This window comes from Callospermophilus lateralis, chromosome 15 (genome assembly GCF_048772815.1).
Source record: "Callospermophilus lateralis isolate mCalLat2 chromosome 15, mCalLat2.hap1, whole genome shotgun sequence".
Taxonomy (NCBI): Eukaryota; Metazoa; Chordata; class Mammalia; order Rodentia; family Sciuridae; genus Callospermophilus; species Callospermophilus lateralis.
Genome location: NC_135319.1, coordinates 40898818 through 41160922, shown reverse-complemented (window position 1 = coordinate 41160922; position 262105 = coordinate 40898818). Strand labels below are relative to the sequence as shown.

The 262105-nt window shown below is 38.0% G+C and overlaps 5 protein-coding genes and 3 pseudogenes across 24 annotated transcripts; 5 read left to right on the top strand and 3 right to left on the bottom strand.

Moving 5' to 3' along the window:
* Positions 1-22882: 22882 nt before the first annotated feature.
* On the bottom strand, positions 22883-25594 carry LOC143381174 (cytokine receptor-like factor 3 pseudogene; annotated as a pseudogene).
* Positions 25595-35896: 10302 nt separating this feature from the next.
* Positions 35897-79997, top strand: Slc25a16 (solute carrier family 25 member 16). 3 transcript variants are annotated; one of them, XM_076834646.1, is made up of 10 exons: positions 36056-36145; positions 45379-45471; positions 45665-45705; positions 58528-58661; positions 60490-60553; positions 62229-62350; positions 62574-62640; positions 71572-71734; positions 75362-75430; positions 77738-79997. In XM_076834646.1, exons 2-10 carry the CDS (start codon positions 45389-45391, stop codon positions 77892-77894), a joined length of 900 nt encoding a protein of 299 aa, XP_076690761.1. In that variant the 5' UTR covers positions 36056-36145; positions 45379-45388; the 3' UTR covers positions 77895-79997. The 3 variants fall into 3 exon arrangements, with proteins under 3 accessions (XP_076690760.1, XP_076690762.1, XP_076690761.1); XM_076834645.1 differs by lacking the exon at positions 45665-45705 and having other exon boundaries at positions 35897-36145; XM_076834647.1 differs by lacking the exon at positions 45665-45705 and having other exon boundaries at positions 35897-36145; positions 77710-77902.
* A 9307-nt stretch (positions 79998-89304) lies between these two features.
* Dna2 (DNA replication helicase/nuclease 2) lies at positions 89305-130375 on the top strand. The gene is made up of 21 exons (XM_076834600.1): positions 89305-89378; positions 91520-91702; positions 93774-93957; positions 96088-96236; positions 100552-100683; positions 103050-103269; positions 104916-105033; positions 105516-105678; positions 108486-108680; positions 111362-111592; positions 113586-113702; positions 113781-113890; positions 114401-114510; positions 115623-115847; positions 123389-123582; positions 124225-124314; positions 124402-124606; positions 126170-126259; positions 126673-126855; positions 128816-128962; positions 129956-130375. The coding sequence occupies exons 1-21, from the start codon at positions 89305-89307 to the stop codon at positions 130022-130024; spliced, it is 3189 nt and encodes a 1062-aa protein (XP_076690715.1). The 3' UTR covers positions 130025-130375.
* Positions 130376-133423: 3048 nt separating this feature from the next.
* LOC143381215 (large ribosomal subunit protein uL6 pseudogene) lies at positions 133424-133994 on the bottom strand (annotated as a pseudogene).
* A 6193-nt stretch (positions 133995-140187) lies between these two features.
* Rufy2 (RUN and FYVE domain containing 2) lies at positions 140188-180895 on the top strand. Of its 3 annotated transcripts, XM_076834256.1 has the most exons (19): positions 140188-140356; positions 142412-142585; positions 145771-145888; positions 150465-150566; positions 153163-153286; positions 153453-153514; positions 154176-154241; positions 156135-156204; positions 158231-158332; positions 158684-158800; positions 160354-160521; positions 161363-161460; positions 164025-164144; positions 171484-171613; positions 172107-172201; positions 175942-175990; positions 178436-178513; positions 178609-178689; positions 180196-180895. In XM_076834256.1, the coding sequence occupies exons 1-19, from the start codon at positions 140353-140355 to the stop codon at positions 180232-180234; spliced, it is 1797 nt and encodes a 598-aa protein (XP_076690371.1). In that variant the 5' UTR covers positions 140188-140352; the 3' UTR covers positions 180235-180895. The 3 variants fall into 3 exon arrangements, with proteins under 3 accessions (XP_076690371.1, XP_076690370.1, XP_076690369.1); XM_076834255.1 differs by having other exon boundaries at positions 156138-156204; positions 178609-180895; XM_076834254.1 differs by having other exon boundaries at positions 178609-180895.
* LOC143381719 (U4 spliceosomal RNA) lies at positions 150267-150398 on the top strand (annotated as a pseudogene).
* A 1350-nt stretch (positions 180896-182245) lies between the features above and the next one.
* On the bottom strand, positions 182246-192131 carry Hnrnph3 (heterogeneous nuclear ribonucleoprotein H3). 4 transcript variants are annotated; one of them, XM_076834931.1, is made up of 10 exons: positions 191948-192131; positions 186715-186849; positions 186058-186196; positions 185349-185533; positions 184819-184905; positions 184492-184607; positions 183219-183354; positions 182851-182946; positions 182674-182766; positions 182246-182546 (listed from the first exon to the last, which is right to left on the bottom strand). In XM_076834931.1, the coding sequence occupies exons 2-10, from the start codon at positions 186824-186826 to the stop codon at positions 182470-182472; spliced, it is 1041 nt and encodes a 346-aa protein (XP_076691046.1). In that variant the 5' UTR covers positions 186827-186849; positions 191948-192131; the 3' UTR covers positions 182246-182469. The 4 variants fall into 4 exon arrangements, with proteins under 4 accessions (XP_076691046.1, XP_076691048.1, XP_076691049.1 ...); XM_076834933.1 differs by having other exon boundaries at positions 185394-185533; XM_076834934.1 differs by having other exon boundaries at positions 185421-185533.
* Pbld (phenazine biosynthesis like protein domain containing) lies at positions 184003-247245 on the top strand. Of its 13 annotated transcripts, none has more exons than XM_076834936.1 (16): positions 191230-191414; positions 195250-195368; positions 197279-197344; positions 198031-198100; positions 207237-207322; positions 218621-218691; positions 220768-220886; positions 222595-222733; positions 234339-234438; positions 235230-235328; positions 239011-239120; positions 239211-239240; positions 241642-241730; positions 241981-242159; positions 244538-244600; positions 246030-247245. In XM_076834936.1, the coding sequence occupies exons 8-16, from the start codon at positions 222650-222652 to the stop codon at positions 246140-246142; spliced, it is 867 nt and encodes a 288-aa protein (XP_076691051.1). In that variant the 5' UTR covers positions 191230-191414; positions 195250-195368; positions 197279-197344; positions 198031-198100; positions 207237-207322; positions 218621-218691; positions 220768-220886; positions 222595-222649; the 3' UTR covers positions 246143-247245. The 13 variants fall into 13 exon arrangements, with proteins under 13 accessions (XP_076691062.1, XP_076691063.1, XP_076691051.1 ...); XM_076834935.1 differs by lacking the exon at positions 198031-198100 and adding an exon at positions 195926-196001; XM_076834938.1 differs by lacking the exons at positions 197279-197344; positions 198031-198100.
* The last annotated feature ends 14860 nt before the right edge of the window (positions 247246-262105 follow it).

Genomic DNA, 262105 nt, shown 5'->3' with positions numbered 1-262105 from the left:
ATCAAAGCCAAATGTTCTCTCTGATATGAGGATGCTGACTCACAATGAGGGGTTCGGGGGAATGAAGGTTGGACAGCGGGAAATGGGAAGAAGGGAGTGGGGATGGGAATGAGAAAGACAGTAGAATGAATCAGACATAATTTTCCTATGTTCACATATGAATATACAACCAGTGTAATTCCACATCATGTACAACCACAAGAATGGGAAGTTATACTCCATGTTTGTATGATATGTCAAAATATATTCTACTGTTATATAAAACTAAAAAGAACAAATAAATTTTGTTTTGATTAAATAAAAAAGGCTAGGAATGTAGCTCAGTGGTAGAACACTCCTGGTTCAATACCCAGTAGTTTGAAAAATACAATTGTCTCTCAGACAGGGTAAATATAGTTTGGAGGCTATAAATATAGCACTTTGATAGCGTAAGTGAAGCCCTGGGTTAGATGTCAGACACCACATTTTCCCTCTCTACCTCTCTCATTCTCTTTCACACACACTCTCTCTCACACACACACCTCTTACTCTTTCCTGAGCACATCCCAACGCAGGCAGAGGTATCATGTGCACATGTTCAAAAGCAAATCTGGTAAAGCGAGAGGAAAAGAGACTAACATAAACTAAGAAACAGACTCATTGGGGATCCACTATTAACACTGTGTTCTAATTACAACCCACAAGTTTTGAGCTATTCACATGCAAACAAATAGCACAAAATCTCAAAAAGTTAGTATTAGCAAATCAGGATACAAATAAGACTCACAGGTCCAACAAAGATCTATTGAGTACCTACTATGTGTAAAGAAGGGATTGTGGTGGGCCCTGCCCCCACTCAGAAATGATGTCCCTCTTTTCTCTTTCACCCAACTTAATCCAAAGAATGCTGGTTCTAAAATGCCCTCCTTCAAGGGTACCAAAAGTCTCATGATGAATGCCTGTGCAAGGAAATTGAAAATAAGAAGAAAATGAGATTAGAACAATAAAACATACAAAGCGAGCAAATATTATTTGAAAGTAAGCAAGTAAAGAGGAGAAAGGGAAAAGGGTTAACCAAGAGCCATCATCAATTTTCTTTGTATCTCAGATTGTTTGCCCTGATTCAAAATAAGACCAAGCGGGGCTGGGGATGTGGCTCAAGCAGTAGCTCGCTCGCCTGGCATGCGTGCAGCCCGGGTTCAACCCTCAGCACCACATTCAAACAAAGATGTTGTGTCCTCCGGAAAAAAAACTAAACAATAAATATTAAAATTCTCTCTCTCTTTTTTTAAAAATAAATAAATAGTAAGACCAAGCAATTAAGCTGAGCACTGACGGCTGGGGATGTGGCTCAAGTGGTAGCGTGCTCGCCTGGCATGCGTGCGGCCCGGGTTTGATCCTCAGCACCACATACAGACAAAGATGTTGTGTCCGCCGAAAACTAAAAGATAAATATTAAAAAAATTCTCTCTGTCTCTCTCTCACCTCTCTCTTTAAAAAAAAAAAAAAAAAGCTGAGCACTGAAGCAAGCACCCGAGGTTCCAAGTTACTCTGAAGGCTGAAGTGGAAGGATCCCATGAGCCTTAGGAGTTGGAGACCAGCCTGGGAAACAAAGGTGAGACCATGTCACAACAAAACCAAAACCAAAACACGGAAGGGCATGAAATTTTGTGTACCTGTAATCCTAATGAATTAGGAGGCTAAAGCAGGAGGATTGAACAACTGAACATTTGAAGCCAGCCTCAGTAATGTAACCCAGTGATAAAGTGCCCCTGGGTTCAATCTCCAGTGCCAAAAAATGACCTATGGCCAAAGAGGAAGCTCATCATACTAATATATACACAGTGTTTCTAAAGATCACAGAATCAAAAGCATGACAACAGGGACTGGGGTTATAGTAGAGACTGGTCTGGCACTGGGTTCTATTCTCAGCACCACATGTAAATAAATAAATAAGTGGGGTGCCAGAGCCTCGGAAGACTAAGACAGGAGGATCGCGAATTCAAAGCCAGCTTCAGCAAGAGTTGGGGCACTAAGCAACTCAATGAGACCCTGTTTGTAAATAAATATACAAAATGGGGTCAGGCGCCATGGTTCACAGCTGTAATCCCAGCAACTCAAGAGGTTGAGGCAGTGGGATGGCAAATTTCAAGGGCAGCCGCAGGAATTTAGCAAGACCCTAAACTACTTAGTGATATTCTATTTCAAGGTAACAATACAAAGGGCTAGGAAGTGGCTTTGTGGTAAAGTGTCCCTGGGTTTCCTCTCCAGTACCAAAAAGTAAAATAAATAATAAATAAAAGGGACTGGGAATGTAGCTCAGTGGTAGAGCACATGCCAAGCAGGCAAGGCTTGCAGGGTGGGGTTAACTCACAGCACAGCAAACAACCAACGAACCAAAACAGTAGGAGTTAGGAGTAGGTTTATTTTTAAGTATTATTACAAGGAATAAAGGAAAAAGTGGATAGTCCTGTATCATCCTCAAATTTTGTTTTATTTTTGGGTTCATAGATCTGACCCAGGAAATCCTAAGACCCACTGGTTGATTTAGTGATTGCAGATAGTTCCAGAAAGCTTTATATGTGCTGGGTGTGGTGACACATGCCTGTAATCCCACCAACTCTGGAGGCTAAAGCAAGAGGATCAAGAGTTCAAAGCCGGGTTGGGATTGTGGCTGGGCGGCAGAGCAATTTCCTAGCATGTATGAGGTACGGGGTTCAATCCTCAGCACAATCAGTCAATCAATTGTGTCCAACTACAACTAAACAAACTAAACAAAACAAAACAAAGGCTGGGGATGTGGCTCAAGCCACAGCGAGCTCGCCTGGCATGCGCGGGGCGCTGGGTTCAATCCTCAACACCACATAGAAATGGAATGAAGATATTGTGTCCACAAAAAACTAAAAAATAAATATTAAAAAAAAAAAAAGTTCAAAGCCAGCCTCAGTGAGGTGCTAAGCCACTCAGTGAGACCCTGTCTCCAATAAAATACAAAAATTGGGCTGGGGATGTGGCTCCGTGGTTGAGTGTCCCTGAGTTCAATCCCTAGTACCCAATAAAATAAATAAAATAAAAATTTTAAGAAAGGGCTGGAGATGTGGCTCACTAGTTAAAATTAATGGGTTTAATTCCATATAGCAAAAAAAAAAAAAAAAAACTTTACACGTGAATCTGCTGTCACAGGCTATGTGCCTTTCAGCAGACTCCTTAATTAAGTCCATATTTCTTCATCTGAAATTAGGTTATTGTGAGGTCTCAGTGGGCTCCTACAGGGGAAAACCCACTTGTGATATTAGAGGTTGAGAGATGGGGAAGGTGGGAGGCAGGTTAGGAAAATGAACTTCGGAAGTAGACATACCTGGACTGTTTTCAGTTCAGAAAATTACTAGGGGCTGGAGATGTGGCTTCAAGCTTGCCTAGCAGCTGTGCGGCCCTGGGTTCAATCCCCATGAAAGGAAAAAGGTGAAGGATTATAAAGTAAAGACCAAGTACTTTAAAGACCAGAAGAAGTATCTCTGTGTCATAATTGAATCAATTCCCTGATGCCTCTGATTTCTCAAATATCTTTCCCAATTGATTGGCCACAATGTGAGAAATTCCACATGCCTATAATCCAGGCAGGAGAGTCACAAATTAGAGGTGATTTAGCAAGATGTTGTCTCAAAATAAAGAAGAAAAAGAGATGAGGATGTAGGTCAGTGGTAAACCTTTCCTGAGTTCAATCCCCAGTACCAAAAAGAAGAAAACTAAAGATCCAAAGGCATTCCAATTTCATTTTCCAGAAAGTCAACAATATCTTTCTAAGAATGCTTTCTTATTATGAAAAAAAAATCCATTCCAATCTCTAGAAACTATTTGTTTCTGAGGGGTAGGGCCAGATACTGAACCCAAGAGCACATAACAACGGAGCCACATCCTCAGCCCTTTTTATATTTTATTTTGAGACAGGATTTCGCTCAATTGCTGATGTCCTCACTAAGTTGCTGAGGCTGATTTTAAACTTGTAATCCTCCTGCCTCAGCCTCCCAAACTGCTAGGATTACAGTGTGCCACCATGCCTGGACAATTTTTAGAAACTTATATCACTGGAAATATATTTCATCTCCTATATTTTTTTTTTTTTTTTAAAGAGAGAGTGAAAGAGGGGGGAGAGAGAGAGTGTTTTAATATTTATTTTTTAGTTATCGGCGGACACAACATCTTTGTTTGTACGTGGTGCTGAGAATCGAACCCGGGCCGCACGCATGCCAGGCGAGCGCGCTACCACTTGAGCCACATCCCCAGCCCTCATCTCCTATATTAAGACTGCAATGCTGGGCTGGGGTTGTGGTTCAGTGGGAGAGCGGTTGCCTAGCATGCATGAGGCACTGGGTTGAATCCCCAGCACTACATGTAAGAAAGAAAGAGAAAGAGAGGAAGGAAGAAAGAAAGGAAGAAAGAGAGGAAGAAAGGTATTGTGTTCATCTACAAGTAAAAAAAAATTTTTTTTAATTGCAATACTAAAAAATTATTATAAGCATATAATCTAGGTATTGTACTCAGCCGTGAAAATTCAAATTTATGTATGTAATCTGGTGTCCTGGGATCTGTTTGCGAAAGCAATTTATAAACTGTTTATCTGTCTCGGCTATCTTCTATTCAAGAGTCTTAGAAATTCAGACTTATAATTAAGAGAATGTTTACTAGAATGGCAATATGTAAATCAATGGTTGTGCAACTGATGTGACTCTGCAATCTGTATATGGGGTAAAAATGGGAGCTCATATCCCACTTGAATCAAAGTGTGAAATATGATATATCAAGAACTATGTAATGTTTTGAACAACCTACAATAAAAATTAATTAAAAAAAAAAGAGAATGTTTACTAATGAAACCTTACCTCTTAAAAAAAAAAAAAAAAAGTCTGCCAAGGAAATAGAAAAGGTAAGAGCAACATGGATTGGAAGATGTGGACTCTTTAAAATGAGGGTTCCTTAATTTTAGCACCACTATGAAATGCAACCTTCTTTTGTGATAAACTAAGGTGTCTGAGGGGCTGAACTCTTTAGGGTAGGACAGCAAGCCTTCCTTGAAATTTTCAGAGGGGAAAAAAAAGACAATGTTCTCCATTCTATAAAATACGTTCATAATAAATATGGAATTATCCCCACAGAGCCCCCGAAGTTAAATTTCACTTTTAATTTAAAAACATTATTAAATGTATCACTTTTAGTGATTTATTTATTATATAGTGGTTAACCCATACAAACAGGTAAATTAGCTCGGGAGTGTAACTCAGTGGTTGAGCACTTGCCTAGCATGCTGAAGGCCCTGCGTTAAATACCCAACACACACACAAAAAAAAGTAAAAATACAAGTGTATTTCCAGACCCCACCACCCTGATGAACTAAAACATCTCTTTATTTATTTTTATGTGCTGCTGAGAATCCAATCCATGCCTTACACATGCTAGGCAAATGCTGTACCATGGAGCCACAACCCCAGATCAGCCCTGAACTACACTCCCAAGCTAATGACTATTTCTAATAGTCATTTCGTTTTTTTCTCTACTCTTTCATAACTCCACTTTCATTTTTCACTTATTTAAGACTGTCTTCCTAAACCCTATCAGTTGTTTGGTATCAGGGATTAAAGTCAGGGGCACTTGCCCACAGGGTCACATCCCCAGCCCTGTTTTGTGTTTTATTTAGAGACAGGGTCTCACTGAGTTGCTTAGAGCCTTGCTTTTGCTGAGGCTGGCTTTGAACTTTCAATCATTCTGCCTCAGCCGCCTGAGCCACTGGAATTCAGGGCATGCACCACCACTCCTGGCTTCATTTTTTAATTTCTAATGAAAACTGATGTTTCAGTATTTCTCAAAAGCAGTTTTATTCTAACCTAGAAGATTTTCTTTCTTTCTTTCTTTCTTTTTTTTTTTTTAGAAAGAGAGACAGAGAGAGAATTTTTTAATATTTATTTTTAGTTCTTGGCGGACACAACATCTTTGTCTGTATGCGGTGCTGAGGGTCGAACCCGGGCCGCAGGCATGCCAGGTGAGCGCGCTACCGCTTGAGCCAAATCTCCAGCCCCTCTTTCTTTTTTTTTTTTTTAATAAATATTTATTTTTTAGTTTTCGGCAGACACAACATCTTTGTTTGCTGAGGATCCAACTCAGGCCAAACGCATGCCAGGCGAGCGCATGCCAGGCAAGCGAGCTATCGCTTGAGCCACATCCCCAGCGGGACCTAGAAGATTTTCAAGAGTCTCAGTGCTATGGGGATAGCTTCATGAATACATAATCTGAGCAGAAAATATGACTGGTGACCCTGTTGTTAAATGCACATACTGGACCCAATGTGGGGAACTATATGCAATTAATAGACACCATTCTGTGAGTTCCTATTGTCCTGGAAGGGAAAAACAAAACAAAAACCTATTCTTGCCAGGCATGGTGGCTCAGGCCTGTAATCCCAGCAGCTAGAGAAGCTGAGGCAAGGGAATAGCTAGTTCTAAGTCAGTCTCAACAGCTTAAGCCTCAGCAATTTTGTGAGAACCTGTCTTAAAATAAAAAACTAAGGGGTTGGGGATGTGGTTCAAGCGGTAGCGCGCTCGCCTGGCATGCCTGCGGCCCGGGTTCGATCCTCAGCACCACATATAAACAAAGATGTTGTGTCTCCCAAAAACTAAAAAATAAATATTTAAAAAAATGCATAAGATCCTATTTAGAATGAGTTATACTCCATATATGTATGATGTCAAAAATACACTCTACTGTCATGTATATCTTAAAACAACAAATTTAAAAATCTAATCAATAAATAAATAATAAAAAGAGACCCGGCGCAGTGGCAAAGGCCTGTAATTCCAATGGCTTGGGAGGCTGAGTGAGACAGGAGGATTGTGAGTTCAAAGCCAGCCTCAGCAACAGAGAGGCACTAAGCAACTCAGTGAGACCCTGTCTCTAAATAAAACACAAAAGAGGGGCTGGGGATGTGGCTCAAGTGGTAGCGTGCTCGCCTGGCATGCGTGCGACCCGGGTTCGATCCTCAGCACCACATACAAACAAAGACGTTGTGTCCGCCGATAACTAAAAAATAAATATTAAAATTCTCTCTCTCCCTCTCCCTCTCTCACTCTCTCTTTGAAAAAAAAAAAAAAAAACACAAAAGAGGGCTGGGGATGTGGCTCAGTGGTCAAGTGCCCTGGAGTTCAATCCCTGATACCAAAAATAATTTTAAAATAATAAGAAAAGAAATAAGTGGCCAGTTCATACTTTGAGACATAAAAAGACAATATTAGCCAAAAATAGAGAATAAAAGATTAAGGCCAGAGTGGAGGAGCTTCAGTGCTCCAGTGGATTAGCTAGAAGTACTTATAAGACAGAGTAGAGAACTAGGGACAGCAGGCCCTGGGTGATCATGATAACATGGCTTATATAAGAGTCTGCTATAGGGCTGGGATTGTGGCTTAGAGCGCTCCCGCACCACATAAAAATAAAGGCATTGTGTTGTGTCCATCTACAATAAAGAAAAAACGTCTGCTATATGTATTTTGTACTGGGGATTAAGCCCAGGAGTGTTTTTACCACTCAGCTACCATGCCCAGTCCTTTTTGCCTTTGGTACTGGAGATAGTGAACTCATGGGTACTGGACCATTGAGCCACACCCCCAGCCATATTTTTTTTTTTTTGTATTTTATTTAGAGACAGGGTCTCACCAAGTTGCTTAGCACCTCACCATTGTTGAGGCTGACTTTGAACTTAAGATCCTCCAGGGCTGGGGATGTGGCTCAAGCGGTAGTGTGCTTGCCTGGCATGCGTGCGACCCGGGTTCAAGCCTCAGCACCACATACAAACAAAGATGTTGTGTCGGCCAAAAAACTAAAAAAATAATCATTAAAATTCTCTCTCTTTAAAAAAAAAAAAATAAGAAGAAGATCCCCCTGTCTCAGTCTCCCTAGCCCTGAAATTAGGGCAGTGTGCCACAGTGCCAAACCCATTTTATTTTTTGTTTTGAGACAGTCTCACTAAGTTGCTGAGAGAGGCCTCAAATTTGTATTCCTCCTGCCTCAGCCTCCTGAGTCACTGGAATTGGAGGGTTGTGCAACTGTGCCCAGCTAATTATTTGCACATAATTAATTTAAACTTACCTAACCAAACTACTCAACAAATAGAATTTTCCCCTCAATATTATTTGAACTTATTAAGTGATGAAAGTCTTTCTATAGCCATTCTGCAGCTACATTTTTTGCTTGAAGCAAAAATAATTCACAATAAATTTGTTAATTTAAATATCAAAAAGTCTGTCCCTAAAAGGAACCTTTTCTTACAATTATTAAAATAATCACCTTGCCTATAAAATGAAAGACTACCTTCCTAAGCCCTATGGGTTGTCTACAAATTGCAATACTGACAGCATCATGACAGAAAATCTTCTTCTACCCACATCCCTCCCCTTTCTGGATCTCCAGAAGTCTCTTGGGCAGGAAGTGGCCGAACTGATGTAACCACCCAGCCCGCATGTCAATTTAAAATTACACTGCAATCCTTCCCACTACCAGCTGTAGCCAAAAAAGTGGTATTTGCATACACAGAGCCAGTTGCAAAAAAAAAAAAAAAAGTGCCGATTTCAGTCCTTCCATTCAGCTGAATAGACTTCAAGTCTCTTGCACTTGACCGAGAAAAACAAGACTTCAAACTTTTAAAAGCACCACCTGGCTCAGTTTCCTCCAGAAACTAAGTTCTACACAGAAAGGAAGGAGGCCAGGGACTGCTTGCTGTTCCTAGATAGTTTTCTACCACAGGAAGTGTGAGAGAGCCCCACACAGGGAAAGGCAGTTCAGGGAGACTCACTAGCATGCCAGCAGATTTAGTCAAAAGCTCCTTCCATATGTAAAACACCCCTGCTGTCCTGCTGAGAGAGAGGGGGAGGACCCAAAAAGGGCCAAGGAAAGGAAAGGGAAAGGTTAAAATGGAGGTAAAATGGCCCTTCCAAAGACATAAAGCACATAAAGAAGAGTAAAGAGTGTAAGAAGGAGTAAAATGTCTAAAAAGAAAGGAAAAGAAATGTCAAATGACTGAGTACTGAGGAAGGGAAAGAAATTTATGGTAATAAGCTAGAAAATATACATACATATATATAAAATAACTAGATCAAAAGGCCTAAGACTAAAGGTAGGGCAAAGGTGGGGAAAGAAATAAATGTTGAGGGAAGGAAAGGTACAGATGTACTGAAGAAGGTGGGGGACAGATGGGACAGACCAGATAAAGAAGGCTGGAGAGAGAGAGAGAAACAAAGGGCAAGGAGAGTGGAAATCCAAACTCGGACCCATCCCTTCCGGAAGACCAGCACTGAGAGAAATAGTTAACTCATTAAAATGTTAAGTGGTAGCCCTAGAGTTGCAAGTGAGGGCTACCAACCTTGGCAAAGAAAAACGGACACTGTATCCCCTGTTCCACATCATCTTGATTCTTAATTTAATTTAAACCAGAATTTAGTTTAAAACAGAGAGGTTGACAACCTAATTAGAATCCCTAAATTGGGGAAAGCAGGGACTTTGGTTTTACCCTGTGCAACCAATACCTGTAAAATCAGGAAACGCACCAAACAAAGAAACCAGACCAAACCAAACAAACAAAAACCCACCATAAAACCAAAAACAAAATTATCAATGTAATTCCAGTCTTTTGGGTCTTGGAAATAATAATCTCCAAGCATCGCCTTGTTTAAGTACCCATTTCTCATCTACGTGTACCGCCCCATCCCGGTTTAAATGCTGTCGTAAATTCATAATTTGCTTCAAATAACCCTTGCTCTAGCTTGTCATATGACTTTAGTATCCTGAGGCCTAATGAAACCAATGCCTTTATTTTACGTCTAGATTGGGGGGCTTGAGAGAAGAATCTGAGATTGCTGCTCTCTAGCGCCTCCCTTCAACCCATCCAGGGTGGAGCACGCAGCTCACAGCAGACCCAAGGCTCTGGATGCATGTTTCCTTGCTGGAAGGTCTTTCAGCACGTTCCAAACATTTCTTCCTGAACCGATCATTATTACTATGAGACAGTATAGAGTGGAACCTGGGAGGAAGGCAACTAAGTGACCTAAGCATGCTGGTTGGTTAATTTGGGAGGACGAAGGACGGGGGGACGGGTAGAATCCCACTTCGAGCACGATCTACTACACACGATATTTACTGGTTCAGAAATGCCCAACGTGTGTTCCGGTTTCACGCGGAAAGGTTACTGACGCCGGCCAGTTATTTTCTGATCACTTCTTGTACAGATAAATGATTTGTAGTTCTAGAGGATGAAATCGAGCAGGGGTGTGGAAGACAGGGAAGAAGTGAGAGGAACGGAGAGATAAAGTAAAAGAGAGTTTTGAAATAAAATTTCCCTGTCTTGGCACGAGAATTGACGGCGGCCTCTGCGGCCCCCTGCCCTAGGGCGGGGACAGGGCCCGCTCACGTGCTGCACGGCCAGTCCCAGGCACCCAGCTCCGCGCACCTCCCACCCTCCGGGCCCGCTCCGGGATCCCGCCTGAGTAAGGACTAATGGGAAAACATTGCCAGTGCGATTGGCGACCGAGAGAAGCTCTTAAAAGAGTTTTTCGAAAGTCTTTTGACAATATGCATCTTCTTTCCCCAATACCCTTCTTCCCTGGTCCACACAGCTCCAGGACAACCCCTAACAAGACTCCCCATTGCCTCCATTCCAAAAAGCTCGCCCCTGAAGTCCCCTCCCTGAAACACTCAGAAGGCAGATGCCTAAATGTTTTCCTTAGCAATCTGTCCGCTAAAGAAGTATGGGGAGGAAAATTATCGTTACTGGGACGCTAGAGCACCGGACAGCCCAGATCTCCACTCTCAACTTGCGCTAACTCTTGCCTCTCCTCCCCCTCCAGAGGCTCCCGGACCTCTGACCAGCCCAAGAAGCTAGCTCTGCCGTCTCCAGCACGTTCAGGGATCTCCCCGAGGCTACACTTGCCCTCCCCCCGCTGCCCGATTTCCAGTAGACCCCAGGGTCGGGGCCTCAGTTGGCCCCGCGGCCCCCACCCCGCGCGCGGCCGGGCCTCCGGGGCGGGCGGCAAGGTTCTCCGCCGGGGGCATTGTTTACCACCCTCAACAAAAGCGCCCCGAGCTCCCGGAGTGGGGGGTCGCGCCGGGGAGGGGGCCTACCTTGGAGGCTACCCGGGAGTAGCGGATGCCAAGCCCCGACCATGTCCAGTCCAAGCAGAAAGCAGCCCCCAGCACCCTTCTGAGGCCTCAGAGTCGGAGTCCCCACTCCCCGCACTCTTGCCCTCTGCCCTGGCCCCAGCTCACCACTGCCTGGCTCAGGATATCAAGGCAGCGCGTGTCGCGGGTCTCCAAGCCAGCACCAGCCCTCGGGCAAACTTACCAATTTCAGCTGGTACCCACAAACTTTGGAGTCGAGGGCCACTTAGGGCGCGAGGAGTGCGGGATGGCCCCTGGTGAATGCTTACCTTCCATCACGGTCAGGGCCCGAGCACCCGGGGTGGGCAACTGCTTCGGAAAGATCCCCAGAGGAGAGGCAGGTAAAGTTGCATGACTGGGGCGGGGCAGAAGGTGTCCCGGGGGGGCAGACCCGGGAGCAGAGGGGCCAGTGGCTGCGCGCGCAAAACCGCGCCGGAGCGAACTGCGCGGCCACTCCCCGCCAGGTCAGCCCCCCGGAGCAGCAGAGTCTCCCCAGGACAGACCTCAGGGAGTGAAGCTGGGGCTCTGCCTTCGCTGGACCCTGCACCGCTGAGCGAGAGGCAAAACGCGAGCTGGATTTCCCCAAATCGGAGTTGGACTCCCCTCTCGACCCCTCCTCCTCCCCTTCGCCTTCCTTCTCTTTCCCCTTTCCCAATATACTTTATTATTATTATTGTTGTTGTTGTTGTTGTTGTTGTTGTTGTTGTTGTTATTATTATTATTATTTTGTCAGAGGAGAGCGCTGAAGACGTAGTAGAGAAATGTTAAAATTTTCTTATCATTATCTTTATTCTGAGGGGCACTCCTGCTAAGATAAAAAAAGTTTTGAGGAGGTCAAAAGTGAGTACTCATAGGGGGTGCCAGGTCAGAAATGACAACGTTGAGCAATATCTGGGTCGGGAGCAATGGAAAACCTCCTCAACACCAAAGAGATACCAGATGAGTGTTGTATTCCTTGACTCAGTGCTTGATGTCTGCAAAAGTCACCATAATATTTTTATTAGTTATTTGGCCTTGGACCTTGCCAATGGTCTTATTCACTTTGTAGAAGAAGAAATGTAGCCACAGGAGAAGTTAAGTTTTTATTGTTAGAGTGGATTACCAGTACAGTACTTCCTCAAAACCAAGACTAACTAAAGCATCTAAATTTCTCCCTAAATGTTTGATGACTGTAGCTTTTTTTTTAAATCACTGAATGCAATATGTACCAGATTTTTTTTTTTTTTTAATTTTCGGCAGACACAACATCTTTATTTGTACGTGGTGCTGAGGATCGAACCCAGGGCCACGCACATGCCAGGCGAGCAGGCTACTGCATGAACCACATCCCCAGCCCATGATGACTGTAGCTTCTTCAGCAGTCTTTACACAAGCAAGGGAATCCAAGACTTTAATGGTGTCACCATTACTGAAGTAAGGAAAATGCTGTTCATGAACTAACACCCCTTACAGGAAAATTTCAACTGAAGAAAAAAGATTAATTCTTTCCTTGCTTTTCACACCATTCCACCTTCATTCTGCACTAGATTCTTTTTTTTTTTTTTTTTTTAGTTTTAGGTGGACACAATATCATTATTTTATATTTAACACCAGTGCCTCCTGCATGCTAGGCTGAACACTCTACCACTGAGCCACAACCCCAGCCCTCTGTTCTTATTAATATGCAACATTAAATTGTAACTAGCTTGCTCTTTTAGGATTCCATAATTTGCGCTGTGTAGTGTTGCATTTCTATAATCCCAGCCTCTTTCATGAGGTTAAGGCTGGAGGATCACAAATTCAAGAAAAACCCCGGCAAAAGATACCTCATCTCAAAATTAAAAAAAAAAAAAAAAAGCTTATTAATTCATTCTCCCAAGTCGTGATACTGAGATAAACAGAAGGGGATTGGGAGATTTTGACTCAAAACTTCATCTTATTAAAAACAGAAGGAAAAATATGGTCATGAAATAGCAATGCCTTGACTTTTGTCAATTAACTAAATTGACTTTTTTATTTTTCATTTTTATTTTTAAACAAGGTCTTTCTAAAAAGTCTTGGCTGATCCTCCTGCCTCAGCCTCCCCAATGTTCTGGGCTTACAGGTGTGTGCCACCCATCACCCTCAGCTCTAATTGATTATTTTCCTAAGCATGGCGATACACACACTTGAAATCCTCTTGCCTCCGCCTGTGTTCAACAAACAAGAGGATTTCAAGTTGCAGGACAACCTCAGCCTCCTAGCAACTTAAGGAGATAACTTAAGGAGATATTGTCTCAAAATAAAGAACCTGGAGGGGCTGGAGTTGTGGCTCAGTGGTAGAGTGCTTGCCTAGTATGTGAAGGTTCCATACTCAGCACCACATAAAAATAAATAAATAAATAAATAAAGGTATTGTGTCCATCTACAACAACAACAACAACAAAAATTAAAAAGAATAAACCTACCAGCAGCATGGAGGCCGAGACTGGGGGATCCAAAGATCAAAGCCAAGCTTGGCAAAGGCGAGTCACTAAATTAAAATACAAAACAGGGCTGGGGATGAGGCTAGGTGGTGGTTGAGTGCTTTTCTGAGTTCAATCCCAGTATCCCTCAAAAAAATAAACAAAAAGAATAAATTTGGTCGGGGCTGGGGATATAGCTCAGTTGGTAGAGTTATGTCTTGCTTGTACAAGGCCCTGGGTTCAATGCCCAGCACCACACACACACAAAAAATTTTAAATAAATAAATAATCTTGGCATAGTGGCATAAGCCAAACAATGCCAGAGGCTGAGGAAGGAGGATTGCAAGTTCAAGGCCAGCCTTAGCAATTTAGTAAGAATGTCTCAAAATTAAAAAAAAAAAAAAAATGGGGGGGCCGGGTGTGGTGGCACATGTCTGTAATTCCAGCAGTTTGGGAGGCAGATTCAGGAGGATCCCAAGTTCAAAGGCAGACTCAGGGGCTGGGGTTGTAGCCCAGTGGTAGAGTGCTTGCCTCATATGCATGCGGCCCTGGGTTTGATCCTCAGCACCTCATAAAAATAAAGATGTTTTGTCCATCTACAACTAAAAAGTTAAAAAAAAAAAAAAAAAGCCAGCCTCAGCAAAAACAAAGCACTAAGCAATTCAGTGAGACCCTATTTCTAAATAAAAAATACAAAATAGGGTTGGAGGACTGGGGATGTGGCTCAGTGGTCAAGTACCCTTGAGTTCGATCTCCAGCACCCTCCAAAATAAAAATATGCCAATCCAATAACAATGATGCAATTTTGAGAAGAAGAAAAAAGACAGAGGACTCCAGTCACAACTATATATATATAGTTGTTGATGGACCTTTATTTTTTTGATCTATTTCTATGTGATGCTGAGAATTGAACCCAGGACCTTACACCTGCAAGGCAAGGGCTCTACCACTGAGCTATAGCCCCAGCCCAAGAAACATGTCCATTTTAAAAATAAGTTGCAGGGGCAGAGCAGCCAGGGTTAAATTCAAAGTATAAAGTGGACCACTGTTTATATTTGCATGTAACTTATGACACCTGCCCTTTTACTTTTTTTTTTCATTTTTAAATTTTGTTAGACAATTTTTCACAAACGGAAGAGTAGAAATAGCTACATAGAACTCCTATAAGCCTGTAAGTGAGGTCTGAACAATGCAATTTGGCCAATATCACTTTATTTATTCCCCAGATTTTCTTTAGTATGCCTTTCTAACTCATGAGGATACATTAGAAATAATCAGTCCTTAGGAAATCAATCATTCCTTATTATTATCCAACACCCAATATATATTCAAGTTTTCTGATTGTATCAAAGACATGTCTTTTCGAACATGGGTGATTCAAATCAGGATACAAATGGGGCATTTGCTTGTTTCAGTGCCAGTCATTTGCCAGTCATTTGCCTTGTTCTTAGATCTGTTCATAGTCATGAACCTCCTTGCTCAGCTGGAGTCCTGCAAGCCATGTTCCTCAGTCTCCCTGGCTGACTGGCTTCCTATTGAGTTCAGCCAGTGGAAAACACCTGTGAGAGCTTGAAGGCTGGGAGCTTGAAAGCCAGGGTATGTCTCCTGCCTTCTCAGTGGCTCCTCATTTTAGTGGTATTGACCTCCTCCAGGAGGCCTTCACCATAATTTTAATTTGTAAAAATTGGTAACCTTTTAGTTTTTTGTTTGTTTTGATGTGGGGGTCTTGCAATGTTTCCTAGGTTGTTTTTTTTGTTTTGTTTTGTTTTTTTGAGAGAGAGAGAGAGAGAGAGAATTTTAATATTTATTTTTTAGTTTTCAGCGGACACAACATCTTTGTATGTGGTGCTGAGGATTGAACCCGGGCCGCATGCATGCCTCTTGAGCCACATCCCCAGCCCTCATAGGTTGTTTTTGAACTTGAGATCTACCTAAGTCTGTCTCTGGAGTTCAGGGATTACAGGCACATGTCATAGCACCTAGCATCTCCCATATACTTTAAATCATCTGTAGATTACATCTAATTTTTTTTAAATTTTTTATTTATGTATGACAGCGGAATGCATTACAATTCTTTGTTTTTTTTTTTTTTAAAGAGAGAGGAGAGAGAGGGAGAGAGAATTTTAATATTTATTTTTTAGTATTTGGCGGACACAACATCTTTGTTTGTATGTGGTGCTGAGGATCCAACCCGGGCCGCACGCATGCCAGGCGAGCGCTCTACCACTTGAACCACATCCCCAGCCCCTCATACAATTCTTATTACATACATAGAGCATAATTTTTCATATCTCTGGTTGTATACACTCTATCTAATTTCTTGTGTAAAATATTTACACCAGACAGGGTAAATGTTTTGTAAGTATTCCTTTTTTTTTTTTTTTGTACCCAGGTGGTTAACCAGTGAGACAAATCCCCAATGCCTTTTTATCTTTTGAGACAAGATCTCGCTATGTTACTTAGGGCTTTGCTAATTTTTTTTTTTTTTAAGAGAGAGAGAGAGAATTTTTTTTTAATATTTATTTTTTAGTTTTCGGTGGATACAACATCTTTGTATGTGGTGCTGAGGATGGAACTCTCACGCATGCCTAGCACGCATGCCAGGGGAGTGCCCTACCGCTTGAGCCACATCCCCAGCCCCCGGGCCTTGCTAAATTGAGGTGGACTGGAATCCTCTTTCCTCAGACTCCAAGTGGCTGAATTACAGCCATGTTCCACTGTACCAGGCTGCCAATATTTGTTATAATTCCTTCTTTAGAAATAAGCAAGAAAAGAAAGTCTGTAAATATTTAGTACAGGTGCAAATTTTCCCCAACATTTTTGATCTGAGCTTGGTTCAATCTGAGGATGCAGAACAACTGCATTCAGAGTACAGTAGTCACCCCTTATTCATGGCTTTGCTTTCTGTGTTTTCAGTTACCCTTGGCCAATGTCCAAAATAATGAAAAATTCCAGAAATAATTCATAAATTTCAAATAAATATTATTAGTCTTATTGTAATTGATTAACTTTTAATATTAATTGTTCTTAATTATTGTGCTAAATTTGTAAATTAAAATTCATCATAGATATGCATGCATAAGAAAAACACAAAAAGAGTTTAGTATCATCTGCATTTTTAGCATGGTGGGGGTCCCACACCATATCCCCTGAAGGTAAGGTGGGACTACTAAAATTCAGTTCCCCCCCCATTCAATTAAATTCTGATATGGGCTAAGTCCCAAAAGACTGCTCCACTTGACACAAACTGCTGCATCCCAGAACCTGTGGTTCTAGCTACCTGTAAATCATGGTTTTCACAAACCCCCATGTTGTACTTGATAATTTGCTAGGATGGCTCACAGAATCCAGGGATGCGTTTTACTTAGGATTGCCAGGAGTTATACATTATACAAGATATAGATTGTCAGTAGGTGAAGAGATACACAGGCAAGGTCATGAGTGATGGGGAGGTGAAGGAGCTCCAATGCCCTCTCTGAGGCCATTCCTCTTCTTAAGCAATCCAGATCTTATGAAATCTCCTTGTTCAAAGTTTGTCTTACCCACCCCCAACACTTTGCTGGAAGTTGGTGCTTGAAGCTGAAAGTTCCAATCCTCTAATCATTTGGCATTTCTGGTGACCAGCCCTACCCTGGGGCTATTTAAGCAGCCCACCCTAAATCTCCTCATTAACATAAACTCAGTTGTGATAAAGAGGATTGTTCTGAATAATAAAGACATTCCTATCAGGAAATTCCAAGGGTTTTAGAAACTCTGACAAGATCTGGGGATAAAGACCAAATATATTTCATTTTGTACCACACAAAGACCTAAAATCTTTTTCTCATTTAAGTTACCAAATTGAATTGGAAGAGTATCAAGAATACACAGGGTAGGGACTGTGGATTTAGTTCAGTGGTAGAACTCTTTCCTAGCAAGAGTACACACAACACATGCAGGAGATAAAAACCAAGACCAGTGGAAAATGTAGAAGAAAAAGGAAATCAAAGCCAGGCACCAAGGTCCGTACCTCTATTCTAAGCCACTTGGGAGGCTGAGGCAGGAGGATTGCATGTTTGGAGCCAGCTTTAGCAATTTAGTGAGACCCTGAGCAACTTAGCAAGACCCTGTTTCAAAATAATAAAAAAGGCTGGGGATGTTGCTCAATGGTTAAGCATTCCTGGGTTCAATTACTAGTACCAAAAACTATGAAAGTAAAAAAAATATAATAATATTGAAAGGGTTTAGAAATGTCATTCATTTGTAAAGCATTCTCCTAGATTACAGCTCTAGTACCACAAAAAATAAATTAAGGGGCTGGACTGGGGATACAGTTCAGTTGGTAGAGTGCTTGCCACGCATGTACAGGCCCTTGGTTGGATCCCCAGCATTACCAAAAAAAGAAAAGAAAAAAAAAATTGGGGGGTGGGGAGGCTACCAGGGAATGAACTCAGGGGCTCTCAACCACTAAGCCACATCCCCAGACATTTTTTTTTAATATTTATTTTTTAGGTGTAGATGGACACAACACAATTTCTTTATTTTTCTGTGGTGCTGAGGATCAAACCCAGGTCCCACCTGTGCCAAGCAAGTGTTCTACCTGTGAGCCACAATCCCAGCCCCCCAGACATTTTTTTTGTATTTTATTTAGAGACAGGATCTCACTGAGTTTCTTAGTGTCTTGCTTTTGCTGAGGCTGGCTTTGAACTTTCTCTCTTTTTTTTATACTTATTTTTTAGTTGTAGTTGGGCACAATATCATTTTATTTCTTTATCTTTATGTGGTGCTGAGGATGGAACCCATACTAGGCGAGCGCTCTACCCCTGAACCACAACCCCAGCCCAAGATTTTGAACTCTCAATCCTCCTGTCTCAGCCTCCTGATCTGTTGGGATTATAGGCCTGCACCACTGCACCCCGCCAATACGTAAAATTTTTAAAAGGACAGGGAGCACCCAGGGTTCAATTCCCAGTAAAACACACACACACACACACACACACACACACACACACCATTTTTTTCTCTCTTAATATAAATTTAATTAATTAATTAATTAACTTTTTGGTGGTGCTATGAATTGAACATAGGAGTGCTGTACCACTGAGCTACAGACCTCCTGTTCTTTTTTATTTTTATTTCTCACTAAATTGCCCAGGTTGTACTTGAACTTGTGATCCTCCTACCTGAACCTCCTGAGTCTCTGAGATTAGAAGCATACTCCCCTACTGTGCCTGGAAACAAATTGGTTTTGAAAGGAACTGGGGATGAATTAGCATATTTCACAGTAACTTTAGAGTATAAATATACACTCCAGTTATGATCGTGGAAATAATAATAATAATAATAATAATAATTGTTATTATTATTATTATTATGGTATCAGGAAATGAACTCCTGGCAGGGCACTGAGCCCAGGCCCTGTTTTGTATTTTATTAGAGACAAGGTCTCCTGGAGTTGCTTAGCCTGGATAAATTACTAAAGCTGGCTTTGAACTGGAGATCCTCCTGCCTCCACCTCTTGAGCCACTGAGATTATAAACCTGTGCCACTGCCTGGAGTCTTTTATTATTATTATAGTCAACTGCCAGCCAAAAGGACCAGATCCTCCCATATCTAGAACTTTCTAAATGCAGTTAAAGTGAGTCTGTTTTGGTACAGACTCTTTCCCTGCCTCCTATCACAAGAATGGGCCAGTTTCTTCCTTTATGCTTTGTCCAGCAACTTCCATGCTAACCTTTCTCTCTCTCTCTCATGAGGAATTGAACCAAGGGGAGCCTTACCACTGAGTCATAACCCCAGCCCCTTTTATTTTACTTTCTTATTTTAAAAATATCTTTACAAAATAAAGGTGTTTTTTTTTAACAATACCTTTATTAAAAAATAAGTAAACAAAATAAAGGTATTGTAAAAAATACCTTTATTTTGTTTACTAATTTTTTTTAATGTGCTACTGAGGATCAAATCCAGTGCCTCACACATGCTAGGCAAGTGCTTCTACCACTGAGCCATAACCCCAGCCCTTTACTTTTTATTTTAAGACAGGATTTCACTAAATTGCCCAGGGTAGACTCAAACTTTCGATCTTCCTGTCTCAGCCTGAGTTATTGGGATTATGTGTGGGGGCCACTGCACTTGGCTCATCATCCTATTCCTTCTTGCAAGCAGTAGAATTCTTCTTCTTCTTTTTATTTATTTTCATTTTTTTAGTTGTTGGTAGACCTTTTATTGTTTTATTTATATATGGTGCTGAGAATCGAATCCATGGCCCCGCAATCCTCGCAAGCAATAGAATTTTATTGGAGATTCCATTGACTTCAAAATCTTAATATCTTGTCAAGGTAAAAAAGTCCAAATGAACTAGCATTGGTTTGGGCACTTAAAATGGAGTTGGGAAGCCTTTGTTAATTAGATCTCAGACTTGCCTAGGGCTAAACCTTTGAACTAGGCTGCAGACAGGCCCACCCTCAGATGTGAGGTGACCTTTGAAACATTTTTAACCTATATGAAACTTCTGTACAACAAGACCCCTCCCCTCAAAACAACCCCCAATGCCTTTCTAATAAGTTCGACTTCTTCCAGCACCAACCATAATTCTTAACAACTAATGTAATTTAAAAGCTGAGGTTATAGCACAGTTGGTAGAGAGCTTGCCTTATATGCATCAAGGTCCTGGGTTCAATCCACAGCACCACGTAGCAAGATACACAGTTGTAAATAAGTGTCACAGATATTACTTTTGTTTTTGTTTTTTTGATATTGGAGATTGAACCCAGAGTTTCTGGATGCACTAAGGTACATCCCCAGTCCTGTTATATATATTATTTGAGATAGGGTCTCACTATGTTGCTTAGGACCTCCCTAAATTGCTAAGGCTGGCTTTGAACTTGTGATTGTCCGGCCTCAGCCTCTGAGCCACTGGGATTACAGGAGTGTGCCATCATGTCCTTCTAAGCCTGTATTGTTTTCACTTTCAAAGTTTGTTCATTGTGCTACTGTCAGAAAAAGCCTTCAAGCCATAAGTTTCTAAATGGTAACTTTATACCTTTTACCTTTCCTACCATTCATCAACAACATTAATATGTCCTTTCTTACCTTTTATGTTATACGGTTGCCCATTGTTTGAGCCTAAAGTCTCCATGATACTTTATATATATATATATATATATTTTTTTTTTAAAAGAGAGAGTGAGAAAGGGAGAGAGAGAGAATTTTTTAATATTTATTTTTTAGTTATCGGCGGACACAACATCTTTGTTTGTATGTGGTGCTGAGGATCGAACCTGGGCCGCACGCATGCCAGGCGAGCGCACTACTGCTTGAGCCACATCCCCAGCCCCTACTTTATATATTTTATTTTGATACTGGGGATTGACCCTAAGGACACTTTACCTCTAAGCTACATCCCCAGCCCTTTTTTAAAAAAAAAAAATATTTATTTTTTTTTTAGTTTTCGGCGGACACAACATCTTTGTTTGTATGTGGTGCTGAGGATTGAACCCAGGGGAGCGTGCTACCGCTTGAGCCACATCCCCAGCCCCCCAGCCCTTTTTATTTATTTTTTTTATTGTGAGATAGGCTCTTGCTAAATTGCATAAGCTTTCACTGAATTGTGGAGTCTGGGTTTGAACTTCTGATTCTCCTGTCTCAGCCTCCGGAGCCACTGGGATTACTGGGATTACAGGTGTTGAAAAACCAGTCTCTACTTCAGAGCAAAGCCTGTCCAAGGAAGGGGGCGTGACCCTTGTCCTTGGAAAGACCTACAGAACACACCTAGGTACACACCCACCCTGCTGAGTAGTTTATCTACAAATAACCGGAGAGATCTGCTTCGCCAGGTGTTCCTGACTCAGTCAGGCTAGGTGGGGACCAATAGCAACCCCCTAGCAGGCACCAATCAGCATGAGATTGGGAAAATGCCTGGGATGCCAGATGACCCTCCCAGTAGTTTATGGTGGTTGATAACATGTTGGAAACCATGTAGTTCAGCTTGTACAACCCTCGTGGTTTAAACCAATCAGTTCAAATGAATCCCTCTCTTGTACCAATCACCCCTACCCATCTTGTTCCCGCCAGTGAATGTGCTAATCATGTTTTAGAGTTGTTTTATGATTTCCTGCGGTGTGTGATGATTTGCTAAGAGATGGTATGATGTATGTGAAGTCCCTGCCTTCCCCAAAGAGTGCTGCAAACCCTGGGCTCAGGGCCTCTCAGTGTTACCAGTTGCTGTGTGTGCTCCGAGGACCGAGCTAGCTCGCAATAAACACCTCTTTGCTGCTTACATCGATCTTGGGTCTCTGGTGGTCTTTTGGGGGTCCCAAATTCGAGCATAATAGTGCGTGCTACTATGCCTGGCTCCATACTACTTATTTAAGCATTTAAAAAAAACTTTAGGGGCTGGGGATGTGGCTTAAGCGGTGGCCTGCTCGCCTGCCATGTGTGCAGCCCAGGTTCAATCCTCAGCACCACATACAAAGATGTTGTGTCCGCTGATAACTAAAAAATAAATATTAAAAAAAATTCTCTCTCTCACTCTCTCTTTAGTTCTTTCTTTTTTTTTTTTTTTTTTTTTAAGAGAGAGGAGAGAGAGAGAGAGAATTTTTTAATATTTATTTTTTAGTTTTCGGCAGACACAACCTCTTTGTTTGTATGTGGTGCTGAGATGGAACCCTGGCACGCATGCCAGGCGAGCATGCTACCGCTTGAGCCACATCCCCAGCCCCTCTCACTCTCTCTTTAGAAAAAAAAAAAAAAAAAACTTTTTTTATTGGATCATTAGTTCCTTCTTCTCTACTATCTATGTTTTGTTTGTTTTATTTCGTGCATACCAAGCCTAGATGGCCCCTTAGCTTGACCTTATTGCCCCAGCTAACTTTTGTTGTTCCAGGGATTGAACCCAAGGCTTGCAACACAAGCACTCTACCAATTGAGCTATATCCTTATAAGGTCCTTGCTTAGCATCTGGATGGCCATCTTAAGTGACAGCTGCCATTTTAAGAAAAAACTTTCATTTTCCTGCCCAAGGGCTCTTCTGAGAAAGACTCACCACTCTCTTACCAACTCTACCCTAACCACCTGCATTAGGATCAGCCTGGCTCTGATTTCTGAGCTTCCCCCATAAAAGTCCCAGAAATCAAGCTTGTTTTGCCTCTCTCTCCTATGGAGAGATTGCCTTATTTGTCAGCTCTGACAAATAAACTCTCATATGTGTCTTGGTCTGGTCTCTGTCTTTCATTTCTCACTTATCCATCTCTGGTTTCTCGCTTTCCCTTTAATCCCCAGCCCTTATTTATTTATTTTTTTTTTTAGATTTGAACTTTTTATTTTGTTTCAGATGGCTGGGCAAGGCATCTACATTCTGGAACCTCTTTATAGTCACTAAACATGTGAAAGGCACTTATACATAAAAAGGCAAGAAGAAAATTGGTCACGATTGTCTAACAGGGAACATGAGCCCCAAAATAAATTATCTTACAAAAATATCAAGCTTGCTTTTCCATTTTTCTGTTACTGATAAAAATGAAAAAAAAATTACTTTTCACATTAAAAAATCTGTAAGCTGCTATATCAAGTTATGGCTATTATTTTTTACATATTAAGTCCCTCAAATAAATATCTTACACAAATTTAAGTTTAAAAAAAAATTGGTGAAGTATTTACCCTGTATTTCTTTGGCCCACTAACAGACCATTTATCAAACTGACATTAACTGGACTAGATCTTGTAACTACAAATAGCAATATGCATATCATTGACCCTGAAGGCACACATGTACATATAATGTACTTGTGAAATGACTAACACTGCTGCGTTTACTACTTCCATAAGTAGTTTCACCCTGTACAAAATCCTCTATCCTATCTCTCTCCCTCTCTCTCTCTCTTTTTTATTTATTTATTTATTTTTTTAATCAATACTAGGGATTGAACCCAGGGCCCTCTGCAACTGAGCCACATCCCCAATCCTTTTTATTTTGAAACAGGGTCTCATTAAGTTACTGAGGCTGATGTCAATTTGTGATCCTTCTGCCTCAGCCTCTTGATTTGCTGAAATTACAGGTGTGAACCATTGCACCCTGCATCTTCTATCCTATCTTGAATCAAACTACAAGAACAAAAGACAATACTTGCCTATCACAGACACTGACTCAGGCATTGTAAAAAAAAAAAAAAAAATCATAAAGCTTTTTAGACTTAAAGATTAATGAAAATGGGATAAACGCTAACATTGCTTTCAAATTCCTGAACATACAGCAAACAGTCAATGCACTCTTGTGGAAAAAACGAGTGAATGAATTTTACAGAACTCTGGCTTCTTATCTGGTCTACTCCTGTTGTTATAAAGTTTTACAATGGTCTTGGATGTTGAAAGAGTTTTAATAAAATGTTACATTAAACCAACTTTAAGATGTACAATGGAAGGGTATAGGATTTTTATCTTCCCAGACACTTAAAGCTAATTTGATTTTATTGTATTATTAATAATGTGCTAAAACCAAAATTGACTGAATTATGGTTTTGTCCACACCATTCAACTCTCTTATTGTTAAAAATGTTGTCAGTAGGCACTTTTCATTTCCAATGGCCTGAAAGATTAATTTAACTTTAAACAACAACAACAACAAAAGTTAACTAAACTGGGATGAGGCAGATACAGTAAACCAATGCCAAGCATCCAAAACTCTAAAACACTAATACTTTCCATCCAGGATAAAAAAATGAGCATCCAAAGTAAAGAGAACCACAAGACTGATCAAGTAACCAATCAAAAACCACTTCTCTGTTATTTGAGCTAATAGTTACTCGGAGCTTGAAGTTCCCACCTTCATTATTATTGGTAGTTCCTAGAGTCACAGCTTGGATGTCAAATGTGACAGTGGATCCAGAGGTAACTGCAGGCAATTGATTAGTCATTTCTTTTCCATTTACAAAAACTGCACCATTGGTACTAATGCATACAGCTTGATCGCGCTGCAGAGAGTCATATCCATTCTGCTTCTCTGCACATACTCCTATATTATCTCTTCTGTCTGGCTGTCCCACAGTTTCAACTCTGAATGTTAATGTCTGCCCACAAATATAGGTTGGAGCGCTGGAGTAGAGAACACCTGAGGATTCAGAATCATTCCGGAGTGCTATATTTCTTCGACTGCTCAGACTGTATCCCTCAAAGCCAGTTGTTCACTCATGAGGCACCAATGTAGAATGACCTATTTGAGGGTGAGGGACGCTCCACGGGCTCCACTCCTGTCGGCCGTCTCCTCGGGCGCAGACTCTGAACTGATAATCAACATTGGGGTCTATGTGTAATACTATGAATTCAGTTTCAGAACCTACATAAACATCTTCAAAATGATTTGAAGAGCATTTACGGAACTGAAGCCTGTAATCTTGGGCTGTGAAGTCGTCATCCACCTTACACCATCGTACTATGATGCCTCCAGGTTTCTCTATTAGTTCTTCTATCTGCACTGGTGGGCGAGAGGCTACTGTTCCATGCTTGAAAATGTGATCTTTCACTATGTTAAGAATTGAATCATCCAACTGAGCAGATAAACAAGGCACATCAACCAGTAAAGGCACTTCTGGTAAGCTGTCCAACTGAATGTGTGAGGCCTTTTTGGTAAAGCTCCAAAGTTTCTCATTCTGTTCTTCTATGCCACCAAGAATGGCGATCTCACCTTCTCGAACTAAGTCCTCTGCAGTGTTAACTCCATGTTCGATGAGCTTCTGGCAGTCATCTAGTGGTTTAATGGTCTCCTGTTCAGTGGTGTCTACCTCTTGCAAAAGGGTCACCAATCGTTCATCGAGTAGCTTCCCAAGAGTTCCCTTTAAATCATTAAAATGCTGTTTGAGGACATCCCTTGTCTGTGATGCACTGTCTTTGATCTGCCTCTGCGCCTCCCGCAGCCCCTGCAGCCGGTGGCCCAGCTCGCGCCGGTAGCTCTGCGCCGCCTCCACGTTCTCACCGTTCTCACCGGCCTCCTGCAGCAGCAGCTCCGGCTCCAGTTCCATGGTCCCTCTCATCAGGCCGCGCCGCAGGCGGCTGCGGGAGCGGGTTCTCGAGCGTGCCCAGCGCTGGCTGGAAGCCCGGGGCGGCCCCTTATTTTTTATTTTGAGATAGAGTCTCACTAAATTTTAATACCTCACTATGTTGATGAGGCTGGCTTTGAACTTGTGATTCTCCTGCCTTAGTCTCTCTCTCCTATTTTTTAAATTTGAGACACTGCCTTGCTAAATTGCTAAGGCTATTCTCAAATTTGTGATCCTCCTTCCTCACCCTTCGGTATCTAAGATTACAGAAGTGTGCCACCAAGAGAATGTGCCACTGAAATCAGCTTTTTTTTTTTTTTTTAAGAGTGAGAGAGAGTGAGAAAGAGGGAGAGAGAGAAAGAATTTTAATATTTTTTTTATTTTTTAGTATTTGGCGGACACAACATCTTTGTCTGTATGTGGTGCTGAGGATTAAACCCGGCCGCACGCATGCCAGGCGAGTGCACTACCGCTTGAGCCACATCCCCAGCCCCTGAAATCAGCTTTAAAAAAAAAATTGTTTTTTCCTCCAGGCATGATGGCACACACTTGTAATCCCAATAATCCCAGTGGTTTGTGAGGATAAGGAGGATGATGAATTCAAAGCCAGCCTCAGCAATTTAGCTAGACCCTCTGCAATTTAAAGAGACTTCTTTAAAAATTTTGGTATGGGAATTGAACTTGGGGATTCAACCACTGAGCCACATCTCTAGCCCTATTTTGTATTTTATTTAGAGACAGAATCTCAATGAGTTGCTTAGCACCTCACCATTGCTAAGGCTGGTTTTGAATTTGGGATCCTCCTGCCTTAGCTTCTCAAGCCGCTGGGATTACAGGCATGCACCACTGTTCTCAGCAACCATTCCCCTTTTTAAAAAACATTATTTTGAGCTGGCATAGTGGCCCACACCTATAATCCCAGAAACTCTGGAGGCTGAACAGGAGGATTACAAATTTGAGGCCAACCTCAGCAATTTAGATTCTGTCTCAAAATAAGAAAAACAGGGCTGGTGATAAGATTCAGACACAGAGCACCCCTATATTCAATCCTCATTACTGAAAAATTAAAAAAAATTTTTTTGTTTAAATTTTGAGACAAAGTCTTCCTAAATTGTCCAGACTGGTCGAAAACTCATGATCCTTCTGCTTCAATCTCGCCAGCTGCTAGGATTATAGTCATGTGCCACTGTGCCTGGTCCCAGTGTTTTTGAGACAGAGTCTCTCACTAATTTGCTGAGGCTGGCTTTAAAATTGTAGTCCTTCAGTTTCAGCCTCCCAGGCTGCTTGGATCATAGGTGTGCTCCACAGCACCTGGCTTGAAGCATTAATTTTTTTTTTTTTTTTTTTTAAAGAGAGAGAGAATTTTTTAATATTTATTTTTTAGTTTTCGGCGGACACAACATCTTTATTTGTATGTGGTGCCAAGGATCGAACCCGGGTGGCATGCATGCCAGGCAAGAGCACAATACCGCTTGAGCCACATCCCCAGCCCCATCGAAGCATTAATTTTTAAGTATACTTATTATTTATGACTTAGTTGCAAATAACACGGAACAAAACAGATAATCCCAGTCTTCATTGGGCATACATTCAGTTGCAAGAAAACTAAAAAAAATTCTTTATAATATGGTTTATGTATATATATATGTGTGTGTGTGTGTGTGTGTGTGTGTGTGTGTTTGCTTATATATAAATTGCTGATAAGTGCTATAAAAATAAAATAAAAAATTAAAATAGAGATAAGTGTGAATTGTGATAGCAATGAGAATTAAATGAGTGATAATTTTAAATATCACTTGTAGGAAAGATTTTCATGAGAAGGTGACATTTGTGTAAAGTCTTAAAACATCAAGGAAAGAGAAAGTTACATGACACTTCTAGGGGGAAATCTGTCTAGGCAGAAGGAGAAGCATGTACAAAGTTCCTGTGGGCTGACTGCTTTGTGTTTATGAGGAACAACAAAGAAGCTGGGGTGACTGAAGGGAGTCTTTTTTTTAAGAATTTGAGGTTTCTCCATGGATTTGGGATAAGAGCTCACATATTTTATGTTTTAAAGAATTGTTTTGAATGTTATGCTAAGAATAGACAGCAGAGGGCAACAGAAAGCAGGGAGACTAATTGGGAAATTCAGGTTTGTGGACTTGAGAATAGAGTTGCTATTTATTGATAAGTAGGAAGGTTGTAGGAATAGTATGTTTAGGAGAGAAGATCCGGAATTAAATTTTGAATATGACAAATTGATGCCAGTTAGATATACAAATGGAGATGTCCAGTTAGGCACGGGGCCCACACCATAGTTCCAGCTACTGATAGTTTGAGGTAGGAAGATAACTTGAGCTCAGGATTTGGAGACCAGATTGGGCAACATAAAATAACATAAAATTAATTTTTTTTTTTAATTATCTGGGCTCAGTGGCGCATGCCTGTAATCTCAGCAGCTCAGGAGGATGAGACAAGAGGATCAAAAGTTCAAAGCCAGCCTCAGTAATGGCCAGGCGCTAAGCAACTCAGTGAGATACTGTCTCTAAATAAAATACAAAATAGTGCTGGGGATATGGCTCATTGGTTGAGTGCCCCCTGTGTTCAATCCCTAGTACCAAAAATAAATAAATATATAAATAATTAATTTTTAAAAAATTATGGGGGCTGGGGCTGTAGCTTAGTGGTAGAGCACTTGCCTAGCATATGTGAAGCACTGGTTTCAATCCTTAGCACCGCATAAAAATAAATAAAATAAAGGCATTCTGGGGCTGGGGATGTGGCTCAAGCGGTAGTGCCCTCGCCTGGCATGGGTGCGGCCGGGGTTCGATCCTCAGCACCACATACAGACAAAGATGTTGTGTCCGCCAAATACTAAAAAATAAATATTAAAAATTTAAAAAAAATAAAAAGTAAAGGCATTCTGTCCATATACAACTACTAAAGAAAGAAAGAAAGAAAGAAATTGCAGTTGCAGAGCTGCAAGGCTTATATTCAAAACATAAAGTGGATCACTGTTATGTCAGTCATATTATATCCACTTTCCTTTTTTAAAAAATATATAATTTTTATAATTTTTAATTGTTGATGGACCTTTATTTTATTTACTTATGTATATGTGGTGCTGAGAATTAAACCCAGTGCCTCACACATGCTAGGCAAGTGCTCTACCATTGAGCCACAACCCCAGCCACACTTTCCTTTTTTTTTTTTTTTTAAAGAGAGAGAGAATTTTTTTTTTTTAAAGAGAGAGTGAGAGAGGAGAGAGAGAGAGAGAGAGAGAGAGAGAATTTTTTGATATTTATTTTTCAGTTATCGGCGGACACAACATCTTTGTTTGTACGTGGTGCTGAGAATCGAACCCGGGCCGCACGCATGCCAGGCGAGCGCGCTACCACTTGAGCTACATCCCTAGCCCGAGAGAATTTTTTAATATTTATTTTTTAGTTTAGTTGTAGATGAACACAATACCTTTGTTTGTTTGTTTGTTTATTTTTATGAGGTGCTAAGTATCAAACCCAGTTCGAGATAAAATTCAGTTTTTTTTTAAGAGAGAGAGAATTTTTTTTTTTAAAGTGTGTGGACATTCTTTTTTTTTATTATTATTTTTTAATATTTATTTTTTAGTTTTTGGCAGACACAACATCTTTGTTTGTATGTGGTGCTGAGGATCGAACCCGGGCCACATGCATGCCAGGCGAGCGTGCTACTGCTTGAGCCACATCCCCAGCCCTAAAATTCAGTTTTGCAGGTAATCATTCCTCCTCCCTCCTCACTTCTCATCCTGTGGTCCTTTTTCTGTACTGATAATGATAATTTCTTTGATTTTTAAGATACCCACCCTCTTTCTTTTTCCTCTCCAGCTTTCATATATGTGAGGAAATGCAAGATCTTTGATCTTCTGAGTTTGACTTATTTTGCTTAACATGATGGTCTCTAGTTCCATCCATTTTCCTGCAAATGCCATAATTTTATTTTTAAAATTTTATACCACATTTTCTTTATTCATTCATCTGTTGATAGATTGAAAGGAAAGTGAGAAAGCAAGAGAAATGAGGGACAGGATGGAGATCAGGCAGGGAAACCAGGCAGAGATCCACAGGAAAGTTTGTCAAAGCTGACAGATAAAGGCCATCTCTCTATAGAGAAGAGAGAGAGGGGCCCTGCGACTTTCAGGTGTGGGGCTTTTGTGGGGTAGGAGTTTGCAGTTGTGGCGCTATGGGATAGGCTGCAGGGTGCTTGTGTCAGAGCTAGATGGGTGGGGAATACCTGGGATTGGCTTATGGTGATGGTATCAGGGCTTTCCAGAGCAAAGAGGTTGATCCTTCTGGGATGGCTTAGGGTTAGGGTACTCTGGGGTAGGTCAGTAAGGGGAGTGGGAGGAGTTGGGGTAAGAGGAAGTACAGGAAAGTGAAAATATCTCATAAGATGTTGGTTAACATTTAAGATGGCAGCTTGAATGTTAAATCAAGATCCTATATAGATTTTATATCTTTTTTTTTTTTTTTTTTTTTTTACTGGAGGGAATTGAACCTATGGGAGTTTAACCACTGAGCCACATCCCCAGCCCCTTTTTTTATTTTCCATTTTTAAAAAATTTGTTGTACTTAGTTATATATGACAATTCATTGTACACAAATAGAGCAAAGCAGGGGCTGGGGTTGTAGCTCAGCTGTAGAGCGCTCGCCTAGCAAATGCGAAGCCCTGGGTTCAATCCTCAGCACCACATAAAAGTGAATAAATGGAGCAAAGGTATTGTGTCCAACTACAACTAAAAGATAAATATTTTTTTAAAAATAGAGCAAAGCATTTCCATTCTTTGGTTGTACATAACATAGAGTTGCACCATTCCTGCAATCTTATGTGTATGTAGGGTAATGATGTCCTTCTCATTCCACCATCTTTCCTGCCACATTCGCCCTCCTCTCCCCACCCTCCCCTTTGCCCAGTCCAAAATTCCTCCATTCTTCCCATGCACTCCCTCCCACCATTATCCACTAATCAGATATCCCCAACATCCACTAATCAGAGAAAACTTTTGGCCTTTGGGGATTGGCATACTTCGCTTAGCATTATATTCTCCAAATCCATCCATTTATCTGCAAATGCCATAATTTTATTCTCTTTTAATGCTTTGTAATATTCCATTGTGTATATATACTATGATTTCTTTATTCATGTATCTATTGATGGACATCTAGGTTCCAGCTCTTTTCATATTTTATTTGGAGACAGAGCTCCTAAATTGCTTAGGGCCTTGTTAAATTACTGAGATGGCTATGAACTTGTGATCCTTCTGCCTCAGCCTCCTGAGAAGCTGGGATTACAGGCATATGACACTGTGCCTGGCATGCATACCTTCATTTAAATATAGAAGATCAAATTTCTAGAAGATTAGTATTTTAAATCAACTTTACCCTAAGGGGGCTTTTGATTTTTATTATTATTATTTTTTTAATTTAATTTTATTTTTAATATTTTTTATTCTTTAGTTTTCTTCGGACACAACATCTTTTTTTGTACGTGGTGCTGAGGATCAAACCCGGGCAGCACGCATTCCAGGCGAGCGCGCTACCGCTTGAGCCACATCCCCAGCCCTGATTTTTATTATTATTATTTAAAAATTTTTTTTAGTTGTCAATGGACTTTATTTTATTTTTTAATATGTGGTGCTAAGAATTGAACCCAGTGCCTTACACATTCACGGCAAGCACTCTACCACTGAGCCACAAACCCAGCCCTTGATTTTTATTATTTTTAAAATATTTATTTGGGGCTGGGGATGTGGCTCAAGTGGTAGCGCGCTTGCCTGGCATGCGTGCGGCCCGGGTTCGATCCTCAGCACCACATACAAACAAAGATGTGTCCGCCAAGTACTAAAAAATAAATATTTAAAAAATATATATTTATTTATTTATTTTAATACTAGGGATTGAACCCAGAGGCACTTTACCACTGAGCTACATCCCAACTCTTTTTAATATTTTTCAAATTTTGAGACAGAGTCTCACCAAGTTACTGAGAGGTCTCCCTGTGTTGCTGGGGCTGGTCTTAAACTTGTGGTCCTTCTGTCTCAGGCTTCAGCGTTGCTGGGATTACAAATTTGTGCCACTCCCTGTGGAGTCCTTGTCCCCACTGCCAAACCAATAATGATAAAATGGTTTTTGAGAAAAATTATAAAGTTGTTTTATTGCTTTGCTACCAAAGGAGACACACAGGGACTTCCATCCCAGAGGCTGTGATTCTGCCCATCAAGGGGAGCAGAGGGCTTTTAGATGGGTGATTCAAAGGCTACATTTCACATGTTCTGACTGGAGTTGTTAATTTGGGAGATAAGTTATTTCTGAGATCTTCTGGTGCCATCCCCAAAGTTTGAATTACTTTTCCTTGGCTCAAGGACAGGTAACTCTGCCTAGGATTGAGAAGAAAAATAATCCTATTTCCTCAGAGATCAGAAAGGGGAAAAGATGAGGGAGGAGGAAGGAGAGAGGAAAAGAAGAAAACAAATCCTTTCAAAAATAAGTTGAGGGGGCTGGGGATATAGCTCAGTTGGTAGAGAGTGCTTGCTTTACATGCACAAGGCCCTGGGTTCAATCCCTAGCAAAATAAATAAATAAAAATAAATAAATGCAGTAAGTACAATCTTTTTTTTTCTCATGTGGAAGTCACAATCTTTTTTAAAGCTAAGTAATATTCCCATGTATGTTTGTGTGTGTGTGTGTGTGTATCTAACATTTTTTTAATCCATTAATCTGTTGAAGGGCACCTAGGTTGGTTCCGTAGTTTAGCTATTGTGAGTTGAGCTGCTATAAACATTGCTGTGGCTGCATCACTATAGTATCCTTTGGGTATAAAATGAGAAGTGGGATAGCTGGGCCAAATGGTGGTTCCTTTTCAAATTTTTCGAGGAATCTCCATACTGCTTTCCATAGTGGTTGCACCAATTTGCATTCCCACCAGCAATGTATGAGTGTATCCCACATCCTCACCAACATTTATTGTTGTTTGTGTTCTTTTTTTTTTTTTTTTTTCCGATCCTGGGTATTGAATTCAGGGGCACTTGACCACTGAGCCACATCCCCAGCCCTATTTTGTATTTTATTTAGAGATAGGATCTCACTGAGTTGGTTAGTGCCTCGACTTTGTTGAGGCTGGCTTTGAATTTGTGATCCTCTTGCCTCAGCCTCCTGAGCTGCTGGGCTTACAGGCATACCACCACACCATGCCTGGCTGTTGTGTTCTTTTATTTATTTATTTATTTATTTGTGATGCTGGGGATGGAACCCAGGGCCTCATGAATGCAAGTTAAGCATTCTACCAACTGAACTATATCCCCAGCCGTGTATCCTGTATCCTTTTATTTTTTAATTGATATTATTTTTTTTCAAATACACAACAGTGGAATGCATTACAATTTTTATTACACATATAGAGCACAATTTTTCACATCTTTGTATATAAAGTATGTTCACGGCAATTCATGTCTTTATACATGTACTTTTTTTTTTTGCATTACAATTCTCATTACACATATATACCATAATTTTTCTTTTTTTTTTTTTTTTAATATTTATTGTTTTGTTGTTGTAGTTGAACACAATACATTTATTCCAAACATTTAGTTTTATGTGGTGCTGAGGATCGAACCCAGGGCCCTGCGCATGCTAGGCGAGAGCTCTATACCATAATTTTTCATATCTCTGTAGGTAAAGTATGTTGACACACAATTCGTGTCTTCATACATGTACTTTGGATAATAATGTCCATCACATTCCACCATCCTTGCTAATCCCCTTCCCCTCCCCCACCCCCAGCCCTTGATAATTGCCATTCTGACAGGGGTGAGATAAAATTTTTTTTTTTTTTTTTTTTTTTTAAAGAAAGAGGGAGAGAGAGAGGGAGAGAGAGAATTTTAATATTTATTTTTTAGTTATTGGCGGACACAACATCTTTGTTTGTATGTGGTGCTGAGGATCGAACCTGGGCCGAATGCATGCCAGGCGAGCGCACTACCACTTGAGCCACATCCCCAGCCCGAAAAAACTTTTTATTATTATTATTATTATTATTATTTACATGTTGATGGACCTTTATTTTACTTGTTTGTATATGGTGCTGAGAATTGAACCCAGTGCCTCATACATGCCAGGCAAGTACTCTTAACTGAGCTACAACCCCAGACCTAGAAAAATCTTTTGAACATTTTTTCCATATATTTGTTGATCAATTGCATTTCTTCTTCTGTTGGAGTGTCTGTTCAGTTCTTTTTTTTTTTTTTTTTTAATATTTACTCATTTATTTATGTATTTTTAGTTTTCGGCAGACACAACATCTTTGTTTGTATGTGGTGCTGAGGATCGAGCCTGGGCCGCACTCATGCCAGGCGAGCGCGCCCCAGCCCTCTGTTCAGTTCTTTAGTCCATTTTTTGGGGGGAGGGGTGTACCAGGCATTGAACTCAGGGGCACTCAATCACTGAGGCACATTCCTAGCCCTGTTTTGTGTTTTATTAGAGACAGGGTCTTACTGAGTTGCTTAGTGCCTGGCTTTTGCTGAGGCTGGCTTTGAACTCGAGATCCTCCTGTCTCAACCTCCAGAGCCACTGGGATTATAGGTGTGAGCCACCCCACCCAGCCTAGCTCACTTATTGAGTGGGTTGTTTTTTGGTGTTTGCTGATAAATGGATGGAGCTGGAGAATATCATGCTAAGTGAAATAAGCCAATCCCCCAAACCAAAGGCTGAGTGTTTTCTCTGATATCAGATGCTAATTCACAATAAGGGATGGGGGGCTAGGGAAGAGTTACTTCAGATTAGGTAGAGGGGAGTGAGGGGAGTGGAGGGGGACTGGGGATAGGAAGGATAGTAGAATGAATCAGACATTATTACCCTATATACATATATGACTACATGAAGAGTGGGGTTCTACATCATGTATAACCAGAAGAATGAGAAATTATACTCCATTATATATGGTTAGCAAGGTGCATTCTACTGTCATGTATAATTAATTTAAAAAAATTAAAAAAATAATTCACAGTGACAGAGCATCAAGGGCTATATTCAAAGTATGAAGTGGATGACTGTTACAAACTAGCTTGTTTTAATGACTAGGGACCCAAAGAAAGAATAACCTGTTTAGCTCTAGAGCTACTTCAGGATGTGTGTATGAGTGTGTGTGTGTGTGTGTGTGTGTGTGTGTGTGTGTGTCCGTCCCTTGCTGCCTGTGCAAATGTGGCATGGGCGCTTTGGAATCTTAGTGGGGCTTAGGGAGGCAGCGACTGAAATTAAATGAGGAGCTCTGAGAAAGCAGAGTTGGAATAGTAAGCAAAGAGATACTAGGAGAGAATGAAAAGCTGAAGATTGATTGTGGAAAGGGTGCATTTTAGGGAGGTTAGAAAGCATCTCAATGGGTGGTTACAACTCAATATAGGCCAAAGAATGGGAAAGCATTTTGAGGTAGTGTTTTTTTTTTTGGGGGGGGGGGTTGGTGGGGAAGGTAACTGGAGGTAACTCAGGGGTACTTGGCCCCTGAGCCACATCCCCAGCCCTGTTTTGAATTTTATTTAGAGACAGGGTCTCACTGAGTTGTTTAGCACTTGGCTTTTGCTGAGGTTGGCTTTCAACTTGTGATCCTCCTGTCTCAGCCTCCCAAGCCACTGAAATTACAGGTATGTGCGGAGTCTGGGCAGGTAGTGGGTTTTGACAGGACCCTGAATAGCCACCCTTTCCATCTTCCGCCCTGAAAAGCAAAGCAGGCCTGGCAGATGCCTGTAATTCCAGTGACATGAGAGACTGAGATAGGATAAACACATGTTTGAACCCAGTTTTAGCAATTTGATAAGACCCAAGCCAACTTAGTGAGACACTGTCTCAAAATTAAAAATGTAAAAGGCTGGGGATGTGGTTCAATGGTTAAGTGACCCTGGATTCAATCCCCAGTATAAAAACAAACACTGCAAATGGGGTAGTAGAAGCCAGACACAGTGGCACAGGCCTTTAATCCCAGGAGCTCCAGAGGCTGAGGCAGGAAGATTGTGAGTTTAAAGCAAAAGCGAGGTGCTAAGCAACTCAGTGAGGCCCTGTCTCTAATAAAATACAAACAGGGCTGGGGATGTGGCTCAGTAATTGAGTGCCCCTTAGTTCAATCCCCAATACCCAAAAATTAGGAAAAAAAAAAAAAAATAGGGGAGTAGAGAGGTGGGGCAAGGCTCGCTGGGGAGACCAGCCCGGAGATCTCGGTCTCCCTCAGGCCCCGCCCCACTCCAGACCCCTTGGGGCGTGACCCAGGCTCCGCCCCTGGGTTACGCCATCAGCGGGCGCCGCACCTGGAATCATTAGGCCCCGCCAGCTCGGCGGTCGGCCACCTGTCACTGCAGGCACCAGCCATGGTTCTGTTCCGTGGTTTGTAAGTTGGCAACCCACGTCCCCTTGGTGACTGTGGTCCTGATGGCTGCGGCGGCGGCCCTGGCAGCGGCCGAAACCCCTCCCGCCATGCCGCAGGCGGCAGGGGCCGGAGGGCCTACTGCCCGTCGTGACTTCTACTGGCTGCGCTCCTTCTTGGCCGGAGGTGAGTGTCCGCCCCGAAGTCTTCTGGCTGCTTTCCTCCGGCTAAAATCGCTGGCAGATCGGATGCTAGAGGCCTCTACGATACTCCCTACTCTGCTTCAGTACCCTGCCGGATGTTTACCCATACCTGCCTGTAATCTCATTCTAATAATCCTTGTCTTGTGCCAGCCAGGTTCAAGGGAGTGGGACCTTGGGCTCTTGGGAAGAGGCTGGAGACGTGGAAGGACTAAGTGAAGCTGATATTATCCAGAGTTGGGTAGCCAGGAAAAGAGGGAGATCCCTTACACGAAACATACTGGGCACTCCTTTCTTTTGTAGAGACTGGGTAACCGAGTGTGCAATTAGGTTTTGTTGTTTGCTTAAAGGAAAATAAATACTGGAGGTCAGCTTTTTAAAGATGACTGAGAAATTGTGTAAAATTAGCAAACTGTGTCAAAACTACTTGACAAGCCCTACTATTGATCTGACCACGAGACCAGAACATTCATATTGTCTCAAAGAAATTTCCTCTGCCTTATCATAAAGAAGTGTTTTAATCTCTTCCCTTATGGTGTAATTGCTTGTCTGGGTTATCATCACTTAGTTATTTGACAGAGAATTTTAAAATTCCACATTATGAATTATTGTTGAAATATATTATCTGTATTCTGCAGCAGTAACAACAATTAGTTTGTCCTCCTGATAAAAAGGGCATTCATTTATTCGTACTGGAATATTTGAGTGCCAGGTATGTGCCTACTTTTTGCTTAGTATACATCAAAGAACACAAGAAAGGGGCTGGCGTTGTGACTCAGTGGTAGAGGGCTCCCCTAGCACATGTGAGGTCCTGGGTTTCATCCTCAGCATTACATAAAAATAAATAAAGGTATTGTGTCCAACTACAACTAAAAAATAAATATTTAAAAAAAGGAACAAAAGAAATATCTATACCTTCCTGGAGTTTATGTTGGTTATGGAGTTGTAAGGTGAAAGAATAAACAGAATGAAAATATAGTATGTTAGAAGGTGATGAATGCAATGGGAAGAAGTAGAAAGAAGACAGGGAAGGCAGTGGAGTGGACAGTATTAAAGATGATGGCTGTGGTGTCTCATTGAGAGATTGAAACTTGAAATTTGAGCGAACTTTTTTTTTTTTTTTGTACTAGATGTACTAGATATTGAACCCAGGAGTGCTTTACCACTGAGCTACATCCCCACCCTTTTAATTTTCTTATTTTGAGACAGAAGCTTGCTAAATTGCTGAGGCTGGCCTTGAACTTGTATCCTTCTGCCTCAGTCTCCTGAGTCACTGGGATTACAAATGTGTGCAACAATGCCTGGCAGAGAAGGCAAAGGCTTTAAAGCCAGAAAGTCTAGTCTGCTGCAAGACATTTGGCTGAAGACAAGTGGTGTTGATTAGGGAAGGAAGTTAGGTAAAGAGCAGGGAGAAGAAAATGAAGGGATCTTCCAAATCATAAAGATTCTGATTTTTACTCAGAGTGAAATGGGGAAATATTAAAGATTTTTGTGTGTATCTATGTGTGCTGGTGCTTGAACCCAGGGGCTCTTGAGCACTGAGCCACACCCCCAACCTTTTTTGTTTTATTTTTAGATAGGGGATCCCTAAGTTGCTGAGGCTGGCTTTGAATTGCCATCCTCCTACCTCAGCCTCCCAGGTCACTGGGATTACAGGTGTGGATCACTGCACCTGGCAATATTACAGATATTGAGCACAAAAGTGTCAGGCTGCTCTGTTGAGAAAAACTGTAAGGTGCACATATAGAAGCGAAGAGACCAGTTTGGGAGTTATTGCAGTAATTTCGATGATAGATGATAGTGGCTTGGATCAGCATAGTATCTGTGAAGTTGGTGAGAAGTTGTGAGATTATGGATATATATATATATATATATATATATATATATGTATATGTATATATATATGTAAATACATATATATATGTATATATATGTAAATACATATATATATGTATATACATAGGATTTTCTGACTGATTAGAGGTGAGGTGAGGGAAAGTCAAAGATGATTTGTTTTGGCCTGAGCAACTGCAAGGAGGTAGCTGTCATTGACTGATGGCTATCATTGGAGCAATTTTTGTGGTGGTTTTTGGAAAGAGATCAGAAGTTGTTTTGAACATTATTTTATAATGTGGACTGGGTGTTGAACTAAATTCTTGGGACATGTAGATTAGAATAGCAAGCAGGACTCATGTACTGTTGGTAGTACTATAGATTGGTAAAACCACTTCGAAGCACTGGTTAAGCAGTTATTTATGAAGCTGAATATTTGCATGCTATATATCTAATGGTTTCTAAGCATATACCAATATATAGACTGTATTTTTGTTTGCAGTTGCCATATTCATAATAGCCAAAAACTAGAAGCAACCCCAATTTCTGTCAAAGTTAGGACGTATAATGAAAATATGGTATACTAATAAATGAGATACTATGCATCACTGAAAATTAATGAATTATTGCCACACTTAACAATTATGGAAAAATCTCACAAACATAATATTGAACAGCAAAAGCCAGACAGTAGACTATGCATATACTGTGTCATTTTGTTTGTATAAAGGTCAAATATGATCAAAATTAAATCTATGTTGTTAAAATCAGAAGAGTAGTTGATTATCTCTGAGGAGGGACAGATAGTATTTTGGGGAGCATTGGAAAAAGACTTTTGGGGGCTTAATATAAGTATCCTATTTCTTTTCTTTTTTCTTTTTTTGTGTGTATGTGTTATTTTTTATTTTATTTATTTTTTTACGTGGTGCTGAAGACCGAACCCAGTGCCTCACATGTGCTAGGCAAGCACTCTGCTACTAAGCTATAACCCCAGCCCAAGTATCCTATTTCTTGATCTAACATGATTTCATTCACTTTGCACTAACTTGTTAGGAGGCATGCTTATGATTTTTGTACTTTTATGTTTGTATCTTATACTTTACTACAGAAAAAATTTAATGAAAGAGGAAAGATTGGAAATAGCAAGTATAGGAAATACTACAAAGGAATCTTGATTAAGCCAGATGGTTTTTAGAAGTTTCTTTTTTTTTTTTAATATTTATTTTTTAGTTTTCGGCAGACACAACATCTTTGTATGTGGTGCTGAGGATCGAACCCGGCCGCACGCATGCCAGGCGAGCGCGCTACCGCTTGAGCCCTTTAGAAGTTTCTATAGTATTTTATTTTATTTTTTGGACCCAGGGTACTGAACCACTGTGCTATATCCCTAGTCATTTTATTTTGAATTTAATTTAATTTTTTTTTTGAGAGAGGAGAGAGAGAGAGAGAGAGAGAATTTTTTTTTTAATATTTATTTCTTAGTTATCGGCGGACACAACATCTTTGTTTGTATGTGGTGCTGAGGATCGAACCAGAGCCGCTCGCATTCCAGGAGAGCGCGCTACCGCTTGAACCACATCCCCAGCCCTTATTTTTTATTTTGAAACAGGGTCTCAATAAGTTTCACAGGTTGGCCTTGAACTTGTGATCTTCCTGCCTCAGCCTCCTGAGTTTCTGTGATTATAGGCATGTGCCACCATGTCTGATTCCATAGGATTTTTGCCTTTTTTTTTAAGTAGGCTTACTGAAGTATACTTTATATACAGTAAAGTTCACTCTTTTGAGGTACATAGTTAAATTCAGCTTGCCAAAAATGTATAAAGTCTACCATAGTCAAGATATAGAATAGTTTCATCACCCCAAAATAGTTCCACTTCCCTTGTGTCATTCTCCTCCTGTCATCCTCAACTTCTGACAAGCACAGATCTATTTTCTGAGGCAAAAGGATTGAAACTCTAAGACCAGCCTGGGCAATTAAGGGAGAGCCTGTCTCAAAAAAAAATTGGGGACTAGGGATATAACTTGGAGGTAGACCATTGCTTAGCACGCATGAAGCTCTGGTTCAGTCTTCAGTACCACCTAAATGGAATATCTGGCATTCTTCGCTTAGCAAAATGTTTTGAAAATTTACCCATGTTGTATGTGAAGTTTGTTCCTTTTTTTTTTTTTTTTTTTTTCTTCTCTCTCACTGCTGTGGCTCAAATCATGCTAGGCAAGAACTCTACCACTGAGTTATACTTCTAGCCCTTGTTTTCCTCAAATCTATCTATAATGGGGATCAAACCCTGGGTACTTTACTACTAAGCAATATCCCCAGCCATTTGGAATTTTAAAACATTAAATATTTTTATTTTTATTTATGTTTTTGTTTTTGCAGTACTGAGTATTGAACCCGGGGAAACCATATCTACCACTGGCTATATCTCTGGCCCTTTTTATTTTTTATTTTAAGGTAGGGTCTTGGTAAGTTTCCCAGACTGGCCTTGAACTTGCAATCTTCTTGCCTCAGCCTCTCTAATAGCTAGGATTACAGGTGTGTACCACCATGCTGCTGTTCCTTTTTTTTTTCTTTTATAGTTGCAAATGGATAGAATGCCTTTATTTTATTTGTTTATTTTTATGTAGTACTAAGGACCAAACCCAGTGCCTCACACATGCTAGGCAAATGCTCTGCCACTGAGCTACAGCCCCAGCCCCGCTGCTGTTCCTTTTTACTAACAAATAATATTTTGTTGTATGGATATACCAAAGTTTCTTTCTTTCTTTTTTCTTCCTTTCTTTTTTGAAATGGTTTTTTCTTACATAGCCCAGGCTGGTCTCCAAAATTCCTGGGTTCAAGTGATCCTCCCTCCTCAGCCTCCCAAGTAGCTGGAACTAGACATGTGTGCCACTGTGCCTAGCCACATCTGTTGATGAAAATTTGATTTCTTTCTGGTTTTCCACTATCTGACTTAAGAGACTATGAAAAGTAGTGTTTTATGTGAGTTTCATCCCCTGGATGAAATCCTTTGGTTTCTTTATCCTTGGGCAAATTTCTAGGAAGGGACTCCTTGCTCTTTTTTTTTTTTTTTTTTTTTTTTGGGTGCTGGGGATTGTGCATGGGAGGCAAGGACTCTACTACTGAGCTATATCCCCAGCCCTGACTCCTTGGCTTTAAGATTATCATATAGGCTGGGGTTGTGGCTCAGTGGTAGAGTGCTTGCCTTGAATGTGTGAAGCACTGGGTTTGATTCTCACCACCACATATAAATAAAAAATAAAGGCCCATCAACAACTAAAATAATTAAATAATAAAAAAAGACATCTTCCACAGTTACTTTAAAAAAAGAAAAGAATATCATGTTTAACTTTTTAAAATATACATTTCACAATTTATAAAAAGATGACAATAAACATGTTTACATCCTTTTTTTTTTTAAAGATAGAGAGAGAGGAGAGAGGGGGGGGGAGAAAGAGAGAGAGAGAGAGAGAGAGAGAGAGAGAGAGAATTTCTAATATTTATTTTTTAGTTTTCAGCGGATACAACATCTTTGTCTGCATGTGGTGCTGAGGATCGAACCCGGGGCCGCAGGCATGCCAGGCGAACGCGCTACCGCTTGAGCCTCATCCCCAGCCAACATCCTTTTACTCTTTGATAGTATGAAAAATTACAATCATCTTCACTCAGGTTGGAATTAAAAAAAAAAAAAAAAAAAGGAAGCCAGGAGTGGTGGCACATCTCAGCTACTCAGGACCAGGAGTTTAAGGCAGCTGCTCCTAGGCCAGGCTGGCTCCAGCTAGAGACCTCTGTGCTTTTTGGCTGGTGCAGTGGAGGAAAGGGCTCCAGAAGATTTATGAACCTTGGGAACCAGCCCTTAACTTTATTTTTTTAATTTATAATTTCTGCAGTGCTGGGGATTGAACTCGGCAAGTGCTCTACCAATAAGTTACATCCTCTGGCTGTACTTAATTTAATAAGAAATTGCCAATTCTGAACACTGTGGTGTACACTTGTAATCACATCAGTTCCTGAGGCTGAGACAGGATGATTGCGAGTTTGAGGCCAGCCTCAGCAATTAGCAAGGCCCTAAGCAACTTAATGAGACCCTGCCTCAAAAATAAAAAGGACTGGGGATGTAGCTCAGTGGTAAAGTTACCCCTGTTTTAACTCCCAGTACCAATAAATAAATAAATAAATAATAAATAGGGGCTGGGGATGTGGGTCAAGCAGTAGCATGCTCGCTTGGCATGAGTGCGGCCCGGGTTCGATCCTCAGCACCACATACAAACAAGATGTTGTGTCCGCTGAAAACCAAAAAAAATAAATATTAAAATTCTCTCTCTCTTAAAAAAAAGAAGTGTTTAGTCTTATTTAAATAAATAAATAAATAAATAAATAAGCCTAGTTACTTGGGAGGCTAAGACATGAGGATGACAAGTTCAAGGCCAATTGTGGCAGCTTAAGGAGACCCTATCTCAGGAAAACACACACACACACAGACACACACACGTACACACACACACACAAACACACACACGTAAGGGGCTGGGGATGTAGTTCAGTGGTAGAGTGTTCATGAGTTCAATCCCCAGTACCAAAAACAAAACAAAACAAAACAAAAAACCCCTGCTAACTTATTTCTCAAAGCATCTGTTTCATTTTTTATCCCCACTGCCTTGTCAGTACTTGTTGGTATTGTTAGGGTATTATGTATGTTTTTCATTTTTACAAGTGTTTAATGTTATCTAATTGTGATTTTAATTCTTATTTTCTTGAAGAAAATGATGCTGAGCATCTTTTCATTTTATTGCCCATCTGTGTTTCTTTTGTTAAGTGCTGGTTCAAATTTTTGGAAGGCATGACTTTGAAGGTTGTATAGGAGTTTCACATCCAGGTGATAGGCTGGGCAAGTTATTTAACCTTTTTACCTTAGTTTTCCCATCATCAAAAGAGAATATAAGTCTACCTACCTTAAAAAATTGTTCTAATGATTAAACTGGAATAGTAAAAGCCTTGGCACAGTGCCCACAATTAAATTTCTTAGGCTAGTGCCTGGTACAAAATAAATACTGAATATTTGTTAACTATTATGGTTAACAGTGCTTTGGGCAAATCTCTTTAGTTGTTCAATCTTCCTTTTCTTTTTTTTTTTTTTTTTGGTGCTTCTACCACTGAGCTACCTCTAGTCTAGTTGCTTTCTCTTAAAAGAAAGATAAAAGCAGCAGCTGGGCGCAGTGGTGCTTTTGTATTCTCAGCTGCTCTGGAGGTTGAAGCAGGAGCATATCAAGTTCAAGGCTAGCTTTGGCCATTTTGGGGGGGACTTTGTCTCAAAATAAAAATAAAAAGAGGAGGTCAGTGGTAGAGTACCTCTGGGTTCAATTTTCAGTACTGAAAAATAAATAAATAAATAGATAGATAAATGGGTGGTGGTGGTGGAAATATGGTATAGCACAGTGGTAGAGTGCTTCTTAGCTTGTACAAGTTCCTAGATTTGATCTCTTGCACTGCAAAATAAAGATGAAAGCTACTTGACCTAACTCAAATGGACTATTGGGTTGTTGATTAATTAACCTTTGAAGCAGTATTAAATTAAGATACTATTAAAGGAAACTACTTATTGAATACATTCTAAATAATTTCATTTGATGGGTTAATCCATATATGACTGAGAAGATAATAATGTATCATAAAATAATATAAGCAAATAAAACCAGATGCAAATGACTTTTAGTTTATCCTCAATTTTGAATAGCCTGCTATTTCTATTAGTTCAAATAAAAAAAAACTTTTATAAATATAAACTTTTATATTACAGTACAAATTTACATTTAATTTTTGGATATCTGAAAGGGTGGGCTTTAATATTAGTTACACGCTGAGCTGTCAAATACAGTGGGTATGGACTTTATGATTTTATGTGCTAGACTCTGCATTGGTCTTTGGTGATGCATCAGTGAAGGAGATCCATAAAATTCTTGTCCTCTTGACCCTTCTGAAATACAGATTTTTTTTTTTTAATATTTTTATTTTTCAGTTCTTGGCTGACACAACATCTTTGTATGTGGTGCTGAGGATTGAACCCGGGCCGCACGCATGCCAGGCGAGTGCGCTACCGCTTGAGCCACATCCCCAGCCCCAGATTTTTAAAATATTTATATTTTAGTTGTAGTTCAACACATTATCTTTATTCTATTTATTTATTTATATATGGTGCTGAGGATTGAAACCAGGACCTTGCACGTGCTAGGCAAGTGCTCTACCGCTGAACCACAATCCCAGCCCCTGAAATACATATTTTTTTTAAAAATATTTACTTATTAGTTCTCGGCGGACACAACATCTTTGTTTGTATGTGGTGCTGAGGATGGAACCTGGGCCGCATGCATGCCAGGCGAGCGCGCTACCACTTGAGCCACATCCCCAGCCCTGAAATACATATTTGATGGTGAAGAATTTAATGCACTCGTAAAGAAAACAAAGGCTTTTTTGCTCACCTTTTATTATAGAAACAACTCATCTTATTGAGTGTTTCTATAATACAGGAAAGTATTGTAGAAAAGTCTTTATGTGATCACTTTTGAAGCGTTCTATGCTGATAGGTCAGTAGCATTCTGATCAATCTTTTTTTTTTTTTTTTCAAAATTTTAATATTTACTTATTGGTGGACACAACATCTTTGTTTATATGTGGTGCTGAGGATCGAACCCGGGCCGCACGCATGCCAGGCGAGCGCCCTACCGCTTGAGCCACATCCCCACCCTCTGATCAATCTTAAAGTCCATGTAAGCACTTTACTCTGTTTTCATCCACACATATGGCCAGTGGCACAAAGTAGGAACTAAATACAAAGTTGCTGAATGTATAAATGAATGACTGCTTTTATGGGTAAAAGTTGGTTGTTTTGGGGCTGGGGTTGTTGCCCAGTGGTAGAGCATTTGCCTGGCATGTGTGAGGCCATGGGTTTGATCCTCAGCACCATTTATAAACAAATACATACATAAATAAAATAAAGGTCCATTGACAACTAAAAAAAATAACAACAAAAAAAAGTTGGTTGTTTTAATGTAAAATTCATCCAAGAAGAAGAGATGCTTATTAGAAACAGAACTTTGCAGTTGGGTAAATACCTTTGTTTTAGTCTCCACAGATACATTTTAGCAAAATTCCAGGGTTCACCAGGCACTGGGAAGTGATTTATACTCCCCAAACTTATTTTTAAGTCTGACATTCTCAATTATTAAATTATAGGAAATGGGGGCCAATCATCTGCATATCCCTGCTACTGGGCAATTCTATCCATGGAGACCAAATTAAAGATCAGTGGGTTTGCTGGTTGGACAAATAAAGATTTCCCTGTAGAAAGAAATGATATGCAATTTATTTCTGACCTTTTAAACAATTTTTAGGGATTGCTGGATGCTGCGCCAAAACAACAGTTGCTCCTTTGGATCGAGTAAAAGTTTTATTACAAGCTCACAATCACCATTACAAGCATTTAGGTAAGTTAATAGATTATAAAAATGAAAGTGAAATAAAAAAATTATCCATCTGCTTGCTGGTTTCCCATTGTAAATTATAATGGAAAGAGGTAGAAAAGGGAATTCAAATTTGGTGGTAAATATAAGTTCTATGTCTCTTATTCATTTTAATCTGTTCATTTGTAATAGTGGTTATATGTATTTATCATTTTAGGGTACTGATATTTTCCAAGCCAAAATCTTGGAATCATGGAAGTAAGTACAATTTTTATTGGGATCAATGAGTTACATACTTCACAGATATACATAATAAAACTCGGCCTGATTTTTTAATTCAATGAGTGGAGATAAAATTTTTAATAAATATAAAGCTGAAATAATAACTCCTTTAAATACTTAAATAGGCCAGGATTAGGGGGGCCAGTGGTGCACACCTGTAATCCCAGCTACTCAGAAGATCTGAGGCTGGAGGATCACAAGTTCAAGGGAGTTTAGAGAGACCCTGTCTCAAAATAAAATAAAAAAGACTGAGGATGTAACTTAGTGGTAGAGCACTTTCCTAGCATGTGTAAAGCCCCGGATTTAATCCCCAAGACTATAGGGAGAAAACAATGAAACAAGCCTTCTAGAAATATTAGAATTTCTAGAACTTTCCCAATATTGCAAGTAGAATTTATTATAATTAGTTTCAGATAAACTTGCTTTCTTAAGAAAATATCAAGACTTTAGATATTCCTCACAAATGTAAAATTCAGTCTTCTTTTTTTTTTTTTTTTTTGGAGGGGGGCGTGCAGGGAATACCAGGGATGAACTTGGGCACTAGGCCACTGAGCCACATCCCCAGCCCTATTTTGTATTTTATTTAGAGATAGGATTTCACTGAGTTGCTAAATACCTGCCTTTTGCTGAGGCTGGTTTTGAATTCATGATCCTCTTTCCTCAATCTCTTGAGTTACTGGGGATTACAGGCATGGGTCACCGTGTGCTCAGCCCTTTTAAAATTTTGTGACAGTTTCCCTAAATTGCCCAGGCTGGCTTTATACTTTTTTTTTTTTTTTTTGGGGGGGGGAGAGAGAGAGAATTTTAATATTTATTTTTTAGTATTTGGCGGACACAACATCTTTGTCTGTATGTGGTGCTGAGGATCGAACCCGGGCCGCACGCATGCCAGGCGAGCGCGCTACCGCTTGAGCCACATCCCCAGCCCCATACTTTTTTTTTTTTTTTTTTTCCATTTTATTTTTGTGGTACTAAGGATTGAACCCAGGGCACTGAACTACATTTTCTGTCCTTTTTGTTTTGTTTTGAAATAGGGTCTGGCTAAATTGCCCAAGCTGGCTTTGTATTTATGATCCTCTTGCCTCAGCCTCCTGAGATGCTGGAATAACAGACATATACTACCATACTTGGCCAATATGTATAATTTTTGTTTTTATGTATTAGTTTTAAAAATGAAAAAGAAATATGATAATAGAACTGAAAAATTTCTGTCACCTGGTGAGTGACATCGAAACATCGTGAGTACCATGCATTACTCAAGTGTTTATGGTAATGTTGCTATAACTGCCTGTTGTAGAAAATCATAACATCTATAATTATGTACAGTGCATTAAAATTTGATTGTTATAATAAATGATCAAATTATTGGTTTTTGAAAAGCACTGTTATTGTTATTATTTGCAGTGCTAGGTATTGAACTCAGCTGAGCTCTGATACTGAGCTACATGAGCTACAACCTCATCCCCAGTCCCTGATATATATATATATATACATATATATATATATATATATAATTTTTTTTTTTTTGGTATTGGAGAGTCTAGGGGTGCTTTACCGTTGAACTATATCCCCAGTCTTTTTAATTTATTAATTATTATTATTATTTGTCGTGCTGGGGATTGAAGTTAGGGGCCTGTGAATGTGAGGCAAGCATTCAACCAACTGAACTGAACTATATCCCAACCCTTTTTATTTATTATTATTTTTTTGGTACTGAGGATTGAACCCATGGGTGATGAGCCACATTTTCAGCCATTTTTATTTTTTATTTTGAAACAGGGTCTTACTAAGTTGCTTAGGGTCTCAGTGATTTGTTGAGGCTAGCCTTGAACTTGAGATCCTATTGACTCAGCCCTCAAATTGCTGGGATTACAGGCCTGTGCCACCACGCCCTGTCCCTTTTATTATCATTCTTATTTTAAAAAATATTTTTTAGTAATTATTTGTATGTGGTACTGAGGATTGAACCCAGTGCCTCACACATGCTAGGCAAGTGCTCTGCCACTGAGCCTCAACCCCAGCCCCTAATTTTTAATTTTGAGATAAGTCTCATTCAGTTGCTTATGGCCTTGCCAAATTGCTGAGACCCAGTCCCTGATTTTAAATATTGATACAGGGCTAGCCTTCAATTTGATTTTCCTCCTGCCTCAGCCTTCTGAGTAACTAAGATAACGGGTGTGTACATCATGTCTGATTTAAAAAAAAACATTATTTATATATTTAAAAAAAATTCTAAACAATCCAGAATGTTTCAGAATAGGGAATTGGCAAAATAAGTTTTGGTTTATTCATGTTATAGACTGTTTTGCCTTCAGAAAAAATTTATTAAAGCCAGGTGTGGTGTTGCACACATGTAATACCAGTGGCTGTGAGGCTGAGGCAGGAGAATGGCGAATTCAAAGCTAGCCTCATCACCTTGGAGAGACCCTGTCTCAAAATTAAAAATAAAAAGGGCTGGAGATGTGGCTCAGTGGTTAAGTGACCCTGGGTTTAATATCTAATTAAAAAAAAATTTATGAAAGAATACTAGCTGGGTATATTGGTACATGCCTATAATCCAAGTTATTTGGAGACTCAGACAGGGCTTCCCAAAACATGAAATTGAGACCAGCTTGGACAATATAAAGTAATACTCCATCTCAAGTATGGGGCTGAAGCTCAGTGGCAGAGCACTTGCCTGGTATGTGTGAGGCACTGGGTTTGATCCTTAGCACCAAAAAAAAAAAAAAATAAACAAATAAAATAAAGCCATACTACAACTATGAAAAAAAATTTAGTACCTTTATTTTATTTATATATGGTGCTGAGGTTCAAACCCAGCGCCTCACACATACTGGGCGAGAAACTCTACCACTGAACTACAACCCTGGCAGTGTTTCATATAGAAAGATGTTTTATAAGATAAATAAGAATCAATAATTTTCCAATTAGATTTTTTTTTCAACTGGGGATTGAATCCCAGTTCAGTTTACTATTGAGCTGTATCCCCAGCCATTACCTATTATTATTATTATTATTATTTTGTTTAGAGACAGGATCTCACTAAATTGCTAATGCCTCAAAAAGTTGCTGAGGCTGGCCTTAAATTTGCAGTCCTCCTCCTCAACATTTTTTTTTTTTTTTTTTTTTTTGGTGGTGCTGGGGCTTGACCCCAGGGCCTTGTGCATACCAACTGAGCTATCTCCCCAGCCCCCCTCCCTCAACCTTTTGAAATTCTGGAATGACAAATGTACACCACTGCACCCAGATCCAATTAGATTTCTTTTTCTCATTAGATTTTTCTTTTTTTTTTTTTAAGAGAGAGAGAGAGAGAGAAATCCAATTAGATTTTTTTCCCATTAGATTTTTTTTTTTGAGAGAGAATTTTTTAATATTTATTTTTTAGTTTTCGGTGGATACAACATCTTTATTTTATTTTTATGTGGTGCTTTGGATTGAACCCAGCGCCCCGTGCATGCCAGGTGAGCGCGCTACCGCTTGAGCCACATCCCCAGCCCTTCCATTAGATCTTTTTAAATGAAATTCTCCTCAGCCGTTTTAAGATGGTGTGCATCTATAATCCCAGCAGCTTGGGAGGCTGAGGCAGGAGGATCTTGAGTTGAAAGCAAGCCTCAGCAATTTAGCAAGGCACTTAGCAACTCAGTGAGACCCTTTCTCTAAATAAAATACAAAATAGGGCTGGGAGTGTGGCTCAGTGGTTGAACACCCCTGGGTTTAATACTCAGTACCAAAAAACATGAGGTGAGTATGTAGCTTCATGGTAGAGGACCCTTGAGTTCAATCCCCAGTACTGGAAAAAATATTGCAACTCTTTTTGAGTGTGTGTGTGGTGCTGGGGATTGATCCCAGGACTTTGTGCATGTGAGGCAAGCACTCTACCAACTCAGCTATATCCCCAGCCCTAGTAATGAATTCTATATCTTCACATTATGTACCTGTCATGTGTAGAGAAAAACAGACCTTTGAATTTATTGAGAGATTATATAAAACCTGGAAAGAAGGAATCAATCTTCTTTTGTTGTCTAAATTGAAAGCAAAACGAGATGAATACCAGTATCTCCTGGTGTTCCACCATGTACCAGCCTTTCAGTGTCTAAACAGAAATGTTTTATTCCTTTAACCTTCTCCCCATGCTGGTGTGTGTTGGTTTGTTTTCAGATTTGTAATCATATGTAATCATAGATTACATATTCACATTAGATTTCATGCTCTACAGAGCTGCATACCGTGGGTTACAGGATATCCTACAAGGCTTGCAAAGTATGAAGTGGAATTCCTGGAATGTAACTGTGAACTACTGATATAGTATTTGGGGTGCTGTGTATTTTTAAATATACAAGCCCAAACCAAAAAAAAATTGCAGGTTTTTGTTTTTGTACTGGGATTTTAACCCAGGGGTACTCTACTACTATGCTATATCACCAACCTTTTTTTTTTTTTTTAATTTTTTTTAGTTGTTAATGGACATTTATTTTATTTATTTATACGTGGTGCTGAGAATTGAACCCAGGGCCTCTTACATGCTAGGCAAGTGCTCTACTACTGAGCCACAACCCCAGCCCATCACCAACCGTTTTTATATATTTATTTTTATTTTGAAACCCTGTCTTGCTAAATTGCCCTGGTTGGTCTTGGATTAAATTTGTAATCCTCCTACCTTAGTCTCCCAAGTAGCTGAAATTATAGGTATATGATTAAGTGCCTAGCAGTTAATTTCATTTCTAAAAATAGTTTTAGGGCTGGATGCAGTGCCCTGCCTCTAAACCCAGCTACTCAGAAGGCTAAGGCAGGAGAATCTGAAATTCCAGGACAGCCTGGGCAACTCAGTGAGACCCTGTCTCAAGCTAAAAATAAAGAGTTGGGCCAGGTGGTTCGCACCTGTATTCCCAGCAACTTGGGAGGCTGAGGCAAGAGGAAAAGTTCAAGGACAGTATCAGCAATTGAGTGAGGCCCTAAGAAATTTAGCAAGAATATATTTCAAAAAAGAATTTTGACAGGTGCCATGGTCCTCACCTATAGTTGCAGTGGCTGTGAAGGCTGAAGAAGGAAAATTGCAAGTTCAAAGCCAGACTCAGAAACTTAGCAAGGCCCTAAGCAACTTAGTGATACCCTGTCTCAAAATAAAAAATAAAAAGGCTGGGGAAGTGACTCAGTGGTAAAACTCCCCTGAGTTAAGTCCCAGTGCTAAATAAATAAAAAGGGCTGGGGATGTAGCTCACTGGTAAAGTATCCCTGGGTTCAGTCTTCACTACCAGAATAAATAGATAAACAAACAAACAAACACATGTTCTGAGGATGTAGCTCAGTGATAGAGTGCCACCACTTTCAATCCCTAGTTTATATAAATAAATAAGTAAATAAAGATTTTGAGCATTTTATTCTAGCCCCTTTAGATTTATAAGATAGTTATTCGAAATTTTCTTTTGAAAATATTTACCCTTTTTAATTGTTGTATATAATTGTAAATATTTATGAGGTACCATGCTTTTTTAAAAATATATTTATTTTTTATTTGTAGTTGGACATAATACCTTTATTTTGTTTATTAATTTTTATGTGGTGCTGAGGATCGAACCCAGGACCTCACAGGGCCTCACATGTGGTAGGCAAGGGCTCTACTGCAGAGCCAGAAACCCCAGCTCCTGGGGTACCATGCTTTTAAATTTTAATTTATTTATTAATTTTAAAAAAATTTTGTGGCAGAGAGGATTGAACCCAGGACCTAGTACATGCTTGGCAAGTACTATACTACTAAGCTATACCCCTAGACCTTTTAAAAATTTTTATTAAGATTGCCTATGCTGTCCTTGGACTTGAGATCCTCTTGCCTAGCCTCCTGAGTCACCGAAGTTATAAGCTGTACCACCATGCCCTGCTTTTATTTATTTTTATTTTGGGAGGATTAAACCTAGGGATGCTCTAAGACTGAACCACACCTCCAGTCCTATTTATTATTTGTTTGAATATATATTATTATTATTTTTTTTAAAGACAGAGAGAGAGAGAAAGAGAGAATTTTTTAGTATTTATTGTTTAGTTTTTGGAGGACACAGCATCTTTATTTTATTTGTATGTAGTGGTGAGGATTGAACCCAGGGCTGCGCACATGCCAGGTGAGCGCACTACCGCTTAAGCCACATCTCCAGCCCCGAATATATATTATTTTAACAAGGTTTATAATTTATAAAATATAAAAGCAAAATGTTTCCTATTCTTGGGGCTGGGGATGTGGCTCAAGTGGTAGCTCGCTCGCCTGGCATGCGTGCGGTCCGGGTTCGATCCTCAGCACCACATACAAAAACAAAGATGTTGTAATGTTTTGAACAACCTACAATAAAAATTAATTAAAAAAAAAAAACAAAAACAAAGATGTTGTGTCCGCCAAAAACTAAAAAATAAATATTAAAAATTCTCTCTGGGGGCTGGGGATGTGGCTCAAGTGATAGCGTGCTTGCCTGGCATGTGTGCGGCCTGGGTTCGATCCTCAGCACCACATACAAACAAAGATGTTATGTCTGCCAAAAAAACTAAATATTAAAAACTCTCTCTCTCTCTCAAAAAAAAAAAAAAAAAAAAAAGATGGGGAAATTCTTTAAAAAAAAATTCTCTCTGTCTCTCTATCTCTCTCTCTCACCTCTCTCTCTCTCTTTTTTTTTTTTTTTTAAAGAGAGAGTGAGAGAGGGAAGGAGAGAAAGAGAATTTTTTTAATATTTATTTTTTAGTTATCGGCGGACACAACATCTTTGTTTGTATGTGGTGCTGAGGATCGAACCCGGGCCGCACGCATGCCAGGCGAGCATGCTACCGCTTGAGCCACATCCCCAGCCCTCTCACCTCTCTCTTAAAAAAAAAAAAAAAAAAATAGTTTCCTCTTCTTGTTCCAATTTGAAATTAAGCAGTTTTAAAAGTCTCTTTCATTTTCTTCCAGAGCTAACATATACATATGCAAGCATGTACTTATATTTTACCAAATATTAGTTCCTCTAATCCTTACTTAATAAAAAGTAAGTAAAAATACAGAGGAGATGGATTTATTTATTTATTTTTTTAAATGTATTTTTTAGTTGTAGTTGGACCCAATACTTTTTTTTTTTTTTAAGAGAGAGAATTTTAATATTTATTTTTTAGTTTTCGGCGGATACAACATGACACAGCATCTTTGTTGGTATATGGTGTTGAGGATTGAACCCAGGCCGCACGCATGCCAGGCGAGCACGCTACCGCTTGAGCCACATCCCCAGCCCACAATACTTTTATTTTATTTATTTTTATGTGGTGCTGAGGATCGAACCCAGGGTCTAGGACATGCTAGGCAAGCACTCTACCTGTGAGCCACAACCCCAGCCCCTCCCTCCCCCTTTTAAAATTCTCATTATTTTTATATCTATTTATCTATCTATCTACCTACCTATCTATTTATTTATTTATTTTTGTGTGAGTGTGTGTGGGGGGGGCGGGTGGGGATTGAACCAAGGCCTTGTGCATGCTAGGCAAGCACTCTACCAACTGAGCTATATCCTCAGCCTCGGAGAAGGCTTTACATAATGAATAAGCTTTTTTATTTTTATTTTTTGTGGTACTGGCAATTGAACTCAGGAGTACTCTACCTCTGAGCTACATCACCATCCCTTTTTTAATTTTAATATTTGAGATAGGGTCTTGCTATACTGCCCAGGGCACCCTCCTGAGTTACTGGGATGACAGGTGTGGCCATTGCACATGGCATAGAAATTTGATATAACATATACATAAGGAACTTTGCATGCTGCTGAGAATGCACATTTTTTTCAAACACTGTTTATAACACTTGCAAAAATGAGACCAGTGTTATAAAGAAATAGTTTATTTTCCAAAGTAAAAATAGGACAGCCTAGTGTTGTGCATCTGTAATCCCAGTGACTCAAGGGGCTAAAGCAAGAGGATTGCAAGTTCTAGGTCAGCCTCAGCAATTTAGTGAAACCCTGTCTCAAAAAATAAAAAGGGCTGGGCATGTAGTTCAGTGGTAGAGTGCCCTGGGTTCGATCTCCAGTATTAAAAAAATAAAAAATGATAGCCTATAGGTTGATATATTTAACAGGTATTAATTTGGAAAGGTTTAACATCCACTTTTTTTTGGGCGGGGGGCGGGTACTGGGGATTGAACTCAGGAACACTCAACTACTGAGCCACATCCCCAGCTCTATTTTGTATTTAGAGAAGGGGTCTCATTGAGTTGTGCCTTGCTGTTGCCGAGGCTGGCTTTGAATTTGTAATATTCCTGCCTCAGCCTCCCAAGTTGCTGGGATTACAGGCATGTGCCATCACGCCTGACTGTGCTTTCTTTCTTTTTTCTTCTTTTTATACTTTATTTAATTTATTTATTTAAAATATTTTTTTAGTTGTTGATAGATCTTTATTTTATTTATTTATATGTGGTACTAAGGATGGAACTCGGTGCCTCACACATGCCAGGCAGGCACCTACAACTGAGCCACAACCCAGCCCTTGCTGTGCTTTCTTGTATCCTGTCCTCTTCATCTTCTTCCCCTGGTCTTTTGTTTACTAGATTTCTATTTTTGAAACTAGTATATTACTTCGTTTTTAATAATGGTTTCTCTTAAAATGTTTTTAACAAAATATATGTGACAATCAACAAGTTTTAAAGAATAATGTAATAAGTATATGCAGAACTGCCACAGAGTTTTAGAAAGATATTATCAGTTATTTTTATATATAGTTGAAACTTCCTCTTTATTTCTGTACCTTATAAACTTTTCTGTCCCTTACAGGTCTCCAGTATTAAAAAAATAAAAAATGATAGCCTATAGGTTGATATATTTAACAGGTATCAATTTGGAAAGATTAAATTGTTCTAAATTTAACTTACTTTATTTATTTATTTATTTGTTTATTTTTTAAAGAGAGAGCGAGAGAGGGAGAGAGAGAAAGAGAATTTTAATATTTATTTTTTAGTTATCGGGGGACACAACATCTTTGTTTTGTACGTGGTGCTGAGGATCGAACCCGGGCCGCACGCATGCCAGGCGAGCGGGCTACCGCTTGAGCCACATCCCCAGCCCTTAACTTACTTTAAATTGTTGCACTTTTGAATCAAATTAAACAAGGGTTAGCTGGATTTGGTGGCATATGCATGTAATCTCAGAGACTCAGGAGACTGAGGCAGGAGGATCATAAGTTTAAGGTCAGCATTGGCAATGTGAGTCTCAAAAAAATAAAAAATAGGAAGGACTGTCATGTGTGGGGCGCTGGGTTCGATCCTCGGCACCACATAAAATAAAATAAAGATATTATGTCGCCGAAAAATGAAAAATAAATATTAAAAAATTCTCTCCCTTCTCTCTCTCTCTCTCTCTCTCTCTTTAAAAAAAATGCTTTTGGGATATATCATTTCTTAGATGTTGAGTACCTACTGTTTTAATTAATAGGAAGGCCTCTTATAATCTAAAATTAGAAATGAGCCTAGTTTTGACTTTTATATATATGTTTTTCATTTTGGGGCTGGGATTGTAGCTCAGTGATAGAGTGCTTGCCTAGCTTGCGTGAGGCCCTGGTTTTGATCCTTAATACAACATAAAAACAAATAAATAAAATAAAGTTTAGATTCTTAAAATAATAGGCACAAGCTTTGAGGAGGAAGGCACACAATAGTGTCAAAACCCAAACATCGTGCTGGGGTTGTGGCTCCATGGTGGAGTGCTTGCCTCGACCGTGCGAGGCACTGGGTTTGAATCTCAGCACTACATATAGATAAATGAATAAAATAAAGGTCTATCAACAAATAAAAAAAAAACCAAAAAGGCAAAAAACCCCAATTATTTCCATAGGTATGAACCACAGAGGATTTTATTTTCATTTTTGATGAATTTTTTTTTTTTTTTTTTTTTTTTGTATAGGAGATTGAACCCAGGGGCTCTAAACCACTGAGTCACATCCACAGCCCCTTTTTGTATTTTATTTAGAGAGGCCTCTGTGAGTTGCTTAGGGACTTACCAAGTTGCTGAGGCTGGCATTGAACCCGCAATCCTCCTTTGCCGCAGTCTGGCATTACAATCAGCTAGGTGTTGCTGGGGCCGCTGTGAACCAATCATCAGCTGGCAGTCTGAAAGTTTGCTGGAGCCCCTTCGGCTGTGGCTCTCAACACTCCTTCCTTAGTCCTCTAAGCTGCTGAAATTACATACCTGTGCCACTGCACCCAGCTTGATTAAACTTTTTTTTTTTTCTTTTTTGAGAAAAAGATAAAAGAAAGTTTATTTCTTTGCTAGTAAAGAAGAAACAGGGTATTTCTGTCCTAAAGTCTGTGATTCTGCCCATCAGCAGGAACAGGGAGCTACATTCCACATATTCTTTGTCTGGAATTATAACTGGTTTTTTAATTTGGGAGAGTGACATCTCTGAGATCTTCTGGTACCATCCCCAAAGTCTGGATTACTTTGTTCCTATGGTGGGTAGTGTTTGATGAAACTTTTTCTTTTCTTTTTTTTTTTTTTTTTAGTTATAGATGTCTTTATTTTACTTTATGTGGTGCTGAGGATCCAACCCAGTGCCTTACACATGCGCTCTACCACTGAGCTAAACCCCAGCCCTTGATGAAACTTTTGATTGAAAAATTTGGAAGGGAATCTGAACTTCTTTTTTTTTTTGGTACCAGGGATTGAACTCAAGGGTGTTTAACCACTGAATCATATTCTCAGTCCTGCCTTTTTTTTTTTTTTTTTTTTTTTTGTGGTGCTAGGGATTGAACCCAGGGCCTTGTGCATGCATGGCAAGCACTCTACCAACTGAGCTATATCCTCAGCACACCTCCCCCACCCCACACACTTTTTAAACAGGCTCTCATTAAGTTGCTTGAGGGCCTTGCTAAACTGCTGAGGCTGGCTTTGAATTTATGATCCTCCTGCCTCAGTCTCCAGAGTTGCTGGGATTACAGGTGTGCACCACCATGCCTAGCAGAAGTCTGACTTTTGTTTATTAATATTTCTTTTTTTTATTTTTTTATTTTCTTAGTTGTCAAATGGACTTTATTTATTTAAATATTTATTTGGACACAATACCCTTATTGCATTCATTTATTTTTATGTGGTGCTGAGGATCAAACACAGGGCCCTGTGCATGCTATGCAAGCACTCTACCACTGAGCCACAATCCCAGCCCTGACTTTATTTATTTATAAGTGGTGCTGAGAAGCAAACTCAGTGCCTCACAGATGCTAGGCAAGTGCCCTATCACTGCCACAACCCTAGCCCTGTTTATCAGTATTTCTAATTAAAATATCCTAATATTGAAAAGTTGCCCCCACATTTAAATAATTTTAATAGGTTGGGTTTTTGTTTTGTTTTCTTTCTTTCTTTTTTTTTTTTGTACTGCTGGAGATCAAGACAAGCACTATACCGCTGAGCTATATGGTACCCCAGTCCTTGTTTTTTGTGTGTATGTGCTGGAATTTAAACCCAGTGCCTCACACATGCTAAACACACACTCTGTCACTGAACTATAATCCCAGTAAATCATCTTTTTATTTGCTTGTTCTATTTAGTAGTTTCCTCACATAAACAAAGTTTCATCAAACACAAATATATCTGGGTCAGTCTGGGAAAGAGTCCTTTATCTTTTCATATGGAGTCACTCATCTTCAGTGCAATTTCTGGATTCTTAAATATTTCCATTGGCTTTTATATATATATATATATATATATATATATATATATATTTTATTTTTTTTTTTTTGTAGTTGTAGATGGACAGAATGACTTTCTTTGTTTAGTTTTTGTATGTGGTGCTAGGGATTGAAACTAGTGTGTCACACGTGCTAGGAAAGTGCTCTGCCACTGAGCGACAGCCCCAGCCCTCCATTGTTAATCTTTTATAGATTTTGAAATTCAATTTAATTTTCTTTCTTTTTTTTTAATATTTTTTAGTTGTCAATGGACCTTTATTTTATTTATTTTTATGTGTTGCTGGGAATCGAAACCAGTGCCTCACACATGCTAGGCAAGCACTCTACCACTGAGCCCCAGCCCCAGCCCCTCAATTTAATTTTCTGTTTCTTTTTAAATTTTTTTTTAATATTTATTTTTTTGTTGTAGTTGGACACAATTCCTTTATTTCATTGTTTATTTTTTTATGTGGTGCTGAGGATCGAACCCAGGGTCTTGCATGTACGAGGTGAGCGCTCTACTGCTGAGCCACACTCCAGCCCCTCAATTTAATTTTCAATAATTTAGTATAATTTTTAGCTGTTCTTGCTATAGTAGGCTTTATATTTTATATGCTATATGCTTATTTTTAAGAATTTTATAGAAATTTATTTAGAAAAAATGTAACATCCAAATAGATCAATAGCCACTATAAATATTTCTTTTTTAAAAAAAATTTTATTTATTTTAATTAGTTATACATTACAGTAGAATGCATTTATATATATCATATATATCATACATAGATGGGATATAATTTCTCATTTTTCTGAGTATACATATTATAGAATCACATTGGTCATACAGTCGCATACATACATAAAGTAATAATGTCTGTTTCATTCTACTATCTTTTTTATTCCCACATTCCCTGCCTTCCCCTCCTTTCACTTCCCTCTACCTAATCTAAGATGTATGCTTATTTTTATAATTAAGATTTTAAGTAAATGTATCTGTTATATAGAAATTGCCATTTGTATAATTCTTAGCAAAATTATTTTATGAATGATGGCTTAGTTATCTCTATCAATGATTGTCATGAAAGCAAATTTAGATAATTTTGTGTTTTAATTGTATTTTTATTCTGAAATCTTTCTAAAAATAGGAGTATTTTCTGCATTGCGGGCCGTTCCCCAAAAGGAAGGATACCTTGGATTGTATAAAGGAAATGGTGCAATGATGATTCGAATCTTTCCCTATGGTGCAATCCAGTTTATGGCATTTGAGCATTATAAAACGGTAGTTGAATTTTCCTCTTTCTCTTTAGTGTCATTGAATATTATACTTACTTGACCAGACATTTACTTTGAATTTTGTTTTATTTATTTATTTATTTACTTTGTAGTGCTGGGGATAGAACTCAGTACTTTGGTAGAACTCACATGCTAGTACTTTGAACTATATACTTTTTTATTTTTACTTGTAGGTGGACATAATAACTTCATTTTTATGTGGTGTTGAGGATTGAACCTAGTACTTCACACATGCTAAGCAAGTGCTCTACCACTGAGCTTCACCTCTAGCCCATGAACTTTAATTTACTTTCAATAAATGAATAAAGTAATATCTTTTATAAGGAATGAGATTTAATAATGTTTAATTTGTAAATATAACTTGGTTTTAGAATTACCTATTCCATAGTTGTTAGTCATTTATGAATATATTCTTTTTTTTTTGCATTACAATTCTTAATATATATTCTTTTTTTTAAAAAAATATTCTTTTTAGTTGTAGATGGACACAATATCTTATTTACTTATTTTTATGTGGTACTAAGGATCGAACCCAGTGCCTCACATGTGTGAGGCACGTGCTACAGCCCCAGCCCATGAATATATTCTTTTTTTTTTTTTTTTTAGATATTTGAAATACAACTTTATTCTGATTCTAAACAAAAAGGAATGGGGAATATATTCTTTATGTTCATATTTATGAAGAAAAGTCAAAAAGTTAAAAATAAACTGCGCATAGTTGTATACACCTGTACTCCCAGCTATTTGGGAGGCTGAGGTAGGAAGATCACAAATTTGAGGCCAGCCTGGGCAAATTATCAATGCCTTGTCTCAAAATAAAAAATAATAATAAAAAAAAAGGACTGGGGGATGTAGCTCAGTGGAAAGCATCTTACTTAATTTCTTACTTAATTTCCAGTAAGATAGATAGGTAGGTAGGTAGGTAGGTAGATAGATAGATAGGTGGATGGATATCGAATAGAGATGTAGCTCACTGGTTGAGTGTCCCTGAGTTCAATCCAATACAGCAAAAGTAATAAGAAAGGCTGGACATGGTGGCACATGCTTATAATCCCAGTGGCTTGAGAGGCTGAGCCAGGGGGACCAGCACATTCAAAGACAGTCTCAGCTACTTAGTGAGGCCCTAATCAATTTAGTGAGACCCTGCCTCAAAATAAAAAATGTAAAGAGCTGGGGATGTGGCTCAGTGGTTAAGTGCCCTTTGGTTCAATCCCAAGTACCATTTAAAAAAAAAAAGTTTGTCTCCTCAAATATTATCTTAACATTAAAAAAAGGTTAACTTGATTATTTCAAATGGTATTTATCTTTTTTGCCCCCTTGCTGGGGATGGAACCTGAGCCTCTGCATGCTAGGCAAATACTCTACCATTGAGCTAATTACTTTACCATAAGTTTTGTGTTGCTAACTCTATTCCTGAGATACATCCCTATCCCTCTTATCTTAGAAGGAAAAGTAATAGCAATGAGAAAAATGTTTCAAGGTGGTTAGTCAGAACTGATGCCATGACTGTACCAAAGCCGCATTGTCTGTGGTAGCTTATCTGCCTTCTTCTTTTTTTTTTTTAAACTCTCATTTTGAGGTGCTAGGGATTGAACCCAGCCCCTGTGCACATTTGGCAAGCAACACGCCACTCTACCATTGAGTTCATCCCTAGCCCCTATAGTGGCTTTTTACTCCTACTACATCCACACTTTCAGTTTATTGTTATTAATATATAGTATTGTAATTGTAAATTAGATAATCTTTATTATTAAATGGTGAAATGGACATCATGTAAAAAAAATATAATTTAATTCAGTATTTTTGTTTTCTAGTTAATTACCACAAAGCTGGGAGTTTCTGGTCATGTGCACAGATTAATGGCTGGATCCATGGCAGGTAAGAGGAGTAGGTCTATTTTATTTCTGAGAAGTTAATTTTTTTTTCTTGTTGGTACTGTACTGGGGATTGAACTGAGATGCAGTTTACTACTGAGCCACATCCCTAGCCCTTTTAAAAATGTTTTTATGGAGACAAGATTTCCCTAAGTTGTTTAGGGTCTTGCTAAGTTGCTGAGGTTGGCTTTGAACTTGTGATTCTCCTGCCTCAGCCTCCCAAGCTGCTGGGATTACAGCTGTTGGCCATTGTGCTGAGGAAAATATTGCTAATGTTTATTTCCCAGTTTTATGTTTGTCTTTTGACCTTGTGATTTGGTTTTACTTTTAAATTTTTTTTTTTTTTTTTTGGTGCTGAGGATTGAACCCAGGACTTCACTCATGCTACGTAAGTGCTCTATCACTGACCTACACCCAACCCTTGTGATTATGTATTTATTTCTATTTCTCTTTAATTTTTTAAAATATTTTTTTAGTTGTCAATGGACCTTTATTATTTATTAATATGTGGTGCTGAGAATCAAACCCAGTGCCTCACTATGCTAGGCAAATGCTCTACTACTGAGCCACATCCCCAGCCCCAATTTTTTTATTCTTTGTGATCTTTTTGGTCGTTTTTCTTTTTTAGTACCAGGTATTGAACTCGTGGGCACTCAACCACTGAGCCATATCCCCAGCCCTATTTTGTATTTTATTTAGAGACAGGGTCTCACTGAGTTGCTTAGCACCTCGCCATTACTGAGGTTGTCTTTGAACTCTCGATCCTCCTGTCTCAACCTCCCAAGCCACTGGGATTACAGGTGTGCGCCACCATGCCAGCTTCAATATAATTTTAAGAAAAGAATTCTTTGTGTTCTGTTAAGTAAACAATTTCTCCATTTTATGTTTTGGGAAAATAAGTAAGAAATCAAAATCACATGTCTTGCTTAGTGTCAGAGGTATATAGCATATCCTTTCTGATATCTTAACTATACATAGAGAAGCAGTAGAATAAATTATTTTTATAAACTGTTATAATAAAAGCCAGTCTATTTTATATATAGGTGGTAAACACCTGTAGTTCCAGCTTCTTGGGAGGCTGAGATGGGAGGAGTGATCAGGCTCAGTAATTGGAGGCTACCTTGGGCAAGCAAGCAAGATGTTGTCTCTTAAAAAATAAACAACCTGGAGTTCTAGCTCAGTGGTAGAATGCTTGCCTACCACATGTGAGGCACTGAGTTTGATCTTAAAGACCACATAAAAATAAATAAAATAAAGGTATTGTTCCATCTACAACTAAAAAAATAAACAACCCCTTATGAGCAGGGAATATTGCTCAGTGATAGAGAACTTACTAAGCATGTGTGAGACTCTGGATCCAATCTCCAAAACTCCAAAAAAGCCGCCTCATAATCTACTTATACTATACCATTTGGTACTAAGAATACTAGTGGAAATGGGAAGAACTTTAAAAGAATTTAACAGACTGACCCTTCCTACGTGGTTTTTCCAGCTGATTATAATTCCATCATTAATGTCACCTTTGATTTCATTGGGTTTTCATCATTACTCTGGTATTGAGAACACTACTATTGATAGGAGAGATCCGTACACATACATACACATAAATACATACATATACACATACATGTTTGTGTCCTAATTTTTTTTCTATATTTAAGTTTTAATTTTCTTTCCAGGTATGACAGCAGTTATCTGTACTTACCCTCTTGACATGGTTAGAGTACGCCTAGCATTCCAGGTGAAAGGGGAACACACCTATACAGGAATCATTCATGCATTCAAAACAATTTATGCAAAGGTATTTCATATTTACCTTCCACATATTTAACATGTCCTTTCATATTTAGGAAATTATTTTGAATTATATCTAACTGATATTAATAATAATAATTATGAAAGCCTATTCTTGTATTTCAGTGTGGGTCCCAGAATAATTTTTCCAGTTTGTGTGTGTTTTTATTCTTTGAATTTTATCATAATGAACACAATGTAATATCACTTCTAATTTTCTTCACAAAAAGGAAGGTGGTTTCCTTGGATTTTACAGAGGACTGATGCCCACTATATTAGGAATGGCTCCATATGCAGGTATGTTTCAAATTAGGCAGGATCCTACTTTGTGTGTTTAAATTGTTACCAGTTTTTTTCATAAGTGGTAACATGAATGATGCTACTTACAAAGGCTTTTTACTTGCTAAATGATGAAGATAAAATTATGATCCATATATGGTCTTACAAAGATGACTATTCATGTAGAATGAGTAGAAGTTCACTTTTAACATGATTTTCATGGGACTGGGATTGTGGCTCAGTGGTAGAGCACTCGCCTAGCATGCGCGGGGCCCTAGGTTCGATCCTCAGTACCACATAAAAAATAAATAAATGGAATAAAGGTATTGTGTCCAACTACAACTAAAAAAATAAATATTAAACAACAACAACAACAACAAAAAAAAACATGATTTTCTTAACATCTGTGTCAGGTATAGTCTTGTTAATGCACAGTATTTTAGATAATTGTTAAGGATACAGTTTTATGAGTATGTTTATTAAAAGAAAGAATTGAAAAATATTTTTTCAGGGCTGGGGATGTGGCTCAAGCGGTAGCGCGCTCCCCTGGCATGCATGTGGCCCGGGTTCGATCTTTAGCACCACATACAAACAAAGATGTTGTGTCTGCCGAGAACTAAAAAATAAATATTAAAAAATTCTCTCTCTCTCTCTCTCCCTCTCTCTCCCACTCTCTCAAAAAAAAAAAAAAAAAAGATATGGGCTGGGGATGTGGCTCAAGTGGTAGCGCGCTCGCCTGGCATGCGTGCGGCCCCGGTTTGATCCTCAGCACCACATACAAAGATGTTGTGTCCGCTGATAACTAAAAAATAAATATTAAAAAAATTCTCTCTCTCTAAAAAAAAAAAAAAGATAAGAACTATTAGTGAAGTAATGCATTCCTTTAAAAAAAAAGAAAAGAAAAATATTTTTTCCCTTATGATAAATAATGATGATGTATTATGGGAAATTTAGAAAATATAGAAAAGTAGAAAGGAGAGATATGATATCTGTAGTTCTCAAATTTTGTTGTTACCTTGTTTATATTCCTGTTTTTAATCTAATTTTAAATTTTGAGATAATTATAGATTTACATAAAGTTATAAGAATCAATATGGAGAGATCTTGCATACTCTACCCAGTTTCCCCCAATGGGAATGCCTTAAAAAACTAGTACACTATCATAACTAGAATATTTACATACTGTAAAGATACAAAATAGGTACATCATCACAAAGATCTTGCTGACTTTTATAGCCAAACCCCTCCTGTCCTTTCCCTAACTCCTGAGGTAATAAACTTTCAATAACTTTATATAAATGGTATCTTTATATAAATAGTATATGACTTTTGGTTATTGATTTTTCACTCATAAGTTCCTGGAGATTCATCCAAGTTGTTTGTATCAATAGTTGTTCTTTTTTATTGATGATTATTATTCCATGGTATGGAAGTATCAATACTTTGTGTTTCATGGAATTATATTTTCAAGATATATTCATATTATTGATAAATGTTCATTTATTTATTCAGACGTCTATATATTCTAGTTCAAGATTGTTTTCTGGACTATATAACTAGGAGTAGAATTTATGGGTTGTAAGTAATGTGTTTCTTCACTTCTTGTAGATAAGATCAAATTGATTGAAAATAGTTGCTATCCATTTATATTTCCACCAGCAGGGTTAAAAATTACCATTAGTAGTCAGGTATGGTGCCACATGCCTGTAATTCTAGCTATTTGGGAAGCTGAGGCAGGAGGGTTGTGTATTTAAGGCCAACCTGATCAATTTTGCAAGACTTTGTCTCAAAATAAAATAAAAAAGGACTCAGGGTACACCCAGTCAATGGTAGAGTGCTTGTCTAGCATGTCCCAGACACTGGGTTCAATTCTTGTACTGAAAAGAAAAGAAAAAAATCCTATTGGTATTAACTGATTTCGAAATCTTCTGTGAGTTTTTTTTTTTTTGGTGGGGTACCAGGGTTTGAACTCAGCGGCACTCAGCCACTAAGCCATATCCCCAGCCCTATTTTGTATTTTTTTTTAATATTTATTTTTTAGCTTATTTAATTTATTTACTTATACGGGATGCTGAGGATTGAACCCAGGGCCTCTCATGTGCTAGACAAGCGTTCCACTGCTGAACCACAACCCCAACCCCTATTTTTTATTTTATTTAGAGACAGGGTCTCACTGAGTTGCTTAGCATCTCTCTGTTGCTGAGGCTGGCTGTCTCAGCCTCCTGGGCTGCTGGGATTACAGGCATGTCCCCTCGTGCCTAGCTCTTTTGTGATTTTTGTAGGGAATAGAAAGTAATTTATGAAATTTTATTTTGTGTCTCCCAGATTACTGATGAGATTGAACAATTTTTATGTATTATCAATCGCATTTCCTTTTTTGTGAAGTACCTGTTTATACATGTGTTTGGCCTACTTTTCTTATTGATTTGTCTCGATACTCCTCACTCCATGTCCCCCACCTTCCGCCCCTTTTGGTATTGGGGATTGAACACAGGGCCTAACACATGCTAGGCAAGCATTCTACCACTAAGCTACATCCCCAGCCCTTTTTCAATTTATTTTGAGACACGGTCTTGCTAAACTGATAAAACAGGCCTTGAACTTGTGATCTTCCTGCCTCAGCCTCCCAGTAGCTGGGATTGCAGGTGTGCCACCACCATACATGGCTTATATTAATTCTTTATGTAATTTTTATTTATATATATTGAAAATATTATCTTGCTGTTTGTGGCTTGGATTATTTATTTATTTATTTAGGAAATATTGGAAATTGAATCCAGGGTGCTCTAACACTGAACTTCTTGTTCAGTCTTGCCCTCCCTTTCCCCAACCACTCCCCTCCCCATTTCTTTTTTCTTCTTCTTTTTTTTTTTTACAGAGAGACAGAGAGAGAGAGAGAGAAATTTTTTAATATTTATTTTTTAGGTGGACACAACATCTTTGTTTGTATGTGGTGCTGAGGATTGAACCTGGGCTGCATGCATGCCAGGCGAGCGCGCTACCGCTTGAGCCACATCCCCAGCCCCTCTTTTTTCTTTAAAAAAAATTTTTTTTGGTACCAGAGATTTTACCCAGGATGCTTAACCACTGAGCCACACCCCCCAGTCCTTTATTTTATTTATTTATTTTTTTGTGGTGCTGCGGATTGAATCCAGGGCCTTGTCCATGCAAGGTAAGCACTCTACCAACTGAGCTATATCCCCAGCCCCCTTTATTTTATTTAAAATTTTTTATCTTGGGACAGGGACTCACTAAATTGTGCCACCATGTAAAGCTGCCTCCTATTTTTTTGAGACACAGTCTCTCTAAGTTGCCCAGACTGAACTCAAACTTGAGATCCTTCTGCCTCAGCCTTCTGAGTAGCTATGATTACAGACATGTGCCACTATGCCCTGTTATTTATAGTGTCTTTAATTATTTACTTTTTTCATAACTAGTTATTAAACTCAGGGCCTCGTGAGTGGTAGGCAAGTAGTGTACCACTGAGCTGCACCCCCAACCCTATAATGTCATTTTTCTTTTTTGGGGGGGTACCAGGGATTGAATTCAGGGGCACTCAACCACTGAGCCACATCCCAGCTGTATTTTGTATTTTATTAGAGACAGGGTCTCACTGAGTTGTTTAACACCTCGCTTTTGCTGAGGCTGGTTTTGAACTCACGATCCTCCTGCCTCAGCCTCCTCAGCTGCTGGGATTACAGGTGTGTGCCACCATACCTAGCTCTATAGTATCATTAAAAATTTTTTAAATTTAATTTATTTAGTACCAGGGATTGAACCCAGTATTGCTTAACCACTGAACTACAACCCCTGCTCTTTTTGTGTGTTTTTATTTTGAGATAGGGTCTTACTTAATTCTTAGGTTAATTTGCTGAGGCTGGTCCTGAACTTGCCATCTTCCTGCCTCTGCCTCCCAAGTCACCACCATACCTGACCCTATAGTTTGATGAAGGGAATTCTATGTTTTTTTTAAACTTACTATGCCCTTTATTTATTTATTTATTTATTTATTTTAGTTGTAGGTGAACAAAATACTGTTATTATTTATTTACTTATTTTTATGGGGTGCTGAGGATCGAACCCACAACCCACTGCCTCCCACGTGCTAGGCATTCTAGCACTGAGCACCAACCTCAACCCTCTATGGGTTTTTTTTTTTTTTATAACAGCTGTATTGAGATACAATTCACATGCCATAAAATGTACTCATTTAAATGTATGTTTTTATTGGTTTTGAGTATATTTACAGAGTTGTGCAACTGTCACCACAATCAGTATTATAACATTTTAATTACCTCTGAAAGAAACTTTTCAGCCTTTATCCATCACTTCCCAGTCCTAAGCGACTACTAATCTTTTCATCTCTATTGATTTGCTTTTTCTGGATATTTCATACAAATGAAGTCATTTTATACATGGTCTTTTATGACTGGTATCTTTCATTTAGTGTAATGATTTCAAGGTTCATTCATGTTGCCATATTCATCATTCCTTTTCATGGCCAAATGGTATTCTACTGCATGGATGTGTTGCATTTTGTTTATCCATTCCTAAGTTGACAGGCATTTGGGTTGTTTTCTGTTTTTGACCAAGAGGAAAAAATGCTGCTATGAACATTCATATACATGTTTTTGTATGGTTATATGTTTTCATTTCTCTTGGGTATTTTCCTAACTGTTTAATATTTTGAGGAATTGTCCAACTCTTTTCCTGATGGTTTCACTATTTTACATTCCTGCTAGCAATATGTGAGTTCTTATTTTTTACATTTTTGGTAATGCTTGTTTTTATTTGATTTTCAGTTATAGTCAATCTATTGAGTGTGAAGTTGTATCTCATTGTGGTTATAAATTTCATTGCATTTTTTTTAATTGCTGGTCAGATTTCATTGTATGAGCATAGAATAGTATGTTTATTTTCCTATTAATGGATATTTGGGGGCTGGGGATGTGGCTCAAGCGGTAGTGCGCTTGCCTGGCATGCGTGCGGCCCGGGTTCGGTCCTCAGCACCACATACAAACAAAGATGTTGTGTCTGCCGAAAACTAAAATAAATAAATAAATAAATAAATATTAAAAAATTCTCTCTCTCTCAAAAAAAATGGATATTTGGAGTTTTTCCAAATTAGGGTTATTATAAATAAAGCTACTATAAACATAAAAGTCTTTTTATGTGCTTATGTTTATATCTTTGGGTCAAATACTCAGAAGTGGAATTGCTGGGTAATAGAATAAGAATATGTTTTAATTGAATATGTTTTAATTTATAGGAAGCTTCCAAACTGCTTTCCAAATAAATTTTTTATTTAACTTTTTAAATTTTGAGACAGGGTTTCACTAAGTTGCTAAGTTGCTGAGGCTGGCCTTGAACTTGTTATCCTCCTGCCTCAGCCTGCCAAGCCACTGGAATTACAGGTGTGTGCTAACATGCCCAGCTTTTCCAAATTTTTTTTTTTTTTTTAAGAATGATTTTTAGATTTTAGTATTTTATATATAACCCTTAATCCTGCTGGGTTTTCTTCCCTTAGTGCTGGGGATTGAATCTAGATCCTTGTGCATGCTAGGCAAGAGCTCTGCACTGAGCCACATCCCCAGCCTTGGATTATTTTTTCCTTTGTTAAGGATAACCATTTGGCCCAGTACCATTCATTAAATAGTATCTCTTTTCCCTGTAGCCTGCAATGATACTTTTTTTTTTTTTTTCAAAGTAGAGTACAATTTTTAAGGAGTCATTATGTAGGGCAAATTCCTTCACCTTATGTTTATTATTTTCAAGAAAATCAAGAACTATAGATATTTTGCTATTCCATGAATGTTTTAAAATTAGCATTTGGTATTTCACAAAAATCCTCATTGGAATTTTGAGTGAAATTTCATAAAGGTATTTTTTTATAAATATAATTTTTTTTTTTAGTTGTAGGTGGACACGATGCCTTTATTTTTATTTGTTTATTTTTATGTGGTGCTCAGGATTGAACCCAGTGCCTTGCTCTTGCTAAATGAGCGCTGTACCACTGAGCTACAACCCCAGCTGGTAGTGGTCATTTTTGTTAGATATATTTGTAGATACAAGGATTTTTTTTTTTTTTTGGTACAAGATATTGAACCCAAAAGCATTTAACCATTGAGCCACATCCCTGCCCCCCCCCCCTTTTTTTAAAAATTTTTTTAATATTTATTTTTTAGTTCTCGGCAGACACAACATCTTTGTTGGTATGTGGTGCTGAGGATCGAACCCGGGCCGCTACCACTTGAGCCACATCCCCAGCCCCCCCCCCCTTTTTTTTTAAATTTTGAGATAGGGGCTCACTAAGTTGCTTAGCGCCTTGCTAAGTTGCTCAGGCTGGATTTGAACTTGAGATCTTCCTGCTTCACTGTCCTGAGATGCTAGGATTATAGGCATGTGCCATTGTCTTGGGCTGTAGACACAAGTTTTTTTGTTGTTGTTTAGACACAAGTTTTGATGTATCTTTTAGACAAGTACATTTTCAGTTTACTGCTTGATTTAATTTTTATATTATAGCTAACCATTTTCCTATTGTTGACGTTATTATAATCATTAATATTTGGTACTTGGGGTTGAACCCTGGGGTGCTTAACCACAGAATACATTCCTAGTTCTTTTTTTTTTTTAGATGATCTCACTAAATTGCTGTGGGTGTGACTAAATTGCTGAGGCCAGCCTCAAACTTGTGATCCTTCTGACTCAGGCTCCCAAGTCACTGGGATTTCAGATATGTCCCATGTGCCTGGCCATGTTGACATTATTATAGTCAGCCTCCATGTTACTTATAGATAGTTTGGGTTTTCTATATGAACAGTCATATTCTGTGCAAATAATATCATTTTTTTCCTTCTAATCCAATCCTTCTTTCTTTGTTTATGTTTATCCTATCTTAGTATAATGGCTAGGGACATTTAGTGCAGTAATGAATAGAAGTAGTGATAATGGACATTTTGGCTCCTTGCTGATTTTATTTTATTTTATTTTTTGGTACTGGATTCCAACTCAGGTGCTTTACCACTGATCTACATCCCCAGTACTTTTTATTTCTTTAAATTTTGGGGACAGGGTCTCACTAAATTGCTGAGGGTCTTTCTGAATTACAGAGGCAGGCCTGGAATTTGCAATCCTCCTGCCTCACTAAGATTGCAATCCCCTTTTTATTTATTTATTTATTTGGTACCATGGACTGAACCCAGGGGTCTTAACCACTGAGCCACATCCCCAGTCATTTTTTTTTTTAAGAGAGAGTGAGAGAGAGAATCTTTTAATATTTATTTTTTAGTTTTCGGCGGACACAACATCTTTGTATGTGGTTCTGAGGATCGAACCCGGGCCGCACGCATGCCAGGCGAGCGCGCTACCACTTGAGCCACATCCCCAGCCAAGCTTTCTTTTTTTTTTTAATACTTATTTTTTAGTTGTAGTTGGACACAATACCTTTATTTTATTTATTTATTGTTATATGGTGCTGACCGTCGAACCCAGGGCCATGCACTTGCTAGGTGAGTCCTCTACTGCTGAGCCACAACCTCAGCTCTGGCCTTGAATTTTCAATCTTCCTGCCTCAGCATCCTCAGTAGCTGGGTTTACAGGCGTGTGTCACACACCTGTCTAAAGTCATCATTCTTAAAATATGCCATTCATCAGGTTGAGTTAGATTTTTGTTCTTTTTCTTGTCCTAGGGGTGGAATCCAGGACCTTTGGCATGTTAGACAAGTGATCTATCACTAAGCCACACCACCAGTACAGGTTTAGTTTTTAGATGTTTTTTTTTTTGGGGGGGGTATCTAGGATTGAACTAGGGGCACTCTACCACAAAGTCATATCCCCAGCCCTATTTTGTATTTTATTTAGAGACAGGGTCTTACTAAGTTGCTTAGTGCCTTGCTGTTGCTGAGGCTGGCTTTGAACTTGCCAGCCTCCTGCTTCGGCCTCATGAGCCACTGGGATTATAGGCCTGCGCCACTGCACCTGTCCAGGTTTAGGTTTTTTTTGTGTATGTGTGGTGCTGCAGATAGAACCCAGGACCTTGTATATGTGAGGCAGGAACTCTAGCATCTAAGCTATATCCTAAACCTTATGTTTAGTTTAATTTTTTTTTCAAATAAAAGTTATGTGCAGAACCTTTTTTTTTAAATATTTACTTTTTAGTTTTAGGTGGACACAATATCTTTATTTTATTTTTTATGTGGTGCTGAGGATTGAACCCAGGGCCTTACACATGCTAGGCAAGCACTCTACCACTGAGCCACAACCCCAACCCCTCTTGCTAAGTTCTTTAGGAACTCACTAAGTTGTTAAGGCCTGCCTCAAACTTGTGATCCTCCAGCCTCAGCCTCACAAGTCCCTGGGATTTAAGGTGTGTGCTGCTGTGCCTAGCAAAATCATGTAAAATTTTTTGCAAGCATCAACTTCATACTATATTATTAAAATCTCCAAGTCTTATGAGCCAATATGAACATTTTATTATGTTCATAATTTTTTCTTGAAGATAAAATTGTTATAGTTAAAATTGTAATGCTTTTTTCACTTCTGAATTTTTTGCCTATATTATCACCTTCATTGTTGTTGTAAGTATAAGTTGTCATAGTTACTTGTAAATATTAATCATGAATTTAATTTTCACTCATGTAAAACTTTGGAAAATGTTTATTTTGATTCTATATAAGGTGGCATTACAGTCACTACCACTTCCTTCAATGAGTAATATGCTAGTATGAAAACCAATACTATAATTTTTTATAGGTGGTAAATATTTATAAATATTTATAAATACGTCAATAATTATAAATAGTAGATCTTTCTTATGTTAAGCCAAACATCAATAATTAGGAAATGCTTAGTTACTTTCTTGAATTAATTGATTATTACATAAGAAAAGATGACTTTTTCGCGGCTCATGTTCTGTGAAGCATCATGGTGAATTTATATTTTGTTTTTCAGGTGTTTCATTTTTTACTTTTGGTACCTTAAAGAGTGTTGGGCTTTCCCATGCTCCTACCCTTCTTGGCAGACCTTCATCAGACAATCCTAATGTCTTAGTTTTGAAAACTCACATTAACTTACTTTGTGGTGGTGTTGCTGGAGCAATAGCACAGACAATATCGTAAGTTTCTTCAACAACTTAATTCAGTCAAATTATAGTTATCCAATCCTAATTTTTAGTGTTGGTTAATTATTTTAGTTTTTCTAATAAATTCTTCAAAAACAGGATCCCTTGTAAAACAACAAGTACTAATTTTTATAAGCATTAATTTATTTTTTTCAGATAAGCCTTAACTTTAAGGATATTAATGAGTAATCATATGCCAAATTGATAAAGTTAAGGTGAATCCACCCAATTTTATACAGATACACTCAAAAGAAAGAAAAAAAACACTAAATATATTGTTCATCCATATTTTCTTGTGAACTTGCCTATATAAAATTTCTAAAGTTTCAAACATTTAAGAGAGAGACTCTGTGTGTGTGTGTGTGTGTGAGTGGGTGAACACATGCGTGCGCGGACTCACAATTTGCTTTGAATCTTGAAGTCCTACTTTGTGCCAGATAGTACACTAGGAATTGGGAAATTCACTGAAAGGAAAACAAAGTTGTTACCTCAGCAAGTTTATCTTTTTATTAGGAGTAGCAATATTGTGTTACTCTAGACAGATTTTAAAATGTAGTGGGGATGTTGATAAAGGTATTACTATAGTATAATTGGGAAGGTGACTTCAGAGAATTTTCCTAGGTCAAAAGAGATTGAGTAGAATGAAATTGGAAGAAACTAGAACACAAAATACAGGGATTTTTCAGCAATAGGAAGAAGAAAAGCTTTTTATGAACAAGAGAAAATATTCTGAAAAATAAGAAGACAAGGAAATAGTAATGTTACAAAGAATCAAAGAGTATCCAGGACTGGGGATATAGTTCTGTTGGTAGAGTGCTTGCCTTGCATGTACAAGGCCCTGGATTCGTTCCCCAGCACCACACAAAATGAATGAATGAATGAATAAATAAATAAATAAATGAGTCAAAGTCTTAAGAAAAAAAACAAAAAACAAAGAGTATCCAATGGGAAAGGAAAAGTCAGTAAGATAAGTAAGGTTTTCATTGGATTTCCAAATTGAGGATTATTATTATTATTATTATTATTATTATTTTTGAAAGCAGATTCCATGTATTTGTAGGTGGGAGCAGATTGTACTAGATTGAAGGTAAAGAAGAAAAGTCGGAAAGTCGGCTGTCAATCCTGTTCACTTGAGAGACATGTTCATCTCCAGCTATTATTATTCTCTTTTTGTTGCTTCCCTTTCTTTACTAACTCACAGCTTAGCTCCCTAAAATCTGTCTTTCTTTTTCCACTTTTTTTCTTAAAAAGTATATTCTATGCCCATGGAACCATCCATCATCCAGTGGCTCCAGTTCCTTTTTTTTTTTTTTTAAGATAGAATTTTTTAATATTTACTTTTTAGTTTTCTTTGGATACAACATCTTTATTTGTATGTGGTGCTGAGGATCAAACCTAGGCCGCACGCATGCCAGGCAAGCGCGCTACCGCTTGAGCCACATCCCAGCCCCGACTTTGGTTCTTTAAGCCTCTCTTCTGTTGTCCTAGTTCTTGGGCTGTTTTAATAGTACCTCCATTTTCAGGTATTTTCTGATTTATAGCTTACCTTTCTGTGTGAAAATTTTAAGAACAAATCAGACTTCAGCCTCTCTTCTCAAACTAAGTATGTAGAACAGCTTATTCATCTTCATTGTTTTATTTATTTTTTCATTTTTCCTCCCTTCTTTTCTTCCTTCCATCCATCCCTCCTTCCTTCCTTCCCTCTTTCCCTCCCTTCCTTCCTTCCCTCTTTCCCTCCCTCCCTTTCTTCCAACTTTCCTTCCCTTCCTCCCTCCTCTCTTCCTTTTTTTTTTGGTACTAGAGATAGAACCCAGGGGTGCTTAACCTCTGAGCCACATCCCCACCCCTTTTTAAATTTTTTTACTTTGAGACAGGGTCTTACTAAGTTGCTTAGGGCCTTGCTAACTGCTGAGGCTGGCCTCAGACTTGCAATCCTCCTGCTTCAGCCTCCCAGCCATTGGGATTACAGGTATGTGTCACCATGCCCAGCATCTTCATGGTTTTAATGGTCACCTCTGTATAGATAATTTAATCTCTATTACTGACTCTCTATTACAGCTCCAGCAAACTTTTAGATTGTACTTGGTCTTCTGCCATCATTGAACACTCTAGAATTCAAATATTACCTTCTTGGGGCTGTGGGCATTGATCAGCAGTAGAAAGCTTGTCTAGCATGCACAAGACAGTAGTTTTGATCTTTAGCAAAACAAAACAAAAAGAAACAAATATACCTTCTTGTCTTCATCTTTGTCCTCAGCCCTCAACTTTCCTATTTGTTATCGATAGACACCCATTCTACTAGTCCTAATAAATCATTTTCCACATCATATATAACTAGATAGTCACTATGTCTTGTCATTATTTTACTTTAGAAGATTCCCTAGAATGCCGTTTTGTCTTTCCCACTGTTATTTCCCTTCTTTTGGACTTTTTCAGTTTGTCTTCTTATGTTCTTTCTACCCACACCATTTCAGGTTGGAAACCAATCCTGCAGTTGAGGTTTTCGGTCTCCATAGTCCTGTAAATCTTTTTCCTTTTCTCTTCTTCCCCAATAATAAGTATTTTCTGGAGATGGTATTGAGGTATGTAGGGAGCCTCAACTACTGTTAATGTTATTTCTTATGTTGCAGGGTTGATATGTGGGTATATTTTTTAAAATAATGAATTTAAATGTGTATTAAATGTATGATTGTTTCATTATACTTTTGTGCATATTAGATTTCATAGAAAACTTGAAATAGGAAAGTAGAAAGCAGTTTGGTGACACTGATGGATGTTTCTCAATAATTTTAAACTTAGTATTGGAATAATAATATCTACTTCATGCAATTGTTTTGAAGTTGAAATTAAATAATGAACATAAATAGTTTAGCATAGTACTGAATACAAGGTAGTCAGTCAGTACTAGGAATGTAAAAGTAGTTTTTAAAGAAATCACCTGCAGTCCCACTGCTAAAAGAGATTACCTTTGCATATATAATTTTTAGGCAATGGTATAATTTTCTCAGCCCTTAAAATGCAATTATTTGTATCATTAACTCTAGCCCTTTAAAAAAAATTGTGTTAGTCTACTGTATATGTGGGAACTTGCTGAATATTCTTCAGGTAGTAGTTCTCACTCTTGGGGGTGATTTTGACTTCAGTGGACATTGGTTAATGTCTGAAGACATTTTTGGTTGTCAAAACTGTAGGGCCGCTACTGGAAAATAGTGGGTAAAGGTCAGGGAGGCAGCTAAACATCTTAGGATACGCAGGACAGTGCCCACAGCAAAGAATGATCCAGAATATCAACAGAGCCAAAGTTGAGAAACCCTATGTCAGCGTTCCAACAATGAAAGCACCCAGTTTGTTTCTTTAGGAAGTGGCATAAAAATTTGGTTTCAAGAAATGAACAGAACTTGATATTGCGATAATGGGAAAGACGTGTCCTTTAAAGAGAGAAAGGAGACATTGCATAGTTAATTGATTTATTCATGTGTTTATTTCCTGATTCCCAGATTGGAGAAAACATTAAGAATACACTTTATTTTCTAGTGTGGATGGGACTTTGCATTCAATGCTTGTTTAAATAGAAAATGAAAAATAATGTTTTTTAAGTCTTTTTGCCTTTTCTTCTTTTAGATACCCATTTGATGTAACTCGTCGGAGAATGCAACTAGGAACTGTTCTGCCAGAATTTGAAAAGTGCCTGTAAGTTCTCCATACATCATTGTATCTTTAGAAAATGTAATGTTTAAAAGTCAGTAGGAAGATAGGACTCTGGTCTCACCTATAGTCCTTGTCTTTCATTTTGTCTCTGATAGTATACTGTGGTAACTTTGTAGAAACATAAAGAGAGGTACATGTATAATTTTAAAAATTCTGGGGGCTACATTTTTAAAAAAGATAAAAACAAACATAATTCTTTTATAATATTTTTTTGTTTTATCTACTAAGTCTGAAATGTTATCCTTTAAACATTTCAAAGTTTTTGTAATATTTTGCAATATTTCTGCTAAGTATTTGAAATCCAGTGTGTATTTTATACTTAGTGCACATCTCAATTTAAGTGCTCAGTAGCACATGTGGATAGTGACTATCATTACTGCACAGAATAGTTCTGCAGCTTTCTATAATCTGTAGAAATTTAGCATCATTCTGATTTGTGCTAGCTTTCTGTCATTATAACGCATATCTGAGATAATCAACTTATAAATAGAAGAGGTTTATTTTGGCTCATGGTTTGAGAAACTCCAGTCCATGATTGATTAGCCCTGTTTTCTTCTTTGTGTCTGTGACCAAACAGCACACAATGGTAGGCATTCATGGCAGAGCAAAGCCACTCACTTCATGGCTGGGAAGTGAAAAAAGAGACGCAAATAAGGGGTTAGGGACTCACAGTACCTTTTGAGCCCATAATGATCTAAAAAGACTTTTAACTAGGCCTCTCCTCTTAAAGGTCTCATCATCTCCCTATAGCACCTCCCTGGGGATCAAGTCTTTAATTCATATTTAGGGGAAATATTGCAAAATATTGCAAAATCTTGAAATTTTGAAATGATAACATTTCAGAATTATTAGATGAAACAAAAATATTATAAAAGAATTATCTGTTTGTTTTTATATTTTTTTTAAATGTAGCTCCCCGGGGCTGGGGTTATAGCTTAGTGGTACAGATCTTGCCTCACACCCTGGGTTCGATCCTCAGCACCACATAAAAATAAACAAATAAAAATAAAGATATTAAAAAAAAATGCAGGGCTGGTGATGTGGCTCAGTGGTAGTGCGCTCGCCTATCATGCGTGAGGCACTGGGTTCGATTCTCAGCACCACATTAAAAAAATAAAAAATAAAGATATTGTGTCCACCTAAGAACTAAAAAAAAATATTTAAAAAAATGCAGATCTCAGAATTTTGAAAATCATACATGTAGCTCTCTTTATGTTTTTATTTAATAGAGCTTCTCTAAAATGAATTTTATAAGAGAAATGGAACATAACTGAAACCTTACAGAAACCAGACCCATATACCAATTTGGCAATATGTTGTCCCTCAAAAGAAAAGCAAAATATTTGTTCAGACCTTGGATTGCCTTGTTCATGCAAAAGGTTTTTTTGAAGATTTCAAAATTGCTTATTGAAGGGAAAAGGAAATGGCTGTATATTGGTTTGAAAGGAAAGAAACAACTCTGAGCCAGGTGTGATGGTGCATGCCTCTAATCTCAGCATATTAGTCCAGCCTTGGCAATTTAGGAAGGTCCCAAGTACTTTAGCTGGACCCTGTCTCAATATAAAAAATTAAAAAGCTGGGGATGTAGCACAGTGATAAAGAGCCCTGGGTTTGTCAATCCCCAGTACTCCCCCCCTAAAAAAGAAAGAAAGAACTGTTTGCAACAAGAAAGACTTTATTGCTGAAATCTGAAAGAGAGTCTTTCAAACTTTAGTTCTAAGCTCACCAGCTAGTTACAGTATTTTAAAAGTTGAGCTATGCTGGATAGGGTCGCACATTCTTGTAAGCCCAGCTGTTTGTTTGAGATGCTAAGGCAAGAGGATCATACATGTAGGGCCAGCCTGGGCAAGTTAGTGAGACCCTGTTTCCAAAAAAAAACCCAAAAAAGGTGTGGAGGAGGTAGCGGGAGCTGGAGGAGTAAGTAGCTAAGTAGTAGAATACTAGCGTGTGCAAGATCTTGGGGTTGATCCTAGCATTGCAAAAAGAAATAAACAAATAAAGGGATTGCCTCAATAGTTGTGAAATAGTGTTGTTAGTTAACATCATAGATGTAGCACAAATGAAATACATTGTTTTAATGAGCCTTCAAATTTATGTACAAAGCTTATATTACACTTGATTGAAATGACTTGCTGTTTCATTGTGAACTTTTAGCTTATTATAACACTTACTTTTCGAAAGTTATTTAACATGCCATTTTAGCTTCTTTTTAAAATGCTGTTATGGATCCTGAAATTGTGTCTTTATGAATGGGCAGAGAGGTGTCATCATTTAACCATTGTCTTTCAGTACCATGCGGGAGACTATGAAGTATGTCTATGGACACCATGGAATTCGAAAAGGATTATATCGTGGTTTATCTCTTAATTATATTCGGTGTATTCCCTCTCAAGCAGTGGCTTTTACAACATATGAACTTATGAAGCAGTTTTTTCACCTCAACTAAAAAAAAAAATTGCGGTTTGTGGTTTATTTTCCTTAATAAACTCTCAGAGAAAAATAAAATGTTACTTTAATTGTGAAGCAAACATTACTTGAAGGGGGATATTTACCCTGTCACAGGAACCACTGACATTACTACTTGATTTTTTTTTTTTTTAAATCACAAACCAAAATTGCTTTTGATGCCAATATCCTTTCTGATGCCAAACATTATACCTTTGAACATTGAAAAAAATATTACTAAGCTGATGATGCTAATCATAACAGGTTATTTGAGACCATTTTAAAATGTTATTTGGGAGCAGAACTAACTTAAAATGGAGCTTAAGAGGTTGCCATTAGCTTTATCTTACTATTCCAAACTTCTTTTTATTTTTGCAGTGCTGGGGTCAAATCCAGCACCTCACACATGCCAGGCAAGTGCTCCATCCCTGAACTGAATTCCCAGCCTCCTGTTCAAAGATTTTAATTGTAATCATGATATATATATATATTTTTTAATGCTGGGGATTGAACCCAGGGCCCTGTACATGCTGAACGTGCACTTGACCACTGAATGATTCTCCAAGCCTGTAGTCATAATTTTGTAAAGAGTCTTTGAACATTTTGTTTATATTATAAAATAAACAAGTTTGATTATATTGCAGCAGAACAATAAGAACTGAATTTTTAAGTTCTATAAAATATAGCCAGCATTCAAGTATTATTATTTCTCTTCTTATGAATGTGTTTCACAAGATAAAAGAACACTTTCTTTTTAGTAAAAGAAATATTGTATTTAAAAGTAGAAACTTGCTGGATGCAGTGGCACATACCTTTAATCCTAGTAGCTCGAAGGGCTGAGGTAAGAGGATCACAAGTTCAAAGCTAGCCTCAACAGTTTAGTGAGGCCCTACGCAACTTAATGAGACACTTCTCAAATTAAAAAATTAAAAGGGCTGGGGATGTAACCAGTGGGTTCAATCCTCAGTATACCCCTCCACCCCCCAAAAAAAAAACAACAACTAAAGACTCAAGATGGGGGTATGTTGGGACACACCTGTAATCCCAGCGGCTCCAGATACTGAGGCAGGGGGATGGCAAGTTGAGTCCGGTCTTGGCAACTTAGGAAAAACCTGTCTCAAAACAGGAAAAAAGGTCTAAGTATGTGACTCATTGGTAGGACACCCCTGCAGTCAATCCCCAATACAGCCAAAAAAAAAAGAGTGAGAGAGACTAAATAATCATCAGGTTTTGCTCAAATATTATGACCAGGTACTATGAGGCATTTACATGTGTTTTTAAAATTCAATATATTTCCTAAAGGCAGTAATAATAAACCCGAATATCTTTGCTCTCAAAAAGAGTATACTATAGATTTGTTCTTATTAGATCATTTGATGTCTACTAGAAAATTTATTTAAGTGGACTGTGAAATATACATTAATGTAGATGTGTATCAAAGAATGTGCCTAAGGTATTATGTCATGATGATACATTAAGTAGTTCTTCCATGTAAAGTAATTTTATTACAATATAAATTTAAGTAGAAAAATAAGATATGGTCTGATTGTTATCTTTTATATTAAGAAAACATTTTAAATGAAATAATTCCATTTACTGTATTTAGAGCACTTTTTACGTTTTATTGTAAGCATGACAGAAATGGGCAGGGAACAATTAAAATTCTATATTGAGAAATAGTGATTTGTAGAAATTAATGTGATTTTTAAGACATTAGAAAAGTTGAAAGTGTTATTTCTGCATCAATTATTATTTTTTGCTTAAAAGATTTCTTGTCATACTTTAGTAAAAATTTAATGAACTGGTTTCATTTTCAAGTCTTTATTTTAAAAATAAATATGTATCTTTGTATGATTTGTAAGTGTACCAGCCAGTAGAAATACATGTGTTTCTAAAAGTATTTTGTATATTTTCATTTCTGGGGCACACTGTAGGTAACTGTGATCATGAGATCTTGAGATAATTTAAATGTATAAAATAAGTATCTCAGTTATGTTATCAATTAAAGGGAACTGCAGATATTTTTAAGTAAAAAATCGCATTCTATGTCTGTTACAGAATACACAGGATATTGAAAATAAATTTTATTCTTGTTTTGATGGTTTCTTTCTTTTGTTTACATTATTGAAGCACAAACGTGAAACATAAGCAGTCAGAATGGAAGAATCTTTAAATATAATTGTATCTTATTTATTTAAGATCAGTAACCCAAAGTGCATCTTCCTAGGTTGTGTGTTTGTGTGTGTGTGTGTGTGTGTGTGTGTGTGCGCGCGCGCACCCGTGTGGGTTATTAGGGATTCAAACCAGAGATTCTCTACTGCTGAGCTCCATCCCCAGCCTTTTATTTTTTATTTTTAAATCAGGGTCTCACTAAATTGTCGAGCCTTCCCTCATTAAAGTTGTGGTCCTCCTGACTTGGCCTTCCAAGTATCTGAGATCACAGGTGTGTGCCATCACTCCTAGTTTAGTTTATTTTCCATTTGAAGATTGTCTGTTTCTTTCTTTTTGTCTCACCAGGCCTCTTTTCCTGTCTTTCATTTTGTTTAGATGTCTGGTCTATACAATGGGTCAATGGTCTGATTAGGATTGATGAGTGCCATAGCACCCCTAATTCTCAATGGTTGCCTGTGTGTAGGTGGAGAAGTTATTGGGTGTACATAATAATATCTTGCTCCATTTTCCACCGGGGTACCGAACATGCGTTTGTTTCCCATATTGTATACCAGCTATACCAGCACTGTAGGGGACTTCTCTTGGGAGGCCAAATTTCACACAAACTCATTTGGATACTCAATAACATCCAACACTGGGCATCTGTCTAATAAAGTATGGGTTGCACTTTATGATAACTACTTGTTTACCTATGTTCTTCCCCACAGTTGTTTTCCCAAGGTCAGAGCCATATCCTTGTTTCTAGTGAGGAACAGAGGGTGTGGCACTATAACAGTGCTCAGTAATATTTATTGGTGGGAGAAGGAAGCCTCACTCCCATTTTTAGAGACCTTCTATCCTAATTGGGATAAATAAAGCACAAATAGTCCAAGAAAACCACATTTTAGAAATAATATATTTTCTTTCACAGAAATATTGTATTGCTAATTTGCCAATATGAGTGGTAAATAAGGAAACCTATATTATACAAGTAATGCATCGCCTGGCAGAGTAGGCCAATCATATCTGACACACTTGTTCAGCAGCTACACACTTTTCACAGTTCCTCAGATATTTTCTTTGAATATTAGACATTGTGTTAGGCACTAGAAACCAGTGATAAATAGTAATAGTCATAGATGGGTACAGTGCCACACTCCTGTAATTTCAGTAACTCAGGAGGCTGAGGCAGGAGGATAGCAAGTTTAAAACCAATCTCAGCAACTTAGTGAGACACTGTCTCAAAATAAAAAAAAGTTCTGGGGATGTGGCTCAGTGATTGAGCACCCTTGGGTTCAATTCCCACAACAACAACAACAACAAAAGTAACAGTCGTGTATTTCCTTGGGACTTCTTTTATGCCATGCTTTGTTTTAAGCAATTTTTATGCTTTAACACAATCCCTGTAATAATGCAATGAGACACACACTATTTACTATTCTCTTTTTACGGATGGTGATAGTCAGGGCCAGGGAAGTTAAGTGATTTGGCTAGGTTCACATGATAAGTGGTGGATCTAGGATTTGAATTCAAGTTAGTCTGAATCTAGAGGGTAGTGTTCTAGTTATGTTGCTATATGCTAACAAGTATATATCCTGTTCAGATGAAACTCAAGCATGTCTTTTTTTTTTTTTTGGTACTGGGTATGAACACAGGGGTGCTCAACCACTAAGCCACATCCCCAGCCCTTTTTTTGTATTTTATTTAGATACAGGGTCTCACTAGGTTGCTGAAACTGACTTTGAACTTGTGATCCTCCTGCCTCAGCCTCCCAAGCTGCTATGATTACAGGTGTGCACCACCACTCCCAGCTTCAAACATGTCAATACATTTGAGCATGTTAATAAACATAAGCCAGTAGTAAAATGAGTGCAGTTTGTTAAAAGTGCTTACAAGAGGGTAAATACTCAAGGAGGCCACTTAGAATGGTCAAGAAAGTGTTCTTTGATGTGCAATACATACTATAACCTCATACGTGAATGATAAAAAGCAATCAGCCACGAAAAGAGTTGCAGGGCAAGAATGGCCTTGTTGAAGGGAACAGTAGGTACAAAACTTTTTTTTTTTTAAAGTTTTTTTTTAATATTTATTTTTTAGGTTTAGATGGACACAACACAACGCCTTTTTTAAAATTTGATGTGCTAATATTTTATTCAGGTTTTTTACATATATGGTTATGAGCGATATTGGTTTGTAGTTTTTTCTTGTAATAGTTTATGTAGTTTTGACACAGACTTATACTAGCCTCATGAACTGAATTGAGATTTATCTTCTGTCTTGTACTGGAGAAAACTTTACTTAAAATTTTCAAGAAGCAAAAATAATTAGATTCCGATCTTTTGGCAACTCAGAAAAATTATAGTCAGTGCATTAAATAAAAACAACCTACCAGAACAGTTACCTTTTCAAAAACAGAACTACTCTGAATTACACAAAGAGAAATTTTCTTTGAATAAAATTTAAAATATTACATACAATAGAAAGGAAAGCAAAATATCATATTTTTATCAACTTGGTACTCTAGATTGTTTTTTAAGTAAACATGAGTATGACAAGAAAAAACAAAACAAAACAAAAAAATGGTGATGGATCTCTAAACAATCAGAATTAAGCTGCGGGGCTGGGGATGTGGCTCAAGCGATAGTGTGCTCGCCTGGCATGCCTGCGGCCCAGGTTCGATCCTCAGCACCACATACAAACAAAGATGTTGTGTCTGCCGAGAACTAAAAAATAAATATTAAAAAAATTCTCTCTCTCTCTCTTAAAAAAAAAAAAAAAGAATTAAGCTGCTAATAGAGTAAAATCCCAGGTGCTTATGAGGTATATTTTACATGTAAGGTTTTATTCTGTTAAAAAATAAATTTTCTTTTGATAGAAAGCTTTTTCTGAATGTATAGACACTTTTGCCACTTTCTTGCCTTTTTAGAGACTACAAAAATATGTTAAAATGCCTTGATTGTACATATAATTATTTTATGTGGTGCTGAGGATCGAGCCCCGGCCCCGCCCGCACAAGGAGAGTGCTCTACCACTGAGCCACAATCCCAGCCCAGGAAACTTAACATGGAAGAAAGCTTGGCTTGATTAGGGAATTGTCTGAAGGCCAGTGTGAATGAAGCATTATGGGTGAAGGAGAAGCAACAAATGCACTTTAAAAAGAGACAGCCGGGTGTGATGGTGTACGCCTGTAATCCTAGTTGCTAGGGAGGCTTAGGCAGGAGGATTATTAGTTAAAAGCCAGCCTCAACAGTTTAGAGAGGCTTTAAACAACTTAGAGCTTGTCTTAAAATAAAAGGTACAACACACAAATTAAGACAAAGGCCAAAACATGAGGGCATGATGGCACATGCCTGTAACCCCAGTGACAGGAGGCTGAAACAAAAGGATCACAAGTTCAAGTCAGCCTTGACAACCTAGTGGGAAACTCTCTCAAAACAAAATAATGAATGTGGGTGAAAATGTAGATCAGAGTTAGAAGACTTCTTGGTTAAATCCCTAACACACACACACACACACACAACACACAACATACAACACACAACACACATCAAATCATGTAGAAGTCTACAGGGTGTGGCAATTTTGTCTTTTATTCTAAATACAATGGGAGGCTACTGACTATTTTTGGCAGGGAAGTAAAATTTTTTGAATATTATTTATTTATTGCAGCACTGGGATTGAATTCAGGCTTCTGCGTGCCAGGCAAGCAAGGTTCCACTGAGCTACATCCTCACACTTTTTTTTTTTTTTTTTCTTTATACTGGGTATTGAAGCCAGGGGCACTGAACCACTTCCCCAACCCTTTTTGAATTTTATTTACAGACAAGGTCTCCCTAAGTTGCTAGGACCTTGCTAAGTTGCTGAGGCTGGCTTTGAAACTTGTGATCTTCCTGCCTCAGCCTCTGGAGCCACTGCGATTATACTTGTGCACCACCATGCCCAGCCTTAGCTCTTTATCTAACTAAGTTACTGAGGGTCTCACTAAATTGCTGAGGCTGATCTTAAATTTGCCATCCTCCTGAGTAACTGTGATTACAGGAATGTACCATCATGCATAGCTTGATGGAAATATTCTTACCAACGTATTAGCAATTCAAGTCTAGTGATACATAAAAAGCCATTACCAATTTGGGTTTATTCTGGAAACGCAAAATTTTTTAACATTCAGAAACCAATGGTGTAATTTCCCATAATAACAGAATGAAGGAGAAAAAAATATGATCCATAAATAGATGCAGTAATTGCTGGTCACATTGGTATGAAACTGCAGTCCCAACTACTTGGGAGTCTGATGCGGGGGGCTCTCCTAGGAGAGCCTAGGAGCCTAGGAGTTGGAGGGAGAGACCACATCTAGTCTCAAAATAAATAAATAAGAACATGGAACCTTCAAACACAATTGCCTACTTATCAAAATATAATTAAAATATTAAAAACTATTGTAAATATTAAAATTTCAAAGAAAGAATCTCCTTAAATTTTGTTCTACAGAATGACAATGTGGTAAAAAGATAAAGGGAAGAGAATATTTTGTGGTCAGGTAAATTTGGTACATATTGTGATAAAAATTCTAGATTCCTCTGAACTTTATATATCATCCCTGCATAGTTTTGCTGTGCCTTTGAACTTATTTTATAGCCAAATTTTATTTTTACATAGAGCATCTATGTTATAGGTTGGATCTGGAATGTCTCCCAAAATGCAAGTGTTGAAGATGTGGTCCTTGGGGCTGGGATGTGGCTCAAGCGGTAGCGCGCTCGCCTGGCATGCGTGCGGCCCGGGTTCGATCCTCAGCACCACATACAAACAAAGATGTTGTGTCCGCCAAATACTAAAAAATAAATATTAAAAAATTCTCTCTCATTCTCTCTCTCTCTCTCTCCTCTCTCTATCTTAAAAAAAAAAATGAAAAATAAAGGCATGTACCACCACACCTTTAAAAAAAAAAAAAAGAAGATGTGGTCCTGAATGCAGCAATGACAGAGGTAGAGCTGTTGAGAAGAAATTGGATCATAAGGGCTGTAACCTCATCAGTGGGTTAACCTATTTGATGAATTAATAATTTGAATAGAATGTTGGGAGGAGGTGGAAATTGTAGCAGGTGGGGTCTAATTAGAGGAAGTAGGTCACTGAGGGCATACTTGTGGGACTACATTTTGTCCTCAGCTTCTCCCCCTCCTTCTCTGTTTCTTAGAATCCATGAACTGAGCAGCTTTCTTTCTCCCCTCCTTTCTGCCATGACATTCTGCCTCACCCCAGACCTAAAGCAGCCGCAAGAATTCTGAGTCAAAAGAAACTTTTGCTTCTTTAAAATAAAAAAGAGAAACAAAGAAGGAGCCAGGCACAGTGGTGCATGCCTGTAATCCCAGTAGTTTGGGAGGCTGAGGCAAGAGGATCATAAGTTCAAAGCCAGCCTCAGAAATTTAGTGAGGTCCTAAGTAACTCAGCAAGATCCTTTCTCAAAAAAGAAAAAGGGCTGGGGATGTGGCTTAGTGGTAGAGTATCCTTGGGTTAAATTCCCAGTACCATAAAATAATAAGAAAAAAGACAAAAAATAGCCTGAGATGTATTCGAGGCAGAGGGTATACTAAGAATTGAATCAGGAGGGTTCTTTTTTAGTGTGTGTGTGGGGGTACCGGGGATTGAACTCGGGGGCACTTGACCACTGAACCACATCCCCAGCCCTTTTTTGTATTTTATTTAGAGACAGGGTTGAGTTGCTTAGCTGCCTCACAGTTTGCTGAAGCAGGCTTTGAACTCGTGATCCTCCTGTCACAGCTCTCCAGCCTCTGGGATTACAGGCATGTGCCACTGCGCCTGTCCTCCAGTTCTTTTTATTTTTTTATTTTGAGACAGGGTCTTGATATATAGCCCAGACTGAACTTAAACTTGGGATCCTCTTGCCCCAGCCTCCTGAGTTGCTGTATTTACAGGCATATGCCACTGTCCTTGGTAATTTGGGATGTATAAACAAATAAAAAATCTTTAAGCAGAAAAGAAAACAGTTGATAGTGAACTAATATTTGGCAATAAAGCATATACTATTGCAGATGCACCAAAAAGAAAGAAAAAATAGATAAGCAGCTCCCCTCCCTTACACCCTCCCCCCCCAAAAAAAAAAGAAAGAGAACAACAACTTATTATTCAGGGTTTGGCAAAAATGTTTTAGGTCACAAAAAACAAAAAGCATAGAAGAAAAATGGATAAATAGGAATACATAAGGAAAAAATAAAACAGGAGGCTGAGGGTGTGTCCTAGTGGTACAGTGCACATACAAGAGACCCTGGGTTCAATCCTCAGCACCCTCCAAAAAAGCATACAAATGCCTAAATACCTTGTTAAGAATATAAATAGGCAACTAGATGTGGTGGTGTATACCTCTAATCTTACCTACTCTGGAGGCTGAGACAGGGGAATTGAAAATTGGAGGCCAGCCTTAGCAATTTAGCAAGGCCCTCAGCAACTTAGCTTGGGGTGTATCTCAGTGGTAAAATATTCCTGGGTTCAATACCAGTACTAGGAAAAAGAAAAAAATCTGAATAGGCAACCAATAGACTAAGAGAAATTATTTGCAAAATGTATATGAGAAAGGCTTGTAGTCATAATTTATAAAGTAGTCCTGCAACTCAATAATAAAAGGGCAATTCAATTTTTAAAAAATAAGCAAATGATTTAAACAAAGGAATAGTTTACAAAGGAATAGATGCAGGGGCTGGGGAAGTGGCTCAAGCGGTAGTGCACTCGCCTGGAATATATGCAAATGACCAGGGACATGATAAAGTACCTGATTAGTGATTGGGAAATGTAAATTAAAACTAAAAAGATTGACAGTATCAAATGTTGTATGGGACATGGAGAAACTGATTCTCATACGTTGTTGGTAATATAAAATGTTATAATCACTTTGTTTAAAGTCTAGCAGTTTCTCATTATCATAACTATAAACTTATTCATGATCTAGAAATTTCATTCAAAGATATTCATCCAAGAGAAATAGGAGTTTATGGCCATAAAAAAACTTATATAGGAATATTAGTAGCAACTTTATTCAACTTGGTAAAATACTACAGTGCTACAGGATATTGACCAAGTAAATTGTGGTATATTTATTGAATTCAGCAATAAAAAGAATCAAGCTGCTGATGCATTTTTAAAAATATGGATGAACAACAAAAACATGCTGAGAAGCCTGACACACAATTGTATATACTGTACATAGGGTTTACTTGCATTTATGTGAAGTTTTATTTATTTATTTTTTTAAAGAGAGAGAATTTTTTTAATATTTTATTTTTTAGTTTTCGGCGGACACAATATCTTTGTTTGTATGTGGTGCTGAGGATCGAACCTGGGCCGCACGCAAGCCAGGCGAGCAGGCTACCGCTTGAGCCACATCCCCAGCCCCTATGTGAAGTTTTAGAATAGACAGATTTAATTTCTGGTGAATAATAATAAGTTTAATGATTGCCTCTTCATAGGGATAGGCATGGGAACTGGCATGAGGGAACTTTTTGGGATGATAATAACATATCTTAACAAAGATACGGCAATTTGAGATGTATAGACAGGAGAACCGCTTATCTATTTGAGTTATACACTTGTATTTGTCAAAATTCATCAAATGGTGCATATGAGATTTGTGTATTTTATATAAAGTTTAAAATTTACATAAAAAGCATAAGAAGGGATACAGCTCAGTTGGTAGAATGCTTGCCTCAAATGCACAATCCCAGTATCACAAAAAAAGAGAGCTATAAACAAATATTGAACTTTAGTTCATAAGTACACTAAAGTATTTAGGTATGAAATGTAATGTTGTTTGCACTTTTTAAATGCATTAAACTTGAATTCATGGATATAGAGAGATGAATGAATAGATATACATGTGACAAATCAAAGAAAAAGTAATAATTGTATATGGCTGTTTATTATAAAATTATAACTTTTCTGTACCTTTTAGAATTTTCATTATAATCTATTGAGGAAAAAGGAATGAATTTAAGGGAGGCAAGACTGGAAGGAACCAGTACCGTTATATTTCCAGCATAGTGACTACAGTTAATGACTATAAATTGGAGGGATTGTGCTTGGGAACCAAGGCCTCAGCATGTTCTAAGTTTGTGTTCTACCACTGAGCTAAGCTCTCCAGCTGAAGACAATTCTTTTTTCTTTTTTCTTTTTCTTTCTGGCTCTAGGGATTGAAACAGGAGGCTCTACCACTGAACCACATCTCCAGTCTTTTTTAAAATTTTTATTTTGAGACAAACTTGCTAAATTGCTGAGGCTGGCCTGGAACTTGAGATTCTCCTGCCTCAACCTCCTAAATTGCTGGGATTACAGGTGTGTGCCTGGCCAAGGTTAACAGCTTTTTAAGATGGGAGAATACCGTGGTGGCGCAAGCCTGTAATCCCCGCATCTTGGGAGGCTGAGGCAGGAGAATTGAGAGTTCAAAGTCAGCGGCAGCAATTTAGTGAGACCCTGTTTCTAAGTAAAACACAAAAAAGAACTGTGGATGTGGCTCAGTGGTTAAGCGCCCCTGGATTAACTCTCCAGCACTCCCCACTCCCCCAAAAAGGAGATATATGGGCCATTAGTACAGTATGGCAGCAAACCAATAGCGAGGGTGAGATTGATGGTAAGAGAATGAGGAAACAATTGATGAAGTAGCATCCTTCAAAATGCTGGAGGCCTTGAGGTTCTGAGTTCATGTGAAATGATTGCCCATTGACAGGAGGAACATTTTAATAAACGTAGAAAGAGGTTATGAGACAGGCAGATATTAGCAGTTTTTTGGATTCAGTCTTGGCGTGATGAGTCAGTTCCTATCTGATTGCTTCTATTTTTCTCTGAATTTTTCATTTGAAAAAGGAGAAGTTGTTTCTCCATGAATGCAAAATTCCCAAAGCCAACAGGGACACCTGAATTTGGCCATTTCTAAATGGTTCTGTTCAAACGAAAAGCAAGAGTTGGGCATGGCTTGGGGTGTCAAGAGCGTGGTCAGGGCACTTAGTCTTGGCCGGATATGAGGATTTACACTTTTCCAAGCCTGAAGTTAGGGAGCAAAGACGCCAGCTGAGGCGCTCCACTTTGAAAGCCCCGGGCGCGCGAGGGGCGGCCCCGCGCAGGTCACATGAGACCTCGGCGGGTCGGCGCATGCGCGTGGTGCCGCGCGATTCGCGCTTCTTTATAGCTTCGGAGATTTAAGGGTGGCTTCTGGTTCCCAGGGCTTTACCTTGTGGCTGTTTGCTGTCCCCGAGCCGAGGATGGAGCAGCTAAACGAACTGGAGATGCTGATGGAGAAGAGTTTCGGAGAGGAGGCTGCGGCGCCAGCGGAGCTGTGAGCGGAGCGGGGCGGGGGTGGGAATTTAGCGGGAGATTTAAAATAAAGACGCGGGAGAGGCCACATCTGTGCCTCCGCCGGCTGAGCCTGGCTGCCGACTGTCTGCGGGCTGGGACCGAGGGGCCGGGTTCAGCTCCGCCGGCGCTGGCGAGGCTCCGGAGCTGGGGACCGCTGCGCAGGGCTTTTTGGAGAGCCACATTTGGCCATTGTCTGAAGACTGGCGCCCTGCAGTCATTCTTTCCCTTGAGTTCACCTCTTTCCCGAATTTGGGGAGTCTCGGGCACCTGAAATGCATTCCTAAAAGGAAACTCAAAGCATCTGATGTTGAGTTGGAGGAATTTATCTCGGGTAGGAGAGTCTGCATCCTCAACTCTCTGGTCGGGTAAACTTCACCATCATGATAGGGAATTATTTTAAGTAGTAATAGCAATAAAAAGATAAATTATTGCGAGATATTTGCATTAGGGGTTTTGATCAGCATTACTTTTTTTTTTTTTTTTTTAAATTGGGGTTTAAGCCAGGGACACTGAACTAAATCCCAAGTCCCCCTTCCCTTTATTTTTTGTTTTAAGACAGGGTCTCTTTAATTTGCTTAGGGCCTCGCTAAGTTGCTGAAGCTAACCTTGAATTTGTGATCCTCCTGTCTCAGCCTCGTGAGTCGCTGGAATTACAGGCCTGCGCCACCAAGCCTGGCTCACCAGCACCTTTTGAGAGATCTTTTAGGCTTTGCAGCCCATCTTTGGATGTTAATTAGTCTGAGCTAGATGGGGGAGTTGAGTAAACAAAATGATAAGAGTGTACAGTCTGGGTGACAAAGATATAGTATTGTGAAAGACATTTGGTGTAATTGAAAGAGAGAATGACTTTGAACTCCTGCAGTCTGACAGAAAAGACTTATGAGGAGAAGGTCCTTTTCCAAAGAGGTTATTGTCCATGATTTCAGGTAGCTTGGACCAAGGGTAAAGTTATTATGAAATGAACTTTCTCATTATAAATATAAATAAACTTATGAGTTACTCTTATAAAGGAATGAGCTACTCAGGTGTTAAGAGGTGGAGTCTCACTTTTTGCTCAGGCTGCCAGGAATTCCTGGGCTCAAGGAGTATTCTTATCTCAGCCTGGGAGTAACTGGGACTAGTAGTGGTGCCACCCAGTTTATTCTTTTTTTTTTTTTTTTTGGTGGGGGGTGGGTACCAGGGATTGAATTTAGGGGCCTCACCACTACCCACATTCCAGCCCCCTATTTGGATTTTATTTGGAGACCGGGTCTCACTGAATTGCTTAGCACCTTGCTTTTGCTGAGGTTGGCTTTGAACAAAATTGTGATCCCCTTGCCCCAGCCGCCTGAGCAGCTGGGATTACAAGTCTGCAACATCATGCTGCAGTTTATTCTTTTTTAAAAAGAGACAGAGAGAGAGAGAGAGAGAGAGAGAGAATTTTAATATTTATTTATTTAATTTTTTAGTTTTCAGCGGACACAACATCTTTATTTGTATGTGGTGCTGAGGATCAAACCCTGGCTGCACGCATGCCAGGCGAGCGCGTTACTGCTTGAGCCACCTCCCGGCCCCAGTTTATTCTTTTTAAAAATATTTTTAAATTGTAGACGGACACAATACCTTTATTTATTTGTTTGTTTGTTTGTTTATTTTTATGTGGTGTGGAGGATTGAACCCAGTGCCTCACACATGCCAGGCAAGCGCTCCACCAATGAGCCACAACTCCAGCCCTCCAAGTTTATTCTTGATCCTCATGGTGATGAGTGTACCACAAAACTCAGAGATTAAATTGGGAAAGGCCATATCATAAGCACTTTTTAAAAATTTTGATTTTTTTTTGTGGTACTGAGGTTCAAACCCAGTGCCTCATGCATGCTAGGCAAGCATTGTTGTTATTGAGTTACATACTCAGCCCCTGTAAGCATGTTTTAAATGGCGTGGCTTCTGGGAAGCTTTTATAATAGGAATTTTTCCAGTATGCTTTGCTCAGTTTTAACTATTTTAACTAAAGGTCATTGTGATTCGCTCACCAGAAGAAATAAACCTAGAAAACTAAAAGATTGACTTCCAGATAAAACAAATTGAATGTTTTCTTATGTCATGGTTGTGCTAACATAGTTTTGTATGTGTATGCTTTAGATTTCATAAGAAGAAGGAAGCTTCCTTTCCTAAGACAATTCTGAGCCATGGAACGGATAATCGCTATCTGGTGTTAGCAGTCAATACAGTACAGAATAAAGAAGGAACCTATGAAAAACACCTAATCATCACTGCTTCCCAATCCCTAGACTATAAAGAACAGTGCATCCTTAGGAGTGACTGGTAATATTTGTTTGACTTTGAGCACTGATTTGGCAGAGTCTTAAGGGTACCATATATATATTTTTTTCAATGTCGGAGACTGAACCCAGAGCATTATGCATGCTAGACAAGTGCCCTACCACTGAACTATATCTCCAGCACTATCAAATGCTTTCGTGAATGTTGCTATAATGTAATTGTTAACAAGGGAGTAGATTTGAAACTGACTTAATTCTACATGAAAGTTGTTTCTTTTACCCAGGTATCTCAAGTCTCTTGTTCCAAAAGTTGATTTTTATTGTCATTTCAAAATCATGATCAGTTCAGGTGTCCCTTATCCATAATGCTTGGGATTAAAAAAGTGTTTTGAATTTTGGATTTTCTCAGATTTGGGAGTGTTTATTCTAACTTTGACTCTTTGTCTAAAGCCTTTAGAAGCTATAGACATACTGAAAGTCTTAAGAATGAGAAGATTAATTATTTAAAAAACCCAATTAATAATTAGAGCTATATATTACACTAGTAAATAGTTGATAGCTTTTGCAGTAGACTAAGCAGTTGTTTTTGTTTGATATTGGGGGTTGAACCCAGAGGGACCTTATCTCTGAGCCACATCCCCAGCCATTTTTAAAATTTTGAAATATGGACTTGCTAAGTTGCTTAGGGCCTTGATAAAATTCTGAGGTTAGCCTCAAACTTGAGATTGTCGTCTCCACCTCCATAGTTCATGGGATTACAGGTATGTGTCACCATGCCTGGAGTTTCTCTTTGGGATGTAAGGGGAGCCCTTGATTATTCTCTGTTTTTTTTTTTTTTTTCAAGAATGCATTGCAATTTTTTTTTTTTTTTTTAGTAATACATGGACGCAGTATCTTTATTTTGTTTATTTTTATGTGGTGCTCATACGTGCGAGGCAAGTGCCCTGCCACTAAGCCACAACCCCAGTACCCCCGCTCTGGTATGTGTTATGGAAAGGGGTAGAGTGACTAGGAATTTATCCAGAAGACTGTGTCCTGGTGTTCAGATTTTTAAAGATACCCAGAAATTTAGAATTACTTATTCATATGAAATGTGTGTGTGTGTGTGTGCGCGCGCGCGTGCGTGTGCGTATGTGGTTATTTTGTTTTCCCTTTTTTGGGGGGTGGTCAGTGTTACTGAGGATTGAACTTAATGCATTCTACCCATAGAGGCACACTCCAGCCCTTTTTAATTATTTTTAATTATTTATTTATTTAAAATTGTTGATAAACCTTTATTTATTTGTTTATTATGTATTTATATGTGGTGCTGAGAATCGAACTCAGTGCCTCACACGTGCCCTGCAAATGTGCTACCACTGAGCCCCAGCCCCCTTTTTATTTTTTATTTTATTTTATTATTTTTTTTTCGGCGGACACAACATCTTTGTTTGTATGTGCTGCTGAGGATTGAACCCGGGCCGCATGCATGCCAGGTGCGCGCGCTACCGATTGAGACACATCCCTAGCCCCTTTATTTTTTATTTTATTTTATTTTTTTAAAGAGAGAGTGAGAGAGGAGAGAGAGAGAGAATTTTTTAATATTTATTTTTTAGTTATCGGCGGACACAACATCTTTGTTTGTATGTGGTGCTGAGAATCGAACCCGGGCCTCATGCATGCCAGGCGAGCGCGCTACCACTTGAGCCACATCCCCAGCCCGCCCCTTTATTTTTTTATTTTGAGAGAGGGTCTTGCTAAATTGCTGTGGCTAGCCTTGAAACTTGTAATCCTCCTGCCTTGGCCTCCCGAGTAACTGGGATTACTTGCTTGCACCACTGCACCTTGCTAAAAAATATTCTTTTGAAATAGTGGTTGTTTGTTTGTTTTTTTTTTTGGTACTGAGGATAGGGGTGCCCAGGGTTGCTCTACTACTGAACCACATTCCTAGCCCTTTTTTATTTTTAATTTTGAGACAGGATCTCACTTAAGTTGCTTAGAACTTCTCTATGTTGCTGAAGCTGACCTTGATCTTGTGATCCTTGTGTGCTACTATATCCGGTGCTTGTTAATTTTTTGAAGTCTCCTCAATATGTTTAAATGCAGGAACCTACTTAACTTTCCTTTACTTTTAGGTGTTCTGTACCAGTAGAGCCAGGGGATATCATTCATTTGGAAGGAGACTGCAAATCTGGCACATGGATAATTGATGAAGATTTTGGATATCTGATTCTGTATCCAGACATGCTGATTTCTGGCACAAGCATAGCCAGTAGTATTCGATGTATGAGAAGAGCTGTACTAAGTGAAACTTTTAGGGTAAATAGTATTAACAACTGATGTTTACACAGAATCTTAGAGTTTATAGAGAACTATTTTTTGGTACCAGGGATTGAACTCAGGTACACTTAACCACTGAGCCACATCCCCAGCCTTTTTTATATTTTATTTAGAGACAGGGTCTCTCTGAATCACTTAGTGCCTCATAGTTGCTGAGGCTGGCTTTGAATTCACTGTTCTCCTATTTCAGCCTCCCAAACTGCTGGTATTACAGGCTTGTGCCACCACACCCAGCCTGAATATCAGTTTTTTAAAAGGTTTTTATTTTGAAATAAATTTGCTGAGCTGGTTGCAGTAGCATATGGGAGGCTGGGGAGGCAGGAGGTTTGCAAGTTTGAAGCCAGTCTCAGCAACTTAGAGAGGCCCTAAGCAACTTAGCAAGACCCTGTCTCTAAATAAAATATTTTTAAAAAAGGGTGGGATGTGGCTCAATGGTAGTATGTCCCTGGGTTCAATCCCCAGCACTACAATAGTAATAATAATTACAACCCAGGGCTGGGGATGTGGCTCAAGCGGTAGTGCGCTCGCCTGGCATGCGTGTGGCCCGGGTTCCATCCTCAGCACCACATACAAACAAAGATGTTGTGTCCGCCGAAAACTAAAAAATAAATAAATAAATATTAAAATTGTCAAAAAAAAAAAAATTACAACCCAGAAGTTGCAAAAATAGTATGGAGTGTTCTCTTATAATTTAATTTATTAAATTTCTGATGGATATTTTGGTGGCCTTATCTTTGTTTTTCTGGTAGCTTCAAGGGAAAGGTTGAGCATTATAAAAGAGTATATTGAGAAATAAAATATTGTTTCTTTTTGAAATACCTTTTTTTTAAAAATATTTTTAGTTGTAGATGGACACAATGTCTTTATTTTTATTTATTTTTATGTGGTGCTAAAGATCAAACCCAGGGTCTCACGCATGCTAGGCAAGTGCTCTACCACTAAGCCACAACCCCAGCCCTTGAAATAACTTTTCTTTGAAACTGTCTTTATTTTTATTTATTTTTTAATATTTATTTTTTAGGTGTAGATGGACACAACACAATGCCTTTATTTTTATGTGTTGCTGAGGATTGAACCCGGGTCCTGCTCGTGCTAGGCGAGCGCTCTACCGATGAGCCACAATCCCAGCCCCTGAAATTGTCTCTTATCGTAGGTTTAAATTTTAGTTGAATTGTATCTTTTTTTTTTTTTTTTTAATATTTACTTTTTAAGGCTGGGGATGTGGCTCAAACTGTAGCGCGCGCACCTGGCATGCATGCGGCCCGGGTTCCATCCTCAGCACCACATACAAACAAAGATGTTGTGTCCGCCGAAAAACTAAAAAATAAATATTAAAAAAATTCTCTCTCTCTCTCTCTCTCCTCTCTCTTCTCTCTCTCTCCCCCTCTCTCTTTAAAAAAACAAAAATTTACTTTTTAGATGTAGTTGGATACAATACTTTTTATTTTATTTATTTATTTTTATGTGGTTCTGAGGATTGAACCCAGGGCCTCCAACTTGCTAGGTGAGTGCTCTACCTCTGAGCAACCCCAGCCTATGAATAGTATCTTTTATGTGCACACGTTTATGAGCTATGCTTTTATTTAGTTTTCTATTTGAGTGGATTATAAAGTGAAATTCGAGAATACTTATAAAACTGTCTTATAATACTTATAAAACTTATGGGAGGCTTATAATGCTTATAAAACTTATGGGAGGCTTGAAAATATGTTGAGCTTTTTTTTTTTTTAAATTTTTTTTATAGTTGTAGATGGACAGCATGTCTTTATTTTGTTTATTTTTATGTGGTGCTGAGGATTGAACCCAGTGCCTCACATGTACAAGGCAAGCACTCTGCCACTGAGCTACAGCCTCAGCCCATATATTGAGCTTTTTTTATATCAATTTTATTATTTTTTAAAATGGAAATATTTTAAGTAACTCAGACTTATACAATAATTGATAATTCTGAATAGAAGGAAGTGTTACTTATAATTTCACGAACCAGAAAAATATTGTTTAATAATCTTTTGGTATTTGTCTTGGTGGTACATTTTGGCTATGGTGCGTATACAATATACAGTCTTGTCTCTTAATGTATGGACTAAATTGTGTGATTTGTTTTCATAGAATTCTAATCCAGCCACACGCCAAATGCTGATTGGTACCATTCTCCATGAAGTGTTTCAAAAAGCAATAAGTAGTAAGAGCTTCACCCCTGAAAAGCTGCAAGAACTTTCTTGTCAAATTGTTCAGGAAATAAAGCATTTGAAAGAAATGTAAGTAATTGTGAGAAGAACTGCAGGTACAACTTTATATTATATAGCTTCTTTCCTACAATCTAGGTTTGGTAATTAGACTATTTGAATGAATTAATGTAACCTAAAATGTAGACTCCTGTATCGGTACCTTGTTGCAAGTTGTAAGAATTCTCAAAGTTGTACAGCAGGAAGTATTAGGCTCATAATTTCTTTCTTTTTTTTTTTAAAGAGAGAGTGAGAGAGAGAATTTTTTTAATGTTTATTTTTTAGTTTTTGGCGGACACAACATCTTTGTTTGTATGTGGTGCTTAGGATCAAACCCGGGCCATACGCATGCCAGGCGAGCACGCTACCGCTTGAACCACATCCCCAGACCCGAGGCTCATAATTTCTAATGTTTGGTACATGTGTACAACTGATTCATTAGCCGCTGTCAGAGACCCTGTGTCAAAATAAATAAAAAGGGACGGGGATTTGGTTTAGTGGTTAAGTACCCCTCCGCTCCTGGGTTCAATCACTGGTATTCCTATAAAAAATGGAATATTGATAGATTCAATAAAATTTTGACTAAATTAATGAAGTTTCACTTAGCTCCTTATTTGTCATTATACATTGCAAATTTCTGACTTTCTTGTCACACTCTGGACTGCACATGGTGACATTATTATATTGATCATCTGTTTCCATGAAATAAATTTGTCAAAACTTAGTGACTTACTGGGCATAGTGGTGCATACCTGTAATCCTAGCAACTTTGGAGGTTAAGGTAGGAGGATTACATGTTTGAGGCCAGCCTCAGCAATTTAGCAAGGCCCTAAGCAACTAAGTGAAACCGTGTCTTAAAATTAAAAATTGAAAGGGCTAGGGATGTAGCTCAATGGTAAAGAACCCCTGGGTTTAATCCCCAGTACCAAAAAAAGATATTTGTCATTATAGTGACTTAAAATGACAAATGTTGTCTGGGGGTGTAGCTTGGTGATAAAGTGCTTGCCTAGCATGTGTCAGTCCCCGGGTTTGATCCCTACCACTGCAAGGAGGGGAAAATATAAATATATAATAATGTTTGTTCATTTATTTAATTTGAGATACAGGCCCTTGCACAGCATTGTGATGCATGCCTATAATCCTAGAAGTAGGCAGATGGCAAGTTGAAGGCTAGTCTCAGCAAGTTAGTGAGACCCTGTCTCAACATAAAAAGGGGCTAGGGGTACAACTTGGTGGTCAAGTGAGGGGGTGGGAATAGACAGGGTCTGGTCCATGTTGCCTAGTCTGGCTCTAAACTCCAGGGCTCTAGTGATCCTCCTGTCTCAGCTTCATGAGTAGCTGGGACTATAGGCATGGGCTGGTGCACTTGACTTAAAATTAAAAACATTTATTATCCCAGAGATTTTGTAGTTCAGAAATTTGTCAGTGACTTAGCTTTGTGGTTGAGCTCAGTCTCCCATGTGGGCTTGTCATCTTGGGACTTGACTAGGATTGGAAGATGATGTTCTGAGATGGTGCACCTGCATGCCTTCTGGCTAGGAAGCCTCAGTTCCTCTCCATAGGCTACTTAAATGTTTTCTCACAAAATGGCAACTACTTCCCCTAGATTGAATAACTCAGGAAGGAAAGGAGGCAAGAATCCTCAGTATTCTCTATAACTGAGGATTCAGTTATAGAGAATACCGATCTCTAAATTCATTTGTTGTAAATTGTCTAATCTCTGAATTCATTTGTTGTAAATTTTGATTGATTTGTTTTTCTATGCTAGATATTGAATTTAGGGCCTTTTACATACTAAGCATGTACTCAACCAATAGCTGCCTGCCCAGACCCACATTTTTATTATTTTTTATGGTAAGAACACTTAAAATCTATTCAAGTATTTCAAAATAAAACACTTTGCTATTAGTTTTAGTCACTATTTTACACAATAGATCTTTGAACTTATTCCTCCATGAAGAGAATTTCCTTTCCTTTTTTTTTTTTTAATTATTTTTTTTTATTGGTTATTCAAAACATTACAAAGATTGCAGAATCACATCGGTTATACATCCACATTTTTACATAATGCCATATTAGTAACTGTTGTATTCTGCTACTTTTCCTATCCTCTACTATCCCCCCTCCCCTCCCCTCTCATCTTCTCTCTCTACCCATCTACTGTAATTCATTTCTCTCCTTGTTTTTTTTCCCTTCCCCCTCAAATTCTCTTATATGTAATTTTGTATATCAGTGAGGGTCTCCTTCCATTTCCATGCAATTTCCCTTTTCTCTCCCTTTCCCTCCCACCTCATGACTCTATTTAATGTTAATCTTTTCCTCCTGCTCTTCCTCCCTGCTCTGTTCTTGGTTGCTCTCATTATATCAAAGAAGACATTTGACATTTGTTTTTTAGGGATTGGCTAGCTTCACTTAGCATAATCTGCTCTAATGCCATTTATTTCCCTGCAAATTCCATGATTTTGTCATTTTTTAGTGCTGCGTAGTACTCCATTGTGTATAAATGTCACATTTTTTTAATCCATTCATCTATTGGTTGGTTCCACCTTTTTTTTTTTTTTTTAACATTTTTTAGTTGTAGATGTTCACAATATCTTTATTTACTTTTTTATGTGGTGCTGAGGATCAAACTCAGGGCCTCATGCGTGCAGGGCAAACGCTCTACCACTGAGCTACAACCCCAGCCCTCCTTTTTTTTTTTTCTAGTACTAGGGATTGAACCCAGAGGTGTTCTACCACTGAGCTACATCCCCAGCCCTAATTTATTTTTTATTTTGAGACAGGGTCTTTCCAAGCTTCCCTGGGTAGCTTCAAACTTATGATCCTCCTGCATTTGCCTCCTGAGTCACTGGGATTACAAACATATGATCTGGCTGCTCCCTTAATAAAATTGCTACCTGAAATTTTGTATGTTTTTGTTTTTTGGTGCTGGGGAGGGCCGCTTGCATGCCAGGCAAGTGCTCTACCCTGAGCTATCACCCAACCCATTTATTTTATATTTAATTTAACTTAAAGACAGGTTCTAAATAAGGCTGACCTTGAACTCATTATCCTGCTGCCTCAGATTCCTGAGTAGCTGGGATTACAGCCATGTGCCACTGTGCCCAACCTAGATTGCCCTTTGATGTAGTGAGGCTTATATTAGCTTTCTTTTCATATGATCTTTTTCTTCTTTAATGTTTATATATATATATAATGTATATATATATAATTTATTTATTTAGTTGTAGATGGACAGATTCTTTATTTTATTTATTTATTTTTATGTGGTACTGAGGATTGAACCCAATGCCTCACACCTGTTAGGCAAGCGCTCTACCACTGAGCTACAACCCCAGCATGTTTCTGTTTTTCATTACTTGGTTTCTGGGCCAGTATCTTTTAAAACTAAAGTTATAATTTCTTTCTTATCCCAAAGATATTATTGGGACTGATCCCTCTAGTTAAACCGAGATGGTTGAATTAGAGAAAATACTGTGATATTAGATGTCTTGTCACTGTTATTTGGGTTTTTTCAAACGTGGTAGATACATATAACATAAAAATTGCCATAGTAACTATTTTAAAATAGATAGTTCAGGGGCTGGGGTAGTAGCTCAGTGGTAAAATAAATAAAGATTGTGTCAATCTACAACTAAAACAAAAATTTAAAAAATATATATACAGTTCAGAGGTATCTAGTACATGCAAAGTGTTGTGCAGTGATCACCACCATTCATTTCCATAAACCATTTCTTCCCAAACTGAATCTCTGTACCCACTAAGCAACAACCCCGTTCTCCCTTCCTTTCAGAACTACTGTTCTACTTTTTTTTTTTAATATTTTGTTTTTTTAGTTGTAGTTGGACACAATACCTTTATTTTATTGCTGAGGATGGAATCTAGCACCCCCTGCGTGCTAGGCGAGCCCTCTACCACTGAGCCACAACCCCAGCCCCTGTTCTACATTTTGTCTCTATGATTTTGACAACTCTAGTTTCTCATATTAGTGGAAACATTCATATTTGTCCTTTTGTGACTGACATTTCACTTAGTATAATGTCATCAAAGTTTATCCACACTGTGGTGTCAGAATCCTCCCCCCCTTACTTTTTGGTCCTGGGGATTGAACCTAGGCCCTTGTTCATGCTGACCATCTGCATTTCCATTGACTGTATCCCTAGCTCCTCACCTTTCTTCCTTTTCAAAGGTGAACAGTATTTCCGTGTGTGTGGGTATATACCACATTTTGTTTATCTGTTCATTAGCAAATGGACAGGTGAATTACCTATTTGGATGTTTTGGACCTTATTTAATTTGCATTTCTTAGATCTATGGTTTTATATTTATTATCTCTTATTTTTGGCAGGTACCGCTTGAATCTGAATCCAGATGAAGTAAAACAAGAAGTAGAGGAGTATCTTCCTTCATTTTCTAAGTGGGCTGGAGATTTCATGCATCAGAGTACTTCAACTGACTTCCCTCAAATGCAGCTCTCTCTGTAAGAAATGAATTTTATTTATATAGTTTTCATATATTTAGAGTGAGGAGGCTGAGGCAGGAGGGTTTCAAGTTTGAGGCCAATCTGTGCAACTCGGCAAGACTCTGTCTCAAAACAACAAAAGGTCTAGCAATGCAGCTCAGTGGTAGAGTGTTGCTGGGTTCAGTTCTCAGTACTGCCAAAGAAAAAACCAAAACCAAAGGAACTTCCAAAACTTGAGACTTTTTTTTTTTTTTTTTTAAATAAAAAAGAGTGGGACCTTTAAAAACCATTTAAAGAGTCTGGTACAGTGGTACACACTTGTAGTCCCAGCTGTTGAGATTGGAGGATTAAGTTCAAGGAAAGCCTGGCACTTTAGAGAGAGCCCATCTCACAATAAAAATAAAAAGGAATGGGGGAATTGCTCAGTGGTAAAACGTCTCTGGGTTCAATCCCCAGTATCAAAACAAGAAATCAGAATAATTCATTTGAAATACTGTCATTAGCTTGAAGGGTCTACACTGAAATCATATTGCCTTTTTTCTAATAGTAGTAATTTTTTAAAAAATATTTATTTTTTAGTTGTAACTGGACACAATATCTTTATTTTATTTATTTATTTTTATGTGGTGCTGTGGATCGAACCCAGGGCCTCGCACGTGTTAGGCAAGCGCTCTACTGCTGAGCCACAGTCCCAGCCCCAAGTAGTAATTTTTTTAGTAATAATTTTGTTGTCTTGTTTGCAGTGCTAGGTACTAGACTTAGGGCATTGTGCATGTTAAGCAAGCACTTTATCACTGATCTACAACTACTACGTAAGAACTTTTAGAATTTAATTACTTGTGTTTTATTAGGTATACGTGTGAAATTTGACAAATAATAAATTTTGCTCCGTCTTATAAAAATATATTTGAGTACATGGCATGATCAGAGAACATTTAATATCAGATTAAAATTTAAGGAATTTGTTATAAATTGTGGCTTCCCTGATTTCCACAACTGTCTTCTTAAGTAATTCTAGTGTATACATATATTCCTCGAGATTATATTTGAAGCATCTTAAAGCAGTTTAAGAAAAATTGTTGAAGTCAGCATCCCACCCCATTTGTTAAATACCTGTTGACCTCAGTAACATGAAACCAAAGACTAAAAACAACTAAATCATTTATTCTAACAGCTGGAATTTTTTTGGTACTAGGATTGAGCACAGGGGTGCTCTACCCCTGAGCTATGTCCTTAGCCCTTTTTATGTTTTATTTTGCAACAGGGTCTTGATACTTTGCAGAGGCTGGCCTTAAACTTGTAATTCTCCTACCTCAGCCACTTAAGTAGCTGGAATTATAGGTGCACCTTGTCACATGGGTATATGTGGGGTGAAGTGTGAGATTAGCAAAGCCTGTACTTCATAGATGGTCAAAAGAGAGAGTTTCTTCTTACCCTGTTTAATATGGTATTAAATGAAAGAGCATGCCCCTAACCAGCCACGTGTATTCATTAGTATAATAGTTTTTTTATCAGTTGGTTTTGTGGGTCAGTTGTCCAAATAATGAGACTTGCATTAATATAGGCCTGAGAAGATAAAGTCTCGAGTAAAGAAGATTGTAGTAGGCATGAACTTTTTTTTTTTTTTTTTAATATTTATTTTTTAGTTTTCGGCGGACACAACATCTTTGTTTGTATGTGGTGCTGAGGATCGAACCCGGGCCACATGCATGCCAGGAGAGCGCGCTACCGCTTGAGCCACATCCCCAGCCCAGTAGGCATGAACTTAAATGGACAGATAATAAATATTAAGAGTTGCGCTGGGGTTGTGGCTCAGCAGTAGAGTGTTCACCTAGCATGTGTGAGACCCTGAGTTCGATCCTCAGCACCACATAAAAATAAATAAATAAAGACATTGTGCCCAATTAACAATAAATAAATATTAAGAATGGCTAAATGATACCTGTAGAACGGAGGTCTGTAAACTGAAGAATACATCAGAATCACTTGGAGAATTTGTTAAATAGTTTGCTGGTTCTGTAATGAGTCAGTTGGAGTGGGACCAGTTATTTTGCATTTATAACAAGTTTCCAGGTAATGCTGATGCTACTGGTTCAAGGGTGACCCTTGGATAATGCTGCTATAAAGATATGTAGATTACTGGGGCTGTGCTCAGCGGTAGAGCGCTTGCCTAGCATGTGCAAGGCCCTGGGTTCAATCCTCAACACCACACAAAAATGAATAAAATAAAGGTATTCTGTCAAACTACACTAAAAAAAAGAAAGAAGAAGATATGTAGATTCTTTCCCATCCCCTTGTCATTTCTGTGTAATAGTCAGTGCCAGCATGCGTGAAGTAAGCTGTCTCCTAATTGTTTTTATGTTTTTATGTTTGTTTTTTTTTAGGCCAAGTGATGGTAGTAATAATAACTCAACACGAAACATTGAAGTAATAAACTCACTGGATATTGAAGAAAGCATTTGGTCCCCTAGGTTTGGATTGAAGGGCAAAATAGATGTTACAGTTGGTGTGAAAATACATCAAGGTTCTAAAACAAAATATAAAATAATGCCATTGGAACTTAAAACCGGCAAAGAATCCAATTCTATTGAACACCGTAGTCAGGTATAAATTGTAAGAAAATTAAATGTTAATTGATTGATTGTTTGATTATTTGGGGATTGAACTCAGGAGCGTTCTTCCTCTGAGCTATATCCCCAGCACTTTTTAAAATTTCATTTTTAGACAGGATCTCACTAAGTTGTTGAATCTGGCCTCGAATTTGGAATCCTCCTGCATCAGCCTTCCTAATAGCTGGGATTATAGACATATGCCAATATGCACAACTGAATGTTTATTTAAACATGTAGACTGCTTTTTATATTTTGGTTCAGTTTAGGTTATGTTTGTGTTTCATGTAATAACTTTTAATTTCATGTAATAACTTTTAATTTATGATGCATTGGAATACTCAATTTGTTTTGTCAATATATACAAGTGCCGTAGAAAACTGTATCTGGCAACGTAATAAAAGAGCTAAATATATAGGCCAGTGATGCTAAATTTATGCTGCCAAATTACCAGTCTAAACATATTTCTGAAAAACAGTAATTCCTTATTCATGTAAGTTGTGGAAACCAAGGGTATTTGGGTACCTTACCATGTGTATTAGCCTATTAAAAGTTCTGAGAAGGCGCTGGGGTTGTGGCTCAGTGGTAGAGTGCTCGCCTAGCATGCACGAGGCACTGGGTTCAATCCTCAGCACCACGTAAATGTAAAATAAAGATATTGTGTCCACCTAAAACTTAAGAATTAAAAAAAAAAAGTTCTGAGGAATTATAAAGTAATACAGTTTGTCTTAGCTAGGTTTAACTCATTTTTTTCTAAACCTAATTATCATGGAACTATTTAATTTTTTTTTTTTTTTTTTTGATACTGAGGTTTGAATCTTGGGGTGCTCTACCACTGAGCTACATCCTAAACCCTTTCTATTTTCATTTTTTTTTTTTTTTTTGATCATAGGGATTGAACTCATGGGCGCTTAACCACTGAGACACATCCTCAGCCCACCCCCTGCCATTTTTTTTTTCTTTTTTTTTAAGAGAGAGTGAGAGAGAGAATTTTTTTTACTATTTATTTTTTAGTTCTTGGCGGACACAACATCTTTGTTTGTATGTGGTGCTGAGGATTGAACCCGGGCCGCACGCGTGCCAGGCGAGCACGCTACCGCTTGAGCCACATCCCTAGCCCCCACCCCCTGCCATTTAAAAAAATTTTTTTTAGTTGTAGATGGACACAATATCCTTATTTTTTAAATTTATTTTTATGTGGTGCTGAGAATCGAACCCAGTGCTGCCACATCCCCAGCCCTTTTTTGTACTTTATTTTGATACAGGGTTTCACTGGGTTGCTTAGGGCCTCACTATTTACTGAGGCTGGCTTTGAACTCATGATCCTCCTGCCTTAGCCTCCCAAACCCCTGGGATTATAGGCACGCACCACCACCCAGCTTTTATTTTATATTTTGAGAGAGTCTTTGTTAAGTTGCTGAGGACCTTGTTAAGTTGCCCAAGCTAGCTTTGAAACTTGAGATCCTCCTGCCTCAGGCTCTCTGTAGCTAGGATTTTGGGCAATTGCCACCACTTCCACTTTCATTGACCTTTAGATTTTAAAATTATGTGTTGGCTATAAGATGATGTAGAGAAATGATGGTAGAAATTTGTAGTTTTGTGTAACAGAATTCTCATTGTTTGACAACCTGTCTTGCACAGGTTGTTCTGTACACGCTGCTAAGCCAAGAGAGAAGAGCTGATCCAGATGCTGGCTTACTTCTCTACCTCAAGACTGGGCAGATGTACCCTGTGCCTGCTAACCATCTAGATAAAAGAGGTTGAGCTGTCTGCTTTCAGTTTTACTTTTCTAGCCCCTTCCCTCCCTTCAACTTTTGGTGATATAGTTTTACACCTGACAGTGTACTCACATACTTATCATGCCAACTATAGGTTGTAATTTGTAGTTGTGGTATTTTTAAGATAATTTTAATAATATGCTCTATGTTGAAAATTATTAACCTTTTAAGTTTTTTTTTTTAATACAAAAGTTTATCTTGAAGTTCTTATACTGGAGATATTCTAGATAACTTTATCTCCAGCATTCACAGGTTCAAGTCTTATTAGTTATGAGATTAGTTGTTTCAAGAACTTATCAAGTGACTAAAAATTTGAAGGAGACATAACAAACTATAACCAACAGTGCTTATTCTCGTATAGCAGGAACTGTGAATGTTATTTTATGTTGTTAAATCTGAAACTTTTACTGATACAATGGAAAAGGTGTGATAAAGACACTTAACTTTTTTTTTTCTCCCATAGAATTATTAAAGCTAAGAAACCAAATGGCATTTTTTTTGCTGCATCGTATTAGCAAATCTCCTGGAAAGGAGAAGACACAGCTCACTTTTTTGCCACAAATAACTGAGGAAGAGAAAACCTGTAAATATTGTTCACAAGTGGGAAACTGTGCTCTTTATAGCAGGTAAACACTATTTTCAGAAAGCAGTATTTCAAGTTGAAAATGAACTGAACTCAAGATGACTTAGTATTGGTAGGTGGTCTGGTATTGATGATTTCATTTTTTTTTTGTTGTTTAATTTTATTTTATCCACATTTTTTATTGGTACATTATAGTTGTACATATTGATGGAATTTGTTGTTACGTATTTGAACATGCACACAATAGATGACTTCATTTTAATTATTTTTATTTCATATTTTCCTTTATGTATGGTATCTCTAAAATGAAGGGGGAAAAAAGTTTGTTTCCTGACAAGCCCATTTTTCTCAGTAAATAATACAGTGCTTTTTAAACTTCTTCCAAAACTGAATGTTTTAATCTTTCTGTGTGTAGTTTCTGAAATGAAATAATTTTAGGACTTATGGAGTCTGGTTAAGACAGATATAGAATATTCTTTTTTAGTACAATATAAATACAAATACTTTTGTTCTTTGACAGTATGGGGAATCTAACCTACTGAGCTACATCTCCAGCCGCTTTTATTTTTTATTTTGAAACAAAATCTTGCTAAGGTTGTGTAGGGTGGCTTTGAATTTGTGATCCTTTTCCCTCAGTCTGGGATTATGGGCATGGGCCTAAGTTATCTTAAAAGATAGTTCAAGAAGGCATCCATTTCTTTCTTTCTTTTTTCTTTTCTTTTTTTTTTTTTTTTGAGAGAGAGAGAGAGAGAAATTTTTTATATTTATTTTTTAGTTTTCAGTGGACACAACATTTTAATTTTATTTGTATGTGGTGCTGAGGATCGAACCCAGCACCCCACGCATGCCAGGTGAGCGCGCTACTGCTTGAGCCATATCCCCTCTTAACTGCTATTTTAATCTGAGGTCTTTTGTAGTTGCACACAAGGAAACCAGTTTTTCCAGATGGATAGTTTGGCATGACCCAGTGAATGGGCCTGTACTGTTTGTATATGGTTATTTTTGTATAAATGGTAAGTTTATTAGCTGTTATTTGAACAGCCATGTGGGCCTTCATAGGCTAGCTGAAAATTTGAAGCACACAAAAAAGCAGTTAGATGTAAATATAAACTAAGAAAAAAGGTCAAACCAGAGCCAAAGTTCTAATGCAGCCTGAAAGTTTATATGAAGTATGAACTTTAAAAGTATTTTAAGATAGACAATTGATCAACAAATATATGAAAAAATGTTCAACATCTCTAGTAATTAGAGAAATGCAAATCAAAGCTACTCTAAGATTTCATCTCACTCCAATCAGAATGGCAGTTATAAAGAATACAAACAATAATAAGTGTTGGCGAGGATGTGGGGGAAAAGGTACACTCATAGATTGCTGGTAGGACTGCAGATTGGTGCAGCCACTCTGGAAAGCAGTATGAAGATTCCTTAGAAAATTTGGAAAGGAACCACTATTTGACACGGATGTCCCACTCCTCAGTCTATAACCAAAGGACTTAAAAATAGCATACTATAGTAATGCAGCCACATCAATGTTTATAGCAGCTCAGTTCACAATAGCTAAATTGTGGAAGCAACCTAGATGCCCTTCAATAAATTAATGAATAAAGAAACTATGATATATATCACAGTTTCTTTATATTATATATATTATTACATTATATATATATATCATTAAAAGAGAATAAAATTATTGCATTTGCAGGTAAATGGATGGTGTTGGAGAATATCATGCTAAGCGAAATGCCAATCCCAAAAATTCAAAGGCCAAATGTCCTCTCTGATAAGTGGATGCTGATCCATAATGACAGGGGCATGGGAAAATGGAGGAACTTTGATTGGGCAAAGGGGAAGGAGCGGGTGGAAGGGAGCATGGGGGCTAGAAAGATGGTGGAATGAGATGGACATCATTACCCTGGGTACATGTATGACTGTACATAGTGTGACACTACATCATGTACAACCACAGAAATGAAAAGTTGTGCTGCAATTGTGTATAATGAATCAAAATGCATTCTGCTGTCATGTATACTTAATTAGAATAAGTAAATTAATTAAAAGAAATAAAATATAGAACTATGCACTAAAAAAAAGTTTAAAAAGTATTGTGTCAATATGTCCCTTAATGACAAAGTACTGTGTGGGGTGTCTGGGACTATACTACAGCCCAGTTTATTTGAAATCTTTCGTTTTACTCTCTCAATCTTTTGTATGCTGTCCTTTAATATATTTGTTTCTATGTGGAAATGTTTTAATTCAGTAGTAAGGAAAATTGAATCTACAAATGATTTTCCATAGTTTTAAATTGACTTCCTTATGTCACAGAGCTGGGCGTACAATTTTTATGGTTTCAAGAAATGCAGTTGGGAAAAAAAAGCCAAAACTTATGTACGAGAATGAAGACTGGAGTATACCAAACTTGGCTTTGTTGTTTGGGGATGATCATTGAAGGAAAAATAATGCAGTAATCAATATCTTAAACGTGTTGTTTTGTGAACAACCGCATGTCAGCTGGGTGTGGTGACTCACCTGTAATCCCAGCAACTTGGCAGGCTGAGACAGGAGGATTGCAAGTTCAAGACCTTCCTTGGCAACTTAGCAAACCTCAAAACTTTAAAGGGGCTAGAGATGTAGCTCATGGAAAATCACCTGTTGTTGCAACCCCCAGTACCCCCCCCAAAAAAAAAAGCCACGTTTTATCAAATATTCAAATGACTTTTAACGAAAATTAGGGGCTGTGTTTATGAGTTATGGTGGTTATTACATTTGTATACTTATTTTAGAAAAACCTCATTTTATAGCCAACTAGTAAAATGTTATATATACAACTCTAACTTGGAACTTTGTATTTAGAGCAGTTGAACAACAGATGGATGAAAATTCAGTCCCAGTGGTTATGCTGTCCAAAATTCAAGAAGAAACTTGTCATCTGAAACTCACACATTTAGAGTATTTCAGCCTTTGGTATCTAATGTTAACCCTGGAGTCACAATCAAAAGATAATAGAAAGAATCACCAAAATATCTGGTTAAAGCCTGCTTCAGAAATGTAAGTGGTCCATTTGAGTAAAGTGTCATTAATTTGTATTAGCTTGTGTGGGATGTGGAATTCATGACACATATAGGTTATATGGTATGTTAAAGATATGTGATTTCATTTGTTCATGAAAACTCCAGATGTCAATGAGTTGTTCCTATGTAGAACATCATTTCTGCATGTGCTATGTGCTGTAATCATTGTTAGTTTTCTGTGTATATGAATAGATACTAATATCAACTCTGTTTTTTGGGTTGGGGATACTGAGATTAAACACAAGGCCTCCCCGTGCTAGGCGGCAAGTGCTCTACAACTGAGGTACACCTCTAGCACAGTCATATACTTTCAATAGCACACACCTGTAATCCCAGGAACTTGGTTGGCCAAAGCAGGATACCAAGTTCAAGACTGGCCCTAAGCAACTTAGCAAGGCCCTGCCTCAAAATAAAATAATCAAAAGGAGTGGGGATGGGCTGGGGTTTTTGACTCGGGGGGGGGGGGTAGAGCGCTTGCTTAGCACGTGTGAGGTTGTGGATTCCATCCTCAGCACCACATAAAGATAAATAAATAAGGTATTGTATCCATCTACAACTACAAAAAATATTTTTTAAAAAAAGGGAGTGGGGATGTAGCTCAGTGGTAAAGCACCCCTGGGTTCAATCCTCAGTACCAAAAAATAAATACAAATTTTTTAAAAATTATGATTTATTTATTTATGCCTCATCTCCAGACTTTTTATATTTTATTTAGAAATAGGGTCTTGCTAAGTTGCTTAGGTCCTAAATTGCTTAGGCTGGCTTTGAACTTGAGATCTTTTTTGCTTCAACCTCCTGTGTTATGAGATTATATATTTGTGATATCTGGAAAGAAATTTTTAAAATCATTTGTTAATTCTTTTTCATCAGTGATATCCATACAAACTTGAGTATGTCTTAAGGTGAATTGTTACATATTGGTAGCGTGCATACTGCTTTTTTACTTTTTTTGTTTTTGTTTTTAGACTGGGTCTCACCATATTACCCCGGCTAGCCTTGAACTCTCAATCCTCTTGCCCCTGCCTTCTGAGTACCTGGGAATATGGGCCTGAGACACCATGTTCTCTTTACTTAAGTTTTCAAAAAATAGTGTTTTAAAAGTGTATATTTTCTATTTTGAGACAGATTCACTTTTTCTGAAGGTCTATCTCATTTTCCTTGTGGCATCCACTTATGAAAGATAAATTATTGGAGGCTGGGGCTGTAGCTCAGTGGCAGAGGAGTTGCCTAGCATGTGTGAGGCCCTGGGTTTGATCCTTAGCACCACATAAAAAATGAATACATAAAATAAAGGTATTATATCCAACTACAACAAAAAAATAATTATTAAAAAAAGATAAATTATTAGGATTTTTATACCTTCACATAGTATTTTTCTGTAAGTAAAATTTAGTTGCATTAATTCCAGTTTTGTTTTACTAGAATAAGGTGATAATAGTGTGACTTTAGAAATAATTGGATCTGTGTGTCCCTAATATTAGGCTTTAATTTAGAAAACATTAGGAGAAAGTTCATGTTGTAGGTTATATAAGTATAACAAATATGTCAAGCACACATGCCAACAATTTGCCTCTGAGATTGTATAGTATTTAATAGTAATGTCTGAGAGGTTGTAAATGCTAAATACTTATTTATTAGAAGTAGTGTAATTATGACAACTTGCTTGTCATTTTATATTTATTTATTTTGGGTACTGGGGATTGAACCCAGGAATTCTTAACTACTGAGCCACATTCCCAGTCCCCCCCCCCCCGCCCCCACTTTCTTTCTTTCTTTCTTTTTTTCTTTATTTTTGAGACAGGGTCTTACTAAGTTGCTGAGGCTGGTCTTGAACTTGGGATCTTCCTGTCTCAGCTTCCTGAGTCACTGGAATTACAGGTGTGCACCACCATGCCCGGTACTTATCATTATTTTAATAATAGTATTTTAAATTATAAACACTAAATAGCTTATTCTTTTCTTTACATCTAGTTTAGGAGATTATTATGGTTTGTCTTCTGTAATGTTACATTTATCAGCACAGGATGTGGGGGTATTGATATATCCATCAAGGATCCATGTGCCAATAAACACCCTGTTCAGACATCCCAGACTGTGGGTGGAACAAGGAGGGGTGATTGATCACTTAGAAACAAATGGGACTGGGTGTATATCTCAGTGGGTAGAGTGCTTGCCTGGCATGCACAAGGCCCTGGGTTCAATCCCCAGCATCACAAAAACAAAACCAAAAACAAAAAGAAGCGGGTTGGGGTTGTGGCTCAGTGGTAGAGCCCTTGTCTAGCACGTGTGCAGCACTGGGTTTGATCCTCAGCACCATATAAAAAGTAAACCAATGAAATAAAGTTTTAAAAAAGTTAAAAAAAAAAAAAATGGAAGGGCTGGGGAGATAGCTCAGTGGTAAAGCACTTGCCTGGCATGCATGAGGCCCTGGGTTCAACCCCATCACCACATAAACAATAAACAACAAAAGAGATTTAAAAAAAATGGAGGCAATGTTTGCTTAGTGTTTGTATCACTTTAATGTAGATTGTGAAAAATGTAAAAAGAACAGACTCAGCATTAGTTTTCAGACGCCAAATGAAGTAAATTGTAGAAAAATACAAACATACTACTTAACCTGATATAAATGGAAGACTTTTCTTTCTTTTTCTTTCATAGGGAGGAGAGTGGCAACTGCATTGGAAACCTGATTAGAACAGAACATGTAAAGAGAGTTTGCGATGGACATTATTTACATCATTTCCAGCGTAAAAATGGTTCTATGCCTGTCACAAACCTACTGGCAGGTGACAGAATTATTTTAAGTGGAGAAGAGAGAACACTGTTTGCTTTGTCTAGGGGATATGTGAAGGAGATTAACATGACAACAGTAACTTGTTTATTAGACAGGTAATGAAATAGTACATTTTTGATAATAGCGCTATTGATAGGTATTTCATGTATCATACAATTCATGCATTTAAAGTGTACAATTTTCATGTTTTTTCATATATTCAAAGAGTCATAGCTGGGTGCATTGGTTTAGGCCTCTAATCCTAGCTACTTGGGAGGATGAGGCAGGAGGGTCTTAAGTTCCAGGTTAGCCTCAGCAACTTGGCAAGACTCCATCTCAAAATTTTAAAAGACTGAGGATGTTACTTTGTGGTAGAATGCTTGCCTAGCATGTTTAGGACCTTGAGTTCAATACCCAGTAATGCCAGGAAAAAAAACAAAAAGAGTTGTACAACCATCACCACAATCAATTTCAGAATATTTTCATAACCCCCAAAATAAATCTCAGCAGTCACCCGCACCTTTACTTCCCTTCAGTTCCCTCTGCCCAGGCAACTACTAGTTTACTATAAATTGGCCTCTCATGAACATTTAAAGTTAATATGGTCTCTCTTTTTTTTTTTTTGGTACTGGGTTTTGAACTCAGGGGCACTCGACCACTGAGCCATATCCCCAGTCCTCTTTTGTATTTTATTAAGAGACAGGGTCTCACTGAGTTCTTAGTGCCTCACCATTGCTGAGGCTGGCTTTGAACTTGCATTCTTCCTGCCTTAGCCTCCTGAGCCACTGGGATTACGGTATGCACCACTGCGCCCAGCTAATGTGGTCTTATGTGACTTTTTTTTGTCAATTAGCATATTGATTTTCAGATTCATCTTCATTTTGTAGCATGTATCAGTATTTCATTAGTTTTTGGATACCAGGGATTGAACTCTGGGGCGCTTAATGACTGAGCCACATCCTCAGCTCTATTTTGTATTTTATTAGAGACGGGGTCTTATTGAGTTGGTGTTGGGGATTGAACCCAGGACCTTGTGCATGCAAGGCAAGCACTCTACCAACTGAGCTATATTCCCATCCCTCTTTTTGATTTTTTTTTTGAGACATGATCTGTTAAGTTCCTTAGGACCTCACTAAATTGCTGAGGCTGGTTTTTAACTTGTGATCTTCCTGTCAGCCTCCAGAGTTGCTGGGGTTGCAGATATGCACCATCATGCCCTGCTTCTACTGAAGGGTTTTAAAGAATACATGGTAATTGGTCTTGCATTTACTTGTGGGAGATTTGAATTAATTAACAGAGGCAAAATGAAAGAGAAACCAGGAAGGTATTGTTGTGACCCAGGTTTGCGGGTGATTGAAGTAGCATCAACCTGATATAGTGACTTTGATGAACTTGAAAGTAAGTTTGTCAGGGAGTCAGGTGCTGATTAGGTATGGGGGCTGAAAAAGAGGGTGAGGGAGAGGAAAGGATTCAAGTGCTGTTAACTGAGATCCCACCAAGAGGAGAGGCTCAGGTTCAACAAGAATGAGAAGTTCCATTTTAAATATATTGAACTTTTGTAGCCTGGGTTTTAGCCAGGTAAAGAGATCTTGGTGCCTGCAAATATTCAAACCTGAAATTTGGATAGGCTAGAAGATGTTGACCTGGGACCATAAGGAAATCCTAAGAGCAAGCAGCACGGTGGGCTAGGGAAGGAAGGGGCTGTAGGCCATAGCACGGTTTAAGGAGCAGATAGAGGAGTGGGAGGAGGAGACCTGTTCTTCAGGCTGGAGGAGGGAGGAGCCAGGTGCTCAGAACCTTCTGGGGATGGTGAATTCCTGTTAGAATGCAGGGTCAAATGGATTTTCAACAAATGTTACAGGTTCCTGGTTCTTAATTGCTTTGACCTTGATACCTTGTACCCTCCATTTCTCTGCTTTCCTACCAATTATGTCCTCTTGTTGTCTTTGACTGGCAAGTGTGAATGAGGGATTATAGCCGTTTGTTGTTATGTTAGCCATTTTAATAGTTATTTTAGCTTATCAACTCTTTTAGCAGATAGCAGTATATCTCTTATATAGACCATGGGAAAATGAAGAACTTTCATGCATGTTTGTTCTGCTGTTTTAGGAACTTGTCAGTGCTTGCAGAGTCAACTCTGTTCAGAATAGACCAGGAAGAAAAAAATTGTGATATAGATACCCCGTTAGGAAATCTCTCTAAATTGATGGAGAACACTAATGCCAGGTTTGTAACAATGAATGAATTTGAATTTCTCCCCACCTTTCTAAGGAATATTACTAAAAGTATGTATGTCCTTTTCAGCAAAAAACTTCGAGATTTAATCATTGACTTTCGTGAACCTCAGTTTATACCCTACCTCAGCTCTGTTCTTCCACGTGATGCAAAGGATACAGTTGCCAACATTCTAAAGGGTATGCTATAATCAGCACTTTGGTTAATTTTTCTTGATTCTGCTTACACCAAGAACCAAGAAATAGTCTCATTTCTTAATTGATTAGACTAGGAATTCTAATATTTACATAGGGGCTTTTTGGAAGTAGTTTATATACATCCTTAAAAATCGCCATAATAAAGCTGGGTGTAGTGGAGCACACCTGTGATCCTAATGACTAGGGAGGCTGAGGTAGGAGGACCACATGTTCAAGGTCAACCTCAGCAATTTTGCAAAGCTCTAAGGAACTTAGTGAGACCCTGTCTCACAAAGGCCTAGATATGTGGCTCAGTGGTTAAGCCTCTCTGGGTTCAATCCCTGGTACCAAACGGAAAAAAAAAGAAAAGTCACCATAATTTATATATTTTTTTAACTTTGAAAAGACATATCTTAGAAAATTCAGATTGAGATTGCTTTTCTTCTAAATTAGTGAATTTATTCCCTGAAATTTAATATTCTTTTTCTTGTTACTTTTTTATTTTAAATGTAGGATTGAATAAGCCTCAGAGACAAGCAATGAAAAAGGTTCTTCTTTCAAAAGACTATACCCTCATTGTGGGTATGCCTGGGACAGGAAAAACAACTACAATATGTACTCTCGTAAGGTTATTATTATTTTGCTTAGAACCTAAATATTTATATCAGCTTCTCAATTGAGAAGATATTCTATTTGATATTAAAATGGGTGAATTTTGAGGCTGGGGATGTGGCTCAAGCGGTAGCGCGCTTGCCTGGCATGCATGCAGCCCAGGTTCGATCCTCAGCACCACATTACAAAACAAAGATGTTGTGTCCGCTAAAAAATAAAAAATAAATATTAAAAAAAAAATTCTCTCTCTAAAAAAAATAAAATAAAATAAAATGGCTGAATTTTAATTCAGAATATTTATTTCAAATCAACTTTTTAGAATGACATGAGAAATAATAGAGCTGAATTATAAATAGAATCCTGTTTTGGATTTCTTGCATTTCGAATTTTTTAAGTTCTTTTTCTGTTGGTGTGTGATATGTGTCACTATGTTTTCCTTTTCCTTTACAAATGGTAAGTCATGCAGAAATGATTGAAATCGATTTTCTTGAATTTTTTTCATATCATTAATTTTCTAAGCAGTTGTAGAGTAATAATCAATGATGGCAGCAAATATTTATTGGTTGAAACACTTGTGCCACATACAATTAAAAGTTTACATGTATTCAATTTTATTATCAGTTATATTATTAATAACGTACAATAATAATGCCATATAATTTTTGAAAACATTTTGGCCTTATAATTTTTTTTTTTTTTTAAAATATTTATTTCTTAGTTTTTGGTGAACACAACATCTTTGTTTGTATGTGGTGCTGAGGATCGAACCCGGGCCGCACGCATGCCAGGCGAGCGTGCTACCGCTTGAGCCACATTTCCAGCCCAGCCTTATAATTTTTTTAAGTTACTCGGCTTAGTTCTTACATATACTTCCTATTGAGCTTTGTAACTCTATGTAAAAAATATAAGCATGTTAAAAATTACCTGAAATGGGGGCTGGGTTTGTGGCTCAGTGGTAGTGTATTTGCCTAGCACATGTGAGGCCTTGGGTTCGATCCTCAGCATCACATAAAAATAAATAAAATAAAGATATTGTGTCTACCTACAACTAAAAAAATAAATATTTTTTAAAATTATCTGAAATGTAAAAGTAATGCTTATTTTCTTTCTTATTCTTTATTAGGTAAGAATCCTCTATGCTTGTGGTTTTAGTGTTTTGTTGACCAGCTATACACACTCTGCTGTTGACAATATACTTTTGAAGTTAGCCAAGTTTCAAATAGGATTTTTGCGTTTGGGTCAGACTCAAAAGGTTCATCCAGATATCCAGAAATTTACAGAAGAAGAAATTTGCCGATCTAAGTCCATTAAATCTTTAGCTCTTCTAAAAGAACTTTACAACTGTCAAGTAAGTACAATTACTGTATAATGCTGATAATAATTACTGTGGGTGGAATGAAGGAGAAATGATACTCTGGGAAATTAAGTCACATTGACCAGATTTACATGTGATTAATTTATATATGTGTCTCAGAGAGAGTATATTAATGTGTAGCTCATTATTTCCTACAAAACTGGAATGAGATTTTTGGTTATTACTCAGGAATGCCTCCTTCTAGAAAATGAGTAATTATCAGGGTGTTTTAGTGAGTTTGAATCAGAAGTCTTGATACCTAAGTCTTGTGATAAGTATTTAGAGACTAGAACCTAATCTTTATTTTTCTTTCTTTTTTTTTTCCTAATTTTTATTTTATTTTATTATTTAATCTCTATTTTTAGTGGGAAGTTTTTATTGATATTTTTGTCTTTAAAAATCACCTAAAATCAGCCAGATGTGGAGGCCAGCCTTAGCAACTTAGTGAAACTTTGAGGCTCTAAGCAACTTAGTGAAACTTCGTCTCAAAATAAAACAGCTAGGGATATGGCTCGGTGGTAGAGTGTTTCCCAGTACCAAAAAAAAAAAAAAAAAAAAAAAAATCAATTCCTAGTTTAATTTTGTCTTTAAATTGGATTTAATAGGCTCTTCATTCAACTCCTTTGTCCAGTATTAATACAGTTTTGCCTAAATCTATAGCAATTATTGAAATTATTGATGAATTTTGAAGTGATTTAAGATGAAAAGGTCTGATTGACTTTGTGTGTGTGTGTGTGTGTGTGTGTGTATTTTGCTGGAAATTGAACCCAGGGCCTCAACCATTGCTAATGGTAGACAAGTGCTCTACCACTGAGCTACATCCCCAGACCTCCTGATTGACTTTTTAAGTTAAAGTTTGTATTTTGAGAACTGAGGTTGTAGCTGGGTGGTTGAGGACTTGCCAGCATTGGCATTGGTGAGGCCCTGGGTTTAATCACAGCACCACAAGAAAACAAACTTTGCATTTTGAGGTAATTATTGATTCACATATAGTTACAAGAAATAATGGATACTGTGTTCCATCTATCCATTGGTAACATCTTACAGTTCTGTAGTATATAACTAGATTTTGTGTGTGTGTGTGTGTGTGTGTGTGTGTGTGTGTTGATAGAACTTTATTTTATTTATTTGTATGTGGTGCTGAGAATTGAACCTAGTGCCTCACACATGGTATAGGTAAGCGTTCTTCCATTGAGCTACAATCCTAGCTCCTATAATTAGGTTCTTGCCATCGATATAATCTATGCTCTGTCACCACAAGGATCCCTCATGTTGTTCTTTTTTAAGGACACCCTTTTGTCTCCTCCCAATTCTCCCTAACAATAGCAACCACTAATCTATTCTTCATTTCTATATTTTTGTCATTTAAGAATATTATACTGTGGGCTGGACTCATGGCTCCATAGTAGAGTGCTTGCCTAGTATGTGTGAAGCACTGACTTCGATTCTCAGTACTGCATATAAATAAATAAATAAAATAAAGGTTCATCAACAACTAATAAGTTTTCTCTGATAAGTGGATGCTGATCCAAGGTGGGGTGGGGGAATAGGGAATAATGAAGAACTTTAGTTTGTTGAGGGGAGTGAGGGGAGGGGTGGGGTTTTGGGGATGGGAACAACGGTAGAATGAGGCAGGCATTATTACCCTATGTACATGTATGATTACACCACTAGAGTGACTCTGCACCATGTACAGCCAGAGGAATGAGTTGTGCTCCATTTGTGTTCAGTATGTCAAAATGTATTGCACTGTAAAATAATTAATTAAGGGCTGGGGATGTGGCTCAAGCGGTAGCGCGCTTGCCTGGCATGCGTGCGGCCCGGGTTCGATCCTCAGCACCACATACAGACAAAGATGTTGTGTCCGCCGAATACTAAAAAATAAATATTAAAATTCTCTCTCTCTCCCTCTTTCTCACTCTCTCTCACTCTTTCTTTAAAAAAAAAAAATAATAATAATTAATTAATTTTTAAAAACTAACAAAGATATTTAAAAAAAAAAAAGAATGTTACATTAAGGAAATCATACCTTTTGGAGTTGGCATTTTTTATTCTGCCTGTTATCTGGATATTCATCTAGATTGCTCTGCAGATTGTTTGTTTCTTTTTATTGTTGAGTATTGTTCCAAAACGTTTCTCTGCTATAAATTCCTGGGAGTGCAATTTTTGCATCATTTGATAGCTGCATGCTTTTTGGAAGGTAGTTCTTTTTTTTTTTTTTAATATTTATTTTTTAGTTTTTTTTTTGGCGAACACAACATCTTTCGTCTGTATATGGTGCTGAGGATCAAACCCAGGCCGTATGCATGCCAGGCAAGCGTGCTACCGCTTGAGCCACATTCCCAGCCCTGGAAGGTAGTTCTTGTTGAACTGGGAATTGAATCCAAGGCTTGGTGCATGCTAGGCAAGCACTTGGCCCCTAAGCTACGTCCCCACCCCAGCATGTTTATATTTAAAAAAAAAACTACCAAATTACTTTTTACAGCATCTGTAACATTTTACATTCCCACCAGCAATGTATGTGTGATCCTTGTCAGCCTTTGGTGGTGGTTCAGTTTTTTGTTTTAGTCATCCTGATAGGTATATAGTGATATCTCATTATGATTTTATTTATTTAAAATTGATATATGAAGCTGGGCACAGTGGTGCAATCCTGTAATCCCAGTGGTTCAGGAGGCTGAGGCAGGAGGATTGCAAGTTCAAAGCAACCTCAGCAACTTAGCACTAAGTAACTTAGTGAGACCCTGTTTCAAATTAAAAAGGGCTGAGGTGTGGCTCAGTGGTTAAATGCCCTGATACTGGGAGCAAGGGGGATGGAGGGAGAGAGGGAACTGATACATGAAAGTCATGCATATTTATAGAAGATGTTTTGATATATCTATGCATTCTGTAATGTTCAAATAAGGACAAACATTTTTCATTTATCACATCTTTATGGTCAAAACATTCCAAATCCTCACTTGGAGATTTTATCCATAGTTACCCTACTGTGCACCGACAAGCCAGAACTTCTTGCTGACATCTAACTTTACCTTATACCTATGGGTCAGCCTCTCCCCATCTCTCCTTCTCCTCTACTCTCCTCAACCTGTAGTAACCAACATTCTACTTGAAACTTCTGAGATCAGCTATTTTAAATCACAAATAATGAGTAAGGTCATATGCTAAAGATCTTTCTATGCCTGGTACTTAATGACCTCCAGGTCCATGCATGTTGTTGAACACTGTTACTTTGTGTGTATGTACTACATTTTCTTTATACATTCATCAGTCAGTGGGTACTTAGGTTGTTTATATTTCTTGGCTATTGTGAGTAGTGCTACAGTAAACATGGGAGTGCAGAGGCATCTCTTCATATCTTTTATCCATTTTGGATAATTTATTTTTCTACTGTTGAGTTTTGAGAGTTCTTTAAATATATTCTAGATACCAGTCCTTTATTGGATATGTGGTTTGCAAATGATAGTTTCTTCCACTCTGTGGCTTGTCTTTTCTTCCTCTTCACAGGGTCTTTTGCAGAACTAAATAATTTTTAAAATCTCAGTATATAAATGTATTCCTTCTATGGATTGTGTTTTTGGTACTGAATCTAAGAATTCTTAGTCTAGTCTAGATGCTGAGGGCAATATCCTAATTTTTTTCTAAGTTTTATAGTTTAACATTTAAGTCTGTGGCCATTTTTAAAAATATTTTATTTGTAGTTATAGGTGGACAAAATATCTTTATTTTATTTTTTATGTAGTGCTAAGGATCGAACCCAGTGCCTTACTCATGCTAGGCAAGCACTCTACCACTGAACCACAACCCCAGCCCAAAGTCTGTGGCCATTTTGAGTTTAATTTATGCTCTACGGTGTGAGATTTAGATTGAAGTTAATTTTTTTGGCCTATGATTTTCCAGTTATTCCAGTACCACTTGTTAAATGACTACCATTCCTCCATTGAATTATTTTTGCACCTATGTTAAAAAATTATTTGGGCATATTTGTGTGATGAAAAAATGCCCAACCAAATACTAGCACACTGAATTCAGCAGCATACTTAGAGCATAATATACCATAACCAAGAAAGATATATCCTCATAATGCAAGGATTTTTTTATATATGAACATCAAGTTTAATGCTCCATTTATTTGATTCTTTTTTCTTTTTTTTTGGTGATGGAGATTGGATCCAAGGCATTGCTTATGCTAGGTAAATATTTTACTACTTGAACCCCATTCCCATCCATTGGCTCTTTTTTTTTTTTTGAGAGAATTTTTAAATATTTATTTATTTATTTATTTGGTCTGTATATTTATTTATTTTATAGTGAGAAGTTAAATATGCATGCAAACGCTGGGCAGACAACATATAAAAATTAATATTTATTTTTAGTTTTCGGTGGACACAACATCTTTGTTTTTATGTGGTGCTGAGGATCGAACCCAGCGCCTGGCGCATGCCAGGCAAGCGCGTTACCGCTTGAGCCACATCCTCAGCCCCCCCTTTTTTAATTTTAAAAATTTATTCTAATTAGTTATATATCCATTTGTTCTTTTTTTTTTTAAAGAGAGAGATAATTTTTTTTAAATTTTAATATTTATTTTTTAGTTTTCAGCGGACACAACATCTTTGTATGTGGTGCTGAGGATCGAACCTGGGCTGCACGCATGCCAGGCGAGTGCGCTACCGCTTGATCCACATCCTCAGCCCTCCATTTGCTCTTTTTTTTTTTTTTTTTTAAAGGAGGAGAATTTATAGATGTTGGCAAGGTTCAGGATAGGGCAAGGGGAATGAGTAGTTGAGGCAGAATGTTATAGAATGTCATTTTTTTTTAAGAGAGAGAGAGAGAGAGAGAGAGAGAATTTTTAATATTTATTTTTTAGTTTTCGGCAGACACAACATCTTTGTTTGTATGTGGTGCTGAGGATCGAACCCGGGCAGCACGCATGCCAGATGAGTGTGCTACTGCTTGAGCCACATCCCCAGCCCCTCCATTTGCTCTTAACATGCCTGTATTATTGTTTTGAAGTGAGTCCTTTGTAGATAGCTAGGTCATGTTTTGCCAATCTCACTTTTTTTTTTTGTACCAGGAATTAAATCCAGGAGCACTTAACCACTGAGCCACACCCCCAGCCTTTTCATTTTTTCATTTTGAGACAGGATCTTGCTAAGTTAAGGGCCTTGATAAATTGCTGAGACTGGATTGAACTCTCAATCCTCCTCCCTCAGCTTCCACAAGCCTCTCAGATTATAGATGTAGTGCCCAGCCATTCTGCCAGTATCTCTCACTCTTTTTTTTTAAGTTCATTTTTTTAAAAAAATATTTTTTAGTTGTTGATAGGCCTTTATTTATTTATATGTGGTGCTGAGAATCGAACCCAGTGCCTCACGCATGCTAGGCGAGCACGCTACCACTTGAGCCACATCCCCAGCCCATCCCTAGCCCTTTTTAAAATTTTTATTTGGAGGCAGAGCCTCACTAAATTGCTGAGGCTGGCTTGATTACAGACCTGTGCCACTGTGCCCTGCCCCATTTTCATTTTGATGTAGCTGTAGTTTGTTTTCCCCCCAATCCTGGGGATTGAGTCTAGGGCTTTTTGTATGCTAGGCAAATGCTCTACCACTGAGCACAGTCCTCCCTAGGCCATTTTTAAACTCACCAAAAAAACAAACCATTAACCTTTCAGACTTACTTATTTATTTTTAATCTTTGTTTTATGTTTTTTTTTTTACTGTGGTACTAGCGTTGAACCCAGGGCTTTGCACATGTAAGGCAAGTGCTCTACCTTTTAAGCTACATCCCTAGCCCTGATCTATAGTTTTTGTTGTTGTTGTTGTTGTTGTTGTTTGTTTTTGTACCGGGGATTGGACTTAGGGGCACTTGGCAACTGAGCCACATCCCCAGCACTATTTTGTATTTTATTTAGAGACAGGGTCTCACTGAGTTGCTTAGGGCCTTGCTTTTGCTGAGGCTGGCTTTGCACTTGTGATCCTCCTGCCTCAGCCTCCCAAGCTGCTGGGATTACAGGAGTGCACCACCAAGCCCGTCTTGATCTGTTGTATTTTGAGGAGTATCTCTTTGAATAACTTTCAGTGATTTTTTACAAGGCATTATAATATATATGTATGTATAAAATATCATAATTTAGTGATGTCATTTTGCCAGTTCAGGTGAAGTTGGAGACCCTTTACTTCCCTCTTCTGCTTATAATGTAATTATCTTAATTTAATTTGAGAACTAGATCAGATAATTATAAGTTTTGTTTCAATAATTGAACATAAATTTGAAAAGCCTGTTGTTTTTATCTATAGTTTTGCTTACTGTGTGTTTGCTCCCTCTAGATGTTCCTAATTTTCTTTTTTATTATATCCTTTCTAACTTTATCAATTCTTTTAGGATGATAAGTCAACTGGAAACCAGTTCTCTTCATTTAAAAATTTTTTATTTTAAGAGAGGGTCTTAGTAGGTTTTTGAGTCTGTCTTTGATCTTGAGATCCTCTTGCCTCAGCTTCCTAAGCTGCTGAGATTACAAGCGAGCACCACTCTGCCTGGCTTCACTTATTGTATTTTCAGTTCTAAAATTTCCATTTGGTTCTTTTTATTGTCTGTTTCTTTGCTGAGTCTTCCTATTTTTTTCATTTAGCTTGAGATTTTCCTCATTCTAGTTATAATGAGTACATTTTGATTGAAACTTGAGCATGTTGACATTGTTTTACTGAAGAGATCTGTATGAGTTGGCTTGCTCTCTGCTGCTCTGGTAGGAGAGGAAGTTGTGCCACCTCATTACTTAAGTGGGAGTGGAAGTGCAGTCTCCCTGCCCACCTACCCCCACCCCTCACCCCCCACCCCCCACCTCCATGGGAAGCCAAACTTCCCAGAACACTTTGGGGTGAGTGGTCTTGGAAGTTTGGCTTTCCATGTGCTCTCTATTGACATTGAGGAGATGAATGATGGCCTGATACCCTGCTTGGCCTCTAGTACCACCCAGTGGTTATTAGGGTGCCTTGTTACAGCATGGAGGGCTATAGTCTAGGCTGCCCACTCAGCCTTTCCTGGCACTAGTGGGGATGGGGCTGTGGTTGTGGGTTTTTTTCCCCCTCTGTTTGTTTCTTTTGTTTTTATTTTCAGTGCTGAGGATCAAACATAGAGCCTTGCACCTGTGAGGCAGGTGGTCTTTCACTGAGCTACATTTCTGGTCTAGGTTTTTAGAAGTACTTTGTGGGAAGAATAAGGAAACCTAGTGGACATTTTTAAAGAAATTAACTAACTTCTTGCCTCTTAAATGTTTCAGATTTGCATTTAGAAACATCTAAGCATGATAATACTTATGTTTGAAAAAATTTACTTGATTTTTTTTTTTTTTATTTGTAGAAAAAAATTAAAAACGACTTTTACATGCTATAAACGCTTCAGAATTAAATAATATTGGAGAATTTTTGCTACAGGGGCCAAAAATTGGTTTTGATCTTTTAATTTCAAAAATGGGAAAAACCAAACTGTATTTCTTTCATATACTAAATGGCTAATCTATTTTCTTCATTTGTTTTCAGCTTATAGTTGCAACAACATGCATGGGAATAAACCATCCAATATTTTCCCGTAGAACCTTTGATTTTTGTATTGTGGATGAAGCATCTCAAATTAGCCAACCAGTTTGCCTGGGGCCACTTTTTTTTGCTCAGAGATTCGTGTTGGTGGGGGATCATCAGCAGCTTCCTCCCCTGGTGCTAAACCCAGAAGCAAGGTAGGCAGGTATTTAAGTTTTGTTGTATTTTGATGTAATAGAGTTAGGCTTTCTCTGCGTTGTCCAGGCTGGCCTCTTAACTTCTGAGCTCAACTTCCTCCAGCCTTGGCTTCCCGAGTACCTGGGGACTATAGGCTCACACTAGCATGCCTATCTTTAAATTTCATTTATTTATTTATTTATTTATTTGTTGATGTCTGGGCACCGGGTGTGAACCCAGGGGCATTTAACCACTGAGCCACAACCCCAACCCTTTTTATTTTTATTTAGTGACAGAGTCTCGCTAAGTTGCTGAGGGCCTTACTGATTTGCAGAGGTTAGCCTTTTAACTTCCAGACCTCCTGCCTCAGCCTCCTGAGCTACTGGGGTTACAGATGTGTAACATCATGCCCAGCTTTAAATTTTAATTTTAAACTGGATTTTTTTTTTTTTAATATTTATTTTTTGCATTGTAGTTGGGCACACTACCTTTATTTTATTTATTTTTATGAGGTGCTAAGGATCGAACCCAGGGCCTCGCACGTGCTAGGCAAGCGCTCTACCACTGAGCCACAATCCCAGCCCCAAAACTGAATTCTTTTTAAGGGACAATATTGCTATAATGATAAGCCTGAATTTTATTTATTTATTTATTTTTGACAGTGCTCTTGGCATGAGTGAAAGCTTATTCAAGAGGCTCGAGAAGAATCAAAATGCTGTTGTACAGTTAACTGTGCAGTACAGAATGAACAGGTATTTATAACAGTGTCAGCAATAAATGTTTTTTAATGTACACATTTTCATGTACCAGAACTTAAGTTTGTTTTGCAATTCTCTTAGTAAAATTATGTCCCTAAGTAATAAGCTGACCTATGATGGAAAGCTGGAGTGTGGATCAGACAAAGTGGCCAATGCAGTGATAAACCTACCTCACTTTAAAGATGTTAAGCTGGAACTGGAATTCTATGCTGATTATTCTGATAATCCTTGGCTGATTGGAGTATTTGAGCCAAACAATCCTGTTTGTTTTCTTAATACAGAAAAGGTAAAAAATATATATATATATTTTTTTTTTTTTTAGTTTTACTGCTTTTGTTCTGTTATTCAAATTTCTCAGTTTCTATTAGTATATGTTTCACTGGACCTTATCAGTAGAAAGGCAAAACTGATGTGTACTTCTCCCACTTCAACACAGAGTCTTTTCTTTCTATAGCCCAATATTTGGGGGAGGAGGTTTATTTTGGGGATTGATAGATTTCAAAATTAATCATTTTGTGGGAGAGGATTGAACCCAGAGGCACTTAACCAATAAAACACATCCCTAGCCCTTTTTATTTTGAGATAGGGTCTCGCCAAGTTGCTTAGGGCCTTACTAAGTTGCTGAGGCTCTCTTTGAACTTTTGATCCTCCTGCATCAGCCTCCTGAGCTGCTAGGATTAGAGGTGTGTGCCACCACACCTGGCTTGTTTTATTTATTCACTTATTTATTTATTTTTGCAGTATTGGTGATTGGAACCAGGTGCTGGGCAAATGCTCTGCTGCTGAGCTACATGCCTACCTACCTTGTTTTATATAATGCTTCTCAACATTGAGTTGGAAGTTCAAATAAAAGTATAATTACCAGTTATGTATATGCATACTCCTCTAAAATAATTGTCTTTTGGGCCAGGGTGTGGCTCAGTGATACAATACTATTTCAGCATGTGTGGGGTCCTGGATTTAATCCCCAGCACCCCCAAAATAATACTTGTCTTGTTATTAAGTCAGATTGTTCCTAGCCTGTCTCAGCAACTTAATGAGGTTCTCAGCAACTTAGTGATACCCTGATTCAAAATAAAAAATGAAAAGAGCTGGAGATGTGGCTCCATGATTAAGTACCTCTTGATTCAATCCCCAGTACCAAAAATTTAAGAATAAAAAAAAATGAGATGGGGGCTGGGGCTGGGGCTCAGTGGTAGAGCACTTGCCTTACACATGTGAGGTACTGAGTTCTATATTCAGCACCACATAAAAATAAATAAACAAAATAAAGGTATTATGTCCATCTACAACTAAAATAATATTTTTTAAGAGCTAAAAAATAATCAAGGTTGCATAGGGATAATGTAGGTAAATAATGTGGATGATGTAGAGTATTCCTTAGAGAGTTATATCAGGTTTGGCAGAGCCTAGCACCCTTATTTTTCCCATTATTTGTATAAAAGGAGACAAGAAAATGTAAAGAAAACTGATACTACAACTAGGTCTAAGTTTGAGTCTTGTGTCAGGATCTGTTGTGAGGCCCTGGAAAATTACTTGCTAGTCTGCCTTTGATTCCTATAAAAGGTAAGGTAATAGAGTGAATTACGTGAAGCCCAGCGTATGGTCAGCTTTCCTAGAGATTTTAGTCTGAACTGCATGGCATGTTTAAGTTGAGTTGCTTTCATGTTCCTTTTTAAAAGTGCTCATATTCATTTCTATTGATTTTTTTTTTTTTTCACCTTCACTTCAACAATATTTCTCCTGTCTCCAAACCCCAGCAGTGGAGTTTCTAAGCTACCTGCACACTTAAGTACTCTGAACTTTAAAGACTGTATTATAAGTGAACTACGTATTTTTTTTAACTTAGGTTCCAGCACCAGAACAGGTTGAAAAAGGTGGTGTGAGCAACATAACAGAAGCCAAACTCATAGTTTTTCTGACCTCAATGTTTATTAAGGTAATTTAGAATTTTTAAGGATAATCAATATTAAGGAGCAGAGTAATGAACTACTATTAGGCTGTAGGAAATTTAAGATCTGGTTTTAACTCTTGTTAACATAGAAGGACTGAAGCCCCATTGTTTTTGCTTCATTTGGAGAAAATTAATTCAAGATGTGTTTTTTAATAAGGACATTTGGGTTTTCCATCTAGGATGGTTTTGTCATTTAATTGTGTCACTCTGTGCTGTAGTTAATGTGATTGGGCATTGGGAACTTTTACACTGGGATGGGTTTTCTGTGTGCTCTTCTTTTTTGGGTAGCACTTTTTAGTGGCCCATAAGCCATTATCCATTATCCTTCATAAATCTCTAAAAATCAAAGGAATGAAAGTCAGGATTCTTCATTTAAAACTGTGTCCTTTTCTGTTTAGGCTGGATGCAATCCCTCTGATATTGGTATCATTGCACCATATAGGCAGCAATTAAAGATCATCAACGATTTGTTGGAACATTCTTCTGTTAAGATGGTCGAAGTTAATACAGTAGATAAATACCAAGGAAGAGACAAAAGAATCATCCTAGTGTCTTTTGTTAGAAGTAATAAGGATGGAACCGTAAGTTGATTGTATTTGTCACTGACTCGTTTGGGAATCAGTTATAGTCTCTGTCTTCTCTCTCTTTCTGTCATTTTTTCATTTGGGGTCCAGGGCCTTGTGTGTGCTAGGCAAATCTTCTACCACTGAGCTACACCTCCAGAACTCTCTTTTTAAAATTGTGGTTAAAAATAAAAAAAAGAAAAATGAAATTTACCATTTTAATCTTTGGAGAGTAGCAATGCTGGGGATTAATTAAAGTCAGGCATGCTTTACCGATGAGCTGCATCCCCAGCCCTTTCTATTTGTTTTTTAAATTTTGAGACAGGGTTTCCATAAGTTGCTTAGGGCCTCACTCAGTTTATGGTCTTGCTCAATTGCTGAGGCTACCCTTGAATTTGCAGTCCTCCTGACTGTAATCCTCTGGGAGTATACAACCACAGTGCCCAAGTTCCCTTTTCATTTTATATTTTAAAACAAGATCTTGCTACTTTGTCCAGGCTGGCCTTAAAGTTCTGACCTTCCTGCCTCTGTCTCTTGAGTAGCTGGGACCACAGGTGTATGCCACTGTTTCTGGCTCCATTTTAACCATTTTTAGGTATACAGTTCAGTAGACTTAAGTATATTCATGTTGTTGTTCAAGAGATTCCAGAACTTTTACATTTTGCAGATCTAAAATTCTGTACTCATGAAAAACTCTCCGTTATGCCCCACTTCAGTCCTATAACCACCATTCTGCTCTCTGTCTCTGAATTTGGCTTTTCTGGGTATAAATGAAATCAAACAGTATTTGTCTTTTTGTGACTAGCTTATTTCTCTTGTGTTCATCCATGTTGTAACATATGTCAGTATTTCTTTTCTTTTTTAAGTGTTCCCTTGTCTGTATGTACCATGTTTTATTTATCCATGGATGGACATTTGGGTGGCTTTCACCTCTCGGATATTGTGTTTGAGGCTTTGTGGGGTTTTGTTGTTGTGGTTGTTTGTTTGTTTGTTTTGGGCATTGGGCATTGAACCAGTGGCACTTGACCATCAAGCTATCCTCGCCTTTTTGTTTTTTATTTTGAGACAGCATCTCATTAGGTTGTTCAGGCTGGCCTAGAACTTTCAATGCTCTTGTCTCAGCCTCCCAAGTTTCTGGGATTACAGGTGTGTGCCACACACATGGCTAGGCATTTTAAACACAGAGCCTTCCTTATACACTTTGACATTAAAGATAATTATGGATTTTATTTTATTTTGTTTTTGTTTGCATTTTTACCCCTTTATTTTTCTTGACTACCTGATACATTCTTTTTTTTTTTTTTTAATATTTGTTAGTTTTCAGCGGACACAACATCTTTGTTTGTATGTGGTGCTGAGGATGGAACCCGGGCCGCACGCATGCCAGGCAAGCGGGCTACCGCTTGAGCCACATCCCAGCCCCCTGATACATTCTTATGGTCTTTAAAATATGTATAAAATCTCCTTCCTCCTCTACTACTCATCTACTCACATCTTTTTAGTTTTTTTTGCAGTCTTCTAGATAATATTCCAGACTTTGCTTTTTCTACTTAAAATATGTTAGAAATCTTTCCATGTGAGTACACAAAGGAGGAGTTTGTTTAATTAATTAATTTATTTATTTATTTATTTTCAGTTTCGTAGTTGCCAGTATGTATAGACATGTTGTATTTACTCCTCTGTTTTCACAATTTTAATTACTATTATAAACATTGCTACAGTGAATGGAGATAGCTTTAGTCCTTTTTGTTACTTGTAATTAATAATTTTAAAATGTGCCTACGATATCACAACATAAAATATTTGAGGTTGGCAAGTTTTTCTAGCTGCCTAGAATTGTCACTGTGTTGATAAATCTTTTATAATTTATATTTTAAAAGTAGGGAAATACTTCATGATAGGCCAAGTTCTTTGTCAAAACAAACTCAAACATATAGTGTAAGAAAACTCAAAGAATTTAAAATTATTTATTTTACAGCTTGGTGAACTCTTGAAAGATTGGCGACGTCTCAATGTTGCTATCACCAGAGCCAAACATAAACTGATTCTCCTGGGCTGCGTGTCCTCACTGAAGCGCTATCCTCCTTTGGAGAAGTTATTTTGTTATCTAAACGCAGAAAAATTAATATCCTTTTTATTATGTATATGGTCACATTCAATTGTGCTACTGTGAGTACTTTATGTCCTTATATAAATTAAGACTCAGAGTCTTACATTTTCCATGGGCATATTTCAAAGATCTGATTCAGCAAAGGAAAGAGAACAATTTTCAGGAAGTCATGTAAGCCAGTAGTGAAGTAATGAGTTGATGGAGAGAGATAGTTTCTGAATTGAGAAAGAGAAAAAAGGAATGTGATCCATTGTCCTACAAATCGCAGGTGCAGGAAAATGGGTTATCCCTTCTGGTTTTGCAACTCCAAATTTATAACTTTGTTTTCAATCCAAGGTAAAATATTACATTAAAAAACTGAGCCAGGTGTGGTGGCACCTGTAATCCTGGCAACTAGGGAGGCTAAGACAGGAGGATTGCAAGTTAAGGCCAGACTCAGCAATTTAGCAAAGCCCTTGTCTTAAAACAAGAAATAAAAAGGGCTGGGGATGTGGTTCAGTGGTTAATCCCTGGTACCAAAAAGAAAAAGCGGGGGTGGGAGAGGGCTGGAGTTATAGCTCAGTTGCTACTCAGCACTTGCCTTGCAAGCGTGAGGCCCTGGGTTCAATCCTCAACATTGCTTAGTCCCTTGATGTTGCTGAGGCTGGCTTTGAACTCACCACCCTCCTGCCTCAGCCTCCAAACCACTGGGATTACAGGCATGTACCACTATACCCAGCACATTCCATTATTTTTTACTTTATGGATATTATTTGTTCCTGACGATTGAACTTGGGCTTCATGCATGTTAGGCAATGACTCTACCATTGACCACATCCCTTGCCTTATTTTACAGTCTTAGATTAAAATATATAAATCTTATTGCCTCAGTGTATAAGTATCCATAGAATACCATAAGATCTTGACATTTCTTTGTAGTAAACCAAATCACAAAATGTGAAATAATGTCATGAATGTTTTTGTGCAATTTCATACTGTGTTTAGTGTATCTTCCTTAATTTGTCCTACATCATTGATCTTCCATCAAGAGAACATGAAAGTCTCTGTAACATTTTGGATGATTTTCAAAGAGGATAAAATGCTGTTTTCCTTGCTTTTTGATATCTGGACAGTGTCTCTTGGCTCGTGTCTAAGATTCATAATTTAGCTTTGCTATAAAGGCCGTGTTTGGTTAAACTGTGAAAATGACTTTTATCCAAAGGGGGGAAATGCAAGTTAAATGTATTCTGTGCAGAGTTCCAGATTTTTGTTTTCTATTTTTTTTTTTAATCTTATTAACATAAAATTCTATTGCCATACAAAATTCAGCACTACCTTTTTTCCAGTACAGATGTGTTCCAAACTTTGGAAAGTCTAAATTTATAGGTATGATAAATTCATTTTTGTATGACCTAGATAAAGAGTTTGAGGCTGGGCTCGGTGGCACAATTTGGGGAATTGGGAAGCGGCTCAGTGGTCAAGTGCCCCTGAGTTCAATCCCTGGTACCCGACCCCCCCCCCCCAAAAAAAAAAATTGACAAGGATTTTTTTTATCAACTTTAAAGATGGATTAAATTTTGGATCTAAGCTTTGCATTTTTAAGTCTAAAATCTCAAAACTAATTTGATTTATAGATTCAGTCATAAGAATTGTATCTGCAAGTTGGGCACAGTGATGCATGCCTATAACCCCAGCAACTTGGAAGGCTAAGGCAGGAGAATCCCAAGTTCAAGGCCAGCCTGGGCAGCTTATCAAGACCTTGTCTCAAAATAAAAAAGGCTGGGGGGTGTGGCTCAGTGTTATAGTCCCCTGGGGTTCAATCTCCCCATCCTCAGTATCAAACTCACAAAAAAAGGTATAGTCCCTATTTTCAATTATTCTGTTTGTTTACCTCTTTGTTTGGGGACATTATTAAATTTTCCCTTTTTGTATAAAGATACCTCAGAGTGATTAATTGTATATATGATGACAGAGTTTAGCCTTAGGGTATCCATCTTCTGGAGGAAAAATCTTTCTATTGAGTGTTTTTGTTTAATGAATGTTAGATATTTTTAAAATTATTGCTTCTACCTTTGAAATTCTTATTTAATAAATTGTTTTTTACTGATGGACTTCACTGTGTCATACATTATTAATATTGACAAATCCAGAAACCAAGGACTGTTAGGATTATAGAGAGATTCCTGAAGGATGCACAGAGTGGACCTGATTGTAGACAAATCATTGATCTGACAGGGAAGACTTCAGAGGAAGTTGTTACGTATCATGAAAATATAAGTCAGGAAGGAATCTAAGATGATTTCAATTCCTGGGAGTGAAATGGTTTAGTCAAGTGGTTGCTTCAATAAAAGTTTGTACAGCCTGAGAAGTAAAGCTTCAAGAGGAGCCTGGGGAAGAGTTTCATGTTTCCTTTCATTTTGGGATCTCCCTTGGTCTCCAGATCTCACCATTTAGGGGCTGGAGTTGTGGCTCAGCGTAGAACGCTTGCCTGACATGTGTAAGGCACTGGGTTTGATCTTCAACACCACATAAAAAATAAAATAAAGGTATTGTGTCCATCTACAACTAAAAAAAAGACACTTTTTTTTAAAGGTGCTATGAATTGGAGGCGGGGCATAAATTTGAGGTTCAGATCAAATCGTCAAAGAGCTAACAGTGCCTGTGCCCCACTCCATGCTCAGGGCCCAGAACAGGTGGCTACCAGTCACCAGTAACAGTAGTGTCATTGGTTCCTCACTTTGTGCATTTCTAGGTCAAAAGCACTATTGATCTAGAGAAGGCTTTCCCTATTGTTGGGTTAAACAGGAACCAGTGCAGTGAGATAAGTTCTCTAAAGGAATGTGGTAATGAGGGAAATGGGGAGGGGGAGCTGGCCATTCCTCTTATCTCCAGTCCTTGGGAGAGAATCTGAAGAGAGTCACCTTGGTTGTAAAGTAAAGGAATGTGCTCATAAAACACCTCAAGAAAGCCTCCTGTGTACTGTGCACACAGCCTGTCATTTACTCCTGCCTGTAGGCACAGCAAGGCCCTCCATTGTCCTGGCCCACTGCTGCAGCGGAGTGGGTCAGTATTACAAAGTCTGTTCCTCTGTTACCATTTATGCAACTCTATGCAGTACCAAAGACTTTAAGGTGCCACCTTCTCCAAGGAGGCTTTTCTGATTTTTTTTCCCTTCCAAACATAATTATCCCCCTTTCTACTGTAATAGTATCTATGTGTTGCTTTATGATGTCTATATTTTAAAAATCAGCAGTATTAATAATAGCATGCTTTAAAATTAACCAACATTTCTCATGGTTATTCTCTCAATTGAATTAAGCCCTGTGAAGTATCTAGCATAGATATTCTGGTTTAGTTAAAGACCTTGGCCAAGTCATTGCCAGATCCAGATGTTCCAATTAATAATTCAGCAATATTCACAGCCATTGTGTGTTCCCATTCAGTGTTGTATATATTTTCCAGGTTGTATGCAAATGTTTAGAAGCGTTGCAATTGTCATTGCAAGGAAATCGAATCTTGGGCCAGCTCAGGATACAAGTGAAAGCTCTGTGGTGTGATGTGACAAGCTGGTCCACCTGAATTTAGTGGACTGATTTGATCATTAAAAAGACCGCTTTTGCTGGGCATGGTGGTGCCCACTGTTATCCCAATGGCTCAGGAGGATTGTGAGGCCCTAAGCAATTTGGTGAGACCCTGTCTCGAAATAAAATATAAAAAGGGCTGGGACCACAAAAATAGGAAGTTATACCCCATGTATATATGATATGTCAAAATACCTGCTACTGTCATGTATAACTAAAAAGAACAAATAAAAAATTAGGGCTGGGATGTGTCTCAGTGGTTAATCACCCTGGGTTTATTCCCCTGCACTCCCGCCGCCCTGCTTAAAAAAAAAAAAAAAAGAAAAGAAAGTGTTTTTAGCTCATAGGGGAGGCCCATCCAGTCCACACAAGTCACTACTGTTACAGTGATTGGGATTCAACCCTGGGAAGATTGAACCAACATGTACCCAGGGGGTTAAGTCTGACTTTCAGTTCTTGTTTGGATATTGCTTTGGCACATGAAAGATTTTTTACATTAATTTTTTAACCTTATTTTATTTGCTTTTATTTTTTTATGTGGTGTTGAGGATCAAACCCAGTGCCTCATACATGCTAGGCAAGTGCTCTACCACTGGGCCACAATCCCAGCCCCTTTACATTAATTTTTAGAAACTATTACTGTGTTTGTGGGTAGTGTACTAGGGATGGAAACTTTGACTAGCATTTTGTGATTTTATTTAATTAAGTATACTCCTTGTACTTAAATATGCCACTAGGGATGGAACCCAGGGGTGCTTTACCACTGAGCTATATCACCAACCCTTTTTATTTTATTTTATTGGGACTGGGGATTGAACACAGGGGATTTTTTTTTTAATAGAGATCTTTTATTGCATCACAGAAATATCAGATTGACTCCAGGACTGTGCTTCTGTGGCTGGCACACTCCTAGATCTTATTCATCAGCCTGCTGAACTGTTCCATTTTCAGAAACAAATACCATCCAAAAATTTTCTGATATCCTTGTTTTTCACTGTTGGGGCTTGCAGAATTAAAGCAGCTGGAATTTGAAACAAGTTCAATGTCATTTCCTTCAAAGATTAATTCATCTTTCTGAGCTTGAGACACTGAACAAGCAACACCTGTCATCTTCCGAACCCTGAGGATGTATTTTTCACCCAAGAAATTTCGGATTTCAATAAGAGACCCATTCTGTCCTGAATAACAACGTTAATAGGACGTAAGCATAGTCAGACCTCATCTTGTCACGGAAGCCCAGTGTAACACCTTGATCATGTTCTCTACATGACCACAGATCATGCAAACAGTGGCCAGTTCCCTTCTATTTCCCCACTGTTTGTCAACCCGTAGCCTCTCTTTCCAAGGAGGCTGAGGTCTACATGGATATGACTGAAATCCCTCCAGAGGGTTCCTTTTGGGCCCTTCACAATAACTGTGTGTGCCTTCAGAGTAATGTTGACATTTTTTAGAATGTTGACAGTCTGATTGCTGAGAATGGTCTTCATTCTCACAGTAGATGTGGCAAAGAGTGAACGCAGGGGATCTTAATCACTGAGCCACATTCCCGTCCCTTTGTATATTTTGTTTTGAGACAGGGCCTCACTACATTGCTGAGGCTGGTTTTGAATTTGTAATCCTCCTGTCTCAGCCTCCTGAACCACTGGGATTACAGGTGTGTGCCACCCAACTGGCTTTTATTTTTTATTTTGCGACAGGGTCTCTCTAAATTAGTTTAGGCCTAGCTAAATTGCTATGAGTGGCTTCAAACTTGCTATTCTCCTGTCTCAGCCTCAAGAATCACACTGAGATTAGAGGTATGGGGATTGTAGTCATGAGCCCACTATGATGAGCTTTTCAAAATATTTTCAAAGAGACAGAAGTAGAATAGTACAATGAACTCACATACTTATCACCCACATTGAGCTGTTGTAGATTTTGTTGCATTTATTTTCAACATCTTTTATTTCCTGAGTTATTTTAAAGCAGATGTTTGATTTTTTACTCCCTGTACTTAAATACATGATGACTTTTAAAAAATTAATATTTTTATAAAATGACTAAGTTTAGAAATCCAAAGTCTTGAGGCTGGGCGCGGGTGGAGCATTCTTATAATCCCAGTGGCTCAGGAGGTGAGGCAGGAGGATCGCAAGTTCAAAGCCAGCCTCAGCAAAAACGAGGCGCTAAGCAACTCAGTGAGACCCTGTCTTTAAAAATAAAATACAAAATAGGACTGGGGATATGGCTCAGTGGTTGAGTGCCCCTGAGTTCAATCCCCAGTACTAAAAAAGAAAAAAAAAAAAAAAGAAATCCAAATTCTTGGGAAACGGGTTTAGCTCAGTGTTAAATGCATACTTACTATGCACAATGCCCTGCATTCAATCCCAGCATGCATGCCCTGCGGCACCATGCTAAGTCCCATCCCCTTATCAAAATCTAAATTCTTACTTTCTGATAGAGGACTCAGAATAGGTTAGTACCCTTTGCTTCAATCCTACCAAGAGTTTGTAAACACATAGATGACACTGAATTCCAATTCTGCTTAATACAGGAAGCTAGAATATCTTGTAGAACAGTGGTAGAATACTTAACCTAGCAAGCAAGTGACCACAGCACCCAAAGAAAAATAAATTTACAATTGGTTTTCTTTCTTTCTTTTTTTTTTTTTTTAAGAGAGAGAGAGAATTTTTTTTTTTAATATTTATTTTTTAGTTCTCAGCGGACACAACATCTTTGTATGTGGTGCTGAGGATCGAACCTGGGCCGCACGCATGCCAGGCCAGCGCGCTACCGCTTGAGCCACATCCCCAGCCCCTCTTTTTTTTTTTTTTTTAAATACATATGACCAGTTGGGCATAGAGATGCAAGCCTGTAATCCCTGTAACTCAAGGCTAAGACAGGAAGACCGCAAGTTCAAGTCCAGCCTGAACAAGTTAGCCAGACCTTGTCTTTTATTTTTTATTTTTATATTTTTTTTTAGTTGTAGGTGGATACAATATCTTTTTTTTTTATTTATTTTTATTTTTTTTTTTATGTGATGCTGAGGATCCATCCCAGTGCCTCACACATTCAAGGCAAGCGCTTAACCCTTGAGCTACAACCCCAGCTCCCGGACCCTGTCTTAAAATAAAAATAAAAATGCTCAGTGGTAGATGACCCTGGATTATATGCCTAGTGGCACAATAAATACATACATATATACATACATACGGCTGGTTTTGTTTTTTGGTACTGGGGATTGAACCCAGAAGTGCTTAACCAAGGAACCACATCCCCAGCCTTATATTTTTTAAAATAGTTTATTTAGAGACGCTGCTTAGGGCCTTGCTAAATTACTGGTGCTGGCTTTGAACTCAAGATCCTCCTGCCTCAGCCCCCTGAATTATAGGCATACAGCACATTTGGTAGCTGTTTTAAAATTAAACTTCTATTAGTTACCTGTGAAGTCCCTAGCGGGAAAACAATCTATAAAATAAAGCTCTTTTGCATTGTTTTCATGGTTCTATTAAATAATTATTGGCTGAGGAGGTAGCTCAGTGGTAGAGTGCTGGAGTGGTAGAATACCCTAAATTTGATTCCCAGAACCAACGCACCACAAAAAATACCTTAAGGGAGACTTCATGGCGCAAAGGTTGTGCATCTGACTCCAGATCAGAAGCTTGGTTGTTCAAATAATTAAATATGTAGTAAAATTTTATTTGCTTTTCTAAATTCACTTTGAATATAAATTCCTGCTGCCCGAATTTACACACCTGTAATCCTCCCAACTAGAGAGGTTGAGAGGATGGGAAGTTCAAGGCCAGCCTCAGCAACTGAGCCAGGCAACTTGACTCTGTCTTTAAAAAATAGAAAGGGCAGGGGAAGTAGCTCAGTGGTAAAGTGCCCCTGGGTTAAATCCCCGGTTCAAAAATAAATAAATAAATGTATGGGATGTAGCTTAGGGGTAACAGGTCCTGATATGGGGTTTGACCAAAAAAAGAAAATTCCTTCTTTAACCTGTCATTGGAGAGGATGAAAATGAACAATCCAGTAGTATGCCAGTTTTTTAAAATATATATATATATTTTTAGTTGTAGGTGGACACAATACCTTTATTTTATTTATGTGGTGCTTATGATTGAACCCAGGGCCTCGCACATGCGAGAGGAGCGCTCTATCGCTGAGCCACAGCCACAGCCCCAGTATCCAACTTTTTTTTTTTTTTTTTAATGGGGATCTCATTTTGTTGCCTAGCCTGGACTCAAACTCCCAATCCTTCTGGATCAGGCTTCCCTATAGCTGGAATTGCAGAAATGAGTCACCATACTCAGCTCTTATTTCAACTTTTGTGTGTGTGTGTGTGTGTGTGTGTGAGAGGGGTGTTAAAAATCAAACCCTGGACCTTGTGCATGCTAAACAATAATCTCAGCCCTGAACTTTTTTTTAACATATTTACTTTTTTAGTAAATATTTTAAAATATTTACTTTGTTTTATTTATTTATTTTTATGTGGTGCTAAAGATTGAACCCAGTGCCTCCCATGTGCTAGGTGAACGCTCTACAACTGAGCCACAGCCTCAGCCCTGAACTTTTTTTTTTTTTTTTTTTAATATTTATGTAGTTGTCTTTATTTTTTTTATGTAGTGCTGAGGATCAAACCCAGTACCTCACACATTCCAGGCAAGCACTTTACCACTGAGCTACAGCCCCAGCCCCAGCCCCAGCCCTGCACTTTTAATTGCCAGATAACAGTAAACCAATTTAGACTTTTCATGAATTTTAAACTCTCTGAAATACTATCAAATGTTCATTTTGAGATTGTGAAAATGGTGACTACTTTTGTGTTGGTTAAAATTCTGGTTCTGTGACACTGGGCAGATTATTTACCCTTTCTGAAGTTAGTTTCTTCATCTGTAAATTGGGTGTAATTCCTTCTGGTAGGGTGATTTCAAAAGCCAAATGAGATTTCAGCCTAAAAACTGACCTGCTCATATATGTTCATTGATGGATAAAGGAGATCAACATGAAATGAAAACGGTACAGTTGACTGTACATAAGGACCTATCTCACATTATTCACAAAAATCAATTCTGGATGTCAGAACAGACCTAAATATGAAAAGCAAAGCTATTCTCTCAAGAAGATTTTCATGCAGCTGGGGTAGTGAGGATTTCTTAAACAAGATACTAAAGCATAAACCATAAATGTAACTATAAGAAAATTAAAGCCTGGTACAGTGGTGCACACCTGTATTTCCAGTGGCCAGGGAAACTGCAGCAGGAGGATGGCAAGTTCAAAGCCAGCCTCAGCAACTTGGCGGGGCCCTAAACAACTCATCAAGTCCCTGTCTCTAAATAAAAGGGCTGGGGATGTGGCTCAGTAGAGTGTCTTTGAGTTCAACCCCAGTACCAAAAACAAAAAACAAACAAACAAAAAAAAAATGGCAACAAAGAAGAAAATTGGAATGTATACTTTTTTTTTTAAGGGAGAATTTTTAATATTTATTTTTTAGTTTTCGGCGGACACAACATCTTTGTTTGTATGTGGTGCTGAGGATCGAACCCGGGCCACACGCATGCCAGGCAAGCGCGCTACCGCTTGAGCCACACCTCCAGCCCCTGGAATGTATACTTATCAAAGGTCATCATAAAGAGAAAAATCAGGTAAAAAAAACCCCTCATACTGGCAACATATAACTGACATCAAAGTAGTGTGTAGCATGTTAGGAAAATCATACAAGCCAATAAAGAAAAGACAATACAAGAAAGGGCTAAAGACCTGAACAGTTTCTTGGCAAACTTGGATCTCCAAGTAAGTAAAAAATATGGGCTAAAGTGCTCAATGTTATTAGTAATAATGATAAATACAAAATAAACTCACCATACAACTGCATATTCACAAGACTGGAAAACAATTGACAATTCCAAGCACTTGAATGGACATTAAGCAACTGAAAACGTTAAGTGCTGGTAGGAGTGCAGATTGTGGATAAAGTTTTGAAAACACTTTGAATTTATCTAGTCAGTTTAAAGAAAGGTATACCCGCATTTCCAGGAATTCCAGTTAATTATATGCCCTTGAGACTTTTAGTACATGCACTGAAGGATGGATGTGCACCTTGAAAACAGTCCAAAGTGGAAACTCCTTGTGCACTTGGATGAATCTCAAGAATATGGTGAAAAGCAACAAAATTACTCAGTGTTATGCCGGTTGGAAGCCACATTGTTTAGGGGTACATACTTAGGTATGGTGTTATACATAAAAGCAAGAAAATTTTTCTCACAAAGGTCAGAATGGTATTTAACTCTGGAGGATGAGTGAGACTACGGTTTAGGGGGATTTTCCTGGGAGAGTGACTCTGTTCTATGCTTGATGTGGTGATGATTACTTTATAGTGATTCCTTAAACCATATATGTAGTGTATATATAGTATATATATGGTTTCAGTGTGTGTGTGTGTGTGTGTGTGTATAGTGTGTATATATGTGTGTGTGTGTATATATATATATATATATATATATATATATATATATATATAAAGTGTATATGTATGGTTTAAGGAATCACTATAAAAGATATCTATCTATATACTATATGTTTTAAGGAACCAGTACATATGTTTTATACATTTTATCCATTTATGATTATCTCACAATAAAGAAAATTTAAAACCACAAGAAGCATAACAGAACTTCATAGTAGCCAAATTGATAGAGAATTTCAATTTCACAAGATACCAGGTCTTTCAAGTTCAGTTATAATCTGAACTGCTACAGATCTGACTAGGTAATAGATTACTTTTGCTGGGTGCTGGGGTGCATGCCTGTAATTCCAGCAACTGAGGAGGCTGAGGCAGGAGGTTCTCAAGTTCAAGGCTCAAAGCCAGCTCCAGCAGTTTAGCAAGACCCTAAACAATTTAGCAAGATCCTATCTCACAATAATAATAATTATAATAATGGCTTAGGGGCTAAAAACTCAAACAAAAATACATTAACTTAAAAATAATTACTTTTACTTTTCCGGAATTGACTTGACTTAAAGCTAGTGTCTGTCATCTGAACATTGTTTTATTTTTAAACATATTTATTTAGTGGCACTGGAGATTGAACTCAGGAACGCTTTACGACTGCACTACCTCCGCAGTCCTTTTTATTTTCTATTTTGAGTCAGGATCTTGCTACGTTGCCCAGACTGGCCTCGAATTCGCAATCCTCCTGCCCTGGCCTCCCCAGTCGCTGGGATCACAGGCGAGCGCCACCGTGCCTAGCGATGTTCCCATTTTTCCGCTCTCCGCAGGAGAAAACGCTAGTTTTCCCTCACACCTCTCCTTGATCAACGGGACCGTTGCTCGTGACACCTTATAAACCTGTGTACTTCCTGATTTAACGTCGTGATTTGGAGCTGCCTACCTAATTTCAGTAGGCTTCTACCTACTGTGAACTGCGTCATGTCTTCTGTGGGTTTGAGAAGGTGAGAGGCGAGCGGTCTGGGCCAGCCCTGGGCCCGGAAACGTCTGCACGTGCCTCTTATCCCCCCTTAAAACCCGGGATTTGGGCTCTGGCGAGGCGCCGGGGCGAGAAGCCCCGCCGAGGTCCGGCGCCCGGCTCCCACTCCCGAGCTCTGGTCCCGCTCCCTTCCTTCTCTTCCGGGTCGAGTGGACACCGAGGCTGAGCGGGGCGGGCTTTCTCCGGTGCGGGCTGCAGGCTCCGTCGTCCCCCGCCAGAGCCCGGGCGCCGCTTCCCTCGGGGGCCGCCCGGGCGTCCTCCCGCCGCCGGGGGCGCTGTGGGCCTCAGCGGGCCCGGTGCAGATGCGGTGGCGGCCGCCGAGCGGCTGCAGGGAGCTAGTGGCCGGGCCCAGGGAGCCCCCGCCCGAGACCGCGCCGCCGCCATGGGTAAGGGGAGCCGGCCGACAGCTGACGCCGCCCTCGGTCGCGGGCTGCAGGCTGCGGCCGGGCGGGGAGGCCTGCGCGGGGCTGCGGGGGCCGTGGAGTCGGATCCGGGGCCGGAACCTGGGGTGGGCGGGGGCAGCCTAGATTCGGGGGCTCGGGGTCGCCATGGCAACGCGCGGCCCCACCTTGTTCTTTCCCGCCCCCGCCTGGATTCTGGGGTCTGGTGGCCGAGGACTGGCGGTCTGACGGCTTCCAGGGAGCGAGGACCAGGCGGGCTGGGTGTCGCTCCGGGGTCGGGGTCACAATCTGGGACGAGCGATGACTTTTCAGATTTGGGGGTGGCGGAGGGAAGACGCATCTCAGGTTTTGGCCTGGGCGCCCCACGCCGAGAGAGGGGGAGCGATGCCGTGCAAGACCCTGGGTGAGCCCTCCACGGGGGTCTTGGGGGGGGGCTGCCGGAGGCGGCCTTGGGTTGGGGTAGGAGGAGAGGCAGGGAACGGGCTCCAGGCCTCGGCTCTGTGCGCAGAGGGGCCCATTGCCTGGTCTCTGGGTGCATCTGCAGCCTCACCCGAGTCTCGGGAGTCCTGCTAGGGCGTGGCCGCAGCGTAAAGGTCCGCGGCCTGGCAGTCTCTGGTACTTAGCACCAACCTGCGCCCAGCAGCTGCGGTCACCCTTTGTATGGTTGTCATATCCCGCGTTACGGGTTTTGATGGGCACTATAAAATGAGAATCGTCACAGATTATGACACATCAGGTGGTTTCACTGGGGAGCCCTACCACCATGCAGATTTGAAGAAATAATGGTGCACACGTATTCCATTAAGTCGGCCTGGTCATAACACTTGGGTTTGTGTTTTAAATTCTTAAGAATTCAATGTCATGCTTCATGATAGCTAGCTGAAGTCAGATCTAGAATATTATATTATGCGGAACTCTATATTATGCGGAACTCTGAATTTTTGTTATAAAATTATTATGCGGAACTCTGAATTTTTGTTCAGTGAAGGAAAATGGGCACTTCGACTACTTGGGCTTGTACAATAGTCAGATATTATAGATAATTAAGTGTTATACTAAGTGCTTTGTTCCCCCTTTGTGCTAAAGGGGATTGAACTCAGGGACGCTCTACTATTGAGCTATATCCCCAGCCCTTTCTATTTTTTTTTATGTTGAAATAGAGTCCTGCTAAATTGCCAAGGCTGATCTCAGATTTGCAGGTCTTGCCCTTCGGAGTCGCTAGGATTATAGGCATGCACCACAAAGTGTTTCATTTTTCCCGCACCTCAGCTTTGTCATCTCTGTTTTCTGAAAATATTCCTGCCAGTCACAAGTGATGAGAGTATGGGGAAGCATCTGTATTTCTTAAAGAATAAAATTTGTGAGAGAGAAGATATATTTGGGAGTTGAAAATGTCATTTAAAAATCTGGACTTTAAAATATGTCTTGGCATTCAAACTCAAACACAGACATCATCAGCTATATGGAAGGACAGGGAACTGTGGTTCATGCAATACAAAACTACAATTGGAATGGAAAAAAAAGAAAGTTGAAGTGACTGAAAGAATTGAGCAGCTTCCGCTTCTCCGTTTTTGTCGGTGTTGCTGTTTTAACTGCTGTTTGTTATGAGAGATAGTAATATCTTAGAGCTTTACCTTTTATTTTATTATAGGTTTATTCTGAATATTTTTTGCTTGGAATTTATCCTTAAGAGCATATCTGTTATCTACCATTTGCATGAGACAGTGTCACCTATGTCCCCAGCCTATCTCCTTAGAAAACAATTTTAAAAACTCATTTTGTTAGGGAAGAGTTTCCATAAAGTAAAACAACTGTAGGAGAATGGCAAAACTGCAGAAACTTAAAAATGATTCAGACTTTTGGCTGGAGCAGGCATGGCAGTTTGCTATGGTGTGAGTGAGAGACATAAAGAGAAGTTAGGTAGGAGATATTCAGGAAAAAGGAAAAGCAAACCAGTGTTCATTTTATAGAGGAAGGACAAAGTTTGTATATTTTTTATTGTCTTGTGAATGATTTTGGATTCCTTTCTTGTATTTCCAGCTACAAAAGACCCTACAGCTGTAGAGAGAGCAAACTTGTTAAACATGGCTAAACTGAGTATCAAAGGACTCATTGAATCTGCTCTTAGCTTTGGTCGCACTTTGGACTCTGACTATCCCCCTTTGCAGCAGTTCTTTGTCGTTATGGAACATTGTCTGAAACACGGTCTTAAAGGTATCATGAAATTTTTAAAAATTCACTTTAGAATCCCTCCCTTTCTATCTTAGATATCCTAGAAAATGTATTTTTGAGGCCATAATTACTGTTATTTTGTGTTTAAAAAATATTTAGTGGGTTAATTTGGGGGAGAAAAATTACCATTTTGTTTTCTAATAGGTGATCTTCAGAAAATGCTTAATTGTTTGTAAATTTTTTTTCTTTATTAAACATTTTTTTCAACATGTACCCTTGAACTGGTTTCCATTTTCTAGAGCAATCAGAATTATTTTAAATTTCAAACTTCAAATGGTGATATGAACTCAAAGTTTGAGATCTATTAAATAAATACATTGAAATAGTAGATAGCGTAGCTGGACATGGTGGTGTACCCCACTCCTGCAATCCCAGCTCAAGTTCAAGGGTACCCTTTGCTCAACAACTTAGTGAGAACTTGTCTCAAAAAATAAAAAGGTCTGGGGACATAGCTCTGTAGAATAATATCCCTGCGTTCATTCCCCAATGCTATGAAAAACAAAAACAAAAAAACATTAGATTGTTAAAATAGGAACCTCCTTATTCTATGGGAACATATCTAGAGAAAGTATTCTCTGGTTTGGGTTATTATAGAAATGAAAGTGATCCCTGAAAAAGATCATCCATTCTATTATACATTCATATTGTGAATGTAAAATGTTTGTATTATGCTTAATTTCTTTTTCCAGTACTAGAAATCAGTCTCAGAGCCTCCTGCATGCTAGACAAGTGCTGTACAACTGGGTCACATCCCCAGTCCTAATAATTAAAAGTTAAAGAGTAGGTCTTATACAACATATACTTAAAAATTAAATATAGACTTGAGGATGTGGCTAAGCACTTGCCTAGTGTGCTTGTAGCTCTGGGTTGAGTCTCTATCACCAGACACACACACACAATTGACAGTTTGATTTGTAGTTCATATGATCAGCATCTACATGGATGGTATATAAGAGTTGTATGCTAGCCTTCATGGTGGTACACACCTATAGCTAGTAGGGAGGCTGAGGCAGAAGGAAAGCAAGTTCCAAGCTAGCCTGGGCAACTTAGTGAGACCCTATCTGAAAAATAAAAGAGCTGGGGATATAGCTTAGTGGTAAAACATCATTGGGTTCAATCTATAGTACCCCCTGCCAATTTTTTTTCTATATGAAATATTCATTTTTACTTTTGTTTAAAAATGATTTTTTAAGATATTAGGGATTGAACCTAGGGATGCTCTATCACTGAGCTGTATCCCCAGGCTTTTTATATTTTGGTTACTAGGGATTGAACCCCTAAACCTTTTCATTTTTTATTTTGAGACAGGTTCTTGCTAAGTTACTTAGGTCCTCACTAAGTTGTGGAGGCTGGCCTGGAACTTGTGATCCTCCTGCCTCAGTCTCCTGAATCACTGGGATGGCAAGTATGCACTGGCTAAAGAATTAAAATAATTTCTTAAAATTGAGCTGGGCATGGTGGAACACACTCTAATCTCAGCAGCTTGGAAGGCTGAGGCAAGAGGATTGTAAGTTCAAAGCCAGCCTCAGCAACTTAGTAAGACCCTGTTTCAAAACATAAAAGGGCTGGGGAGCTGGGCTTGGTGACTCACACCTGTAATCCCAGCAGCTTGGGAGGCTGGGACAGGAGGATTGTGAGTTCAAAGCCAGCCTCAGGAAAAATGAGGTGCTAAGCAACTCAGTGAGACCCTGTTGCTAAATAAATATTATATATACATATACACACATATATTATATATATATATATATGGTATAGATAGATAAATAGATATGATAGGGGATGTGGCTCAGTGGTTAAGTACCCTGGGTTCAATCCATAGAACCAAAAAAGAAAAAAAAATTATATGAACAATAGTGAAATATACTTTTTGGTACAGTATTCCCCCACCCTACCTTATCTGTGACCCCTCAGTGGTTGTCCAAAACCATGAATAGTACCAAACCTATGGTTTACTTTGTTTTTTCCTATGCATGACTATGAAAAAGTTTAATTATCATTTAGACACAGTAAGAGATTAACAAAAATAATAAAAGTAGAAAAATTATTACAATATACAGTAATAGAAGTTACATACAGTGTGAATGTGGTCTGTATGGAATTTTCTATGTAATACTTTCAGACCATAGTTGACTACAGGTACCAAAGTATAGAAACCTCAGATAGAGGGAACTATTGAAGTATGTCACACAATATAACATAAAATAAAATAATGCCTGGCACAGTGGCAAAAATCTGAAGTCCCAGCTACTCAAGAGACCGAGTTGGGAGAATTCATTGATCCCCAAGTTTGAGACCAGCCTGGGCAACACAGTGAGAACCCATCTCAAAAACAAAGACAAACAAAAATCATAACTACTTGCTATATTCTTTTCTTTTTAAAGTGGTCTAGGGGATTGAACCCAGGAGTTCTTTACCACTGAGTCGTATTCCTAGCCCTTTTAATTTTTTGGTTTTGCAGCAGGGTCTTACTAACTTGCCTAGGATGGTGTCAAACTTAGAAAACTCCTGCCTCAGCCTCCTGTGTTGCTGGGATTACAGGGTGTGCCATCATGACCAACTCTGCCTGCATACTTTTGATATGAAAGACTGGCCCAAATGCATTTTTTTCCGATATGGCAAAATGTGTATGTGTCAGGGGCAGAATGGGCAACAAGTTCCTGATTGAACAGGTTCCTGATCAACAAGAATGAAAAAGTGGGGTGTGGAGGGGCACACCTATAATTCCAGTTACTCAGAATGCCTAGATAGTATTGGAAGTTCCAAGTCAGTCTAGGCAATTTTATTGATACTTTGCCTCAAAATAAACAAAAACAAGGGCTAGAGATATAGCTCAGTGGTAAAGAACCTCTTTACTACTTTGGGGCTGGAGCTGGGGTTGTGGCTCAGCAGTAGAGTGCTTGCTTAGCACCACAATAAAATAAAGGTCTGGTGTCCAACTGCAACTAAAAAAAAAAAAAAAAAGATACATATATCTATCACCTCTGGGTTAAATACCCAGTACCAAACAAATTAGTTAAAAAAAATAAAGGAGTGGAAAGGTCTTTGAATAATGGTATGTTAAGTTAAAAATAATGAAACTGAATATTTAAGGTGAAGTTAATACCATTTTATATGTTGAAACTGTGGGTATTGTACTTTTTTCTTTCTTTTTTTTTTTTTCCCTCCAGTAAGAAAATCATTTTTGAGTTACAACAAAACTATTTGGGGCCCTCTGGAACTGGTGGAGAAACTTTACCCAGAAGCAGAGGAAATAGGAGCCAGTGTCCGAGACTTACCTGGTCTTAAGTAAGTAATGTTATTAGTGTTCATTCTTAACCTCCGCAGTGTATTTACTGTCCTCTGACATACCTCATAGTTTATCATCTTCTCTCAGCCTTAATGATACCAAGAATTCAGTCCTTGTCTCGGGTAAAAATCCAATGACAAGGACAAGGTTTTAAGGAAAAAGAAGATTATTGCTTTGCCAGCAAAGGAGAATACACAGTGGACTCCTATCCCAGGGGCTGTGATTCTAACACTCAGGGGAAATAGTGGGCTTTTAAAGAAGGGATACAAAGGCTACACTTTGGCTGTGCCTCCTCAGGAGTTTCAATTCAGCTTTAGTCTTGAGAGGTAGCCATTTCTCAGACCCCTTGGTGCCAGCTCTGAAGTCTAGATTCCTTCATTCCTGTGCCCTGAGCTGAAAGACAGATAACTTGACCTAGGACAGAAAGGTTAATCTTGTTCCCCCATGATTAGGGAGGAAAAAAAGGAAGGGGGGGAGGATTCAGTTTTAAATTAAGCTGCAGTGGCGGAGCAGCAAGGGTTATATTCAAATCATGAGTGGACCCCTCTTATATTACATACCCTTTCCTTGTCTTCTAATAAAATTCTGTTCATGCTTTGTTTATTTTTGAACTAGGGATTGAACTCAGAGGTGCTTTACCACTGAGCCATATCTCCAGCCCCATCCCCATTTTATTTTTTTAAATTTTTTTATTTTTAGGTGAACACAATATCTTTATTTTATTTTTATGTGGTGCTGAGGATCGAACTTAGTGCCTCATGCCCATCCCCATTTTAAAAATTTATTTAAAAAATTTTTGAGACAGTGTCTTACTAAGTTGCTTAGGGCTTGCTAAATTGCTGAGACTGGCCTTGAATTTGTGATCCTCTTGCTTGAGCCTCTGGGATCACAGGCATGTACCCCAGTACTTGGCAAACTCTTTATTCTATATGATTCAGCTCAGATTCCACCTCCTTCAATAGAAGTTAACCATCCTTCCTTTTTTTAAATATCTTTGTTTTATTTTATTTATTTTTATGTGGTGCTGAGAATTGAACCCAGGGCCTTGCACATGCGAGGCACACGCTCTACGGCTGAGTCACAACCCCAGTCCCCCCATCCTTCCTTTTAAGTTCTTACCACTAACGGGGGGAATAAATATATATATGTGTGTGTGTGTATATATACACACACACACATATATATTTGTTGTATCATTACTTCAGTTTCATTGTATTGTAGGAAATTGTAAGTCACTTTAAGAGGCTGTATCAACCTAGGTGCAGTGGCACACATCTGTAATCCCAGCAATTCTGGAGACTGAGGCAGGAGGATCACAAGTTGAAGGCCAGGTTTGGCAATTTAGCAAGGCCCTAAGCAATTAGCAAGACTTTGACTCAAAATAAAAAAATAAAACAAGGCCTGGGGATGGTGCTCAGTGGTAAAATGACCCTAGGTTCAATTCTAGTTACCAAAAAAAAAAAAAAAAAAAAAAAAAAGGATATATTAATTCTACATCTGTTCTGAGGGTTAAACTAGTTTCTTCAAAGTAGGCAGTCAATAACTATATGTTGAAGACTGAAGTAGGCTGAATCCAGGGCAAAGGTTCAGGAGAGTTTTCAGTTAAACTCTTCATATACCATAGGATTTGTGCAAATTGTTTCCTTCCACCTGAAATTGGAGCCTACAGTGCCATCTGCTTGTTTTGTTGGATTAATGTATGTGAAATGCCTTAAAAGCTGGAAACTTCCAGCTAAGAAATCATGACTGTTGAAACCTTTGCTGAGAATTGGATTCAGGGCCTCACACGTATTAGGTATTAGGCCGGTGGTCCGCCTCTGAGCTACACCCACAGCCCAAGGCTAAGTTCCTATGTTTCTTTCTTTTTTTCTTCTCTTTTGTACCAAGGGTTGAACTAGAGGCACTACACCACTGAGCCATATCCCCAGCTCTTTTTTATTTTTTATTTTGAGACAGGATTTCATTAAGTTGCTTATGGCCTCACTAAGCTGCTGAGGCTGGCCTCAAACTTGCAATCCTCCAGAGATAACTTTTTTATGCTTAGGATTTTCTGTCAGGATTATCAGTTTGTTTTTTCCAACCCTGACTCTCTCAGTTTGTATTTTCTTTACAACTTAGGGTTTTATATGTTGTAGGGAATATGATAGTGTTTTCTTGTTATTTTAATATTCAGATATTTGTAAATTGGGCTTAATTGAGTGATAAGAATAAATGGCTACTATTGAGCACTGTGTGGGTAATATGTAATCTTTTTACAAAAATTATCTCATTTAGTTGGGTTTTTTTTTTTTTTTTGGCTTTTGTAACAGGCATTGAACCCAGGGGTGCTGAACTACATCTCCAGCCCTTTTTATGTTTTATTTTGAGACAAGCCTTGCTAAGTGTCTGAGTCTGACTTTGAATTTATGATCCTCTTGCCTCAACCTCCCGAACTGCTGGGATTACAGACATATGGTACCACATCTGGCTCATTTAATGTTTGCCAATCTTATAGGGTAGATATAATAATTGTATAGATGGAAAAAAATTAAGGTCAGATAAGTGGTGTGGGCTGGGCACGGTGGTGCATTTCTGTAATTCCAGTGAGTCAGGAGACTGAGAGAAGAGGATTGTAAATTTGAGGCCAACCTCAACAGATTAGTGAGGCCCTAAGAAACTTAGTGATACCCTGTCTCAAAATAAAAACTTTTGAAAAAAGACTGAGTATGTTGCTTAGTGCTTAAGTAACTCAGGGTTCAATACCTGGTACAAAAAAAAAAAAAAAAAAAAAAAGTCTCCTTAAAAACTACCTGCCAAGCCAGGTGCTGTGGCACACGCCTGTAATCCCAGCCGCTCAGGAAGCTGTGACAGGAGGATCACGAGTTCAAAGCCAGCCTCAGTAATGGTGAGATGCTAAGCAACTCAGTGAGACCCTGTCTCTAAATAAAATACAAAATGGGGTGGGGATGTGGCTCAGTGGTTGAATGCCCCTGAGTTCAATCCCCAGTACCAAAAAAACAAAACAAAAACAAAAACAAAAACAAAAAACCTACCTGCCATTGGCTGGGGTTGGGGCTCAGTGGCAGAGCACTTGCCTAGAATGTGTGCGATACTAGCTTCAATCTTAGCACTGTATACAAAAATAAATAAAATAAAAGCATGCTGTCCATTTACAACTACAAAAAAATAAAAATAAAAATAAATAAAACTACCTGCCAAAATCTTCTCTGCATAAGAACATATGAAAGTAAACTGGGCAAGGTGGTGCAGGCCTGTATTCCCAGCAATTTAGGAGACTGAGGCAGGAGGATTGTTAATTTGAGGACAGCTTCAGCAACTTGCAAGGCCTTAAACAACTTAGCAAAACCCTGTCTCCATAAAGGGTTGGGGATGTGGCTCAGCAGATTAAGCATCCCAGGGTACAATTCCCAGTACTTCAAAAAAAAAAAAAAAAAAAGAAGAAAGTATGAATGATGTCATTCTCTTAAAAAAATCTTTAAAAGGGGCTGGGGATGTGGCTCAAGTGGTAGCGCACGGGCATGCCCAGGGCGCTGGGTTTGATCCTCAGCACCACATAAAAGAAAAATAAAGATGTTGTGTCCACCGAAAAACTAAAAAACAACAAAAAAAAAATCTTTAAAATTTGATTTTATTTTTACTAAAATATAGAATTTAAAATTTGGATAAAAGAAGTATGAGATTTAATTTCTCTTTTTGTGTGTCTGGCCTCTTTCTCTCTTTCTTCCCACCTTATCCCCAACACCCTGTACTAGGGATTGAACTGAGGGGTTCTTTACTACTGAGCTACATCTCTACCTTTTTATTTTTTATTTTGAGACAAGGTCTCACTAAGTTGCCAAGGCTGCCCTCAAATGTGTCATCCTCCTGCTTCAGCCTCCTGAGTCAATGGGATTACATGGTGAGCCAACATGTCTGGCTGTATACAGCTTTATTGATGCATTTTTGCCTATTCACTTTTAGAGGGCTAAGATTATTTAGACAAAATATTTCTTGTAGAAATATTCTCACTATTTAGTGAATCATTTCTTTGTGTTTATTTATTAATTTTAAGATGAAGTCTCACTAAGTTACTGAAGACCTTACTAGATTGCTGAGGCCAGCCTCAAATTTGTGATCCTCTTGTTTTAGCCTCCAAAGTTGCTGGGATTACAGGCATGTGCTACCATGCTGGCTGTGAATAATTTCTTTATTTTTTTATTGGCACATTCTAATTATAATATTTTGATTTGTTGTTATATATTTTTAACATAATTTGATCAACTTCATTTCCAGTATCATTTCTTTTAAGGCATAAAATGGTACTTACATATCTTATAGGAGCAGATTTACCGACCTCCCAGGGACTGGTTAACTTGCTGTCTTAAAACTATAAAAACAAGCTTTGAACCATGGTAGCATTGTAGCCAATGAGGTTATCCAAGGTGTGATTATTGCTAATTGAAAACTATAAAATTGAAAAGAACACCATGATAAAATGGCTTTTTTCTTTGTTGTGTACCTCAACAGAGATGGAAACATGTATTCCATGGTCTTAGAGCTAAGGCTATTTTCTGACCATTTGGTTCTTCTTTTTAGGACCCCACTGGGTCGTGCAAGAGCATGGCTTCGACTAGCCCTCATGCAGAAAAAAATGGCTGATTACTTGCGTTGCTTAATTATTCAGAGGGATCTCTTGAGGTTGGTACCATTAACTCATGTTCATTTTTTTTCATTTATATTCTCTCTTCTAAAAAATGATCCAACCTGTAGTATAAAAGGATATATAAGATATAAAAATGTGACATAAAATACAAGAGGAGTAAAATGAAAGAGAGGAACTAACCCCAAATAGGAATACCATAGGGTTTTCATCAACTAATGTAGGGAAATTTACATATGTTCTGTTTCTAAGTTAGTTTATTTTTCTGAATTATAGTTAATTCTATGGATAAAAATTTGCTTTGGAATTTGGGGGTTAATTCTGTTTCTTCCTAGATCTTGAATGTCCAGTACAGATAAATGCTTCAATTGTGCTGTGAGCACTGTTTAAACTAAAGGTCAAATATTTAAGACAGACAACCAGAGAAAGGCAATCAGTCTTTCAAGGGAGTGTACCCAGGGCAGCCTTTCATTTGTCCTTGGTGTTATAGTTTCTCTCTCAAAGTTCTGAAGAGCATGGTCCTGTTTTTCGATTTATGTATGACTTTGGTTCTATGTCTCAGTAGTCCCGTTTGTAAAATGAGAATATCCATACTTTAAGCCCTGTTATTTCTCAACAATATTCTGAAGATTGAGGAGGACATGAGATAGTGGTAACTACTTTGTGAGTATAGACAAGGGATTCTTAACCACTGAGCCACTTCCCCAGTCCTTTAATAATTTTTTAAAATTTTGAGATAGGATCTTGTTAAGTTGCATAGGGCCTCGATAAATTGCTGAGGCTGGCTTTGAATTTTTGATCCTCCCTCAGCTGGGATTTAGAAGTGTTAGCCACCACGTCTAGTATTAGATTACCCTACTTCTTTCACAGGTCTCTTATTTGAACTTTTTTTTTTTTAAATACAGATATCCACATGTAAATCAATCAATCAATCAATCAATCTATCTATCTATCTATCTATCTATTTACTTTGCAGTATTGGGGATTGAACTCAGGGGCATCTCTACTACTGAACTGCATCCCCAGCCCTTTTTTTATTCTGAGACAGGGTCTTAGTAAATTGCTGAGGCTGTCCTGGCATTTGTGATCTTCTTGCTTCAGCCTTTTATCTTGCTGAGATTATAGGCATGCACCACTATGCCTGGCTTTCCATAAGTATGTTTAAAAGATAACTTAAAATACACCTGTGAAATGCACTGACTTGAACATGGGCTTTGAAATATTTCATTATTGTTTTTATTTTTATTTTTATTTATTTTAGTACTGCGGATTGAATTGAGGGATGCTTATCCATTAAGCCACTTCCCCAGTCCTTTTTTTAATATATATATATTTTTATTATTTATTTATATGCAGTGCTGAGAATCAAACCCAGTGCCTCATCCATGCTAGGCAAGCACTCTACCACTGAGCTACAACCCCAACCCTTCCCTAGTCCTTTTTGTATTTTATTTTGAGGTCTCACCAAATTACTTAGGACCTTGCTAAATTGCTAAGGCTGGCTTTGAACTTGCAATTTTCCTGCCTTAGGCCTCCCAAGTTGCTAGGATTGCAAGCATGTGCCACCATAATTGGCTATTTTTATTTCAAAAAAATTTTTGTGTAGTATTGGGGATTGAACCCAAGGGTGTTCTACCTCTGAGCCATGACCCCAGCCTTTTTAATTTTTAATCTTGAGACAGAATCTCACTGAATTGTCAAAGTTGGCCTCAAACTTTTGATCCTCCTACCTCAGCCTCCCTAGTCGCTCGTATTATAGGGGTGTGCCACCATGCCCAGCTTGAAATGTTTTATAGTTATTTTCCACCTTAGTTTTTATCCCAAAGGTTTTAGTGAATCCTAGTTCTGAAAATTCAGTTCTAATAAAATGAATAATCAGATTAGCAAATTGCTGCATGTGCGTGTTTATTACTGAGAATTGAAACCAGTGTGTTCTACCACTAAGCTATATCCTTTATTTATTTATTTATTTTTTATTTTTTATTTTTTTTTAGTTGTAGATGGACACAATACCTTTATTTTATTTATTTATTTTTTATGTGATGCTGAGGATTGAACCCAGTGCCTCACACACATGAGACAAGCGCTCTACCACTGAGCCACAATCCCAGCCCTCCTTTTTTTATTTTGAGGTAGGTTCTCACTAAGTTTTTGAGGCTACCCTCAAACCCGTAATCCTCTTGCCTCAGTCTCCCAATTGGCCGGGATTACAGGCCACTATGCCAGCCCACTGTCCTAAAAGTAGGAAATATTTCAGGTGTCAGTGTTGCCTTTCTTTTAATCTCACTTTGCTTTTCTCTTTCTCTCTTAAAATTACTTTTCCTGTTTTATTTCCTTTAGTCCTTTTTCTTCCAACTTTTTAAAAACATTTAAATTTTGAAAAGTTAACATGTAGAAAGGTTAATTTTAAAGTTATTGAACATGGCTGGGAGCATAACTCAGTGGGAGAGCGCTAGTGTAGAATGCATGAGGCCCTGGGTTCATCCCATAGCACTGCAAAAAATTTAAAAATAAAAGCATCTAACATGGATTGCATCCATGTCTGCAAGGTGGGAGATAAGTTGCTAAGATTTCAAAGTTTTATTTTAGAAATAAATTTGTGATTTAAGGTTTTTGTTCTTCTAATTTTCACAGTGAGTTCTATGAATATCATGCACTAATGATGGAAGAAGAAGGAGCAGTAATTGTTGGACTGCTGGTTGGTCTGAATGTAATAGATGCTAATCTTTGTGTGAAGGGAGAGGATTTAGACTCACAAGTAAGTGCAGAAGGTTTTCAGTTTGCACACTTACTCTTGATCGAGATGTCACTCCAGGTTGTAAACAGTGCTATTAAACACTAAAGAAAAATTAAGAGAGGAAAAAGAGTTGCATGATTAAGTATCATTTCTTCCCTTTAAATAAAAATAACTTTATTAATTTCAGGTTGGAGTGATTGATTTTTCCATGTATTTAAAAAATGAAGAAGATATTGGAAATAAAGAAAGGTATGACTTTCCTAAGTTATTTCACTTTTTAAAAAATATATATTTTTTAGTTTTTTTTTTTTAGGTGGACACAATGTCTTTATTTTACATTTATGGGTGCTGAGGATCGAACCCAGTGCCTTGCACACGCTAGGCGAGCGCTCTACCACTGAGCCACGACCCCAGCCCCTTATTTCACTTTTTTAAAAAAATATAGCTCTTTAAAAATCAATTTTAGATTCATCTATTTACATTGTGGTTTGTGTCTATGTCCCCTGTCACTCCCACCCCATGACTCCTTTTTTGTTTCATTTTACTTTCTTTAAAAGCTTTACAAAGCAAAACGAGAAAAATCAGTTGGAAGAAGGTGACTTTAATGTGAAGTAGGACTTTTGATCATACCTGTAACTTAATAAGATCCATTTTAATAGGTGCGTTTTGTAATAATGCTGATTTATTTCAAAGTCCAATTATTTAACAGTGTTGTTAAGTCTAGTATTAGTGAGTAATTTATTGAACAAAAATTATGATTACTTAGTATACAGTTTACATCTGAGACATCAAAAATCCTTGAATTTTGTTTTAAAGGCAAGACAATGTTGTTTTCTGATAATTTTTTAGATGATTTAGATATTTTTCCCACTCTTCCAAATAGCATAAAGCCTCTTTTTCTCCCCTCTAGGAATGTTCAAATTGCAGCTATTTTAGACCAAAAAAATTATGTTGAAGAATTAAATAGACAACTCAAGTAAGTATTATGGATACCTCACATACTTATTAATATTCTTAGGCTTTGCTTTCAGTTTAAATCTTTCCTTTCTCCTAAGCTTAGTTAAGAAAGGGTGGAAAGAATATATATAGAGAACAGAAATTAAGAATACATAGAATTGAGCTAGGTGTGGTGGTGCGTGCCTGTAATTCCAGCAGCTTGGGAGGCTGAGGCAGAAGAATCTCAAGTTCAAAACCAGCCTCACAAAAGTGAGGCGCTAAGCAACTCAGTGAGACCCTGTCTCTAAATAAAATACAAATTAGAACTGGGGGTGTAGATCAGTAGTCAAGTGCCCCTGAGTTCAATCTCTGGTACCCCAAAAAAGAAAAAGGTCTGGGGATGTGGCTCGGAGGTTAAGCACCCCTAGGTTCAATCCCAAGTTCCAAAAAAAGAAAAGAAAAAAAAAAAGAGAGAGAGAAAGAAAAATGATTTAATACGAACAGAAAAATGTTCTTCTTATTTCACCAATCTTATATACAAATACTTGTGTCTGACGATGGTATAAAATTTGTTGTGTCTATAGATCTAAAAAGAACAGATAAATAAATATTGTTTGGTTTACTATAAATATTGCTGTAATAGATTATATTACATATTATTGGGAAAAGTTTGAGAGGATATTATCAAGTAGGCCTTGGACAACAGACCTAATAAATGTATAATAGTGTCCACTCCTTTTTGTTGTTGTTGTTCTAGGTATTGAACCTAGGAGTGTTTTACCACTGAACTTCATCCCCAACGTTTTTAAAATTTATTTATTTATTCATTCATTCATTTATTTTTTAGTTGTAGTTGGACACAATACCTTTATTTATTTATTTTTATATGGTGCTGAGGATCTAACCCAGGGCCTTGCACGTGCAAGGCGAGCACTCAACTGCTGAGCTACAATCCCAGCCCTAAAATTTTTTATTTTGAGGGGCTGGAGTTGTAGCTCAGTGGTAGAGTGCTTGCCTCGCATGTGTGAGGAACGGGGTTCGATTCTCAGCACCACATATAAATAAGTAAATAAAGGTCCATTGACAACTGAAAAAATATTAAAAATTTTTTTTTTTCTTTTTTTTTTTTGAGACAGGTCTTACTAAGTTGCTGAGGCTGATCTTAACCTCGCTATTCTCTGCCTCAGCTTTCCCAGTTGCTGGAATTATAAATGTACACCACTGTGTCCTGCTAGTGTCCACTCTTGATTCACTTAGAAACACAAAACCAAATGTGTTTGTGTAGAGTTACATGCGTTTTGACTATATTCACGAAAGATAGGGTGTCTAGGTACCAGCCAAATGGGTACCTGCTGCTGGGTATCTCATATCCATGTTTTTCAAGCTATGTGTGACTTTGAAGGTTTGTTTTTAAGTTATTATGAAAATAGGGGAAACAGATTGGGAGTTGAACTGAAAAGTACTGTATGCTTCATTAAGCCACATGATTATAGAGTGTACATTTAAAATTTATCCTTTTAAAAATAATTTAAATTTTAACAATACTTATTAATTTTGTGTGGAATTTCCATTCCTCAACTGGTAAACGTTACCAGTTAAATGTAAGAAGGACTCTAAGAAGACAATGAAAAATGAACAGTCCTTGGTTGATTATTTTGTTTTTTTATTATGGTGTTGGGGATGGAACCCAGGTCCTTGCACATGCTAGGCATGTGCTCTACCACTGAGCTATATCACCAGTCCTGGTATGTGAGTAGAAATATTGTTTTGCTGTCCTAGCCAAATAAGTTATCCTAGTAAATGAAATTTCCCACTTCCAGACATTTGTTCAGGATAGTTGGTATATGTCACATAATGAGTCCAGGATAACATTGATTTTCTTGCCTTTGAGTTTGTATGATTGTGAATGAGTTTTTTCTTTTGTTAATTTTAGCAGTACAGTCAGCAGCCTCCACTCAAGAGTTGATTCATTGGAAAAGTCAAACACTAAGCTGATTGAAGAGGTATTGTCTCCCAGTAATGGATGATTTTTTTTGATGGATCTACTATTTGTGATCCTTTTCCCTTTTAAGTATAAAGCCATTAAGTGGATCTGTACACACACACTTTTATCATGATGGAATACTTGCATTTATAATTGGTGATTGTGAATTCTAAGAAAAACATATATTCATAGACAAATTCCCAGTTATGCAAATCTGTGGATACTATTGAGATACTTAACTTCTGAAAATGAGCCCCAGAGATGAAGCTCACATAGACTTTTATAGATAAGTTATGATTCTCATTTTAAATCTGAATGATGTATATTTAGATAGTGGATTGACCTATAGTTAGAAATTCTTTTTTCATTGACACTGTGTGCCCCTGTTTTTCCACTATTCAGCTTACTTTTCTTCACAAGCATCATTGCATGGTTGTGTCTGCCCTTTTTCAACCCTCTCATGTGTAAAAGTCATCCCATTTGTCCTGGTTTCCTCTGTTGTGAATGTGGCAATCCAGGGGTCTGAGAGCTCATTTGAAGAACCAGAAACTTGTCTCAGCTGTCTTGTTCAAACTATTTGCAGTTATTTTTCTAGAAAAGTTAAAATCTATCAGTCAGGTGTGGTGGTGCTTTAATCCCAGCTACGTGGGATTGGAGAATCACAAGTTTGAGGCCACCTTGAGAAGTTTAGTGAGACTCTGGCTCAAAATAAATATCTACCAAATCAAAGAACTTTTGCTTCCTATTTTCAAGGTTTTTTAGACTAGAAGAAGAAGCCTGTTATTAGTACTATGAACCCTATTTTCCACGTTAATTAAAATTCTTAATTCTTTAAGAATTGGCCTGTTCTTGGGGCTGGGGTTGCTCAGTGGTAGAGCGCTTGCCTAGCATGTGTGAGGCACTGGGTTCAATCCCCAGCACCACATAAAACTAAATAAATAAAATAAAGGTATCGTGTCCATCTACAATAAAAATAAAAAATAAAAAAAGAGAATTGGCCTTCTCTTTCTGAATCATAGATTACTTGATGCTTTACGGTATTGCAATTCAAAAATCTATCTTTATGTTGATGATTGGACTCATTGGGCCCATTATTGCTGCTTACTAGTTTGTGCCTCTTCTTTTTGGTTCATGTGTGGCACTGGGAATTGAACCCAGGGATACTCCACTACTGAGCCACATCCCCAGTCCTTTTTATATTTTATTTTGAGATAGGATCTTTTTTTTTTTTTAAAGAGAGAGAGAGGTAGAGAGAGAGAGAGAGAATTTTAATATTTATTTTTTAGTTATCGGCGGGCACAACATCTTTGTTTTGTATGTGGTGCTGAGGATCGAACCTGGGCCGCACGCATTCCAGGCGAGCGCGCTACCGCTTGAGCCACATCCCCAGCCCCGAGATAGGATCTTGCTAAGCTGTTTAGAGCCTTGCTAAGTTGCTGAGGCTGGCTTTGAATTCGAGATCCTCCTACTCGGGCTCCAAAGCTGCTGAGATTACAGGTATGCACCACTGAGCTCAGCTGTCTTTTAAATTTTGAGATAGATTCTCTCTTAAGTTGCTGAGGCTGGCCTTGAATTTGCCATTCTCCTGCATCAGTCTCCTGAGTTGCTGGGATTACAGGCATGAGTTACCATGCACAGTTATCCTGTTATATTTTCAATGATAGCACAACCTTCTTTTCTTATGTGTGTTTCTATTTTTACACAAGGCTTTATTATCATCTTGTTTAATGCATAATTGAGTACATATATATTTATTTATTTATATAATGCTCACAGACGTATATTATAAACCTCACAGTAAGCATAACAAATAAGCTTAATGTGTTTTAATGACAAAAGGAAATAGTAGAGATAGTACAAGAGGAAATAATTTTTAATTGGTATCTTGGGATAATAAATAACACATTTTTCTCATGAAAATTTTTGTAAGTGTAAGACATTTTACTAGTTTTAGGATTTTATTTTCTGTTTATAGCCATGAACATAACCTATAAGGCAAGTATGTTTAAAATCTTTTTTCTTTGTTCTTGTTTCATAATATTTAGTTAGCAATAGCAAAGAATAATATTATTAAACTCCAAGAAGAAAACCATCAATTACGGAGTGAAAATAAAATGATTTTAATGAAGACACAGCAGCACCTAGAGGTAAGTACAGACTGCTTCCAGACAGATCATCCTGTGTCAGAAATTACCCGTTAGGGACTTTTGCTTAGTCTAGATATTTCTGTGCTATATTAATAGTAGTAATTATAGAATAAAAAGTTTTTTTTCTTAGCCAGTCATGGTGGTGCCTGCTTGTCGTTCCCGCTACCCAGGAGACTGAGGCAGAAGGTTGGCAAGTTTGAGGCCAGCCCTAGCAATTGAACAAGACTCTGCCTCAAAAATAAATAAATAAAGGTTGGGGATGTAGCTCAGTGGTAAAGTGCTTCTTGGTTTAATTCCCAGCAACAAACAAAACAAGACAAAACACAAGTTGTTTTGTTCTTTTCTTCCTAGGTCACCAAAGTGGATGTGGAAACAGAACTTCAAACATATAAGCATTCTCGGCAGGGGCTGGATGAGATGTATAATGACGCCAGAAGGCAGCTTCGAGATGAATCTCAATTACGACAGGTAGCTTCCATTCAAGTTAGCAAAATTCTGGGAATAGTTTAGCTTCAAGCAAGTACCATTTTGAATCATTCAGTCTTTGATGTGGGATAGCAAATTCACCTCCTTAATGCTCTCAAGAGTTTTTAATGCCCACTCCGTTAGCATTTTTGAAACTGTGAGTTGTAATTTATGGTTATAAAATGAATGAATTGTGACCAACATTGCAAAAAATGAAATAGAATTGAATTAAATATGCAAATATTGGTAAAGTCATATTTAAAATTAACTTTTTTTTTAGCCCTTTAAATTATGTAATGTACAGAAAAAATAAATGTTCAGCCTAATCTATAACACTGTAACCACTACCCAGGTCAAGAGGAGAATATTGTCAGCTTTTCATCCCCTTTGCTGTTTGTAACATTAGGAAACTTCTTTTTTTTTTTTTAAAGTTTATTTATTTTTAAATCTAGCTGTTCTTTCTTTTTGAGAGAGAGAATTTTTAATATTTATTTTCTAGTTATCGGTGGACACAACAATCTTTGTCTGTATATGGTGCTGAGGATCGAACCCGGGCCGCATGCATGCCAGGCGAGCGCGCTACTGCTTGAGCCACATCCCAGCCCCGGAAACTTCTTTTTTAAAAAATATTTATTTATTTATGTATCTTTAGTTTTTTTTTTATGTAGATATATTAGTTTGTTTTTATGTGGTGCCGAGGATCAAACCCAGTGCCTTATGCATGCTAGGCAAGCACTCTACCACTAGCCTAGCCCCAGGAAACTTCTTAATCTGACAAAAATTCTTTAAAAAATTAAACTTGTCTTGAGCTATCTTTGGTCTTTACTTCTTGTTTCATTAGCTTTTGCTTACAAAAAATTAATACTGAATTTATGAGGCATAAAATATTCTTAAACATTAGAATAATAATGATTAACAGAATATAGAAGATATTTTCTTTTTCTTTTAAAAATTTTTCAGTTGTAGATGGACACAATACCTTTGTTTATTTATTTTTATGTGGTGCTGGGGATAGAACTCAGTGCTTCACACATGCTAGGCAAGTAGTCTAACCATTGAGCCACAACTCCAGCCCAGAAGATATCTTCATTTCAGTAAAAAATGTATTTGAAAATATTTAAAATTATGTTGTTATAGACCTGGTTGATTCCCTTTTGTGGACTTAAAAGGAGAGAGTAGTAAATCTTTCCTGATCTCATTTATTGTCCTGTAGCTGATTTTGACATTTATTTATTTTTTTTAGTTGTTGTAGACCTTTATTTTTAAATTTTTTTTATATTTATTTTTTAGTTTTAGGTGGACACAATATCTTTTATGTTTATGTGGTGCTGAGGATCAAACCCAGTGCCTCATGCGTGCCAGGCGAGCGCGCTACCACTTGAGCCACATCTCCAGCCCTGGAACTTTATTTTATTCATTTATTTATATGTGGTGCTGAGAAATGAATCCAGTGCCTCACACACATGAGGCAAGTGCTCTACCACTGAGCCAGAACCACAGCCCTGATTTTGACATCTTGAAGTGGCATGTGAATTGAAGATATGTTTAAATTGCAGGATGTGGAGAATGAGCTATCAGTACAAGTTAGTATGAAACATGAGATTGAACTTGCCATGAAGTTGTTGGAGAAAGATATCCATGAGAAACAAGATACTCTAATAGGCCTTCGACAACAACTAGAGGAGGTTAAAGCAATTAACATAGAGATGTATCAAAAGTTACAGGTAAAGAATGTTCAGTTCTTACAATTTTTCTTTATCTTTCTTTTCTCTGTTTTTTTTTTTCTTTTGTATTGCTCAGGCCTTATGCATATACTAGACAAATGCTGTGACACTGAAATAAGCCCCCAGCCCAATTTCTTTTTATATAAATTAAGACAAATATTTGTAGGAAAGGTTTGGTTTTTATTTTTTATTTTTTTGAGGGTACAGGGAATTGAACTCAGAGGTAACCTCTGAGTTCAATCCCCAGTACCACCCCCTCCTCTCCAAAAATGTAATGAAAACATCGAGGAACAAGTTAAATATAACCTGTATGTATGTGTGCATGATGGGCTCTGGGGATTAAGCCCACAGCCTTGCATCTGCTAAACACATACTCTAAATCACAATTATCAAGAGCTCCTAGTATCAAGATTAAATCTTTTGGAAAAACTCTCAAATCTAAATGTGTAATATATTTTGGTAAACTTCTTTACACACTGGTCCTGAGAAAGATTTCAATTTTATTGAGATATTTTGTGATCATCGTTGGAATTTTCTAATAGAGTGGTAAAATTGTTATTAAGTAGACTTGTTGCTGAAAGCCCTTTACAATTTAATTAATTTTTAAAATAGCCTGTTCTACATGAATTTATCCTGTTGTCTTCCAAAAACATTGAAGTTTGAGTTTTTTCTTTATTTTAAATGAAGACTAGTAGCACTATTTTATATCATAGCATTATTTTAATGTGTAAATTAATCCTTCTCATTTAAAGTAACAATCCCATTGCAAAATGCTGTAGGAAGCATAAACATTCAGGTTTAAAAATGAAAACCACTGTGGCTTTTATGTCTTTGTAAAAAGGGTTGTGAAGATGGCTTGAAAGAAAAAAATGAAATAATTGCCCGACTAGAAGAAAAAACCAATAAAATTACTGTAGCCATGAGGCAGCTGGAACAAAGGTACAGCATTTTCAGTACTAGTTTCTTTTTTCTCCTTCTTCCCTCCTTTTTCTTTATTTAGCTCTGACATTTGCCACAAAAAAATTAGGAAGATATAGATTAGCACTTTTTTGTTTAAGCTGAACAGGATTTTGCATTTTTGTTTTGGTTGTTGCATGGAATCAAGTTGCTTTATATTGGGCTGATTCATTTGAAGTTCCCATCTTGTAGATTTTTTTTTAAAGCCTAATACCAGCAATTTCATGTGGTTCAGTCTATTACCTAAAACATACACAAACAAAAACGTGAAAAAAATTAATAGTGAACAAAATCAATGTTGGGATTATCCCTGATTGATTTCCATGCATATGAATTGTCATACTGTTTGCCATTCACCATCTCTTTATCTGAAATCAAGCATCTGAACTAGTTGTTTAGTTTTGCTTCTTGGAGCTAGGATCCTCAACCCAACCCAAGATACAATTTTGTTTAAATTGAATCGTTTTATATTGGCATTTTTCACTTTTATTGTTGGAAAATGTAATGTATTTCCATTGCCCTGTCATGTTGATGTCAACATATGTCTTATCATTGCTTTCTTTGAATCTATTTATGAAAAACATAACTATTAATGCTTTATTGACATGGATATTCTTTTATTGACATCCTCTTTCTTCTTTTTTCTTTTTTGTTTTCTTTATCCCCATTTTTACATTTTGGACATCTTTATTACCTTTTTCTGTCTTTGATTTCTGTCCATTCCATTATGAAGTGACAATGATTTGCTAACTCAAACTAGGACGATTGCAATGTCATTGGTGAAATGTGCCAGCAGTGACACTCAGGACCAGTACAAGCTGGTCAAAGATATATCTTTCTGAAAACCATTTGTGTTGAACAGACTGAAATATAACCCACAATTTTATAATATACTAAATAGACAAGAATTTATGCTATTAAGTATTCTAAAAGGATATTAGGAAGGAGCCCTGTACATTTCTTGGTTGGCTGCTGTGGTAGTACACTGCCATAAAGCAGACAGGTGCACTTGGATTTACAAAAATACATTCCTCAAACCTTGTGCGCAAGGGCTGATTTGAGTATTGACCGTTTGGAGGTCAGGATTTTCAAATGCAGTTTTATCTTTTTAGCTACTTTTTGATGGAAAAATATAAAAATAAAATAAGTTAACTTTTGGTTTCACAATATGTTGGCACAGATATTTCCCCCAACATTGGTCCACTCTTTGCCTCATGGCTCCCTTACTGATTTTTAAATATGTTTTAATATAGTTTACAATCCAGATTGGCCATCATTCTGTGCTTTAGCATTTTTCAGTTTTCCAGTTCCCTCTAGCCCACTTCTGTGATAGCACAACTTCAAGGCCTACCTCACTGACTTTTATTTTACTTTCTGTATCCTTAGATAAGAGCTTGGGTCCACCCCCACTGCCTTAATATTTTAATTTAAATTAAACTTAGAGATAACTTAGTAACTTAGTTACTCTCCTTTCCTTGGAAGCAGCATTTATACTCTTGAAATATGTGAGGGTTGCCCCATTAGTATGATTTTAAGGCTCTTAAAGAGGCTTTAAGGCTCTAGAGGGGCTGGAGATATAGCTCAGTTGGTAGAGTGCTTGCCTCACAGGCACAAAGCCCTGGGTTCAATCCCCAGCATCAAACACACACACATAAAAAAAAAAAAAAGAAAGAAAGAAAGGCTCTAGAAAGGAAGAGGCAGGTTTTTTTGGTTAGTAGAACAGAAATTTCTCTTGCGATTCCCTACAAGGAATTAATGTCCTTGAATCTTGGGAAATATTTTCTTATAAAATAATGAAGTCAAGTCTCAGAAATCTTGATGGCCAAGGGAGGTAGGGAGTGGAGCTAAGGCTGGGGAGAAGCAATGACTTACAAAGAAAAACAGGAAAAATTGAAAATCATGTTTTTAGCTAATTTTTAATGTTTGGTGGTGAGGAACAAAAATGATCTCTAGAGAATGGTGCCAACTAGCACTAAATTCTTTTTGAATCTTAAATGCACACACACATACACACATATAATAGAGCTTTGGCATTATTTAGTAAATGCATAAAGATCCTCTAGGAAGGATACTGCTTTTATTGGAGTTATTGTAGGTCTTTGCTCTTGGCCCCATAGCACACTTGATTCCTGGCATAGACATCTTAGCATAACATACAGCAGGTGGCTTCTTCACCTAATATAGACATAAGTACTATAGTTTTCATGGTTTTGTAAAAAGGCAGTAACATACCTATTGATTCATTATGCTCTAGATAAATGGTAAAGACTGTATTGCTTTGCATTGTTAATTATGAACAAGAAATAAAACAAATTTGAAGATAGTGTTCTGGGCATATTATATGTTGTGTTGAAAAAAAAAATCACAAAAACAGTTTCTAGACATTGTGTGGCTCTTTCACGTTTGAGTTTGTGAGTTTTCCCCCAAACTTTGTTTTCATTTAGAAATGTTTCTATTTCCCCATTTTTCTTTTATTTGTCTTCTTCACCCTTTTACACCCTAGTTCTAGCCTCAGTTTTACCCAAAGTTGATTTGAATTACACCAGATTGCAGCAAGCAGAGAAGGCGCAAATGGAAGCTGAAGATGAGGATGAGAAATATCTACAAGAGTGTCTGAGTCAATCTGATAGTCTGCAGAAACAAATCTCTCAAAAGGAGAAACAGCTGTGAGTATTTTGCTCTTGGAAACAAAACTGTATTAATATGATCCACCCACCTGAACCTTTTGGCACATATGATAGAATACCAATGTTTTTATTTATCCAGTGATACCAGCCAGTATGTTCACTTAAAAAAAAAAAAAATATATATATATATATATATATTGGGCTGGGAATGTAGTTTAGTGGAAGAGTGTTTGCCTATGAGGCCCTGGTTTCAATCCTCAGCCCTGAAAAAAAAAAATCAAACATTTAAAAAACTGTATTTATGGTAATATTTGTGTTTTTATTCCCATTATTAATTTTTAATTTTTTTTAAGTTATTGATGGACTTTTATTTATATGTGGTGCTGAGAATTGAACCCAGTGTCTCACACATGCTAGGCAAGCATTCTACCACTGAGCTACACACCCAGCCCTCTCATTATTATTATTATGACTATTTTGGCACTGGGGTTTAAACTCAGGGGTACCACTGAGCTGCATCCCTAGTCCCTAGCCCTTTAAAAAATTTTTTGTATTTTGAGACAGGGTCTTGCTAAGTTGCTGAGGCTGGCTTTGAATTTGATACTCCTGCCTTAGCCTCCCAAATTATTGGGATTACAGGTGTGTACCACCACACCTGGCTGTATTTTAGGTTTTTTAAAATATATTTTTTTATAATTTTTAAATATTTATTTTTTAGTTGTAGTTGTACACAATACCTTTATTTTACTTATTTATTTTTATGTGGTGCTGAGGCGAGCGCTTTACCGCTTTACCACTGAGCCACAACTCCAGCCTCAATTTTATTTTTTTATGTGATCCTGAGGATTGAACCTAGTGTCTCATGCGTGCTAGGCAAGTTACAAACCCATCCCCTGCATTTTAGTTTTTATTTTATTTTATTTTTTTAAACAGTGTCAAACACCAAACTTTTTTTTTTTTTTTGAGAGAGAGAATTTTTAATATTTATTTTTTAGTTTTTGGTGGACACAACATCTTTTTTGTATGTGGTGCTGAGGATCGAACCCAGGCCGCACGCATGCCAGGCGAACATGCTACCGCTTGAGCCACATCCCCAGCCCTAGTTTTTATTTTATAAATATCAATATTTCCCCCCAGGAAATATGTATACCACTTTTGTTATTAAAAGCAAACAACAATGAAAAATAGAGATCTATGTATTATGTTAACATATCATTAAAACAAGCATGTATGCTGTGTAAGTTTCTAAGCTGCCTTTAGTTTTATGTCTAGTAATTCTATCAATAACAGATGGTCCCCAACTTAGTGTTTCAATTTGTGATTTTTTTTGACTTTATGATGGTGAAAAAACTATTCTGTAGAAAGTGTACTTTGAGTTTTGGTGACATAGGGTATGACACTCTGACCATCCTGTGTGGTGGCAGCAAGCCATTAGTCAGCCATTGCCATCCTGAAAGCAAACAACCAATACTCTATTACTATAATATCCAGTAGGTTAGATATATTTCTTTTTTTTTACATGTGGTTCTGTGGATGAAACCCAGGGTGTTGCACATGCTAGGCAAGCATCCTACCACTGAACTATACCTCCAGCCCTTAGGTGCATTTTTTTTTTTTTCTTTTCCTTTTTGGTACTGGGATTGAACCCAGGGGAGATTTACCACTGAACTACATCCCCAGTTTGTTGAAATACCCAACGGTAATTGTGGATTTAGGTATTTCTATTTTTGGTTCTGGACTTATGTATTTCTATTTTTGGTTCTATCAGTTTTTGCTTTGTTCTGAAGCTCTACTGTTTGCTGCCCATACATTTAGGATTGCTATGTCTTCTTGGTGGATTGACCCTCTGGTCATTATATTATTTTCTTGTCTCTGGTAATTTTCTTCACTTTGAAGTTTACTTTTTCTGGTATTAAAATAGCTGTTCCTACTTTGTTGATTTGTGTTTGCAATTTTTTCATTATTTAACTTTCAGCCCACCTTTATTTTATATTGAAATAAGTTTCTTATGATACCATACCATTTTTTTTTTAAATCAATCCTGCCAACTTGGTTTTTTGAGTGCATTTAGTCCTTTTACATTTAGTGTTAATTATTGATTTATTCAAGCTCAAATGTCATTTATTTATTTATTTTTGTTGTTGTTTTCCATTCCTCTGTTTGAGTCTTCTTGCCTTCTCATGGGTTATGTGAACATGAAAATTTCATTTTGGTTTTTGATTTATCTGTAGTGATTTTGATTTATCTGTAGTGATTTATAGTTTGGTTAAATATTTTTTCTATATATTGAGAATATACCAATTTTATATGTTTCAACCATTAAACATATTTAACTTTAAAAAGTCATTGTTTGCTCTTTTTCATCTTTCCCTTATTCTTTTTTCATTTCTTCATTCCTGAGGTTCCTTTTTGAATCTCTATTTTTCTTAGCCATTTTTTTCAGATAGGTCTGTTCTTTTAGGGTCAGTCTGTTGGCAACACAGTCTATTTTACTTTAATTTCTGAAGGTTGTTTTCATTAACTGTATCCCTGGCCCTTTTATAAAATAAAAATTTTGAGACAGGTCTTGCTAAATTGCCCAAGCTGGCCTTGAACTTGTGATCCTCTTGCTGGGATTATAGGTGTGCATCACTGTGGACTTTTTCTTCATACTCCCAAGGTCCCTGAGACAGTTCTTCTGCCCCAATCTGTTTTCTGTTATTAAAACTGGGAAAACTGGGGCTGGGGATGTGGCTCAAGCGATAGTGCGCTCGCCTGGCATGCGGGCGGCCGGGGTTCGATCCTCAGCACCACATACCAACAAAGATGTTGGGTCCGCTGAGAACTAAAAAATAAATATTAAAAAAATTCTCTCCTTTAAAAAAAATAAAATAAAACTGGGAAAACTGGGTAATTTGACTTGTTCTGTTTTCAGGTTCATTCATTCTTATCATCTTTATTCTTCTCTTGAGACTATTACATTTTTCAGTTCTAAGATTTCTATTTGACTTTTTTTTTTTTTCTCTTTGTCCTTGTCTTGTCTGTCTCTCCTTGATAAGTCTTAAGAACATTTCCAACATGACTGCTTTAAAATTCTCATTGTCTGACATGTTGGCATCTGTTGATTCTTTTTTCATCTGAGTTGAGATTTTCTAGGGCTTTGTATAACAGATGTTTTTCAATTGTATCTTGAATACTTTGGGTATTATAACATTCTGGATTTTATTTAGATCTGTTTTAGCAGTGACCCTTTATACCAAGTGGGGATGAAAGTCCAAGACCATCCCAGAGGGGATGGAGAAAGATACCCAATAACTTCTAGGCTCCCTACTCAAGGCCATGTCTTCCCCATCTCCCCTGCCTTACCAATGCTGGGATAGGGCATTCATTGTCAAAAAGTTTCTCTCATTAGACTGTCTCTTTCTCAGAACTTTGGTAAGACAACACACTTCATATGAAGGTTTTTTTTGTTTTGCTCTTCTTGTCTGTGCCCATAGGTGTTTATGTATGGGACAAAATCTTCGACATCCAAGCTGAGCTACCTGGAGAAAAAAAAAAAAAAGAAGCCTCTGGACATTCACTACCATGTTATTTCTTGAATTCTGGGGTTCCTAGCTCATTTGCCTTCTCTCCATCTTTCTGAGTTTTCTTATGTCTTATATATAATATCTAGAGGTTTTTAATTGTCTGGAATCTTTTTTTTTTTTTTTTAAAGCAATACTGGGGCTTGAACTCAGGGGCACTTTACATTCTAGCCCTTTTTACTTTTTGAGACAGGATCTCAAAAAGTTGCTAATGATAGCCTTGAATTCGCTGTCCTCCTTCTTCTTTAGCCTCCTTTTAAATATGCCAAAAATAATATTTTGAGGAATTAGTATACAGAACAAGGCTTTAGGCCAGAAAATTTTACCTTGGTTAAAAACTTAAATATTAAGTATCATTTTACTTTATCATTTGTAAACTGAAACCCAGCATCTGTCCAGGAACTGGCCTGTAATTCCAGCTACTTGAGAATCTGAGGGGCTGGGGTTGTGGCTCAGTGGTAGAGCACTTGCCTTGAATGTGTGAGGCACTGGGTTTGATTCTCAGCACCACTTATAAATAAAAAATAAAGGTCTATCAACAACTAAAGTGAATAAAATAAAATTACCAAAAAAAAAAAAAAAAAAAAGAATCTGAGCAAGAGGATCACAAGTTCAAAGCCAGCCTGGGCAATTTAGAGAGACTGTTTCCAAAAAAAAATTTAATGAAGTTGAATATTTTGTTTTCGTTGCAAGCTGTTATTTCAGTTTATAAAAAATAACACCAGAAAATGCAGCATATTGTAAAATTAAGACAGTATTGTTCTTTTTTTTTTTTTTTTTAAAGAGAGAGAGAGAATTTATTTTTAATATTTATTTGTTTTTAGTTCTCGGCGGACACACATCTTTTGTTTTATGTGGTGCTGAGGATCGAACTTGGGTCGCACGCATGCCAGGCGAGCACGCTACCGCTTGAGCCACATCCCCAGCCCCCAGTATTGTTCTTCTGACACACTTTCCTCCATGCCCAGTTTTTTCCAATGGGAAGATCATTAAATATGTTAATCCAAATCCAAGGATGTATATAAGCAAGTTACAATATTCTATAAGGCTTATCCTTGAATTACATGCCTATTATTAGTTTTTACCACAGATAATTTCATGAATTCTGAAATCAGAGCCTAAATCTTAACTCTAAAAATCATAAAAAAAGTAAAATAAGATTCATGCATACAGTGTAATCTTTATCTGTAGACACTGGAAATTTAAGGGGTAATCTTCCAGTTAGCAGTGTGGAGAGTAGTTTCTTTTTAAATCTTCTTTTACCACTAATTTAAGACAACTGCTTAAGTTATTCCACACTAGTTTACTTAGGGTGCCATTTGTACTTCTCAATACATTTTACATATTTCTCATATGTTTCTTACTTCAGATAGACTGCAATAAACAGTCTCCCAGAGTTTCCTGTGCAGAATTGCTGATTCCCATTGTTCCAATACCATTTTCTATAGTTATCCATTCATGTTCCTCTGTAAATTTATGCACGGAGAGCAGAGTGAGTCCTGTGTGCAGTGCACAGCTTCCGAATGGCGCCCCCATCAGGCGACAGGGCTTTGGGGGGCCCAGCACAGCAGGCGCCAGGCCTACACAAAGGCTGCAGGAGGCAGCTAGCATACTCTGCACCACTTGCAGCACCAAGTTCGCAAGGGTACCGAGGGTTATCCACTGTGCCTCTACTACCCCCCCAGTACTTTAAAAACATTTAATAATAATAACAATAATAATAATAAATAATAATAATAATAGATAGTACTTTTTCAGGACTTCCTTTGGCAATAAAAATTACAAGGAGCATTCATGTCACAAGTTTAGTAGCAGTGCCAAGGGCTTTAAGTCCCTGTGCTTTGCCAAATAAAAACACATGGAAACAAAAGATTGGGACACTTTGCCAATTAGTCCAATATAGCATAGAAATCCAGATACTCTGTTACTAAATTACCTTTTTTAGTGTTTGATAAAAACATGCAAGACAAAATTGATATTTATTTTGCAATGTTACAAATTACTCTACTATGATATTGTTATTTGATCCCTGCCCAAAGGATGACCTAAACAATGCTACAGGGACCTACCCCTTTCTTTGTAAGGCTAAACTAACTACTAAGACCTAGGTGTAGCTGTTGAGATATGTTTGTCACTGGTGAAACTTTATTTTTTAAAAATATCTATTTATTTATAACTGGTGAAGCTTTAATTTTTTTCTCTAAGTTGGTGCCTTTTTGGAGGGCATGAACATGTTAACAATTTGGAGACCCAGGAAATCTCTGACATTGGAACTGTATGTATAGGAACAGTCAGTTGAGAAACTTTGTTAGAGAAAAATGATTTCTAGATTTTCCCCTAATATGGAAATAACTTTTTCAGTTTCTGATTATGAAAAGATTATATGCTCTTGGCCAAAACATAAGGAATCATGGAGAAGCATGAAGAAAATTAAAAGAACATGGATAACACTTTAATATATATCAGTATTTTTGTTTTTTGAGAATTAGGATCATTCTGTATGTGTATGTGTGTGTGTATAATTTTTTTTTAAGAGGTATTAGGGATTGAACCTGGGGACACTTTACCACAGGTTACATCCCCAGCTCTTTTTACTTTTTATTTTGAAACAGTATCTTGCTAGATTGCTGAGGCTGGCTTGAATCATTGGGATTACTACCAGTGTGCTAACATGCCTGGCTTCCCTTTAAATTATTTATTCATTTGGGTATCAGGAATTGAATCCAGGAGTGTTTAACCACTGAGCCACATTCTCAGCAGCCTCCCCACCTTTTGTTAAAAATTTTGAGCTTAGTAAGACCCTGTCTTAAAATTTTAAAAAGGGCTGAGGATGTGGCTGAGTAGTAAAGTGCCCCCAGGATCAATCCTCATTACCAATAATTAATACATAAAAAATTTATACTTCAACACCTTTTGTCGTGCCAGCTAGCAGCTGTTGTTAGAATGATATAGGAGTGCTTTCAGATGAGAACTAGCATTTCCACACAGTATAGTCGGCATGGTTTTGGATCTATCCTGCAGCTGCTCAGCTTCCAACAGTAATCTGCAAATTAGCACTTTACACCAGGGCAGATTTTGCTGTTACTGATATTACATTCATTTAACAATTGTAATTATCAATCCCCTTCATTAGTTTGTTTTAAAATTTTTCACATGGCACAGAAATGTAAACAATTAAAACCCCACATTGCTCGGTTTGAGTTGAATCCCCAAGATAAAAGTTTTAGTAGTATGGTATATACCCTTCCATTTTCTATACTTCTACAACTCTAATGTGTATCGACAAAATGACATAAATTGTTTAGCAGTTATTTTTTTGTGGCTGGCAAATGTGTTCAGAAAACCCCTATTACGGGTGTAGCCCAGTGGTAGAACACCTGCTGAGTATGTGCAAAGCCCTGGGTTCAATTACCAGTATTGTTTAAGGAAAACAAACAAAAAACAAAACAAAACAAAAAAAACCTGTGCTGAATTTGTTTACCAAAAGATATTTATGAAAGAAAATGAAGCCAGACATGGTGGCAAACACCTGTAATCCCAGTGACTCAGGAGAGTGAGGCAGGAGGATTGCAAGTTCAAGTTTTAGCAATTTAGTAAGGCCCTAAGCAATTTAGGAAGATATGGCTCAGTGGTTAAATGCCCCTGGGCCCTGGGTTCAATCCCTCCTACAAAAAAGAAAAAAAAAGAAAAGAAAAACACAGAAATGCATCATAGAGGCAAAATTAATCAACCAAAAGGATGCTTGTATTAAGGAATACATTTAACTGTTATGTAAGAAGTGGTACTGAGCTTCTGTGTATTATTTGTCATTTAAGGATTCAACTGGAAACTGATCTGAAGATTGAGAAGGAATGGAGACAGACTTTGCAGGAAGATCTTCAAAAGGAGAAAGATGCCTTATCTCATCTTAGAAATGAGACCCAACAAATCACTAATCTTAAAAAAGTAAATTGTAGAAAACTTTAAATATTCACCTATGTTAAAATTTATTTTATTTATTTTCGGTACTGGGGAATGAACCCAGGGTCACTCTACCACTAAGCTGCACACCCAGATCTTTTTATTTTGAGATAGGGGCTTGCTAAATTGCCATGGTGGGCCTCAAATTTGTGAGCCTCCTGCTTTAGTCAACTGAATTGCTGGGATTACAAGGGTGTACCACCACACCCAGTGAATGTTGTCTTGTTTTAAAGTTAACTTAGACGCAGTTTACATATACAAGGAAAACAGGTCATACTATTTCTTGTCAAAAATATTAAAAAGATTTAAGTAAATATGAAAAATGTGAAGTAGCTGATACACAGAGCAGCTAGGAAAGGAGTTTGGATACATTTTTTTTTTAATAAAAAGCTTAAGAATGCTAATTAATGATACATATACAATGTGAAGTTGCTCATTCCTTTTAAATCACATTTTCTGTCTTTTATTGTTTTGACAGGAGTTTCTTAACCTCCAGGATGAAAATCAGCAGTTGAAAAAAATATATCGTGAACAAGAGCAAGCTCTTCAAGAACTTGGCAACAAACTTAGCGAGTAATTTTTTTCCCCTTCAACTAAGTAGTCATTGACAATTATTAAAGGTTCATGAAGGCATCAAACTAATTAGAAAGGTTTAAATACAGCTGTGTGGTGAATATACCTGTAATCCCAGGAGGCTTAGGTAGAGAAAAGAGCACAAGTTTGAGGCCAGCCTCAGCAATTTAGTGAGACCCTATCTCAAAATAAGCAAGGGCTGGGGAATGTAGCTCTCTGTGGTGGCATGCCCCTGGGTTCAATTGCAGTACCAAAGGGCAGGGGAGGTTTAAATATAAGATAAAAATATGAACTATTATAAATGTATTTTTATCTCTGTACCTTTTCTTTTATTTTTTGGTGGTACTGAGGATTACACCCAGGTGCTAGGATTACAGGCATGCACCACTGCACCTAACCTGTATAGCTTTTCACAGAACAATTTGTATTATGTTTTTGAAAGAAAGATATCAGTTTCAATCTGACATCCATTTGTTGAGCACTTTGAGCCTGACCCTGTGGCTAAGTGCTTGTTTCTATATTTCCCAGTATTTCACAGGTACTTATTGCGCTTCCTCCATGTGCAGGCACTATATTTATAATCTAAATAGTGAAAACAAAAAATCTCCATTTACTGAGATCTTAAAAGTTTAATATTAGAGCATACTGGCATAGTAAAATAAGGAATATGTTAATCTTCACCCGTTCCAGAGACTTTGTAGTTGTATTAAAGAGGTGGTCATTTGAAGATCTAGGTGCTGCTTTCGGACCCTTGTTATTTACTTTAGTCCGGTTCATTGCTTCTCAAATTTTAGTTTGCAGGGAAATTACCGCACAGGTTAGATATACTACACAATCTATAAGTGAATTTATGGGCTAGCTATGTGTAAGGGATTTTCAAGGGTTATTTTGACTACTGAATTATTCTCTTACCTTGCATACCTAACCTAATTCCATATAATGCTTGTTCTTTTGTAGTTTGAAGTTGTTTTATTTATGTGCTAGATAGCTGGGCCCAGTGGAATAAGCCTGTAATCCCAGCAACTCAGGAAGCTGAAGCAAGTTTAAGATCAGCTTCAGCAATTTAGCTAGGCCCTAAGCAATTTAGCAAGACCATCTCTAAAATATAAAAAAGGGCTGGAGATGTGGCTCAGTGGTTAAGCACCCCTGGGTTCAATCCCAGGTACAAAAAAAAAAAAAAGATAATTAAGTCACTTCTTTTGTAAGCAGTACTGCTGTGAATAACTTCTATGTATATTTTGGGCTTAACGAATGTAGTACTGACCTGACATGGTCGAGGTCCTAGGTTTAATCTCCAGTACCAAAGAAAATCATATGTTGATATGGCTTGAACTGTTGGGCCAAAAAGAATGTGCTGTAGGGGCTGGGGATGTGGCTCAAGCGGTAGCGCGCTCGCCTGGCATGCGTGCGGCCGGGTTCGATCCTAAGCACCACATACAAACAGGGATGTTGTGTCCGCTGATAACTAAAAAATAAATATTAAAAAATTCTCTGTTTCTCTCTCCCACTCTCTCTTTAAAAAAAAAGAATGTGCTATAAAGTTTTGTTTTGGTATTAGGGATTGAACCCAATGGTGCTAATTTACTACTGAGTTATATTCCCCAATCCTTTTTAATTTTTGAGACAGGGTTGCTGAGGCTGGTCTTGGACTTTCAATCTTCTTGCCTCAGCCTCCTAAATTTCTGGGATTACAGGAATGTGCCACTGCCCAGCATGTAAAGTTTTTGTCATCTTTCTTGTAGTAAGGTTGATCATGTTTATTCCATTATTATATGTAGTTTATTTTTGGTAAAGTGACTGTTGTACATTTTTTGGATTATTCATGGGATCTTTGAAAATCAATTATGGCACATTTTTTTTCTAGTTTGTCATTCATTATTAGTTTGTAGCATGTTTTTCCCTTGTTAATATTTCAATTTTTACATGCAACCTTTTGTCAATTTTCCTTTATTACTTCTGAGGTCATAGTCCCTAAAACATGGATAGGGTCAGAATTTTTTTTGGTACTGGAGATTGAACCCAGGAATACTCTATCACTGAGCCACATCCCCAGCCCTTTTTATTTATTTATTTATTTTTAAAATTTAATTTTGAGAGAGCATCTCACTGAACTGCTTAGGGCCTTACTGAGGCCAGATTGGAATTTGGGATTCTTCTGCCTCAGCCCCTCCCGGAAGTACAAGCATTAAACCTAGGGGTACTTTATCATTGAGCTACATTCTCAGCGCTATTGTTTCCATTTTACGGTTTTTGTGATCCTGCCTCAGCTTCCTAAGTAGCTGGGACTACAGACCAGTAGAGCTTATACCTGTACTTTAGCAAACTTTTGTGGAGAGAAATTTGAAAGTTCAACAATAGATATTAACTTTCATATCCTTTTTTATGGTACATAACATGTAACCATTTATTATTGCTTTTTTTTTTGGTACTAGGGATTGAACCCAGAACCTTGTACATGCAAAGCAGGTACTCTACCAACTGAGCTATAGCCCCAGTCCCACCATGTAATCATTTAATATAATATGAAGCAGATACTTAGTAACAACCAATAGCCTTTAGCTGTTCATACGTTGCTAGGAGAAAAAGAGCTGGTTATAAAAAACTATGCAGGTAATGATTCCATGTAAACATATACACACACACACTCATAGACATGTAGAGAAAATCATCCCTCGGTATTGGAATCTAGGTAATTAAATATTGCTTTTTATTATGTGAATTTTCAATAACTTGTATTTTCAAAAGGTGGGAAATTATCACTAATACATGTTCTGCATATTTCATTAACACTTCTGTATCTCCTTAACTTTTTCTTTTTTCAAATTATTTTTTAGATGGACATAATATCTTTATTTATATGTGGTGCTGAGGATAAAACCCAGTGCCCCATGCCTGTGAGACAAGTGCTCTACCACTGAGCTACAACCCCAGCCAATGAACTTTGTATATAGGTTAGCAATGTGGGCTTTGGAGGTTACATAGACCAGGGTTTGGATTCTGGCTTTCTCATTACTACCTTTGTGACTTCTTAGAAGTGACTAAATCACTGGTCATAGTGGCACATGCTTGTAATTCCAGCAATGTGGGAGGTTGAGACAGGAGAACTGCCAAATTTGAGGCCAGCCTCAGCACTTTTTAGCAAGACCCTGTCTCAAAAAATAAAAAGGGCTGGGAATGTAGCAGTGGTAGAGCACCCCTGAATGTTTTTAGGGCCTCACTAAGTTGCTGAGACTGGCTTCAAACTGTGATTTTTCCTGCCTTAGCTTCCAGAATTGCTGAGATTACAGGCATGTACTACCACAATTGGTGCCAATTATTTCTTTCCTTAAAAAAAAAAAAAAAAAAGTTTTGCAAAATGCAGTGGTGCACACTTATAATTCAGGAGGCTGAGGCAGGAGGATTGCAAGTTTGATACCAGCCACAGCAATTTAGGCCTTAAGCAACTTAGTGAGACCCTGTCTCAAAATAAAAAATAAAAAGGTAAGATGTAGCTCAGTGATACAGCACTTCTGGGTTCAATCCCAGCATTCAAAACACAAATATACAAAAAACCACAAAGTTTTAAATCTAAAAATGCATTTTCCTTTAGGACATTTAGAAAATATAAAATATCATGCCAGACAGGGATCATTAGAGTCATATGTTATATACAATTATAACTGTAAAACCAATACCTTTCTAATTATAAGGCTTTATATTTTAATGTGTACTGAAATTTGGACCTGTTTGTAATCTTTTAGATCCAAACTTAAAATAGAAGATATAAAAGAAGCTAACAAAGCATTGCAGGTGAGTAGAAAATGTTTCCATAAAGCAAAAAGGTATATGAAACTACAAAAGTAGGTGAAGTCCTGCATAAATCTAAGGTGTTTTGGGGATGGGGTATAGCTCAGTGATAGGATGTAAGGCCCTGGATTTGATCCCCAGTTCTGAAAAACATTGGGGATCTTGGACAATTGGTAGAGCTCTCCCCTTTATGTCTAGTATTACAATGATCTTCCAGATGAAAATTGACATTAGAAATAATTTTGTCCACTTCCCTACAGTGTGGAATAACAGATTCCTCTGAATTTAAAAATCCTGCTTTTGGCTTTTACTGTCTCACATATCCTAAGCCTATTTTACTCTTCTGAAACAGTTTTATCATTCTGCATAGGTTGTTATGAATATTGACTATAGAGTAATAAACGTAATAGTAGTTAGTACAGTTTATCCTTATATGGTTGTGGCCGGGTTTGGTGAAGCATTCCTATAATCCCAGTGGCTGAGACTAATACAGAAAGATCAAAAATTGAAGGCCATTAGCTAGACCCTATCTCAAAATTAAAAAAAAAAAGTGTGGAAGGGGGGCTTAGCAGTAATTTGCCTTTGGGTTAAATGAATAGTATGCCCCACTACCATACATACAGTTGTGGATGTATTTGAATTCACTTCTACAACATAAAAAATACTGAGAGAACTTCAGTGATAGGTACCTTTCTACTTCTACCGTCTACCTATATTTTAATTCAAAGTATTAAATCTAAAAAAGTGCTAAACAGACTTAATCGTCTCTTTTTTCACTCTTGGCCCTTACCCACCCTTGCTCCTGCTACCCAAAGGGATCTACTTTTAAGTCCTTTACCTGCTTCTTCTGGCCTAATTGCATTTCTAAGTAAGATGCAGTATATGTTGTCTATTCTTGATTAATCAATTTTAAACCTAGTTATTGACTAATATGATGGATGGGTTTTGGCCACTTTCACACTGGCCTTCTCTTCATTGTCCTCCCAGTAGTTAGTTAGCTGTATTTGAACATCAGTTTTCTCATACCTTCTAGAGTACCTCTATAAAATGTTTTTTTGAGGTTTTGAAACTGCATAATTTATCACTTTTTCATGGAATCATCCTTCCTGTAGTTCTCTGTTCTGCTTATGTCTAACCTGATTACTCCTGTTGGATTTCCCTTTGATTCTATTCCCAGAGTTCCCCTTATCCTGTGTGTGGGTTTCTATTGCCTGAATCCCATAATATCTTTCTTGGGTTACTCCCTTATTTGGGGCAATACTAAGGATTTACACATCAGTTCATTTTTTCTGCTCACAAGAGACGGGTGGGGACAAGGATGGTTTGTTTAAACCAGTATTAAAACTGGGCATAATAACATCATGTATACAGAGAATGCACATTGTATAACTCTTGCATACCCTTTGCTTAGCTTATAATCAACCATGATCCATACTTGAGGGGCCCCAGTGCTTGCTACTCTTCTTCCTTTTGTAAATTTCCTCTACTTTTTTTTGTCAATCAGTACCTTGCTTTTCTTAATTATTCATGTATATTTTTAACAATATGTAGTTCTGTTTCTGTATGTAGGAAAGTGGCTTTATGACTTTTCTTTTTCTATATTATTGACCAGTTGAAGGGTTTGGGACAGCCTCTCCAAACTGTTTTCCACATTACAGATTTTAACTGAAAATAAACTTGTTCTTGTTTCCTTAATATCTGTGAGCTGGGTTAAAATCTAGGGTCTGCACTTTTGAGGTGCAACCTTTCATGTGATTTGTTTATATACTTTTAATATTCATTAGGCTTTTTGCTCATTTTTCCTTTTAGAAATAGCATCCTGACATATTTTGTCTTTGAACTTATTCAGTAAAATTTTAATAGTAGAAATACCAGATACCCTCTTTCCAAATGACTATTTTCTTTAGGGAAGTGTTTTATATAATAGTGGCTAAAATTCTGGAACTAGACAGAAAAAGTCAATTTATTTGAAGAGCAGCAGCCCACTACTTCCTTCTCGTTTGCTTGTAGCTATTTCCTTGAGCAACCAACTTCTGAACCTTGTTCTCTCATCTAAAAAGTGAGAGGGGTGGGAATGTTTGCCTGATACTTTGAACCCCCAGTACCAGAAAACAAAAAATACATAATTCCAGTTAGAAATTTTATTCCGGGAGCAGCCAGGTACAACAGGCACGTTTGTAATGTCAGTGATTTAGGAAGTTGAGGTAGGAGGATTAAAAGTTTGAGGCTAGTTCCGGGTCACTTAGTGAGACCCTGTCTAAAAAAAGGAAGGAAAAAAAAAAAGGCTGGATGTATATAGCTTAATAGTAAAGAACCCTGGGTTCAATCCCTCATACCCAAAACCACACCCAAAAACTTCTTATTTCTCCCTTCACATGTCTGATACTATAAAATGTCCTTGGGCAAAAAAAATTCCATGTAATCGTTCATACTTTTCTTTCCTACCAGGGACTGGTCTGGCTCAAAGACAAAGAAGCAACACATTGTAAGCTTTGTGAAAAGGAATTCTCACTCTCTAAGAGAAAGGTAAGAGAGGTAGGAAATGAGTCCAAAAACTCTTGGTGCAAAAATGGCTTCTCATTTTATTCATCAAAATTTTTTTCTGATTTTTCATTTAATAGCACCATTGTAGAAACTGTGGAGAGATTTTCTGTAATGCCTGTTCTGACAACGAACTGCCTTTGCCTTCTTCACCAAAGCCAGTAAGAGTCTGTGATTCCTGTCACGCATTGCTCATTCAGAGATGCTCATCTAACTTGCCGTAAGATTGTAGAACTAAATCCGTACCTATGAAAGTTTCTGCAATGAATGCATACAAGGTATCCAGACATAAGCAGCCTTTAGTCAGTATTGGTACCAGTTTATCTTCTACATATTTAACTCATGGGAATTATTAAGTTGTATCATTTGGTATTACTCATTGTTACATTCTCAACAGCATGTTTTAAAATAACTTTAATTATTACATGGAATAATCATGGAACCCTTCACTTCATTTTTAAAGGCCAGATATAACAGCTCAAACACATTTGCCTTATCTTGTAAAAAGGCCTTCTTAAAAAATAAGGCTTCAGATTGTTTTCTTGAATTCTGTCAAGTTGGTATTTGATGGTGCCTGTAATTCTCTTAATGCACTTTAAAGCTTCCCTACTCTCAGAGAAAGAGACTGGAAATGCACAAACTTTTTAGAAGTATTAATTCTCTAACTCAACAGAATTATTATTTTAGTAGAATTCCATATTCACCTGTATTTTCCCTCCCTTTCCCCCTTCTTTGCAGTAGAAAAGGTCAGTATTTTATCCTACAAGATTATCTTTTCATCTTTTCTAAACAACCATTGTGCTTGCTGATCTGGTATTTACAATTTACTTCTAATCTTGAAAGGAACTTGTTCTTGGGTGTGGTTACTCCCTTCCCCCAAACATGAAAACATAAACCTGCACCATGGGGGGAAAATGTGTATTAATATGGAATTACATGTTTAAACTTTACCACTGATGACACAGAATTGAGTCCTTAACACTAAGTTATATTGTTTATACCATACCAAGAATTTAATATGAAATTGCCTGTGTATAAAAAAACAAACTCCTACTGACACTATTTCCTTTTTATTAATCTAATTTTCAGCCATGCACTTTGTAAGCCTTTCAAAAACTACACAGAAACTTTACATTCCTAAGAACATTACACTGAATGATCAATCAAATGCCTTCCTGACCCCCAAGTACTTTTATCTGTAGGCTCTTGTCCATGTGACCATCTCCTTTAAAATTTAACTAAATTGCCAAAGAAAGGAACCAATGTTTTAGCTGGGCGTGGTGGCACACGTCTGTAATCCCAGCAGCTTGGGAGGCTGAGACAGGAGGATCTTGAGTTTAAAACTAGCCTCAGCAAAGATGAGGAGCTAAGCAGTTCAGTGAGACCCTGTCTCTAATAAAATACAAAATTGGGTTGAGGATGTGGCTCAGTGGTTAAATTCCTCTAAGTTCAATCCTTGGCACCCCCCACCCAAAAGAAACCAATGTTTTATTTGAAGATCTATTTTCTCCAGAACCCATAAATTCTAGTCAGTTTTTGAGGTTTAGTTAGTCTGTGTGTGTGTGTGTTTGTGTATGTATGTATGTATGTGGTACTTGGACTGAACCCAGGGGCTTTCTTCCACTGAGCTACATCCCCAGTCCTTTTTATTTTTTCTTTTGAGACAGGGTCTCACCAAGTTGCTGAGGCTGGCCTCGAACTTGTGATCCTCCTGCCTCAGCCTTCTGAGCTGCTGGGATTATAGGTGTGTGCTACCACATCCAGTTTAAATGGTCTTTCTTGAATACTGACAGAAATGTACTTGAGATAGAATTATATTCTTGAACCATTTTGTACTGATGGGATAGATTAACATTTCTATGACTGCTGAAAATGAGTAAGCATAAACGAAAGTTTTCAAACAGGTTTTTAAAAATTATGTGCTTGGAACGAATTTTAAAATGTAATTTAAGTTGCTTAAATTCCAAGGCAGTTTCCATTCGATAAATAAACCAGGATTTTTAGTCACCCTTTAAAATTTCAACATTCAAAACTCATTTTACTATTAATTTGGGCTTTTTTGGGGGAAGCAGCTTTAATGACAATAATATAACTTGCTCATTTAGTTTTGGCTTACTTTAAAACCATTTATATTTTAGATTTTTGTGTTCCATTACAAAACTTTCACAATTCTTACTTTCTGATCATGAAGCTGCTGCACTTTTGTTTTCAAAAATAGATTTCGTATACCATACCCTTACCTAGCCAGTACTACCACAATGATGCGATCATGGTGCCAAGGAATTGCGATTGTAATTCTTCTAACCTGTAATGTTTTAAAAATAAAATGTGAATTTTATAAATCAAATAAAGATTTGAACAATTAGCCTGCTTTATAAACGCAGTTTTCGTTTCTAACTTTATACTGTCACTGCTTAAAGATTTTAAGAACACAGTTCTAGGAAAATAAAGTACATGGCTTTTAAAAATAGGTTGTTTGAGCCTTAATATTTAAGTAGCTAATTAAAGTAAGCTGGGCTTAGGCACTAATGACTGGGGGTAAAGATCAGTGGTACAGTACATGTTTAAAATGCACAGAGAGTCCAATCCTTGATACAAAAAAAAAAAAATTGAATCATTGCCAAAGGTCAAAAAGTTCCAAATATATATGCCACAACACTTCCTTTTCTACACCAAAAACCCTTCTCCTTTGGAATCACTTTAAATTTTAATCAGTCTAGATATTATATGCAGTGCTTTCTACCAATATGGGTTGTAATTAGTAACCAACACAAAGCATTCTAGGACAAACGCCACATGATTATCTCCCACATTGACATTTATTACATTAATAACATTCTAGCAAAAACAAATAACAAGTTCAGTAACTGAATTCACATTGACAGGTTTCATTTTGATCCATTAAGCCAATTTGAGAAAAAAAGCCATATTGATCAAAGTGATGAAATTAAAAAGCACCTTTTCCTTGCTACATATTTTTAACTAAAACTCCAAACTGACATCAGATACAAAATCCAACTGCAGGATTGTTTTTGACTATGACATGGATTTGTGTCTTACATTTTTTAAATGTAGTCATTTATACACTTATTTAAAACCCATATGCTTGATTGGATAAGAAACTGAAAATACATCTGTGAGAATTATGATTCATAGTAAATGCCTATGTACTTACACACTGAATTCTCATGTCATTGAGAATCCTACCTACTCTAAACATCCTGAAATAAGTTATGCTCTCACCTTTTGGAAACATTTTTGGTACTTCAGTCAAGTGCTGAGGGAAATGTATTCTAAAATCTAGGGCTAGAATTCAAACTTCCAACACTCCCATACCTAGGTAACACAATTAGGAATACTCAGAAATCCAGATACCTCTTAGATCATCAACATTTCAGAGCTATGCCTGATAAATGACATCTGAAAAAGAATAATATAGAATTAGCTGAATTTATACTCCTGAAGCCACCTAAACTCTTCTTCAGGCTTTATATTTACAGTGCTATTCAGGAGAAATTAAAGAAAAAATTATTCAAGCTCTTATTTCAGATGTCTGCTTATAAAGAATTGCAGTTTATACCAAAGTGAACCATTATTCTCTAATACTACACTATACTACTGGTTTGTAGCGCTACCAGTAAAATACATCAACCCAAATCTTATGAAGGCAGCACATCTTTAGGAGTAACTAGTATATATAAAAAGTATCAACATCAGTGGTTTGAATATAAAAATTTATTTTTTAAGTCAAAGTATGCAACAAATAAAACCTACAGAAAACAGATTTTCCCATCACAATCTGTGGCTTTACCAAATAATATTTTGAAAACACATTCCTTCAGTCATTATAAAGTTCTTAAAATACAAAAGAAATTAGATCTGTAAGAAAGTCTAGTAGACCAGATGCTGTTGTTAGGACTTGTATGTTGGCGATTATGTTTTCAGTACATCCCACGCCATCCACCTCCACTCATGCCACCTTGCCCATAGTAACCTCCACTGCCTCCACCACCACGGCCTTAAGAGAAAAACATTAAGAATCATTTATCAGAAGAAATCTGTGCATCAGATATTAAAACTAATATCTGCACTTTTTTATGGGCATTTCAATTGGGGATTAACACAAACCAAGTAGAAAAACTTACCATAACCACCCAAGCCATCAGGAGTACCATATCCTCCACTATAATTGTTCCCCATTCCCATTCTTCCAACAGATCCATATCCTCCCTGATTATCTTAAAAAAAAAAAAAAAAAAAAAAGTAAGTTTGAGATCAATTGCCAACAAGCCAATAGTGCTTATCTTTAAAACTTCACATACCCATTCCATCTCTGCCGTAGCCTCCCATTCCAGAACCTCCCATTCCAGAGCCACCTCCAGGGGTAGAATTCAAGAAGAGTTCAATGTACCGATGTTCTTTAAGAAAAAAGGTTAAGAGTAATGAGAGGAACAATGGATCAAATTTTTTAATAAAAGCTTTAGCAAGTCAATTAAAATATGTATCAATGCTTCGGTAAATTACCTAAGGAAGCCATTAAAGTATAAGCTTTATTACGGACTGAATACTTTGACTGTACCAAGAGCCATCTACAGATTCTAATACCTCTTATACTTATTTCAATAAATAAGACTTTTATAAACCAGTGCACATCTAGGAAACAAAATAGCATGCCGAGGACACCACTTACGCATGTTATTTTTATCTTTAGACATGGCAGCTACTGCATCTTCATGTGTCACAAACTCTACATCTGCTTCTCCTGTTGCTCTGCCATCAGCTCCAATATCAATATGAACTCGAATTGGATTTAGTGGTGAGAAGAACTAAATCAAAGAAAACATTTATTTTTAAATTCCAATTATCAAAAGTAAATTACCAACAGCTTAACTTTTTCCTCATCCACTGAAATAAACCCTTCAACTGCTCAATCAACCAGAAGGTCTACGAACATGAATATGACTACATTCTTATTATTAAAAAAAAAAAAAAAAAAAAGTGCAATCAAGACCAAAGCCCAAACAGGTATTTTTTAAAAACCTCACACTGTATTATCGAGTAGAACGAAGTCAACTAAACTACTCCCTTTACTCTCAAGAAATCATTTCAAGGGTTGTAGATGTCAGCACACTGGAATAGTGCTTACTTAAGTGTATGTAAGGCCCTGGGTTTAATCCCACCAACACCAAATAAAAACAAAGAGAAAAATCCAAAACCCCCCAAAAGATTTCAAAATTGCTGAAATATAACAGTTCATGTGAGAAGTACAAAATATGTACAGAGAAAACAGCATACACCATGATTCAGAACAATGGGTTTGATAAACCTGCAAATAATACATGAATATCCCTAAAATGTACCATTTAGTTCTTTTTTTTTTTTTTTAAGAGAATTTTTTTAAAAAAAATATTTATTGTTTAGTTTTCGGTGGATACAACATCTTTGTATGTGGTGCTGAGGATCGAACCCCGGGCTGCACGCATGCCAGGTGAGCGCGTTACCGCTTGAGCCACATCCCCAGCCCCCATTTAGTTCTAATCCCAAGTTTATATTAAACTTATCTTTAAAGGTACTTGGAACTTAGGCCAATTGGTTCCCAGTAAGATCTAGAGCAAACCTTTGCTTTACTAACCAGATCAAGTATGGGGGCTTTGAAGACCATTAGGTCTATCATATTCATTAGGGTTAATGAATGGGTGGAAGTGACTAGATTTTGCCCATGGGCTGCAGTTTGCTTATCCTCTAACCAATCTGAGACCAACAAATTTCAAATCAGTGACAGCAGCAGGGTTTATCTACCCTAGAAAGCCAAATCAAGTCACTAAAACTTTACATATTTGCTCTTTCAAAATATGACACAACAAAAGATATTGTCATTAATAAAGATAAAGGGGAAAAAAAAAGAGTGCTTTAAAATTAAGATACCAAGTATAAAACCACAAATGATCACCAAAATTACTCACATTAGCAATATCATTTTCAGTTGCACGAAAAGGCAACCCTCTCATATGTACAAAATGACCACCATGAAAACCTGAACTTGCATCACCAGCTCCACCATAGCCATGACCTCCCATACCTAGAAAATAATTTTGTCAATATTATAAACCATTATGGATACATGTAGGAAAGTATATATATACACACACACACAATACAAAAGGTATAAAGCCCATAAAGGAAAGCACTGAAATATACCTGATTAATTTCTTTTATACGAGTCACTGATGTTACCACAGGAAGCTTACAAATACTAAAAAATTTACTCCTAAATGAAAATACTATTTTACCTCTTCCATCTCTCATTCTGTCATCAAAGCCATCATTTCCATAGCCATAATTATTATAGCCACCATAGTCATCAAAACCTCCATAGCCTGTGTAATTTAAGGAGAAATTACATGAATATAATTCTGAGATAAATATATCGAGTTTATAAATACACATCTTGTAGTAAGCAGTCTATTTAACTTCTTGATCATTATGAGTTTGCAATCCGAGTTAGTGCGTATAAAAAAGGCAGTTAACAATATAAGCTTAAAACCTCAAAAAGATAAATTCAGACATGTAAATTAAATTACATCCTGATACCCAGAAGAAAACATACCAATCATCTTCATTGTAACTTCTATGTAATTTTTCTAGGTGCTAATATGTGCACCAATCAAATCCCAGATCTGACCATGGGAATACGTACTTTCATGAACAGGTTTTAAAACCTAGTAGGTACTGAAATTACCGCCATTTCTATATTTCTTGACAAAGTGTCAGGAACATTAAGAAAATGACAACAGAACCTTTGTTCATTAGATACACATACCACCATCATATCCATCACCTCCTCGTCGCATTCTGTCATACATACTTCCACGCCCAGCTCCATAATAACCACCTCTTCCTCCTATTGGTCTATCATATGGTCCCGGTCGCTGTCCCAGCAATCTTCTTGGTGGGTCATAAAATCCTTTGATTTCACTCCTGCTACTTCTGAAGATCTCAATATACCTATTTAAAAATGTTTTTAAGGTACAGGTTTCAGCATAAATGTATTAGAGTAAATTAGATATTGGGCAAAATGCAGCAAGTTTTCTACATCTAGATACATAACCCAATTTAAATTGCCTAAATACACCATAAGTTAACAGTTTTTACACCTACAAACTTAAATAATTAAATATTTAAGTTTTACATAGACAAATGAGTCATTTGAAAGCAATTCATAAAATGTGAATATATTTTTAGTTTGTTTCCTTTAGTACATGATAGGTGTTTAAGAAAAATAGGTGATTATACAAAAGCATTCATCAACAACATCCTACAGAGAAATGGAAACAATCTAATTTTAATTTAAACAAACTATTAGAATAATTCCCCACCCAAATCTGTAGTTTCCAAGTTAAATTTAGATAATTATCAATTCTTTTAAAACTACCCCAGAAAATGTTATGGTTACCCCCCCATTTAAGCAATAGTGACCCACAACCCCCAAAAATAAAAATTTAACACCATCCCAAACTCTCCATCCCCACCTGTGCCCTATTCTTTCCTTGTGTTTCCCCAGAGCATTTTCTGCTATCTCCTTTGAAGCAAACTGCACGAAGGCCTCCCCTGTGCTTCTCCCCTGGTAGTCCATCGTCAATGTTATCCCATTTGGCACGATTTCCAACCCTTTAACCCAAGGACAAATAACCCCATCAAGGGGAACAGTGTTAAAGGCTGAAACATTCCCATCTGAATCAAATATTTAAAACAAGTCTAAACAAAACAAAACAAAACAAAAAAGCTTAGTTTCCCATCACCCCATAATACAAATGGAATATTTTTTTCAAATATTGGAATAAATAAAATTTTGTGACCACTGTCTTTTTAAATTATATACTCTAAAACCCCACCTAAATTACATGAAAAAAGGTACAAAATTTATGCTCCATATGCTAATTCATGGTTCTTTCATCACACAAAATTATTCTCAATTAACTGCACTGCACATCAATTAGTTTTTACATATTCTATACATTCTGTACTGACTATTAACTGGAGCACATTTCATATTTTACGATATACCATAATCATCACAAACTTTAAATAATGTTCCAAAATCAAATGTTTTACAAATTAAAAACTGAATAACATAATAAAAATATAAAATTAAGATACTACTAAACTTTGACTAATACTAGAGGTACCTTGAAAGAACTGAACTATTTCCTCTTTGCTGCAACCAAATGGCAGTCCACGTAGTCGTACTGTCCCATCACTAGCGTCATTTGGACCATTATGTTTCATAACCCAATCCATCTCAATACCGTTTGATTTAAATGCTATAAAAAATAAACAAGCACATAAAGCAATAAATCAAAATATACTCTTGTCAAGAGGTACTGAAGAAACACCTCTCAGAGGTATCACAACAGGAAATGTAACATAAGACTTAAAGTGACTCCTATGACAATGCCAGGATACAATGGTACATCACTTTCTATTGTGGGGTAGGGTTTAGGCAATGAAATCTGACCCCTCCAACCAAAAAGTTCTGAACTTCTTAGAATCAACCGCTTAAATAAGAAGCAAAAATAAAAAACACCCCGCATAATTCTACTACCAGAATCTTCAAAACTTTCTTGATTGTGTTATCTTAATGCCAACTCTAGCCTTTTTTTTCCCTCTCACATTTTCACTTTTCAAATTTTATTATTCACCGGAAGAAAATTTCTTTAAAACTTGATTTGGATATTGTACATAGTATTACTATCCATTCATAGTGAGGTCCAAATAAAAAAAATGCAATAAACACTTCATGCTGGAAAAAACTTTAGCTCAAGCTTTTTAGTTTAACTACTAATTTTGAACATCAAACTGTTTAAGGGGATAAGTTTAAAAGAATATTTAAGTAACAATTAGACTGAGTTTTAAACCTGATGTAAGAGGCTACTCAAAACAAATGCCTCTAAACAGTACCCGTGTTTTTGAAGCCACTTATTTGGGAAGTCACTAAAGATAGCATATAACCAATATACTCACTGCCTTAAATTTATAATCAATTCAGACTTAAACATGAATTTTAAATATATTCACATTAAGGAAGTATAGAAAAAAGCAGTGAGAAATCCCCCTACCCCTCCAAAATGAACCAGTACCCAGTTCCCTTCCCAGAGGCAAACAACCTTCCTTTAAAAATTCCAGAACATTTTCAAGGTTAATGCAGAAGTCCTCCAGCTGCAGAAACTTACCAGACCTTACAAATTTCACTAGGCAGCTGTAGGAATCCTACTCACCTGAATATTTCAAACCTTTCCCTCACCACCTCCTCCCCTGTAAACAAAACAATTTGTTCACTTGATTCCTTTATGCTTGAAGATTGTATTTTACACCAACAGCATTCACTAATGTTTAATCTCATATGGTTTAATTATCAGTATAACTATCAATACATCTACAAAGGGATAAATGTCTTTTTCCTATTATTAATGCATTAAAAAAAGTCAATATAGGCAGGTGTGGTGCCATTCAACTGGGAATCCCACTCGGGAGGGAGGAAGGCAAGTTCTAGGCCAGCTTAGGCAATTGAACAAGACCCTGCCAATGGGGGGACAGGGTGACTGGGGATACAGATCACTGGGCCACTGTCCCAAGATTCAATCCCCATTAGCTCAACAAAAAAAGTAAGCGAATGCAGTAATCCTCAAAAGTGGTTATTAATCTCTACATATAAATCTTCGTCACTTTTCTTCTTAAATGATGGGATCGAACCTCCAGAGCCCCACTGAACTATTCCCCCAGCCCATTTTGTTTAGGCTAAAGGCCTAGTGCCACTCTAGAGAGAACCAAAATAAAGATTATCACACATTTTAAAAACTGACCTTACAACTAATTCTTAAGCACATAAATAACCAAAATGAATTTATAAAAGAATAAATCCTGGGTCTGAATTTGGACATTGGTTAAACTACTTAAATTTCTGAGCCCATTCAACGGTGAAATACAGCATCAGTACCTACAACTGTTACAAGAATCATGTAAAATGCTTGGTCTATTTCTTAGCAAGCATTCATTGGTGGCAATGATTGGTGGATTTTAAGAGCTCAGTATCCAACTAGACAGACCAAAACAAAACCTCAAAGGACAGAAAACTATTTGGAATCTTGAAAAGAAAAAAAAACTGTTAAGTCTTTCCCAAGGTTAACAAAGGCTTTATAAAGTTTCATGCTGTCTCCGAATAACCCTGTATGTTTGCAGGGGGTGGGGAGTTAGATGTGAAAATCTCCATGATTTTCTTAAAAGCACCAACCTGAGGTGTGTTGGGGGTGAGGCAGTTATAGAACACTATCTAGCATGCACAGGGCCCCAAGTTCAATCCCCAGAACCAAATAATAAGCAGAACTAACCTAAGAAATAAAAGTTTAAGATCCAAGATAGGGGAAAAGTGGAAAGGATCCAATATCATGTATTTCCTCATGAAAAATTTTAAGAACTTTGTCCAGTCAATCTAATTTGGCATGGAAAGATCTTAGTACAGTGTTTTTTTCAGCTCTCAGCACTTTCTTTTCAATGTAAAAACATTCATCACAAAAGATTTGTATTTCAGAAACAGAGAAAGGTGGAGATTCACTTAGTATTTCACAAGAAAATACTAGCAAACTAATTTTTACTTTTGGATCAGAATTTTCCAAGATGATTCATATGAAACCAAGAGATGAAGTACTTATTAAAAATATTAATTTTTAAAATAATTTTTAATTGGGGCAAAAATTTACCAGATTTGGAACATTAAATACTTTACAGAGTAACTTTCCATGTGAGTATAAAAGAGTATATACAAAGACAGCCTCACTCTAATATGCCTTCAGAGCCTTGTTCCAGTACTCCTTCACAACTCAAGTCTAGAATTCTACTTACAAAAAGAAAAAATTCTAAAGGCATACAAAAGGCTCTAATATCTTAATAATGCTGCCAGAAACTAAACAGTTTACTAATGATTCAGATAATCCACCTCAACCTTTCTTTGTAAGGCCATGGCTAATCACTTCTCTACTTTATGAATTCCAAATGTTAGCCAGCTACTTGGGAGGCTGAGGCAGGAGGATGGCTTGAGCCCAGGAGTTCTGGGCAATGTAGAGAGATTTTATCTCAAAAAAGAAAAAAACAAAACAAAAACCCAAGTGTTAGCACCAATTTAAAATGCCAGTTGAAATGAGGTTAACTTTATTTGGTTTTATACAAATACTTTAAAATTTCCTAACCTAAGCAAAAGTCACTAATAACCATATTCTGTATTCCACTTACATGACTGTCCAGAATTTAAAAATCTACTACATAAGATTTGTGGTTGTCCTGAGTCTTGAAAGGAGGGCAGGTGTCTAGTATATGGAATGAATGCTAATAAATACGTGTCTTTTTTGGAATGATAGAATATTCTAAAATTAGATTACAGTGGTAGTCTTACAACTGCTTATATACTATAACCCAGTGAAAAATACACTTCAAATGGGCAGCTGGTGGAATGTGAATTATATCCCAAAGGTGTTAAGAAGCATAATCAAACAACTGAAATATAAAAATCTCATAACATGGAGGCACACTGTCTTCTGAAGTATATGTAAGGATTTGATGCATCAGTCAATTATCAAAACAAGTTAATCAAAAGATAACACTGTTACTTAGCAAAGGCAATTAGATGGATTTCCAGATTATGATGCAGATGAAAAACAGGGCAGAAAAAAGTCTAGTCTAATTCAATAAGGAAAGCTGTTGGTTATATCATATACATTATATGAAAGTCTGAGCTGTTTTTCAGTCCTTTAAAAATCCGTTTCAAGGTAAGATTTCTGTAAACTTTCTTTGATGATCTTCAGAAAGCATCAAAGAACATCGACAACAGGCAGGGTTTTTGTTTTTAAAGTTGGAAAGTATAGTTAACAGACTTATTTATATAGTTTTATATGTATTACTGGAAACTCAGGCCTTGCCTTTCTCTTCTGTACTGTCTTCAATGACACTCCTCTAAAGACCAAAACCAACCATCAAATAAAAACAAAATAAAATCACCCCACTCCACCACCATGTGACTAAGCTTACATTTGTCTAATAGGCTTATTTCCTAGTTCAAAATATCAGTATACTCTAGCACTAAAGAAAAAATATGCTTAGCTACCAAAAGAAAATAAACTTTATAAAGTATTTGACTTCCAACAGCCTTAATGCTAAGAAAAGAAAAAAAAAATCACAACTCGTGCAGACTTAATAATATTGAGTCAATTCTCTACAGAAGCATACATACATTTTTGCCAATCACTGCGTTTTAACAGCTGTTTCCCAAAAAGTAGAACCCCTCCTTAAAAACAAATTCTAACTCGAACGTGACAAACTACACAGAACCATTGGTAAACCACCCACCTCCACCCACGAATTTAAAAAGAGGTACCATGTAGTTCACCGGTGCCACACGACTTATTATATGCCCGTTTCACAGTCCTATTCGATAAGTCACCCACTTTTCTGCTTACAAAATTACTCAAAGTCTTTATAAACGTTTAAGCGTGAGAAAAAAAAATCCTTTGGAAAATGAGTACGTACTCTTTTCGAAGTTCCAAACCTGGAATATAAGGGCCGGCTAAGCGTCCTTTATTCCTCCCCGGAGACTTTCGTTATCTAGCGGCCCTAGAGACCAGAGAACTAGGGAGAGTACTTCCCCCTCCCGTCCAGCAGCCAAGCCTGGCTTAAAAACCTTCGCCACCGGGCGGCGGAATTACAAAGGAGGCCGTCTGCCTCCTTTGTCCTGGATTTGGGAGTTGAGCGCCTTCGTCGCCATTGGCTTTCCTCCCCCAGCTCCAGCCTCTCTCATCTTGGGAATCTGCGTCAGAAGTCACTCGCAGTCCCGCCAGCCCAGGTAACCCTGCCGAGACTGCAGAGGAAGGAGGCCGCGGTGGGAGGCCAGGCCCATCCGGCGCCATTTCCATCGGGAGCGCGCCCGGCAGCCCCGATCCTCCCCGCACCCCAACTGCCCGGCCTTACCCTGCTCGCTTCACTGCCCCCCCTCGTCCCTTCCAGGGAGCTAGACCACCCCCACACCCCCGCCTTCTAAATCAGTTTTCCGAAGATGGGGAACAAAAAGTAGAAAAATCGGGGAAGGGCGGGAAGCCTAGGTGTCCGCGCCACCGTACCCAAAATGGCGGAGGCCAAGCCAGCAGAGAATGGGGGAAAATGCTGAAAGCCCTCACTTCGGGTCTCGGCGTCGTCCACTGAATTCCACTTGAACAAGTCCTCCCCTCGGCAGGCCGCCCTCCTTGAAGTGGGAGATCGCCCGGGAAGCGCAGCGGGGCCGCCCCGGAGCGGCGACCTCCACACTTCCCCACCCCACCCCCTCCCGGTCTCTTTCGTCCTTCTCCCGACTCCGCTCTCGACACCACCAGCCCAACCTACCCCCTTTTACTTCAGATACCCTGTCGAGCGATAGTAACGCCGACTCCTGTGCACGCGGGGTTCGGTCGTGAGGAGGGAGAAGTCGTTCGTCTCTCGTAGCGCTCCTAACAACGGTTTTTCCAACCGTCTTCGGCGGCGGCAACCGCTAAGGAAGCTGCGCAGCACAGCAACTGGCTGGGGGGATGGGAGAGAGCGAGCGAGGAGGAGGGGGTGGAGCGAGGGCTACGAAGACGGACCACCTTGCTCTCGCGAGACCAGGCGGTTCCGCCTTAGCGCGGGGAAATGCGCTTGCGTACTGATGGGCTGATCAGCTGAGGCCGGGAGAAAAGCCGAGATTGATCCAGTTAGTGAAAGGCTGGCGGTATTCTGCGCCTTTCTTGTTTACCCTACAACCATCAAATTCTCAGAAGCCACCTATTTGCTCTTCGATAGGATGGGAGGTTGCAGAAGCAGTCCTTGCAATTAGCCTTGAAAGAACCGTGGTGTCGCGGATTGGAAAAGTTCCCCCTTGCTCCCGAGGCTCCACCGGGAACAAATCCCGTAAAGACCCCGCCTTTACCCAGCGAGAAAAAGCCGCCACGTGGTTCATCCACCAAACACTAGGAGCACTTTCCTTATCCACCTCGTTTGCATTCTGCGGTTAAAAGAAAAAAAAAAAAAAAACGAAAAGAAAATAGTGTTGCGGCTGCCAAGAAACAATGTGTATACCAAGCCTGATTTGGGCTCTCGGGCTAACGTTTCTTTTCCCCTAACCAATACCACCCTGGAGGTGCCAGCCGCCTCCTAGCGGGCCTTGTTCAGGTGTGCAGCACAGGCCCACATTGATCAGAACCGCGTAGGTTCTGATTGATTTCCTATTTACTGTTTTCCCTTTTCTCTCCATTAAAACCTAATTGACCAATCAGCGGCTCGTGGCTGTGGACTTCGACCCCACACACACTTTTTTTTTTTTAAATCAGTGCATTATAGTTGTACATATTGATGCATTTGTTATTACATATTCGTACTTGCACGCGATGTAACAACATTTACCCCCTCTCTCCCTACCTCCCACTTCTTGATATCATTCCTCTGCTGATCTCCGTTTGATTTTTAGGAGCTATAGGGTTGTTTTCTAAATGGAGCTTTCCGTTCTTGAAGATTGTTTTTAACAGCTAATGAACACTTTTTACTGTGCTGTCATGCCATCAACGTTCTCAGTGACACATTATGGCCTTTTATTTTTTAAAGTTTCAAAACAAAAGTGAAATTCTATGGGAAAGGTGAAAGGCACTCCGGTAAAGAGATGAAAGCAAGTAAGTATATGCATGTAACTAACCTTGAAAGTCCAGCCAAGAGATTTTGGATCTTGTGTCACAGACTTAGGGAAGTCATTTAGGGATAGTAGGGGTGTTCGGAGTGTACACAGATGAACGATTTTAACCCCCTATGAGACCTTTAGTGTCTAATAAGGAGACAGGAAGCCAGTTACCTTGAAGTAATGGAAACTTATATTTTATGGTTTATTATCTATTTCATGCGGTAGCGCAGGCCTGAATCCCAGCAGCTTGGGGGGGCTGTTAGGAGGATCGCTAGTTCAAAGCCAGCCACCTCAAAGCGAGGCACTAAGCAACTCATTGATACCCTCTCTCTAAATAAAATACAAAATAGGCTGGGATGTGGTTCAGTTCCCTTGAATTCAATCTTAGGTACCAAAAAATTAAAAACAAAACCAAAAACCAAAACCCCACTAGTGCCGGGCATTAGGAATTGGCCAGGTCATGGTGCCCTACTGCCATTCTTCTTCTTCTTCTTCTTTTTTTTTTTTTAACCCATCGGCACTTAACCACTGAGCCACGTCCCCACCACTATTTTTTTTTTTAAGATTGTTCTTAACAGCTAATAATTACTTTTTACTGTATATTTTTAGCCCCCCACCACCTTTTTTTTTTTTTTTTTTTTTAATTCTATTTAGAGAAAAGTCTTGCTGAATTATTTAGGGCCGGTAAATTGCTGAGGCAGGCTTTGAATTCGTGATCCTCCTGCTTCAGCCTGGGATTACAGGTGAGCTCCATCCATGCCAGGCCCCTACACCCATTCTTTATTCCACCTTCTCAAATATTCCTTAGAGGGGAAGGGATAGTGTTATCATTCTTTAAAAAGATTAAAAAAACAAAACGAGGATGTTGTAATATGCAATTCATCGTCTTTATAGCCCTGAAAATTATTATTGTCATTCTACCAATGAGGTGCTTAGTTCGAGAGAAGTGAAAACTGCTGAATGACCAAGCTAAGATTGGAACCAAAAAGTTTTTACTCCGAGGGCCAGGGTCTAATGAAATTATTGGTGGTTACAAATAACTCATCTGTGCATTAATGGAACAGACCTAATTTTAGGCATATTGAAGTTACTTTTCCTAAGAAACAATGGCTTCACCATCTCAGGAAACCTGAAGTAGTTCCAAGGTTATCTGTTGGAGACTTTTGAACAGGCCTAAAACTTGGTTGTCCTGGTTATCACTGACACTTTGCAGTACCCTTCTTTTTTATTTTTATTTTTTCTGTACTGGGATCCCCCACCTGGTGTTTTTTTTTTTTTTTTTTTTTTTTTTAAATGAACTAGAGATTGAAGACCAGGTCTGGAGTATGTTCTCCCTTTTAAAAAATAATTGCTGTCTAGCTCCCACACTAAAGATGGAGTTCTTCCCTTGGGTTCAAGTTACATTGCTACTTTATTCTTTCCATCTTTCAACCTGACTTGGTAGGTGGAATTCTGTAAACCCTTTCACTCCTTGCCTGAATTCTGCCTGATTGAATTTGGCATTCTTTCCACATACCTTGTGTGGTCATGGGTGACAGTCCTAAAATTATTCTAATGACATGAATGACTTTTCACCACCAAATGGTAATGTTTCCCCTTTGGGGTATTTTGGCCATATTTTCTTTGTATTGGGCACTCTGCCAGCATTAAGATTAGGAAGGGCTTGGAGTTGGTTCATATATTCTTTTTTGTATTTTTTTATTATTATTATAGCAAGTAGGAAGTTTTTAGCTAAAAATACCTTAAATAGGGATAAATGTAAATCTTATTTGGCTTCTTGTTTTACTGTTTTTCTCAAAGAAAAATAAATGTCTATCAACTAGTTCCATTTGCAAGTCGAATCCTATAAATAAGGCTTGGGGAGACTGGCTTACTGCTTCTCTCTGATCCCTATAGAATTGTTTCTAGATCGATCTCTGAGGAACTGTTTCCATAGAGATGGTTAGACCTAAGGGCTCCCAGCTGCTTAGAGGATTTTTTTTCTTCTTTGTCTTCCTTTCAGTCTTTTGGTGCTTTCCTATTAACATAGAGATCAGAGGGACTCTGAAGAGGCCATAATGAAAGAAAAGATGAAAAAGGAGAAGGAAATAGAAGTACCCACACTTCCCAGAGGAAAACAAGGCAAGGAACACGTAATCATGTGTTACACCATAAGGATGAAGCAGAGAGGAAAATTCCTTGCAGAACCCAAGTGAAAAAGAAAGAGAAATTGAAAGAGATGGCACTCTTCTGGGGGGAAGTCTCATTAGTTAAAAAACTGGTTTACAATAATTGTCCGTATACGGAGTTGGAATTGTGGCTCCGTGGTAGAGTGCTTGCGTCGTCCGTGTGAGGCACTGGGTTCCATCCTCAGCACTACATAAAATAAATAAATAAATAAATCAAAGGTATTGTGTCCATCTACAACTAAAAAAAATATTTTTAAAAATTTTCCATATACTACTAGTGGCATTGCAAAGTATCATAAAAACAATTATGATAATTTCGCCTACATGAAAAACAAATTATCCAAAATCACATAAAACCCACAGAAACTTATTAGGACGATGTGTAATTAAGGTATTCACTGCTGTTTTTGTTTTGTTTTGTTTTGTTTTGTACTAGGGGTTGAAACTGGGGCTCTCACTGAGCCACATTCCCAGCTCGTTTTTTTTTTTTTTTTTTTTTTTTTGAGACAGGGTCTTGCTTAGTTGCTGAGGGTGGCCTCAAACTTGCAATCCTCGTGCTTCAGACTCCCCATAACTGGGATTATAGGTGAGTGCCACTGCACCCTTCAAAGATATTTATTCAATACCTTTTATACATTAAATCTGATTTACTAAGTCCCAAGCCTTTGTGAACCATTTATTCTTTGATTTATATCACATACATCTAATATCTTTATTTTTTAATTTTTTTGCACTGGGGATTGAATCCAGGGGCACTTTACCACTGAGCCACATCCCCAGCCTTTTTTTTTCCTCCCCCTTTAACTAAGAACAGAGTAGGGACGAAGTGCATGAGAAGAAGATTAACATTAAACGGGGATGAGAGGTGGGAGGGAAAGGGAGAGAGAAGGGAAATTGCATGTTAATGGAAGGAGACCCTCAGGGGTATACAAAATTACATACAAGAGGAAGTGAGGGGAAAGGAGGAAAAATATAAGGGGGAGAAATGAATTACAGTAGAGGGGGTAGAGAGAGAAGAGGGGAGGGGATGGGGGAGGGGGTATAGTAGAGGATAGGAAAGGCAGCAGAATACAACAGACACCAAAATGGCAATATGTAAATCAACGGTTGTGCAACTGATGTGATTCTGCAGTCTGTATATGGGGTAAAAATGGGAGCTCATATCCCACTTGAATCAAAGTGTGAAATATGATATATCAAGAACTATGTAATGTTTTGAACAACCTACAATAAAAATTAATTAAAAAAATAAAATAAAATAGAAATCATTAAGGAAAAAAAAATTAGTTGTTGATAGACCTTTATTTATTTATATGTGGTACTGAGGATCGAACCCAGTGCCTCACACATGCCAGACAAGTGCGCTACTGCTGAGCCCTGGCCCTAGGCCTTATTATTGTTTTTTTTTTAATATTTTTTATAGTTGTAGATGGACAGTATACCTTTATTTTGTTTATTTTTATGGTGGTGCTGAGGATCGAACCCAGTGCCTCACACATGCCAGGCAAGCACTCTGTCACTGAGCTACAACCCCAGCCCCTATTATTATTGTTTTTAACATTTGCAATATACATACTTGTTTATAAAATATACAAAGATTGGAAAACTCAACAATCAGCAAATAATGCAATTAAAAATTAATAAAAAACATAAACAGGTTTTCACTGAAGAGGATAATCAAATGGCAAATAAGCATATGAAAAAAATACCTAGTATTATTTGTTGTTAGAGAATTTCACATTAAAACCATAATGTGATACCTAAGAGATTGCCATGGTAATACACACACACACACACACACACACACACACATGCATATATGTATAATTTTTTTTTAATTTTTTTTTAATCTTTATTTTTTAGTTCTCGGTGGACACAACATCTCTGTTTGTACGTGGTGCTGAGGATCAAACCCGGGCCGCACGCATGGTAGGCGAGCGCGCTACCACTTGAGCCACATCCCCAGACCCCATATATGTATAATTTTTATTTGCAAAATAAAAAGTGTTAACAAACAATAAAATAAATCTGTTGCTGTGTACCATATGATAAATGAGAGAATTAACAATTGCATCAAAAGTATTCCAAAGATCTTCTCTCTGATCCTGACATCAGGACTATTCAACCCATTTTCCAAAATATTACATCATCAAACCTATCATTTACCCAGTTTCTCACTTGCCTTCAAGTCAAGTGTTGTTTTTTTTCAATAATATCAATAATTAATTTAATATAAATTATCTAAATATTGTAATTAAAAGGTATAAGTGTTCAACATATGTAAAAGCAAACAATAACTATATGCTCTCTGTATATGTCACACTTTAAATATCAATACACCAATAAGTTAAAAGCAAAAGAAGGGGAAAATAAGCATGGGAAATCTGAAGTAGAGCTATTAATATAAAATAAATTTCAAGAAAAAATATTTTCGGAGATATAGGAGAATATTTCATAACCGTAATAGGGTAATTTCTTTAAGAAAGTACAATAATCCTAAATGTGTGCCTAATAACAAAACTCCAAAATACATGAAGAATAAATTAATAAAACTAGAAAAACAAATACAATCATATTTGGAGTTTTTTTTTTTTTTTTTTTTTTTTTTTTTTTAGTTTTCGATGGACACAACATCTTTCTTTGTATGTGGTGCTGAGGATTGAACCTGGGCCGCATGCATGTCAGGCGAGCGCACTACCACTTGAGCCACATCCCCAGCCCTATATTTGGAGATTTTTAAGCCCCCTCACTTTGCTGAAAGGAGTAATAATATAGAAGACTTAACAACATTTTTAGCCACCTTGACCTATTATTTATTGAGAACTATACACAAAAATGACAAGTAGAAAATTAATAGGGATAGACTATATCATAAAATGAACTTTTCAAGAAATTTTCAAAATTTGAAATTTATGCAGACTGTGTTTCCTGCATGATTTATTAGAAATCACTTTAAGATATATAGAACTCCACCCTCACATCTCAACCACTTCAAAATTAAATATCACACTTATAAATATCTCACAAAGAAGAAAGCCCAAGAAAAGTAAATAAAAAGTGCTTTGAACTAAGTGTTAATAAAAGCTTAAAATATCAATTTCTGAAACGAATAGTACTCATACACAGTCATAACTTAAAGTATTTGTATCAAAAAGAAGCTAAATTAACAAGTTATTTTCAGATTAGGTAGTAGGAAGGAAAAAAGAGTAGGAACAGAAATATGTAAAATAGAAAAGAAATAATACAGCTAGAAGTTGATAAAAATCTAACAAGTCTAATGAAGAAAAAATATCAATGGAAAGGAAGCTATTAAAACAACTCTACAGATGCTAAAAATGTATTAAGTTAGTATTACAATTGTATAATCGCAATCATATAGCTTACATAACTTGGTCTATTTTAGAGGATAGAAACCCCTGCTTGTTTACACAATCTGTGTGAGTGATACATTTTTTCACATCCTTTCACCTTCAGTCTGTGGATGTCTTTGCCTATGAGGCAAGTTTCTTGGAAACAGTATATTGTTGGCTCTTGTTTTTTAATCCAATCTGCCAGTCTCTGTCTTTTGATTGTTGAGTTTAGGCTATTAATGTTTAAAGTTATTATTGAGATATGATTTGTATTCTGGGTCATTTTGGTTTATTTCTAGTTTTTAATTTGAATTGTTTCTCCTTTGATTGACTATTCCTTTAGTGTAGTTTCTCCCTTCACTGGTTTTCACTTTTTTTTTTTTTCATTTCATCTTCGTGGAATATTTTGTTGAATATTCTGAAGTCCAAGCTTTCTGGTTGTGAATTCTTTTAATTTTTGTTTATCATAGAAAGTTTTTATTTCATCTTCAAATCTGAAGCTTAATTTTGCTGGATATAGGATTCTTGATTGGTGTTCATTTTCTTTCAGAACTTGGTATATGTTATTCCAGGACCTCCTAGCTTTGAGGAACTGGGTTGAAAAATCAGCTGAGATCTGAATTGGTTTCCCCCTATGTGTAATCTGATATTTTTCTCTCGCAGACTTTAAAATTTTATCCTTATTCTATATGCTAGGCATTTTTATTATAATGTGCCTTGATATGGGTTTGTTGTAATTTTGCACATTTAGGGTCCTGTAAGCTTCTTAGATTTTATTTTCCATTTCATTCCTTTTATTTATTTATTTATTTATTTATTTATTTTTTCCTTTCTTTTTTTTAGTTACTCAAAACATTACAATGATCTTGACATATCATATATCATACATTTGATTCAAATGGGGTATGAATTCTTATTTTTCCCACATGTACAGATTGCAGGTTCACATTGGTTATACAGCCACGTTTATACATACTGCCATACTAGTGTCTGTTGTATTCTGCTGCCCTTCCTATCCCCTTCATATCCCCCCTCCCCTCCCTTCCTCTCCCATCATCTCTCTCTACCCTATATACTGTAACTCATTTCTCTCTCTTTTTTCCCTTCCCCCTTACATCCTCTTATATGAAATTTTGTATAACAATGAGGGTCTTCTTTCATCTTCTGTGCAATTCCCCTTCTCTCTCATTCCCTCCCACCTCTCATCCCTGTTTAATGGTAATCTTGTTCTTCTCATGCTCTTCTTCTCTGCTCTGTTTTGAGTCGCCCTCCTTATATCAAAGAAGACATTTGGCATTTGTTTTTTAGGGATTGGCCAACTTCACTTAGCATAATCTGCTCAAATGCCATCCATTTCCCTGCAAATGCCATGATTTTGTTATTTTTTAATGCTGAGTAATATTCCATTGTGTATAAATGCCACATTTTTTTAATCCATTTATCTATTGAAGGGCATCTAGGTTGGTTCCACAGTCTAGCTATTGTGAATTGTGCTGCTGTGAACACTGATGTAGCTGTATCCCTGTAGTATGCTTTTTTTAGGTCTTTTGGGAATAGTCCGAGAAGGGGTTCCGTTTCATTCTTTAGCTTTGGCAAATTTTCTGATATTATTTCCTTGAAAAGATTGTGCATTCCTTTGGTTTGTATCTCCATGCCCTTATCTATCCCAGTAAATCTTAAATTTGGTCTTTTCATGTTATCCCATAATTCTTGGAAGTTCTGTTCAAATTTCTTAACATTTTCTCTCTATGGTCAACTCTATTTTCAAAATTATATATTTTGTGTTCATTGCCTGAGGTGCTGTCTTGCAAGTAGTCTAGTCTCTTGGTTTATTGTTTCCTTCAAGGATTCTGTTTGTTTTTTTTTTCCCCAGAGTCTCTATCTCTTTATTGAGGTGATTTTTTACTACCTGTATTTGATTTCTTACATCATCCTTTACTTTGCAGATCAGTTTAACTATGTACATTTTAAACTCTTTCTCTGGCATTTCTTCCCCTATGGTATCTATTCTGTTATTGGAGTATCTTGGTTTGCTTGGGGTAATTTGTTCCCTTGCTTTTTCATGTTGTTTATGTGTCTACCCATCAAACAGTATGGATCTGAGGCAGCAGATTTTTCTTCCCTATGAACTTACAGTGTCCCTAAAGCTTTCCAGTACCACACTGTTTAAGGGAAAACAAAAAATAACAACAACCAAATGCATACAATTTATAGCACTAAGCCAAATAGTTCCTATTATGATGTCCACAGTGTTAATTATCACAATAAACAGAAATGATATGATCAGTTATGCCTATAAAAAATAGCACATTTGCAAAAGGGTTTACATTTTCAAATGGTGGACAGGGAGAGAACAGAAATGATATAGGATGTGATGATTATGAGGGAGGAGGAGGAGAAGATAGAAGTAAAAGATTAAAGAAGAGTGAAAGAATGATAGGGATGGGCTGTTAGAAGAAAAGAGAATCAAGAGAGAAACAGGAAAAAAAATATACATAAAGCAAAAATTTAAATAAAAGGAATTTAAAATAAAAGACTCAAAACAAACTAGAACATTCTAATCAAATATCCTAGTTCACAAAACACTAGTCCATGTAAAATAATTTGCTTCAAAAATGCTAGAGATGAGAAAAAAAATAGGAAACTGTATACAATGTTCACATACCAATTAAGGTCACAATTAAATAGTGAAAAAAAAATCTTGATGAAAATTTAAAGAATTTTTTTTATTGGAGTTCAGAATAATCTCAGCTTCCCTTCTCAGCAGTTTCGGGTGGGGTCTTCTGGTGATACTCCATCCTCTGGATTGCTGGAGTCAGAGAGGTGATCCTGCAGGTGGAATTCCTAGAGACAAGGTTTAGCCTTAGGTTGGCTCCAGGCTCTTTGCTGAATGCTAATCGGTCTGGAGTTTTAAAATCAGCACACCTCCAGCTCCCAGTACTTGCTGTCCATGCTGGAGAACTTTACCCTAGGGCTTCCCTGGGTTCCACTTGTGTGGTGGGTGGAGCCATTCTTAGTCCCCTATGTCACCTGCAGACCCCATATTTCTTGGTCTTGGGTTCAGTCTCCAATTTCTCCTGCCCTGGCCCTTCTGAGTTGCTGGCCAGATGTGAGTTCCTGGCCAGATGGGTCTCTCCCAGCCAGTCTTGCAAGCAGTCGGGTTCAAGGGGGACGGGTAGAGCTGGATGGGTTTCCTCGACCAGTTGTACCTTGTGTAAACATCTCTACATGTTTGATTTTCTTCTTGTCACTTAAGTACACTCTATGTCATGCAGCATGTGTTTATTGGGCTTTTATTTTGGGCCAAAGTCAGGTTTTCCAGGAATCAATTGGCTTCCTCAGTTGAGGGCCCCAGTGCTGCCACTGCAAATGGTTCCTTCATTTGTCCTCCATATGCTGCCTGGAGAGATAGTGGCTTCTTTTCCCACACTCGGATGTCCTGCAGGACGTTCTTCAGGTTTGTTGGGCAATGTCCTTGGTCTCTAAATACTCAGTACCCAGACTCAGGCCTTCCAAAAGTGCAGGTTCCTGTAATTCCCTTATCCTCTACTATGCTCACAGAGGGACCTCTCTGGCTAGAGCTTCTGGCCTCCTGTGGCCTTTGCTGTGCCACTGGGGATTTCTTCCTTATTTTATTATATACAACCTTCTGTGTCCCCAATCTGCTTTGAATGTCCAGATTTAGTTTCCAGTAAACTCTCTTCACTCTTTTTTATGTTCACTTATTTTGTGGAGAAGCTGCCTGTTTTCTAAGTTTTATGCCCCGGAGCAGCCAGAAACTCGACCCTCTCTATTCTGCCATCTTGGATCTCCCTTTTTAAATTTTTTTGTTTTGAGATGGGACCTCGGAAAGTTACTTAGGGCCCCCATAAGTTGCAGAGGCTGGCCTCGAACTTGCTATGGAATCATAGGCATGTGTCCCTAGGCCTGGCTGTACCTACTGTCTTTGGAAAGCACTGATCTCCTTTGGCATGATTTAACATTGTGTCTCAAGATAAGGATTAATTACATTTTTTCTTCCTGAGACTTTGTATTTCTCTGAGTCACCTAAGTGTTCATTGTGGGACTATGGAAACCAAAAGGCCTCATTCAGTTTTAATAATTATGATATTAAGTAAACAAATAGAAACTCAAAAGGAAGAAAGAACCTAACACATTATTTCTCTAATGTTTGAAAATAATTAAAAGTATCCAACATTTTTTCTAATCCCCTGGATTACTGTGAATGTCAAGGAAAACAACTACAGAAGATAGTTAAAAACTATAAATCAAATTTTGGTACTGCTTTTAATATGTTATAAGCACATTAAAGACTTAGAAAATATAGCACAATAATAGATTCTCCTACCATAGTTTAAAGCTTAATATAAAAATACAGTTTTCATTATGTATGTACCTATGCTTGTCAGTCTCAAACAGTGATGGTCACACTGGTAGCAGAGGCATTTTAAGTGATTCATTTCCAAGTCTAGTCTAGAAAAGTTATTATTCTGAGGACAAAGAAACTTAAGAAATAATTGTGAGTAATTGGAAAAAATGTTCTAAGTTTACAAAAAAATAAATAAATAAAGTTTAGAATTGCCCTCATCATCAAGGAGACTGGCCTAGATCCCAATCCTAGTTCTGGCATTTACATACCAGCTCCCAGTTAGTTGATTCTGTAGCAGTTAACTTTTTTGAACCTCAGTTTCTTAATTTCTAAAATGGGTTGTTAGGTTATTATACAAGGTAGTGATTAGAAGTTAAAATATTAACCCTAGTCCTATGCTGTTACTTGTAGTTGTTATGGCACTGTCAACAACTGTTGGTTCTCTCTCTCTCTCTCTCTCTCTCTCTCTCGCTCTCTTTTTTGGTACTAGGGATTGAATTCAGGGGCACTCAATCACTGAGCCACATTCCTAAGCCCCATTTTGTATTTTATTTAGAGACAGGGTCTCACTGAGTTTCTTAGACCCTCAATGTTGCTGAGGCTGGCTTTGAACCTGTGATTCTCCTGTCTCAGCCTCCTAAGTTGCTGGGATTACAGATGTGTGCCACCACACTGGTCTACCCCTTTTTATTTTTTATTTTGAGCTAGGATTTTGCTAAGTTGCTGAGGCTGGCCTTGAACTTGCCATCCTCTTGCCTCAGACTCCCAAATTGCTGGGATTACAGGCATGTGCCACTGAGTCTGTCTCTTTAGCTCATTAAAAAAAATAATTTTAGAGGGGCTGTGGCTGTGACTCAGTGGTAGAGCTCTTGCCTAGCATGTGTGAGGCACTGAGTTTGATCCTCAGCACCACATATAAATAAATAAAATAAAGATATTATGTCCATCTACAACTAAGAAAAATATTTTAAAAATAATAGTAATAATTTTAGAAATTTTACAATAGTGGTGATGCATGCTTTTTATCCCAGCAATTTTGTAAGTCTGAAACAAGAAAATCACAAGTTCCAGAGCAGCCTGGGCAATTTAGCAAGACCCTGTCTCAAAATTTAAAAAACGGGTAGGGTTCAATCCCAGGACCAAAATAAGAAGAAAAGAAAATCACAATAGTAATTGATTTACCAAAAACTGTCCTCAAAAAATGTGCAGAAAATTCTTATATACATCTTTACTCAGTTTCCTCTGTTGTTAACATCTTTCATCATTTATGTTACATTTGTGACATCTAATGAACTAATATTGATCTATTGGAGAATGTTCCATGTGCACTTGAGAAGAATGTGTTGTCTACTGTTTTGGTCAGCTTTTTTTGCTGCTGTAACTAAATGGCCTGAGCAGCACAAACTGTAGAGAGGAGGAAAGGTTTATTAGAGGGCTTACAGTTTCAGATGTCTGACTCCATAGAAGGCTGGTTGTATTCCGTTCCTCAGGGTTCAAGGTGAGGCTAAACATCATGGCAGGAGAGTGTGGCAGAAGGAAGCAGTTCACATCATCAAAAAGCAGAGATGTTGTGGGGACAGATGAGGCAAGACACTGAAGACAGCAGGAAACAGTTTTAAAAAACTATTTGGCTGCAGCCGGGTTCTGAGGGCACAGCTTTTGCTGTAATCAATCAATCCCCTGAACCCTGAGTTCAGGGAGTTTCAAGAGTTTTATACCCAGCATGGAAGGGAAGGGGCTCAGAAGTTCACTGTCTGCAGAAGTTCACATAAAAACAATTTTTTCTTTCATTGTTCTGGGCACGTTAACCCTTCAAGGACAGTGCCTGAGAAGGGGAGAGCTCTTCTCTCCTTTCTTTCCTCCCTGTGCCAGCTGTTACCAAGAACAATTGGTGAAGCCTCAGCTCAAGGCCAGAGGCCTTGTTTACACATTTCTTCAAACTACTATACTGGATACATGTTTGTGAAAAACTAGTAAGGGGGTTTCCAACACCTGGAGTGCTGATTTCTTCCTGGCCAGTAGCCAAGTAAAACAGGGCAACATGAAAATAGGAAGTTTATCTACATTGAACTCTTTTGTAGAGACTCTTTTACTGACAGTCCTAAAATCAGCCATGGTGAAGATTTCTGGAGAAGCCCAGTTAAGACTTTTCTGTGGAGAAAGTGGGTGCCACTACAGAGAGAGAAGGGCTGGGGCTGTAGCTCAGTGGTAGAGCACCTACCTTGCATGTGTGAGGCATGGGTTGGATCCTCAGCACCACATAAAAATAAATAAATAAAGATATCATGTTCATCTACAACTAAAAGAAGAAGAAGAAGAGAAGGAGGAGGAGGAGTCTCTATTTGCCAGATATATATATATATATATATATATATATATATATATATATATATATATATATATATCTCCCAAAGCCGTACCCCAATTCCCACCTCTTCCAGCCACACCTTACCACTTCAGTTACCACTCAGTTAATCCCTATCAGGGGATTAATTCACTGATTGGATTAAGACTTTCACAACCCAATCACTTTTCCTCTGAATCTTCTTGCATTACACATGAGTTTTTGGGGGATACCTCACATCCAAACCATACTATCTACTGTTGTGGAGCATTCTACAAATGTTATCTTCTTTTCTTTCTTTCTTTTTGTTTTTTTTTTTTGGTGGTGGGAATTGAACCCAGATGCTTGCTACGTACATATTCTACCACAAAGTATATTATGTCCCAAGTGTCTCTACAAATATCTTTTAGGCCTAGAGGGTCTAATACTATAAAGTATTACTGAAGTCTTCTTTTTTCTTATTGATCTGTGTAGTTTTATCCGCTATTGAAAGTGGGCCTAGAAATCTCCCACTGTCATTGTTGAATTGTCTATTTCTTCAATTTGATGAGTTTTGCTTCATGTATTTTGGGGCTTTGTCAGGTGCATATATGTTTACAATTATCCTATCTTCAGTTAATCCCTGTATTATTATAAAATGTTCTTCTCTGTTTCTATTCACAACTTTTATATTGGCATCTATTTTGTCTGATATTAGTAAAGCCACTCTGGCTCCTCCACTCCCTCAGTATGAGAAAACACACACACACACTGGGGTTTGAACCTATGGCCTGTGCGTGCTAGGCAGGCACTCTACTAGAGTTACTTCCCCAGCACTTTTTAATTTTATTTAAGATATGGTCTTGCTGAGTTGCCCAGGTTGGCCTACATTTGAGATCCTCCTGCCTCAGACTCTGGAGTAGTTAGAATCACAGGTGTGAACCACCATCCCTGGCTCCAGTATGAGTCTTTTAATGCAGACTGATGCTGAGGATATCTGAGAGATTTCCCAGTCCCATTACAGTTGCTAGGGTTCTCTTCAGTTTGATGTTCTCATCAGGCTTATTAGCAAGAAGCACATTCTGCCATACATTAAACTCCTTAGGCTCACTTCTGCATCGTTTCTATTTTATTTTATTATTATTATTATTTTTAATGTGATGGGGATTGAACCCAGGGCCTTGTGCACGCGAGGCAAGCACTCTATTACCTGAGCTATATCCCCAGCCCCTCTGTATGGTTTCTATTATTTATAGCCAGATTAAAATATGGTTTAATGTCCAATGAAATGTTTTTCCTGATTCAACCCTCCTCGGTTGATGGTAGTTGTGGTGTTTTTGTTGGTGGTTACAACTTGCCACAAATGTTTGTCTTGGTTTTCCTTGCTGATCTCAATCAGATCACCTACTTTCCAAATATCTGGGAGGTTTCAGTTTGGAAATTCTTTTGTCACCCATGGCTCTGCTTCTTTTTCCAACTTGAAGGTTTTGGAAATGAAATGTCCAAGGATGTATTCATTTTCTTAACTCTTCGGCACAGAGGACTCTGGAATCATAGCTCAGTGATACAGAATCCAACTCCAGAGCCTATGGAGAACCTTAGGGAGAGTCACAGGGTCAGGAATTTCTGGGCAGAAGATGGCAGAGTGGGCCTGGCTTTCTTTGATTATTCCTTGCAAGTTTTGTTTTCAACCTATTTGTGCTTTTGAATCTAAAGTTTCTTAGAGAAAGAATTTGGTTATTTTTTTTTTCTATTTTTTTGTTTTGTTTTGTTTTACAGTAAATCCCCAGCCCATTTAAGTTACCCAGACTGACCTTGAACTTGCCATTCTCCTGCATCAGCCTCCTGAGTCACTGGTTTTACTGGTAAGTGCCACCACACCTGGCTGGTTAGATCAGTTAAAAAAAATCTATTCTGCTGCACTGGGGCTGTAGCTTAGTGGTAGAATGCTTGCTTAGCCTGCAGGAAGCCTTGAGTTCAATCCCCCCTGCCCCACCCCTGCCCTTTAATTGGAGAGTTGATCCATTAATCACTTGTATGACAGGGTTTATATCTACCTTTGTAATATTTCTTTTCTATATATCTTTTTGATTTGTTTTTTGAGATGGGGTATTCCTATGTTGCCCAGGCTGACCTCAAGTGTACCATCCTCCTGTCTAAGCCTCCCAAATAACTAGGATTATAGGCTTGTGCCATACAACTCACTTCTATATATCTTATGTTTTTATGGTTAATTGTTCTATTTTTCAATTTCTTTAATTTGTTCATTTTTGGTTGTGCTGCAGATCAAACACAGGAACTTGTTCATGTTAGCAGGTACCATACTGAAACGAACCCTGTATCTTCACTTGCTTTTAGCTATTTGTGTTTAGTTGATCTTAAAAAATACTAATTTGGGCCAGGCATAGTGGCACAGGCCTGTAATCCCAGGGACTTGGGAGGCTGAGGCAGGAGGATCACGAGTTTGAGGCTCTAAGCAACTTAGTGAGACCCTATCTCAAAAATAAAAAAAAATAAAAATGGCTAAGGTTGTGGCTCAGTGGTAAAGTTCCCTTGGGTTCAATCTCCAGTACCAAAAAACAAACAAACAAACAACAACAACAAACCCCCCTAATTTTGAAGGTCACACAGCTGAGCAATATTTTGTTAATCTTCCATTATCTTTGCTATAGATAAAACACCTCTGATATGTGGATCATAATGCTAATGATTGCCAAGGTTACTTTTCTAGGACTTGAAGGCCACTTTTGTTGAAACCACTGACTCTTCACTTGGGCCTGTGCAGGTGTTTAGTAGGTGAACATTTGATGTCGGATGGCCAAATGCTTCATCCTCAGATCATGTTAAAGCTGTCATTTTCTGGACATGTGATCCTGTGAAAAGCCACGAAGTTTCCTTACAAATGTGCAGACAACTGATTACTTCACCTCCAATCAACTTTACCTATACTTTAAATCAGCCTGTTTCTTTATCTCATAAATATGCCTAAACCCCATCTTCAGAGAGGTGGGTTTGAGTCTTGAGTCTCCCCTTCCATATTCAGCTGCTTTATGAATTCTTTCTCTTTTGCAGAACTCAGTGATTGGCATACTATGCAGCTGGCAAAGGGGCTTGGTTTGGTAACATTATTACTGAACTACCTCCTTAGCCCCTACTTCCTTTTCATTCTTTCTTTATTTTCTTTTCTTTTTTCTTTTTTGGTACCAGGGATTGAACTCAGGGGCACTTGACTACTACTGAGCCACATGCCCAACTCGATTTTGTGTTTTATTTAAAGACAGGCTCTCTCTGAGATGCTTAGCACCTTGTTTTTGCTAAGGCTGGTTTTGAACAGCTGATCTCCTGTCAGCCTTTAGAATTGCTGGGATTACAGGCATGCGCCACCACATCTGGCCCTAGGAAACTCTTAATTTATCCTTTGCTTTAAAAGTTTTTCTGAGATTCCTGGCACAGTGGCGCTTACCTGTAATCCCTGCAGTTTGGAGCCTGAGGCAGGAGCATCACAAGTTCAAAGCTAGCCTCAGCAAAAGTGAGGCACTAAGCAACTCAGTGAGACCCTATCTCTAAATAAAATACAAAATAGGGCTGGGGAATGTGGATCAGTGGTTGAGTGCCCCTGAGTTCAATCCCTGGTATCCTGCTTCTTCCCCTCAAAAAGTTTTGCTGGATATGATTCCTTGGTTGACAATCTTTTGTTTGTTTGCTTGTTTTTCAGTCTGTATTCTTTCTCATCATATATCATTTTACTCTATTCTGGCATTAAGAGAAATCAGCTTTTAATCTTTTTATGGATCAATCTTCCATGACGAATCACTTCTCTCTTGCTTTTTTTTTTAATCTTTATTTATTTATTTTTATGTGGTGCTGAGGATCAAACCCAGTACCTCCACATGTGTGAGGCAAATGCTCTACCATTGAGCCACAAACCCAGCCCTCTCTTGCTGTTTTCATGTCACTCTTTTTTGTCATTTTCATTGTCATTTACAGTTTGATCATGATGTGTCTAGGGTAAAGATTGCTTTGAGTTTATGCTACTTGGGATATGCCTCTTGGCTGTGGAGATTAATATTTTTACATCAAATTTTGGAAGCTTTTGGCCATTATTTCTTCAGGTACTTTCTCTGCCACTTTCTCTCCAGTCTTCTGGGACTCTCATTTTGCATATTATGGGGTACTTGATGTTGCCTCAGATCTCAGGCTCTATTCCTCCTCCTCCTCCTCCTCCTCCTCCCCCCGCCCCTCCTCCTCGTTTCTCAGACTGGATAATCTCAATTGATGTATATTCATATTCACTAGCTTTTTCTTTGTCTGCTTAAATCTTCTGTTGTGCCTTTCTGGTTAATTTCCATTTAAGTTACTATACTTTTCAGTTTCTAAAATTTTTATTTGGTTCTTTTAATAATAATAATATCTCTTTTTATTGATATTCTTTACTTGGTTAGGCCTGATTCATATAATTTTCTTTTCTCATACTTTTTTTTTAGTTCTTCAGACATATAATTTCCTTCTGTTTCTTGGAACATATTTAAAATAGTAGATTTCATGTTTTTGTCTAATAATTCCAACATTTGGGCTCCTAGAGGGACAATTTCTATTGATTGCTCTTTTCCCTTTACATGTCTTATTTTCTCATTGCTTTGCATGTCTCATTATTCATTGTTGAAATCTAGAAAATATACATAATGTTGCATCTCTGGATATCAGATTCTCCCTTTTCCATTATTTGTTGTTATTGTCATTTATCTAGTGACTTTCTCTGAAGTCTGTGTTCTTTGGTGAATGTCTCTAGTTTGAGTGTCTGAAGTCTCTAGTTTGTTAGCTTGGCATTAGCTAATAATTAGACAGAGATTTTGTTAAATTCCAAGAACCAATATGTCTCCCAGTGTTTGCTGAAGGGCTCAGTGTGTGTGTTTTGGGTCACACCTTCAATATTCAGTCAGAGGTGACAACTTTGCCTTAGCTTTCCTTTTCTGCTTGTAGCAAGTCTTTAGGTCAGCCAGATGTTAAAGTGTAGGGTATCTCAGGTCTTTATGTACATAATTTTAGGATATATTCAGAGTCCTTTTCATGTGTTTTGCCTTCTAAATTCCCAGGAATATGTCAGAACTTTTCTTTTTCTTTTCTATTTTCTCTCCCTCTCTCTTTCAGAGACCAAGACCTCATATGTGCTAGGCAAGCGTTCTACCACTGAGCTCATCTGCAGCCATGTCAGAGCTTTTTTTTTAAAAAAAATTAATTAATTAGTTATTTTTAATTAGGTATAAATTATAGAAAAATTCATTTTGGTTCTTTGTACACAATTGAAACACAACTTTTCATTTCTCTGGTTGTATAAGATGTAGCGTCACGCCATATGTGCAGTCCTACCTAGGATAATGATGTCCATCTCATTCCACCATTTTTCCTGACCCCATCCCCCCCCCCCCCCCCCCCCGCTCAGAGCTTTTTAAAAAAATTTTTTTTTAGTTGTCAATGGATTTTATATGCAGTGCTGAGGATTGAACCCAGTGCCTCATATGCCATGCAAGTATGCTACTGCTGAGCCATACCCCAGCACGTGTGAAGCTTTTTAAAACCCCTTCTGGATATCACATTCCCCTGCTATTCATTAGGCCTGTAGTTTGCCCCAGTTGTTATCCACTGACTCAGGCTGACATGATGTTATTAAAGAATTGCTGCTGATTGTTTTTGACAAATAACCCTGGAAAAAAGGCTTTTTGCACCAGGTGAACTCTGAATCAGGTCAATAAAGACAAGGGTTGTTATTGGGCTCTACCAAGGAGATCTCAGGTAAAATAATGATAATTATTTATGAATGGGGCTTTCAAGAAACTTCAACCATATCTTTTCTTTTGCAATTGGTTGTTGGGTAATTCCAGGATGATAGTTTCCAAGGTGACCCATGAAACTGGGAGAGAGGATGAGATAGAGCAACTTAAAATGCCGCAAAGCTCACTGATCTTATTGAGAGTCATGCTTCCCCCGCCCCTCAAGTGCTGGAGTTCAAACCCACAGCCTTCCCCATGTTAGCTAGGCAAGTTCTCAACTATACCCCAGCCCACACATTTTATGAATAAACATTTTCCTTAAATATATTAACATTATGAACTACATTAATGGATATTCTAATATTGAACACTATTGCATTCCTGGAATAAACCTTAAGGAACTTTGTTTTAAGAAGGGAAAAGTTTACAATAAAAGGGAAAAAAAAAGAATCTAGGAATGGGAAAGTAGCTCAGTGGCAGAGCACTTGCGTAGGATGTGTAAGGTCATTGTTCAATCCCTAGCACCACAAGAACAAACAAACAAAAACTAAACTAATGGCAAATTTCAGTTACTTCATTTTTGTTCAGGACTAGCTTTGGGTTCAAGAGGTACAAAATCAGCCTTTTATAATTCTCCTCTTTTGAGCTTCCCCCACCCCACCAAATTGGCCATATCTGAAATCATACAAAAATGACTATGAAAAAATATGTGAATGTTAAAAAGAATGAGTTGTGTACTCTTAAGGAATAAGGAATATAACTCTGTGTAATAACATGGAATGTGCCTACCATATATTGTTATACACTAAGTTGTTATACATATATAACAATATATGGTAGGCACATTCCATGTTATTACACATCGTTATATTCCTTATATACTAAGTTGTTATATATATCTTCTTCCACACACACATTAGTAGCTAAATGAATCTAATTTTAAAATTAATTTTATTCCAAATTTTGAGTTAAAACATATTTTACTTAAAATTTATAATTCTTTTTATATTTACTTTGTTTTTACCAACTGAAAGAAAAGCAGATAGTATTTATGTATGCTATGAATGCTAATACTCTTTTATTAAATATTTACAATTTCACAGAAGGAAATTGGTGTTCATTAATGAAGGAAACACTAAGCTGGGTGTGGTGGTACAGCCTATAATCTCAGCAACCTAGGAGGCTGAGGCAGGAGGATACAGGTTCAGCAACTTAGTAAGACCCTGTCTCAAATTAATAAAAAATAAAAAGTTCTGGAGATGTAGCTTAGTGATCAAGCTCCCCTGAGTTCAATCTCAAGTATCATAAAACAAAAAAACAAAAATGTGAAAACCAAGTAGATTCTTATATGCTAACAGCTACAGAATAAACAGGAGTCAACTTTCTGTTATCTGTACTCAAAGGACGTCTTGAACAAACTAAGGCTATTAGAAAAGGACAAATAAGCGTCAGAGTTCCCAGGTACACCCATGGGAAGGTTTAATGACTAAGCTATTTGGACAAGATGAGTTTATGATTTCCCTACATTTATATGGTAAATGAAACCAAAATTAGAATAGAAGGAAGCATCTACAGTGTTTTCAAAAGCAAACCACATGGCCCAGTGCAATTGGACATACCCATGATCTCAGCTCTCAGGAGGATGGTTAAATTGAGGTTAGCGCAGGCAGCTTAATGTTACCCTGTCTCAAAATAAAAAATAAAATAAAAGGGCTGGGCATGTAGCTCAGAGATAGATTGCTCCACATGGACTCTCCTGGGGAAGGTAGGGCAGGGAATTATCAAAAGGAACTTAAACTTTTTATACTATTTTACTGTTTATGAAGGAGGTTATATTCATATACTAAAGTGGTGATTAAGGGCTGGGGTTGTGGCTCAGCGGTGAAACGCTTGCCTAGCACATGTGGGGCCCTGAGTTGGATTCTCAGCACCACATAAAGGTAAATAAACAAAATAAAGGTATTGTGTCAAATAAATAAATAAATAAATATTTAAAAAAATAAAGTGGTGATTAATAACCAACTTATAAAAACAGAGTTTAAATAAAGAGATGAGAGGGGCTAGGATTGTGGTTCAGTGGTAGAGCACTAGTCTCACGTGTGAAGCACTGGGTTCGATCCTCAGCACCACATAAAGATAAATAAATAAAATAATAAAAAAGGTGAGAATGTTTGAGGGGCTGGGGATTTAGCTCAGTTGGTAGAATGCCTGCCTCATATGTACAAGGTCCTGGGTTCAATCCCCAGCACCCCCACCCCCGCAAAAAAAAAAAAAAAAAAAAAAACATATTGAGAAAGTTTGAGAAGTCATGAATAAATTTATGAGCTTGTACTGTCAGGAATAATAAAGCATATTTGTTCAACATTATTAAGGGTCATAGAAAACCACTATAGGTGTCCAAATGGAATATGAGTGAATCTAAAGAAAAATCATTTAAATTATTTGGATCATTTTAAAATCCATTGAGAGAGTTCTGCCTGACAGCTGTGCCTCAGAAATAGCCATTACTTTGACCAAATTTGTGCCAACTCACTCACTTCTTGGGCAAAGAAAGCAAGTGAATTAAACTTTACTGCCTCAATGGTATAGTGGTATAGTGGTAGAGTGCTTGCTTAGCATGGGTGAGGCACTTAGTTTCAATCCTCAGCACCACATAAAAAACAAATTTAAAAAAAAAGTTAAATTCTTTAAAATTCTTTTTCTCTCTTAGTAACTTAGGGGGAGGGTAAGGCTGACTTTTCTTTACAGATATGAAAGTAAAAATTTATTATTGGGGAGGGGAGAGAGAAAGAAAGAAATTGAGGTTCTCAGAAATAAATTCCAGCATAGATGCCCAGGGAAGACCAGTGTGGTTCTTTCATGAGCCTCTGTCCTGTTCCCAGGAGCACAGCATTGAAGCCTGACACACAGTAGCTCTTGAACTGAACTTGGATTTCTGAACCCGCAAAGATGAAGAGCAAATTATTAACATTGGCTCCAGCAGGTCTTTGTACCTTTATCACCATTCCTTCATATCCTTTCTCCCCTCTATTTTTGTCTCCCACTGATTGTCCTATGAATAGTACATGCACTCTACCTAACATGCCCATTTCCACTTCTGATGAACAGTTTGGTTTTTTTTTTCTTTATGGTACTGGAGATTGAACTCAGGTCCCTGTTGTGGGAGCAAGCACTTTACCAACTGAGATATATCCCCAGCCCAGATGAGCACTTATTTGTGTGTGTGTGTGTGTGTGTGTGTGTGTGTGTGTGTGTGTGTTTATGGATCCACTTGAATATCACCTGTTAAAGAAAGCCATTATTTTGGACTTGCACGAGACTCCCAATAGGTCCAATTAAAAATAAAATTGGATCGCCCATACTGTAGTGCCAGTGTCACAAAGTTGTTATCTGATGGTCCTAGAAATTAGGAGAATGAAAGCCAGATTTTCCAAACAGGCCAATCTATGCAATAGTGAATTTTCCCCTGCTTTAATCCTTATACCCTTTAATTCTTACAAAAAGTAACCTGAAGTTTTCTGATGTTAACCAATCAGTTGTTTTGTACTTTTCTTTCTCCCTGTTCCTACCTTAGAAGGAAAGTAACTTTGAAATGACCCATGCACTTTTTGTCTTTGTTTTTCTTTTTTCAGGCCTTTTCTGTCTGTAAATCCAATCTCTAAAAATACAACAATAACCAGAATCAAAACAACATTTTCTACTCAGTCAACTGGAATGCTTACTCTATTTTATGGAATGAAATGTTATCCAATTCTAGAATCGTAAAATAAAGTCAATTAAGATCTTTAAATAAATTGTTGTAATTTTGTTCTTTGATACCCTGCATCTCTGGAGCTCCCTCTGACCATCTCCTGGGAAGATTTATTGTCCTCTCATTGTGTTCCTGAGCATTTTATCTCTATATTTTTTTCTCATATATTATAATTTTTATGTTGGCCCACCCCACTGGCTGTGATTAATTTGAGAGAGCAATAGGATTTATTTATCATTTTATTCCCCAAATCTAGCATGTACTGGCATTTAGCAAATATGCAGTAATTTTTGAAAATGAAATCATTAATGTGACTTCTACCTTAAGCATAATCTGTCACCATAGAGTACAAACAAGGACATTAATTGACTAATGATTTGGCTGAGCATACAAATTAAAATTAATATATTTTAGAAAAATATTTTTATACTTTTATGGTGTTGGAAATTTCATGCTCTTTCTCTAGTGTTTCTCCAAGTATAGCATCAGTGTTACCTGGGAGCTTGTTAGAAATGTAAATTCTTGGACCCCACCTGAAGACTACAAAATCAGAAGTTCTGGGCATAGAGTTCAGCAATCTGGTTCTGATGCATGCCAAAGTGTGGTTCTGGAACCAAATAAAAATACTTAGAATTTTACACTTGGTCACCAACTCCTTTCATTTAATCATATAAAAATCTTTTTCATTTTTTATACACAAGACAATACAGTTTTCTAATGTTTTTTGTACCAGGTCCCTTGGTTCTTTTTGTTGTTGTTTTAGTGCATTTCAGTTGTAGAACAATAGATTTCATCATGGCATATTTGTATATGCAAATAATATACATTGATCATCCACATGCCCTTAGTATTCTTGAGCATCTTTTTTTTTGGTGGGGAGAGGTACTAAGGATTGAACTCAGGGGCACTCAACCCCTGAGCCACATCCCCAGCCCTGTTGTATTTTATTTAGAGATAGGGTCTCACTGAGTTGCTTAGCACTTCGCTTTTGTGAGGCTGGTTTTGAACTCGAGATCCTTCTGCCTCAGCCTCCCGAGCTACTGGGATTACAGGCACGCACTACCACACCCAGCTCAATTCTCTGTATTCTTAATTTCTGTTCTCTCTCTATTCTTTCCACTCTTTCTTTTTTTTTAAAAAATATTTTAGTTGTAGATGGACACAATACCTTTATTTTGTTTATTTATGTTTGTGTGGTGCTGAGGATTGAACCCAGTGCCTCACACATGCCAGGCAAGTGGTCTATTGGTGAGCCACAACCCCAACCCCTCTTGCCACCCTTTCTTTACTAAGCTTAGGAGAAAGGAAAGATTTAAACTAAAAGAGTACATGGCAGTTGGGAAGCAAAGAGAGACAGAAAGGGACCAAGTTCCTAATATCCCCTTCAAGGGTATAATTCTAATCACCTAACCCATCACTTCCCAATAGCACCACATGCTAAGGCACCACTAAGCCTTTAACACATGAGTCACTGGGGGACATTTATCCAAACCATATTGTGCAGTGATAATTCAAAATTTCCATGGACTAAGATTTTAGTTCCTTAAGTGAGGGTTTTTCCTATTTTGACCTTGAATATATAAGGCATAAGATGTGGTTAAGAACATAGTCTCTGGACTTAGACTATTTGAGTTCAAATTTAGGCATTGTCTCTAGGTGTGACTTTGGGCAACTTTTCTGAGCCCTAGTTATTCATCCATTTATCTCATGGCAGTTCTATGAAGATTAAATGCTCTTAGAATCATACATAGCACATAATAAGTATTATGATTACTATTGTTCTTGGAGATTTATGCAGCAATTAGAATTGTGTTGGGCTGCAAGTAAGAAAATTTTGGACTATATTAGTTGCCTATTGCTGCTGTGACAAATGATCACATAAACAGTGGCTTAACATAAAGTTTTTATGTTACAGTTCTGGAGGTATGTTATTATATTTGTTTTGTTTGTTTTCATCCATGGCTGCTGCTCATAACTCCCATAGCTCTTGTTATTTCCTAAATGACTAGAAAACTAAGGTTTAAGTATTTGGCCTTTTATCTTTGGTTCCTTAAGCAGCTTTGAAACAGCTTTAGAATGATAAAGATAAGATAAAAGATATCTTTTGTTATAGCGTTGGGGCCCTTTGTGCAAAATTCTGTTTCTGATCTTCTCCTGTCCTCCTTTACCTGCTCCTTTTTCTTCTTAAACAGGTCATAGAAACTAGAATTTCTCTTTCCTGTGGTGAGTCATCAAAAAGAAAAATATAATTTTCCCCTGCGTTTCTGTCTTGGAACTAGACATAAAGAAATTCTCTGATTTACCTTGTTGGGTAGTAGGTCTATGCTTTCCATCTCAGAAGTGGTCCTAACCAATACTGGAATGAAGGAATGTGACATATAGAGTCCATGAAGGCTCTCAACAGACAGAACTTGTAGGTTTTCCCCACTCCATTGAATCAGCATTAAATTATGTCCTTTTGTCCAATCACAGTTCTACATGTTTACTCATGTTCCAACCATGCTCATGCAATAATTGAAAACCTAAAATGATAGTGTTCAGGGAGCTTCTTTCTTTCATACAGAACAGATATGGAAGAAGCTCTAGGCCCTTTCTCCTGTATCGCATCCTGTACATCTCTTCATTGCTATTCTTTAAAATATCCCTTTGATAAACCAGTAAAATGTAAGTGTAGTGTTTCCCTGAGTACTGTGAGCTGCTTTAGTATATTAATTAAACTAAAGGAGGCGTTTGTAGGAACCCTAGTTGGTAGCTGTTTGGTCAAAAGTTCCAGAGGAATGGATTTGTGACTGGAGTCTAAAGTGGGGGGAATCTGGTGGGTCTGGGGTCTCAACCTGTGGGCTAATGCTACTTTTGGGTAGATATTGTCAAAATTCAATTAAGTTAGATGACATCTAGTTTGTGTCCAGTACAGATTTGTTGCTTGCTTGCTAGTCGAGAGGCATTCCCATACATTTTGGGATCAAGGAGGTGGTCTGTGTTGTGGGTATGTCATAGGAAAGACTAAATTGGAGTTTTGTTTGTGCGTGTGCGTGTGCGTGTGCGTGTGTGTGTGTGTGTGTGTGTGTTTTCCCTCTAGATTGAAAGGGGAAGTCAGAAGGATCTCAAACTCAAAGCGTTGGCAAGGCTGCTAATATGGATGAAATTGTGTCCCCCGCACCCCCCCACCCCCCAAAAAAATTCATGTGTTGATGCTTTACCCAGAGTGTTATGATATTTGTAGATGGGATTCTTTGGAAGGGTATTGGGATTAGATGAGGTTATGAGTGTAGGGTCCTTATAATAGAATTAGTGCCCTACTAAGAACTTGCTCCCTGTCCCTGCCCTATGACCATGTGAGTACACAGCAACATAGCAAGAAGATGGTTCTCTACAAGCCAGTAACAGAGCCCTCCACAGGAATTGAATTGGTCAGCGCCTTGATCTTAGAATTCCCAGCCTCCAAACTATGAGAAAATAAATTCCTGTTGTTTAAACCACTGAATCTATGGTTATAGCATTCTGAGCTGACTACTAATTTTTTTTTTTCTTCTGGAGCACTGAGAGAGAATTTATTTATTTTTTATTTTTATTTTTTATTTTTTATTTTTTTAGAGAGAGAGAGAGAGAGAGAGAAATTTTTTAAAAAAATATTTATTTTCTAGTTTTTGGCGGATACAACATCTTTGTTTTGTATGTGGTGCTGAGGATTGAACCCGGGCCGCACGCATGCCAGGTGAGTGCGCTACCACTTGAGCCACATCCCCAGCCCCGAATTTGTTGTTGTTATTGTTCACAGTACTGGGGATTGAAACCAAGGTGCTCTACCACTAAGCACCACCTCCAGCTCTGTTTAAATTTTGAAACAAGTTCTCAGTAAGTTGCTGTGGCTGGCCTCAGACATACTATCCTCCTGCCTTAGCTTCCCAAATAGCTGGTATTACAGGTAGGCACCACCATACCCAATAAGAATTTGTTTCTTTCCAAAACATTTCTAACTCCTAAAGGCCACTCATATTCTTTAGTTTGTGGCTCCTTCCTTGTGTTAGTCAGCTTTTTTGTCACTGTGACCAAAATACCTGACAAGAATAACTTAGAGGAAGAAGAGTGTTTTGGGGCTCATGGTTTCAGAAGTCTTAGGCCACAATTGGCCAATTCTATTGCTCTGGGCCTGAAGTAAGGCAGAACATCCTGGTGAAAAGGTGTTGTGAAGGAAAGCTTCTCAGCTTATGGCTTCTCAGCTCAGCTCATAAGAAGCTGAGAGAGAGCGAGAGGAGCCAGGGACAAGATATATAATCCTTAAGGGCATGCTCCCAGTGACCTGCTTCCTCCAGCCACACACCACCTGTCTATAGTTACCACCCAGTAACCCATACAGATTATTAATTCATCAAATGGAATAGTCCACTGACTAGGCTATAGGTCTCATAATAAATCATTTAACCTCTGAAAATCCTGCATTGTCTATTACAGGCCTTATTGGGGAATACCTCATATCCAAATCATAACATTCCTCTTTTTTTTTGGTGGTGGTGGTACTAGGGATCGAAACCAGAGATATTCTACCACTGAGCTACATTCTCAACTCTTTATTTTAAAATTTGAGACAGGGTTTTGCTAATTGCTAAGCCTGGCCTTGAATTTGAGATCATCCTGTCTCAACTGCTCAAGTAGCCAGGATTATAGGTGTGCCCCACTATACCTTACTCCTTCCTCTATCTTTTTTTTGGGAGGGGGGAGGGGGGAAGGTGGTACTAGGCATTGAACTGTGGGGCACTCAACCACTGAGCCACAACCCCAGCCCTATTTTGTATTTTATTTAAAGACAGTGTCACTGAATTGCTTAGCGCCTCACTATTGCTGAGGCTGGCTTTGAACTCACGATCCTCCTGAGCCGCTGGGATTCCTTCTCTATCTTTAAAGCTAGCAGTAGCATCTTCAAATCTCTTTCTGACTTGGACTTTTATGCCTCTGTCTTCTATCAGCCCACCTTGATAATCTGCCATAATCTTCTCATTTTAAGATCACTTGATAAGCAACTTTAAACCCAGTTATAACTCAGATTCTGGGAATTAAGATGTGGACATCTTTGGGGACCCCTATTCTGGCTACCACATGGACTAACAATGATTTGAAACTTCAGGACATTTATTATTTACTAAACAAGAAGCTTGGAGGTGGGAGCTTCTAATGTTTACCTAGCAGGTTAACTATATCATCAAAATCCCATACTCTTTCTTCCTTATCTAGTATCTAGTATTTTAAGTTTTAGTATGTTTCAGCTGAGACCAATGAGGCTGAATTCCAATCAAGTTAGAAACATGCCTCTTGACATATCTCTGATTTTCATAATGGTATCAATCCTGTTCAATTTATGAAAACTACGCTGCATTATCAGAACTTTATTTCTGTTCTCTACTGAAATGATCTAAAATAATAAAGGCAATCTATAGTAAAATTTACAAATAATTTCGTAAGCAGATCATATTGTACTGTTGATAATGGCGATGCTCCTGAAATGGAAATGTTGTCGGGCAGATGGCACCATGATGAGAAATCCTCACGTTTCTCAGCCAATATATCAAAATTCAGTTTTGATGTATGCTCAGTATACTACTTACTTAAATAATTACTTCAATAAATATTTATTGGGTGTCAGGCATTGTTCTAGGAGCTGAGATTATAAGCCATGAAGAAAAGCAAGAAAAGATCTGACTTCAAGTTGTTTACTATCTGGCTAGAATAATCCCAAATGCAAATGAAAGTCCAAGATATTATTTTTTATTTTTAAAAATATTTATTTATTTTTTAGGTGTAGATGGACATAACACAATGCCTTTATTTTTATGTGGTGCTGAGGATCAAACCTGGGTCCTGCCCGTGAGAGGCGAGCACTCTACCGCTGAGCCACAATCCCATCCCATTCCAAAGGTATTATTTTTGATCTACCAGATTAGTAATGATAGAACACTCATGTTTTGTCTAAATTGATATGTTGGGGGCCAAACAGGGTCTTATTCATTCTAGGCAAGTGCTCTGGCATTGAGCCAAAGATAAATCTAGCACACACCTGAAGATAAATTTAAGTGTCTACCTGACCCAAATAATTTTTACCTTTAGTAATCTATTATAATTGAAGAATAAGACATACAGACCAAGGTTTGCTTTCATCAAGTTTGTTTACCACATCATCTTTAAGTGAAAAATTAGAAACAACTTAAAAATTCACTGAAAGGGAAATGGCTAAATAACTTACACCCATAAGCCTGCTGTAAATATATTAAAATGATATTTTTAAAGCAGTTGTTGTTGTTGGAAAATACTCATGCTACACTGTTAAGTAGGTTAAAATTTTCTGATTAAAACTATATATCTAAAACATTAATAATGTTGTTTCTGATTTGTATGATTATAGATCAGTTTTTTATTGTCCAAGATTTTTAGAATGAGCATATTTTTTATAACTAGAAAAAATGTATTCTTTTAAAAGAAAGTAATCTTCATTGGGAGACTGTAAGTGAAACATGTGTCTCTTGGATATTTCAAGCATTTTATTAAAACATAGCCTGAGGGCTGGGGTTGTGGATCAGTGGGAGAACACTTGCCTAGCATGCATGAGGTGCTGCATTCAATCCCTGGCACCACATAAAAAAATAAAATAAAGGTATTGTGTCCATCTACAACTAAACAAACAAACAAAAACATCTACAACTAAACAAACCTGAGCTAGTTTGGGCCACTCAAAGAAAGAATATGATTATTCTTCTAAGTTCTATTTGTGATATGAAAAGCCAATGCAAATTTGAACAATATTCCACTTAGCCAATATTTTTTTCTAGTAGCAAGCAGACTTTTATTAAGGATAACAAAGATATCTCATTTGAAAATATTATCTAATGGAAAATAAAATAATCGCAATTATCTTTTAATCATAATTAATTTTGAGTTTTAAATAATTTCATAAATGTGGTTTGGTCGAAAATGCTGATTTTTTTTCTTAATTTTACCTTAAGCATATCATACACATTGAAAAGTTCCAAAACTTCATTTAAGCTTAAAAAATAATTTAAGAATTAACTTAGAAGTTTTTTAAAAAGATTCTTGGAACTGGTAAGTTTATACTTTCATCAAATTAAAATGAAATTTTGATTTTTGAAATAAAACCAAATTTTCCTGCTTCTTTACATACCTGATTTTAAACTGATTTTTTTTCTATATTTTTTTGTTGGTGCATTATTGTTGTACATATTGATGGAATTTGTTGTTACATATTTGCACATGCACACAATATAATTTCCATTTAGCTAAATATTTTAAAACAAATTCAATATAGTAGCTCAAAAACTTAGCAGATCTTTAAATTAAAATATGTTAGAATAATTGCTTGACTTTTTTTAAGGTTTTTTTTTTTTTTTTGGCAGTTATAGATGGACAGAATGTCTTTATTTTATTTGTTTATTTTTATGTGGTGCTAAGGATTGAACCCAGTGCCTCACACATTCTGGTCAGATGCTTTGCCACTGAGCTATAGCCCCAGCTGAATTGCTTGACTTTTTATCAGGAAACTGTTAGTTGCTTCTATACACCGAGTAAAACATTAACTTTTTGGGTTTTTTTTTTTTTTTTTTGCAATAACAAGAAGTAAGGAAAACTACGGACAACTCTGAGACCTTGCAAAACAGCGTGCAAGAAAAATGAAGCTCCCGATTTTTGTAGTAGATGCATTTACAGCAAGAGCATTTCGTGGGAATCCTGCTGCTGTTTGCCTCCTAGAAAATGTAAGTACTTGATTTTCAAGTGCAGTACTTGAACTTTATAGATTCCTATAGAACCAATTACTTCTTAAAAAAAAAAAAAAAAAAAAAAGCCAGGTGCAGTGGTACCTGAGGCTGAGGTAGGAGGATCACAAGTTCAAAGCCAGCCTCAGCAATTTAGCAAGGCCCTAAGCAACTCAGTGAGACCCTGTCTCAAAATAAAAAGGATTGGGGATGTGGCTCTGTGGTTAAGTGCCCCTGGGTTTAATCCCAGGTACCAAAAAAAAAAAAAAAGGAGACCCTGCCCTGCTGTTTACTTCTTTGGTTTGTGTGTTCTTTTGTCATGATATCAGTGGTATTCATGTTTTCGAGTTTATTAGGACCAGATTATGTGACGAGAATGCTTATACCTAGACTGATTTCAGAGAAGTGAAGATTTATATAAAGAGAATCTAGAGTCAATTTAAAAAGAACTAGCTAGGTACACTGGCGCCAGCCTGTAATCCCAGCTACTCAGAAGGCTAAGGCAGAAGAATCACATGTTTCAGGCCAACCTGGGCAATTCAGCAAGAATTTCTCTCAAAAAAAGAGGGGTTGGGGGGTAGGGGGGGTGACTAGGAATGTAGTTTAGTGGTAGAGCACTTGCCTAGCATGCATGAGGCTCTGGGTTTAATCCCTAGTACTACAAAACAACAACAACAACAACAAGAATGTGGTCTTCCATTAGCCATCAGGGTTCCATTTAGTTAGCACCAAATGTTGAGGGAAATGAAATTAGAAATTGAATCAGTTTTATGTGATTAGATGTGTCTGATAATAGATTTGTCATAACTAAGACTGAATATTTTTAACCTTACTTATAGCTTAGACATTTAGAAATTCTTTTCAGGACCAAGAAAATGAGACATTTTGTAAGGAATTAAGTAGGTAGAGAGGTAGAAAGAACTAAGCTCTGAATGTACAGAACTTAGCTTACCAAAAGTCTTATTTTTAAAATAACTTTTTGAAGCCAGATGTGATGGCACATTCCTGTAATTCTAGCTACTTTGGAGGCTGAGGCAGGAGGATAACAAGTTGGAGGCCAGTTTCAGCAAATTAGTGAGACCCTGTCTCAGGATAAAATAAAAAGGGATGGGGATGTAGCATTGTGGTAGAGTACCCCTGGGTTCAGTCCCCAGGACTGCCCAAAACAAAAACAAACAAACAAACAAACACACACAACTTTTGGGTTAGGATAAATGTTAATGGAATAGTTAAATATTCTTGACTTTGTAATTTTGGGGGGTAGTAAGAAACAGATGATCTTAAATAAGTCATATAAATTGGGAAAATTGTGCACTGGGGCTTTTGCATTCTATCTCAGTTTGTTACATAAGAAACTATTGATTCCTGGGGCTGAGGCTGTGGCTCAGTGGTAGAGCTCTCGCCTCACATGTGTGAGGCTCTGGGTTCGATCCTTAGCACCACATAAAAATAAAACAAATAAAAATAAAAGTATTGTGTCCAACTACAACCGAAAAAAAAAAAAAAAAAAGAAAGAAAGAAAGTATAGATTCCTATCCCTGGACCAACTGCAACAAATTCCTTGGAGGTGAGACCCATGTAGCCACAGGAATCAAAGCTCCCCAAGTGATTCTTGTGTGTAATCAAGTTGAAAAACTGCTGAGGTTTGACTGAAATTGGTCAAAATATTGTTAATTGAGTCCTTGGAACACTTCTTTCTCCCTCAGTGGAGAAGGAAAATGTGATCAAGTGTCCTTACCTTGCCCTAACTGTGCATTCCTTATGCAGCCTTGTAGCTGAGAAGGTAATAAAGTCAATAGACTTTATCCAGTAACACAAGAGTGTGGGGAGATTAGTGAGAGGATTATTAACCAGATTCCAAATCGTGAACTTTCATTAGGAACAATCTGGAAAACATAACTTCCTGTCAAGGAATTGTGGAATTGACTATAAATGCTTGTCAAGAGTCTTAATATATTTGTCCCATCTTCCCATGGAATATTATTGAAGAATTCTGAATATAGTTTTGAGTCATTTATATATTTAGTTTTTACCAGATAATAAAAATTGGCATTATTCCCCAAATTACTCCTTTTATCTTCAGAACTCTTACTAAACATCAGACCTAAAGGACCTATTTCTTATAAGTACCGCGCGCTAACCGATTGCGCCACTGGAGCTCCATAAAGGACCTATTTCTAACTATCCATTTAAATATATTTGTATGTTACTTATATATTTGGAAAAATTATCAATAAAAATTTAAGTGAAGTTTTTAACAGTTCAGTAAGAATGAAAGGAGGAAAAGATAGGAAGTCCATGACTCAGGGAAGCTCTCTAACTATCAATCTTCTAATTATTCACTTCTTTTTGGCCTTGGACCTATAAGACTAGCTAATTTGATTGACTGTCAGGGTCACCTGAATAGGTATCTAAAGATTATTTTGTTAAGCTTCTTAATCATGTTTTTTCACTCTTTGGACATGAGAACCTTGTCTTCCTGGAGGCTGACATAGCATTTTCCAATTCACAATCAATAAAAATTATAATAAAAGTGACAAACATGATCCTTGGATTCTGGATATGGTGCATACCCAAAACACTTAGAGAAAATGCAAGTGAACACAGGAAAATATCAAAGATAAATAAATGCTAAACCTTATAATATTGATTACAATTCCAAAGGCAGTCAGCTTACCTTAATGCATTCTACAAATATTTATCAATATCTACCACAAGCCACTCTGGGCTAGGGGTCAGGGTTATAAAGATCAACAAGTCGACCAGATCTGTAAGTACACAAAGTCTAATGATAGAAATAGATATGGATATCTTATCCTTATTCAGTAATCACCACAGAGGCTAAAAGACCTAAAGGTAGCAAGTATAGTAGGGACTTGGAGGATTGAACAATGTTGGGTTTTATGGAGGACAGAAATACTTGAGAATTTAAGTGCAGGGCTTCAATAGAATTTTTGTTGTGTTTTGTACAGTTATATTTTAACTTATTTAAAATTTGACCAACAATCTTTTTATCAAGTATTCAAAAACTAGGGATTGAATCCAGGGACACTCTAACTCTGAGCTACATCTCTATTCCTTTAAAATTTTAAAAAATTTTGAGATCATCTCATAAAGTTGCCAAGGCTGACCTCAAACTTGTGATGCTTCTACCTTAGCATCATAAATCACTAGCATTATAGGTGTGCATCACCATGCCCAACGAAGGTAAAAAAATTTTGAGAAATGAAGTTCCAAGGGTTTCTATAATATTCTAAAGGTTTTTCGTTTTCAAGATAACTCCATTTTAAAAATTTCACAAGGATATTTTTTCACTTTAAGATTGTACAATAGGTGAAAACACAGAGATCAAGAGCTAAGTGGAAAAAGGAAGAGATATTTGAAAAAAAATAACGCTTTAAAAAGTTGATGGTGTTCTCAAATACCTTACAGTGTTTGACAATAAGGGCCATATGGAAAATATATATAGAAATAATGTAATAATAAGGTGGATACATTATATGACAACTATGTAAAAAATTACTGAGACCCACGACTAATACCGGATTTTAGTCCCGGAATTTAGTCCGGTAGTGATAATGAGTGGTATTTTGTTTATTTTGGGGTAAATCAGCTGTAATATTTAGTGAAAATAACATATCAACAGGGAGAGGGAATCTATATTGAGTTTCCCTCATATTCTAACAAAGTCTCAGGGTTTTTTGTTTTGTTTTGTGGTTGTTGTTGATGATGGTGGTGGTGGTGTATGGGTGTGTTAGAACAGGGTTTCTCAACAATAACACTATTCACATTTTGAATGGTTCTTTTTTTGTATGGGGTAGTTATTGCATTGTAAGGTTTTTAGCAGTATCCTTGGTCTAAAGGATACAGTATGAAGTATCCTTCCCAGAAGATGAGAGTGGTACCTCCCCAGTTAGGACAATCAAAACTGTCTCCAGACATAGCCAACAGTTCCTTAGGGCAAAAATTTTCCCAGTTGAAAACTGGTTGTTTCAGAGGATACCCATTCTTTAAAAAAAAAAAAAAAAAAAAAAAAAGAATATAGTTGTTGATAGACCTTTGTTTTATTCATTCATCTATATGCAGTGCTGAGAATCGAACCCAGTGCCTCACACATGGCAGGCACGTGCACTACCACTGAGCCACAGCCCCAGTTCCCCCAGAGGATACCTATTCTAAGAGGGGTTTATTCTTGAGTTTTCCTGTTAAAATATTTAAGAAAAGAAACTGTGTTGTGTATCCAGTGTATTTACTCCAATTCAGCTGACATTTATTGGGTGTCTACCATGCTCTGGGCACCATGTGAGGACCAAATATAGAATTTATATATATGCACTATTTTCCTCATCAACATTAACAATAATTTTCAGTAATAGCAAGGAAGAGTTTTATTTATTTATTTATTTTTAGTTCTGGGATTAAACCCAAGGCCATGAACATGCTAGGCAAGTGCTATACCATTTATCTACACTCCCAGCCCTGCAAGCAGGATTGGCTTCACATTTTTACAAAGGAATGCTTAGTTTTAGTTCCTCAACTGCTTGCTGCTCCAAGTTCCCTGGTGAAATTAAGAGAAAACCAAAAACGTGTTTACAGCTTGGTGGGGTTGTGTAGTTAAAAGAAATCAGACATTCAGCAATACTGTGTTTGATCCATGCTTTAACTCATGTGGGGAAGCTTATGATGCAGTGGCCATTTCCAGACTTGGTGCCCTTCCTTAGAGAAAGGATCATTGGCTAGGTGTGACCACAGTGGGTCAGAGGCCCCTGGGATTTCTAGAGTGTTCCCACCTTATATCTCATTAGTATGCCCAGAGAAGAGATGAAGAGCTCAGAGAAACTGAGGTCACTGAAGGGTTTTTCTTTGCCTAGTATTTGAGGGAAGAGCATAATGCAAAGGATGAGATGTTTATGTGGGAATTTCTGCTTCCCATGTATCTTCTCTGACCTCTGGAATATAATCCTCTGTGTTGGAGCAGTGACTTCAGGCAAATTCAGTCAGATATTATGTTGTTTTTTTCATGTATCTCACTTTACCTCACTACCACTCTGGAGTAGGTCTTATTGTTTTTGTTCCCATTTTACACATCAAGGAACAGAGGCAGAGGAAGGTTAAATAATTTGCAGGGTGTCACACTTCTAAGTAGCTGACTTAGAATCCCACCCCAGGTCTGCTTGACTGCAGAACCTGTGCTCTTAATTACCACTCTCAGCACCCGGTGGTTCTAGGAGGTGACCCATGTCTCTCTTGTGATTCATTTAATGCTTGTCTTCCTTACTAGACTGCAAATCCTATGAGACCTTAATCCATTTTGACTAGTTCCAACATATTCTGTCTATCCCATGGTAAGTGTGGGTATCTGTAGAATGAATGTGAAAATATTACAATCAGCTAATTATGGCAAACCTTGCTCTAAGAGTGCTTGTTGACTAATAATTACTGATTTTATGTTCTCACTGGTTAGGGTGGAGTGGATGGGATACAAAAGGTGATATGAGCTTTGGGTTCTGTGATGGAGCTGGAGAGAGTAGACATATGTAAGAAGTATCAGGAACAATCGAAGACAGCCCACGATGCGAATCCTGCATTGTATGGACACGACTTCACTATAGGAAATCTGAAAGTAATCACCTGTTTCTTTCTGTGTGGTTTTAGAACTGTCTACATCAAGGTGCTTTCATTTGCTGGGATCTATTTAGCATAGTGCAGGGGCAAAGAGAGGTAGGGCTGTCATATTTAGGTTGCCATATTTCTAAACTGCCACAAGATGGGAGTATTTTAAAGCTTATTCTGGTTTTCTGATCATAAATCTTGTGGGTCATAAGATGGCAGAACCTCAATGTCCTGAGGAATTGGACACTGGAACTCAGAAAAGCAAACATCACTCTTTTTTGCTCTTGGAAATTTTATTCATGTGAGAATGCCAAAGGGAAATGAATACTAAAGCAAGAGTATAGTTCTCAGTTTGTCATTTGGGGGAGGGGGTCAGGACTGGGGAATTAAACCCAGGGTCTTATGCATGCTAAGCTATATCTCCAGCCCAGGTTTGTAACTATTACAGGCAGCATTTGAAATGAAGCCTGTAGTATAAAATGGAAAATATTGCTGGTAAAAAAAATTCAATTTTTTTGGGGGGGGTTCTGGGGATAGAACCCAAGGACTTATGCATGCTAAGTATGTGCTCTACCACTAAACTGTACCCATAGCTCCCAAATTCAGTATTTAGATGATATACTGTTTGTTTCTAAGCCTCCCATAGTTGAAGCCTCCTTGTGATTCAACATTATTTTGACCTTTTGTTCCAGTGTAGCAATCCAGTGAAAGTTCAGTTGTTTGTGGTACATATTGAAGGCTGCCATTTTCAAACTTTTTATATTATTTCCAGTTGCTCAGGCAAATAGCAGGTGTATTTTAAAGTGTCCTGGGACAGAAATTAGTTACAGAAATTCAAATTGCAATCAGTGCAATATGGTAAGGTAGAGAGAATTACAGAGTTGATGGGCAGTGAAATGAGTGTCCTAGATAGTATGTAAAACAAGTCCATTTGCACACAAGTTTATTATGAATAAATGGTGACCTTGGCTACAATTTGGGATGCTTTAATGCTTTTCAAGACTCTTGTCCTAAAGATAACAGGAAGCTATAGGCAAAGAAAGGAAGAATAAGGAGAGAAAATTTCGCTAGATCAAATAGAAAGAACTGGAAGGAATGCCAGGTTTCTGTAGCCCTGGAGGTAAATCCAGGAAAGTCAGCTAAAGGTTGGCTTTATTTTTTTTTTTAAAGATTTGAAATTTAAAAAAAATTAATAGTACCATGTGCTTTTTACAATGCCAAAGGGATACCTCTGATAGAGATGGGATCCCCACAGCAACTTTTAGGTTCTTGGTAAAACACATTCATTTTCTTGATTTTATTTAAAAAATAGTGAATCAATCAACAAGTATATGAAAAAATGCTCACCATCTCTAGCAGTCAGAGAAATGCAAATCAAAACCACCCTAAGATACCATCTCACTCCAGTAAGATTGGCAGCCATTAGGAAGTCAAACAGCAACAAGTGCTGGCGAGGATGTGGGGAAAAGGGTACTCTTGTACATTGCTGGTGGGACTGCAAATTGGTGCGGCCAATTTGGAAAGCAGTATGGAGATTTCTTGGAAAGCTCGGAATGGAACCACCATTTGATCCAGCTATTCCACTACTCGGTCTATTCCCTAAAGACCTAAAAAGAGCACACTATAGGGACACTGCTACATCCATGTTCATAGCAGCACAATTCACAATAGCAAGACTGTGGAACCAACCTAGATGCCCTTCAATAGACGAATGGATAAAAAAAATGTGGCATTTATACACAATGGAGTATTACTCTGCATTAAGAAATGACAAAATCATAGAATTTGGAGGGAAATGGATGGCATTAGAGCAGATTATGCTAAGTGAAGCTAGCCAATCCCTTAAAAACAAATGCCAAATGTCTTCTTTGATATAAGGAGAGTAACTAAGAACAGAGTAGGGAAGAAGAGCATTAGAAGAAGATTAACATTAAACAGGGATGAGAGGTGGGAGGGAAAGGGAGAGAGAAGGGAAATTGCATGTAAATGGAAGGAGACCCTCAGGGGTATACAAAATTACATACAAGAGGAAGTGAGGGGAAAGGAGGGGAAATATAAGGGGGAGAAATGAATTACAGTAGAGGGGGTAGAGAGAGAAGAGGGGAGGGGAGGGGGGAGGAGGGATAGTAGAGGATAGGAAAGGCAGCAGAATACAACAGACTCCAGAATGGCAATATGTAAATCAATGGTTGTGCAACTGAAGTGATTCTGCAATCTGTATATGGGGTAAAAATGGGAGCTCATATCCCACTTGAATCAAAGTGTGAAATATGATATATAAAGAACTATGTAATGTTTTGAACAACCTACAATAAAATTAATTAAAAAAAAATAAAAAAAAAATAAAAAAAATAAAAAATAAAAAATAAAAAATAGTGAAACTTACAGAGCAATTGCCTACACATCCACCTGTCCTTGGTCTTCATTGTCCTTGCAGTTTCATGGCCATATTTAACATTATTTCAGGGGCTGCCTCATTTGGTATGAGAGGAAAGCAGTCATAGCTAAAAAAGAGAGGAAGTGACAAAGATTTCAGGCTTAATTCTGCAAAAGATACTAGAAATCAGAACCAAGCTCTTGTAATTGACTGCAAGTCTTGCTAAAAGTATCTGGAAGGGTAAGTCATGTGTGTCTCCTAGAACAACTTGTGGGGAGGGTGAACCCTGCCCCTGCCCAGGAGGGATCCCACCTCTGCCACCTGTTTCTTCTTCCTTAGTCTTGACAAAACCTCCTAGAGAGTAAGTTGTCTTTGTAAGGACTCTGCCACAGAGATGGTCAACTCTGCTTCCCACCACTGTGGTACTGGGGATTGAAACTAGGGATGCTCTACCACTTTTTAAAATTTTGAGACAGGGTCTTGCTAAATTGCCTAGTCTGGCCTTGTACTTGCAATCCTCCTGCATCAGCCTCCAGAGTGCTGGGATTACACCACACTCAGCTCTGGTCAACACTTCTTCTAGAGGCAAAGTAGTTGCCAGTGTATAGAAGCTAGGGCAGCAGTAGTTTTTCTTTATCTCCCCTTCAGTCACCATTGTGACCTGTGATTGTAGACTCTGAACTAACAGGATCTAAACAGTTCCCAGTTTTCATCAGGTGTGTCATATGCATGGGCAGGTGGGTCAGTTTCCACAGAGAACATCCAGTATACCAGTGGAAAGTATCTGAGTTAAATTCTTAGCATCATTGCCTTGGTGACTTAAACAGAAGCTGCACCCACTCTTCTACTCAGGTGGGACTTCTCACTCAAGCCTACAGGTATGACAGTGCTCATTCTACTTCATTAAAACTATCCAATTTCTTCCTAACTTTGGCGCACAGAATTCTAGAGGGTCAAAGATATTGTATCTTTTTTTTTCGGGGGGAGGTACTGGGGATTGAATTCAGGGAAACTTGACCACTGAGCCATATCCCCAGCCCTATTTTGTATTTTATTTAAAGATAGGGTCTCACTGAGTTGCTTAGAGCTTAGCTTTTTGCTGACGCTGGGTTTTGAACTTGTGATCCTCCTGCCTCAACCTTCCAAGCCACTGGGATTACAGGTGTGTGCCACTGCACCTGACTCAAAGGTGTTATATCTTAAACTCTGATTTAATAAGAGAACACAAGTGAAGTCATGACTTGACCAAACTCTTTGCCCACATTTTCCTTCTAAATCTGCCTTATTAGAGGTGCACCACAATACTTCATCTTTAAAGTCCTAGGGTATTTATTGTCAAAATCTACATATCTCAGGGCTGGAGGCCTAGAGCTCAGTGTTAGAGTACATATTTAGTATGTTCAAGGCCCTGGATTCAATCCCCAGCATCAAATGAAACCCCAAGATAAACAAAACCCCCAAACCCCCTACATACCTCAGTTACATACTCTTTGGTATTACTTACTTGTTGCACCTCCACACCCAGCATAAGTATGAGTTTCTTAAGCCATTTCTTTTTCTGTAGGACTACACTGACTTAAGTGCTATTACCCCCATTTTATTTATTTTATTACCCCCAGGTGTGGAAACTGAGGCTCTGTACGATTAAATAGATTGTCCATTCTTACCCTACTACAAAGTCTGATCCAGGTTATACATACAGTTTTGTCTGTTTCCAAAGCCCACATTTTTATTATTTTTAATAATAAAAATTGCCAGTGTATAGAAATTGATACTTGAAAAATTAAAAACCTACAGAAAAGTTTTAAGAATGGTATGGAGTCAGGGGCTGTAGTTCAGTGGCAGAGTGCTTGCCTAGCATTTGTGAGGCACTGGGTTCGATCCTTAGCACCATATAAAAATAAACAAAATAAAGGCATGCAGTCCGTGTACAACTACAAAAAAAAAAAAACTTTTTTAAAAAGAATATGAATATAAATAACCATATGTCATTGCTCTCAATTCACTAATTTTTTCCATTTGCAAAGCCTACATTTTTCTTTTTTCCCCCTTTGTCAAATGGGTCTCACTGTGTTGCTCAGGATGGCCTCCAACTCCTGCACTCAAGGGATCCTCCTACCTCACCCTCTGGAGTGGAGGCTCATATTACCATGCTGGCTCAAAGTCCACATTTTTTTTTTTTTTTTTTTTGGCTGTACTGGAGATTGAACTCAGCACCTTGTACATGCTAGGTGAGCTCTCTCTAGGTTAACATTTTGAAGCAGGTTCTTACTAAGTTGCCCAGGCTGGCCTTGAATTTGTGATTCCCTTGAGTAGCTGGGATTATAGGCATGTGCCACAATGCCTGGCTTTAAGCCCACATTCTAGCACTGAGCTATATCCCCAGCCTTTTTGAGACTTAAGCCCATATTCTAAATCACTGTACCATTTATTAGTCATATCACAATCTTACACACATACACAACCCACATGTTTTTAATTTCAGCTGTAAGAGTGTAAAAATATCTGTCCTGAGGGCTTCAAATATGTTAGTTTTCTATTGCTGAGACCAAATACCCAAGATAAAACAACTCTGAAGTAGTAAAGTTTTATTTTGGCTTATAGTTTCAGAGGTTTCAGTTCATAGTTGCTTGTCCTGAAGCAGAATAGCACATCAAGGCTGGAGTGCATGGTGAAAGAAGATTGCTCACCTCATAGCAACTGGGAAGCAGAGAGAGAGAGGAGTGGGAGAGAGATGCTGGGTCTCATAGCCCCTTCAAGGGCCTGCCCCCAATGAGCTAACTTCCTTCCAGTAGGCCCCACCTTTTAAATGTCCCCATAGCACATCAGACTGATGAGTAGGCCTTTAGCATGTGGGTTGGGGAACATTTAAGATTCAAACCATAAGCATTAATGAAATACAGTGAAATAATGGGTTTATTCTTTCAGCAAATGTTTATTGAGATCCTACTATCCTGGGTTGAGTACCAGGCATTGTCTTGGGCCCAGACAAAGCAAGGTAGCACAGTCCATACCCTTAAAGAGTTTGGAGTGAGGTGGGTAAGGGAAGACAATAAAGAACTCTCCAGCTACAGGAAATCTGAACACCAAGGACGAAATTTTTGAACAGAGTGGTACTGGGAAGAACTAGAAAGGCTTCCTGGAGGAGGTAACCTCTAGCCTGAGGCCCTTTCCACAAGAGAGAGTGACCCATGAAAAAAAGGGGGGAAGAGTGGTTTAACCTGGCAAGAGTAGCTACTGAACATTTCAGTATCCAACTTAGCATGGAAGATTGAGGAATTTCCTTTTGTGGAAATTGGTTTTAGAATAGAGCACATGAATTCGGAATAGATATTAATCTGATAAAAGATAGACCAGGCCAGTTGAGTTTTCAGCCTGTTTTACCTTTGCACATTTATAAAAAATTTTTTTTTCTTCACAGGACACTGCAAGTATCAATTTCTAGAAAATAATCTTTGTAAAAGTGTCTTGAATTCCTTGGCATGTAACTTGAATTTCCTTTTAAGTGTATATATTTTAATATTAATAAATTATTATGTTAGCTAATGGTAGTTGCTATCCAAAGAAGTCTGATCTGTTTCTGGAGTCTCAATAACATTTTTGTTTCTAATTAAGAAATTGGATGAAGACTTGCATCAAAAAATTGCCCAGGAGATGAACCTCTCTGAAACTGCTTTTATCCAAAAACTGAACCCGACAGACAACTTCACACAAAGTAAATATGCATTTTTTTCTTACCCTCTTGAATGGCACCAGAAGTTACTTTTTGGGAGGGAATGATTTTATGTAAGGGAAATTCTCATTTATTATTTGTATGCAGATAGTAGATCTAGAAGATTCTAATTTGCTTTTCGGTTCATCTCGGGTAAAGGGTATGCTATGGTTTAAATGTGTCATCCCCAGATGAGTTAGCTCATTGGGGGAAGGCTCTTGAAGGGGCTATGAGACCCCAGCATCTCCAATAACTCATGTATTAGAAATTGAATTCCCAATGCGAATGTTGTGAGTAGGGACTAATGAGAGGTGATGGATTAATGTCATTATTGTGGGAGTGGGTTCATTGTCTCAAGAATGAACTTCTTATAGAAGTAAGTTTGGTCCCATCTTGCTCAAGTGCTCATGCATATGAGTTTTCTTGCATGTCTGCCTTTAGCTGTGGGATGATGCAGCAAAAAAGCCCTTATGAAACATAGGTCCCATGACCTTGCACTTCCCAGCCTCCTCAACTATAAGAATTAAATTTATTTTCTTTATAAATTACCCAACGTATGGCATTCCATTGTAGCAATACAAAATGGACTAAGAGGGTGTTTGGCGAACCTGAATGTTTCAGCTTCAGACCTAGAGCCAGGGGCCCTGGGATGCTGGTCTAGCCTGCACTCATCCTTTCACAAGTTTTGGTATTAATCATGCAAGTGAAATATTTAGGAAAGAAAAAAATGAAAAGTTTGCAATTTGCTCTTATAGGAATGATTTTGTCTCTGTTTGACTTTTCCTCCTCTGAAGGTTCCTGCTTTGGACTAAGGTGGTTTACACCAGCGAGTGAGGTCCCGCTCTGTGGTCACGCCACCCTCGCATCTTCGGCTGTGCTGTTTTACAAAATAAGTAATGTGAATTTCTTTAATGAACCTATCACTTAGCTATAGCAAATATATATATTTTTAAAAATTCTCATCCACTGTTTCTAGTGGACCAAAGTGAGTGATATAAAGATATTGCAGTTTATTTTATACAATTCATGGTGCAGGAAAAAACGAAAAGAAAAGAAAAAACTAGCAACCTTTAATCACACTTTAACCTTTATGAGTATGCAGTAGGCATCCTTGGGTTGTTCCCTGAAAAGCCATTTTATTATAAATAGATCTCAGTTTTTTGTGACCAACATAGCAGGGGGATTGGCTAGGGCAGAATAAGTGCCTCACATGATATGATACTGGGGAAACAAAAGGCACGCCTTGTTCCAAGTATTGGAACATACATTGAAATTTGTTCTATAATAAGAGTTTCTTTGCTATGAATTTTAAAGATTCCTGAGTCCTGACCATCAACATTTACCTTAAGATGGTGCAGCCCCTTAATCCTGCCAGTTCTTAACTGCATGATAACCCTCAGGTATTTGTGGAAATGGGATAGAGAGATGTCTGGAAATGCCCGGAAAGGGGAGACAATAAACAGAAATGTAACACAGAAACAGGATGATGTGACAGAGCCTGGAAGTGGGCAGCTGGGAAAGGAAGGTCTTAGGGGAGTTACTTAAGATGGTGATGGTAAAGGAAGATGTCACAGGGCAAACTCTCCCAGGAAACAGGCCGCAAGACAATTGTACTTAGGAAGAATTGAGGGGAATTTTCCTTGGGCTCAGGATTGGGCTCAAGAAAGCAGGATTGAAGAGGGGAAGGGGTAGACCTGAAAAGTAGTAGCAACAAAGACAGATCTTGGCTCAGGCCACAGGAGCTATGAAGCTGGAAGTTTTTTCAACTGGTGAAGTTCAGAACAGAGGCAAAAGTTCAGGCCTTTTTACCCTGGGTGAACCAACTCTCAAGGCCTGAAAAGAAGCATTACTTTGGGTAAAGTACCCCTCTTCAGCTAAGGGCAATTCCCAGAGAGAGACTCAGCTGAGAGCTGTCAGCTGTCAGACTACTGGTAGCAGAGTCAGGGCATGGAAAAGCAAGTAAGCTTCAAGGTTGCACCTGAGAACAGGTGCCTCCTTAAATTTGGCACTCTCTTGAACTTCCTTGCTTCACCTAGTCCCAGGCCCAAGGTGGGAGATAGAATCTGGATACCAGCACCCTCTAGAAAGGTAGACCTTTAGGGTGAAGAATGAGACAAAGTCTCCTGAGCAAAGAGCTGGAGTGGGTGGATCAGCATCATAGAGAGGCAGCAGCAAATGCAAAGCTGCAGTAAATTTGATCTGAGTATCTGGAGCATCCTGAGGGAGGACATGCTTAGCAGAAAGGGCTAGACCAAGAGCCCTCTATCATGTAACCCAGCATACAAGAAGATGATTTGGGTTTATGTGCATAGGGGACCAGAGTGAAGAAAAGCAAACATCCTGAAATATTGTATAGGAACTCTATCTTGAAAAGAAGGGCTTAATGAAGTTGGACTGAGTCTTTTGAAAGCAGGGTCCCACATTGGTTGGAATGGCTCTGAGGTTTGGAATAATAATCTCTCAGTCTCCTATGGAGTCTTAAGTTTAGATGAGATAACGTGTGAAAAAAAATGCTTTGCAAATTATGTCTTACACCAATTGTAATGAGAAAAAGTAAGCTTTGGGTTTCATAATGTAAATTTTATGCTCAGTGAGTTAGTATGCAATGCTGAATTTCTTTGCCTTTGAGAAATGGTTAAATTTTACAGAAATATTAGTGACAGAAAAAATTAGTTTACAAATTAAAAAAAAAGGTTAGATAAAAAAAAAGTTAGATGAATAACCTAAGTTAGTTCACAAAGGGATATGGCAGCATTTGTGGTATGTTTTTTGTTTTGTTTTTGGTACTGGGACGAAACCCCAGGGCACTCAGCCACTGAGCCACATCCCCAGCCTTTCTTTGTATTTTATTTAGAGACAGGGTTTCACTGAGTTGCTTAGAACCTTGATAAATTGCTGAGGCTGACTTTGAATTGTGGTATATTATTCTTTAAAAAATATTTTTATATATATTTTAGTTGTTGATGGACCTTTATTTTATTCATTTATTTATATGCAGTGCTGAGAATTGAACCCAGTGTCTCACACATGCTAGGCAAGCATTCTACTACTGAACCATACTCCCCAGCCCCTGTGGTACATTCTTTAAGTCAATTTTTTATGTATAGCTTGGTTTACTTAGGGTGAACTTGATTTGTTTGCACATAAGACTATTGTTCACAATTACCTGTTTTGTCATCCCCTTAGAATATCTTAAATATAATCCACAATAATGGGGAGCAGAGAATAGAAGTTCATTGGATTAGACAAAAGGGAATGAAGGGAATGGAAGGGGAACAGGAACGACAGTAGAATGAATTGGACATAAATTTCCTATTTCATATATGAATACATGACCAGTGAATCTCACCACTGTGTACATCCACAAGAAATTAACTTAGAAAAATAATAATAACTATGGATAAATGGTAAAAAGATAATAGAGGGAGGGGAGCAGGGATCAGGGGAAGGAAAGGTACTGAGGTCTGAATTAGAATAAGGTATAATCCAGGTATGTATAATTGTGTCAAAATGGATTCTACTGTTATGTGTAACTAAAAAGAAAACAACAACAACAACATCTTCCCCCCCACACACACTCAAAAAACAAAACAAAACAAACAAAAAAAAAAAAACAAGTTAAGGAACAACTGGATTTATCAGACAATGGAAAAAGCAAAGGATTCTTCCCTGTAGCCTTTGGAGGTCACATGGTTCTACCGACACTTTGATTTTAGACTTCTGCCTTCAGAACAGTAAGAGAATGAATCTGTTATTTCAAGGCAAAAAAAGAGAGAACATCTTAAACTAATCAAGTTTATGATTCTATAGTTATCATTGATGGATATTTTAAAATCTGCATTAGAAAACATTATCCCAGTGACTCAGAAGCTGATGCAAGAGGATCACAAGTTCAAGACCAGCCTCAGCAACTTAGTGACCCACTGTCTCAAAAAATAAAAAGGGCTGGGGATATGGCTTAGTGGTAAAGTACTCCTGAGTCAATCCCGATACCAAAAGAAAAAAAAAAAAAAACATTATAGCAGCCCTATCAGGTACACTTACTTATTACCCCATTTTTCCCTCCATGCTGGGGATCAAACCCAAGGCTTAGTGCACATAGGCAGGTGCTCTGCAACTGAGCCACACCCCTAACTCTAACCCCATTTTATAGCTGAGAAAACTGAGGCTTAAGGAAGTCAAATAATTCGCTCAAGAGCATAATTAGTAAGCAGATAGGAGTCAAATTACAAAGCCTTGCAGTATGATGACACATTCCAATAGTTGTATTCCTTGTTCTCAAGTTAGAAACCAGTGAGGGTTTTCTCCACTTTAGACCCCAGCGACTCAGACCTGAGCCTCCATCACAGGAAAGGACAGCATTGCCAGAAAATCTTAAGACATGCCAGGCATGGTGGCTCATGCTGTAATCCCAGTGGCTTAGAGGCTGAGGCAGGAGGATTGCAAGTTTAAAGCCAGCCTCAGCAATTTAGAAAATCTTAAGACAACACTAAGGTGATTGAAATAGATATACAAACGTATAACATAGTTTATTTTCTTGTTTCTTGATTCTTTTTTATTTTTATTTTTGGCCAGAAAACACAAATAACACGCTAACTTTTGTCACTCTGAGTGGGGAACTAAAGGCCAGAAGAGCAGAGGATGGTATCATCCTGGATTTTCCTCTTTATCCGACCTACCCACAGGTCAGCTCTTTTTAATTATGACACAAAATGTGTATAACCAAGAGCTTGCCTATTTTACAATGATTTTATGTTTCTTTTTTCCACTTTTAGGACTTCCATGAAGTAGAGGACCTGATAAAGGTTGGTGAAAAGAATCAAATCTGAGCCTATGTGATTCATTAATTTATTATCGTTTGAACACAAAGATTTGATATGATTTGATCCTGAAAGATAGTCCTCTACCAGTATAAATGTTCTAATGGAATCTTAGCTGAATAGTGCTTGGTAATTTCAGGTTTAAATTTTAATATTCTATCTGTTTTGTGAGAAAGCTGACTACTTATTTATCTATTTTACTTTTGTCTGTGTTAGGGCTGGGGCTGGAGCTCAGTGGTAGAAGATTTAGAGCACTTGCGTGGCATGTGCAAGGCCCTGGGCTTCATCCCCAGCACTGAAGAAAAAGAAAAATCAGCATTAGCTTCCAGGGTGAGAGAAAGACTTGTGGGGCAGACTGAGAGAAAGACCTGAAGGAGGTGCAAGAAAGAGTGTAGAACATCTTCAGGAGATGTTAAATGTCTGGGAGAACACAAACCTTTAGACAAAAAGGGGATGTGGAATTTCTATCCATTTCTAGCTAGAAGGATAGAAATGGACCTGAGGCATGGCCACAGAAGTTCAGATATGAGAGTTGGGATTTCTGACAGAAATGGCCATTCCAAGAAATCCATACAAACAACAATGGAAGCTGCCTGACAGTTGTGTCTCCAGTATTTGTGGAAGAGAGACTGAGGAGGGAGGGTGTGCTTTGGTGGAGACCAGGAAAGTGTGGGTGCTTCCAGAGAAGACAAGACACAGCCTGGTCCCCTCATGGATCTTCCATGAGCATGTGTTGAATGATAATAGTAATAACAACAACAACAATATAATAATAATAGTGTTTTTGAGAGTCTCCTCTGTGCAATACCACGACTAAGTGTTTCACTTGCATTGTTTCATATAATTCTGAATATTATCCTGTGAGGTAGACACTACAATTATCCTACAGTAGTTCTGGGACCAGAGCAGCCTCAGATGCCCAGGTGCTTAGTGTGCTGGGAAGGAAATTATTCTGTTAAATGGTCTGTTGTGGGTTCCATTGGAGTGTTTCTCAGTGAATTTTCAACTAGAGCATTTATAATATCTTCAGTGTTTTGTTTCATCTAAGTTTTCAAAGAGTATAATTGAGTATCATGGATTCTGATTTTATACCCAGCTTCACCCATGGCTTGAGTTTCAGGAGATAGATAAGCCAAATTTATAAATTAATTGCTTTATTCACATTGGTGAGAACCTGGAAAATATTCATCATGGTCGCCCTTGTTCATGAAAGAAAAAACTTCACCTGGTCTCTCTAAGCCTCAGAGTCAGCATTTGTAAAATGGGATAATAAAGGTCCATTTATTATGAGTGTGTTATTTTGTGTTCCTTCCTAGAAATTGGTATTCAGATTCCCAGCTGAGAAATAAACTTTCAAATCAATGTGTGAATCCAGGCAGAGAAGGGCAGTTAGACTGAGGGTAGAGAGCAGATGGGATCTGGCTGTCAGAGTTCCCATTTCTTTGGGAAGGGGCATTGGTCAGCCCATAGGGTTTCCACTTCTTTGTGCCACTGAGGTATAAAGCCCAAGTACCACCCAAGGCAGTGGGAGCTTGAACACCTCAGTCCTAGAGAAACCAAAGCCACCTAAGGATGGCCATAGACAGTTATGTAATCATCTGCTTCACCTGGAGGCTGGGGTGGTCCCAAAGGATGACTTTTGGAGAGGAAATTGTCCCCTCATAGCCTCCCTCAGCACCAAGCCATTTTCCAAACAAACAAATAATGTTCTTGGGTTTGAGCAAGGTTAAGTGTAGTCTTAGGTAGAGTGAACTCAGGTATCTTGAGAAAATGTTGTGTTACTGATCTGTACCATACCACCTAAGTGTAAGTGGTATGCCTTCTGAGCACAAGCAGCACAAGACAAGTTCCCTAGTCTCCACTTGAGTTCTGACATGTGGAATGTTCTAGTTGTTGCTGCAGGTATTCTACATATGTTATTTTATGTGCCACTCACAAGAACAATTCCAAGAGATGAGAATGAAGCCCCTATCTGTTAAGAGTTGGGTTCAGAGCTTTAACTCCAGGGTCACTCAGATCTGGATCAGGATGGGTGTGCATGTGAGAGAGAAATCCTGGGCTCTCTGAGTCTCCTTCTCTTTGGGGAAGATACCCATTGAAAGGAGTTTGTGCCTTCAGGCATGTGGTAACCACTCATGGGCCATGCCTACTTTGAGGCTGGCAGAGAGTGAGCTAAGTGGCTCCTGAGAGGCCCTTTGGGTAGCTAGGAAACTGGACATCTTTGAACAATACTTTAAGCCCCCAAGTGAGCTAATGCACTTGGAGACTGAAGAACATAGGGTTGCCTACTCACAACAGATGCTCAATGAGAGGTCGTTCCCCATTGAGGTGATCAAGAACTTGACTGCAGATGTGCTCCTGAGGAGTTTTTGGTCCATGTCCACAGATGGCCATAGGCAACACACTGGTCCAGGATATCCGCTATTCTCCAGATACCCGGAAACTCCTTGTCCGGCTCAGTGATTCTTATGAGAGGTAAATGTGATTGTTAGCTGTGTCAGCACTATGAGGAGGGCTGAGCACCTGCTGGCTTGGTCTGTCTGTGCTGTGTCCTGTCAAACCACGACTCTTGCAACCAGGTTCTTTCTAGGAAGGTACTACCACTGGCCCTTCCATCCTCTCCTGCTGAGCTGTCTGGGCAAGCTGCCCCAGGCCTGTTACACATTCTGTGTAGTGGGGAGGTCTGTGAAATGGGTTTTCCCTAATCCATTCTTTTATGAACAAGGTCATTTCTGGAGTCTCTGAAAGTGAACAAGGAGAACCTGCTGAAAGTTGAAAACACAGGGAAGGTTCGAGGACTCATTCTTACCCTAAAAGGAGAGGCTGGCGGGCAGACCCAAGCATTTGATTTTTACTCCAGATATTTTGCACCATGGGTTGGTGTGGCTGAAGATCCTGTAACAGGTACTTTTTCCTAAAGTCCAGGGGAGGGTTAAACATGAAACAGGAGGAAACATGTAACTATTTAAGTGTCCTTCATGTCACTTTTCATGTTTCTTTGGTTCTGAGCTTCTTTTTTTTTTTAATTTTTTTAAGTTGTTGATAGATCATTATTTATGTATATTTGATGTCGAGAATTGAACCCAGTGCCTCATACATGCCAGGCAAAGTGCACTACCGCTGAGCCCCAGCCCCAGCCCCCTGAGCTGCTTTTGTTTCTCTCTTTCTCCTTGCCCCTCCATCCTCTCACTGAAGTCTCAGGCAACAAACACACTATAAAGGAGATATTACAGGGTCAAACTGTGGTGTCAGATAGCCTGGCTTTGCATGGCTAGCTTCCTGTTCTTGACCTTGGGCAGATAATATTTTAAAAATCTCAGTTTCCTCCTCTATAAAATATAAAATCCTAGAATAATACTTCCCAGGATTATGTAAACATGATGCATTTTCAGTCTTAGTACAGTGCCTGTCACATGGTCAGTATGTAACAACTACTAACTGTTTCTTTCTTTTTTTTTTAATATTTATTTTTTAGGTGTAGAAGGACACAACACAATGCCTTTATTTTTATGTGGGCTGAGGATCGAACCCGAGTCCTGCCCATGTTAGGCAAGCGCTCTACCACTGAGCCACAGTCCCAGCCCCTAACTGTTTTCATAACTAGAAACTCTATCCCCTGAGCCAATACCTCCAGATATTCCACCAGCCTGATGCAGAGGGATGAAATCCAAGATGGGCAGGAATGTCATACCTCTTTCTTTCTACTGGAGATTGAACCCAGGGTCACTTTACCACTGAACTACTTACCAGCCCTTTTTATTTCTTTTTTAAATTTTGAGACAAGGTCTCATTAAGTTGCTGAGGGCCTTGATAAGTTGCCCAGGCTGGCCTCAAATTTGCAATCCTCCTATCTCAGCCTCCTGAGTTGCTGGGATTACAGGTATATGCCACCACAGCCAGGTTGTGTCCCATTTTCATCCTCTTTAAGAACAGTGGGCTGGGCAGCAAGGGTGGGGATGCTTGATGAAGCAGGTTTTTGGGTGGGATGGGGCTGGAGGAGGCTGGGTAGAGACTTTGAGGCTTCCATTCTAGTCAGATGATAGAGACCAGGCTGGTTCAGGACCTTGACTTGGTTACTCTCTGAGGAACAAAACATGTGAAATTCAAAGCTCATCAAACAAGCACTTTTGAAGACTCAGGAAAATGCCCAACAACATCGAAATAGTCCAGTGTAACCTCTCCCCATGGAAGAGAATTTCTGAGAAGATTTTCACATGCGTAGCTGCTTCCCAAAGATTTTAATTGGCACAAAGAACACATGTCTCCACCCTTCCCTCATAATGTTTTTTTTCTAGAATGTGAAGGTTTTTAGACCATGATCACCACGTTTTGAGGTTTTCTTGGGAACTGAAGGGTTTTTTGGAATGTGGAACTTCCAATGCCAAAGCCAGGTTAGTCTTGGGCAAACCAGGACAGTTTGTCTCCCTACTTATATTCCCTAACAGTAAGTTTTACTGAAGCAGGGAACATTTTCTTCTTTTTCCTTTTTCTCCCCCAAAGACTTTTCTGTTAGTTATGACTTCACATTTTGTTTCTTCATTTTTATATCTAATCTCTGATCTTTTGAAAAAAATATTTGACTCTAAAGAAAATTTCTTTTGACCTCCAAAGCGCAAGAATATTTCCTTGAGAAAAAATTGGCTTTTGGTCAGAACTCCCCACTTTCCTTGTGTATGTACTCTAAGAGGAAGAAAATAAAGAATACTTTATTCTGGAAAAAATTTAGAAATATTTATGTGAAGGCCTGGTTTTCCTACCAAGAGCTGACAGTGAACTGATAGATAAGAATTAAAACCAGCAGCCAGGAATGATGGCACATACCTGTAACCCCAGTGACTCAGGAAGCTAGGACAGGAGGATTGCAAATTCAAGACTGGTGTCAGCAACTTAGCAAAGCCCTAAACAACTTAGCAAGGCCCTGTCTCAAAATTTTAAAAAGTAAACAGGGCTAAGGAATGTGACTCAGTGGTTAAGTGTCTTTGGGTTCAATCTCTGGTACCAAAAATAAATAAATAAATAAATAATAAAACCTGCAGTCTAATCATTCTTCAGAAACAGTAAGGCAGATTTGATACATGATTTGGAGGAGCTTATTCATAAATTCTGTGTTTTTCTTTCTATCGCCATTCTTAATTCCACATTCTGCTGCTGCCTGGTCAATAAAAAGATTAGATGACCTAAGGTTTACTCAAGTTAAAATTAATTGTAAATGCTTATAAATTTACTGCAAAGTCACTCCTGTTTCCTTTGGGATTGTCTTATAATATTTCATTTCTGTTCAGGGTCTGCACACACTGTTCTTGGCAGCTACTGGTCCCAGGTGCTGGGGAAGCAAGAAATGCGTGGTAAGACATCTCTTTTGTCTAACTTTAAGCTAGTGTTCCTTCACATATGCACTATACCCTTGAAAATGTAGTAAAATGTTAAGGCTCTCCCATGTGAAATATCCCTAAATATTCTTAAATATCCACCACCCCAAAAATCCTCCACCTCTGCTTCCCCCAAAACACAAACATTCCTGATATAATAAATGCCCAATAAGTGTTTGTTGAAAAGAATTAAATTGCTGTATATAACTTTGGCTCAGAGAAGTTATTCATAATGTGATAGATTGAGACTGGATGATGACTAAGATTAACTTACATCTTATTGTTAGTCACAGGATTGATTGAAATTGCTCTTGAACCAAATCCCCTGGTGATGATACATTGCTCAGGGCCACAGCCAATAGAGGCTGCACGTTCTGATCATCAAAGCAGGACTCTAACCCCAAAGGATGCAGGTCTGACTTAGTGGGAGGCCTTTGTGATCCTAGTGGAGAGCAGGATAGCTCTACTCTTTCCTTGGTGAGTCTAATTACTCTCCTAAGCACTGAGCCCCTGGAAGGCTAAGGCCATGCTCTTTTGTCTGCCATGGCACATGAGGTTGCTTGAATATGTTATGACTGAATGAACTCCCTCTGTCCTCTTTAGAACTGAGAAGATGGGACCTTCTTAGGAGGGCCAAGACCACCCCTCTTCATCTTCTTAGACTGCTGGTCCATGCCTCTTGCTTTTCACACATCCTTGCTTACACCTAGAGAAAGCTAAGTGTTGAGTGCAGCTGGGGCATTAGAGGAAGTGGTGCAGGAAAAGGCCCAGGAAGGGAAGAGGCATGGTTGTATGTTTCGTAGATCAAATTATGTTTATGTCCCTCTCAATCTTCAAGAGAAGGGAGGGGAGGTGGACAATACCATGAATAAATGAAGGATTTTTAAAAAATTCTTTAGTTGTAGATGGACACGATACTTTATTCTATTTATTTATTTTTATATGGTGCTGAAGACTGAACCCAGTGCCTCACATGTGCTAGGCAATCGCTCTACCACTGAGCCACAACCCCAACCACTAGATGAAGAAATTTATATTTTAAATTGACTTGGGAGGACGCTGGGGTTTATTATTTTATGTATAAATTTTTATTTTTTATATATTTTTTTTGGTACCAGGGATTGAATCCAGGGCACTTAACCATTGCATCACATTCCCAGCCTTCTTTATATTTTATTTAGAGACAGGCTCTCACTGAGTTGTTTAGGGCCTTGCTAAATTGCTGAGGCTGGCTTCAAACTTATGAGCCTCCTGCCTCAGCCTCCTGAGTCCCTGGGATTACATGCATGTGCCACCAAGTCTTCGACTCCAGGGTTTATAATAAGAGGTCTTTCGTTATCTTCTGTTAATACAGAGTGTGTGAAAATGTTCTTGATTTGTGACTCATTTTATTTTATTTTTTTAGCATTTCAGTGTTCCCCTCGAGGAGGAGAACTGTTCATTTCACTACGACCTGAAGGAAGAATTGACATTAAGGGTAGTGCTGCCCTTGTCCTGGAGGGCACGCTGACAGCCTAGAGATGGTTGTGCTATGATGCTGCTATCTATAACAACAAACCATTGTTTCCATGTAAGGAAATAGAACGGCTGCCTTTAGCAAATTAGCATGGTAGTCCACTTAATTAATCCTCATGTTAGGAAGATAAGACATGTTGATGGAGATTTAGTAATGCTTCCAGACTAATTAACTTATGGAGTTTGAACTGAGTGTATTTGAAATGTAAATAATGAGTAGCAAAAAATAATGTCACTTATTTTGATTATAACTACACATCAAAGAATGAGAAATACATTTAGTAGAAGTGAAATTAAACCATTTAAACTTAGGTGTGAGTATCTTTTGTAGCCATTTTAAAGGCTCAATAACTATGTGGAGTTAGAAAACTATTTCATGGTAGAATACTAATAAAAAGTACAGTAGGCCATAAAATGTTTGCAATGTTATGCTGTGAATATGAAGAATATGAATTTATGTGGACAAGCGTGGGTTGCGAAGATAACAAGTGAAAAATAGCTCATGTGTCCGACATAACCAAAAATTAAAACAAAAAAATGTATATTCAGCTACTTCCTATCATTGTAAAATTACACACTAAAAGTAATGTAATCTTTTAATTTTTCTTTTTTTTTTTTCTGGTAGGGATTGAACTCATTTGGGTCCTACCACTAACCTACATCCCCAACCCTTTATGATTTTTGACTTTGAGGCAGAATCTCACTAAGTTGCCAAGGCAGGCTTCAAACTTGTGATTTTCCTGCTACAGCCTCCCAAATGGCTGGGATTACAGGCGTGTGCCACGGTGCTTGGCTAAGCTTTTTTGATATGTGGCCTTAGAGTGATAACTTAAAAGGGATTCTTCTTTAATAAAATGTTTTAACATAACTTCATATTCAGTTAAATCTATAATATTGAACACTTAGAGTTGATTTTAGGGTGGGAACTGTTTTGAATTGTTTCGAGTGTTTAGCATTGATGTAAATTCTTAGCCATTTCAAGAAACACAGGCTGATTAGTTATGTCCCTGAAATGTCCCTAGTTTTTCACCTTAATTGCATTAAAGAGTGAATTTATTGTTGCAGTAATCTTATGTCTCTTTTGATTGACAATAAAATAAATAATTTACCAGCTTTCATGTCTCAGCTTAATGAGTGACCCCTGGCCTCTCACATGCCTCACAACTTATCATGACATAGCCATGGATCATGATACCAAGAGCAAGAATCACTGCAAGGTTTTCATGAAGTATGAAGTTTTTCCAATCTGAGACTGAAATATATAGAATTTTATATAAATCCATAGTTGAAAGAGCCTGAACTTGCTCTCTCAAATGTATGCTATTTTTTTTCTTATTTTTTTTCTATATTTTTTATTTTAATTTATATATGCTAATGTTTTAATAGATATTTTTGGGAAACAGTTACTGAGAGAACTCTGAATTTTTTTTTTTTTTGGTGGGGGCGGGGGGTTGCTGGAGATGGAACCCAGGATCTAATACATGCCAGGCAGCTTCTCTACCACTGAGCCACATCCCATCCCCTCTGACTTGTTTTTTGCAAAGTTGCTATTGGTAGCACAAGACTCTGAATCTGCATATATTTCAAACCATGTATCCATTTTTGGAAGTGATTTTTAAAAAAAAATTATCCATTTAGCAATGTTCAATTGAGTCAGAATAGTCAGCACAACAGATCATGCTTACTGTATTTACTGAGCCTCTGAAGGTTGACTGTGACTGTATGCATATAATGTAGCAGCAGCCTGGGAAGCAGGGGCAGGGCAGGATGGGCATACCTGAAAGAACAGACAAGTGGAAATGAAGCCAGGTGTGGTGGCACACGCTTGTAATCCCAGCTGCTTAAGTGACTGAGGCAAGAAGGTCTCATGTTTCAGGGCAGCCTCCACAATTTAGCAAGCCCCTGTCTCAAAATAATAAATACCTAAGTGAATCCCACCATCGTGGGATCCTAATTAGAATAATATATATTCCACACTTGTATAATTTTATTAAATGGATTCTATTATCATGTATAAATAAGAAGACCTCCTCCCCCAACACATATACAGAAGAAGAAGAAGAAGAGGAGGAGGAAGAGGAGGAGGAGGAGGAAGAAGAGGGGGAAGGGGGGAGGGGGGAAGAAGAAGAACCACCAATTTAAAAAGAAAAAAAAACCAAAAACTAAAAGGCTGGGGACATAGGTCAGTGGTAGGGCACCCCCTTGGGTCAATAATCTGAACTGCAAAAAAAGGGAAAGGAAAAGACGTCTTTAGAATACAGAGCCTCTAGGATTAGCATATGTGTGCAATGAGTTTTCTGCTAATATGAGCAGAAGGTTTGAGAGTGCTTTTAAACACTAGTTCCAGCCAAGTTTTTTCCTGCCTCTTCCACTTATTTCTACTTTAATCTACCTGATCTTCCCAAGAAGGAACATAAGGGAACATGGAGGGAGAGCCTTAGAAATATATCCTAGCGATTGGTTGAAAAAAATGCTGCCAGCAAAGTTGGCATCCTCTGCTGTATTGAAGTAGGTTAGGCTGTGCCAAAGTCTGAAATATATACAAAATCATAGTGGCTAGAAACAATGAATTCCATAATTATGTATAATTATAAGTCACCAATAAAATATGGAAAAAATCACAGCAGCTAAAATAGCAAACATTTATTTCCTCTCACTTATCTACTATAGGTCAGGAGGGGTTCTGCTCCTTATATCATGCAGGGACCCGGTCAGACTTTTTCATTCTGCCATCTGGTCTCCTGTTTGTTGCATCAGGAGGAGAGGTGGTATAGAACCTCACTGTGCTTTGGATCAGAAGTGATAGGTGTCAGTTATGTACACAAACTGTTGACTAGGACCGGTCACATAGGCCCATCTAATAGCAAAGGAGTGGAGAAATGTCGAAGAGCACATGGGTATGTTCTATGTATAACACAGAGCTGCCACACCCAGGAAGGTTTTCAGGCCACTTAGATGGCTTAATTCCCCCTAGGGTGGCATTACTTGGGTAGATTCATCGAAGTTCAGAGTCTTAGGGGTAGGGTCTCAGGAGCCCTATTATGCAAATACACCAGGAATTAAGCCATCTCTCAGATGCAGACACACATTAACTTAGTGCATAGAGAATGATAGGTAAAGTCAAAATACCAATTTGTTATTTTACAAATAAGAAATGTAGTCATGTATAATAGCCCATTTTCTGATGCTATAACAGAATACCACAGACTGGGTAGTTTAGAAAGAATAGAAATTTTTTTGACTTATGGTTCTAGAGAATGGGAAGTTTAATATCAAGGTGCTACCATCTGGGGAGGGTCTTTTTCCTTTTTATCCTAATTAATTAATTAGTTTATTTATTTTCAATACTGGGGATTGAACGCAGGGTGCTCTACCACTAAGCTATATCCCCAGTCTTTTTTATTTTTTATATCGAGACAATATCTCAGTTGCTGAGGATGGCCTCAAACATATGATCCTCCTGCCTCAGCCACCTGAATTTCTGAGATTATAGGTGTGTGATACCATGCCCAGCAGTGAGGGTCTTCTTGCTGCATCATAAAATGACAGAAGTCATTACATGGTCAGGGAGCATAAGAGGGGGTAGAAATAACTCACATACTCTCTGAAGAATAACCTTAATCTGTTCCTGAGGGCAGTGCCCCTATGACATAGTGAGTTTGTTTGTTTTGTTTTGGTGGTGGTGGTATTGGGGATTGAACCCAGGGTCTTGAACATTGTAGGTAAGTAAGTACTCTACCACTCAAGCTATATCCAGCATAAAGTCCTGCATCTTCATACTGCCACAATTGCAATCAAATTTCAACATGAGTTTCAAAGGGGACATTTAAATCACAGCACCATGGAGTACATTAGATTACAGCAATTTCTTCACATTTATCTGTCTGGAAAGTTGCATTGTAATTGGAAAGCTCCGTGGAGTCAAAACAAGGAGAGTCAGCTAAATGAACTTCACATGGCAAATGTCATTGAGACGTGATAATATACTTTACCAGTACATTAAAATCTCATCACATCTCATGTCATTTACTTGAACTGGATCACATGCGCTCAGGTTGGGGTCAAATGTGATCTTAGTTTTTAGGTATATTTCTTTTTAGAACAACCACTGTTCCTAACTCAAACCAACAACTTCATCTAGAACTCAATTCAAACCAACAACTTCATCTAGAACTCAACAAAACAATGTGTTCCAGCTCTGTAGAAAAAACTGGCAATGCTGGGCTTTATGAATTTTGTATCGGCCTACCATACTTTATAGATTTTTAAGTGGGATTTTCAAGGACACTTTTGGCAACACTCAGTTTTTGTCTTATACACAATGATAGCCTGTCTCCAAGGTGGCTCCTAGTGGTCCCCATCTTCTGCTTTTCAGACCTTTTTGCACTCCCCTCCCTCACTGTACCAGGGTTGGTTTCTGAGGCTGATGGCAGAGCAGGTTGTAAAACACAGAACCTGCTTCTGAGAGCAGGTTGTAAAACACAGAACCTTCTGTTCTGGTTGGATTCTGCCCCTCTGACTCTCTTGGATCACTTTTCCCATGGGAAGCCAGCTATCTCACCATACACAGCTTGGAAAGAGGTCCATGTAGCAAGAAACTGAGGCCTGTAACCAACAGCCACATGAATTGAGCTGGGAAGCAGATCCTCAAATGACGGCAGCCCTGTTGATGCCTTGACCATAGCTTTGTGAGATGCCCTGAGCCAGAGGCACTCAGATAAGCTGCTCTAGATTCCTGATCCACAGAAACTAGGTTAACAATTTTTTTTTTTTTTTCTGATACTAGAGATTGAACCCAGGGATTTGCACATTCTACGGAAGCACTCACCACTGAGCTATATCCCCAGACCTTCTTACTATTGTTTTAAATTTTGTGACAGTTCTCATTAAATTGCAGAGGCTAGATGACACTCTTGAACTTGTGATCCTCCTGCCTCAGCCTCCTGAGTAGCTTGATTACAGGCATTCTTGGCTATGTTTGCTGTTTTAATTCACTGAATTGTGAGGTAACATGCTGTCTTTATCAATTCATTGTTTTTTTCTCTTTGATTTTCTTTTGAGATTGAGGTCTCATTATGTTGTCCAGTCTGGCTTTGAACTTGTAGACTCAAGCTGCTCTTGATTCCTGATCCATAGAAAATGAGATTTTGAATATGTATGTATGTATGTATGTATGTAATACTGGACATTGAACCCAGGGGCAAGCTACCTCTGAGCTATATTGCCAGACCTTTATATTATTTAATTTTTTTTTTCTTTTTGTGGTACTGGGGATTGGACCCAATGTTGATGTACTGAACTATATATATATCCCCATCCCTTTTTATTTTTTCTTTCGAGACAAGAGCTTGGTAAGTTGTCTAGGCTGGCCTCAAATTTATAAACCTTTTGCCTCAAACTTGAGAGTAAATTGGAATTACAGCTATAAATAATTAAGCTAGCACATATTAATTTTATTAAGAAAATTTCAAACATTTAAAATTAGAATATACTCTAATGAGTCCCCATGAAACTTTCACCCAGGTATAACAGTTTTTGTTTTTTTTCCCTCAACTTTTTGGTGTTGGGGATTGAACTCGGGGCTTTGAACATGCTAACACAATCATGGTCTATCACTAAACTATACTCCCAGTCTGGATCAAAGGTTTTTTAATGTATGACCAATTATCTATACCTCCACCCACTTCCCCTCTTTCCTAGATTATTTTGAAGCAATATGTACTCTTTTTCTAAAAAATATATATTTTTAATTTTTAAAAAAATTTTTTGGTGTTGTAGTTGGATACAATATCTTTATTTTTATTTTTATGTGGTGCTGAGGGTTGAACCCAGCACCTCGCATGTGCTAAGCAAGCGCTCGACCACTGAGCCACAACCTGAGCCCTATTTTTAGATTTTGATAGACTTTTATTTCATTCATTTATTTATATGTGGTGCTGAGAATCCAACTCAGTGCCTCACACGTGCTAGGCAAGTGCTCTACCACTGAGCCACAACCCCAGCCCCCATTATATACCCTTTTAAAAAATATCTTTATTTATTATTATGTGGTGCTGAGGATCCAACCCAGTACCTCACAAGTGTGAGGCAGGTGCTCTATCACTGAGCTACAGCCCCAGTCCCCCATTATATACTTATATTAGCAAATATGTCACTATTTATCTTTAAAATAAAAGTACAATGGGACTTAGATCAGATTATAGTCAAGCCATCAGATTTCTTTAATGTTGCTAGACATTGCCAAATGATCCCCCTTTCTTGGGTGAGGGCAAAATTCATCGCCCTGTTGAGAACCATTGCTTGGAATGTAGCTTAGTGGTGTAACACACTTAACACACATAGAGCCCTGGTTTTGATCCCTAACACCAAAAAATAAATAAATAAAATTACTCTGAAAAAGAAAACATTAACCTTCAAAACAATCATATCTGTGGTAGACAGATTCTTTTTTTTTTTTTTTTCATGGTATTAAGTGATTGAACCCAGGGATGCTCAACCCCTGAGCCACATCCCCAGCCCTTTTTAATTTTTATTTGACCCAAGGTCTTGCTAAGTTACTTAGGGCCTCTCTAAATTGCTGAGGCTGGCTTTGAATTTGCAATTCTGCCTTGTTCTCCTGAGTCACTAAGATTACAGGCTTATGCCATGGTGCCCAGCAGTAGACAGATTCTTTTTTAAAAATATATATATATATATATATATATATATATATATATATATATATATATATATTTATTTTTTAATGGACACAATATCTTTATTTTACATTTATGTGGTGCTGAGGATCAAACCCAGTGCTTCATGCATGCTAGGCGAGCACTCTACCACTGAACCACAACCCCAGCCCCAGTAGACAGATTCTTAACGTGGCCCTATGATTCCTGCTCCCTAGTGTTCATGCCCTCGTGCAGTCACCTCCACGTGAGTGTGACTTTCTTCTAACTAAAAAGTACAACAAGGACAATGGCATGTGTCTGTTTATATATGCCCATTACATGATGGTGTTACAAAAGATGGAACTACAGTCTTGCAGGAGGAGGCTTTTTCCTCCTTTGCAAACCTCGAGGAAGCAATGTACCACATTGGGGAACCCAGAAGGAAATGAGGGTGGCCTCTAGAAGGCAAGAGCAACCTCTAGTCAGGCCCTCATTCTTGCAAGTACGAGGAACTGAATTCTGCAGATAACCTGAGTTCATTTGGAAGCTGATATTTCTCCAGTTAAGCATTCATAGGACTGAGACCCCAGCCCTAGACAGCACCTTAATTTCAGCTTCCAGAAGATCCAGTCATGCCTAGATTCCCAGCCCACAGAAACTGTAGACTAGTAAATATGTATTGTTTTCAGTTACTACTTTTGTGGTAATACTGATATACAGCAATTGAAAACTAATATAACATCAAAAAATGATAAACAATTACTTAATATTATTGAATGTCTTGTTAATGTTCTTACTTCCCTGCTTGCTTTATACATTTTTTTAAAAAAACAGGATTTTTGTGAGATATGCTGACTTTAGTCTGCACCCGTGTGAGATGTGAGTCTGCAGCGTATCCCGACTCACAGCAGAGCTCCTTTTTTGCGGCCCAGCCTTTCTCAGATCCAACCTGCCTGGGTCCTGTCAAAGCTTATATCCCTGAGCAAGCTTTCCCAGGGCCTCATGCTGATCAGCCCTGTCTTTCCACTTAGATCAGATTATAGTCAAGCCATCAGGTTTCTTTAATGTTGCTGGACATTGCCAAATGATCCCCCTTTATTGGGTGAGGGCAAAATCCATCGCCCTGTTGAGAACCATTGCTTTAGGTTAACCTGATTTTCTCTTCTTTGACTTACTTTGTTTTGTGGTTCAATTTTCAAAGGGTGGACTGTTTTCCTCTTTATGGGGATTCCACTTGCTATCATTCCCTGAATCCTGCAAGTTAGGTGCTCAGCTGAGATCTGAGTTCACAGCCCTTGGGTCTAATGTGCTGTTAAGCAATTTTATATGGTCATAAAAAGCAATGTAAGATTTGCTGTCTCCTGTTATAAGGCACCCTGCTGGAAGCTAGCAGGGTAGAGAGCTGGGGGACAGACTGCAAAGGAGATTAGAGAGGGAGTTTACAAACTCTCAAGGGACTCCTTCTAACCAGGGAGACCAGGCTAATCCTTTTGTGAAAAGATAATGAGCACTTTTGCTGGTCTGTGATTAGGGCCTGCATATGGCACAGATACCAAGTGCTGTGGCATAGTCAGGGGAGTATTGTAGGAGAGGGTTTAGAAAGACCAGGGCAGAATAGATTCAGAAGTGAATGCTCAGGATATGTGTGGGTTTTGTCTAGATCTCCCACATCTATAAAGTAATTTTAAGTTTTGTGGGGAAAAAGAGAAAAATTAAAAATCAGTAATTCTTAAATTAACAATCCAACTGGCTAGACAATCTATAAATATAAGGACAGATAAATGATACTAAAAGTTATTGATTTTTAAAAAACTATTAAAATCTATAGAAGAAATCAGGCACAGTGGTTCATGCCTATAATCCCAGTGGCTCGGGGCGGAGGCAAGAGGATAGCAAGTTGGAAGCCAGCCTCTGCAAATCTGTGACACCTGTCTCAAAAATTTAAAAAAGGGGACCAGGCATGGTGGCACATGCCTATAATCCAAGCGGTTCAAGAGGTTGAGACAGGAGGATCTCAAGTTCAAAGACAGCTTCAACAACTTAGCAAGGCTTTATGCAACTTAGTGAGACCCTGTATCTAAATAAAAAATAAAAAGGGCTGGGATTGAACTCAGAGGTTAAGCGCCTGTGGGTTCAATTCCTGGTACCAAAAAGTAAATAAAAATATATAAATTAATAAAAAGGGCTGGGAGTGTAGCTCAGTGGTAAAGTGGCCCTGAGTTTTATTCCCCAGTATTACAACAACAGCTATTTATCTATCTATTTATCCATTCGTCTATATAGAATTAGCAATTGTGAGTCAGTCATGGTATAAGAGAAAGGGTAGAACTGTGGTTCTCCAGGTGTGGTCCTTCATCATCAGCATCAGCACCACTTAAGAGCTTTTAGAAATGCAAATTCACAGGCCCCATCCCAGACCAACTGGATAGGGCCCAGCATTTGGGGTTTTAAAAAGCCATCAAAGTGATTCTGTTGTATGCTTTAATTTGAGAACCACTGGGTTTTCTGGCTTCCAGATTTCACCACCACTTCCTTCACTCCCAAGTGACAATTGCCTAGGCAGCTCAATGACTTTTAAATGTGCATTGCCTCAAAATCTCCCTGACTATACCAATATACTTGCTGCTTAGTGCACTTTTAGAGGAGCTTTTCTTTTTTTAATTTTTTATTAGCTTCCAGTTCTGTTCAGCATAGAAAAATTAGCTGTGCTCAGGTGGGAACTGTTCAGTAATGTGTTGGTAATAAACAGATTAGTTAATCAGCCATGATTTATTAATGATGAATTAATTATACCTGATTGTGCAGTTCTGCTAGCTAAATGGAGCTTTAAAGTAGTTATTTTATTAATCATCACAGTGCTAATTGCAGACACTTACAGAAGGATCACTAATTAAACATGCAACCATATGCAGAACAAGTTGGGCTGCTGAGACCTGCAAGAATAAGAAACATTCACTTTTAAGGCAGCCAAAATAAACTTTATTTTATGCACTATTAGGGAGTTTACTTGGCAATATTAATTAATCACTGTGCACTAATATTGTAATATTTTCCAGTAGGAATTGATCCCTTTATCAAAATATATGTAGTTCTCAGTGAAATTCTGTTATAGAAGTATTGTTCTGTTTTACATTCATGCAGACTGTTTTAACAGAGACCATTGATCTATGGGATGGGTTATAGAAGAGAGTTAAAATTATACACTAGAATTTTGTACAATGTAGAGAACATCAGGTAAGTGGGAAATTGTGAACTCCTAGGGATCAGGAGTACCCTTGTGTGTTGAATCAGAATAAGAGGATTTAAGCCTTGTGCTGTTGGAGCCTAGGAAGGAATGAGACCATTTAGTTAAGGGGCCTCAGGTAAATTCAAGGATAGCTAAATCACAGGGAAATTTTAGCTCAGGATAGATTAAAAGCACTACATGCCTTTTTTTTTTTTTTTTTTTTAACTTCATGGCTTTTTTGTTGTGATGAACATTGATTGTTTGGGGTTATTCAGCATTCAAACACCATCATCCTGGCACCTTGAGCTGGGAAGAGAGTACACAACTTTCCCCATGGAAGCCAAAGCAACCAGATGTTACTTCTCTCTGCAAATCGGAGGGTGGGCCTGCTACTCAGGCTCACTCAAAACAGAAACATTCTGGGAGTTTGGTCCTGAATGGAGATGCAGTACTGTGGAGGGGGCTGGACAACTTGGTCCCTGCAGTGGCAGCTCCATGAGACAACACATAGGATTCTGGCAGTTGATGAAACTGCTCAGAATAATGGCTCCAGGAATATATTTGCTTAATATTTGTCCAACAGATTATTGTATCAAATCAATATTGTATGAATATACGATAATTGTGTGATGATAAGCATGAGATTTCAAGTTGGTCAATGTTTTTAGAGTCCATGCTTTCCCATGATCTGAAGTGCTACCTCCCTCAAATGCCCACCTTCCAGATGTGATTGACTGTTTCTGACCCCTCTATTGTATTGTATTTACCACTTGTTTTTTTCTATACCAACAATGTACTGTTTTCATTGTTATTTTTATTAAACATTTTAATCTTCATTGTATATATTCTGCCATATAATTTCCCAGAATTTGTTTAATTTTATAATTATTTTAAAATAGTTAGTACAAGTTGACTCTTGGTAAAGAGTCAAATAACACATCCCAGCAGTTCAGGAGGCTGAGGCAGGAGAATTGCATGTTCAAAGCCAGCTTCAGCAACTTAGTGAGGCACTAACCAACTCAGCAAGACCCTTTCTCTAAATAAAATACAAAAAGGGCTGGGTATGTGGCTTAGTGGTTGAGTGCCCCTGGGTTCAATCCCCAGTACCATAAAGAAAAATCATAAAGTAACACAAAGTATGCAAAAGTGAAAACTAAGTCTCTCTTCCACCACTGATCCCTTTTCTACCTTTCCCTTCCTCAGTGACAATCACTATTATCAATTTGTATTCTTCCAGACGTATTTATGCAAGTACAAGTTGTGCATATGGTTGTGCATATACACGTCTTTGTGATGTGTGTGTATGTGTGTATATATACTATATATATATATATATAGTAACTTAACTAATCACATGGTTCTGCATCTTGATTTTTAAAATGTGATATATGTGGGGCTGGGGTTGTAGCTCAATGGTAGAGCACTTGTCCCGCATGCGTGAGGCACTAAGTTTGCTCCTCAGCACCACATAAAATAAAAAAATAAAGATATTGTGTCCATCTACAATTAAAAAAATATTTTTAAAAATATAATATATGTTTAGTCAGCCATTATTATTATCCCTGTTTTACAGATGAGGCAAGCAATGCCCTAAGAAGAAACTGACTGCTTAAGGTTACTCAGTTAGAAAGATGGTTGGGTCTGAATTTAAAACCAGGCTGTGTGACTAGAAATCTGATGTGGCCTTTTAGCACTTAAAGGAATACTTCCTGAACTCCCAGTTCTGGTTATTATCCTGTGTTCCCCTCAAATTTAGAGGCGTAAAAGTCCTTTGTTATGCTCACAGATTCTGTGGGTCAGAAATTTGCACAGGACAGCAAGGAAGACTTGTCTATATTCCATTTAGGAATGGAGGAACTTGAGGAACTCAGTTATGAGGCTTGTTCTGACACATCTTTGGAGCCTATGTAGGGAACACTCAAACAGCTGGAGCTAAAACAGTTGGAACTCCTTGACCATCTTTATCTCAGTACGGTCTCTCTGCCTAATGTTTCCAGCATGGTGGGTTTAGGATGGCTGTACTCCCTCCCTGATGGCTTGACCCCTAAGGCACAAGGCCTGAGAAAGCAGGTGGAAGCTCTGTCTCCTTTTATGAAGTAAATTACACAGCTGTATTATGTTGCTTTCTCTTCTTTCTGTCTTTCTTCCTTTCTTTCTTTTTTTACTTTACAGTACTAGGGTTGAGCCCAGGGGCACTCTGCCACTGAGGACATCCACTCTAACACTCTACCATATCCCAATCCCTTTTCACTTTTTGAGACAGGGTCTCGCTTGGTTGTCCAAGTTGGCCTCAAACTTATGATCCTCTTGCCTCAGCCTCTGGGCTCCTGTTGCCTTCTGGTGGTGAAGACATTTACAAAGGCCTATCTAGGCTCAAGGGCAGGACACGTTTAGAGAGAAGAGTGTCAATCTCCCATTGTAAGAAGAACAAATGGGATGGAATATGTTTGACTGCAGCTAGTTTGGGAAAATATAGTGTGCCACAGAGGGTTTTGGGTAATTCCCATAGTCTTAGAAAATTTGGGTATAAAGGTTAGCAGGAACAAAGAATGACTTCATTTAGAAGAAAAAAAAAAAAAACCTCATGTAATTTTTTTTTAAATTTCAGTGAAACAAATGCAATCCTGTCAATGAAATATTGTCACCAAACATATGGATGTGCTTACAGATCATCATCAAAGAGACTTTTGAAAATGTTCTTAGCTGAATGAACCAAAAGAAACTTTTAAAGAATCAGAAACACGTGTCAGCTTTCAAGAACTTGGTGAGCTCTCAAGCATGCTCTGAAAGTAGATGGACCTACTTGGCTGCATTCCCTAGTCCTGCATCATTCAGAGGGCTTATTAGTCTCCTTGGCTTAACCCTGCTGGGACAATGCCTTGTAGTCATTGATGCTGCCAAATGCTCCTGGGGAGGCCAGAGTGGCCACTGTCGGATGCATGGCCTATGACTTTGTGTAATAGCCAGTTGAGGTTATTGCAATACCTTTGGGTCAGGTTATTTTAAGTTACAATAGACAGTTTGTGAATTTCATCAAGCAACTGGACGTTCTTTCCAGCTAAAATCATGATTTCAGCATAAAAGAAAAGAAGAGGTAAGTTAAAAGCCAACACCTGTTCTTCTAAAATTGCTCTACTGCAGGTACCAACCCTAGAGAGTTGGCAGATGGCTTCGTGTTTCTAAGCCTGACCTTCGTAGCCCTTCATCAATCTTGAGCTGATTGATTCTCAGGAAAGAGGAGACTGGCTTCCCAGGGTACCCAAGATACCTTTGATTTAGTTACTACCTGAAGACCAATTAATTAGCGCACACTGATTCTCTCAAGCTTTCCTAACAAAAGCTAGGAAACACTGGGCATAGCCTAGCTGGGGCAGCTTTACACCAGCTCATTAATTACTGTCACTCCTGGCATGGATGCTCCTAAAACATAAATTAAAAAGCATCATTCTGTACCATGGAAGACAAGTGATCTTCAAGGCTTGTGGCTCTCCTGTGCTATGATTCCTATAGTTGAAGGGCTCCCCATATTTAAAAACTTCTGCCTAAAACTACCAACTGCTTCTGCCATTCCATCTTTACTCATGGCTGCCAAGAGAGTTTGTTCATCGTGAGAGAACTGGCTCCTTGACTATCTGGCACTTTGTTCTATTAAATTTAGGAGCTTTAGTTATTTATTTATTTATTTTTTTGAGTCAAAAGGGATTGTATTGCTTTTTTATGACATGGAAGTAATTCACATTCACATCTCAGTTGTCCTCTGGAGGGACTATTGGGATCTCATTCTTCTCCCCCTACATGAGGCTCTTGGCCTCTCTCTCACTTGGTCCCATTTCTTTCCTAGTCACTCAGTTTTTATTCTTCCAAGCTAGGAAGGAATACTAAAGTGGGAAGAGCCAGGGTTGGCTCTGGGAGTGTGATGTCAATGTGATGAGAAGTGATAAAGGAGAAATAATAGAATAGTATAGCCCATGTATCTATTTTTGAAATGGAGTCTTACTGTGCTACCCAGGCTGGCCTCAAACTTCTGGGCTCAAGTAATCCTCCTTCCTTAGTTCCCTGAGTAGATTCAACTACAGGAGTGAACCAGCACTTCCATTTTTAAAACTTAGCTTCTCGGGCTGGGGTTGTGGCCCAGTGGTAGAGTGCTCACCTAGCATGTGTGAAGCACTGGGTTCGATCCTCAGCACCACAGAGATTTAAATAAGTGAAATAAAGGTGTTGCGTCCATCTACAGCTTAAAAAAAATAAGTAAAATAAAGGTATTGTGTCTATCTACAACTAAAAATACATTTTGAAAAATTTAGCTTCTCTATAACTTGTTTCCATTAAGAAGATAACCTAAAGTTGACTTTTGCTATTAAGGACTTTCTCTCTGGGGCTGGGGTTGTAGCTCAATGGTAGAGTGCTTGCCTAGCACATGTGAGGCTCTGGGTTTGATTCTTGGCACCACATAAAAATAAATAAATAAAATGAAGGTTTTTTTTTTAAAAAGAACTTTCTCCCTGAGGGTACAGTCACACGCTTGTAATCCCAGGAACCTGGGAGGCTGAGGCAGGAGGACTGCAAGTTCAAGACAAGCCTCAGCAATTTAGCAAGGCCCTAAGCGACTTAGTGAGACCCTGTCTCAAAGAGGGGAGAGGGAGTATCTGGGGATGTAGCTCAGTGGTAAAGCTCCCTTGGACTCAATTCCCAGTATCCCCCAAAGAAAAAAGAACTCTCTCCCCATGATAAATCCTATTTTGGATAGTGCAATACATTAATTAATTGGTACTGGGATTGAACCCAGGATGCTTACCACTGATGCTTACCACTGAGAAGACAAAAGTCTCCTCAGTTACTGAGTCTGTCCTGGAACTTTTGATTCTTTGCCTCAGGCTCCCGAGTCACTGGGATTCACTAGGATTGCCTGCATTCGCCATCAAGCAGGGCTTATATTTTTATTGTCAAGGAAATTTTAAAACATACCTCTCTCCACAAGTCAAGTGCTCATCATGCAGTTTCAACCATTATTATTATCAATTCGTGACCAATTTTGTTTCCTATGTATCCCACAAAGGCAGGCGTTCTACACTCCCTGCTTGGGTTCACCCTTGGGTTCAGACCCATTTCCTCAGCAGAACATTCTCTGAAGGAGGCAACCTGACGTGGTAGACTCCTTCCTGTCTTCCTCTCCACTCTTGAGGACAGAAGCTTGAGAACACCTCAAGTGTCACATTCTATTTTACTTGATGGGGAAGCTCGAGGCGTCCTGGTGGCAGCAGGACAAAAGGACAGCTGTGCTGGGCTGCCCACAAATTAGGGCATCTCTGGAGACTACCTTCCAATTCTCATTTAATTTTTAGGAGAGCTTTAATTATGCCACCAACTGTCCTCACTTGAACAATCACGGGCACTAGGCTGATGGGGGGAAAAGAGTGATTGACTTGATTTGCATAACCATTTACCTTAATTAGAATGTCAAAAGTTGGTGGCAAAGAGGCCTAGTTGTGCTTTGACTTAGGATCATTTTAATTTAGTCCAATTTACCATTATTACAACTGCCTTCCTCTGCATCTCGGGTCCTCTTCTAAAGGATTTGTAGCAAAAACAAAATTGAAGCAACTAGTAACTTGCTCTTTAGACTGAACTCCTGGGGGGAGTAAAATATAAGAGATTCATTTCCTTAATCCAAACCATGATCTTAGTTTCTAGCTAAATTTACAGCTCCATGGATATTTAGATTGAGCACTGATTACACGGGCAAACCCTTGACTGTGAATCCAGAAGCCTGCTTTTTTACATGTGTGTGTAAGAGGGTACAATCATTTTCAAGTTGTCCTACGAGAAAAAAAAAAATGTGTTTGAATAGCCACGTTTACTCCAATGTTTAAACACAGGATTGGTGTGTAATGATAATAATTGTAGAGGTTTGCTAATCGAGAATATTCTTTTAAATTATATGTAGAGCTTCTATGACGACATGATTCTGAAGTACGAAGGGACTGAGAATAAACGGAGCTCCAGGTCTCCGGCATGGAACCACCCAGATCCATTAGAGACTCTTTAAGCACGGCTGGGTGATTCTGGGTCTGGCTGGTGGGCTAC

What these genes read in the sequence shown, in the direction of transcription:
- Slc25a16 (XM_076834645.1), top strand. Translation starts at nt 36,025, where the DNA reads ATGGCTGCGGCGGCGGCCCTGGCAGCGGCCGAAACCCCTCCCGCCATG. An exon ending in AATGGCTGGATCCATGGCAG is followed by an intron (nt 60,554 to 62,228) that starts GTAAGAGGAGTA and finishes TTTTCTTTCCAG; the next exon opens with GTATGACAGCAGTTATCTGT. An exon ending in TCAAAACAATTTATGCAAAG is followed by an intron (nt 62,351 to 62,573) that starts GTATTTCATATT and finishes CTTCACAAAAAG; the next exon opens with GAAGGTGGTTTCCTTGGATT.
- Dna2 (XM_076834600.1), top strand. Translation starts at nt 89,305, where the DNA reads ATGGAGCAGCTAAACGAACTGGAGATGCTGATGGAGAAGAGTTTCGGA. An exon ending in TTAAAGCCTGCTTCAGAAAT is followed by an intron (nt 108,681 to 111,361) that starts GTAAGTGGTCCA and finishes TTTCTTTCATAG; the next exon opens with GGAGGAGAGTGGCAACTGCA. An exon ending in GTGCTAAACCCAGAAGCAAG is followed by an intron (nt 123,583 to 124,224) that starts GTAGGCAGGTAT and finishes TATTTTTGACAG; the next exon opens with TGCTCTTGGCATGAGTGAAA.
- Rufy2 (XM_076834254.1), top strand. An exon ending in ACACTAAGCTGATTGAAGAG is followed by an intron (nt 156,205 to 158,230) that starts GTATTGTCTCCC and finishes CATAATATTTAG; the next exon opens with TTAGCAATAGCAAAGAATAA. An exon ending in AAGCTAACAAAGCATTGCAG is followed by an intron (nt 175,991 to 178,435) that starts GTGAGTAGAAAA and finishes CTTTCCTACCAG; the next exon opens with GGACTGGTCTGGCTCAAAGA.
- Hnrnph3 (XM_076834931.1), bottom strand. Translation starts at nt 186,826, where the DNA reads ATGGATTGGGTTATGAAACATAATGGTCCAAATGACGCTAGTGATGGG. An exon ending in AATAGTTCAGTTCTTTCAAG is followed by an intron (nt 186,197 to 186,714) that starts GTACCTCTAGTA and finishes CTTGGGTTAAAG; the next exon opens with GGTTGGAAATCGTGCCAAAT. An exon ending in TGATGGCTTGGGTGGTTATG is followed by an intron (nt 182,547 to 182,673) that starts GTAAGTTTTTCT and finishes TTTTCTCTTAAG; the next exon opens with GCCGTGGTGGTGGAGGCAGT.
- Pbld (XM_076834947.1), top strand. Translation starts at nt 222,650, where the DNA reads ATGAAGCTCCCGATTTTTGTAGTAGATGCATTTACAGCAAGAGCATTT. An exon ending in AAGTAGAGGACCTGATAAAG is followed by an intron (nt 239,241 to 241,641) that starts GTTGGTGAAAAG and finishes CCATGTCCACAG; the next exon opens with ATGGCCATAGGCAACACACT. An exon ending in GGGGAAGCAAGAAATGCGTG is followed by an intron (nt 244,601 to 246,029) that starts GTAAGACATCTC and finishes TTATTTTTTTAG; the next exon opens with CATTTCAGTGTTCCCCTCGA.